A 216669-nucleotide genomic window follows, 5' to 3' on the forward strand; every position below is an offset into this window, starting at 1 on the left:
TGTCCAAATAGATTTCTAGCAAGGTATTTTAACAAATAACAAAATGAAATTAACGTTTTTCAATCATCAAGAAAAAAAAATTTTTAATCTTGCCTTGCTCTAGTAAATAGTGTAGGATAAATCAGTAATGTATTGATATATAAAACACTTTTACCTATTTTCAATTACCGAACCTTTGATATATTTTATTGTAGTGTATGGTTTGGAGATTTAGGCACCTTATTTCATTTCAGTTTGTCTCACCTCCTCGTTGTTGTTGTTGAGTTGCTAAGTCGTATCTGACTCTTTGCAACCTCATGGACTGCAGCACTCCAGGCTTCCCTGTCCCTCACTATATCCCGAAGTTTGCTCAAACTCATGTCCATTGGGTCAGTGATGCCATCCAGCATCTCATCCTCTGCCGCTCTCTTCTCCTTTTGCCTTCAGTCTTTCCCAGAATCATGGCCTTTTCTAATGAGTTGGCTCTTATTGGCCACCTCTTATATAGGTGACCAAAGTATTGGAGCTTAGGCTTCAGCATCAGTCCTTGCAATGAATCAATCCTTCCAGGGCTGATTTCCTATATGACTGACTGATTTGATCTCCTTGCAGTCCAAGGGACTCAACTCCTTATACCATACTAATTTATGATAAACTCTATTTTCTTTTCCCTATAACACATTTTATCATGACACGCTATTTTATATATTCATTTTTAAGCTTGTTTACTGATTTATTTTCTTGTTTATTTTCTGCCTCCCCAAATAGAAATGAGCTCCATGAAAGTAGGGCTAAGACTCTCCTAATTAGTATTCTCCCAACATGGACAGTTCTGGCACATGGAAAGCCTTCCTTGATCAATGTACTTAGTCGCTTAGTCCTGTCTGACTTTACAACCCTGTGGACTGCAGCCTGCCAGGCTCCTCTGTCCATGGGACTCTCCAGGCAAGAATACTGGTGTGGGCTGCTATGCCCTCCTCCAGGGGATCTTCCCAACCCAGGGGTCGAACCCAGGTTTCCTGCATTGCAGACGGATTCTTTACCAACTAAGCCACCAGGGAAGCCCTCCTTTTTAAATAAATGAGGGGCTGGATAAATAGTTCAAATATGTGAGGGGATAAAAGGACACAAAAATTGGAGAGATTACTCCTTCACAGTGAAACTAAAAAAAGTGAGTAATTAAAGTTTGATGTATACTTATGTTTTCTTTCTCCTCACATATTCCCTACAAAATTCAACACTGGCAGTAAACAAATGACTTGCCATATTAGTAACATGAGCATATGATGTATCAGACATACCAGAGCTTTTAAAAATCCTTACAACAAAGAAGTGTTTTGCCAGTAATTCAGTTAAATAAAGATCCAGCAACAGGTGATTTCATGAAGTGGAAAAAAAAAAAAAACGAGATGCCCAGGCTGCAGAGTTATTCCTTATACTCATAGGAAGACTGCTATTCACACACAGGAATGCTGCTGTTCCAAGGGCTTTTCATTCCAACCGAAATACAATGACTAGCAGAGCTGCCTTTTAATTGGAACCTAAGGAAAAAACGGTAGTAATCGGGGGAGAAATTCCCATCTCTCCATCTCTCCATTGAGACGTGCTCAGCTTTCTCACTTCAGCCTAAATACCATTTGGTTCTTAGGCTCAGAACAAGTTGGAAGTCTCAGTTCATTAGGGACCTGAATTCAGTAGCTGCCAGAAATTCAGAAGCCAAATTATGCTAAAGTATCACATGGTGTCCTGTGACAGACAAAGCAATCAGAATGTGTACACTTGATAGTCAAACAGACATCATACCCCAGTGTCACTTCAGGAGTTTCTGACCTCAGACTGGATTCTCCCCTGTGCCCGAGACCCTCCCCTGGGCCTCAGTGACAGACCTCTGACATCCCTCTCATCTTTATTAGTGGGTCCTGAGCAAGAACGGCTCCTGATCAGGGGAACCAAAGCAGAGAACATCTATGAACCAACATTGTTCTTACCACTATGGCTCTAATGGCCGAAAGAGGCTCACAGAGGTCTCTGCCACCCTGAAATGCCCAGATTATTATTGTATCCTATCCTTATGAAATCTGCTCATTATTATTGGGTGGCAGGCTTTGTAAACATCGATGATTCATTGGAAATTGTTTCAATAACCACTATAGTGGCCAATGGCATTAGCTCCCACAGACTACATTCTACTGAGCTACTAGATCCAGAGAAGCAACTAATACTACTACCTGAAACAGTGACATTGGCCGTTATAATCCCCAAATCCAACTCAGTGCTGATGCAAACATGTGGCTGAATTAATTCTCATCCATACACGATTACAAATTCCACTTTTGATTGGTTTTTATTTTCCTGAAACAGCCTTTGCCTGATTTATCACATTTCAAACAATTTTTGTCCTACATGGCCAATATATGTCCTATATATATACATAGCAGATTTCCCAGACAGTTACATGCTCCTCCCTTCAAACTACTATCTCCCCATTTACTTCAAGTTCTGACCATGAATTCAAACTCAGTGTCTATATGTATGGTTGTATTTGACACTGAATTACATGTGGCATTTTCTTTACATCTTTAATAGTGGTGCCCCCTTTCTTTCAAAACTGCTGGGTAGTCAGTCAGTCTGGGTACTTGTATTCCACAGGTCAGTATCCCTTTGTGGATTAACCCCAGAACCCAAGAGAGTCACTATTCATCACAGAGTCTGGTCTCCATTCTAGGATTCCCTCATCACCAAAGAAGGATACTTTTATGCCAAGTTGGAAATGAAGTGGAAAGAGCACCTGTCCATTAAGGAGTGGGTCCAGGAAGTCAGCACCTGCTTTCACTAGGGAAAAATAACACAGGATTGAGACATCCACATGAGGGAAAGACAGGCTGATCTTCAAACCAGAGAATATGGGCACCTGTACCTCTGGGGGCTGCCCGGTTCCACTCTCACTGGGAGGAACAGTGCAGAGAAGCATCCTCCCTGAGACCGCAGCCAGGCTCACAGCTGTGAAACACTTCCTGCCCAGGACACAATTCAGCCTTGTGTCTTGGGATGCAGTGACCATACAGGATTTCTGGATGTGGCTGACATAGCGAGGAAGGAGCAGCAAAGTGCCTGTCAATTATGCAGAAGAGTTTCTGCTGTATCCTGCGCTTAAAGTGAAAGTCGCTCAGGCGTGTCCGACTCTTTGTGACCCCATGGACTATAATACAGTCCATGGAATTCTCCAGGCCAGAATACTGGAGTGGGTAGCCTTTCCTTTCTCCAGGGGATCTTCCCAACCCAGGGATCGAACCCAGGTCTTCGGCATTGCAAGTGGATTCTTTACCAGCTGAGCCACAAGGGAAGCCCAAGAATACTGGAGTGGGTAGCCTATCCCTTCCCCAGTGGATTTCCCAACCCAGGAATTGAACCGGGGTCTCCTGCATTGCAGGTGGATTGTTTACCAACTGAGCTATCAGGCCTTCCCTGATACCAGGGAGCTTAAAGATCTGACTACAAAATGTGGATCTCAGAGATCTTACTGATAAGCAAACTAAGGCCATGGGGCAGAGCTGTGAGCATGAACGATTCTCCAACACCTTGTCTGTGTTGCTTTCTACTGAAACATTCCAAAGACTACAAGAAGAATGTTTGCTTTGCTTTCCAGGACTGGCTATGCAGGACAGAGCCGAGTGCTGGTGGGTTGTTCCACTCTTACGCTCTCTAGAAAGCTATCCTTTCTGGTCTCAACAGGGGACACCTTTGCCCAAGTGTCATTGAACAGACCCCTCACCTAGCTAATTGTATGCCACCCCTGCATCCCTCTTCATCTTTACTCCTAGCTTCTCCTCCAGAACTGTAAGCCTCTGCTTGGTCTGTATGTCAGCCTGTATTCTTCCCATTCCACAGCTAAATCAGTCATTTCAGCATAAGAAGGCAAGAGCAGCCATCAAGAACAAAATCTCCATGAAAGAAGAGAGCTATCTGCTTTGAGAGTATATTTTATAGAGCATGTATGTGTGCTAGGTCACTTCAGTCGTGTCCGACTCTTTGTGACCCTATGGACCATAGCCCACCAGGTTCCACTGTCCATGGGATTCTCCAGGCAAGAATACTGGTCTTGGAGTGGGCTGCCATCCCCTCCTCCAGGGGCTCTTCCTGACCCAGGATCAAACCTACCTCTCTTATATCTCCAGCATTGGCGGGCGGGTTCCTTACCATCAGCGCCACCCGTGTAGAGCAAATTTTGACTCAAATTGTAGCTGCCTCCATCACAGCCCAACTGGTGTGTGCTCATGGCATCAGAACACATTTGAGTCTCTATCTTAACCATATACAAGGTATTACAAATGAAGTAAAAATAGGTTCTATTTTAGAATGGAAGCACAGAAAGTCTTGCACTTATTTCCTCCCATGGACACACTTGAGTCTATAGCTACATATGAGCAATCTCCTCTTAAATCATGTGAAGACTTGGCTGAGTGACACATTGTCCAAATTCACTTGGGGACATCGAAGTGGGTAGGACACCCCAGGAAACCATCTTACCACAAACCCTACCTCAGTATGGTGTTCCACAACCAGGAGGACCTTTGAACCTCGAGTTTCTCCCTGAAGAGCAAGGATTTCAGACCCCACATCGGGTATCCCCACTTTCCAGACATATACTTGAGAGAGGAGCCTCCAATTATCTGGTTTTGAAAACCAATGGGATCACTTCCCAAGACCCACAAGACGGTAGCGATATGAGAGGCCACTTTTAAAGGGCTCCCACTCAGAGTTGCCCACCCCACAGCCCAGCTCATAGACAGCCAATAGTGTCCAGATTTAAATTGAAAAGGGTCATCTACTTACATTACAGCCTAGACCTTAGGGGGAGGCATCTAATTAAACAGACGTTTGGAGCCTCAAACACTCCGTGAACACAGACTGCCGTATGCCGTCCTCATGGTGTCCTCCTGCTGTGCTCCAGATCACTGCTGTCCCCTGGAGGGGAACTGCTGCATGTATCTAACTCTTTGGAAAAGACCCTGATGCTGGAGGGACTGGGGGCAGGAGGAGAAGGGGGCGACAGAGGATGAGATGGCTGGATGGCATCACCGACTCGATGGGCATGAGTTTGAGTAGACTCCGGGAGTTGGTGATGGACAGGGAGGCCTGGCGTGCTGCGATTCATGGGGCTGCAAAGAGTCGACACGACTGAGCGACTGAAGTGAACTGAACTGAGTGCTCCTACGTTTTGTGGCTTCTTTCCTGGGAACATCTCTTCATCCATGGCTCATTTCTCTGGGGGAAGCTTGTGTTCCTCTTCTTTAACGTTTGTTTCTTTAATATTTGGTGTCACCCAGAAAGGATGTCATATCTCTATCTGGTGCCCCGATTTTTCAGACTGCTGTCAGGGGACACTTCTCCAACACCTGGCTCTGGAGGCCAGTGGGACTCACCCTAGTGGGTGTCACAGGCCTGTAATCCATGGAGAGAGAGTTCTTAAACACCATCCCCTGGGCACAGCAAGAGGCAACAGGCTCAGGAGCTTGGTTTTTCTGTCAAGGTTTCTAAACTGGTCATCCTGAGTTCTGCTCAAGGGGTGGGAATCTGACTAGGCAGGATCTTGTTGTTGTTCAGTCGCTCAGTTGTGTCTGAGTCTTTGTGACCCCCAAGGACTGCAGCATGCCAGGCTTCCCTCTCCTTCACTATTTCCTGGAGTTTGCTCAAACTCATGTCCATTGAGTTGGTGATGCCATCCAACCATCTCACCCTCTGTCGTCCCCTTCTCCTCCTGCCTTCAATCTTTTCCAACATCAGGAATGAGTTTTCCAATGAGTTGACTCTTCACATTAGGTGGCCAAAGTATCAGAGCTTCAGCATCAGTCCTTCCAATGAATATTCAGGACTGATTTCCTTTAGGATGGACTGGTTTCATCTCCTTGCAGTCCAAGGGACTCTCAAGAGTCTTCTCCAACACCACGGTTCGAAAGCATCAATTCTCTGGAGCTTGGCAGGATCTTGGGGCTTCCTGTGATCCTTTCCTGAACCCCTGGAGGGTGGATGCTATTTTTGTGCGCATCCTCTGCCTTTCTCAGTGTACCAGGGTCTTCTGGAGGGAAGCTTTACATGTTATTGGTGCCCTGATTTTTGTCCGGAGCCCAGGGTTTGTGGCTGCTCTCCATGGGGTGTCCCTTGATGGCCTGGCTCTGATGGCTGAGGTCTTGCATCCTGGGTCCCATGGCACTGTGGCAACTGGAGAGATGGCTCCTGGCATGGTACCAATCTCAAGGCATGGCAAAGACAGTGTACTGGGGCACACTGCCCAGAGTTTCTGTGACGAAGCCCTCTGCACTTATCCTGGAGCTTTGGTCCGAGGAACAGGCTTCAGGTCAGGCACACATTTATTCAGTGGTCTATGGAGCTGCTCTCAAGGAACATAGACTATACATGTCATCTTGATACTCCCCTCCTGCCCTGCTTCAGCTTGCTGGGATCACACAGAAAAGAGTTTATACATTTGTCTGCAGCACTGATGTCTATGATGGTTACTCAAGGGGCGCCTCCAGATTGGCTGGCTCTGGTGATCAGTGGAGAATATGCTTGTGGTCCCACAAGACTGTATGTATTTCATACTGTTAAAAGCTGATGCCTGACAGTCTGGCTTCTAGTCAACCTGAATCTAGGTGCTGAGATCCTGCCTTTTGGGTCACTGACATGTCTTGGCACGTCCTTAACTGTTGGAAGCTATTAAAAATACAATGGGTAGCTTGGTCAAGCACAGAGATTTGAGAGAAAATGAGGAGCTGAGAAGGAGTTGAACATGATTTGTTTCCTACAAGAAACTACTCCCTCAATACTGAGAGAGGTGGTGGTTTCATCTACTATAAAAACAAAGAAAAACAACAACAAAAAAAAAAAACAGAGTTTTGCCAAGAGAACGCACTGGTCATAGCAAACACCCTCTTCCAACAACACGAGAAGACTCTACACATGGGCATCACCAAATGGTCAATACTGAAATAAGATTGATTATATTCTTTGCAGCCAAAGATGGAGAACCTCTATACAGTCAGCAAAAACAAGACTGGGAGCTGATTGTGGCTCAGATCGTGAACTCCTTATTGCCAAATTCAGACCTAAATTGAAGAAAGTAGGGAAAATCACTAGACCATTCAGGTATGACCTAAATGAAGTTGCTTATGATTATACACTGGAAGTGAGAAATAGATTTAAGGGATCAGATCTGACAGACAGAGTGCCTGAAGAACTGTGGATGGAGGTTCATGATTTTGTACAGGAGGCAGGGATCAAGACCATCCCCAAGAAAGATAAATGCAAAAAGGGAAAATGGTTGTCTGCGGAGGCCTTATAAATAGCTGAGAAAAGAAAAGACATGAAAGGCAAAGGAGAAAAGGAAAGATATACCCTTTTGAATGTAGAGTTCCAAGGACCAGCAAGGAGAGATAAGAAAGCCTTCCTCAGTGATCAATGCAAAGAAATAGAGGGAAACAATGAAATGGGAAAGACTAGAGATCTCTTCAAGAAAAGTAGAGATGCCAAGGGAACATTTTATGCAAAGATGGGCACAATAAAGGACAGAAATGGTATGGACCTAACAGAGGCAGAAGATAATAAGAAGAGGTGCCAAGAATACACAGAAGACTATACAAAAAAAGATCTTCATGACCCAGATAATCATGATGGTGTGATCACTCAGCTAGAGCCAGACATCCTGGAATGCAGAGTCAAGTGGGCTTTAGGAAGTATCACTACAAACAAAGCTAGTGGAGGTGATGGAATTCCAGTTGAGCTATTTCAAATCCTGAAAGATGATGCTGTGAAAGTGCCACACTCAATATGCTAGCAAATTTGGAAAACTCAGCAGTGGCCACAGGACTAGAAAATGTCAGTTTTCATTGCAATCCCATAGGACAGCAATGCCAAAGAAAGTTCTAACTACCACACAATTGCACTCATCTCACATGCTAGCAAAGTAATGCTCAAAATTCTCCAAGCCAGGCTTCAACAATATGTGAACCGTGAACTTCCAAATGTTCAAGCTGGATTTAGAAAAGGCAGAGGAAGCAGAGATCAAATTGCCAACATCCACTGGATCATCAAAAAAGCAAGAGAGTTCCAGAAAAACATTTACTTCTGCTTTATTGACTACGCCAAAGCCTTTGACTGTGTGGATCACAACAAACTAAAAAATTCTTCAAGAGATGGGAATACCAGACCACCTGACCTGCCTCCTGAGAAATCTGTATGCTAGGTCAAGAAGCAACAGTTAGAACTGGACATGGAACAACAGACTGGCTCCAAATTGGGAAAGGAGTATGTTTAGGCTGTTTATTGTCACCCTGCTTGTTTAACTTATATGCAGAGTACATAATGAGAAATGCTGGACTGGATGAAGCACAAGCTGGAATCAAGATTGCTAGGAGAAATATCAATAACCTCAGATATGCAGATGACACCACCCTTATGGCAGAAAGTGAAGAAGAACTAAAGAGCCTCTTGATGAAAGTGAAAGAGGAGAGTGAAAAAGTTGGCTTAGGCTCAACATTCAGAAAACTAAGATCATGGCATCTGGTCCGATCACTTCATGGCAAATAGGTGGAGAAACAGTGGAAACAGTGACAGACTTTATTTTTTGGGGCTCCAAAATCACTGCAGATGGTGACTGCAGCCATGAAATTAAAAGACGCTTGCTGCTTGGAAGAAAAGTCATGACCAACCTAGACAGCATATTAAAAAGTAGAGACATTACTTTGCCAACAAAGGTCCATCTAGTCAAAGCTATGGTTTTTCCAGTAGTCATGTATGGATGTGAGAGTTGGACTATAAACAAAGCTGAGCACCAAAGAGTTGATGCTTTTGAACTGTGGTGTTGGAGAAGACTCTTGAGAGTCCCTTGGACTGCAAGGAGATCCAACCAGTCCATCCTAAAGGAGATTTATCCTGAGTGTTCATTGGAAGGACTGATGCTGAAACTGAAGCTCCAGTACTTTGGCCACCTGATGCAAAGAACTGACTCATTGGAAAAGACCCTGATGCTGCGATAGATTGAAGGCGGGAGGAGAAGGGGATGACAGAGGATGAGATGGTTGGATGGCATCACTGACCTGATGGACATGAGTTTGAGCAAGTTCCGGGAATTGGTGATGGACAGCGAAGGCTGGCGTGCTACAGTCCATGGGATCACAAAGAGTCAGACAGGACTGAGCGACTGAACTGAAAGACAAACAGTCTAAAAAAAAATGAAGAAATCAAGGGATCTCTTAAAATGAATGGATGAGATAAAGCCTCAGGAAATACCTTAATGAAACTGTGGCAAGTTATTTACCTAATAAAGAATTCAAAGTAATGGTCATAAAGATGCTCACCACATTGGTGAGAAGGATGGATGAACCTAGTGAGAACACCAAGTAGGAGATGGAAAACACAAGAAAGTAAAGACGGAAGTCACGGCACTAAAGAATACAGTGACTGGTCGGAAAAACACAATCAGGGACTCACAGCAAAGCAAAGAATCAGTGTATTGGAAGACACTGAGAACAAACTTGTAGTTGCCAAGGGCAAGGGGATGGAGGTGGGATAGTTTGTGAGTTTGGGATTAGCACATGCAAACTACTATGTATAGGATGATAAATAAGATCCTACTGTATAGCTCAGGGAACTGTATTCAACATCCTGTAGTAAACCATAGCAGAGAAGAATATGAAAATAATGTATTTATATCTATAACAGAATCACTTCTCTGGGCAGCAGAAATTAATACAACATTATAAACCAGCTACACTTCAATAAATTAATTTACAACAAATAATAAATCTCCTTAATGGAAAAAATTTTGTCCTAGTTTATAAAATACATAAATTATGGAATAATTCTAGTGAACTCAGCAAACTCTGATTTATCCTGTGGTGATTTAATTGCAGTAAATGAAATCATTCATTTATGAAAAGAAAAATCACTACAAATAAGTGAAAACATGTCAACAAAGGGCATCTTGTTTTTGGAACCACACAGTCAGGACTTGCAAGATAGGACTCAGGCAGTAGCAAAAGAGATGGCAAAGGTTGTGATTCTCAAGTCTGGAAAGTATGTTAGAAGAGTTAGTTAAGAAAGCAGCCCGGGAAGGAAAAGGGTGTAGACAGAGCCCATCAGATCACCTGGGATACTATTCTACTCTTAGTTGAGAGCTAAGAAACAGAAAACTACGGCAGAATGCTTTAACCTTGTGGCCATTTTTCATCATAATTTAAATGGACAACAAATGCAATTTTTGAGAGAAAGTGGGCATTCAACAGGGCAAATAACATAACAAAAACATTCACCTTTTTAAAAGGAAAGCAAACTAATGCTAGGTTATGACCCCCACTTTCTTTTGGAAAGCACACACATAGCTGAGCAGTCTTTCAAAAATCCAGTTATCTTGAACAGGTGAACCATTTCCCAATAAGCCTGGTGATTTTTCAAAGCTAAAGAGTGTGGACACGTCAGTAAGTCTACACCCTGGTTTTTCTCAAGGTCGTCCAGGCCCAGCAGCAGCCTCACTGGGGAAGTTATTAGATGGGATCTCAGAACTCTAATGCTACTGGTACTTCATCCTTGGGTAAGATACTCAGATAATTGTTTGACTTTATTTTATTTTTTTAAAATTGTTTGACTTTAAAAGACTCGTTACAGCTAGAGAGAGCTTGGTTAATACTTGTTTGAGAATGTATAAGTATTTTGGTACAGTAATGTTTTTAAAAAAGATAGAGAGTGAGGAGCAGAAAGCTATTTTGTTTTGTTTCTTTAAAGGTTATTTCTACACGAGTCTTTTGGACCTTTAAAAATATTTCACCTAGGACTTCCACGGTGGCCCAGTGATTGAGGATCCAACTTCCACTGCAGGGGATGAAGGTTTGATTTCCGGTTAGAGAACTAAATCCCACAGGCCTCAGGGCAGCTAATCCTGTGGGCCACAGCTACTGAGCCTGAATGCTCTAGAACCCACGCTCTGCAACAAGAGCAGCCTGCGAGTAACAAGAGAAAGTCCACACGGCGCAGTGAAGAGCCCACGGCCGCAACGAGGACACAGCACAGTCAAGAAGAGGGAAAAACTCACCGAGAGAGTTTTCCATCCAGACTGCTGTCCTTGTGTATTCTAAAAATACACGCTGACAGAGAAATCAAGTATGCCCATCATGTATTCTATAAATAAAAGGTTTAAGATTCAAATCAAGGCACTGTGGGTATTTTAAAAAGATAACCAAGCAACACTGAAAAAATTTGAGCTCTATGAGTGAAGAAGATATTTTTATCTTAGTCTTAGACTAGGCTTTAGTCCAAGCCTAGTCATCAATATAAAAATTATATAATATTAAAACCACAAGTAAACCCATTAATATAAAAATTATATATTAAAATCACAAATAAATCATGAGTTGCAAAAGTCTTAAAAGTATTAGTTTGATTTCAAAACTATTTCCAAAGCATTAAAGGGGGGAAGAATCATTTAAAATCATAAACTTCAAAGCACCTAATCTTAGTTTATGCTTCATGATTTATTTTAGGTATTTCATTGAGTTGTAAATTACTTCATTATAATCTAAGCTTGATTAAAAAACCCTATTTTGCTTAGAATATATGCATTTGTACTTTAAAAAAAATGTAAGTTCCCTTTCTTTTTGTTCACTTATATAGATAAAAAGAGACAATATTAATGAGGTGAGGTGTAAATCTTATCCCACTCAGCAACTTAGTTTAACCCCATCAGCTTTACTACAACCCAGCAAATTAAAAGAACATAAGAGGGGAATCAAATAGTGTTGCTTTTAATTCCCTAGTTTAACTTGTATAAATTACAATTCTAAATGAAAAAAATAAAACAAAGTATTTGAATTTGACAGCTACCTACCTTCTTACAACTACCTAAGTTACACAGGCAAATGAAACTTTTAGCATAAAAATATCAAGGACTAGAGATTTTAAGTCCACAGTGGACTATTTCAAATTTAATCTTGGGTATCAGTCCAATCTAGGCAGTAGGGTGTATCTTGGGGCGGGAAGGCCCCAGGACAGCCCAGGACTTGTGCAGCACTTAAACGTCTACTCCCTCAGGAATTTTTCTTACATCATAATAGCTGAAGTGACCAGCATGGATTATCTTCTTGAGTTGATATTAAAAGCAGCTAAAAATATTTTTAGTAAAGAAACGCAACCCAAACAGCATACACATGCAGGTACTTTTTTTTTTTTAAGTTGGCATATAAAACAGAGTACAAACAAAACTGCATAAAATTATGTTAAGAGTGAGAAGGACCAATAAATTAAAGAAAAATGCTTTAAGGTATCCTCTCTGTCCGCCGTGTGGAAAATCTGTGCAGACAGGCAGTAACCATTGCAACAGCACCAACTACAAGAAACCAGGAAACAAATGGCATGTAATTGAAAAATCACTGCTTAACACTCAAAATCTAACATAAGGAAAAAATGTTGGTTAGATTTCTGTGGTCAGAAAATGATATTTTATTTAACCACATATACATTTTTATTCTGTTTGGTCTCTTCATTATTTGAATCCAGTTCCCTGGAATCACTTAAAACAGTTCACAGTAAGTCAGAGCAGTGCTTGATTAATTTAGAAAATTACCCCAAGCATATCTGGGATGCAAACTCATATGGCTATGCACCTTGAAACAACATGTATTATTTATGGTTGTTAGTAGGTGGACATATAGAATATAAAGGAATGTACGATCACCAATAAAAAGTAGTATGTTATATAAGAGGCTATTTTTCATAAACTGCTTTACTTAATTTCACACTATTAAAATTAAAGAAACTGAAAAAACACTAAAAAAGATAATGCACTTCACAGTAATATCTTGATTTAAGTCGTAACAAAGTTTGGAATACTTACATACAGAAAGAACAATTGCAGTAATGAGTGCTATATCTGGGAAAAATAAAAAAAAGTTTTGATGACAATTAAACACACAGGTGTCTTCAAATAGCTACTGCATTTTAATGATCTGATCATAGATCAGCTATAATTACAGCAAAGAAAAAAATTACCAATCTAGTTTTATCATGACTGCTAGTGCATCCAGGTCATTTTGACCACAGAACACTTCAAAATACATTCCAGGTTAGGATCTATGTCATGAAATTCTTAACAGGAAACTTACTTTTTACACTGTGTGCTATAGCGACCACATCAGGTTATTTAGTAAGGTAGCTGAAACAATTAGAATTCACTAGAAGAAAATTGTTTTAAAATATATTATCCTATTATAGTTTGGTATTCAATCTAGTCCTTATGATTTTGTTAAGAATATAACACACTATTCCAATAGTGTGATTTTTGAATAAATGACAATAAAGCTCTATAACTCTTATCACACAAATGCTATTTGCAGTCTTCACAAACAATGCTTTAACTTACCATCAACCCTTTTTATTTCCCTGTCCCCAGATTAAGACACAGTTCAAATTACAAGAAGATTTTGTCTAGTAATGTTAATGAAACATTAGGGCACATGGATAAACACTATGTGCAAAAATGTAAACGTGCATTTTTGACAATCCAGAGGGCAAGAAATAATACTAACACATGTTTTTATAAATGTTTGTCAGTAGTACCTCTGCTTCTACCTTTAACTCAGAATATAAAATGTTATGGTAGCTCTGCTCTTTTTATTTCATAAAAGTTAACTGTAACCATCTTACGATGACACTAGCGCTTCCCTGGTGGTATAGTGGCTAAGAATCCGCCTGCCAATGCAGGGGACACAGGTTTGACCCCTGGTCTGGGAAGATTCCACATGTCCTAGGGCAACTAAGCCTGGGTGCCACACCTACTGAGCTCTAGAGCCCATGAACCTCAACTACTCAGCCTGCGAGCCACAACTGCTGGTCCCGTGTGCCCAGAGACTGCCCCTCGACGAGAGAGGCGACCGCGAGAAGCCTGTGTGCCCCGACAGAGGACTGCCCGCTCGCTGCAACTAAAGAAAGTCTACACGCAGCAATGAAGACCCAGTGCAACCAAAAATAAAAATGCACAGATACATTTGAAAGAAGAAAATCTCAAGCAGCTTTACCAAAAAAAAAAAAAAAAAAAAATGGCCCTGGGTTCACCTGGCATACTGGCAACTTGACCACAGTTTTCAGAAGGAAACACAACAAGCCTGAAGTGCATTTTATGAAAAGATAAACTTGACTACCTCACTCTAATATAAAGAAAAGTAATAGATCTTTTCTTCATTTTCTTAGCAAGAAATCTTTATATTCCAACTAACTTCACCACTATACTTCACCATGTTCTTTAACATATATTGTGTGAACTATGGGAGACAACCTGAAGTGTGCTACCCCGGCCTGTTATAGAAAAACTATCCCAAAATATGGTACAGAAGGCTTGCGTATACAACATACCAACAGAAAGAAAATTTACCTACAAATCTCCATCATATAAGAACACTATCACATGATAAACAAGTTACATTTTATATATTTTAACCTGCCCGTGACCAAAGCATTTAAGAAAGTTATCTCACTCCACTGGGAATCCTAAGTAGGGGCACTTGTTGAAAATTGTGTTAGTTACAAGTCTACACTGGAGAAGGAAATGGCAACCCACTCCAGTATTCTTGCCTGGAGAATCCCATGGACAGAGGAGCCTCGTGGACTGCAGTCTATGAGGTCGCAAAGACTGGAACAGGATGGAGCAACTAACACTTTCCACTTTACACACCACCACTTAAATTTGTCATGGGATCTGCACTATTAAAATAACATGATTGCCAATTAACACCAATTTATGATATGTTATTTCTTCTCTAGTTATATATTATTGCAATAGTTCCATGTAGAACTCTAGAGTTTCATAATGCAGGGCTATTTATAACCAAAATAATACCTAAATCTTGAAAACCTTCAGGCTGTAAATCATCACTTGGATTGGGATATGCTGGAAAAAGAAAAAAAAAGTGGAAATAAGAATAAAAGGTAGAAGGAGAAAATAATAAAGCCTAAAGACCTATACATTTATGGGTTTTGATTTTTGATTTTTTTGCCTTTGTACAAAACCCCTGATAATTTCACTTTCCCTACATGCATTATCTCAATGCATCTCTTTAAAAGTAGTATCATAAAAAGCCAAAGGTGAGCGCCTGAGGCAGGGAACAAAAGGCCACCCAGAGGCTACAGCTGTCAGCAAGCCAAGAACAGGCCCAGGTTATGACGCTCTGCTTCCTGGGAGCCTGCGCAGGTTGGCTTTGCCGGGACCCCAGACCTGCGGCCAATCCGCCCGGGAGAGCGCACGGCCCGCCTCCGACTGTAGCAACTTCCCGCGGGCCTCAGCCGCAGCAGGCATCCCCGAACACCCCAGCCGTGGCCGCCACACCCCTTCCTCTCCCCGCGCCGGCTGAGCAAGTGGCCCCTAATAAGCCACTACTGTGGCCTGCTCTGGTCTGGGTGGGAAACAGGCGCCGGAGTGAGGCCCACACGCAGAGGCAGGCCCCAAACCCGAGCAGGGCGCCAGGGGCCGCGTGGGCGCGAGGAAGGGAACGCACCCCCGCGGCTGCAGGTGCTCTGACAAAGTGCCCGTCGTGAGCGAGACCGCGGACGTGGGGGCAACTGTGGACTTTGGGAGCAAGCGCAAGCTGGAGTGAGGCCAGGATTGAGTCAGAGCTGACCCCACAGAGCCCAAAGCAGGTCCAGAGACCTTCCTAGAAATACTGGAGGACTTTCTGGGTAGGTAGATTGGCTGGTGCTCACTGTGGACTGGACAATGGAGGACTCAGGAGGACATTCTTCATACTACCAGTCTCTCTCTCTATTTTTTTGTATTGTTCTAATATGGTTCTTTATTATTCCTTTAGTTTTTGTTTGTTTTAAATTACATATTTTAAAATTTTTTTTTAAAAATCACATACAGTTTAGTTTTTTTAATTACATATATACAATGCAATATTACTCAGCCATAAAAAAGAACGGATTCCAGTGAGGTGGATGAACCTAGAGCCTGTTACATAGAGTGAAAAAGGTCAGAAAGAGAAAGGCAGATATCATATATTATGCATATATATGGAATCTATAAAAATGTTATTGATGAACCTATTTGCAGGGAAGGAATGGAGATGCATATATAGAGAACAGACTTGTGGACACAGTAGGGGAAGGAATGAGAGAGTGGAAGGAAGGGAGAAAATAGCATAGACATAAGAACAATACCAAGCGTAAGCTAGCTAGCTGGTGAGAAGCTGCTACATAGCACAGGGCGCCCAGCCTGCTGCTGTGTGATGACCCAGAGCGGAGGGATGGGGAGAGGGGAGGGAGGCCGAGAGGGAGGAAATACACGCAGAGTTATGGCTGATACATGTTGTTATTGGCAGAAACCCTCCCTGGTGGCTCAGACGGTAAAGCGTCTGTCTGCAAAGCAGGAAGCCTGGCTTCGATCCCTGGGTCTGGAAGATCCCCTGGAGAAGGAAATGGCAACCCACTCCAGTATTCTTGCCTGGAAAATACCATGGATGGAGGAGCCTGGTAGGCTAGAGTCCATGGGGTCTCAAAGAGTTGGACACAACTGAGCAACTTCACTATGCCAGAAACCAACACAACATTATAAAGCAATTTTCCCTCCAATCAAGACATAAAAAAAAGATTGAAAAACAAAAGACCTACAATGGCCTAAAACCATTTAAGAGCTGATCTGTAATAGAATCAACATAATAAAATTCAACATAATAAAGGCCACTTATTAAAAAAAAACATAGATAACATCATACTCAATAGTGAAAGACTGAATTTATTTTCCTTAAGTCAGGAGCAATACTGGATGTTCATATTTGTCACTTCAATCAATACAACAAAATATTTTAACTTATTTTTCTTGCCTAGCAAGAGCAGTGGTAAGAGAAAAAAATAAAAATCAGCCAAACTGAGAAAGAAGAAATAAAACTCTCTCTGTTTCAGATTATATAATCTTTTAAATGGAAAACTCTAAAGATTATGCATACTCACACCAACACACACACACACACACACACACACACACACACATACAGAAACCTATTAAATAGAACTAATAAATTAATTCAACAAAGTCAGAGGTTACAAAATCAACAAAGATCAGCTGCATTGCTATACACTACCAATGAACAGTCTAAAGAGAAAATTTAAAAAACCAACTCCACACACAGTAGCAGCAAAGAGGATAAAGTACCTAGGAATAAACATTAACTAAGGAACTAAAAGACTTGTTCCCTGAAAACCACAAAGCACTGCATAAAGAAATTGAAGACATAAGAAAATGAAAGGACATCCTGCATTCATGGATTGAAAGATAATATTGTTAAGATGTCAATACCACACAAAGCAATCCACAGATTAAATGCAGCCCTTTGACTATATTGAAAATGTGTTCTGCGAAATAGACAAATTAAACCTAATATGGGATCTGAAGGGAGTAATCTTAATAAAGAAATGGAAAGATGAGAGGACTCACATTTCCCAATTCCAAAACTTACTAAAAAGCTACAATAAGGATATACTGTACACCACAGGGAAATATAGTTATTATTTTTTTAATAGCTTTACCTGGAGTTAAACTTTAAAAATATTGAATCTCTATGTTCAGAAATAATATAATATTGTAAAACAACTATATTTCTATTAAAAAAAATAAAAGAGTAGAGAGATCAGAAATAAACTTTCACTTATATGGTCAAATGATTGTTCACAAGGGTTCTAAGAACATTTAATGGGGAATGGACAATCTTTTCAACAAATGATTCTTGGAAAATTGGATATCCATGTGCAAAAGAATGAATTTTGACACCTACCTTACACCATACACAAAAATTAATTCGAAAGATTAGGAACTAAACTTAAGGCCTAGGGAAGTTGCTAACTCAGTGGGGTAGAAAGACTGAGTTTGCATCCTTCCTTGGGCACATGAACATCACCACTATTTACAGAGCAATGGATGAGAATGACCTGAAAACAAGCATAAATGATCTTCTACAACCAGAGATATAAAGAAGGAACCAACATGAGACAGGAAAGAAGACCAGAGACACGGCACAAACAAGACCTGTAACACCAGGTAGGTGACCCACAAATGAGGAGGATCATTACAATCGTACAAATTCTCCCCAAGGAAGGAGGGGTCTGAGAGTCACATGAGATTCCCCAGCGCAGGGGTCCTGCACCAGGAGTCAAGCTCCTAGAATGTTGGGCTTTGAAAGCCAACACGGCATATTTTTGGGAGATCCGAGGGGCTGTAGGAAAAAAAAACTCTGCTCTTAAGGGGCACGAACAAAATGTCACACACTCTTGAGACGCAGTGCAGAAGCAGTAATTTGAAAGGAGTTTTGGTCAGATTCACTTGCTCATCTTGGAGAGGCGGAGGACAACGTGGACTCACTCTGCGGACAGAGATTCTGGTAGTAGCCACTGTTGGGAGTGCGTACCAAACGGAGTCTGGGGCTGGCAAGTGGCATTTTGGAATCCTCCCTCTAGCTTATTAGCACCATGATGTGACCTTGCCCCCCAGCAGGTGGGCACAAGTTCTGGAACAGCCCAGGCCCAGCAGTTATTGGAGCAGGGACAGAGTCTTATCCACAAGCAGGCTGACTGCCTTAGATCCCCTGTCCTCCAGCTGCCTGGACCCATCCCTGTCCACTAGAAGGCCCAGTACAGGGCAACCAGACCCCAGCACCGCGTTCTGCTCACCAGTGGGCCAGCATCAGTCCCAGAAGCCCATGGACCCAAGCCCAGCAGTCAGATGTCAGCTCCAGGAGCAATGGGCCCCTCAACCAGCCTCCCCAAGGGCAGACTCCATCCATCCATGGGCCAACACCACCTCCAGGAGCCCCTGGACACTACAGTCAGCCAAGTCAGGAAATGACCTTGCCTGCCAGCAGGGGGACACCAGCCTTCGGATCCCTCAGGCCATAGCCCCATGTACCAGGAGGCCAACACTTGCTCTGAGACCACAGCCGGCTTCCCCAGGACCCGGCTCTATCAACCGGTTGGTCAATACGAGTCATCCCAGTAGTAAGTACACATTTATAACCACAATAAGTAGCTTAAGGATGAAAAAAACAAAAAGTTGTAAAATATGATGCTACAAACATTAAATGTGGTGGAATGGAGTAAAGTGCTGGGTTGTTAGAATGTGTACAAAATAAAGAGATTAGCGACTTAAAATAATCATGTATATACATATGTATATATATATAAGTATATATATTGCTACATATAAACCTCATGAGAAGGACAAAACTCTAAAATAGATATACACATAAGAAAAAGTAAGGACTCCAACATAACATTAAAGATAGTCATTAAATCACAAGTGAAGAGAGGAAAAGAAGAAAGGAACAAAAATGAACCATAAACTTAAGAGCTAAAATTACGAAACTCTTAAAGAGAACATGGAGGACAGCTTCAGGATGTTGGGTCTGGCAGTGACTTCTTGGATGTGACAGCAACAGCACAAACGGATACACGGGGTTTCATCAAAACCAGACACTGCTGTTTAAGAAGGGACACTGTCATCAGAGAGAAAGCGGTCCACAGAATGGGAGGGAACGGCACTACATATCTGATGGGGTTAACCTCCAAAATGTATTATGAGCTTTTAAAAATTGAAAAAAGATCCAATTCAAAATTGGGCAAAGGACTTGGACAGATATTTCTCCAAAGAAGATATACAAAAGACCAATAATATGCACATGAAAAGATGATCATCACTAATAAATATAGAAATGCGAAGAAAAACCACAATGAGATAGTACTTTACATATGCTGGTATGGCTTTTATCAAACAAAGAAAAGAAAAAAAGAAAGACAACAAGTACTGGCAAAAGAGGGGAGAAATTAAACTTTTGTGAGTCACTGGAGGGAATGTAACATTGTGCAGCCACTGCAGAAGATTCCCTGGTTGTTCCTCAAAAAAATAAACAAACATAGTAATACTATGAAGAAAAAGTGAAAGTATTATTTACTCAGTCATGTCAGACAGTTTGCCATCCCTGGATGGTAGCCCACAAGACTCCTCTGTCCATGGAATTCTCCAGGCTCAAGAATACTGGAGTGGGTAGTCATTCCCTGCTTTAGGGGATCTTCCTGACCCAGGGATCAAACCTGGGTCTCCTACATTTTTTGCAGGCAGACTCTTTGCCATCTAAGCCATCAGAGAAGCCCAAAGTACTATTATATAACACAGCAATTCTATTCCTAGTTATATAACCACCAAAATTAAAAATAGGGACTCAGATACCTGAATGCCACTGTTCAGAGTAGCATTATTCAGAATGGCCAAAAGGGTCTTTCAACAAATGAGTGAACAAATTCTTTAATTGTGGTATATACGAAGACATATTCAGTTCAGTTTAGTTCAGTCACTCAGTCGTGTCCAACTCTTTGAGACCCCATGGACTGCAGCACTCCAGGCTTCCCTGTCCATCACCAACTCCAAGAGCTTACACAAACTCATGTCCATTGAGTCGGTGACACCATCCAAGCATCTCATCCTCTGTCGTCCCCTTCTCCCACCTTCAATCTTTCCCAGCATTAGGGTTTTTTCCAATGAGTCAGTTCTTTGCATCAGGTGGCCAACGATTGGTTGGATCTCCCTGCTGTCCAAGGGACTCTCAAGAGTCTTCTCCAACATCACAATTCAAAAGCATCTATTCTTCGGCACTCAGTTTTCTTTATAGTCCAACTCTCACATCCATACATAACTACTGGAAAAACCATAGCTTTGACTAGACGGACCTTTGTTGGCAAAATAATCTCTCTGCTTTTTAATATGCTGTCTAGGTTAGTCATGACTTTTCTTCCAAGGAGTAAGCGTCTTTTAATTTCATGACTGCAGTCACCATCTGCTGTGATTTTGGACCCCCCCCCCCAAAATAAAGTCTGTCACTGTTTCCACTGTCTTCCCATCTATTTGCCATGAAGTGATGGAACCAGATGCCATGATCTTAGTTTTCTGAATGTTGAGATTTAAGCCAACTTTTTCACTCTCCTCTTTCACTTTCATCAAGAGGCTCTTTAGTTCTTCACTTTCTGCCATAAGGGTGGTGTCATCTGCATATCTGAGGTTACTGATATTTCTCCCGGCAATCTTGATTCCAGCTTTTGCTTCTTCCAGCCCAGCATCTCTCATGATGTACTCTGCACATAAGTTAAATAAGCAGGGTGGCAATATAAAGCCTTGACGTACTCCTTTTCCTATTTGGAATCAGTCTATTGTTCCATGTCCAGTTCTAACTGTTGCTTCTTGACCTGCATACAGATTTCTCAGGAGGCAGGTCAGGTGGTCTGGTATTCCCGTCTCTTTCAGAATTTTCCAGTTTCTTGTGATCCACACAAAGACTTTGGCATAGTCAAACAAAGGGTCTTCCAACAAATGAATAAATTAAGGAATTGTGGTATATATGAAGAAATATTACCAAGTCATATAAGAAATAAAGTTCTGATACATGTTACAAGATGGAAGAACCTTGAAAACACTATGCTAAGTGAAATAATCCAGAAGTGATTCCAAGTCTATGCAGTATGTAGAACAGTCAAATTAATCAACGTAGAAAATAGGTAGTGGTTAACACGGCTGGGAGGAGGGAGAATGGAGAGTTATTGTTTCATAGGTATAATGTTCATTTTGAGGTGATTAAAGGTTTTAGAGATAGATAGTAGTAATGGTTGTACAACAGTGTGAATATACTTAATGCCACTGAAATGTACCACTAAATTAGCTAAAATTGTCAGTAAAATAAAGTAGAAGTTGGTCTAGAAGAATTAGCACAGAATGTAGCCTGAGCATCTGAAAAGGAAGTATTCTGCCAGATATTAAAACACATCATCATTCTGTAATCAAAGCATTGATTTGGTGCTAGGGCAGGAATGGGCAGAATTCAAGGGAACAGAAAGATCAGATCATATATGAATTTAATGTGTGATAAAAACTTGTACTTTAACAAAGCTGGAAAGAAAAGGACTTACTCAACAAATGGTGCTACTTCATACTGGTTGAAAGTAAGTGGAATAAAGATAAACCCAATCTCATTTCAGATACCCTAAAGAAAGTGAGATGAATCAATGATTTGATGCAATCACATAAGCACTATGATGGCAACGTTTATGTAATTTCACCATGCAGAAGACCTGACACTTTTATAAGAAAAACACAACACTCTTAGCCATTAGGGAAAACATCAACACATCCAACTTCCTATTAATATAAATATTCTGTACATTTAAATGACCACTGATGGAAAAGTCAAGGGAAATATGGTACATATTAAAATCATATAAAAATATGGGAGTAAATCTAACTGAAGCTCCAATCCAAGACGTTAAGTGGAAAAAGTGCAAGTTTCAGAAAAATAAGAACAGCATGATGACATTTTTGGATAAGAATAAAGCCAAATATGTAAACCGACACAAATAAGAATGTTTATGCATAGAAGTAGATTAAAAAGACTCCCTAAACTATAAAGATATTAATTTTAGTAATTAGATGAGAGGAAGAAGTGGAGAACCAATCTTTTCACTATGTATGCTTTTGTAATATCTGAAATTTAATAAATTCATGTTAGTATGTGTGCATGTTCAGTCACTCAGGCATATATAACTCTTTGCTACCCTATGGACCATAGCCCGCCAGATTCCCCTGTCCATGGGGTTTTCCAGGCAAGAATACTGGTGTGGGTTGCCATTTCCCCTTCCAGGGGATCTTCCCGACCCAGGGATTGAATTCACATCTCCTGCAGGGGCAGGTGGATTCTTTACCACTGGGAGCCACCTGGAAGTCCCTCAGATTAGTATGCTAATCTAGTTAAAAGGTATACAAAGCAATCTATTTTTTTTTAAGCAATCTATTTTTAATAGTATAAAATCTTCAAAGAAAATTGACTTTTAATAATGACAAACTGGAGGAAAATTCTGCTTCCTGTTAAAAGGATTTTAACTTATAATGAGCTTTGTTACATCAACATGAAAAATATTTCAGAAATCACATAGAAAAGTGAACTAAAGACCAATATAAGTGACTGTAAACCAAAACATTTCAGCTTCACTGATAATTTCAATATACAAATTAGTATGTGACATTACTTTTCACCCATCATCTTATTAAGTTCAAAACAATGTTAGTAAGATAAAGAGGCATTGAACCTGTAGGACTTGACTCTGGAGCTGTAGTTGTTTGAGGACCTAGAAAAATCTATTTTGATTCAATTCACCAGTCTCATCAATACAAAATTGTAGAATTAACTTTGATTATTTTCATTTTTTAAGAAAATTATTTCTCAAAATGAATTACTTCTCAGAATGAAAATATGCATAGTTTCCAAACTATGCTATTCTATTTCTGGGAAGTTAACCTAAATATATATTTATGCAAGTACATTAGAATGTATACATAAGAATATGTACTATGGATCTGTATTACATAGCAGAAACCCTGGAAATTAGCAAATAATAAATCATAGAAATTATGTGTTCAGAATAAGTTTACAAATCTTAAAAGAATACCATCCACATAGTATCATATTACATAATTTGTATTCTTAGTTTGTCACTTCATATTTGTCCGAATTTTTTCACATTCACATAATTAGATCTACCTTATCAACATTATATGTCACTAATGATGCTTTTCATACTCTCTGATAAAAAATGACTGAAAACCTCACAAAGAACTTTGATTTATGATATTTAAAACAAGATCCCTATAGTTTATCACCTCTATAAACTTGTCCTCACAATTCTCCTGTTATTTCCAATGCTAAACTGAATACATGTTTTAGAAATTCTTTATGAGACGCTTATGGTCAACTCTCAAAAGCGTGTATCAATAAGCATAACATACTACAGTGCATATTCCCACTAGGACCATATGAGCAAACACGGGTGAGTCAATGAGTATAGATTTCTTGTGCAATCTTTATGTATCATCCACAGACATTGCTTTCTCCACAGAACTTCACGGCAACCCCCAACGTACTGGAGGAGGTTACAGAGTACCAGGTTTATAGGAATTATAAAAAAGTGTTCTAATTACCATGCTAATATGAATAATTCCCCTCAATCCTTAAAATTATTTGACAATAGGAACTAAACACATTGGAAGCCAGTGATGGACATTTGTTTGAGTCATTCAACAGTGAGAAACTAGAAACCACAGAAATGATGTTACTTGAGTAAGCAGAGCGGTCTGCTCGGGCTAATGCTCTTGCCACTGTTCGCTGGCTTCTGTTGCATCCAAAAAGAAGAAGCCAAAGATAACAGCTTGGACTCAGGAAGATAATTCCTTTCACCATATCAAAATAGTCTCTCAAGTCTTAGGCAGAGCGGTTGCTCAGGAGACCCTGCCAGAGATCCTCCATTTCATTTCCACAAATAAGGACTTTGGCTGCCCTTCCACTGTTATACAATTCCCTTTCTGTTGCCAAAAAAATAAAAGCCAGTAAAGAGAAAAAAATAATTGTATGAAGTGGTTAGGTTGGGATGGGGAGTAGAAACACAAATCTTGTTCTAGAGACAGTAGAAATTTCCCAGTTAAAATTGTACTCGATAAAAAGAACCAAAGTGGTCGTTGGCAGGAGAATGAAATACATTCCTGAACCCGGATGATACCTGGTACAGGTGTCAACAGATCACTTTTAAAATGAATAAATTATCAATGTTGATGACACAGAAAACATACATATTAAAAAACAGAAGCCATGGACCTTAATTAATATTGATTTCTACATTAATATTGACTCCAATGAAACTGTAAATTAGGTGAGCTCCCTTTAAGAGCTTTCTACACACCAGACACTGTGCTAAGTGCTTTAAATGCATCCCACTGTTAACTTTAATATCACACAGCGAGGAAGGCATTCAATCATTACACATGTACATAAACAAGTTTATATAAATTACCTAAGTTTACAAACCTGTTTATATCTGTGGACTATGACCTATAATTTTAGATTCACTAAATATAATAGCAAAAATGGCTATAAATACATTCTTCCTCCTTTTATTACTAAAGTTCTAGTGAGTGTAAATCACCAGACTTTTAAAGGATTTTAAAAAATCACAAGGAATTTAAAGGATATTGACAAATATAAGCAGGACTTTATGAAACCTGAGGCACTGGAAGTTGTAGACACTGTAGTGGTAGCAATTGCTTCTGGAAAACAAACAAACAAAAAATATATGTACACTCATTTAATTACTTGGGATTTATTGCTTTCTACTAATATTCACTTATATGAATTATCCGTTTCAAGCTTATTTAGGTAAAAATGCACATGTTTTAATTCGGGCTTCCCTGGTGGCTCAGATGGTAAAAAATCTGCTTGTAATGCAAACCCGGGTTCACTCCTTGGATCAGAAAGATCCACTGCAGAAGAGAACGGCAACCCACTCCTGTATTCTTACTTGGATTATTCCATGGACAGAGGAGCCTGGTGGGCTACAGTCCATCATGGGGTTGCAAAAAGTTGGCCACAACTGAGTTACTAACACTTTAATTTACACTAAAAAATGTTTGCTATCCATTTTACATGTAAAGATGTTGAACAAGAGAAATTTATGCATCTGTGTGATGTATGCAACATACTAAGAGTCTATGAAAGGAAAATCAAAACAAGTTTCTTCGTGAATTAGAAGTCAAACACATAGCATGGAAATGAATACAAGACAGACATAAATACTAAAACTGTTCCTTTCCAATTGCTCTATATCATTGAAATCTATTGTGGAAAAAATAAAATCTTTTAAAAAAGAAAAAGCAAACAGACACCTTCATACCTTTAGTACACTTTGGTAGCTCGGGCTCCCAGGTACCGTTTGCACCGCAGACAACTGTGCTGCTCCCATGAAGGTAAAAACCATCATGACACTGAAATACAACTTGGGCGTTGTAGTAATATTTTCTTCTAACTCCTGATGCTATTGTTCCATATTCGACGATTGGATAGTCACATTTGACCACTGAAAAGTGGAGAAATTCCATAATTACTGAAAGCCTGCTTTCATATAAGACCAAATATCTAGTGCAAATAATAACTCCCAGAAGAAAGGAAAAAATGAGGAATGAAAGGCAAGATGTTAATTGAAAAAAAATAAATAAAACAACACAAGACTCTGTGCTTTTGAATTCCAGGGAAATAGATGTAGAGAAATCTAATAATGTTTTTCTACCAAAATAGTCTATCATAATAGTTGTTGGCTTTCCTACCTTTTTTTTCCCAGTATTGACATGTATTGAGAAAGGTCTGAGTACCAGATACAAACATAGGGTAAGTTCAAAACTGACTTTTGATGTTCTTTAACGCTAGGATTTTTTTTCAGGTCATGCTGACACTAATTACAGCACCATGTTCTTTTAGAAAGGTAGTAAAGAGTTTTTTGAGAAGGTAATAATACTTGAGTACAAATTTAAAAGAAGTTAGTCATTGGGGGAAAAAAAAGGAAATAGAAAGTTCTCAGGTGGCAACAACATACAGGAACTGGGATGTTCAAGAAATACAAAGGTCAGTGGAGTTAGGGCAGTGTTTTCCAAACATTTTGGATTGTAAACCCAGAGATCAACACGTTTTAAGTTTTAAAACACATTTTAAGTGTTAAATCAGTATGCAAGCACATACGCCTGAGATAATGCTAGAAGGTAATATTTAGCACTGACGACAGTGTACTGTGGTAGATTCCATTCTACTCTACTTCTCCAGAAGTAAATTAAAGGTTAGGGCCCTCTAGATTGACTTCAGATCTACTAATGGGGTTGGCAGAATTTGGAAACAAAACAAATCCGAAAAAACACTGGGCAGGGCAGTGAGTTCAAGAGAACATTTTATGAGATTAATCTGAACAACAGATGAGGGCCAGAAATATAGCCTTTCAGTATATGTGCTGCTGAAGCGAGCACAGAAATACAGCCTTTTAAACCAGAAAGATGTTTTCTCCTTTCCTGTGGATCTGAATTTTCATTAGGTATAATTTTTGTTCAGCCAGGAGAACTTATCAATTCTTTTAGTTCAGGTTGTCTAATGACAAATTCTCTTAGCTCTTCTTTATCTGAAACTGTTTTCATTTATTATAGCTTCAGTTTTGAAAGATTTCTCCTTGAGAGGGAATTCTAGCAGAAGTACTTTATCTTTCTTTCAGCACATTAGCAGAAGTTATTGTCTTCTGCTCTTCACAGTTTCTTGAGAGAAGTCAGCTATTACTCTTTCTTGGAGGTGAGGAAGAAAGAATGTAATATGCTCGTTTCCCCTCTTACGGGCAGCTTTTTCCTTTTGTTTTTAGTCTAATGAGGATTCTTTGGTGAATTTTCAAAAGTTATTTATCCTGCTAGGGTCAATGAATTCCCTGGGGTGGATCTCTGGGGTGAATGTTGTGGATCAAATTCAAATAATAGAGAATAAAATAAATAGACGGTAAAAAATCAATAGAGAACAAACTCATGGGTACCAGAGGGAAAACAGGGGTAGGACAAACTGGGAGATTGGGATTGACATATATACTCTATTACGTATAAAATAGATAACTAATGAGAAACTCCTGTATAACAAAGGTAACTGTACTCAACACTCTGGGTGATGTAAATGGGAAGAATATCTAAATAATAGTGGATATATATGTGTACACACACACACACACACACACACACATCTGATTCACTTGCCAGGTAGTAGAAACTAACATAATATTGTAAAGCAACTATACTCCAATATAAAACAGACAGACAAATAATTGTCTACACTGTCCTTTTTCTACGACACGCCAATTACATGTACGTTTACTGGTTGCTACTCTTCCACAGGTGTACAAGTTTCTCTCTCTCTCTCATGTAATATTTCTTTTGAAATCATGTTACATTTGTATTGTATTGACTTCAGGTTCACTGATCTTTTCTCTGTTGTGCTACACTGCTGAAACTTGTGCTAATGATTTTCTTTAAGTTAGGTTTCAGTTCAGTTCAGTCGCTCAGTTGTGTCCAACTCTTTGTGACTCCTTGGACTGCAGCACGCCAGGCTTCCCTGTCCATCACCAACTCTCAGAGCTTACTCTAACTCATGTCCATTGAGTCGGTGATGCCATCCAACCATCTCATCCTCTGTATTCCCCTTCTCCTCCTGCCCCCAATTACTCCCAGAATCAGGGTCTTTTCCAATGCGTCAGTTCTTCACATCAGGTGGCCAAAATATTGGAGTTTCAGCTTCAGCATCAGTCTTTCCAATGAATATTCAGGACTGATTTCCTTTAGGATGGACTGGTTGCCTCTCCTTGTAGTCCAAGGGACTCTCAAGAATCTTCTCCAACACCACACTTCAAAAGCATCAATTTTTCTGCACTCAGCCTTCTTGATAGTCCAACTCTCACACCCATACATGACCACTGGAAAAACCATAGCTTTGACTAGATGGACCTTTGTCGGCAAAGTAATGTCTCTGCTTTTTAATATGTTGTCTAGGTTGGTCATCTTTTCTTCCAAGGAGCAAGCGTCTTTTAAATTCATGGCTGCAGTCACCATGTGCAGTGATTTTGGAGCCCCCAAAAATAAATTCTCTCACTGTTTCCATTGTTTCCCCATCTATTTGCCATGAAATGATGGGGCGGGATGCCATGATCTTAGTTTTCTGAATGATAAGTGTTAACTGTATTACATACCGTTAAACAGTAAAAGTGTATAACTGCTTGCTGTTTAATACATGCAAATAATCATGTATTACCAATACAATAAAGACATAGAAAGTTTCCCTACCCCCCCCCCCACCAAATTTCCTCATGCCACTTCGTAAGCAATGCCCACCAATAACTCTGCCTTCCTCAACCAGCCTACCACTAATCAATTTTCTATCCCTATAGTGTTGTTTGGTCATCAGGTGCCCAATATGTGATTGGAGAAAAACAAAAATAGCTCCAGAAGGAATGAAGAGGCTGAGGCAAAGCAGAAACACATGCCCAGTAGTGGATGTGACTGGAGCTGAAAGTAAAGCCCAATGTTGTAAGAACAATACTGCATAGGAACCTGGAATGTTAGGTCCATGAATCAAGGTAAATTGGAAGTGGTCAAACAGGAGACAGCAAGAGTGAACATCAACAATTTAGGAATCAGCGAACTAAAATGGACTGGAATGAGTGAATTTAATTCAGAAGAACATTATATCTACTACTGTGGGCAAGAATCTCTTAGAAGAATTGGAGTAGCCATCATAGTCAACAAAAGAGTCTGAAATGCAGTACTTGGGTGCAAATCTCAAAAATGACAGAATGATCTCTGTTCATTTCCAAGGCAAACTATTCAATATCACAGGAATCCAAGTCTATGCCCCAACCACTAATGCTGAAGAAGCTGAACTTGAATGGTTCTATGAAGACCTACAAGACTTTCTAGAACTAACACCAAAAAAAAAAAAATATGTCCTTTTCATCATAGGGGACTGGAATGCAAAAGTAGGAAGTCAAGTACTCCAGATACCTGGAGTAATAGGCAAGCTTGGGCTTGGAGTATAGAATGAAGCAGGGCAAAGTCTAACAGAATTTTGCCAAGAGAATACACTGGTCATGGCAAACACCCTCTTCCAACAACACAAGAGAAGACTCTATACATGGACATCACCAGATAGTCAATACTGATTGATTTTATTATTTGAAGCCAAAGATGGAGAAGCTCTCTACAGTCAGCAAAAAAAAAAAAAAAGGCCAGGAGCTGACTATGGCTCAGATCATGAACTCCTTATTGCAAAATTAAGACTTAAATTGAAGAAAGTAGGGGAAACCACTAGGCCATTTAGGTATGACCTAAATCAAATACCTTACAGTTATACAGTGGAAGTGACAAATAGATTCAAGGAATCATATCTGATGGACAGAGTGCCTGAAGAGCTATGGTTCGTGACATTGTACAAGAGGTGGTGATCAAAACCACCCCAAGGAAAAGAAATGCAAAAAGGCAAACTGGCCGTCTGAGGAGGCCTTACAAGTAGCTGAGAAAAGAAGAGAAGTGAAAGGCAAAGGAGAAAAGGAAAGATGCCCATTTGAATGCAGAGTTCCAAAGAATAGCAAGGAGAGATAAGAAAGCCTTCCCCAGCAATCATTGCAAAGAAATAGAGGAAAACAATGGAATGGGGAAGACTAGAGATCTCTTCAAGAAAATTAGAGATGCCAAGGGAATATTTCATGCAAGGATGGGCACAATAAAGGACAGAAATGGTATAGAAGCAGAAGATATTAAGAAGAGGTGGCAAGAATATACAGAAGAACTGTACAAAAAAGATCTTCATGACCCAGATAGTCACGATGGTGTGATCACTCACCTTAGAGCCAGACATCTTGGAGTGTGAAGTGAAATGGGCTTTAGGAAGCATCACTACGAACAAAGCTAGTGGAGGTGATGGAATTCTAGTTGAGCTATTTCAAATCCTAAAAGATGATGCTGTGAAAGTGCTGCACGCAATATGCCAGCAAATTTTGAAAACTCAGCAGTGGCCACAGGACTGGAAAAGGTCAGTTTTCATTCCAATCCCAAAGAAGGGAAATGCCAAAGAATGTTCAAATTAATGCACAATTGCACTCATTTCACAGGCTAGCAAAGTAATGCTCATTATTTTCCAAGCGAGCCTTCAACAGTACATGGACTGAGAACTTCCAGATGTTCAAACTGGATTTAGAAAAGGCAAATGAAGCAGTGATCAAATTGCTAAGAGCCACTGGATCATTGACAAGAGTTCCAGAAAAACATCTACTTCTGCTTTATTGTCTACACCAAAGCCTTTGACTGTGTGGATCACAACAAACTGTAAAAAAATTATTAAAGAGATGGGAATGCCAGATCACCTTACCTGCCTCCTGAGAAATCTGTATGCAGGTCAAGGAGGAACAGTTAGAACTGGACATGGAAGAATGGACTGGTTCCAAATAGGAAAAGGTTGTATATTATCACCGTGCTTCTTTAACTTATATGCAGAGGACATCATGAGAAATGCTGGGCTGGAGGAAGCACAAGCTGGAATCAAGATTGCCAGGAGAAATATCAATAACCTCAGATATGCAGATGACACCACCCTTGAGGCAGAAAGTGAAGAGGAACCAAAGAGCCTCTTGATGAAGTTGAAAGAGGAGAGTGAAAAAAATGGCTTAAAACTCAACACTTATAAAATGAACATCATGGCATCTGGTCCCGTTACTTCATGGCAAATAGATGAGGAAACAATGGAAACAGTGATGGGGTTTATCTTCTTGGGCTCCAAAATCACTGCAGATGGTGACTGAAGCCACAAAATTAAAAGATGCTCCTCCTTGGAAGAAAAGCTATGACACACCTAGACCATGTATTAAAAAGCAGAGACATTACTTTGCCAACGAAGGTCCATCTAGTCAAAGGTATGGTTTTTCCAGTAGTCATGTATGGATGTGAGAGTTGGACCATAAAGAAGGCTGACCACCAAAGAATTATGCTTTTGAACTGTATGGTGTTGGAATAGACTCTTGAGAATCCTTTGGGCAGCAAAGAGATCAAACCAGTCATCCTAAAAGAACTCAGTCCTGAATATTCATTAGAAGGACTGATGCTGAAGCTGAATTTCAATACTTTGGCCACCTGATGCAAAGCGCCGGCTCATTGGAAACAACCCTGATGTTCAGAAAGATTGAAGGCAGGACGAATAGGGGACGGATGACAGAGGACAAGATGACTGAATAGCATCACTGACTCAACAGACATGAGTCTGAGCAAGCTCCGGAAGATGGTGAAGGACAGGGAAGCCCAGCGCGCTGCAGTCCATGGGGTCTCAAAGTCGGACACAACTGAGGGGCAGCAATAGTGTTGCTTTTCCAGAATGTCATACAGAATCACATCCTCTGAGTTTGACTTACTTTACTTAGGACAATGCATTTGAGATTCATTCCTGTTGTCTGAATTAAAAGCTCATCATCCTTTCCTGCAGAGTATTATAATTATATGCATGTACCAATGATGTTCCTCCATTTACCAGTTCAAGGACATATGAGTTGTTTCCAGTATAGGATGATTATGACTAAGGATATTATGAATATCCTCATGTCAGATTTTTATGTGTACATGTTTTCATTTTACCCTGGGTAGCTGAATTGTACCTTAAGTATATGTCTAATTGTATGAGAAGTTGCTAAATTGTGTTCCAAATGATCATATCACTTGCATTCTTATCAGCAGTGTTATCAAGAGTCCCAAATATAACATATCCTCACCAAAACATGGAATTGTTAATTTTTTCTTTTTAATTTCATGCATTCAAATAAATTCTTAGTGGTTTCTCATCATGGTTTTAAACTACATTTCTGTTATTACTAATGATATTGAGCAATGTTTCATGTACTTTTTTTAACATCCACATTCTTCTTCAGTGGGAAAAATTCTATCCAAATATGTTACCCCTTTTTGTGTAAACTGGGCTGCTTTCTTCTTATTGTGTTTTGAGAGTTCTTTATACATCATAGCTAGAAGTCCATTCAGAAATGTTCCTGACAAATATTTTCTCCCAGTCTATGACAAGTTTTTTCTTTCTTCAAACAGTGTCTTTGAGAGAAGTTCTCAGTTTTTAAGAAATCCAGTCTTTTTTTGTTTGTTTTTTGTTTTTTTCTTTAAAGAATAATGCTTTTAAAGTTTTTGAAGAAATCTCTGCTAACTCACAAATATTTTCTGTCTTCTCATAAGTCTTACAGTTTAGGTTTTACATTTGAGTCTGTGGTCCAACATCTTTTCCAGTCATGATAGTATGAAAATACAAATCAACTACCGGAAGAAAAATGGCTAAAAAACACATGGAGACCAAAAAAACATGTTACTAAATGATCAGTAATTCACTGAAGAAATTAAAAAGGAAATAAAAAATATCTTAAGACTAATGAAAATAGAGACAATTCATTCCAAATCTATGTAACACAGGAAAAACAGTTCTAAGACAGAAGTTTGTAGCCATACAGGCCTACCTTAAAAACAAGAATAATCTCAAGTAAACAATCTAAATTTACACCTATATATAAAAAATAGAACAACCATCTCTGCAAGTTTGTGGAAGGTTAAAATAATAAAGAAAAGAGTGGAAATAAATGAAATTGAGACTGAAAATCAGTGAAAATAAGAGCTGGCTCGTTGAAAAGATAAAATTGAGAAACATATAGCCATACTCATCAAGAAACAAAAGAAAGGATCCAAAAAAATAAAAAATAAAAGAGAAGTTACTATCAATACCACAGAAATACAAAGGATCATAAGAGAATACTATGAATAATTATATATCCAAAATTGGAAAACCTGGAATAAATGGGTAAATTCCTAAAAACGTATTATCTGCCAATGCTAAGTCAAGAAGAAATAGAAAATGCTGCTGCTGCTGCTGCTGCTAAGTCACTTCAGTCGTGTCCAACTCTGTGCGACCCCATAGACGGCAGCCCACCAGGCTCCCCCGTCCCTGGGATTCTCCAGGCAAGAACACTGGAGTGGGTTGCCGTTTCCTTCTCCAATGCATGAAAGTGAAAAGTGAAAGTGAAATCGCTCAGTCATGTCCGACTCTTAATGATCCCATGGTCTGCAGCCTACCAGGCTCCCTGCCCATCGGATTTTCCAGACAAGAGTACTGGAGTGGGTTGCCATTGCCTTCTCCAAATAGAAAATGGGGATAGAGCAATTACTAGTAATGAAATTGAATTAGTAAATAATTTCCAGTAAACAAAATCTAGGACTCCGTGGGTTCACAGATGAATTCTATTACGCATTTAAAGAATAGCTAAATTTTGCTTCAAAGGATACTGTATAGGAATAAATAAAATGAACCATAGACTGAGGGAAATAGAACTACCATATGATCAGCAATTTTACTTCTGGGTATTAACCCAAAGAAAACAAAACACTAATTCGAAAAGATTTGTGCAGCCCTTTTTTCATTACAGCATCTTTTTTTTTTTTTTTGCAATACCTAAGATATGAAAGCAACCTAAGTGTCCTGATAGAATAATGAATAAAGAAGATATGGTACATATAAAATGGAATATTTAAAATAAATAAATAAATAAAAATAAAATGGAATATTACCTAGTCATAAAAAGAATGAAATCTTGCCATTTGTGACAGCATTGATGGATATAGTGGGAATTATGCAACGTGAAATAAGTCAGTCAGAGAAACACCATGTGATTTCAGTTATATGTGGGATCTACAAAATAAAACAAATAAACTAATAAAACAAAAAGGAAACAGATTCGTGAATACAGAGACCTAGTGATTGGTAGAGAGCAGGTGGCTGGAAAGAGGAGGAAAATAAGTGGATTAAAATGCAAAATCTTCTAGTTACAAAATAAATAAGTTATGAGGTTATGATACACAGACTAGACAATACAGTCAACAACTCTGTACTTATTTTACATGGTGACAGATGGGAACTAGACATCATGGTGATCATCTTGTTATATATGTAAATGTGGAATCATTATGTTGTAGACCTGGTTTTTGCATCAGGGCAATGCTGTCCTTGAAATGAACTGTGAAAGATTCTCTCCTCTTGTATTTTTTTAAGGCTTTGGGTTTGTGTGTGTGCATGCTAAGTCATTTCAGTCATGTCCAACTCTGTGACCCACAGACTGGAGCCCCCAGGCCCCTCTGTCCATGGGATTCTCCAGGCAAGACTACTAGAGTGAGTTGCCATGCCCTCCTCAAGAGGATCTTCCCAACCCAGGGATGGAACCCGTGGCCCCTGACGCTTCTGCGTTGCAGGCGGATTCTCTACTGCTGAGCCTTGGGGAGGCCGAGCGGCTTTGTGTAGAACTGCCATGATTTACAGCTTAAACGTTTGGTAGAGATCACCAGTAAGGATACATGGTTTGCAGTACTCTTTGTGAGAAGGTTTAAGTTGTCAAATTTATAGGCATACGGTAGTTTGTTTTTTTCTTATTATTCTTTAAACATCTATAGGATATTTTATGATGTTCTCCTTTTCAATCTTGATATTGGTGATTTTATCTTTGTTTTCCTGTCAGACTGTCTATGGATTTATCTATTTTATCCATATTCTCCAAAAACCAGGCTGATTTCTTTGATTATCTCTGTTTTGTTTCTCTTTTCAATTTCATGGCTCTCCAATTTTATTATTTCCCTTTGTTTTCTTGTTGTAGATTTAATTTGCTCTTCTTTTTAAATTTCTAATGGTAGAAGCATAGATGACTGATTTGAGACTTTTCTGTTTTTCCAACATAAGTATTTCACATTATAAAGATCCCCTGAGCAAAACTTTTGCTGTATCCCACAAATTTTTGTATATTAATATACCAAATTTTAGTTTTTAATCAATTAAAAACAGTTTCTATTTTCCTTGTGACTGCTTCTTTGACTCATGGGTTATTTAAAAGTGTCTTGCACACTTTTCAAGTATTTGGTTTGATTTCTACATTCATCCCATTGTGATCAGGTCAATGTACTGGTACTAGTTTCAATATTTTGGAAATAAATGTGTTAAAAATATTACCTAAAAATGCTATTACAGAATGTCTCATGTACACTGGGAGAAAATAAATATTTTGCTATCATTCACTGGATCCTTTGTCAGGGGTCACATCCCCTCCAGTGTCTCCCCACTTTTAGTTAACGTGAAGTTGTTAAAATAAGCTTTGTTCAGAGTTTAACAATCTTATCAGTGAGAAGGTTAGTCTTTTAATGTTCCTATAGCCCAAACTCTCAGAGATCTTATATTACAAGATAAAACTTTCTTATTTCTTAAGCTGCAGTGTGTTCAGTTTTCTGATGCTTGCGAACAAACAACAATAACAACAACAACAAAAAAATCCCAAAGTTCTAGCTCATGCATATACACAGTAGTTCATGATGTGTAAGTTGAAATGCCAAGAACATGTTGAGTGACTGGTTGGGAAGTCTACAATTATAACTCTTTTAATTTGATTTGAGCAATATTAAACTAAATTAGAAGTCAATTTGGCAGGAGGAGCAAGTACACAGGAATCTTTTATTTACTTGGAGATAAAAATATTTTTGAAGTGTTTCCACAGTATTTAGATTCAGGAGGAAATACATGGAAATATTATTACCTTTACACTCTGGCGGGGCACTGCTCCATCTGTTATGATCAACACAAATAAGGGTGGTTTCTCCAATAAGAGAATATTCATCTGGTCCATTTGAAGGATTACACTTATACATTACTACTTCACTATATTGATATACTTCCTTATAAACGGTGAATCTTCCATTTGTTATATTTCCAGGTGCTGCACACACAATTACTTAAAAAGGGAGGAAAAAGGACATGAAGTAAAAGTAAAATATTAAGACAGCATTAGCAAAGTCTTATGAACTGCCTTCATATAATTCATTAACATATGATTAATATACCCCAGTTGTGAATTCAATATCCATTTAGAAGAAAGCCTCTATGCGAATATGTATTATCCCAAATTCAAGCCATTAATATAGAAAAAACTTATTTTCTGAAATATGAAATACATATTTATCTGCAAGGCCATGCTAAGTTTTGCTCTTATCATCATGAAAGATGCTGACAATTTAATGCTAAAATATACTTGTGATTAAAAAGTTAACTCAGTGCTAGTTGAAAAATACTTTATGGTTTATAAATATCTCCATTCACAAATTGGTTGTTCACATTAATACTGAGTATTACTGTCATTTTTCACTTTCATTCCAATGATGTATGGTTAAGTTTTTCATATACAGCTATTTGATTTCCAGTAGACTAGATCCAAATGTGTTCCTTTAAACCAGATATTGAAGTAACTTGCAAAAATATAAAACAATGACACAATTCCCACTATTTGTTTGGGAAATTTTTGACTTTTCATAAAAATATGTTGCATATATTTATATGTATTGAGGCTAACACTTCTTAAAAATGAATTAATAATTATTTTTAAAACTTTTCATTTATAATTGCAATATAATAAATATCTATAGACATAACCCATATGAAGAGAATTTCTTTGGTGTCGATGTTAATTTAAAAGCATAAAGAGGTCATAAAGTTTGAGAACTGCTGCTCTATATTCTAAAGGGAAGACATACTTACTTTCACAAATTGGGATATTGTCACTCCAGGCCACATTATCTCCAGAAATTTCACAATATAGAATTTTTGCTCCAATCAGATAAAAACTAAATGAGAGAAAAAAGTTAGCATGCCCTTTAAGCAATTACAAGATGTATATAATAATCAAAAATTTTTTATATGACGGTTTTTCTGTACTATAGTAATTTGAGTGAGAAATTTCTTAATATAATGGATGTCCTAAATCTGCAACTCAATCAAACAAAGAGTTTCTGCATGTGGACCCACTTCGGCCTACAGTAAAATGTGCAAATTACTGTCACGCTTGTCAGTGTACCCCTCTGCTCCCTCTGGCTCATGTATCACACACTGACTTCTACTCTTTGCTCACACCATTTTGCTCAGTAAGGACTGAGCAGAGATCAGGGCCCTAGAACTTGCCTGCCTGGATTCAAATTCTAGCTCCATGACTGACTTGAGCTTGGGAAATCCCTTGCTGCTGCTGCTAAGTCGCTTCAGTTGTGTCCAACTCTGTGCGACCCTATGGACCACCGTCCACCAGGCTCCTCTGTCCACAGGATTCTCTAGGCAAGAACACTGGAGTGGGTTGCCATTTCCTTCTACGGGAAATCCCTTAATGCTTCCTTAATGCTTCCCCTACACAACTCATGGGATTGTTCTGAGGATTGGATGAGTTAGCCTCTGGCACATAGTGAGTATTAGGTAAATTTTAACTCTTATTAATAGTTTTTAGATCAGAATACACACCCACCTTATTTTATTGCTCCTAACTTTTTGAGATTTTAACAAACTGAAGGTGTGTGGCAACCCTGCCTCAAGCAAGTTTATTTGTGCCATTTTCCCAACAATGTTTCCTCACTTTATTTCTCTTGTCACATTTTGATAAATGTCACATATTTCAAACTTTATTACTACTATTATATCTGTTGTGGTCATTTGTGATCAATGCTATTTAATGTTACTACTATAACTCACTGAAGGTTCAGATTATGACCATTCCCTTCTCCAGGGGATCTTCCCAACCCAGGGATTGAACCTGGGTCTCCCACATTGCAGGCAGATTCTTTACCATCTGAGTTACCAGGGAAGCCCTAACAATTTTTGGCAATATGCCATTTTAAAATTAAGGTATGTATATTTTTTAGACATAATTCCTTTACATACTTAGTAGACTATGATACAGTACAAACATATGTAAAAAATTCATTTGACTTGCTCTATTGCAGTGGTCTGGAACTGAACCTGTAATATCTCCAGGGTATGTCTTCACCTTCCTAGGAGTAGCACAGGAATACTCCTACTTGATGATCTCTTCTCTGATGAATTAAATTCACAATACACTCTCCTTCTTCTGGAAGTTCACTGTAATGGCTGTGAGTAATTCTACATATTTTATACTTCTTCTCACTTACTATTATGCTTTGATGCCTCTCTGTATATGTTGTATTTCTCAAGAAGGATACAACCTCTTTAGGAAGAATCTATGTACTAAACTTTTGGCATTCCTCAAAGTACCTAGTAGGGTCTCTCTATATAAATACTCACTGAATGTTCCATTATTTCTAATTGGTTAAGTTAAATATACCCTATCTGCTTCCAGCTGACTTTTCTACAAGACTCACTCATTGATTCTAGATTATAATGTGTATTTCTGGTATGATGGAAATTTAAGAGGCATCAGGAATCTGTCTCCCCACCTTGATAACAATTGCACAGGTAGAATCTGCCTGATGTCACTATTTTGGAACTCTGACTTCTCTTGATGGTTTACAATGTCCAGGTGAAGACTTAGGTAAATTGGCTTATTTTGGTCTATTTCAACTCTTACCTTAGCACAGTGGTAGCTACCCATCCTCACCCATAGCAGTGCGGCAGGGTTCTCTGCATGTGTTCACAGAGCAGCTTACAAGTTGCTTGTGGGAGCCAAGGTGTTCAAAAAGGACCCTGTCCTCCAAATATGAGGACCTGTGTTCTTATCACTGATAGCTGCTTCTGATCACAGATAATCAGACAAAGAAACAGGTAGCCATTTTTGACACACCTCCCCCTACCCTTGTAATCCCCTTCTGCCCTGGATGAAGTAACTTCAAGGGGCTTACATATCAAGTGCCCTTTCTTCTCCACTTCATCTTCCGTTTTTCCCCTTATAGGGGCCAGACATTAAATACTAGGACGTTCCAAAGCAACTGCACATGCATGAAAATCAGAAAGTGATAGTGTATGCCTAGGGAATAGATCAGGAAACACCTGAAATATTTTTCAGTTTGTACATCAGGCTAATATTCAGCACAGAGCCATTAATCAACAATTTTTTTAAAAAAACTAAATAATACACCTTGCATTTGGTGCTTTGCCTGTGGGGTAGCATCATTGAGAACTTCCTTCCGCAAGGTTGTCCCAAAATATATTCTATAAATGATCTCCCACAAGTGTATGCTCACCTAAATCTTCATGCTGCCAACTGCCACAAGAACAAATGTGGCCATACCAACAAACTGCCTCCAGAAGGAGGTCAAATAATGCCTTTCACTGGCGCCTGCTTTGTCTTCACAGAGGCCTCCTGCCTAACCCCTATGGGTAGGCCCTCAGTAATATTTGAAAAGCAAAAACAAAATGACTGGCTTAAAGATGTTTAAAGAACTAAAGGAAGAAATCATGAAGTCAAGAGAACATGTGTGAAACATGGAAATCTCAAACAGGAGGCAGAAGAACTAGAAAGAAACCTCAAGGAACTTCTGGAGTTGAAAAGTACAATAATGGGATTTAAAAATTCATGGGAGGCACATTTGAGCAAAAAGAAGAAAGGATTAGAGAACTTGGAAGCAGGATAATGGAAATTAGTGTCTCTGAGGAACACAAAGAGAAAAGACTAAAGAAAAATGAACAGAGCCTAAGAAATCTTTGGAACTGCGGAACACCAACAGATCTACCAACATATACAATGTAGGACTCTCAGAAGGAGGCAGTGCAGAGAAGAGAGCAGAGAGAATGTTTGAAAAATTAACGGCAGAAAACTATCCAAATTTGATTAAAGATGTTAATATAAATATGACAAAATCTCAATGCACCCTAAGATGAACTCAAAGAAACACATAATACTCATGCTTTCAAAAGACAAGGAGAGAATATTGAGAGCTGCAAGAAAGAGATAGAATAATCACATAGAGAGGATTCTAAACAAGATTATGAAATTTCTCATTAAGAACTCAGAACCCCAAGACAGTGACTATAGATACTCAAAGTGCTAAAAGACAAAACAACAACAGCAAAAACAAACAAAAATCTTCTATCCAGGAAAAAACTGTTCTTCGAAAGTTACAAAGAAATTAGGACCTTTCCAGAAATAAAAACGGAGAGAGACTGTGACCACTAGGCCACTGTTGACCCACACCTCCACTGGAGACTCCTGGACACTCACAGACATTTTGGGGGAAATGAGGTGTGTGTGGCACTGGCTGTGCTTTGGAACAGAGAATCTGGATGTGTCTCAGAGAATTTCTGACCTTTTAAGAATATTTTGGGTTATAGCTGTTGAACATGACAACCAATGTAAAGAATACTCATTCTCCTGCTCTAGAAGTGGGATTTGTATTTGACTCCAAGATGGCAGAGCAGAAGGATGTTCACTCCTCTTCTCCTCTGAGAACTCCAAAACTACAACTCACTGCTGAACAACCATCGACAGGAGAATGTTGGATCCCACCAAAAAAAGATACCCCACATCCAAGGGCAAAGGAGAAACCAAAGTAGGACAATAGGAGGGGTGAAAAATGTGTTTAGAATCAAACCCCATGCCCGCCAGAGGTATGCTCAAGGGCTGAAACAAACCTTGTGTGCACCAGGACCCAGAGACCTCACAGAGACTGAGCCAGAACTGTGTTTGAGTGTTTCCTGAGGAGGTCCAGGGCAGCAGTGGACTGCTGTAGGGGCAGGGGCTCTAGGTGCAGTAGACCTGGGTATGGCATAAGCCCTCTTGGCGAAGGTCGCTATCAACCCCACCATAGAGCCTCCAGAACTTACATAGGACTGGGGAAACAGGCTCTTGGAGGGCACAAACAAAAGCTTGTGCACACAAGACCCAGGAGAAAGGAGCAGTGGTCCCACGAGAGACTTGCCCAGTGAGTGTCCAGAGGTCTCCAGCAGAACTGTGGGTCAGCAGTGGCCTGTGCAGGATTGGGGGCACTGCGTGTAGCAGTGTGTGCACGGGGCCTTTGGAAGGAGGTCGCCATTACCGCATTACCTCCACCATAGTTTGGCCTCAGGTCAAACAACAGGGAGGGAACACAGCCCCGCCCATCAACAGAAAACTGGATTAAAAGGTTTACTGAGCATGGCCCTGCCCATCAGAACAAGACCCAATTTCCCCCACAGTCAGTCTCTCCCAGCAGGAAGCTTCCATAAGCCTTTTATTCTTCTCCATCAGAGGGGGGACAGAATGAAAACCACAGCCACAGAAAACTAACCAATCTGATCACATGGACCACAGCCTTGTCTAACTCAGTGAAACTATGAGCCATGCCGTGTAGGGCCACCCAAGATGGATGGGTCATGATGGAGAGTTCTGACAAAACGTGGTCCACTGGAGAAGGAAATGGCAAACCACTTCAGTATTCTTGCCTTGAGAGTCCCATGAACAGCATGAAAAGGCAAAAAGATAGGACACTGAAAGATCAACTTCCCAGGTCAGTAGGTGCCCAATATGCTACTGGATATCAGTGGAGAAATAACTCCAGAAAGAATGAAGAGATGGAGCCAAAGCAAAAACAACTCCCAGTTGTGGATGTGACTGGTGATGGAAGTAAAGTCCAATGCTGTAAGGAGCAATATTACATAGGAACCTGGAATGTTAAGTTCATGAATCAAGGCAAATTGGAAGTGGTCAAATAGGAGATGGCAAGAGTGAACATCAACATTTCAGGAATCAGTGAACTAAAATGGACTGGATGGGTGAATTTAACTTAGATGGCCATTATATCTACTACTGTGGGCAAGAATCCCTTAGAAGAAATGTAGTAGCCGTCATAGTAAACAAACGAATCCAAAATGCAGTACATGGATGCAATCTCAGAAATGACAGAATGATCTCTGTTCATTTCAAGGCAAACCATTCAATATCACAATAATCCAAGTCTATGCCCCCACCAGTAACACTGAAGAAGCTGAAGTTGAATGGTTCTATGAAGACCTACAAGACCTTCTAGAACTAATACCCAAAAAAAGATGCCCTTTTCATTACAGGGGACTGGATGCAAAGGTAGGTACTCAAGAGACACCTGGAGTAACAGGCAAATTTGGCCTTAGAGTACAAAACTAAGCAGGCCAAAGTCTAACAGAGTTTTGCCAAGAGAACGCACTGGTCACAGCAAACACCCTCTTCCTACAACACAAAAGAAGACTTTACACATGGACATCACCAGATAGTCAATACCAAAATCAGATTGATTATATTCTTTGCAGCCAAAGATGGAGAAGCTCTATACAGTCAGCAGAAACAAGACCAGGAGCCAACTGTGGCTCAGATCATGAACTCCTTATTGCCAAATTCAGACGTAATTTGAAGAAAGTAGGGAAAACCACTAGGCCATTCAGGTATGACCTAAATCAAATACCTTACGATTATACAGTGGAAGTGAGAAATAGATTCAAGGGATTAGGTCTGATAGACAGAGTGCCTGAAAACTATGGATGGAGGTTCATGACATTGTACAGCAGGCAGGGATCAAGATCATCTCCAAGAAAAAGAAAGGCAAAAAGGCAAAATGATTGTCTGTGGAGGCCTTACAAGTAGCTGAGAAAAGAAAAGATGCAAAAGGCAAAGGAGAAAAGGAAAGATATACCCACCTGAATACAGAGTTCCAAAGAATAGCAAGGAGAGATAAGAAAGCCTTCCTCAGCGATCAGTGCAAAGAAATAGAGGAAAACAATAGAATGGGAAAGACTAGAGATCTCTTCAAGAAAATTAGAGGTACCAAGGGAACATTTCATGCAAAGATGGGCAAAATAAAGGACAGAAATGGTATGGACCTAACAGAGGCAAAAGATATTAAGAAGAGGTGGCAAGAATACACAGAAGAACTGTACAAAAAAGATCTTCATGACCCAGATAACCACGATGGTGTGATCACTCACTTAGAGCCAGACATCCTGGAATGTGAAGTCAAGTAGGCCTTAGGAAGCACCACTACGAACAAAGCTAGTGGAGGTGATGGAATTCCAGTTGAGCTATTCCAAATCCTAAAAGATGATGCTGTGAAAGTGCTGCACTCAATATGCTAGCAAATTTTGAAAACTCAGCAGTGGCCACAGGACTGGAAAAGGTCAGTTTTCATTTCAATCCCAAAGAAAGGCAATGCCAAAGAATGCTCAGACTACTGCACAATTGCACTCATCTCAAATGCTAGCAAAGATATGCTCAAAATTCTCCAATTCAGACTTCAACAGTACATGAACTGTGAAATTCCAGATGTTCAAGTTGGATTTAGAAAAGGCAGAGGAACCAGAGATCAAATTGCCAACATCCACTGTATCATGATAAAGCTAGAGAATTCCAGAAAAACTACTCTGCTTTATTGACTATGCCAAAGCCTTTGACTGTGTGGATCATAACAAAGTGTGGAAAATTCTTCAAGAGAAAGGAATACCAGACTACCCTACCTGCCTCCTAAGAAATCTGTACGCAGGTCAAGAAGCAACAGTTAGAACTAGACATGGAACAACGGACTGGTTCCAAATCAGGAAAGAAGTATGTCAAGGCTGTATATTGTCACCTGCTTATTTAACTTATATGCAGAGGACATCATGAGAAATGCTGGGCTGGATGAAGCACAATCTGGAATCAAGATTGTGGAGAGAAATAGCAATAACCTCAGTTATGCAGATGACACCAGCCTTACAGCAGAAAGCAAAGAACTAAAGAGCCTCTTGATGAAAGAGTAGAGTGAAAAAACTTAAAACTCATCATTCAGAAAACAAAGATCATGGCATCTGGTCCCATCACCTCATGGAAAATAGATGGGGAAACAATGGAAACAGTGAAAGTCTTTATCTTTTTGGGCTCCAAAATCACTGCAGATGGTGACTGCAGCCATGAAATTAAAAGACTTTTACTCCTTGGAAGGAAAGTTATGACCAACATAGACAGCATATTAAAAAGCAGAGACATTACTTTGTCAACAAAGGTCCATCTGGTCAAAGCTATGGTTTTTCCACAGCCATGTGTCAATGTGAGAGCTGGACTATAAAGAAGGCTGAGAGCTGAAGAATTGATGATTTTGACTTGTGTTGTTAGAAAGGACTCTTGAGAGTCCCTTTGATTGCAAGGAGATCCAATTAGCCAATCCTAAAGGAAATCAGTCCTGAATATTCATTGGAAGGACTGATGCTGAAGCTGAAACTCCAATACTTTGGCCACCTGATGCATCACTGACTCATTGGAAAAGACCCTGATACTGAGAATGATTGAAGGCAGAAGGGTAGGAGAAGGGGATAACAGAGAATGAGATGGTTGAATGGTATCCCAAGTCTATGGACATGAGTTTGAGTAAGCTCTGGGAGATGGTGATGGACAGGGATGTCTGGCATGCTGTAGTCCATGGGTTGCAAAGAGTTGGACACAACTGAGTGATTAAACTGACTGAGACCTCTGCAGCAAGAAACACTTGAGGGGGTCTTGCAAGGTGAAATAATAGGACATGAGACAGTAACTCAAATTGTTGTGGAAAAATAAAGATCTCACTTAAAGTAAATTCATAAGCAATTTTAAAAGATATCATTTGATTACAGGTGGTTTGCTACTACAATTTTTGTAGTTAATTTGGTATTAATTCAACTTGGAGTTCTATAACTATAGGAAGTTAAATGTAGTCCCAATGGTAACCATAAACAAAATAGCTATAGAATGTACAAAAAAGGAAATAATGCAGAAACTATTCATTTCACTATAAAAATCAACTAGACACAAAAGAAAAAAGTAATGCAGGAAATTAGGAACAAAAAAGCTAAAAGGCTTATAGAAAGCAAATGGCACAATTACAGAAATAAGTCCCTCCTTTTGGTAATTTATTAAATTTAAATGTATTAAACTCTTTAATCAAAAGTCAGAGATTGGCAGAGTGCATAAAACACATGATTCAGCTATATGCTATCTCCAAGAGACTCACATGACATCCATAGACACAAATGTGTTGAATGTGAAAGGGTGCAAAAATATATTCCATGCTAATAGTATCTAAAAGAGAGCAGGGATGACTATACTAATTTAGACAAAATAGACTCTAGAGAAAAAGTGTATAGGCAAAGAAGGACATTATATTTTAAAAAGGATTAAGTACTTGAATAAGATATAACAATTATAAACATTTATGCATCTAATAAGAAGCCATGAAAATATACAAAGCAAAAATGACAGAACTGAAAGGAGTGCAAGACATATACAAAATAGGCATTTCTATAGTAATAGTTGGAAACTTCAATACCCCATTCATAATAATGTATTAAACAACTTGGTAGAAGATAGGTAAGGAAGTAGAGGACTTCAATAATACAAGACAAACTAGGTCTCACTGACATACACAGAGCATTCTATCTAACAACAACAGAATATAGTCTTCTCAAGTGCATACTGGACATTTCCCAGGTTAGACCACATGTTAGGTCACAGATGAAAAAAATTAATATTCTTCATAATATAATTACATAATAGATAATAGATACTTAATAGTAGTTAATTTTGCTAGGCCAAAATTAATAAGAATTAAGGTAGATATTGGGTTGGGGAGGGGAAAAAAAGGTAGATACCATACAAATATGGTCTTTGATCACCACAGGACAAACTCAAAAATCAAAATCAAAGGGAAAATTGGAAACTTCTCAAAATTGCTAAAATTTAAAAAGTCCTTTTATGCACCAATGACAAAGAAGAAATCATAAGGGCACTTAGAATACACTTTGACATGAATGTGTTACAGGGAAGAGTCAATATTGACTCCAAGTTGGGCTTGTATCTTTGACTTTAACCTTTGCTCTTCTTTGCTTTTATTATTGTAATCATACATAATGGCCTATCTAAGGCCTTTGTTCAGGACCCTGTCCCACAACAAGGGAAAAAATTTCACATCCCCTCCCTGAGGCTGGCTATTCCAGAAGACTTTTGTAAGATTAATGGCATTTTTTTTTTTTACTTTACTTCCTCACCCCCACCCCTTTTCTGTTCTATAAAAGAACCTGGCATTTAGATCACAATAAGATGGTTATTTTGAGATATTAGTCTGACATCTTCTCAGTCTGCCAGCTTTCTGAGTAAAGTTGTATTCTTCACCTTAACACTTCACCTCTCAGATTTATTGCCCTGTCATGCATCAAGGAGAATGTACTTGGACTTGGTAAAAAATGGAAATGAAAATATAACCTACCAAAACTTATGAATGGAATACAGCAAAAGATGTGACAAGAAGGAAGTTTAAATTTATAAATGTTTACATTAAAAAATGTAAAAGCTTGCACACTTTGAAACATAGGCCAGAGGCAGTAACTTCAAATGAGCCTGGATCAGACTGTGTGTGATCTTGCAGAGCCTCCCCAAGAGGCAACTGGGCCTCCTTCTGGGAACACAGAGACTGGTGGTAGCCATTTGGGAATTCATTGTACCAGGAGGACAGTCATGCTCACAAGAAATACCATTTTGAGAACCTCTTCCTTGCTTATTAGTGTTGGGGGCTTACCATTCACCAATGAACTTGCAACAGTCCCAGGATGCACTGGGATGAGCAGCCAGACACCCTGGGGCCTGGTCCTGCCAGTCAACACCAGTCCCATGACTCCCTGGGCCATGCAGACAGCTGCACCAAGACCCAGTCTCACCCACTAGTGGGCCATCAGAGTCTGTATGAGGCATGGCCTGTCAGCCAAGCCATCTGAGGGCTAGCACTGTTATCAGTGCTCCTCAGTAGCTGACTCTGCCATAAATAAAGAGCCTTGCAGCCCATATAAGGAACATTAGAAGATACACATACAGTAAACAGATGGGAGTACATTGCTGGGCCGTATAGAATGTTTTTTATGTAAGACCACTTTTCCAAACCTCAGAAACATATCTGAACTACCTAGAACAAAGAAAACACAGAGAATTAGGTAAAATAAGGCAAGAAAAAATATGTCCCATGGGAAGGAAGTAGCCCAGAAGAAGAACTACCTGGAATGGAGACAAGCAATATACCTTCTAAAAAGTTCAAGGTAATGATTATAAGAAAGTTCAAAAAAGTCAGAAGTAGAATGGGTGACTATGGTAAGAAATTTAATAAATTATGAAATATTTTAAAAACATAACAGAACTGAAGAATACAATAGTTGTAATAAAATTACACCAGAAGGATTCAGAACAATGATTCAGAACAATGGATCAGCAACTGGAAGACAGAATAGAGGAAATCACTAAAGCTGATTAGAAAAAAATTGAAAAAAATGCAGATGGTTTAAGCTCTCTGAGACTATATCAAACATGCTAAATAATTTGCATCATGGGGCCCCAGAAGAAGAAGAGGGAGAGAAAGGAGCAGAGAATTTAATTAAAGAACAAATAGTTGAAAATTTCCCTAACATGGGAAAGGAAATAGATTTCTAGGTCCAGAAAGCAGAGTCCCAAACACAGTGAACACAAAGAGATCCACACCAAGATGAATTGTAATCAAACTGGCAGAAATTAAAGACAGAGAGATTCTTAAAAGCAGCACAAGAAAAGCAGCTGGCTGCATATAACAAATTCCCATACGATTATAAACATTTTCAGAAGAAACTTTAAAGATCAAAAAGCAATAGCATGATAAGGTTAAAGGTATGAAAGCTAAAAATCTATATATAAAAATACTGTACCTGGCAAAGATATTTAGATTTGAAAGAATGCTGCTGCTGCTGCTGCTGCTAAGTCACTTCAGTCATGTCCGACTCTGTGTGACCCCACAGACGGCAGCCCACCAGGCTTCCCTGTCCCTGGGATTCTCCAGGCAAGAACACTGGAATGGGTTGCCGTTTTCTTCTCCAATGCGTGAAAGTGAAAGGTGAAAGTGAAGTCGCTCAGTCGTGTCCGACTCTTCGCGACCCCATGGACTGCGGCCTTCAGGCTCCTCCATCTGTGGGATTTTCCAGGCAAGGGTACCGGAGTGGGGTGCCATTGCCTTCTCCATGAAACAATGTTACAGACAAGCAAAACTAAAAGAACTCAGTACCACTAAATGGGCTTCACAAAAAAATGTTAAAAGGATTTTTTTTAAGTACAAAAGAAAAGGCCACAACTAAAAAATATGAAGATTGTGAAGGAATCATCTTATTTGTAAAGGGAAACATACAAGAAAGGTAGTAGATAAACCATTTATAAAACTAGTAGGAAGGTTAAAAGACAAAGGAGCCAAATCATACATATGTATGTATACACACACACACACATATATAATAAGAAGTTAAGGGATGCACAAAACAATGAACTGTAAAATATGATGTCAAAAACATTAAACATGAGAGGAGGGGAGTAAAAATAACTGTAGTTGAAATGTATTTGAACTTAAGAAATCAGCAACATTAAGCAATCATAAAGTTTTATACAAAAATCTCATGGCAATCACAAACCAAAAATCTATAATACACACACACACACACACACACACACACACACAAAAGAAAGAAATCCAAACTGAACATTAAAGATACTCATCAAATCACAAAGAAAGATAGCAAAAGAAGAATGAAAGAGAACTGCAGTAACAAACAGTAAATGATTAAGAAAATGACAAAACATGGAGACCTACCAATTTTTTTTTTAAATGCAAAAGAAACAATACTCAAAAGACATGGAGTGGCTAAAAGGGTAAAAAAACAAGATCTAATGATATGCTGCATGAAAGATATAAAGACACAAAGTCTGAAAATGGAGGAATGAAAAAATGCATTCATGTAAATGGAAAGCAAAAGAAAGTTATAATACAAATACTTATCTCAGACAAAATAGAGTTTAAAAAAAGACTGTAGAAGAGACAAAGTAGAACCATACATAATGATCAAGGGATCAGTCCAAGAAGAAGATATAGCAATTGTAAATACATATGTATACAATAGACAATCACCTAAATACATAAGGAAAATATAACAGATATAAAGGGAGAAATTGGCAGCAACACAACAATCATACAGGACTTTAACAACACACGTACATCTAAGGACATATAGACAGAAAATCAATAAGGAAGCATTAGCTTTAAATGATACATTATATCAGATGAACTTAATAAATATGTATGGAACATAGATCCAAAAGAATATGTATTCTTTTCAAGGACACATGGAACATCCTCCAGGATAGATCATATTCTAGGCCACAAAACAAGCTTTGGTAAATTTAAGAAAATTGAAATTATATCAAGCATTTTTTCTGACAACAAAGACATGAGACCAGAAATCAGCTATAAACACTAACAAGGCTCAACATTATCCTGATAAACAATGAACAGACCACTCGTATAACCAAAGAACAATTTCTTTTGAAACTGGAGACAAATGAAAACAAAAATACAATGACTTAAATTCTATGAGATGCAGCAAAAGCAGTTCCAGGAGGAAACTTTATAGCAACAGAAGCTTACCTTAGGGAACAAGAAAAATCTCAATTAAACACCTACTTACATCTCAAGGAAGTAGGAAATGAAGACCAAACAAAGTCAAAAGTTAGTAGAAGGAAAAAAAATATTATAAAGGTCAAGGCAGAAATAAATGAAATAAAAAAAAAAAAAAAAAAGGACAAAAGAAAAAAAGACCTGGTACTTTGAAAGCATAAAAAAAAAAAGTTAAAACATTTAGCCTGACTCAATTTTTTAAGAAAAGAGGGTCTAAATCAGTAACATCAGAAATCAAAATGGAGAACTTACAACCAACACTTAAGAAACAAAGAGGATCATAAAAGGTCACCATGAACAACTCTATGGCAATAAAATGAGCAACTAAGAAGAAACGCACAAATTCCGAGAAAGGCACAATCTCCTAAGACTCTACCAGGAAGACATAGAAAATATTAACTAATTAATTATCAGTAATGGAATCAAGTCACTAACAAAAAAACTCTCAACAAACAAAAGTCACATAAGGTGACTTCTAACAAACATTGTGAGAAGTTGACACATATCCTTCTCAAACTAACAATATATTATGCAACCCAGGTAATATGGCCAATATTTTATAATAATGATAAATCAAGTCTAATCTATAAAAATTTTGAATTACTTTATTGTACCCCTGAAACTAATAGAATACTGCAAACTAACTATGCCTTATTGAATTGAAAGAGAACACCTATTCTTCTCAAACTATTTAAAAAAATTTAAATGAAAGAAACACTTTCAAATGCATTGTAAAAGGCTAAAATCACTCTAATACTTAAGCCAGACAAAGACACCACAGCAAAAGAAAATTACAGACCAATATCCTTGAAGAACTTAGATACAAAAACGCTTAATAAAATATTAGCAAATAAATAAAAAAAATACTTTAAAAGGGTCATACACCATGATTAAGTGGGATTTATCTCAGGGGTGCATGTGCTGTGCTTAGTATAACGCTCTGTCATGTCCAACTCTTTGTGACCCCATGGATTGTCACCCTATAGATTCCTCTGTCCATGGGGATTCTCCAGGCAAGAATATTGCAGTGTATTAACATGCCCTCCTCCAGAGGATCATCTCCACCCAGGAATCCATCCGGGGTCTCCTGCATTGCAGGTGGATTCTTTAACAGCTGAGCTACCAGGGAAGCCCTACCAGGGCTGCTTGGATGGTTCAAAGTCACAAATCAGTCAACGTGATATACTACATTAATACACTGAAGAATAAAGATCATAGATTATCTCACAAATGCAGGAAGCTTTTAACAAATTCCAGGTCCATCCATGATAAAAACTCTCAACAACATGGATATAGAGGGAAGGAAGAAAGTACTGCATGCGTGCTCAGGTGTGTCCCTCTCTTAGGGACTGTATGGACTGTAGCCAACCAGGCTAACCTGTCCATGGTTTCTCTCGGCAAAAATACTGGAGTGGGTTGTCATTTCCTTCTCCAGGGAATCTCCCCAACCCAGGGATTGAGCCTGCATCTCCTATGGCTTCTGCATTGAGGCAGATTCTTTACCACTGAACCACTTGGGACATTCCCCATAAAAGGAACATACCTCAGTATAACGTAGGTAATATATAAGATACTATATTATTTAACTTATACGCAGAGTACATCATGTGAAATTCCAGGATGGATAAAGCACAAGCTGGAATCAAAATTGCCGGAAGAAACATCAATAACCTCAGGTACTCAGATGACACCTCCCTTATGGTAGAAAGCGAAGAGGAATTAAAGATCCTCTTGATGAAGGTGAAAGAGAAGAGTGAAAAACCTGGCCTACAACTCAACATTCAAAAACTGAAGTTCAGGGCATCTGGTTCCATCACTTCATGGCAAATAGATGGGGAAATAATGCAAATTGTGACAGACTTTATTCTCTTGGGCTCCAAAATCACTGTGGACAGTGACTGCAACCATGAAATTAAAAGATGCTTGCCCCTTGGAAGAAAAGCAATGATGAACCTAGACAGTGTGTTAAAAAGCAGAGACATTACTTTGCCAACAAATGTCCATCTAGTCAAAGCTACAATTTTTCCAGTAGTCGTGTATGGATGTGAGAGCCAGACCATGAAAAAGTCTGAGTGCCGAAGATTTGATACCTACAAACTGTGATGCTGGAGAAGACTTTTGAAAGTCCCTTGGACAGCAAGGAGATCAAACCAGTCTACCCTAAAGGAAATCAACCCTAAATATTCATTGGAAGGACTGGTGATGAAGCTGACACTCCAAAACTTTGGCCACCTGATGCGAAAAACTGACTCACTGGAAAAGATCCGATGCTGGGGAAGATTGAGGGCAGGCAAAGGGGACGACAGGGGATGAGATGGTTGGATGGCATCACCAACTCAATGGACATGAGTTTGAGCAAGCTCAGGAGTCAGTGATGGACAGGGAACTCTGGCGTGCTGCGGTCCATGGGGTCACAAAGAGTTGGAAATGATTGAGTGACTGAACAGAACTGAATAAATTCAGCTGAAGGATAAAAAGTTGAAGGATAAAAAATAAGTATTCAGAAATCTGTTGTGTTTTTATACACTGAAAAGAAGCTATCAGTAAGATAAATTAATACAACAATCCCATTTATAATTGCATCAAAGGAATAAACTACCTAGCAATAAACTTAAGAGAGGAAGTAAAAGATCTGTACTTTACTTAGAGTACTGTAATGTACAATGAGAGAAATTGAAGATGACAGAAAAATAAGGAAAGATATACCATGCTCATGGATTAGAAGAGTTAATACTGTTAAAATGATTCTATTCATTTTAGTAGACTAACTAATATGAAGCACAAGCCGCCAGGAGAAATATCAATAACCTCAGATATGCAGATGGCACCACCCTTATGGCAGAAGGTGAAGAGGATCTAAAAAACCTCTTGATGAAAGTGAAAGAGGAGAGTGAAAAAGTTGGCTTAAAGCTCAACATTCAGAAAACAAAGATTATGGCATCTGGTCCCATCACTTCATGGCAAATAGATGGGGAAACAATGGAAACAGTGGCAGACTTTATTTTTGGGGGCTCCAAAATCACTGTAGATGGTGACTGCAGCCATGCAACTAAAAGACACTTGCTCCTTGGAAGAAAAGTTATAACCAACCTAGACAGCATATTAAAAAGCAGAGATATCACTTTGCCAACAAAGGTCCATCTAGTCAAAGCTATGGTTTTTCCAGTTAGAGTTGGACCATAAAGAAAGCTGAGTGCCAAAGAATTGATGCTTTTGAAATGTGGTGTTGGAGAAGCCTCATAAGGGTTTCTTGGACTGCAAGGAGATCCAACCAGTCCATCCTAAAGGAAATCAGTCCTGAATATTCATTGGAAGGACTGATGCTGAAGCTGAAACTCCAATACTTTGGCCACCTGATGCAAAGAATTGACTCATTTGAAAAGACCATGATGCTGGGAAAGATTGAAGGCAGGAGGAGAAGGGGACGACAGAGGATGAGATGGTTGGATGGCATCACTGACTCAATGGACATGAGTTTGAGTAAACTCTGGGAGTTGGTGTTGGACAGGGAGGCCTGGTGTGCTGCAGTCCATGGGGTTGAAAGGAGTTGGACATGACTGAGTGACTAAACTGAACCAAACTAATATAAAATGATTATATTCATTTAAAGACCCTTCAATAGACTAACTGGATTAAGAATATACACACACACACACACAATGGACTGTAAGTCAGCCATAAAAACTGGGAAATCTTGTCATTAGTGACACGTGGATTGGCCTATAGAATATTATGCTAAGTGAGACAAGTCAGACAGAAAAATAGAATATTGCATGATATCGTTTATATTTGCAATTTAAATACAAAGCAAATGAAGAAACAAAACAAAAAAAAAACCAGAAACAGACTCCAGTTCAGTTCAGTTCGGTTCAGTCGCTCAGTCATGTCCGACTCTTTGCAACCCCATGGACTGCAGCATTCCAGGCCTCCCCCATGAACAGTATGAAAAGACTCTAGTTACAAAAAAAACAAAAAAGTGTTTGCCCTGGGAAGGGGTGGAGGGAGAAATTAATTACATGAGTGATATTGAGGTACAAATTTCTAGTTACAAAAGAAATGTTACAAGGATATAATGGGAAAATAGTCAATAAAGTGTAATAACCTTGTATGGTGATAAATTGTATCTAGACTTATCATGTTAATCACTTTGAAATGTATAGAAATAGCAAATCCCTATCTGATGCATCTGGACTAATTTAGTTTGTAGGTAAACTAGTCTTTAATTAAAAGTAAGAAGAGAGCTCTAAAATAATCAACCTAATGTTACAACTTAAAGAATTATTGAACAAAGATATACACACAAAACTAGCAGAAAGAAGTAAACAATAAAAAATAGAGCAGAAGAGAAATTAGTAGAGAATAACAAATGAATCCAAAAGTTGGTTTTCCAAAAGAGGAAGAAAACTGATATACCCTTAGCTAGATGGACTAAGACAAAAAGGAAGATCCAAATTACCTAAATCAGAAATGAAAATGGTGATATTTCCCTTAGTTCTACAGAGTTAAAAAATATTATGAGACTTCTGTGAATAATTTTATGATAACAAATGGATAGCCTAGATATAAAAGACAAATTTGTGTAAACACAAACTCTACCAAGACTACATTAAAAAATACAAAATCTGAATTGATTATGACTAGTGAGGAGATTGAATCAGTAATCAAAAATTTCCCAATAACGAAAAAAGTCCTGGATCTGATGTCTTCACTGTTTAATTTTGCCAAACATTTAAAAGAGAAGTAATACCAATTCTCCATAAAGTGTTATAAAAATTGAAGAGGAAGGCAGTCTTCTGAATTTATTCTATGATGCCAGTGTAATAATGACACCAAAGCTAGAATAAGACATTACAAGTAACCAAGTTACAGAACAGTATTCCTTATAAATACTGATGTAAAAATCCTCAATGTAATACTAGCAAACAATTCATCAGCATATAGAAAGGATTAAAAAGCATGACCAAGCAAAAATTATTCCTGGAATGCTAGGATGGTTCAACATGAAGATCAATCAATGTAATATATCACATCAGCAGAAGGAAGGGGAAAAACCCACATGATCATCTCAAGTGATGAAGAAGAAGCATTTGACAAAATTCTACATTTTTCATGATAAAAAATATTCAACAATCTAGGAACAGATGGAAACTGCTTCAGGGTAATAAATGCCATATATGAGAAACACACAGCACAATATCATACTCAGTGGTGAGAAACTGAAAAATTTTCCTCTAAGATGAACAAAGGCAAAGATGCTTACTTTTACTACATCGATTCAAAATAGTACTGAAACTTCTAGGCAGAGCAATTAAGCAACAAAAAGAAATAAAAGGCATCCAAATTGGAAAGAAAAAAGATAAGCTTATCACTGCTTGCATGTAGCATGATTTTATATATATAAATCTCTAAAGATTCCACACATACACAAAAATATTAGAACTATTAAATGATTACAGAAAATGTGATTAAAGTTAATATTAAGAAAACCTGTTGCATTTCCAGTGTATTATATTTTAATTCTAAAATCATATTTTAAAATAAATGCCCAGTATCTCCAATATGTAATATTAAAGGAGCCCTGGAGGGGAAAAAAAAGTTATTATTAAATGCTCAGTACCTCTTTTTGAGATGTTTCACTCCTTTGCAGCAGCATCAAAATTAAGGTTTTCCCATTAAGAGATTATGATCAACATTATCATCCAGGCTAAGCAGATCAATTTAGGTCCTTAAATGACCCCATGGACTGTAGCCTACCAGGCTCCTCCCTCCATGGGATTCTCCAGGCAAGAGTACTGGAGTGGGTTGCCATTTCCTTCTCCAGGGGATCTTCCCGACTCAAGGATCAAACCCTGGTCTCTTGCACTGCAGGCAGACAGTTTAACCTCTGAGTCAGCAGAGAAGCCCCTTAAAACTACAGATTATCTCAAAATAAGAGTATGTCTGGTTGACAGTTCTCTTCCTATTTCCATAAGCCCCATTTCAACTCTAAGAACTGACGATTTTAAATTATTGTCAAGAATAAAGTTACCATGATTACTACATCTTTAATTTATACAATAGGTTTATTATTACATATAGTAAGTTACATGGGCTTCCCAGGTGATGCTAGTGTTAAAGAATCTCCCTGTCAATGCAGGAGACACAAAAGGTGCAGGTTCGATCCCTGCGTTGGGAAGATCCCCTGGAGTAGGAAGTGGCAACCCACCCAGGTATTCTTGCCTGGAAAACTCCATGGACAGAGGAGCCTGGCAGGACCCTGGCAGTCCATGGGGTTTCAAAGAGTTGGACATGACTGAGCGACTGAACACACACATGGTAAGTTATACAGTTTTGCTTTACTTCAATTTAAACTTCTTTCTAATTACACATTTTTCAGGTCTTCGTAAATAGTGCAATAACTTTGACTACAAGTACAAATTGTCACATAGAAAACAAAATGAAATCTAGTTTATAGAAATATTTAAAAAGAGGAGCAAAACAAAAATGCAATTAGTAATACTGAACCTTATTTTCTGTAATGAGCATCTTACTTACCCTGGATTACAAGCAAAGTGAACCTGTGAACCAAACAGAGCACTTCCATTCACGAAGTTGACTTGGCCATTCACAGGCTCTCCTACATTAGGACATGATTTTTCTAAAAGGAAATGTTCAAATATGTTGGTTTATACTAATTTCAAAAATAGGTTTAAATCAAATTCAAAAGTCTACTTTGCTTGTTTGAATTCATGGGAATCTTATTATTCATTTAACTATTATTTTCTTTCCATATTATATGGCCAAACAAGATTCATATTTACCCAGGTAAACAATTACCAAGAAAAAGATTCCCTGGGGATTTTTCAAAGCCTGAACAAATGCACAGATATCTAAAAACCTATATTCACATGATAAAATCATCACTGAAGTAGTGGAATAGGCACACTGAGATGTGTGTAAATATCCAGTGCTATAAAACATTTTTGTTTATTTACCTACACAGGCATCCTGGAGAGATGACCATGTATTATTATCTTGACAAACAGCAGATCTCGGGAGAGTAGGAACCTTGGGCTTGAAACCTAGACGACACTCATATTGTACACATTCCCCAGGACGATAATTGGGTTTGGGTGCACCCTGGAGCCTCATAGTGTCAAATCTTGGTGGATCACCACAAGCCTCTAGGAATAGAGAGAATAAGAACATGCAAGTGAAGTACTTTATCTCTTTCATCAGCCAGGGATTGTGGCCTGGCCTCAGGTAGGTACTACAGAATAACTAGAAAGATTCAATGACTGTCTCATGCTTTCCCAGGTGGCTAAGTGGTAAAGAATTGCCTGAGGATGCAGGAGACGCAGGAGATCTGGGTCCGATCCCTCAGTTAGGAAGATCCCCTGGAAGAGGAAATGGCAATCCACTCCAGTATACTTGCCTGAAAAAATCCCACGGACAGGGGAGCCTGGCAGGCTATAGTCCATGGGGTCGAAAAGAACTGGACACAACTGGGCACGCATACACGCCCATGCTTTTACCCATGTGGCAACAGTAGCAAAGGATGTGCCCTGCTTACTTGAGATAACCATCGATGAGCTTTTTTGGTTTGTTGAGGAGTAAGGTGAACTTTCATTCAACACAATTGAAAAGATAGCATCTATGTTTTGGGTTTTAAAATGTATTTATAGGTATGTGTCCTTCCCTCTTCTTTCTTAATTCATCATTTCAAAATTCACCTCTCCCTAAGAAGTCTTGTATAGTACATAGCACTCTGACCAGATTACTCTTCCATAGTTTAGACTCAGTGTCCTCTCAGAAGGCAATGTCCTAGAGGGCAGAGATCATGTGCCTTCTTTTTGTACTACACTCTGTACATACTGGGTAAGAGTAATATCAAATAAACATTGTGAATTTCATAGGTCAAAATAAATATGGACTAAAGTATTTAAAAATATAACTTCCTTCTATTTGCTTTGTATCAGTGAATTGTTGTGGCTGTTGTTCAGTCGCTCAAGTCCAGCTCTTTGCTACCCCATGGACTGAAGCACGCTAGGCTTCCCTGTCCTCCACCATATCCCAGAGCTTGCTCAAACTGATGTCCATTGAGCTGATAATGCCATCCAACCATCTCATCCTCTGTTGTCCCCTTCACTTCCTGCCTTCAATCTTTCCCAGCATCATTTCTAATGAGTCCTTCTTTGCATCAGGTGGCCAAAATATTGGAGCTTCAACTTCAGCATCAGTCCTTCCAATGAATATTCAGGACTGATCTCCTTTAGGACTGACTAGTTTGATCTCCTGGCAGTCCAAGGGACTCTAAAGAGTTTTCTCCAACACCACAGTTCAAAAACATCAATTCTTTGGTGCTCAGCTTTCTTTATAGTCCAACTCTCACATCCATACATGACTACTGGAAAAACTGTAGCTTTGACTATATGGATCTTTGTCAGCAAAGAAATGTCTCTGCTTTTTAATATGCTGTCTAGGTTAGTGAATTGAACATTTTATAAATAAATGGATACCCTTTAAATAATCAAATTTTATTACTTTGAATAACCTCATGTAAAAAATTCGTTTCTTGGACGTTACTGTAAACATAATTTAATCTTCATTCACTGATTAATGGATTGTACATGCCCTTAAAAGCTTCCTGCAGTAACTGTTTGGGCTGTTTATCCAATGTATCTTGACAGTAAACTCTGTTGCTGTTATTTTAGAATTTTTACCTCTGGCCTTTTTTTGTCGGGGGTTCTTCCCTAGAACAGTGTTACTCCTGCTTCAAGAAGTCCTCTTCTTTTTAATTATCTGTGCGCTTGGAAATCTTATGAATCTGCTAGAAATGATGTAAAATATTTTGATATTTAAAGTCCTAAAGTGCTAAAAGAATGCAGAGGCCTCTCCTATAAGGTTAAGGACCTAAAGGAGAAGGGAGATAAATCTATTTTGATCCCTGAGGAAACTGCTCTAATTACTTCTTGGATCTAGGTCTTCAGATTGACAGGCTAGTCAAGAGAGAACTCTAAACGAGTGAAATATTATTCTCCTTTTTCACCATTTTCTAAATTTCAGATTCCTCTCTTGATACTCTGTCCGACATTTCATTTATACCATGTGCTGAAATCCACCTATTGGCAAAATGTTTTCAACATTTCCAGTATTTTGATCTTAATATATGAATGCATCTCCATCAACTGCCCAAAACAAAAGCAAAAAACAAACAAAAAAGGATGCAGTTATTAAAAACACTGTTTAATGATCAGTATAGAGTTGGATTTTACTAATAACATTAAATTTACTCAATTTGAGCTATATGTTCTCATTTTACAATAGGGGAAAAAATGGACTAGAAATGCTGTACAATTCCATCCTAGATAGAAATGTATAACATTATTCAGAGTTTCCTGGAACCAAGAAAGAAATCAAGTTAATAGCATGCCCATAATTAAATTATACAAGTGTTGTTTGTTTTATGTATTTGCTTTGCTTTATGTATCTGAATAATTTCTTCTCTTATTCAGAATATTGGATTCTTTATTCCTGTGAGGATTTTCAAAGTAAACATATCTTGATTAGGATTTTTTTCCAGATGGTTTACAGTACAATTATATTGGCCTGCAATGCTATACTTTTACAAGAAGCATTATATAGTATGCCATTATAGAATATGGTAGATTGCATTCAGAAAATCCCCAAATTTTCAATTTTCCAGATGAGTTTAAAGAAGATGAAACAGTCTCTATACATATCAAGAGAACTGTTCACCTTCTGTATACTTGCAAAAGTTTGGCAAGCACTCTCTACCTGCTTACAAAATTTAAAAATAACTCTCATACTCAAGCACAAACCCAGATCCATGCCCAGATGGTAACTTCAGGATAATTATGGTCTCTGATCAAAGTGGGACCTCAATGAAACCTGACCATCCTGCCCCTTCTCTCACTGTCCACAAAAACTACTTTTTAAAAGGAATATCAAAATAAATTTCACTGAAACTTAAGTCCATGTTTGTATAAATTAACATTCTAAAAGGCTGATATGATGCTCGTAAGCAAGAACATCTAAATCTTACAATACTGCACATTTTTTTTTAATCAAACTTGAAAAAACTGCCACATAAAGAAGATTCTAGTTGGTGAGGAAGATGAAGCTGGATTGCAGACACATCATCAATTGTAAAGGAAAGGTACTGAATGCCAAGCCATATCTTGTCTTCAGAAATCGTTAAGTTGGGCTGTCTGAACACCTCTGCTGTGATGGTCTGCCTACTGTGTGCATGACTATAGGAATGGCGGGCTCCTGGTCTGGATGACTGACTGCCAGGCTCTGTTCTGTGTTGAGGCTGCTAGTCACTGTGTGTAGGTCTGGACCCTGGTGATTGGCTGCAAGGTCAGGGGAACCCCAGTCTTGGAGCCAGCCCTTTGATAGGTAGGACCAGGTCACAAAGTGGCTGGATGTGGAGACACACACATGCGCGTGCGTGCGTGCGTGTGTGTGTGTGTGTGTGTGTGTGTGTGTTTTGGGGAGGGGCAGAACCTGGTCTCAGGGTGGCAGCTGCAGGGTCAGGGGTCCCAGAACTGCTGGTGGCTGGGGTCACAGCATAGGTGGGTTTCATAGCTGGTTTTGACCAGTTGATGGGTAGGGTCAGATCCCGACATGGCTGGCTGAGGGGCGCAAGGCATCTTGGAGGTTGTGTCAGCTTGCTGGTGGGCTGGGGCCCTGTGGGTCTTGGCATTAGTGCCGGTGAGCAGCACCAGGTTCAAGGTGGGCAGGACCAGGTCCCAGGGACCCTGCTTTCAGGGACAGGGTCCTGGAGTTGGTGTTAACACAGAGTGGATGGGCTGAGGCTCAGGGCTCTCGGGGCTGGTGTCCATATTTTCATGGATTAGGCCAGGTCAGGGATCCATGCTGACCTCCTGGCAGATAAGACCCTGTTCTACACCTGGTTTTGGGGTGCCAGGGATCCAAGGGTTAATGTGGGCCCACTCTTGGGTATGGCTGTGTATTCAGCCTTCTGGTGGGCAAGACTGGGTCTTGGGGTGGCTGGGGGCTCCGGGTTACCTATGACAGTCAGTTTGATGATACGTGCATGCATGCTAGGCCACTTCAGTCATGTCCAACTCTTTGCGACCCTATGGGCTGTAGCCTGCCAGGCTCCTCTGTCCATGGGATTCTCCAGGCAAGAATATTGGAGTGGGTTGCCATGCCTTTCTCCAGGAGAGCTTCCCCACTCAGGGACAGACTGGCGTCTCCTGTATGGCAGGCAGGTTCTTTAGCACTGAGCCACCTGGGGAGTCCAGCGCTGCCTCTGGTGACCAAGGCAAGTGAGCACTTCTCACCCTCCACTGCCTCCGTCAGGATTATATGCCTAGTGGCCACCTTATCACTTATGTCTCTGTGCTCACTGGTGCCTTGTGTCAATGGTGTGAGCACCCGGGGCACAAGGATGGTGACTTCTTATGCTGCCTCCTGGATTCTGAGCCACAGCCTCCACCACCAGGCGGGGCTGGGAACGTGGGGGTGTAGGCAGAGTACACAGCGACTTCTCCCACCTGACCGTTTTGTGCACCACACGAGCTTCCCAACTTGGCACCGCTGGGTGGCCACTTCTACAAAAATCACACTAGAGAACACCCTGCACGACCTCCCCCAGCCCAGCAGGATACCAATACTCCACTCCCGTTATAAACCTGCCCAGAGTACAGAGAGCAAACCGCCCTGCTCACCCTCTCCCATCCCTCCACACATACATAGGCACAGAACCAGCCTACCAATATTCCCCACGCACCTGAGAACTCAAAAGCAAGCCATCACCACCACCAACAGGCCAGCAGACCCGTCCCCAAGTGGCTCAGTCGCAGAAACCCTGCAAGCTTTTCCTGGTGACCCAGTTTGCCCCTTGGTAAGTCCGGCTGCGCGCATCACTCCGCGCCGCTGAGTGCGCACCAACAAGCAAGACGTCTCTTCTAGCGCTATGTGGTCCCCTCTGGTCACGCTTTCTACCCCAACTCTTTATGACCCCGGAGTGGACCCAGCCCCACGACTCTCACGAGAGACAAAAAGCAAACCTCCTCCCACCCTCGGTTCCAGTCGGCCGGCCTCGCGAGCCGCTCCGGTTCCCCAGCAGCGCGCACACTCTGCAGGCTCCTACCGGAGACTGTGGGCAGCAGGAACACGAGGACCACCAAAAGCATCCCTACGAGGCACCAGAAAAAGGGGACTCTCGGGGCGACCAGAAGGGGGCTTGCGCGATACGAAAGCCTCTGTCACTTTCGGGGAGACCGGCGGACTCCCAGCTGAGCCCAGCCCGGCGGAGCTCTGGGCTTGGTTGCCAGACGCAACAATCCCCAGACTCACAAGGTGTCCGGCGCAGTAACGCGGAGGGCGTGGCTGGGCCGTGCCGGGGGCGGGGTGAGGGTCTAGCGGGGCCAATGGGCGGGCTGCAAGGCGGGGCCTCGGCGCCGGGAGCGGTCCCTGCGCCCGGAGGGGCGGTCCCTACTCTGGAGGGGCGGTCCCGCGCCTGGAGGGGCGGTCCCTGCGCCTTGGGGGCGGTCCCTGCGCCCGGAGGGGCGGTCCCTGCGCCTGGAGGGGCGGTCCCTATGCTGGAGGGGCGGTCCCTACACTGGAGGGGCCGTCCGTGTGCCTGGAGGGCAGGCCCCTGCACCCGGAGGGACGGTCCGTGTGCCCGGAGGGGCGGTCCGTGAGCCTGGAGGGGCGGGGCGCGGCGCTGGAGGGGCGGTCCCCGTGCCTGGAGTAGGGGGGCGCGGCGCTGCAGAGGGTTCCCCTTGGGCGCGCAGACGTCGGTGCGCCTCCGCCGACACATGGGGTGTCTGGTTCCTCTGCCTGCAGACCTGAAGGAGAGCCGCGGCGACTCAGCGGGAATATTTGGCTCGCCGCCTCTTGGTGAACAGACTGTTATCACCCTACGCAGGGAGGGTGGAAAGGAATCAAGGGCTGGCGCGGTCATCATTGTCCCTTTTCTGGAAGTCTGGATTAAAGAATCAAGTGCATCGACCTGAGGATAAAAACCTAAGCCCAGACAGCGGGTCACGGTCGGCCAGACACCCCTCAGGACTGCAGTCTGGACCTGGGGCATTCCAGACTGTCCGGACATCTGGGTCCTTTGTTCAGTCTTTGGCATTAGTTAGGGATTAAAAGACACTTACTCCTTGGAAGGAAAGTTATGACCAACCTAGAGAGCATATTAAAAGGCAGATACAAAAAAAAAAAAAAAAAAAAAAAGCAGAGACATTACCTTGCCAACAAAGGTCCGTCTAGTCAAGGCTATGGTTTTTCGAGTGGTCATGTATGGATGTGAGAGTTGGACTGTGAAGAAAGCTGAGCGCCGAAGAATTGATGCTTTTTGAACTGTGGTGTTTGAGAAGACTCTTGAGAGTCCCTTGGACTGCAAGGAGATCCAACCAGTCCATCCTAAAGGAGATCAGTCCTGGGCGTTCACTGGAAGGACTGATGCCGAAGCTGAAACTCCAATACTTTGGCCACTTCATGCCAAGAGTTGACTCATTGGAAAAGACCCTGATGCTGGGAGGGATTGGAGGCAGGAAGAGAAGGGGGCGACAGAGGATGAGATGGCTGGATGGCATCACCGACTTGATGGACATGAGTTTGAGTAAACCCCGGGAGTTGGTGATGGACAGGGAGGCCTGGTGTGCTGCGATTCATGGGGTTGCAAACAGTTGGACAGGACTGAGTGACTGAACTGAACTGAACTGAGGGATATTTCAGGAAACTATTATAGTTGTGGTTGAGCATCTACTACTGAAACCTTTTGTGGCCTGATAGATTTCAGAATCAGAAAAGATTTGCCCATTGCTCTCCCAATTGCTAGGATCAGTCAGTCTCTCACATATTTCCGAGAGAGTGCCCCGGGAAGGTAAATTATTAAGTCACATGGGCCGTTAGCATAATGGGTTTCAACTCTCAGGAACCCTTGTCATTGAATGACTAAATGTTTTATTAAAGATGAAATACACTTTTATTGAAAAGGTGAGGACAAGGATGCATTAAGTGCAAAATTCTTGGAAGCAATGAATGTCATTAGAGTTGGGAGGGGTAGAAATTGGTTAGGTGAAGTGGCAAGAGGGAGAACTTTTCTGTTGAAACAATCTTGCAAACGATGCTGCAAAATCAAGAGTGAGCACAATTTATTTGTAAAGTTATAAGTAAACCTGTATGCTTAGTAGACGAAAGACAAAAGTAACATGACTGGCAGCAAAGAGCAAACAAAAGGAGTTGACATTTTCTTCTTCTTAGTTGAGAGAAACTAAAAAGGGCAACCAGTGTGAGTAAGCATATTGGGAGACCAGTACTCTCAAATTTTTATATTTAACATAACATTTTATATGCCACAAGTTTTTAAATGGACATGACTTCTTAACAATTTAGCAGTCCCATTTAGAGTTTATCCCAAAGAATCATCTGTGAGCAAAGATTCATAGTTTTGGGGGGAAAATTTAAGCCCTTTGTACTTAGCAGAAGTCTTAAGGATTCTATGATAGGTAATTTAAAGGGTGGAATTCTGTGCAGCAGCTTAAAAAATATCAATGTGGGAAACTATGATATGTTTTAAGTGGACAAAACAGACTCCAAACCACTTCATAACTTTTTGTCATTCCTTCTATTAAAACAAAAGTAGTACTTGATACACATAAAGAGATTAGCTGGAAATATTCCAAAATTAAGTAATAGTTGATAGGATTATGGATATTTCATTTTCCTTGTGCTTTTCAGCTTTCTATATTGACCCTATGTTACCAGGCAAAGAAAAAAATTTACATGCAACCTGCATTTCAAATGTTACTTTGTTCATAGGATGGCTGCCACAGAGCCTGTATCACACAGAGTAAAGGTATGAGAGGATGGCCAGGAAATGAAATTTCTCCTTGTAAAAGTCAAATGTATCAGCTGGAATTACAATACTTTATAAACACTTAAGCAATTTTATATCTGAAATATGCTAAAGATATTCTGGGATACACAAACCATGGAACTTCTTCTTCCTCTCAGACCAACACAATTTTTTGAATTCTTGGAAGAGCATATAAAACCCAAAGTGTGGGTGTGATGTATAAAAGAAATACTTTAGTGTCTTGGGTCATAAAATCCAGATATTCCATCCATGATAATGCAATTAAAGGAGTTATAATTAAGACAATGAAAGGAAACACAATGAGAGAGAACTGAAATTTCTTTTAATTCTTGTATTTGTGAAAGAGTGATGTAACAGAAATAATCTGTGGTTTATTGTTGGCAATTATTTGTGAAAAGAGAATCCATTTAATTATATTTCAATAAAACTGAGAAAAAGTTTCCTGTGTAGTTTTAGGTCTGTAAGTAAGTTGTGTGTGTTTCCTCATGAGATTTTTAAAAGGTAGGAAAGAGATAAGGCTATTTATTGGTTTCCTAGTTTCAGTAGGTATATCATATTTAAAGGTTGGGCTTTACTGAAATGTTCTTATGATCTCTAAAATTTCTACACCTGGGATTTATGAAATTATTCTAAATTAAAGACTTTCACATGGATTTCTTCGGCTTATTTTGATTTGACAAAAAGGAGGTTCCATTTGCAAGGTTTTGAACCTTGTTCTCTATTTTTCTGTACAAGTTCCATGGGGCAGAGATAGTTTTCTTGCTGTATCTCCAATACTGAGACAGTTCTAGAGCTATATTAGGTGCATAACAAATACCCATTAAATACTGAATAAAATAAATGGGTGTTGCTGTCAGATGCATTTAACATGTCTCTGCTATTCCTCCCCTGTGTGAATTTACCAAATCTTGGGAAAGTTATGAGAGATTTTAATAATGTTAGGTTCTGGGAACAAAGCAGGATTTGCCTCTGAAAAGAATGACCTACAAGTGTCTGCACAGAAAGCTTTCCTAAATCAGGCAGACAAGCTGAGCTGTGAAGTGGATCTGTTCACTGTCTAACCCTTAGCCTTGAGATCATTTTAGTGACAGAGTTCCAAGGTGGGGGAGGGGTATTGACTATGAACTTTTCTAAGGTCCTGAGAGGAATAGAACTTAAGAGTCAGGCTTGGAGTGAAGTAGGGGCTTAAACACTAGTGGTTCCTCCAACTCCCCCTAAAGATTTTGTTAAAGTGCCAATGAGAAAATGAGGAGAGAACAGAGAGTATAGGCTCTGAGCTCTGTAGCAGCTCTCCTGCAAACTTTAGGAATGATGGTAGGGTAGAGAGAGGTGTCTGGGGATGTCATTAAATGAAGAGTTGCAGCGACTTCCCTGGAGGTCCCGTGGTTAAGACTCTGTGCTTCCACTTCAGGGGGCATGGGTTTGATCCCTGGCCAGGGAACTAACTAGGCTCTTGTATGCCACAAAGTGCAACCAAAGAATAAAAATAAATGAACTGGGGGACTTTGTTAAATGAAACAATGTTAGATGATCCTTTGCCTCCACAATGGGTATATTTACATTCTGCTTTTCAGAAGTGGGCACAGCAGCATGAAGGGGCCTGTGAATGCTCTCAGAAGGGGGGCTTGCCCCTCTCTACAGGTTAAGTATTTGTGAAAACCTGAAAGAGAATGGCTTAACGGAGGATAGTTAAGCCGCCTTTCTGATGTTGGTCCTGGGAGCCCCGCCACCTCCCCACCTCCACTTGCACCTGGCAGGCGCTGCCAGACCTCAGGAGAATTACTGTGGAGCCACACCCAACACAGGGATCCGGAACCCAGCCAGGCACAGAGAGGAGGGCGTTTCTCAGAAGGACCACCATCTCACTTTGTTTCCTCTTGACTTTTGGAAGCTTCACACGGTAAATATGTTACAAACCGTATTCCAGGAGTAGGTTTGCAAAGATAGTATCTTCTATTCCTCTCTCTTTATAATGGTGGAGACAGTGCATTTATACATGGTAGACTTAAACTGACTTACATCTCACGCTTAACCATACAAAAAGCAAATGAAGCAAAATTAGAATGCTGTCACTAGGAATAGCTTCTAGACCAATTGTTGCAGTTCCTGCTTTTCAGATAAAAAAAATGCGAGGCCAGAGGTGAACAGAGTTGCTCAACACTACAGGTAAAGTTAGGCAATATAGTATTTTATCCATAGTTAATACATACAGTATTTCCATAGATAACTGAAGTTTAAAAAAAATCATGGATCTCTTGCAATTACATTTTTTTCCCTTAAGAAAGTGGAAAACTGATACACTATATATATTACTTTAGTCCGTCTACAGGGAATATAGTATAAATCTACAAAATAATAATAACTTTAAGAATAATAATTGTATAAAAATAATAGCTATTTAAGAAAGGTGTATGTGTATAAAGAAACATATAAAGAAAGATTACAAGAAAATTAAAGTATTAATAATGGCTATCATTGAGTAATGTAAGTACAGGTGACTGATACGTGTTACATATTATCTTCCTGCATTTTCTAAATTCTCCTTGATGACTCCCTTCTATATAATAAACATTTGAAAATAAGAAAGATGATGAACATGTAAATAGAAATCCTAGGTGACATCTTTCTTTTAAGTAATTGAGATTGCTTATAAATCCCAAGTGTAGTTTCTCCTGACTAGATAATGTTTGCTTTCAGCACAATAGAAGAGGGTGAAGGGGTGACCAGAATCCAGACTAAGAGGAGGGAGCTTCGTTGCATGCTGGGAGGGCTCCAGCATCTTCAAGGGTACATGTTCGCATCTCTGTGAAGTCACTTCTTACATTTTATAACTCTCAGATCTTACTCTGGTGGCATGAATTGGCTCCTTTTCAATCAACATTTTAATATAAGGTATTCTCCAGCTTTATGTTACTTTGTCAAGGAAGGACACTGAAATAACAGATTTTTATCTAGATGAGAGCGTGATCGTCCTATGAATTACTCAAAATTTTTATGCTGATAATCATGATGCAAGGACAACACCTACTTTATCGATATAAGTTCAAAAGAAGCGTCTACTTCCTCCCTGCCGTGGTTCCTATGTTGAGTGCAAGAAAAAGGATGGCGTAAATCTAGGCACCGAGTAGATAAGAGAGGGAGCATTGAGTGACTTGACCTTTTCTTATTGTTTCTTTTGTCAAAGGAAAGAGGTTTCAGAGTTAAGCAACTAAATAAAAAGAGCCTGATTCTGAACACGTTCTGATGGCTCCAGCATGAGGCTGCGTCTGGAGTCTGCTTCTTTACCTGTGTTGCGCTCCCTGCCCCTGCACCTGTCCAGGTGCACAGATATTAGACTCTGTACAGACTCTGACCCAGTCCTTATCCACCGCATGTTGCTGCAAATGATTAACTTTGCTACTTTGGAACATTGTGAACAAAGAAACTATTTTAAAACAAAAGGTTGAGACAAATTCATTGAGGACCTCCTACTGTTTTATTTGAAAGGTGCTCAGTAGTCAACGTGCACAATTTGAAATGCTGTAAAGTATGTTTTCCAAAGATTGGGGAATAATTGTAATTTTGATAAATTTATTCTCAAATATTTACACTTCTCATTTGATTATCTATACTCAGAAATTATGTAAATTAAAAAAGTGAGCCTTACACAAATGTTAATTTAGCATGGGAAAGAAAACATAAAAGCACAATCTATGGTAAATTAAAATGACTACTCAATGTTAGAAGAATGAATGAGAAATTGAAAGAATGCAATTAAAAGATATGATTGTCAAATACTATGGGGTGTGTTCATACACCATTTTGAGTAAAGGGTGAAATGGTTGTCATTTAGTAAAAACTTTTTAAAAGATATCAGTATTATACAGTCAGTATAATCTCAAGATACAAACCTGGAAATGTAAAATAATATGCAAGAAGCTTAAGAACACTACCACTGGAAGGAGGCCATTACAGATAATTTTTATATTTTTCTGTATTTTCTGTGTGTTCAATAGTAAGCACATATAACTCAGGGAAAATGGTTTATTTTTTTTAAAATTGTTTAAAAATAAGTACAACTGGTATGGAGAGGAAAGGCTCTGAGTTCCAAAGAAAGATATCACTTTGGAATTGTTTGGAAGAGGTTCATGGGTGAGTGAATTCTGAGCTATATTAATGCAACTTAGATAGAAAGGTGAAATGTGTTTTAGGCAGGTAACCTGGCAGGAATAAGGCCAAGTCAAATGATATTTTGAGCATTCTTATGGAATGTATTTTTTAAACAACTTGTAAAGACAACCTATGTTTTCAGAGTCTGGAATTAGTCTGTTTATATTTGGAGGTAGCACAGACTGCTATGAATCATTTTGTACAGCTTTTCTACCCTAGTACCCTAATAGTAAAGGAAAGGAATGCATTGCCCAAGAGATTTGGAGGCATCACTTAAAGCATTCCTGAAATCACAATATTCTCTGTTATATTCATTGTAAACTATCCTGCCTCATTTGCCTTCTGCTCCCTTACATATGTATTTGTGTAAATACAGAAATAACTCTATTTCCCCTTCAAACTATTGGAATAACACTAGAAAAGGATTCTCATAGGAAGCCTTGTCATTTTTATCTCAAGCCTTTATATCCTATTGCTATATCAGCTGAGCATCCTCAGAACATATGCACAGACCCACTGAGAAAGATCACTGGATGATCTTTAATGCTTCAAAAAATGAATTACTAATTCTAAATTCTTAAAAAGTAATGTAGATTTTGTTTCCACAGATATTAGTGGAAAACACGTTCATCCAGGGGCATGGTGACACAGAAGCAAGTTGAATGCCCTCCCAGATAATACAGACAGGGCTTTGCAAATTTATTTCTGTTTAGGAGAAAATAGGACATAACGTGTATTATTTTTGTCATTAAGAAAAAATTGAATTGCCTATATATATATTAGCCCTAAATGCCTCTCTCATATCTTTACCTTCTCCTGTATCTACTTCTATTAATATTAATACAATCTTCTGTTGAAAATAAGATTTCTGACATGGTGTAACTATGAGATGCCAGGTTTAGATTAGTTCACACTGATATCTGAAGAAGTAGTTCAGGAAGATAGGAAATTTACTAAAAATTGTGGTGTTTTAAACTGTTTTCTGTGCTGTGCTCAGGCGTGTCTGACTCTCTGTGACCCCGCGGACTGTGGCCCGCCAGGCTCCTCTGTCCATGGGATTCTCCAGGCAAGAATACAGGCGTGGGTAGCCATTTCCTGACCTACCTGCAGGACTTTGATTTCACACCAGTGGTTCTCCTTAAGCGGTGGCATCTCAACCACCTGGGAAGCCTTTCGAGGTCCGGTTCCTGCCAGTCTCCCCCCAGCTGGCTGCCCTGCCCGGTGGGGTGGGGTGAGGTGGGTGAAGCCTCTGTTGGGAATACTTCCCTGGGAATGGGGGGCACCTCCCACTGTAGCTGCAGGGCTGTTTGGGGCTGTTGACTGGAGAATTCAGGTTCTGGTTCCCAGGATGTGGGAACAGTTAAGACCCTGGATTGCCTTATTCACCTCTCTGCTGAGGTAGTTACCACAGACCTATCGGCACGACAGCTTTGGTTCAGCTGTAACAAACCGAACAACTTCTGATTCACCTACTGTGTCCTGGCTCCAGGCTAGATATTGCCAATAAAACAAGTAACTCATGGATTCTGCTAGCAGGTTGCTGTGATTCCAGTCCCCACATGAGAAAGTGCCAGAAGACAGAATTGAACATAAAAGCATAAAAAACAGTGACTTGGGACATCTTTTCCTTAAAAGTAGTTTCTGGAGTTCTCATGAATGCTTTATTTTTAACAGTGCTTAAGACTGAGTCATGAAAAGAAAAATGCATGCCCCAAGTAACTAACATGACCCTCATTTAGGTTTATCTTGCTTTATTCATCTGCCAACAAAGGTCCGTCTGGTCAAGGCTATGGTTTTTCCAGTGGTCATGTATGGATGTGAGAGTTGGACTGTGAAGGAAGCTGAGCATCAAAAAATTGATGCTTTTGAACTGTGGTGCTGGAGAAGACTCTTGGGAGTCCCTTGGACTGCAAGGAGATCCAACCAGTCCATCCTGAAGATCAGTCCTGGGTGTTCATTGGAAGGACTGATGCTGAAGCTGAAACTCCAATACTCTGGCCACCTCATGTGAAGAGCTGACTCATTGGAAAAGACCCTGATGCTGGGAGGGATTGGGGGCAGGAGGAGAAGGGGACGACAGAGGATGAGATGGCTGGATGGCATCACCGACTCGATGGGCATGAGTTTGAGTAAACTCCAGGGAGTTTGTGATGGACAGGGAGGCCTGGCGTGCTGCGATTCATGGAGTCGCAAGAGTCGGACATGACTGAGGGACTGAACTGAAGTGAACTGATTTCATCTGCAGGCTAGCACCTCTTTACCTAAAATCAGCATTACAAGTGATTTTTCCTAATAAATTGCTAAGCAAAATGTTTCTTTTGGAGATATCTTGAGTCCGGTTTTCCAAGCAATGATTTCTACCTGGCTAGAAAATTCTTTGTCAGGCATTACCTGAGTTTTGCCACATATTTACTGGAAGCGTATCAGTGGAGAGTGTGTTGGGCTGAAGGCACCCCCCAACCTCACGCTGGTTGCACTGGCAAAGAATTTCCAGCTGCGGAACTAAGGGCCGGTCAATCTCAATAAACACGAGAGAAGTCAAATCTTTGACCAACTTAGGGTAAAAAGACTGTGCTAAATCTCAGACCTGGTAAGTCTTCATGTAAGATGTTGGCAACTCTGCGTTTTGAGAAGCTGGTGTATAGTTTTATGGGAGTGCCTAGCAGACTGGTGTGTCTACATTCGGGGGCAGTTTGAGAGTTTCCCTTGAATACAAGGAACGCTCTGCTTTGGGTCTGCTCTAATGTGATTCCACCCACCTTCCCATCACAATCACCGGAGGGGCCCTTAGAGTGGTGGTTTTCAGGTCCCACCCCTACAATTCTGACTTGCAAGTTGCGCAGGTTATGTCGCTGTGCAGTCAGGGGCGAGAGCCCCTCTGTCTTAGCTTTTCTGTGGCTGCTTTCACAAAGTACAGCAAACCTGGTGTTTGTCGTAGGGGCTCCGGGCGGCTCTAACAAACACTCCAGGCAAGGCAGCCTGTAAAGAGCAGATTTCTTTCTCACAATTTGGAATCTGGGAAGACCAAGATCGAGGCCCTGGCGGAGGTGGTGTCTGGGGAGAACCAGCTTTCTGGTTTGTAGACAGTGCCCCCTAGCGGCAACTTCCTGGGGCAGCGGGGTGAGCAAATTTTACTGGGCCTTTTTTCATAAGGACACTAACCCCAGTCAGGAGGCCTCCACCCTCATGACCTAATCACTTCCCAGTGGCCCTCACTGGCTAATGCTGACACCTCTGGAGTAGTATTTTAACAGGAATTTCGATGTGATGCAAACATTCACACGATTGCTGTTTAAAACAACGCATCTGTGTTCTTTGAGTTCTGGAGGTCTGAGCGTGAGATCAGGTTACAGGCAGGGCCACAGTCCCCCGGGATGTACTGGTAGGGAATCTGTTTCCTCGCCTTTTTCCGCTTGCAGAGCTGCGTGCTTTGGCTTGCGGCCCCCTCCTGCATCCTCCAAGCCAGCACCCTTGCATGCTGCCTCAGCAGTCTCACTGTCTTTCTGCTGTACTCAGGTCTCCCTCTGCATTCTTCTTGTGAGGATTAAACATGGTTACATTTAGGGCCCCACCTTGGGGGGATAATCTCCACATCCAATATCTTTTCTTCAAAGACCTTTTTTTTTTTTTTAGTTATAAGAAAACATTCCCAGTTTGTAGGCATTAGGACTCAGATACCTCTGGAGGCTGTTAGACATCCTTCACAAATAGTGGATGGAACACAAGGAAATACAGAACCCCAGAAATCTCAAAAATGACAGAATGATCTCTGTTTCCAAGGCAAACCATTCAATATCACGGTAAACCAAGTCTATTACTGATTGTAATGCTGAAGAAGCTGAAGTTGAGCAGTTTTATGAAGACCTACAAGACCTTCTAGAATTGACACCCCCAAAATGATGTCCTTTTAAATATAGGGACTGGAATGCAAAAGTAGGAAGTCAAGAAACACCTGGAGTAACAGGCAAATTTGGCCTTGGAGTACAGAATGAAGCAGGGCAAAGGCTAATAGAATTCTGCCAAGAGAATGCACTGGTCATAACAAACACCCTCTTCCAACAACACAAGAGAAGACTCTACACATGGACATCACCAGATGGTCAACACCAAAATCAGATTGATTATATTCTTTGCAGCCAAAGATGGAGAAGCTCTGTACAGTCAGCAAAAGCAAGACCAGGAGCTGACTGTGGCTCAGATCATGAACTCCTTATTGCCAACTGCTGCTGCTGCTAAGTCGCTTCAGTCATGTCCAACAATGTGTGACCCTATAGATGGCAGCCCACCAGGCTCCCCCGTCCCTGGGATTCTCTAGGCAAGATCACTGGAGTGGGTTGCCATTTCCTTCTCCAATGCGTGAAAGTGAAAAGTGAAAGTGAAGTTGCTCAGCTGTGTCCAACTCTTAGCAACCCCAAGGACTGCAGCCTACCAGGCTCCTCCGTCCATGGGATTTTCCAGGCAAGAGTACTGGAGTGGGGTGCCATTACCTTCTCCACCTTATTGCCAAATTCAGACTTAAATTGAAGAAAGTAGGGAAAACCACTAGGCCATTCAGGTATGACCTAAATCAAATCACTAAGGATTATACAGTGGAAGTGAGAAATAGATTTAAGGGACTAGATCAGATAGACAGAGTGCCTAATGAACTACAGACGGAGGTTCGGGACATTATACAGGAGACAGGGGGCAAGACCATCCCAAGAAAAAGAAAATGGCTGTCTGAGAAGGCCTTACAAATAGCTGTGAAAAGAAGAGAAGCAAAAAACAAAGGAGAAAAGGAACGATATACCCATTTGAATGCGGAGTTACAAAGACTAGCAAGGAGAGATAAGAAAGCCTTCCTCATGATCAGTGCAAAGAAATAGAGGAAAACAGTAGAATGGGAAAGACTAGAGACCTCTTCAAAAAAATTAGAGATACCAAGGGAACATTTCATGCAAAGATGGGCTCAATAAAGGACAGAAATGGTATGGACCTAACAGAAGGAGAAGATATTCAGAAGAGGTGGAAAGAATACACAGAAGAACTGTACAAAAAAGATCTTCACGATGGTGTGATCACTCACCTAGAGCCAGACATCCTGGAATGTGAAGTCAAGTGGGCCTTAGGAAACATCACTAAGAAGTGGAAGCTAGTGGAGGTGATGGAATTCCAGTTGAGCTATTTCAAATTCTAAAAGATGATGCTGTGAAAGTGCCACACTCAATATATCAGCAAATTTGGAAAACTCAGCAGTGGCCACAGGACTGGAAAAGGTCCGTTTTCATTCCAATCCCAAAGAAAGGCAATCCCAAAGAATGCTCAAACTACCGCACGATTGCACTCATCTCACATGCTAGTAAAGTAATGCTCAAAATTCTCCAAGCCAGGCTTCAACAATACGTGAACTGTGAACTTCCAGATGTTCAAGCTGGTTTTAGAAAAGGCCAAGGAATCAGAGATCAAATTGCCAACATCCTCTGGATCATCAAAAAAGCAAGAGAGTTCCAGAAAAACATCTATTTCTGCTTTATTGACTATGCCAAAGCCTTTGACTGTGTGGACCACAATAAACTGTGGACAATTCTGAAGGAGATGGGAATACCAGACCACCTGACCTGCCTCCTGAGAAATCTGTATGCAGGTCAGGAAGCAACAGTTAGAACTGGACATGGAACAACAGACTGGTTCCAAATAGGAAAAGGAGTACGTCAAGCCTTTATATTGCCACCCAGCTTATTTAACTTATATGCAGAGTACATCATGAGAAATGCTTGGTTGGAGGAAGCACAAGCTGGAATCAAGATTGCTGGGAGAAATATCAATAACCTCAGATATGCAGATGACATCACCCTTATGGCAGAAAGTGAAGAGGAACTAAAAAGCTTCTTGATGAAAGTGAAAGAGGAGAGTGAAAAAGTTGGCTTAAAGCTCAACATTCAGAAAACAAAGATCATGGCATCCGGTCCCATCACTTCATGGCAAATAGATGGAGAAACAGTGGAAACAGTGGCAGACTTTATTTTTTGGGCTCCAAAATCCCTGCAGATGGTGACAGCAGCCATGAAATTAAAAGATGCTTACTCCTTGGAAGGAAAGTTATGACCAACCTAGGCAGCATATTAAAGAGCAGAGACATTACTTTACCAACCAAAGGTCCGTCTAGTCAAAGCTACGGTTTTTCCAGTAGTCATGTATGGATGTGAGAGCTGGATAATAAAAAAGGCTGAGTGCCTAAGTTTGATGCCCAGCTAATATGAGTTTACTACCCCAAACAAGTTTGTTTTTTTGGGCGGTTGGGGGTGGCTAGCAAGTCAGGAGTCAGGGCGGTTCTTTTCTCAGTGTGATTCATACTTAAGGCAATTTGGTCACTTTCTTTAGATTTTTAAGCCAGAGTGAAGGAAAAACAGTTGATTCACCACACAGATGTTAGCCTCTTTTCAAAAGTTAATTTCCTAGAAGGCAAGCAGAAAATAGCTAGTTAATTAAAACAAAATAAAAAATGGCTTCTGGGAATCCGCAATGATGGAAATCTGACCAATAAGAAAGGGACTGTCAGATGCCTTAATAGTCCACAGGAGGGCAGCAGCGCTAAGATTATAAAGCCTGACCATTTTAGGGTAAGCTTTTCTGAATGGATGAGCCTGGAAAATGATGAAAGCCATGCAGGTTATGAAAAAAAAAATGTGTGTGCCCTCACTCAATTTTGCAATATTTCTGGAAGTTAATAGACTATGTTAAATTCTTCTCTTGAGTACAAAATTATTCATTCTTGGTTACAATATTGCCAATAATTAAAAAGTTTTAGAATGCCAGATTTGCCTATTTTCCTTAGACCTAGAATGTTCTTCAACAATTTAAATTTAAATTCCTGCTTACCCCAGCTGTATTCAGAATTCTTGTACAGGGCTTTTATTATTCTCTTTAAAAGAACTCCCTGTGTATTTAATGCCAACTTAAAAAATATACTATAGTCTCAAGTTAAAGAAAAAAATTGATAAAGCACATTTTAAAATTATAGCCAAACTAATGTTCATCCAGTGTGGATATTAGAAAGATTGCTTCTGTTTTATTTTGTTTTGCTTTTTAAACCACAGATAGTCTCCTTTGGTTAGGCGGGAAACAAGATTTTATTCAAGTTTCAGATTTTTTAAAATTTCTTTAATAAGCTGAATTGCAAAACCATGGTTATGTTTTGTAATTATAATCATTTACCATATGTCTTTATAAGTTCATATGCAGAAGTGGACTCTGGGACTTGAAAACCACTAATGACATTCTCACACTTAGCTATATATTATAATCACTTGGGAAGCTTATAATGATGCTTAGGTCACACTCCAGGTCAAGGACATGACAAATTTCTGAGGGGTGGGATCCAGGCATTAGTAAAAATTCCTAGGATTTTCCAGTGCACAGCTGTGGTTCAGAAAGACTGAGGATGGATCTCATAGTATAGCAATGAGATTCAAATCTGCCAAGAAAGCATTATTTTTTTTTTTTTTTTTTGCATAATTTGAAACAAATTCCATTATTAGTTCCATACAGAAACATGTTATGCTTTCATGGTTGGAACTTGGGATTTTACTCAGCTATACGCATGCAATAACATGATGTGGAAGATAGGTCTTCTACCAAACACATGTACTTAGATACTTATATGTGGTTCTCTCAAGGCGGGGTGATCACAAAGACTATGAGAGCTGGGTAGAATTGCGGAAGTGCTGCATGGAGCGCACTCCATGAGCTGTGCCTTAAAAGATGCTCAGGATCAGGCAGGAGACAGGCGCTTCGGACAACAGTGAACTAGGATTGCCACAGAGAGCGGGGGGCAGATGGTCTAGCTGGGCTGGGAGCAGGTGATCTGAAGAGTAGCAGAAAGAGGAGGCTTGGGAGCGAAAAGCTGGGATTTAGTGGTTCAGAGTCTTTGAGTATCAGGAAAGAAACTTGAACTTCATGCTGTAGGTAATGTGGTGGGACTGAACACCTCTGGGCAGGGGAGGCACAGGGCCTGCTGGAAGAGAAGCCTGAACACACTGCAGACTCTGAGATGGGAGGGGCAGGAGTGGCGACTGGGCGGGGTGTTTAGAGAAGGTGGGTCCCATGAGAAGCACACTCTTATTTGAGTTAAAACACACTGGAAATCAATGCACCATTCCAAATGCAACTTCTCCAAAATGACACGTTATTTTTTATATAGACTTGAAGATTCAATTCTCAAAAAAATGAACAATACACAGACATTAGACCGCTGGGGATACTTTCTTGCAGTTTTAATACACCTTTGAACTCAAATACATGTTACCCCTCTCATTTAAACAAACTTTCCTAGATAAAAGTTCCACCATATATTTAGGTAATTGACAAATTATTTGACAAATAGAACATAATTTATATACATATATCAATCTCACTTATAAAGGAAACAACTATAAAAGTCAATTTATTTTGATTAGCATAAAACTTTTGTTTGAAAAATTCCTCAGTCAGGGTTAAAAAGATAAATCATACAGTCACCCCTTGCTTCTAAGCAAGTGCTCCATTCTTGAAAAGGATGTGAAAATGGTTACAGTGAAACTTCAACTCTGTATTTATTTCAGAAATCCTGTTTATTTCTGCTCAAACTTATCTACCTAAAGTTCCTCACCAGAGATGACAAAGGGAAGGACCTCAAATATGTCCTTAAGGAGTAAAACAATGTTTACTCTGGTCCACTCTTAATTTCTCATTATATCCTTCTCAAGGCAACATTTCTTTGGCCCAGTTTATGCTACTACCTATAAAAGTCTGAAACAACACCTATAAAAACACAATCTGAGTTAGAGCAGAGTCCCTCCTCTTCGGCCGCTGGTGTGAGGACAGAGGAGAGGGCCAGGATCTGTCCCACCCAAGTGTCCAGAGCCACCTGCACTGTTTTCTCTTTCCATTCCACTGCATGCAAGCACGCTCAGTCGTATCCGACTCTTTTGCAATGCCATGGACTGTAGCCAGCCAGGCTCCCCTGTCCCTGGAATTCTCCAGGCAAGAATACAGCAGTGGATTGCCATTTCCTTCTCCACAATCCATTGTATGATGTACAGCAAATCCACAAAGCCTGTTTTTCTGAAATACGGGGCTTCATTTTCACTCTGCCCTTCATAGATGAGGTGAGGAGCCCACAAAGATTCATGCAAATTGAGGTTATCTGATGCGGCCCTACAGACTGCTGACGTTCAGGTAACATGTTTAAAGACAGACATCTCCTTTATTAAAGTGGGGAGAGAAAACCACCTATAGCCAGAATTTAGACTGGATTCCAATTCTCTTAAAGAGTGGAATTCCTTGTTAAGAAAACATCAACCCCGCCATGTTCACTTTGGCCTGAGCTGGCATTCCTGCTAGAGTCGGAGCCCTCTGTTCACAGAAGCCTGAAACTGATGCTGAATTCTTTTTGATTTCTTAGACTGGTTTATTGTTATTAACAGGGTGAAGAACAAATGCCAGACATAAATTTTATTGCTTTTCTAAATCATCAGGAAGTTACAAATAATTTTTATACACAGAATTTAACCCTACTACTCTAAGCATATTTTCCAGCAATATGCTTAGTTAAGGAAGTCAAACTTGTTCAGATTCCAAATCTGTAGTGTTGTCCTTTTTCCTGCCTAAGGGCTGAAGTAGTGTACATATATTTCTAAAGGCTTTTTATGATAAACATATAAAATACGTTTTGATGGTGTTAAATAATTACTCAATAGTCAGCATTCATCTTTGAACAAAAATCCTTTCAAATTCACTTTCTTTAAGAAACAAAATGCAGTTTCATTTTGAATTATATTTCTCTGAGTTTGGAGGTTTTATTTTTTAAAAATTTCTTCACCTAATACTACCAGGGATGCTATGTTGATTGCCCTATAAATTCAACTGTTATTTGAGGGAAAACACACACAATGTTCAATTCCAAATTCCTACATGTTTCAGAAAAGTGTAAAGGATGGTGAGTATGTTCAAGCCACAGTAAAATACTAGCACCGTGACTTAACAGTTGCATTCATGAGACTAAAAAGAAACTGGAGAATAAACTGTGGATTATTATTCTCCTTCTGTTTCATTGAGACATAACAGACATACAGGCATGACTTGGAGATATTGAGGGCTTGGTTCTAGACGACTGTGTTAAAGTGAGCATCTCAATAAAGCAAGTATATAAATGCTGCATTTCCCAGTTTCATGATTAAGCTGTCCTTCAGTCTATTAAGTGGGCAGTTTTTTTGTGTCTAACAAAAAAGTACAAGTCTTATAACTAAAACTAAGTTATCGCTAAGACTGCTAATCACCACCTGAGCCTTCGGTGAGTCACAGCAGTAACAGGAACGATAACTGAACACAGATCACCATCACAAACAGAAAGATAATTTTAAAAATTTGAATTATTGCAAGAATTACCAAAATGTGAAACAGATACATGAAATGAGCAAATGCTATTGGAAAAAAATGGCACCAATAAATTTGTTCATACAGGGCTGCCATAAACCTTCAATTTGTAAAAAAAAAAAAAAAAAAATGCAGTATCTGCAAAGTGCAACAAAGTGAAGAACAGGAAAATGAGGTAATGAGGTATGCCTATATAACACTGTATAAGTTCATGGTGTATAGCATGGTTTGATAATGTATACATTGTGAAATAGTTACATTTCTTAACATCCAATCATCCTTATGATTAGAAATGTTGAGACCTACTCTCTTAGCAATTTGCCAGTGCCGACATTCCTTGGATCTGAGGTGGATTGGTTCCGGATCCCCCATTCCTTCCCCAGAAAATAAAGATCTGAACCTGAAAGTCCTTTAACACGGCACAGCGCCAGCAGCTCTCTTTATCTGGGAATGAGGAACTGTCGGATGTCAGCTGGACAATGTAGCATCGCTGATTACGGTCACTAGGCTGTACATTGTGCTCAGTGCTTGTTTATCTTATAACGAATGTTGTACCTTTTGACACCCTTCGCCCAGTTCCTCCATCATCCTTAGCCCCTGCCTCTGACAACTAGAAATCTGGTTTCTTTTCCTGTGAGTATAGACTTTTGGATTCCATGTATCATTGAGGTCATTCAGTATTTGTCTCTTTCTGTATGACTGATTCACTTAGTGTAATGCCCTAGAGTTCTATAAATACTATTTCAAATGACAGGTTTTCCTTATTTTTTGTGTTGAATGGTATTCCACTGTATGTGTATATATGTGTATGTATATACACTTGCATGTATGTGTGTATATATATATATATATATATAATCTATATATCTCACATTTTATTTACCCATCCATCTGGCAGTGAACACTGAGATTTCTTTCATGTCACGGTTATTATAAATAATTCTGCAATACACAAGGGAGGTGTAGTTATCTTTTCCATATGGTGATTTTGTTTCCTTTGGGTATATACCTGTGGTGGAATTATGGAATCATATGGTGGTGCTAGTTTTAATTTTTTGAGGAGCCTGTATACTGTTTTCCATAGTTGATGTATGAATTTACTGTAGATCTTAACATGTTAGTATAATCAAAATATAAATTGATACATGGGTTTGTGGAAAATAATTAGCGCTTCTGTACTGCTGGACTGGTAGGTTTTTTCTGCTGAGTGGTGGGTCCAGCACCAACTCCCTTTTTCCTACAAGGAAAGACAAAAAGACAGCATCAGAGGTAAACATAGTTAAGTACAGAAATTAAATTCTAGCAGCCCATTTGGAACCAATGAAAAAAATGTATTTTCAACACGAAAAGTCACTGAACTGGGAAATGATTTCTTTCTTAAAAATGATTTTGTTTCTTTAAAATGGTTCTTTTAAAGAAATTTCAAATGTTTAATTAGTCTCACTCCAGAAATCTCCTTTCTATGTCTGCATTGTACTTTTCATTCCCTCTAAAATAAGAAATAGAACAGTTGCATATACTCAGTAAATATTTCCTTATTTTAGTTTAGGACCAGTGGGAAAGGCTAGAGAGAAACATGCATTTTCTCTAAAATGCAATTTTAATTCTGGCTCTGAGATGAATCCTTTACAAAGATAATGATATTGAGCATGTTAAAGTTTAGTAATGCCTCATTTATCCCTCACTGTAAGGAAATCATGTGTTCTGGTTAGAGAGGCTCCTAAGTAACTAAAACTCACATCACACTGTTTTGGGTAACAATAGACAGCTTAATAATATCTATTATCCAAGTCCATCATTGTCCAAAGAAATATAGTGTAAATCACATAGGTAATTTTGAATTTTCTAGAAGCTACATTTAAAAAAACAAAAAGAAGCAGGAAAGTTAGTTTTAATTATATCTTGCCTAATCTGGTATTCATGGAGTGTACATTTTTTTGTATGAAGTCTTTGAATCTGATGTGTACTGTGCACTCAAGCTCATGTTACAAAGGATGAAACACTTTTGATGTCCTTGGGAGCCACTGGCTCTGGAGCTGGAAAACGCAATTCCACTCCCTGCTTAGGAAACTGCCTACAACAGAAAGTGAACAGTGAAAGTCGTTCAGTCATGTCCGACTCTTTGCGACCCCATGGACTTGTACAGTCCATGGAATTCTCCAGGCCAGAATACTGCAGTGGGTATCTGTTCCCTGCTACAGGGGATCTTCCCAACCCAGGGATCGAACTCAGGTCTCCTGCATTGCAGGATGATTTTTTTTTTAATTTATTTAATTGGAGGCTAATTACAATATTGTAGTGGTTTTTGCCATACATTGACATGAATCAGCCATGGGTGTACATGTGTCCCCCATCCTGAGCCCCCCTCGCACCTCCCTCCCCATCCCATCCCTCAGGGTCATCCCAGTGCAACAGCCCTAAACACCCTGTCTCATGCATCGAACCTTGACTGACGATCTATTTCACATACGGTAATATACATGTTTCAGTGTTATTCTTTCAAATCATCTCACCCTCACCTTCTCCCACAGAGTCCAAAAGTCTGTTCTTTACATTTGTGTCTCTTTGGCTGTCTCACATATAGGGTCATCATTACCATCTTTCTAAATTCCATATGTATGTGTTAATATACTGTATTGGTGTTTTTCTTTCCGACTTACTTCACTCTATATAATAGATTCCAGTTTTATCCACCTCATTAGAACTGATTCAAATGCATTCTTTTTAATAGCTGAGTAATATTCTATTGTGTATAGAATATTACAGCTTTCTTATCCATTTGTCTGCTGATGGACATCTAGGTTGCTTCCATGTCCTAGCTACTGTAAACAGTGCTGCAATGAATTTTGGGGTACATGTGTCTCTTTCAATTTTGGTTTCCTCGGTGTGTTTGCCCAGCAGTGGGATTGCTGGGTCGTATGGCAGTTCTATTTCCAGTTTTTTAAGGAATCTTCACACTCTTCTCCATAGTGGCTGTACTAGTTTGCATTCCCACCAACAGTGAAAGAGGGTTCCCTTTTCTCCACACCCTCTCCAGCATTTATTGCTTGTAGACTTTTTGATAGCAGCCATTTTGACCAGCGTGAGATGGTACCTCATTGTGGTTTTGATTTGCATTTCTCTGATAATGAGTGATGTTGAGCATCATTTCATGTGTTTGTTAGCCATCTGTATGTCTTCTCTGGAGAAATGTCTATTTAGTTCTTTGGCCCATTTTTTGATTTGGTTGTTTTTCTGGAATTGCGCTGCAAGAGTTGTTTGTATATATTTGAGATTAATTCTTTGTCAATTGCTTCATTTGCTATTATTTTCTCCCATTCTGAAGGCAGTCTTTTCACCTTGCTTATAGTTTCCTTCGTTGTGCAAAAGCTTTTCAGTTTCATTAGGTCCCATTTGTTTATTTTTGCTTTTATTTCCATTATTCTGGGAGGTGGGTCACAGAGGATCCTTCTGTGATTTATGTCAGAGAGTGTTTTGCCTATGTTTTCCTCTAGGAGTTTTATACTTTCTGGTTTTACATTTAGATCTTTAATCCAATTTGAGTTTATTTTTGTGTAAGGTGTTAGAAAGTGTTCTAGTTTCATTCTTATACAAGTGGCTGACCAGTTTTCCCAGCACCACTTGTTAAAGAGATTGTCTTTTCTCCATTGTATATTCTTGCCTTCTTTGTCAAAGATAAGGTGTCCGTAGGTGCGTGGATTTATCTCTGGGCTTTCTATTCTGTTCCACTGATCTATATTTCTGTCTTTGTGCCAGTGCCATACTGTCTTGATGGCTGTAGCTTTATAGTATAGTCTGAAGTCAGGCAGATTGATTCCTGCAGTTCCATTCTTGTTTCTCAAGATTGCTTTGGCTATTCAAGGTTTTTTGTATGTCCATAAAATTTTGAAATTATTTGTTCTAGTTCTCTGAAAAATACCGTTGGTAGCTTGATAGGGGTTGCACTGAATCTATACATTGCTTTGGGTAGTATACTCATTTTCACTATATTGATTCTTCCAATCCAAGAACATGGTATATTTCTCCATCTATTTGTGTCATCTTTGATTTCTTTCATCAGTGTCCTATAGTTTTCTATGTATAGGTCTTTTGTTTCTTTAGGTAGATTTATTCCTAAGTATTTTATTCTTTTCATTGCAATGATGAATGGAATTCTTTCCTTAATTACTCTTTCTGTTTTCTCATTGTTAGTATATAGGAATGCAAGGGATTTCTGTATGTTAATTTTATATCCTGCAACTTTACTATATTCATTGATTAGCTCTAGTAATTTTCTGGTGATGTCTTTAGGGTTTTCTATGTAGAGGATCATGTCATCTGCAAACAGTGAGAGTTTTACTTCTTCTTTTCCAATCTGGATTCCTTTTATTTCTTTTTCTTCTATGATTCTTGTGGCTAAAATTTCCAAAACTATGTTGAATAGTGGTGGTGAGAGTGGGCACCCTTGTCTTGCTCCTGAGTTTAGGGGAAATGCTTTCAATTTTTCACCATTGAGGATAATGTTTGCTGTGGGTTTATCATATATGGCTTTTATTATGTTGAGGTATGTTCCTTCTATGCCTGATTTCTGGAGGGTTTTTATCATAAATGGATGTTGAATTTTGTCAAAGGCTTTCTCTGCTTCTATTGAGATAATCATATGGTTTTTATTTTTCAATTTGTTAATGTGGTGTATCACATTGATTGATTTGTGAATATTGAAGAATCCTTGCATCCCTGAGATAAAGCCCACTTGGTCATGATGTATGATCTTTTTAATATGTTGTTGGATCCTGTTTGCCAGAATTTTATTAAGGATTTTTGCAGCTATGTTCATCAGTGATATTGGCCTGTAGTTTTCTTATTTTGTGGCATCTTTGTCTTGTTTTGGTATTAGGGTGATGGTGGCCTCATAGAATGTTTGTAAGTTTACCTTCTTCTGAAAGTTTCTGGAAGAGTTTGAGTAGGATAGGTGTTAGCTCTTTTCTAAATATTTGGTAGAATTCACCTGTGAAGCCATCTGGTCCTGGGCTTTTGTTTGTTGGAAGATTTCTGATTACAGTTTCAATTTCTGTGCTTGTGATGGGTCTGTTAAGATTTTCTATTTCTTCCTGGTTCAATTTTGGAAAGTTATACTTTTCTAAGAATTTGTCCATTTCCTCAAAGTTGTCCAATTTATTGGCATATAGTTGCTGAGAGTAGTCTCTTGTGATCCTGTGTATTTCTGTGTTGTCTGTTGTGATTTCTCCATTTTCATTTCTAATTTTGTCTATTTGGTTCTCCCTTTTTTTCTTGATGAGTCTGGTTAACAGTTTGTCTATTTTATTTATCTTCTCAAAGAACCAGCTTTTAGTTTTGTTGATTTTTGCTATAGTCTCCTTTGTTTCTTTTTCATTTATTTCTGCCCTAATTTTTATTATTTCTTTCCTTCTACTAACCCTGGGGTTCTTCATTTCTTCTTTTTCTAGTTGCTTTAGGTGTAGAGTTAGGTTATTAATTTGATTTTTCTCTTGTTTCTTGAGGTAAGCTTGTATTGCTATGAACCTTCCCCTTAGCACTGCTTTTACCGAATCCCATAGGTTTTGGGTTGTTGTTCTCATTTTCATTTGTTTCTGTGCATATTTTGATTTCTTTTTTGATTTCTTCTGTGATTTGTTGGCTATTCAGAAGTGTGTTGTTTAGCCTCCATGTGTTTGTGTTTTTAATAGTTTTTTTCCTGTAGTTTACATCTAATCTTACTGCATTGTGATCAGAAAAGATGCTTAAAATGATTTCAATTTTTTTTAATGTACTAAGGCTAGATTTATGGCCCTGGATGTGATCTATCCTGGAGAAGGTTCTGTGTGCACTTGAGAAAAAGGTGAAATTCATTGTTTTGGGGTGAAATGTCCTATAGATATCAATTAGGTCTAACTGGTCCATTGTATCATTTAAAGTTTGTGTTTCCTTGCTAATTCTGTGTTTAGTTGATCTATCCATAGGTGTGAGTGGGGTATAAAAGTCTCCCACTATTATTGTGTTACTGTTAATTTCCCCTTTCATATTTGTTAGCATTTGCCTTACATATTGTGTGCTCCTATGTTGGGTGCATATATATTTTAGTTGTTATATCTTCTTCTTGGATTGATCCTTTGATCATTACGTAGTGTCCTTCTCTGTCTCTTTTCACGGCCTTTATTTCAAAGTCTATTTTATCTGATATGAGTATTGCTACTCTTGCTTTCTTTTGGTTTCTATTTGCGTGGAATATCTTTTTCCATCTCTTCACTTTCAGTCTGTATGTGTCCCTTGGTTTGAGGTGGGTCTCTTGTAGACAGCATATATAGGGGTCTTGTTTTTGTATCCATTCAGCCAGTCTTTGTCTTTTGGTTGGGGCATTCAACCCATTTACATTTAAGGTAATCATTGATAAGTATGATCCCATTGCCATTTGCTTTGTTGTTTTGGGTTCAAGTTTATACACCCTTTCTGTGTTTCCTGTCTAGAGAAGATCCTTTAGCATTTGCTGGAGAGCTGGTTTGGTGGTGCTGAATTCTCCCAGGTTTTGCATGTCTGTAAAGCTTTTGATTTCTCCTTCATATTTGAATGAGATCCTTGCTAGTATAGTAATCTGGGTTGTAGGTTTTCCTCTTTCATCACTTTAAGTATGTCCTGCTATTCCCTTCTGGCATCAAGAGTTTCTATTGAAAGATCAGCTGTTATCCTTATGGGAATCCCCTTGTGTGTTATTTGTTGCTTTTCACTTGCTGCTTTTAATATTTTCTCTTTGTGTTTGATCTTTGTTAATTTGATTAATATGTGTCTTGGGGTGTTTTACCTTGGGTATATCCTGTTTGGGACTCTATGGGTTTCTTGGACTTGGGTGGCTATTTCCTTCCCCATTTTAGGGAAGTTTTCAACTATTATCTCCTCAAGTATTTTCTCATGGCCTTTCTTTTTGTCTTCTTCTTCTGGGACTCCTATGATTCAAATGTTGGGGCATTTAACATTGTCCCAGAGGTCTCTGAGGTTGTCCTCATTTATTTTGATTCTTTTTTCTTTTTTCCTCTCTGCTTCATTTATTTCCACCATTCTATCTTCCACCTCACTTATCCTATCTTCTGTGCAGGCAGATTCTTTAGCAACTGAGCCACCAGGGAACTGCAAAGGGAACCAAATGTGGACCCGTTGGTTATTTGCAGTGTGCCTGCCCCAGCAAACCCTTGGGGTGCCTGCCTCATGTAAGAGTTAACCGTGTTAATGCTGGAGACTTTAATATTTCCCTTGGTGGGAGAGGCATTACTATGAACCATCACTGTCATAGCACAGTACCTGTTCCATAGCTATTTCCTCAGGGTTATTGTGGAGAGAGATTCAAGTTAGGCCTGATCACTATATTTTTCTAATGGAATCCTTTTTTAAAATAGAGTTATAACTAGAAATCTAATATGTGAGAAAGATAAATAGCATTAATATAAACTTAGATATTCATCTGACATAACAATGTAGATACTTGAAGATGATTAAAATGTAGAAGTGAATTACTAATTACAGCTTTGTTATATTACCTTTGGCATTTGTTAACTTCAAGTATTTACAGACACTTGAAGCTCAGGGCCTGTCTGAGAACTGTTTTCCTGGTTGACTTCAGCCCCAAAGGCATCCTTAGAGAACCCGGCAGATACATAGTGCTGGGTAGGCCCACATGGTCATTTTAGCCGGTATGTTTCGCCTTTCCCACTGCCCCTGTGATCAAAGGCACCTCTGTGCTTTTACTATGAAGTTGCCCTTCTTATTACCCTTTGTAGAATCTGCTCCCAAACTTGTGATTATAATCTAGGGTAGTGCCTCGCATTACCAGTGGAGGGAGGTGTATCTTCTTGTTACAGCTTTGCAGACACAATATTCTAGCACAAAAGAAGAACCTCCACAAAAGATTCATAAGAGAATACTATCAAGCCCTGGTCTCCCGCACAGCAGGCAGATTCTTTACCATCTGAGTCACCAGGGAAACCCAAGAGAGAACACTATGAACAGTCATATGTCAACAAATTGGACAACCCAGAAGAAATGAATGAATTTCTAGAACAAATTTCTAGAAACACAGAGCCCAAGAAAGCTGAATCAAGAAGAAATAGATAATTTGAATAGTCCTATCACTAGAAGTAAAATATAATTTGCAACTTAAAAACTATCTTCAAACTAAAGTCCAGGACCCTGCGGCTTCACTGGGGAATTCTACCAAATGTACAAAGAGCTTACACAGGTCCTTCTCAAATTCTTCCAAAAGACTGAAGAGGAAGGAGCACTCCCAAAGTCATTCCATCACCCTGATACCAAAACCAGAGAAAGGCACTACCAAAAATGAAAACTGTAGGCCAGTATCTCTTTGAATATAGATGCAAAACTTCTCAACAAAATATTAGCAACCAAATTCAGCAATACATAGAAAGGATCATATACCATGACCAAGTTAGATTCACCCCAGGAGCACAAGAATGGTCCAACATATTAAATTAGTATGATATACCACATCGACAACAGAAGTGAAGGGAAAAAAAACCACATAATCATCTCAATAGATGCACAAAAAGCATTCGATAAAATACAACATCATTATAAAAACTCTTACCGAAGTGGGACTAGAAGGAACACATCTCAACATAATAAAAGGTACTTATGACAAACCTACAGCCAACATAATACTCAATGGTGAAAAATCAAAAGCCTTCCCACTAATATCTGGAACAAGGCCCACCCTGACCATTTCTATTCAATATAGTACTGGAAGTCCTCGTCATAGCAATCATACAAGAAAAAAAATATCCTAATGGAAGCTATAAAATTGTCATTCTAAGCAGATAACAGCGTAGGGTACTATATATAAAACCCTAAAGAAACCACACAAAAGCTACTAGAACTGATAAACAAATTTAGCAAGGTAGCAGGGTACAAGGCTAGCATACAGAAATTGGTTACATTTCTTTACATTAACAATAAAATATTAGAAAGGAAGAGTTAAAAAATCCCTTTTAAAATTATATCATAAAGAATAAAATACTTAGAAACGAACCTAACCTAGTAAGTAAAAGACTCACATGCTGAGAACTATAAAAGATTGACAAGGGAAACTGAAGATGATTTTAAAAAGAAATGGAAAGATATGCCATGCTCTTGAATTTGAAGAATGACTGGAGCAAAGAAAACCATGCATTTATGAAGAGAAAATTACTACAAATTAGTGAAAACATTTGTTTTTTTGAAACCACACAGTCCAGTCATTCAGAACAGGACTGAGCAATAGCAAAGGAGAGGACAGAGGCCATGGATTCCAAGTCTGGAATGTACAGTAGAAGAACTGGCTGAAAAAGGAGACTGTAAGGGAAAAGGAAGGAGGTTGGAGATAGAGCCCATGAGAACAAATGGGATCCTACTCTAAAATTTGAGAGTTAAGAAACAGAAAACTGTAGCAGAATATTTTAACCTTAGGACCATTTTTCATCAGGTATTTAAAATGATGTTTAGTGACTTTAAAAGTGTCTACTACAGTGCTTTTGTACTTTGTGATGGAAGCTGCAGCAGGCAACTGTGTTCCCAAATCATCCTAAATACAAAATTACATCACACCCATTTTCTATCCATGGTTAACAGCAATTTGGGATTATCTGCGCTCAGTATCCTACTTCCACAGTTATTCCTAGAAATAGAACACAGTCTTATAAAGAAGTCTCTAAGGCAAAAACAACCAATTTAGGGAATGGGGAAAGATTATGGACATTCAACAGCGTAAAGAACATAATAGAAATCTTAAGCTTTTTTTTTTAAAGCTTAGCACTACCCACAACCTTTTTTAAAGCATATGTAGAAATGAAGAGTCTTTTAAAACTCTGATTATCTTAAGGAGAAGAAAAAATTGCCAATAATATTGATGATGCCTCTTCAGATTTCAAGAATATGGGCACATCAGTAATGATCTACACCCTAGTTTCTCAAAGCAAAGTCCAGGCCCAGCAGCATCATTACCTGGGAGCTCATTAGAGATGCAAGACATCAGGCTGTACACCAGACCTAATGAACCTGCATTTTAACAAGATGCTCTGTGACTGACGTAGATATTAAAGGAAGAGAAGCACTGTCCTAAACTCAAAGAGAAAGGCATACCTCCCCCACATTAGTCACTTCAGCTATTAAAATGATACAGAACTTAAAAAGGTCAGAGAGGGCTTCCAGTCTTAAAGTGGATGTAAAATTAAGCTGTTCCATAACACTGAATTTCTAGTTGCCCATGTTCCTGTCATGAATGGATAACATATATCCAAAAGTATTTGCATGTACAGTTGACCTTTGAAAAACAGGAGCTTGAACTATGCAGGTCCACTTGCAGCTGGACTGTTTTCAGTAGAAGCGGACTATAGGACGGCGGCATCTGCAGCTGGTCGAATTGTAAATGCAGAGCCACGGACTGGCAGTGGATGTGGGAGAATAAAGGTAAAACTATGTGTGGATTTTCGACTGCACCTCTAATCACCTTGTAATGAACAGTCAGCCATACCTTATATTTTAGCAAAAACAATTATTAATTACCCTTCCCACACTACTTTTTGAAAATATTTTTTTCTTAAATTATGCTACTGCATGTATGATTAATTATGTTTCACTGGTTACAGATATAATATCTTTCCAATATATTTTACAATTTTAGTGTGGCATTTTTTTGTTTTCTTTACAAAGATAATTTAGATATTATGTTGTAAAATATGGGCTTTTTCTTAAAATTGAGAGATAGCACTGTCTTAGCTTTAGGTGTACTTATTATATATATATATAATATAATATATTATATATATATATATAATACCACAAAATGAACATTACAGTGTCTTGTAGATATCCAACACCATACATATGTACAGACTATTTTTTTCTTGTGATAAGAACCTTTTATACTCTCTTTAGAACTTTCAATATGCAATACAGTATTACTAGAGTCACCGTGCAGTACATTACATCCCCATGACTTATAACTGGAAGTTTGTAACTTTTGACTTCTTTCACCTAATTTGCCAAACCCCCAGCTCCTGCCTCTGGCCCTACCTGTTTTCTCCATGTATGAGCTTTTTTTTTTTTTTTTCTTTCTTTCTTTCTTTTTTGAAAAATTCCACATATAAGTGAGGTCATACAATATTTGTCTTTCTTTATCTGATTTATTTCACTTAGAAAAATGCCCTCAAGGTCCATGTCCATCCATATTGCTGCAAATGGCAAGATTCCATTCTTTGTTGTGGCTTAATAATATTCTATTATCTATCTATCTACCTATCTCTCACATTTTCTTTATCCATTCATCCATCAATAGACGCTTACATTGTTTCTGTATCTAGGCTAATGAATAATGCTGCAATGAATATTGGGGTACAGATATCTTTTCAAGTTAGTGTTTTCATTTCCTTTGGATAAATACCCAGAGTGGAACTGCTGCATTGTATGGTAGTTGTATTTTTTATATTTTGAGGAACCTTGATTATGAGATGATATAACATTTGGGGTTTTGATTGGCATTTCCCTGATGATTAGTAATGTTGAGCATCTTTTCATGTAACTATTGGTGATCTATATCTTTTCTTTGGAAAATGTCCATTCAGATCCTATTCCCATTTTAAATCACATTGTTTGATGTTTTATTACTGAGTGGTGTGAGTTCTTCATGTATTTTGGAAATATATATTTTTTGCAATTATTTTCTTTCATTCAGTAGATTGCCCTTTCATTTTGTTGATGATTTCCTTTGCTGTACAGAAGTTTTTTTAGTTTGATGTGAAGTGAAGTCACTCAGTCGTGTCCAGCTTCTTGCAACCACATGGACTGTAGCCTACCAGGCTCCTCTATCCATGGGATTTTGTACTAGAGTGGGTTGCCACTTCCTTCTCCAGGGGACCTTCCCACCCCAGGGATCAAACCCGGGTCTCCCGCATTGCAGGCAGACACTTCACTGTCTGAGCCACCAGGGAAGCCCAGTTTGATGTAGTCCCCTTGTTTATTTTTATTTTATTGCCTTTGCTATTGGTGTCAAATTTAAAAAATATCATTGCTGAGATGGATATCAATGAGCTTCTGCTTACATTTTCTTCTAAGAGTTTTATGAGTTTAGGTCTTATGATCAAGTCTTGAATCTATTTTGAGTTAACTTTCCTGGATGGTGTAAGATGATAGTCCAGTTTTATTCTTTTGCATATAGCTGTTCAGTTTTCCTGACACCATAATGGACCATATGAGTGTGGGTTTATTTCAGGGCTCTCTATTCTGTCCCATTGATCTATGTGACTGCTTTTAGGCTAACACTGCATACGCATGTGCAGAGAATGCTGTTCTCTCTGAGCTTCTGAATTAATCTGGGGAAACTCTGTCTACTTGTCAGGGCTTCACTTAGTCCTTGCCCTCCAGCACCTGTAGCTTTTAAACATCTCTTCCATCACTTTGTTTCTTAGAAATGTGAACCAAAGGAAATATGTAAAATGTCTCTATGTATTTCAGAGGTAATTAAATTGAATATAATGAGCTAAAAAAATAAGATTTCTAGAGCATTATAATACAGTTTGAAACCATGGAGCATGGTCTCCAGCTGCTTTTTTTTTTTCCTTAAGATTGCTTTGACCATTTGTGGTCCTTTGGCTTATATGAAATTTTTAGGATTGTTTGCTCTATTTCTGTGAAAAATGCCATTGGAATTTTGATAGGGATTACACTAAATCTATAGATTGCTTTGGTTAGTCTGAACATGTTAACAGTGTTAATTCTTCTGATCCAAGAACATGAAATATCTTTCCATTTATTTATCTTCTTCAATTTCTTTAATTAATGACATAATTTTCTGTATACAGGTCTTCCAGCTCCTTGGTTAAATACAGGTACTTTTTTTTGTTTTGATGTTATTGTAAATGAGACTGTTTGATTAATTTCTCTTTCTGATAGTTTGTTGTTAAAGTAAGAGATGCAACAGATATTTGTGTGTTAATTTTGTATTTTGTAACTTTACTGAATTTGTTTATTAGTTCTAAAAGATCCCTGGCTTTTAAGGTTTTCTATATATAATATCATGTCTCCTGCAAATAGTGACAGTTTCACTTTTTCCTTTTGAATTTGTATGATGTTTTTTTCTTCTCTGATTTCTGTGGCTTGGTGTTCCAATTCTATGTTGAATAAAATGGCAATGTTGATGTTGAATAAAATGGTTTGTCTTGTTCCTGATATTAGAGTAAAAGTTTTAAGCTTTTAACTACTGATTATGATATTAGCTGTGAACCTGTCATTATGGCCTTTATTATATTCAGGTATGTACCTTTTGTACCCACTTAACTCAGAGTTTTTATCATAAATGGATGCTAAATTTTGTCAAATGCTTTTTATGCATCTGTTGTAGGGAGCAGCGCTGCCCTTTGCTGGAGCAGCCATGAAGAGATATCACATGTCCAAGGTAAGAGAAACCCAAGGAAAACGGTAGGTGCTGAGAGAGGGCATCAGAGGGTAGACAGATTGAAACCACAATCACAGAAAACTAGCCAATCTGACACATGGACCACAGCCTTGTCTAACTCAATGAAACTAAGCCATGCTGTGTGGGGCCACCCAAGATGGTCATGGTGGACAGGTCTGACAGAATGTGGCCCACTGGAGAAGGCAGTGGCAAAACACTTCAGTATTCTTGCCTTGAGAACCTCATGAACAGTGTGAAAAGGCAAAAAGACAGGACACTGAAAGATGAACTCCCCAGGTCAGTAGGTGCCCAATATGCTATTGGAGATCAGTGGAGAAATAATGCCAGAAAGAATGAAGGGATAGAGCCAAAGCAAAAACAACACCCAGTTGTGGATGTGACTGGTGATAGAAGCAACGTCTGATGCTATAAAGAGAAATATTGCATAGGAACCTGGAATGTTAGGTCCATGAATCAAGGTAAATTGGAAGTGGTCAAACAGGAGATGGCAAGAGTGAACATCGACATTCTAGGAATCAGTGAACTAAAATGGACTGGAATGGGTGAATTTAACTCAGATGACCATTATATCTACTACTGTGGGCAGGAATCCCCTAGAAAAATGGAGTAGCCTTCATAGTCAACAAAAGAGTCCAAAACGCAGTACTTGGATGCTGTCTCAAAAATGACAGAAAGATCTCTGTTCGTTTCCAAGGCAAACCATTCAATATCACAGTAATCCAAGTCTATGCCCCTACCAGTAACACTGAAGAAGCTGAAGTTCAATGGGTCTATGAAGAACTACAAGCCCTTCTAGAACTAACACCCCAAAAAGATGTCCTTTTCATTATAGGGGATTGGAATGCAAAAGTAGGAAGTCAAGAAACACCTGGAGTAACAGGCAAATTTGGCCTTGGGAGTACAGAATGAAGCAGGGCAAAGGCTGACAGAGTTCTGCCAAGAAAACGCACTGGTCATAACAAACACCTCTTCCTATAACACAAGAGAAGACTCTACACATGGACATCACCAGATGGCCAACACTGAAATCCGATTGATTATATTCTTTGCAGCCAAAGATGGAGAAGCTCTATACAGTCAGCAAAAATAAGACCAGGAGTTGACTGTGGCTCAGATCATGAACTCCTTATTACCAAATTCAGACTGAAACTGAAGAAAGTGTGGAAAACCACTAGACCATTCAGGTATGACCTAAATCAAATCCCTTATGATTAAACAGTGGAAGTGAGAAATAGATTTAAGGGACTAAATCTGATAGACAGAGTGCCTAATGAACTATGGACAGAGGTTCGTGACATTGTACATCAAGACCATCCCCAAGAAAAAGAAATGCAAAAGAGCAAAATGGCTGTCTGAGGAGGCCTTACAAATAGCTGTGAAAAGAAGAGAAGCAAAAAGCAAAGGAGAAAAGGAAAGATATGCCCATTTGAATGCAGAGTTACAAAGAATAGCAAGGAGAGATAAGAAAGCCTTCCTCATCAATCAATGCAAAGAAATAGAGGAAAACAATAGAATGGGAAAGACTAGAGATCTCTTCAAGAAAATTAGAGATACCAAGGGGACATTTCATGCAAAGATGGGCTCAATAAAGGTCAGAAATGGTATGGCCCTAACAGAAGGAGAAGATATTCAGAAGAGGTGGCAAGAAGACACAGAAGAACTGTACGAAAAAGATCTTCATGACCCAGATAATCACACTGGTGTGATCACTCACCTAGAGTCAGACATCCTGGAATGTGAAATCAAGTGGGCCTTAGGAAGCATCACTACGAACAAAGCTAGTGGAGGTGATGGAATTCCAGTTGAGCTATTTCAAATTCTAAAAGATGATGCTGTGAAAGTGCCACACTCAATATGCCAGCAAATTTGGAAAACTCAGCAGTGGCCACAGGACTGGAAAAGGTCCGCTTTCATTCCAATCCCAAAGAAAGGCAATGCCAAAAAATGCTCAAACTACCGCACAATTGCACTCATCTCACATGCTAGTAAAGTAATGCTCAAAATTCTCCAAGCCAGGCTTCAGCAATATGTGAACTGTGAACTTCCAGATGTTCAAGCTGGTTTCAGAAAAGGCAGAGGAACCAGATAAAATTGCCAACCTTCACTGTATCATCAAAAAAGCAAGAGAGTTCCAGAAAATGATCTATTTCTGCTTTATTGACTATGCCAAAGCCTTTGACTGTGGATCACAATAAACTATGGAAAATTCTGAAGGAGATGGGAATACCAGACCACCTGAGCTGCCTCTTGAGAAACCTGTATGCAGGTCAGGAAGCAACAGTTAGAACTGGACATGGAACAACAGACTGGTTCCAAATAGGAAAAGGAGTACTTCAAGGCTGTATATTGTCACCCTGCTTATTTAACTTATATGCAGAGTACATCATGAGAAACGCTGGGCTGGAAGAAGCACACACTGGAATCAAGATTGCCAGGAGAAATATCAATAACCTCAGATATGCAGATGACACCACCCTTATGGCAGAAAGTGAAGAAGAACTGAAGAGCCTCTTGATGAAAGTGAAAGAGGAGAGTAATAAAGTTGGTTTAAAGCTCAACATTCAGAGAACTAAGGTCATGGGCATCTGGTCCTATCACTTCATGGCAAATAGATGGGGAAACAGTGGCAGATTTTAGTTTTGGGGGCTCCAAAATCACTGCAGATGGTGATTGCAGCCATGAAATTAAAAGACACTTGGTCCTTGGAAGGAAAGTTATGACCAACCTAGACAGCATATTAAAAAGCAGAGACATTACTCTGTCAACAAAGATCCGTCTAGTCAAGGCTATGGTTTTTCCAGTGGTCATGTATGGATGTGAGAGTTGGACTCTAAAGAAAGCTGAGCGCAGAAGAATTGATGCTTTTGAAGTGTGGTGTTGGAGAAGATTCTTGAGAGTCCCTTGGACTGCAAGGAGATCCAATCAGTCCATCCTAAAGAGATCAGTCCTGGGTGTTCATTGGAAGGACTGATGCTGAAGCTGAAACTCCAATACTTTGGCCACCTGATGCGAACAGCTGACTCATTGGAAAAGACCCCGATGCTGGGAAAGATTGAGGGCAGGAGGAGAAGGGGACGACAGAGGATGAGATGGTTGGATGGCATCACCAACTCAATGGACATGAGTTTAGGTGGACTCCGGGAGTTGGTGATAGACAAGGAAGCCTGGCTGCTGTGGTTCATGGGGTCGCAAAGAGTCGGACACGACTAATCCACTGGACTGAACTGATTGGTAAGATTGTATAACTTTTATTCTATATTTTGTTAATGTGGTGTAGCACATTGATTATTTTGCAGATGTGAACCATCCTTGCATCACTGCTACAAATTCTACTTGATCACAGTGTGTGATCCATTTAATGTTTGTTGAATTCTGTTAAGGATTTTTTATGCCTATGTTAATCAGGTTTATTAGCCATGACTTATTCCTAATATTTCATTAAACTGTGAATTATTTCCTTAAAATTTAAGTTTTATGTTTAAAACCTCTATTTTCCTTAAACAATATGAATTTGTGCACTTTTAAAATTCTCAGTACCTCTAGCAGACTTTTTTCATTTTTATAGATCAAGAGAAAGCTAATGAGATGCCTTGTAAATCCTACTCCTTTCAGTAATTTTAACCCCATCAGTTTCACTGCCACTTAGCAAATTAAGAAAACATAAAGGGGAAATCAAATAATGCTGCTTTTAATTCTTCAGTATAACATATAAATAACTTTAAATGAAATCAGTTTTTAGCTACACAGCTTCTTACACTGACCTACGTTACACAGACAAATGGAGATCTTCATCATAAAAATTCTAGTGACTATAAATGCCAAAGTCTTCACAGTGAACCACTTAAAAGTTCATCTGGGCCACTAGTCCAATCTAGGGATGAGGAAGATATACCTTGGGTGGGGAAAACCCCATAACCATGCATGATTTGCTGTAGAACTTATACCTCAAACTCCACAGAAATTTTTCTTACATAGTAGCTGAAAAAATTCTGCACAAATTCCTCCTGTTGCAGTGATATTAAAAGCAGCTAAAAACATTTCTAATAATGAAATGAAATTCAGACAGTGTACTCATGCAGGCACATTCAAAAAAATATATAGCATGCAATACAGAAGACAAACAAAACTGCACAAAAATATGTCAAAAGTAAAAAGGCTAGAATAAGTTAGAGGAAATGTGTTTTGATTTACCCTTTCATCTGCTTCTCCTCTTTCTGCTTCTTGTCTTTCTCCTTCTTCTCCTTTTCCTTCTCCTTCTTCTCCTTCTCTTTCTCCTTCATCTCCTTTTCCTTCTTCTCCTTCATCTCCTTTTCTTTCTCCTTCCTCTCCTTCTCTTTCTTCTCCTCCTTCTCCTTCCTCTCCTTCTCCTTCCTCTCCTCCTTCTCTCTCATTTCCCTCTCTTCCTTCTCTTTTATTTCCTTCGCCTTCTCTTTCATGTCCTTCTCTTCCTTCTTCCCACTGAAAAGACATCTGTACAGGCACGTACAAACTACTATAACAGCAACAACTACAAGAAAACAGGAAACAAATGACATAGGATACTGAAAAACTAACTACCAAGATTCCAAACCAAGCAGAAGAAATCAATGTTAGTTATGTTTATTTCTGACCATTTTCTAAGATCAGAAAATATTACTTTATTTAAGCCCATGTACATTTACATTCCATCTTGATTCTTCAGTATCTAAATCCAGCCCCCTGGAATCACTTGAACAGTCCACAGTAAGTTAGAGCCCTTACTTAATTTAGAAAATTATCCAAAGCATATTTGGGAAGTATACTCACAGAACCAAAGGTCACAGTCATTTCCATGACCAATTGGAAAAACATGTATTATTTAGGGTTTGTTACTAAGAGGACATGTAGAATATAAAACAACATACAATCACCAACATAAGGCAGTATATCATAGAAAAGATCAGGTATTAGTAGACTGTTGTACTGCAAAACTATAGTAACCGAAAATCATTGAAAAAATAATGCACATCTCATCTTCATATTACATCATTATTTAAGTGGTATTAAAATATGAGATACTTACTTGCAGTAAGAATAGCCAGAGCAATGATTCCTGCATCTGAGAAACAATTTTAAAAGTTTTGAAGATATGGAACACATATGGATCCCAGATAGCAGCTATACTTTAATTTTGATCAGATCATCTAACAACTACAGCAAAAATGTTTATCAATCTAGTTTGAGCATGACTGCTGAGTGCATCCAAGTCATTTTGATCACAGAACCCTTTTAAATAGATTCCAGGTACAGGATCCATCTTGTTACACTCTTAACAGGAGCCTCCCTATTCATTGTGCTGTGCTATAGCTTCCAGACCAGGTTACTGAGTACAGCTTATTAGGGGCTTCCTAAGTGGCTCAGTGGTAAAGAATCTGTCTGCCAATGCAGGATATGCAAGAGATAAGGTTCAATCCCTGGGCTGGGAAGATCCCCTGGAGGAGGAAATGGCAACCCACTCCAGCATTCTGGTAGGCTTACAGTCCATGGGGTCACAATGAATTGGACATGACTTAGTGATTTAGCACACAAGCACATCAAGACTATTGGAATTCACCAGATTAGAGAAAATTACCTACAAGTGTCTATATATACCACCACTTAACATTTGTCATGGTATCTGCATTAATAAAATAATTGTAAATGTCAATTATTACTATTTGTGACACATTGCTTCTTCCCTACCTACCAAGATTGAACCATGATGTTTCCATATAGAAATCTAAGTTTCATAATGCAGGTTATTAATAATCAAAATAATACCTAAATCCTCAAAGTCTTCAAGTGATGGTATTTCTTCAACGGGATTGGGATATCCTAGGGGAAAAAAATTGGAAGTAAGTTAAAAGGAAGACTAAATAAACCTTAAAGATCTATAAATTCATTGCTGTTGGTTTTGCACCTTTTCATAATTCATAATTATAATTTAATTTTCCTTATAAATTATATTAATGTTTCTCATTTAAAGTTGCATCATTAAATATTATAAACTTTTATTTTACTTTATATTATATTATTATATTCAATGCCATTAGCATTATTCTTCTGGTCTGTTGATAGCCCTGTGACTAACTCTATGTACAGCAAGCAAATTTATCATCAGCATACTCTTAAAATCAGCCTTGAATTCAATGTGATTCTAGATAAAGGAGGGCTTAAAAGTGATTTAGAAATTGCTCTGGAGTAGACTCCTCAACATAATACTGGTCATTTATACAATACTCATAGCTAACTAACATCATACTCAATGTTGAACAACTAAAACCTTATTTTCAGGTCAAGAACAAGACAGAATTCCTGCTTGTGCCACTTCAAGTCAACATAATATTGGAAGTTTGGGTCACAGTTATTATGCAAAAAAGAAATTAAAAATATCCAGATGGGAAGGAAAAAATAAAATGATCGGTTTATCGATGACACAATCTTTCACATAGAAAGCTCTCTAAAGATCACACATACATTCACACAAATGCACACAGCGCTAGAACTAGTACATTAACTCTGCAAAGCTGAAGGATCCAAAATCAACACACAAAACACAGCTGTGTTTCTATACACTAACAATGAACAATCCGAAAAGGGAAGGGAGCAAACAATTCAACTCACAATGGCATAAAAAATAATAAAATACTCAAATAAGTTCAACCAAGAAGATAAAAGACTTGTACATTGAAAACTATTTAAAAAATGCTGAAAGGACGTGAAGAAGATTTAAATAAATGAAGAAGATTTCAAAACTTACTAAAAAGCTACAATAGTCAGGACAATACTGGCATAAATACAGACATACAGACCAATGGTATAGAATAGAGGGCCCAGAAATAAACCCTTGCTTATATGGTGGTCAAGTGATTGTTCACAAGGGTGCTAAGAGCATTCAAAGGGGAAAGGGTAGCTTTTTTCAACAAACGATTTTCAGAAAGCTGGATATCCATATGCAAAGAATGAAATTTGACATCTATGTTATACCATATACAAAAAGTAATTAAAAATGAATCAAAAAACAAAAGACATAGAACTGTAAAACGCTTAGAAGAAAATAAAGAGGACAATTTTATAATATTGAACTGGAAACGATTTCTTAGATGTGACATCAAAAGCACATGTAACAAAGAGAAAAACAGATACATCAGACTCTATCAAAACTAAGAACTTTTGTGTATCAAAGGGCACTATTAATAGAGTGAAAAGCAACTCACAGAATGAGCAGAAACATCTGCAAATAATAAACATGATAAGGGATTAATATCCAAAATACATCATACACTTCTAAAACCCAACAACAACACCAACAAAAAACCATTTTACAAATAGGCAAGAGACATGAATAGACATTTATCCAAAGAAGATATATAAATGGCCAAGTAGCACATGAAAAGCTGCTCATATTGCTAATCATTAGGGAAATGCAAATAAAAGTAATGAGATACTACATCACACCTGTTAACTAACATAGATAATCCCGGTTATTATAAAAACCAGAAATTAACATGTATTGGAAAAGAGGGCAAGAAATTAGAAACTTTTCACTGGTGGGAATGAAAATGGCGCAGCCAATTTAAAACTTTTTTTTTTTTTAAACGGAGGACCGTATTTTCAGTTCCTCTGAAAAATAAACAAGAATTAACATATAACCCAATAATTCCACTCCATGGTATATACCCACCCCCAAAAATTCAAAACAGGGACTCCAAACAGATACTTAGATGCCAATATTCTGAGAGGCATCATTTAGAATTGTAAAAAGGTAAAAACAACCCGGTATCTATTGACAGATGAAATTACAAATAAAATGTGGTATATACAAACACTGGAATATTTTCAGCCATAAAAGGAATAAAGTTTGGATATAAGGTGGATGAGCTTTGAAGACATTATGCTAAGAGAATTAACCCAGACACAAAAAGACACATGCAAAATTCTAATTAAATGAGGTATCTAGGTAAGTTAAACTCACAGATACAGAAAGCAGAATAGAGGCTACTGAAGGTGGGATGATGGTGGAGAAAGAAGCATTACTGCTCATAATGGGCATAAAGTTTACTTTCAAGTGGTGAAAAGCTTTAGAGATAGTAGTGATGGTTGTTCAACAATGTGAATACATTTAATGCTACTCAATTGGCTGAAGTGGTATGAAAAATTAAATAAAAGTTGATCTCAAAACACTTGGGAGAAAAGACAAGTTATTCAACAAATGGTGTCACTTTGCCATTGGATGGGGGTTGGGTGAAGTGAAGAAGGATCCAATCTCATTCCATATCATAATAAATTTCAGATGTACCAAAGAATGCAATCAGTATGCATGATTGATATGTTTATATAATTTTGGCATGGGGAAATCCTGAAGCTTTTATAAGAAAGACACAACACTCATAGCCATCAGACAAAAGATCCATACATCCAGTTACCTATTAATATACAACTTTTGCACACATAAATGGCCTCTGATAGGAGAAGAGTTAAATAAAATATAATGGTGCATATGAAAGTCATCATTTAAAAGGATAAGAATAACTCAAACTATAATCCCAATACAAGACATTAAGTAGAAAAAGGCAAGTTTCAGAAAAATGTGAACAGTATGGTGTCATTTTTCTTAAGAAAAAAAGAGACACCAAATTAAATGTGTAGCTACACATGTAAGACTTTTGATATATAGAAATAGATACAAAGACACCTTAAACTATTTTTGTTTGTTTTTAGCTTTAATTTTTAAATTTTTCTTAAAATTATGAAAGCATAATAACACATTTTCAGGAGACTTGGCAAATACAGAACAAAGTTACATATAATTCTACTATATATTATAACTATTTTTAAGTAGATAAATTAAGATTTTTAGTTGGAGTTTCAATATCAAAATCTCAAAAGTTAATAGGATGATTAGACAGAAAAGTAGAAGGATATAGTAGACCTGAAAAGCACTATGAACCAGTTCAATGTAATTAAATTTATATAATTTTCACACAAAGGCAGGATACAAATTCTATTCAAGTTCCCATAGACTATAAACCAGGAGACACTGGAACATATCCAATGACATAAAACAAGGTGAAAAATTTCATGGTTTAAAAGTATTGAAATCATACAGAGTCTATTCTCTTATTATTGTGGAATTATGCTAGAAATCATTATCAAAAGATATTTGAAAATAACCTGCATAGTTTCAAGTGCAATGTGACATTTACCAAGAGAATTTTTTGACTTAGCCATTTGAAAGCCTCAATGAAATTAAGGCAAAAAACAAGAAGGCAATTGCAGAGAAGAAAGTATTTAAATGAGAAACTGATGTCAAAATGAGAAGTTAATTTCAAAGATACTTTAAAAAGCCAATCAATCTGGAAATGTTTACTTTTATATGAGGAAGACACCCTAAACTATTAAGAGTGATAATAGTAATAGGCTATAGAAAGATAAGAAGAACTCACCTTTTATTCTGTATACATTGGTAATATTTAAAAACATATATTCATATATAAAACTAGTGACTAGTGAAAGTAAAGCAAAAATAAATAAATAAATTAAAAAAAAATAAACTAACAACCCTCGGAAAAAACTTCATATTAAAGGATTTTGTAAGTTCAAATGAACAATAAAAAATATTTTAGAAACTTAATAGAAAAATGAACAAAAAACATGAATAAATGCACACAATAAAAAGTTCAGTCTCACTGATAATTAAATGCAAAGTAAAATAAAACATATGATTTTGCACCCATATACAGCAACTTTTGCACCTTATAAAGCTCTTAACTAGAAGTAGGATAAAGAATTACTGAACCTGGATATTGTGAAAGTGGAGTCTTTGTTGGATGAGTCGGCCTGTAACCTGGAAAAATAAATTTGACTCCATTCACCAGACATATCAATACAAAATTATGAATTTAATTTTCATTTTTATTCTTTAAAAATTATATTTTAAATAAAAACATAGACTCAGAACTTTGCACTTCTCTTTCTGGGTTTAACCTAAATAAATATTTGCACAAGTACATAAGGGTATATGTACAGAAAGTTCACTACAACTGAGTATTTTATAATGAACATCCTAGTAGATAATTAACTAATAATAAACCATAAAATTTATGTGTTATCTAAAAAAATCCAGGTAGTACCATATTCCATACTTCTTTTTCACTAAGGATTTCTTTGACATTTGTTCACAATTGCACATTTAGATCTGACTTGACACCATTAACTCAGATGACCATTATATCTACTACTGCGGGCAGGAATCCCTTAGAAGAAATGGAGTAGCCATCATAGTCAACAAGAGTCTGAAATGCAGTACTTGGATGCAATCTCAAAAACGACAGAATGATCTCCATTTGTTTCCAAGGCAAACCATTCAACATCACGGTAATCCAAGTCTATGCCCCAACCAATAGTGCTGAAGAAGCTGAAGTTGGATGGTTCTGTGAAAACCTACAAGACTTTCTAGAACTAACATCCCAAAAAGATGTCCTTTTCACTAGATGGGACTGGAATGCAAAAGTAGGAAGTCAAGAAACACCTGGAGTAATAGGCAAATTTGGCCTTGGAGTACAGAATGAAGAAGGGCAAAGGCTAACAGAGTTCCACAAAGAGAACGCACTGGTCATAGCAAACACCCTCTTCCAACAACACAAGAGCAGACTCTACACAGACATCACCAGACGCTCAACACTGAAATCAGACTGATTATATTCTTTGCAGCCAAAGATGGAGAAGCTCTATACAGTCAGCAAAAACAAGACTGGGAGCTGACTGTGGCTCAGATCATGAACTCCTTATTGCCAGATTCAGACTGAAATTGAAGAAAGTAGGGAAAACCACTAGACCATTCAGGTATGACCTAAATCAAATCCCTTATGATTAAACAGTGGAAGTGAGAAATAGATTTAAGGGACTAAATCTGATAGACAGAGTGCCTAATGAACTATGGACAGAGGTTCGTGACATTGTACATCAAGACCATCCCCAAGAAAAAGAAATGCAAAAAAGCAAAATGGCTGTCTGAGGAGGCCTTACAAATAGCTGTGAAAAGAAGAGAAGCAAAAAGCAAAGGAGAAAAGGAAAGATATACCCATTTGAATGCAGAGTTACAAAGACTAGCAAGGAGAGATAAGAAAGCCTTCCTCATCAATCAATGCAAAGAAATAGAGGAAAACAATAGAATGGGAAAGACTAGAGATCTCTTCAAGAAAATTAGAGATACCAAGGGAACATTTCATGCAAGGATGGGCTCAATAAAGGACAGAAATGGTGTGTACCTAACAGAAGGAGAAGATATTCAGAAGAGGTGGCAGAATACACAGAACTGTACGAAAAAGATCTTCATGACCCAGATAATCACGATGGTGTGATCACTCACACTCACCTAGAGCCAGACATCCTGGAATGTGAAATCAAGTGGGCCTTAGGAAGCACCACTATGAACAAAGCTAGTGGAGGTGATGGAATTCCAGTTGAGCTATTTCAAATTCTAAAAGATGATGCTGTGAAAGTGCCACACTCAATATGCCAGCAAATTTGGAAAACTCAGCAGTGGCCACAGGACTGGAAAAGGTCAGCTTTCATTCCAATCCCAAAGAAAGGCAATGCCAAAGAATGCTCAAACTACCGCACAATTGCACTCATCTCACATGCTAGTAAAGTAATGCTCAAAATTCTCCAAGCCAGGCTTCAGCAATATGTGAACTGTGAACTTCCAGATGTTCAAGCTGGTTTTAGAAAAGGCAGAGGAACCAGATCAAATTGCCAACCTTCGCTGTATCATCAAAAAAGCAAGAGAGTTCCAGAAAATGATCTATTTCTGCTTTATTGACTATGCCAAAGCCTTTGACTCTGTGGCTCACAATAAACTATGGAAAATTCTGAAGGAGATGGGAATACCAGACCACCTGAGCTGCCTCTTGAGAAACCTGTATGCAGGTCAGGAAGCAACAGTTAGAACTGGACATGGAACAACAGACTGGTTCCAAATAGGAAAAGGAGTACTTCAAGGCTGTATATTGTCACCCTGCTTATTTAACTTATATGCAGAGTACATCATGAGAAATGCTTGGCAGGAGTAAGCACAAGCTGGAATCAAGACTGCCAGGAGAAATATCAATAACCTCAGATATGCAGATGACATCACCCTTATGGCAGAAGTGAAGAAGAACTAAAGAGCCTCCTGATGAAAGTGAAAGAGGAGAGTAATAAAGTTGGCTTAAAGCTCAACATTCACTCCAACTAGTAAAAATAAATGAAAAAATAAAAAAAAAATTAAAAAATAAATAAATTAATTTTAAAAAATGGCACATCTGAACTATAAAATACTATTTGGCAATAAAAAAGGAATAAGCTATTAATACAAAAAAAAAAGAAAAAAAAGCTCAACATTCAGAAAACTAAGATCATGGGCATCTGGTCCCATTACTTCATGGCAAACAGATGGGGAAACAGTGGCTGACTTTATATTTTTGGGGCTCCAAAATCACTGCAGATGGTGACTGCAGCCATAAAATTAAAAGGCGTTTACTCCTTGGGAGGAAAGTTATGACCAACCTAGACAGCATATTAAAAAGCAGAGACATTACTTTGTCAACAAAGGTCCGTCTAGTCAAGGCTATGGTTTTTCTAGTAGTCATGTATGGATGTGAGAGTTGGACTCTAAAGAAAGCTGAGCACAGAAGAATTGATGCTTTTGAAGTGTGGTGTTGGAGAAGACTCTTGAGAGTCCCTTGGACTGCAAGGAGATCCAACCAGTCCATCCTAAAGGAGATCAGTCCTGGGTGCTCATTGGAAGGACTGATGCTGAAGCTGAAACTCCAATACTTTGGCCACCTGATGTGAAGAGCTGACTCATTGGAAAAGACCCCAATGCTGGGAAAGATTGAGGGCAGGAGGAGAAGGGGACGACAGAGGATGAGATGGTTGGATGGCATCACCGACTCAATGGACATGGGTTTGGGTGGACTCCAGGTGTTGGTGATGGACAGGGAGGCCTGGCATGCTGCGGTTTATAGGGTCACAAAGAGTCAGACACAGCTGAGTGACTGAACTGACTAAAACCACTATATAATGCTAGTGATCCTTTTGTTGGAGTCTTTCTCTAACTGAGGATAAAAAATGACTGACAATCCTATAAGGAGAGTTTATTTTTTATTAAAAGAGGAAAGATTCCTATAGTTTTTTCACACACTTTTTCTCACAAATTATTCACCTCTTCTTCACACAGTAAACTGTATCAGTGTTTTAAAAATCCTTGATTACTGTTCAGTTACTTTGATCAAATTTGACTCTTTGCCAATCTGTAGACAGCAGCATGCCAGGCCCCCCTGTCCTTCACTGTCTCCTGGAGTTTGCTCAGATTCATGTTCATTGAGTCGGTGATGCCATCCAACCATCTCATCCTCTGTCGTCCCCTTCTCCTCCTGCCTTCAATCTTTCCCAGCATCAGGGTCTTTCCCAATGAGTCAGAGCTTCGCATCAGGTGGCCAAAGTATTGGAGTATCAGCTTCAGCATCAACAGCATCATTCCTTCCAATGAATACTCAGGACTGATCTCCTTTAGGATGGACTAGTTTGATCTCCTTGCTGTCCTGGACTCCAAGAGTCCTCCTAGCACCACAATTCAAAAGCATCAATTCTTCAGCATTCAACTTTCTTTATGATCCAACTCTTACATCTGTACAGGGCTACTGGAAAAACCATAACTTTGACTATATGGATCTTTGTGGCCAAAGGGATGTCTCTGATTTTTAATACACTGTCTAGGCTTGTCATAGCTTTTCTTTCAAGGAGCAAGCATCTTAATTTCATGGCTGCAGTCACTGTCCACAGTGATTTTGGAACTGAAGAAAATAAAATCTGTCACTGCTTCTAATTTTACCCCTTCTATTTGCCACGAAGTGGTGAGACCAGATGCCAAGATCTTAGTTTTTTGAATGCTGAGTTTTAAGCCAGCTTTTTTACTCTCCTCTTTCAATTTCATCAAGAGGCTCTTTAGTTCCTCTTCACTTTCTGCCATTAGAGTGGTATCATCTGCATATCTTAAGTTGTTGATACTTTTCTCAGCAATCTCGATCCCAGCTTGTGATTCATCCAGCCTAGCATTTTGCATGATGTGATCTGCATAGAAGTTAAATAAGCAGGGCAACAATACATAGCCTTGTTGTACTCCTTTCCCAATTTTGAACCACTCTGTTGTTCCATGTCCAGTTCTAACTGTTGCTTCTTGCCCTGCATACAGGTTTCTCAGGAGGCAGGTAAGGTAGTCTGGTGTTCCTATCTCTTTAAGCATTTTCCACAGTTCGTTGTGATTCACACATCAAAGTCTTTAGCATAGTCAGTGAACCAGTAGATGCTTTTCTAGAATTCCCTTGCTATGTATGATCCAATGGATGCTGGCAATTTGATCTCTGGTTTGTCTGCCTTTTCTAAACCCAGCTTGTACATCTGGAAGTGTTCATTTCACATATGCTGAAGCTTAGCTTGAAGGATTTTGAGCATTACCTTGCTAGCATGTGAAATGAGCACACTTGTACGATGGTTTGAACATTTGTGGCATCGTCTTTCTTTAGGATTGAAATGAAAACTGACCTTTGCCAGTGGCCACCGATGAGTTTTCCAAATTTGCTGACATATTGAGGGCAGCACTTTAACAGTCATCTTTTAGTACTTTAAATAGCTCAGTTGGAATTCCATCACCTCCATTAGGTTTGTTCATATAATGCTTCTTGACGCCCACTTGACTTCACACCCCAGGACGTCTGGCTTTAGGTGAGTCACGGCAGGATTGTGGTGATTCAGGTCATTAAGACCTTCGTTTGTACAGTTCTTCTCTGTAATCTTGCTACCTCTTCTTTATCTCTTCTGCTTGTTAGGTCCTCGTCATTTGTGTCTTTTATTGTGTGCATCCTTGCATAATATGTTCCATTGATATCTCCAATATTCTTGAAGAGATCGCTAGTCTTTCCCATTCTATTGTTTCCCTCTTTGCATTGTTCACTTAAGGAGGCCTTCTTATCTCTCCTTGCTATTCTCTGGAACTCTGCATTCAGTTGGATAGATCTTTCCTTTTCTCCCTTGCCTTTAGCTTCTCTTCTTTTCTTGGCTATTTGTAAAGCCTCCTCAGACAATCACTTTGCCATCTTGAATTGCTTTTTCTCCTTATGAAATGTTTATGGTCAACTTTTAAAAAGATATCTCAACAAACACTGTATACACCACAGCACATAGTCTCACTAACCATATGAGTAAACATGGATGGGACAATGAGTATAGATTTCAATAAAATATTTACATAAAATATATATTTATATATCATATACATAAATAAATATATTTATATATAAATATATGAGATATACATATACATATATATATATATATATATATATATATATCTCATCCATCAGAAAAACATATTTCTCCACACAAAACTTCATAGCAAAGTACTCAAAGTACTCACCAAAGTACTCAAAGAGGCTACTGGGTACCAGGTTCACAAGAATTACAAAAAGGAGTTCTACTTTCCATGTTAACATGAATAATGCCCCTCAGTACTTTAAAATATTTGGACAATAGGAAACAAATTAGAAGCCAGTAAGTGACATTTGTTTGCGTCAACAGACAACAGGAAACTAGAACCCACAGAAATGATGTTATTTGACTGAGCAGAGCCCCGCTAGGACCCTCAGAGCATTCCGCCCAGGCTAACCCTCTTCTGAGTGTTCCTCTTATCTCTTGCTTCTGATGCAACTAAATAGAAGCAGCCAGAGAAAGCAGCCCTGAAATTAGAAAGACGATTTCTTCCACTGTATCAAAGTCTCTTAAGTCTTAGGAAGAGCAGCTGACATATAGTCCCTGCCAGAAATCCTCCACGTCATTTCAGTAAGTAAAGACTTTTCCTGTTTTTCAGTTGTTAAGAAGTTTACTTTCTGTTGCCAAATAAAAATGTCCAGGAAACAGAAAAATAATAATTGTATGAGATGGGAATGATGGGGGTGGTAGAAATACTGGTATTATTCTGGTGACAGCAGAAATTACCCAGTTTTATGAAAAGAATCAAGACGGCTGCAGTCTCGAAAATGAAACATAATCTTGGATCAGGAAAATATTCTCTAAATGTGATGCTGGAAGTCATACAAGCTGCCTTTTAAGAGCTTTCTAAATGCCAGGCACTGTGCTACAGGGCTTTAAATGGACCTATTTTAACTTTCCTTTCACCCAGTGAGGAAAGCACTAAACCTTTACATGGAAGTAAACTTATGTAAAGTTTACATAACTTGCCCAAGCTTACACACTTGTTGATATCTGCAGACCACAACAAATACTTTTAGAATAACTAAGTATAACTAAATGGCTGTAAATATGTTCTTCTTATTTTTATTACTGAAAATGATGAATGAGTGTAAATCGTATGAATTTAAAGAGTTTTTTGTAAAATATAAGCAAGAAGATACTAAATCTGAATGGCTCAAAATTGTGAGCTTTGTATTGAGAGAAATCACCATTGAAAAAGAAATAATCTAGGGCCAATCAGTTGAGATTACTGCTTTCATTTCATTTATATGAATTATGCCTCTCATTCTTTTCTTGACTTAAATAGGTAAAAATTCTAATGCTCCAGTTTACTTTGAAAGATGGTTCCCCATTTATTTTTATACATAAAAACACTGAGCAACAGAAATAGATACTCCTGCATTATTTGCTAACATAACATGCTAAGACTCCATAAAAACATACCAAAGCACAATAGAATTCTATGTAAATTCTGACATACATCTGCAATGGAAAAGGGTACAAGACAGAGTTAAATACTAAGATTTTTTTCAATTATTCTTATCAATTATTATCAATTTTTTAAATTAGTCTTAAAAACTAAAAGACAAAATTAGAAAAAGCAAAAAGACAACACTTGTACCTTTAATACATGTTGGCATCTCAGGTTCCCAAGTATCATTACCACCACAGAACACTAGGTTGCTGCCATTAAGGTAAAAACCCTGGAGGCATTCAAACACCACCACTGATTGGTACGAAAATTTTTCTCTACTTCCTGACACCATTATTCCATGTTCGAGAAATGGTCGTTCACATTTGACAACTGTAAAGTGGAGAAATTCCAGAATTAATAAAAAGCTGCTTTCACACAGGACCAGAAAAACTAGTGCAAAGTGGGAAGAAAGAGGCCAGCAATAAAAAGCAAGATGCTAATTGGGAAAAAAAAGAAAAGACTTCATTTGTGCATTTGAATTCCAGGGAAACAGATTTAGAAAAACAACATTTTTCCATTTAGAAGAAACTATCATTATAGCTTATTGGCTTTCTACATTTTTTGTATGTTGATCCTATACTTTGTGACCTTGCTAAAACATCAGTCTTTGAGACTATCACGTTGTAAGTGAATACGGACTATTTTATTTCTCTCTTCCCAACATTGTTCAGTCGTTCAGTTGTGTCCGACTCTTTGTGACCCCAAGGACCGTGGCGTGCCAGATTTCCCTTTGTTGAGAAGTCCCATATTCAGTAAGGATCTTGTTTATAATTTTCTTTCAAATTTTTGGTCTGCTTTTGGTATCAGGGTAAAGTCCCCATGAAACGAGTTGAGAAGCACTTGTTTCTCATCTTTCTTGAAGAGTTTGTGTAGAGGTGCTATTATTTATTCCTGCAGTGTAAGGTAGAATTCCCCAAGAAGGCCATCTCTCAGATCAAGGAGGTCTCTGTTCTCATTGTGGGAAGGTTTTTAAGTACAAATTATACTTCCTTAATAGATATAAGACTATTCAGGCTACCTATATCTTTGTGTGGAGATATTTTGGTATATTTTTCTTCAAAGGAATTTGTTAATTTCATTTGTTGTCAAATTTATAAGCATAAATTTGTGATATTACAACTATCAATATAATATTCTTTAATCATCCCTTTAAATATCTGTCTGTATATTAGCAATGTCCTCTTTTTTATTCTTTGTAAAAATTTATTTTTCATTTTTAAACAGCTTTTAAAGGGTACATTCCATTTACAGTTATTACAAAACAGTGACTATGTTCTTCATGTTATACAATACATTCTTGTAGCCTATCTTATAGTCATGCTCCCTACCTCTATATTGCCTCTCTTTCCTCTCCCTGCTAATTAACCAGTAGCTTGTTCTCTGTATCTGTGAGTCTGTTTCTTTTTGTTATATATACTAGTTTGTTGTATTATTTAGATTCTCTATATAAATGATATCATATGATATTTTTCTTTCTCAATTTATTAAATATCTTTTTTCTTTCTTGTCAGCCTAGTTATAGCTTTATTTATTTTATCAATCTTCTCCAACAACTATGGGGTTTCACTGGTTTTCTGTATTATTTTCTCTTTACAATTTTATCGATCTTTCTCTATTTATGATTATCTTATGTCTCCTTATTTTGAGTTTGTTTGCTCTTTCTTTTTTAGTTTTGTAAGGTGGAAGCTTCAGTTATTGACTTGAGACTTTTTTTTTTTGTAACGCAGATTCATGCTATAAATTTCCCTCTAAGCAGTGCTTTTGCTGTATCACACAAATTTTGCTATTTTGATATATCATATTTTTCATTTTTATTCAATTCAGAATGTTCTAACTTTCCTTGTTACTTTAACTATGGGTTATTTATGAGTATCTTTCATAATTTTCAAATATTTGAGAATTTTCTAGATTAGCTGTTTTAATTTCTATGTTTATTCCATTTTGATCAGATAATGTATTCAGAATGATTTTAATTCTTTAGAAGGTGCTAGGAAATGACCTCCCTTAGAAAATGTTCCATGTCGAGTTGAAAAGAGTAAATATTATCCTGTACTCAGTGACTGTTTCCTTCCAAGAGTCAAAGCCCCTCTAGCATCTCCTTGCTTCATGTCACTCGAGTGCCTTAAACATTGTTTTAAAAATGTATTTTGTCCAGAGTTTGTCATTATTTTCAATGAGAGAGCTAGCCTTTAACAATCTGCACTACCATTATTTGTAGCCAGAACATTCAGACATCTTGCAATATAAGGAAAAACTTTATATTTAAGGCAGCATGTGTTGAGTTTTTTAGTTTTTGAAGCAAAAAGTCTTGATTTTTATATGCACACACATATTAGTTCACAATGTGTAAACTGGAATGTCAATAACATCTGGGGTGAGAAGTGGGAAACCCCACAACTAGAACTATTTTCTATTCAATTTGGCCTAAATTAAATTAGAAGTCAATGTAAACAGAGGAGGAAACTTGCATGATTGTTTTACTTACTGGCAAAATTATTTATTTATTGGTAAAACTCAATGGACATGAGTTTGAGCAAGCTCCAGGAAATGGTGAAGGACAGAGAAGCCTGGCGTCCTGCAGTCCATGGGATTGCAAAGAGTCGGACATGGCTAAGTGACTGAACAACAACAAAACTATTTACAAAGTATTCCACAGTATTTACAAATAAAGGAGATAAATGGAAATATGATTACCTTTACACAGAGGAGGGTCACTACTCCATTTGTTAGGTTCAATACAAACAAGCTTGCTCTGTCCAACAAGTGAATATTCATCTGGTCCATTTGAAAGATCACAACTATAAGTTATCAATTCATTATATTCAAATATATTTCTGTAGCTATTGGTGTGTTTTCCATGTTTTATTTTTGGAGGTTGTCCACAATAAATCTCTTAAAAGGGGAAAAAAAGAGAAAACAAAGGCAAAAGAAAGGTGAAAGAGTAAGACAGTGTTAGTAAAGTCCTGGGCACTACCTTCAGTAAGCTCTTTAACTTATGACTTCTAGAAGTTAACTGTGAATCCATTATCCATTGAGAGGAAAGTTTCCATGAGAAAATGTATTCTCCCAAATTAACTCACATAGAAATTAACTTTTAAGAACCAAACTCACTTCCTTAAATACCTATTAAAGTATCTATATGAAATTCCTATATTATTTATAAGGACATGCAAAGTTTTGTTCTAGACATCATAAGAGATGGAAATTTAGCAAGAAAATATGCTTGTGATTACATGGAAACTTACATTACCATATGTAAAATAGATAGCCAATGGGAATTTGCTGTATGGCCCAGGAAACTCAAACAGCGGCTCTGTATCAACCTAGAGGGGTGGGTCGGGGCGGGAGACGGGAGGGAGTTCCAAAAGGGAGGGGATGTATGCATACCTATGGCTGATTCATGTTGAGGTTTTACAGAAAACAACAAAATTCTGTAAAGCAATTATCCTTCAATAAAAAAATAAATTAATTTTAAAATAATAGTAAAACCCACCACTAGCTAAGAAATGCTTTATAATTTATAAACATATCCATTCACTACATCAGAGGTTCACAATAATACCAAAATACTGTCTTATTTCACTGTCATCCTTGTAGCTGTATAGTGAAATTTCCCAGAATCTACAAATTGTGTGAATTTGAAACAGACTGAATCCAGATGTCTTCCGTTAAGCCAGATATTTGCAAAAAATGTAAAACAAATGCCACTATTCTGGAAAATTTTAATTTTTCTCATAAAAATATGGTGTATGTATTAACATGTATTGACTTTATACAAGTCTTAAAAGTGATTTAATAAAAAACTATTTTAAAAACTTTCATTCTAATTTCAATAAAATGAATACCAGTAGACATAAACCACACAAAGAAATAGTTTCCCAGGTGGCACTAGTAGTAAGAACCCATCTGCCAACACAGGAGACATAAGAGATGTGGGTTCATTCTCTGGGTGGGGAAGATCCCAAGAAGGGTGGCATGGTAACCCACTCTAGTATTCTTGCCTGGAGAATCCCAGGGTGGGCTACAGTCCATAGGATCGCAGAGTTGGGACACGACTCAAGCAACTTAGCACTTCAAGGCACATAAAGAAAAGCTCTTTGGGATCATTGCTGATTTAAAAGCAAAAACAGATTCTGAAGCCAAAAAGTTTGAACGTTCTTGATCCAAATTCTAAAGTGAAAATTTACTTACTTTCACAGTGTGGAATCGTATCACTCCAAGACACATTCTCTCCAATAAGGTTACAAACTATAATAGGTTTTCCTCTTAAGAAATAACTAAATAGAAAAAAGAAGAGGTTACTGTTTCTTTGACAGCACACATAATAGTGAAAACTTTTATATGGTTGTTTTTCTATACTATAGTACTTTGAGGGAGACATTTCTTAAGTGACATGATAAAAATGAAAGTGCTAACCAAATCTGCAATTTTAGTCAAATAAAGAGTTATTGCCTGTGAACACACATTGGCCCACAGCAAAAAGTCTCCATGACTCTGTCATGCTGGCATCTTTGCTCTCTCTGGAAAATGCATCACACTTTCACTTCTGAGCTTTTGCTTCCACCACTGTTCAGTTAGAACTGAGAAACAGAGACCAGGCTCTAGAGCTTGCCTGCCTGGATTCAAGTTCTAGTTGCATGATGGACTTGTTATTTGAGCTTGGGAAAGCCTTTTACTGTTTTTCTCGCTCAATTTCCTCATCTATGTAAATGACACAATAGGACACACCTCATGGGATTGTTTTGAGAATAAGTTAGCATCTGACACATACTGCTAGGTAAGTTTTACCTCTTTTTAATATTCTTTCGGTTCAGTTCAGTTCAGTAGCTCAGTTGAGTCCGACTCTTTGTGACCCCATGGACTGCAGCACGCCAGACCTCCCTGTCCATCACCAACTCCCGGAGTTTACTCAAACTCATGTCCATAGAGTCAGTGATGCCATCCAACCACCTCACCCTCTGTCGTCCCCTTCTCCTCCTGCCCCCAATCCTCCCAGCATCAGGGTCTTTTTCAATGAGTCAGCTCTTTGCATCAAGTGGCTAAAGTATTGGAGTTTCAGCTTCAAAATCAGTCCTTCCAATGAACATCCAGGACCGATCTCCTTTAGGATGGACTGGTTGGATCTCCTTGTAGTCCAAGGGACTCTCAAGAGTCTTCTCCAACAACACAGTTCAAAAACATCAGTTCTTCAGCGCTCTGCTTTCTTTATAGTCCAACTCTCACATCCATACATGACTACTGGAAAAACCATAGCCTTGACTGGACGGACCTTTATTGACAAAGTAATGTTTCTGCTTTTTAATATGCTATCTAGGTTGGTCAGAATATCTCCCTAGGAACAGCTTAGGACTGCTACTTAATGCAATCTTCTCTTAATCTTTTCTGATAATTTAAATTCGCAGTGCTCTCTCCTTCATCTGGACTCTCATTGTAATGATCATAAATAATTGTATGTATTCGGCACTTCTTATTTACTATTTTGCTTTAATATATTATACTAGTATATATTGTTTCAATTTTTTTATTTTTTTAAAGAAGAGTCTATGCTTTAAGTTTTTGGAACCTTTCAAAGTGCCTAATAGGCTCTCTATATCTATGACAGAACGTTCTAATATTTTTACTTAACGAATTTAAAAATAATCAGTGAAACTGCTTGCACAAGGTTCTAGTCGACTTCTCCATCAAGTTGCCCTCATTTTTTTGTATATTGTAGTGTTTTAGGAGAAGACTTGTGGAAGGTGGCAGAGTTGGAGGCACTAGGAATCTGTCTCCATAACTAGACAAAAACTGCAATGGTAGAGTCTGCCTGATGTCACTGTTTTTGAACTTTGGAGTCTGTTGAAGAATTGCAAGTTCCAGAGGAAAGCTCAGACAGGCAAATCACATTCATTTCAGTCAATTTCAGCTCTTAGGAAAATAGCAGCTACCCATTCCCACTCTCAGCAGTGTCGCAGGCAGCTGGGCATGTGTTCCTGAGCGGCTCACACACAGATTGCAGGAGGCAGAGGACCCAGAAAGGGCTGCCCTCCAAGAACCAAGGGCATGTACTCTGATTGCCGACTTTGGTTCCTGACCACAGAAAACGGTGGGTAGCCATTGCTCTCATGTCTTGCAGACGCTTGCAAGCCCCTTTCTTGTTGGCTGAAGTGAATTACATGGGATTTAAAGATCGGGCACCATTTGCTTCCAATTTGATTTTTGCCTTCAACTTCATTTTAATGCTTTAGAAGTCAATAAATAAAGATTAGACATTCAAAAACAACTGCATATGAGGGGAAATTTAGAAAGTAAGTGTGCATATTCAGGGGAAAACTCAGAAACAGCCTGACAAGACCTTCAGTTTACAACTCAGGCTGATGGCTGGCAGAGAAATATCCTACAGCAATCAAAAAACAGTAACAAAAACTGCAATGTCGAGGGAAAGGAGAGGATCTGACTTCCAAAGTTACCATATTATTAAATTCCAATGTCCAGTATTCCACAAAAAATCACCAGGTATACAAAAAACAGGAAAGTATGGCCCATTCAAAATAAAAATAAAATTAAATGAACAGGAACTGCTCCTGAAAAACATCTGACGACAGATAGATTAGATAAGGACTATCTTAAATACGCTCGAACAACTAAAGAAAGATGTGCAGAAAATCAAGAAAATCATGCAAGAGCAGAGCAGAACAATCCTAAGGAGAATGCTCATGTGTGCCTGCTCAGTCGTGTCTAACTCTTTGGGACCCCATGGACTGCAGCCTGCCAGACTCCTCTGCCCATGAAATTTTCCAGGCAAGAACACTGGAGTTGGTTGTCATCTCCTACTCCAGGGTATCTTCCCAACCCAGGGATCCAACCCTTGTCTCTTGTGTCTCCTGCATTGAAAGGCAGATTATTTACCAGTGCACCACCTGGGAAGCCCATCATGAGGAGACAGATAACCTAAGAAGAAATCAAGAAGGAACTCTGGGCTTAACGTACAATACCTGGTACAAAAAAACTCAGTAGAGGGATTTAAAGAAAATTTGAGCACGCGGAAAGAAGGTATCAGTGAATCTAAATATAGAATGGGGGAAGTTATTGAATCTGAACAACAGAAAGAAAACAGAGTGAAGAAAAATGAACAGTCCCTAAAGGACTTGTGTGACATCATCAAGAGGATCATACACATTTTGGGAATCTCAGAGGAGAGACAGAGAGGGACAGAGAAAACATTTTAAAAAATAATGGCAGAAAACTTCCAAAATTTGATGAGAAACAGAAATACAATCAAGAAATTCAACAACTTCCAGGTAAAAAGAACTTAAAGAAGTCCATACTAAGACACATAATCAAACTCTCAAAAGACAAAGACAGAGCAGCTAAGATGGCAGAGTAGAAGGACCTTAAACTCACCCCCTCTAACAAGAATACCAAAATCACAACAATCTACAGGACAATCATCACTGAAAAAGACTGAAGCCTACCAGAAAAGGTGCCCTATAGCTAGAAACAAAAAGATGGAACCACAAAGAGACTGGTAGGAGGGCAAATCCCATTCCCTTAGGTGGGTGCCCCACAAATTATAGAATAATTATATTATAGAGGTTTTACCACTAGAGCAAGTTCTGAGTCCCAGTGAAGCCCCTAACCCAAGACTCCAGCACTAGGAAGAGGAGATCCCAGAGCATCTGGCTTTGAAAGCCACCAGAGCTTGATTACAGGAGCTCACAGGACTGGGAGAAATAAGAGACTTCACTCTAAAGGGGTACACAAACATTTCATAGACACCAGGAACAAAGGCAAAAGAAATAAATTCATAGGATCCTGAATCAGAACTACCTACTGATCTTGAAAGGTGTCCTGAGGAAGCAGGGGGTGGCTGTGATTCACTCTGGGGATATAGACATTGGTGGCAGATATATAGGACTTTTCAGATGGCCCAGTAAAGAATCTGCCTGTCAATGTAGGAGATGCAGGTTGATCCCTGGGTTGGGAAGATCCCCTGGAGAAGAAAATGGTAACACATTCCAGTAGTCTTGCCTGGGAAAGTCCATGGACAGAGGAGCCTGGAGGGCTACAGCCCATGGGGTTGCAAAGTTGAACACAACTGAGCACACGTGCATGGCAGATATATCAGGGAGCATTCATCTGTGTGAGCCCTCCCAGAGGCTGATATTTTGGCACCAAGACCTGGCCCCTCAACAGTCTGTAGGATCCAGTGCTGGAGACACCTCAGGCCAAACAACAAATGAGCATGTGCAGACAGGCTGCCTAAAGACTTCCTGAGCCCACAGCCACATTTGGGCTTCCCTTGTGCCTCAGCTGGTAAAGAATCTGCCCACAATGCAGGAGACCTGGGTTTAATCCCTGGATTGGGAAGATCCCCTGGAGGAGGAGAAGGCTAGCCACTCCAGTATTCTGGCCTGGAGAATTCCATGTACTGTATAGATCAGGGGTCGCAAAGAGTCAGACATGACTGAGCGACTTTCACTTCACTAGACATGACCCTGCACAACAGAGGACCAAGATCCCTCCAGTGGCCATGGGGCTGACACTAGAAGCAAGAAAATTACAGCCCTGCAGCTTGCAGACTGAGTCTACAAATGCAGGCCAGCTAATCCTGGGCCCTTGAGTGATGAGAGGGTAGCGAACTGCTGGGATGCTTTGAACATTTCCTACAGAGGGTCACTTCTCCAAAATCAAAAAAGAGTAGCCAACTTACCACATACAAAAAATACAAATAGCAATTTAAAGAAAATGAAGACACAGAAAAATACATTTCAGATGAAGGAACAAGATAAAATCCAGGAAAACTAACTGACATGGAGAAATGGAATCGACCCAAGAAAGAGTTCAGAGTAATGATAGTAAAGATGACCAAAGAACTCAGGAGAATGGATGCACAAAGTGAAAAATTAGAAGTTTTTTAACAAAGAATTAGAAATTAATAAGAAAAACCAAATACAATTAAAGAATACAATAACTGAAATGAAAACTACACCAGAAGGAATCAATAGAGTAAATGAGGCAGAAGAACAGATCAGTGACGTGGCGGACAGAGTGGAGGTAATCAGTGCCATGGAACAGAAAAAAGAATGAAAAAGAATGAGGACAATTTAAGGGACTTCTGGGACAACATTAAGCACGCTAGCATTTGCATTATTGGGGTCCCAGAAGGAGAAGAGAGAAAGGGCCTGAGAAAATATTTGAAAAGATAATAGCTGAAAAACTTCCCTAACCTGGAAAGGGACAGTCACCCAGGTCTAGGAAATGCAGAGAGTGTCATACAGGATTAACCCACAGAGGAATATACCATGACATAGAATAATCAAAATGACAAAAACTAAAGATAAAGAGAAAATATTAAAAGCAACAAGTGAAAATCAACAAATAACATATGAGATTACTCCAATAAGGCTGTCAACTAATTTTCCAGCAGAAACTCTGTAGGCCATAAAGAAGAGGCGTTAAAGTAACGAAAGTCAAAAAGTTACAATCAAGAATACTCTATTCAGCAAAGCTCTCTCATTCAGATTTGATGGAGAAATCAAAAGTTTTAGAGACAAGCAAAAGCTAAAATAATTCATTATTACCAAAGCATCTTTACAACAAACAATAAAGAAAATTCTCTGTGGAAATAAAAAGATCACAAATAAAAAGAAGAAAATTATAAAATGGAAAAGCTTATAGGTAAAGGCAAACTTACAGTTAGAAAATCATCCACACACAAAGCTAGTAGGGAAGTTAAAAGAAAAAAGCAATGAAATAATTTGTATCTACAATAAGCAGTTAAAGGATACACAAAACAATTGGATGTGAAATATAAAATCAAAAACAGTAATTGTGAGGGGAGGAGAATAAAAGGCAGGATATCTAAAATACATTTGAAATTAAGAAATCTGCAACTTAAAACATGTATAAATATAGACTCCTATACAAGAATCTCATGTAACCACAAAAAAACTGTAATAGATGTACACATAAAAAAGATAAAGGAATCCAAATAAAACACTGAAGATAGTCATCAAAAGAGATGAGAAAGAAAGGAGAAAAAAAGCAAAAAAAAAAAAAATCAACAAAATTACAATAGGAACATACATATCAATAATTACTTTAAATGTAAGTGGACTAAATGCTCCAACCAAAAGACTCAGACTGGCTAAATGATTACAAAAACAAGACCTATATACATGCTGTCTATAAGAAAGTCACCTCAGATCTGGAGACACACACACACTGAAAGTGAGAAAATGGAAAGAGCTATTCCATGCAAATGGAAATCAAAAGAAAGTCAGAGTTGCAACACTTCTAGCAGACACAATACTCTTTAATAAAGCCTACTACAAGAGACAAAGAAGGACACTATATAATGAGCAAAGAACCAATCCAAGAAGAAAATATAACAATTTAAATATATATGCACCCAATATAGGAGCACCTTGGTACATATGGCCAAGTGCTAACAGCCAAAAAGGGAAAATTGACAGTAATACAATAATAGTAGGGCACTTTAACACCCCACTTACATCAATGGATAGATCATCCAGACAGAAAATTAATAAGGAAACAAGAACCTTAAGTGACATATTGAACTAGATGGACTTAATTAATATCTATAGAGCATTTCATCCAAGAGCAGCAGAATACACATTCTTTTCAAGTACACATGGAACATTCTCTAGGGTAGATCACAGGCTGGGCCACAAAGCAATTTCTGCTAATTTAAGAAAACTGAAATCATACCAATCATCTTTTTCAACCATGACCCTGTGAGGTCAGAAATCAACTAAAAGAAAAAAAAAAAAAAACTGCAAAAAACACAAGCATGTGGAGGCTACATGGTATGCTATAGAACAACCAATGAATCACTGAAGAAACCAAAGAGGACATTTTAAAAAAATACCTAGACACAAATGAAAATGAAAACATGATCTAAAACCTATGGGCTGCAGCAAAAGCGGTAGTAAGAGGGAATTTTATAGTGATACAAACTTACCTCAGGAAACAAGAAATATCTCAAATAAACAACCTAACATTACGCTTAAAGTGACTAGAGAAAGAAGAACAAATAAAAGTCAAAGTCAGTAAAAAGAAGGAAATCATAAAGATCAGAGCAGCAACAAATGAAACGTTGAACTAGAAGTTTGAAAACAGTTAAAATAAGATGCATGAAACTGGAGCCTATTATGCAGAGAGAAGTCAGAAAGAAAAACACCAATACAGTATATTAACTCATATATATGGAATTTAGAAAGATGGTAATAATGACCCTATATGCAAAAGAGCAAAAGAGGCACAGATACAGAGAACAGACTTTTGGACTCTGTGGGAGAAGGCAAGGGTGGGATGATTTGAGAGAATAGCATCGAAACATGTATATTACCATATGTGGAATAGATGACCAGTCCAAGTTTGATGCATGAACCAGGGCATTCAAAGCCAGTGCACTGGGACAACCCAGAGGGATGGGATGGGGGAGGGGAGGTGAAAGGGCGGTTCTGGCCAGAGGGATGCATGTACAACCATGACTGATTCATGTCAATGTATGGCAAAAACCACCACAACATTGTACAATAATTAGCCTCCAATTAAAATAAATAAATTTAAAAAAATAGAAAAGACCAATGAAACTAAAAGCTGGTTCTTTGAAAAGATAAAGAAATTGATAGACTTTTAGCCAGACTCATCAAGAAAAAGGGGGAGAGGGCCCAAATCAATAAAACCAGAAAGGAAAAGGAAGTTACAACCAACACATCAGAAATATGAAGGATCACAAAAGACTACTACAAGCAACTATTTGCCAATAAAATGGACAATCTACTGTAGAAGAAATGGAAATATTCTTAGAAAAAGATAATTTCCCAAGAGTGAACCAAGACGAAATCACCAGTACAGAAATTGAATCAGTAATTTAAAAACTCCCAACAAGCAAAATATTCCAGAACCATATGGCTTCACAGGTGAATTCTACCAAACATCCATCCATCTTTCTGAAACTATTCCAAAAACTTGCAGAAGAAAGAACAGTTCCAAACTTATTCTATGAGACCAGCATCACCCTAATACCAAAACCAGACAAAGATATCACACAAAAAAGAACATTTTAGGTCAATTACTGATGAAAATATAAACGAAAATCCTCAACAAAATACTAGCAGACCAACTCCAACAATACTTTAAAAGGATCATACATCATGATCCAGTGAGATTTATCCCAGGAATATAAGATTTTTAAATATTCATTAATCAACCAGTGCATTACACCACATTAACAAACTGAAGAACAAAAACCATGTGATCCTATCAATAGATGCAGAAAAAATAATATGATAAAATTCAATATATATTTATGATGCTAAAAATCCTCTTCAGAAAGTGAGCTTAGAGAAAACATGGCTCAACATAATAAAGGCCATATATGACAAATCCACAGCTAATATCATACTCAATGGTGAAAATGGAAAACATTTTCTCTAATATCAGGAAAAATACCAGGATGCCCACTCCTATCACTATAATTCAACATAGTTTTGGAAGTTCTAGCCATGGGAAATGGAGAAGAAAAATAAATAAAAGGAATCCAAATTGGAAAAGAAGTAAAACCATCACTGTTTGCAGATAATGTGATGCTATGCATAGAAAATCCTAAAGACACTACCAGAAAACTACTAGAGCTCATCAATGAATTTTGAAAAGTTGACAAACACTAAATTAATATACAGAAATTGTTGCACTTCTATACTCTAACAATGAAATATCAGAAAAAGAAATTAAGGAAACAATCCCATTTACTACTGCATCAAAAAGAATAAAATATATAGAAACAAACCTGTCTAAGGAGGCAAAAAACCTATACTCTGAAAACTATAAGATACTATGAAAGGAACTGAAGATGACTCAAACAGATGGAAAGATATTCTGTGTTCTTGGATTTAGAGAATCAGCATTGTCAAAATGACTATACTACCCAAGACAATCTATAGATTCAATGCAATCCCTACCAAACTACCAATGGCATTTTTCACAGAACTAGAGTAAAAAATGTTTTAAGTTGTACGGAAACACAAAAGACCCCTAATAGCCAAAACACTCTTGAGAAGGAAGAATGGAACAGGAGGAACCATGGTCCCTGACTTCAAACTATACTATAACACTACAGTCTTCAAAACAGTATGGTACTGGCCGAAAAGGAGACGTGTGGAACCACAGAATAGGCTAGAAAGCCCATCAATAAACATGGCAAGAAGAGACAATGGAGATAAGGCAGTCTCTTCAATAAGTGGTGCTGGAAAAACTAGACAGCTATATGTGAAAAGAATGAAACATTCTTCTATGCCATATAGAACATTCTACATATAGAACATTTTACACCATATAGAACATAGAACATTCTTTTACACCACATACAAATAAATACAAAACTAAATTCAAAATGGACTAAAGACCTAAATGTAAGATCTGATATTATAAAACTCTTCGAGGAAAACATAGGCAGAACACTCTTTAACATAAATTGTGGCAATATTTTTTTGGATACATCTCCTAGAGCAATGAAAATAAAAACAAAAATAAAAAACTGGGATCTAACTAAATGGGAAGCCATTTTGCATGGCAAAGGAAGTCATAAATAAAGGAAACCTATGGACTGGGAGAAAATTTCTAACTAAATATCTAGAAAATATTCTAACTAAAATGATTCTACCAAGAATGGATTAATTTCCAATATATGGAGTTCACACAGCTTAATACCAAAAATAACATAGTAAAAAAATGAGCAGAAGGACTAGACAGACATTTTTCCAAAGAAGCATATGTGTCTTTTTCAGGCACATGAACAAAAAATGCTAAATATTGCTAATTATTAGAGAAATGCAAGTCAAAACTACAATAAGATATTACCTTACACCTGTCAGAATGGCCATCATTTAAAAGGCTGCCAATAATAAATGCTGGAAAGGGTGTGGAGAGAAAGGAGCCCTCCTACCCTGCTGATGGCAGTCATTCTGTGAACCTGCCTTCAGCTCTGGGGATGGCCACTTTAAACAGGTGTGCTGTGTAGTTAAGGATGAAGCTATCATGGTTATCACATTTTTGACACATCCAATAGGCTTACTCTCACATATAATAAGTATATAATCGTGCTTTTCTTCCTTTTAAATTTCTTTCTATTAATTACACATTTTTTTCAGTGTAACTTATCATTTCAGTATAACACATCATTTCAAGTGCCACTTACCACCTAGAAAGAAACATGAAATCAACTTTAAGGAAATGATCAAGTTGAGAAGCAAAGCAAAATGAAATTCACAATGTTTACCTTCTTCCTTTCTACAGGGTAACTTACTTACCCCTCATCACAAGAAATGTGAGCTTCTGATTCCCACTCAAATGTTTCATTTGGGGCAACGACTTTACCATGCTTTACTTTGATATCTGGACATGATTTTCCTAAAAGAAAATTTTCAAATTTGTTCTTTCATACCAATTTCAAAACATTTAAATCAAGATCAAAATTCTATACTGCTCTTTTGTATTGATGAAATATTATTTTCTTTATTTAATTATTATAAGGGCAAACTTGAAATTCACATTTATCTAGGGATCAATCCCCAAGAAAGATTCCCTGGAGATTTCTCAAAGCCAGAAAAAATGGATTGTGATCTACAACTTAGTTTCTTATGAGAAAATCATTACTGTTATAGTGGAAAATTAACTCTTAAAATGTGTAAAAATCTCTAGAGAATGAAAAAAAAAAAAAAAAACCCAAGAAATAAAAATGGTTTCGTTTCCTTACTTAAACATGCTTCTTCAATACGGCTCCATGAGCCATTAGGCTCACAAGTAGCTGAGAGGATATAAGGCAACACATAAAAGTATCCTCGGTAACACTCATAGTCTATTCTGTCCCCAGGGTAATAATGGCGTTTAATGACACCCTTAAGCTTCATACTCTCCAATACTGGTGGATCAATGCAGCGTACTAGGAATAAGAGAATAAAAACAGAAAGTTAGGAATTTAATCTTTCCCATCAGCCACTGTGGCTTAGCAGCAAGCAGGTAGTACGGAATAAGTAGAAAGTTTCTTAGCAAGATTTTTAATGACTTTATCCATGGTTTTATCCAAGCGATGGTAGTAGTGGAGAATGTGTCTTGCTTACTAAAAAAAATCCTATTAACTTTTAATTTGTTGAGGAATAAGCTAAATTTTCATTCAACAGTAAATTCAAGGACACAAACTCTATCTTTTGGGTATTAAATATACATACGTATCCTCACGCGCTTCCCAGGTGGTGCTAGTGGTAAAGAACTCGCTTGCCAATGCAGGAGACATAAAAGATGCGGGTTCAATCCCTGGGTTGGGAAGATCCCCTGGAGGAGGGCATGCCAACACGCTAAAGCATTCTTGCCTGGAGAATCCCATGGACAGAGGAGCCTGGCGGGCTACAGTCCGTGGGGTCACAAAAAAGTCAGACACGACTAAAGCGACTTAGCACAGCACAGCACGTGTTTCCTTACACATTTTTTCCCTAAATTTATTTCAAAACTCACCTCTCATCTTAAAAGTTCTTTTATAGTCTATAACACTCTGCTCAGATTACGCTTCCATAGTTGGAAACACAAGCATATGATCACTTGTCAATTCAGGCTGTTTCCTCTCAGAAGGCAAGGTTCTAAAGGGAAAGGATCATGTACTTTCTTTTTCTACTACACTCTGTACACACTGGGTGCTCAAGACTTGCTGTAGTAAGAAGAGATTATTAAATAAGCATTGTGGATTTCAAAAGATCAAAATAGATGTGGACTATGTATTTCAAAATATGACTTCACTTTATATATTAGGTTGATACAAAAGTAATTGCAGCTTCAGACTGAATTTTAAATCATTATAAATAGGCTCAAACACATCTTTATTAATCAAAATAGGATTCATTACAATCAACACATTTTTGCCAATGAGAAATAAGTTTGTTGATTCCAGTAGCATAAACATCCATGCTTCGGGATTCGAAGAACTCTTGGAAACCATTTTCTACCTCTTGCTTTTTGTGGAAGCATTTTCCCTACAAAAAGTTGTCAAGACGCTTGGAGAAGTCGTTGTTGGCTGGCGAGAGGTCAGGTGAACGTGGCAAAATATTCAAAATATTTTGAGGGGCAAAATATCTTACCCCAATTTGTTCAACTTTTGAAGTGTTGATTGTGTGATGTGTGGCTCGGTGTTGTAGTGGAGAAGAATTGGGCCCTTTGTGTTCCCCAATGTTGGCTGCAGGCATTGCAGCGTCTGGTGCATCTCATTGATTTGCTGAGCATACTTCTTAGATATAATGGTTTTGTCAGGATTCAGAATGCTATAGTGGATTAAGTGGGCAGCAGACCACCAAACAGTGGCCATGACCTTTTTTGGTGCAAGTTTGGTTTTGGGAAGTGCTTTGGATATTCTCAGTCCAACCACTGAGCTGGTTGTTGCCAGTTGTCATAGAAAAATCCACTTTTCGTTGCATGTCACAATCTGATCAAGAAATGGTTCATTGTTGCTGTGTGGAATAAGAGAAAACAACACTTCAAAATGATGATTTATTTGATTTTCAGTCAGCTCATCAGACACCCACTTATCAAGTTTTTTCACCTTTCCAATTTGCTTCAAATGCTGAATGACTGGAGAATGGTCGAAACTGAGTTCTTCGACAACTTCTTGTGTAATTGTAAGAGGATCAGCTTTGATAATCCTCTCAACTGGTCATTATCAACTTCCCATGGCTGGCCACCATGCTTCTCATCATCAAGGCTCTTGTCTCCTTCACAAAACTTCTTGAACCACTGCTCCACTGTACGTTTGTTAGCAGTTCCAGGGCCAAACGCATTAATGTTGTAAGTTGTCTCCACTGCTTTACGACCCATTTTGAACTCAAATAAAAATTCACTCAAATTTGTCTAACATCTCTTCTATAGCCTCAAATAAATACAAACTAAATATCAAGTAATAAGTCATTAGCAAAAAACAAGGCAAGAAATGCAATATTATACTTTAAAAATAGATATTATTACACAATACAATAGGCTGCATTCAGAAAATTCCCCAGTGCTCCAGGTAAGTGACAGAAAAGTGAAATAGTACCCTGCTAAGAATCAAGAGAACTGTTCACTTTCTCTGCACTTGCAAAAATTATGCACTCACTCTCTACCCACTTGCAAAAATTAAAAATAAATCTCTGACACAAGCACACATCCATATCCCTTCTCATGTAGTCCCCTCAGGAAATCATGGTCTCTGACCCAAGACATAATTTCCCCAAATCTTATTTATTTTTAAAATTTCTTTGCTTCTTCAAAGTGCAAATTCTAACACATAATCTGTCAATTTTACTTCTAAATTTCCACTCATTTATAATGTATTTTCAAAGTCATTAAGTAGCCTCCTTCTAGATAAATTCACCCTAACCCTTTCCCTCAGTTATTTTAGGTTTCCTGCCTATAACATCTGGAGCGATTGATCATTTTCCCTTTGCCCCTTCATGCCCGAAAAGCTCTTCCCTTTGGTTTTCAGGAAACAAATGACCTTGATATTTAGCCTGTCCTCTGGCTACTCTTCCTCCTATGTCTGATTGCATTATGTGACGTTACTCATGGGTTATTCTAGGAACGTTCCTAATTTTCATTCTGCAAATCCCCCTGGGTGAGAATACATACTCTCATGACATCATTAACACTGCTAAGAGCTGCCTCCCAAACCACTCTGTCCATCCTAGGTCTCTAGCTGGGGTGCCAAGTCTACGTATTCAATTCCCTCCCAACACAGCTCCACGTGGAAGGTGTTGCACTTTCTCAAGCAACATAATGAAGCCAGAGTGTGGTCTCTTTTGACTCTTCATACCAAGTTTCCACAACTGAAATTCCTGTTCTCTCTCTATTTCCACCTTTACTTCTACTAAAAATTCAAGCCACTATCATTTCTTATCTGAACTGCTGCAAGAGTTTCTGAACAGGTCTCCATACTGGTCTTGCCACCTTTCATTCAGTTCATTTACACACCACCACCATATAATACTGATAGAATACCATGACCAGGGCTCTTCCAAGTTAGATATATTTCAATGGCTCCCCTGTTCCCTCATGATAATGTCTAAGGTTCCTTGATACGGCTAAGAGAGCTTTAGTATCTGCTCACTCTTGCACACTCCTCTAGTAAGTTGCTCAGTCGTGTCTGACTCTTTGCAACCCCATGGCCTGTAGCATACCATGATCCTCCATCCATGGGATTTTCCAGGCAACATTCAATTCCACCAGTACTGCCCATTAACTCACTCAGCTTCCTGTATCACTCTGGACCTCCCTGCATCATTTGACTTCAGCTTTGACCAGAGACCTTGCCATCCCTCCTTCAGTTTCATCCTAAATGCCACTTTTTCCCTGAGGCTCTTAACATTTCTCACTCAAAAAATTGGGTCAAGCGTCTTTGTGGTGCCACAATTTACTTCTTTCGTAGCACTTTTCATACTGTACTTGCTCATTGCTCATACTCCCTGGGACATGGTAACTTCCTGGGGGCCATGTCTCACTCATCGCTGCATTTCGAGCTCCTAGAGCCACAGTTGAAGGAGCACTGTTATCAGTTTTACATACTTTTGATAAAATTTAAATTCTTTACTCTTCAGCCAAACTGCTCCAGAAATATCTTCAAACCATCACTTTTTTTTTTACTGCTGTTTTTGTCAGATTCCATTTTTTGGGAGTTTCTTTACAAAAATTTCACTTAATCAGAATTTTTCACTTTTTTCATGTCAAAATATTTGTTTTAATATTTTATTATAAACCTATTTTATATCACTTCTATGACTAGAAATCGTATTTTAACATTAAAAGTGAACTCCAAAGACTGTAGGTTATATTTTTCCTAAAGATTAGCAATGAACAATTCCAGAACATGTTTCTTATAAAAACATTGGTGAGTTAATTTTATATCCTGCAACTTTACTATATTCATTGATTAGCTCTAGTAATTTTCTGGTAGAATCTTTAGGGTTTTCTATGTAGAGGATCATGTCATCTGCAAACAGTGAGAGTTTTACTTCTTCTTTTCCTATCTGGATTCCTTTTACTTCTTTTTCTGCTCTGATTGCTGTGGCCAGCACTTCCAACACTATGTTGAATAGTAGTGGTGAGAGTGGGCACCCTTGTCTTGTTCCTGATTTCAGGGGAAATGCCTTCAATTTTTCACCATTGAGGGTGATGCTTGCTGTGGGTTTGTCATATATAGCTTTTATTATGTTGAGGTATGTTCCTTCTATTCCCGCTTTTTGGAGAGTTTTAATCATAAATGAGTGTTGAATTTTGTCAAAGGCTTTCTCTGCATCTATTGAGATAATCATGTGGGAATGCAAACTAGTACAGCCGCTATGGAAAACAGTGTGGAGATTTCTTAAAAAACTGGACATAGAACTGCCATATGACCCAGCAATCCCACTTCTGGGCATACACACTGAGGAAACCAGATCTGAAAGAGACACATGCACCCCAATGTTCATCGCAGCACTGTTTATAATAGCCAGGACATGGAAGCAACCTAGATGCCCATCAGCAGATGAATGGATAAGGAAGCTGTGGTACATATACACCATGGAATATTACTCAGCCATTAAAAAGAATTCATTTGAACCAGTCCTAATGAGATGGATGAAGCTGGAGCCCCTTATACAGAGTGAAGTAAGCCAGAAAGATAAAGAACATTACAGCATACTGACACATGTATTTAGAAAGGTGATAACGATAACCCTATATGCAGAACAGAAAAAGAGACACAGAAATACAGAACAGACTTTTGAACTTTGTGGGAGAATGTGAGGGTGGGATATTTCAAAAGAACAGCATGTATACTATCTATGGTGAAACAGATCACCAGCCCAGGTGGAATGCACGAGACAAGTGCTCCGGCCTGGTGCACTGGGAAGACCCAGAGGAATCGGGTGGAGAGGGAGGTGGGAGGGGGGATCGGGATTGGGAATACATGTAAATCCATGGCTGATTCATATCAATGTATGACAAAACCCACTGGAAAAAAAAAATAATAATAATAAAAATTTAAAAAAAAAATAAAAAATAAAAAATAAAAACATTGGTGATATCAATCATTTTAGAAACAGCAAATCAGGCATTACCTGTGCCAATCATTGTTTTCATGTTTTTTAAACTAATGTATCCTTCACAGTCTTCCTATGAATTGGGTACTATTTTCCTTTCTTTAAGATAAGCAATCTGCACTATGGTAAGGTGAAGGAACTTTCCCATGAATACATTCCTAGTAGGTAGCACACCCAGGGTCAAGCCAGGAATCTTGGTTCTATTACCAACACTGCTTTCCATCAGTTGGTCATCTGAAATCCTCATATTATAATGACAGCAACGTTTGTATTTAGTCCTTAAGAAATGGTCTTATACTGAGCCTGGGGAAATTAAAGCAACCTAGTTTAGATGTGGCTTCCCAGGTGGTGCAGTGGTAAAGAACCCGCCTACAAATGCAAGAGACACCGGTTAGATCCCTGGATCAGAAGAGCCCCTGGAGTAGGAACTGGCAACCCACTGCAGTATTCTTGCCTAGAAAATTCCATGGACAAAGAAGCCTGGCAGGCTGCAGTCCAGAGGTCGCAAAGAGTCAGACATAACTGAGTATACACACACAGAGTTTAGATGTACATTTGCTAGAGCCAACAAAAAGTCTCAAGGTCCCCAGAAAGAACAGGTAATAATACCATAGTCTGATTTCTCTGATTTTAATTATTCATTCCTAACTATCCTGTTTCTCCACAATCATTCACTCTGTGATCTACACTGCTGCCTTCCTCTTGCCTCCTTCACCCCACTGCCACCACGCAGGGTGGCTAGACAGGTCACCACTGCCCTGAGCCACATCACCTCTCTGAGCCTTTGCTCACACTCGTTCCTCTGCTCTGAACACCTTTCTTCCTGCTCTGGAGCAACTCCTTCAGCTCTTGTCTTCCTTGACCTTAGTTCACTCAACATCTCCTCTGGCAAGTAGTTTCTGCTTCCCTGGGGAGGCAGTGATCAGTCCCTTCTCTCGTATAAGCAGCTTTTTGTAGGAAAAGAGCTATCTGCAGGAGGTCCCCTTTGTCTTGTCACTTTATCAAAACTATATTTTAACTAACCTCTGGACAAGCATACCTTCCACATCTTTTGATCACACAATACTCTGCCTAACCTGTTGTCTCTTTTCTAAGTTCAAGAAATGGAAATGAAGAATAATTAAGAGATGGCCAGCTCTTTCCCCCAGTTTTCCCTTCAGTAATCTTGAGAGCAAACTCAGTGAGAGAGCATCTAAAGAAAGATCACAAGGAGTCAAGAAGTCTGCAGGCAATTGGAGATGTCAACAAATATGACTCCCTATCACAATGACTGGGCTTCCCTGGTGGTGCAGTGGTAAAGAATCTGCCTGCAGACGTTAGACGTGGGTTCAATCCCTGGGGTCAGGAAGATTCCCCTGGAGTAGAAAAAGGCAACCCACTCCACTATTCTCGCCTCGAGAATCCCATGGACAGAGGAGCCTGGCGGGCTACAGTTCATGGGGTTACAAAGAGCCAGACACGACTGAGCATGCACGCACATCACAATGATTAACTTTGGAGATTACTTCCCCTTTTTCCCTTTAAAAACTTCCAAGGCCAAGCAGAATCTTCAGAGTAGGTTCTGGGACAGAAGTCTGCCTTCTCCCCAGATGCCAGCCTTCTGCTTAAAGCAACCTTTCCATTCCTACTGGCACTTGTCTCTGAAGTATTGACTTTCTGAGTGGTAAGAAGTCCAACCTGAGTTCAGCAGCACTTGGACTTTCCTCTGCATGCTTACCATTACATGCTATTATGTTGAACACATAATATAGTGGACTCCCTTCATCCTTGTGGCCAACAACATCTCACACAGCATGTCTGTCACAGTCATGCTTCAAAACACTTTGCTTTTCAAAGTATCACTATTGTTAAACAGAAATCAATGGTAAAGAATACAGTACAATAAATCCAACCATTGAAAATAATCATCTTAAAACTTTATGCACTGGAGAAATATTTGACCACGTAATTTCTTTTGTTGTCTATCTCCCAGTAGTATGGTAACCTAGCAACTGACTGATAAGGACTGTTCTTCTTGCACTGTAATACAAAGCGCAAGAAAACTAAGACAGTATCATGTAAGCATTTACTGATCTTGGTTTCTTTCATCAGGAAGAAAGAAAAGACTTAATATAGGCAGAAGAGATCACTTACAAAAGGAAATTATAGGTTTTGTCCCAAAAAGCAGACCCTGCTCTGGAGGAAGGAGACTGGTCCCTTCTGTGGGCTCCTGCCATTGGGCAACTACCTCTGAGCTGGCAAGCCTTCCAGGCACAACGATGACTACTTATTATACCTGCTCCTCAAGAGCCACTTCTGTGACTGTTTGTAGTATCCACATACTCCCCATGCCCAGTATAGTGAGTTACCATTTATACCTTATTTAACTTTCCTACCTATTCTGATTTTACCTTTCAACCTTAAACATAACCTATTCATCCTCTTCATTTCCAGTTGGTATCTTCCCTGATATATCCTATTCATTTTATCCTTTTTTTCTCTATTTTGAACAATTCTTATCATCTCATTCAACTTCTAGCCTTAAGCATATTTTAAACATTATTAAAGAATTCCTTTTAATTTCTTGTTAGCACTGTTGTTCCATCACTCACACCTCTCCTGCAGAGAAATAAACTTTTAAAACCATCTGTAACAAGCAAGACTGTAGTAGTGTGAGCCCTGAGTAGTCTACTATCAGGGGCATATAAAGCCTTTCTGATCCTCAGCTGCCTCTGCCTTAGCTTTTAGGCACCACAGAAAGGCCATCCTAAGTGTGGCTCTTTAGAGAACCTTCCTCCTGGAAGCAAAAGAAGTTGTTCCTGGACTCTAAGCCCCAGCTGAAAGTTACCTCTAACTGGTACTCGATAGTGATACGAGAGTGTTGACACTGAGGCAAAAAAAAAAAAAAAAGGGCATTTCAAACCACAAGTGTGCCAAGACAGCCAAGATCTCTGCGTTCTAGTGAGGAGAGAATGGAAAACACAGTTTGGGTGGGTGACTACCAGTTAGCAGGGGAATTAAACTGAAGTGTGTGTGCGTCCACTGGAAATGGTAGGTCAGAGAAGGTCCCTCTGAAAAGGTGACATCACAGAGCTTGAAGAATAAGAAAGAGTTAATTATGTATAAGGCAGAAGAATCTTCTAAGCCCTCTGAGGAAACAACAACTGCAGAAGACAAGGTGGCAGAGTCTAGCCTGTTCGTTGAGCAGAAAAGTCTTCCCTCCCATCAGTCCTTTGTTAAATGCCATCAGAGAATCACGCTTCTTTGCTCTTGGGCACTTCTCTTGGGTTATAGCATATTCATTAGTCTTACGTGTTGGCTACCGTCTGCCACTCCCAATAAATTCTAGCAAATATTAATATTCGATTTCCTAATGTGTGCCTGGCACTGGGGGTGTAACAGTGAGCAAAACTCAGTCCCTGCATATACTCACATGTGTGTGCGGAAGGAGGGGCAAACAGACAGACAGTGAAATCAGGAGAGTGAAAATAGGAATGCTGTGTTTATTGTTCACCAGTGCATCCTCAGGACCTGGACAGGACCTGGCATACAGAAGACAAGTATTTGTTGAATGAATGCTGCTAAGAAAAACTGCAGCAAACAAACTAAATGGAATAGATCCTAAAAATATCCTGGGCATAGAAACACATCTGTGGACAAAGACAAGGAAATATACCAATGTATTAAAAAAATGGTTTTCCTTGTTTATGTTTTATACAATAAGCATGCATTTTTGTACATATTTAAAGTATTTGTTTGATTCAATGAAACACACAAACTTAGTGGACGGGGTCTCAGCTCTAATTTATGAGCTTTAAGGGAAAACCAGGTGAACACCATTTATAGTTTATTTCCAGGATACTCATTTTTCACTAGGTTTGGCTACCAATGTGTTTTCGGTTGCTTTGGTAAGCCCCACGCAAAGCAAACAATAAGCTTTCTAGTCCCACACCGGGCACTACTGTGTTGGGGACTTCCAGAAAGCATATACCGGGGTATATTTCTCCCAGCTCCCCCAGCGGGACATAACCCCATTCCCCCAACCGCGCAGGGAACACAGGGCAAACCCTTCCCCTCGCAACATCCCCAGATACTTGAGCAAGCCCTCCCCACCAACACCCGGGCCCTGCACCTGTCCTCACCAGGCTCTGTCCTGTAAACACCCTACCAGCTCTTGCCAGGGAACCAGCCTGGCCCTGGTCAACCCAAGCCGAGCCCACCATCGCGCAGCTCTCAGTGCCCCGCAACAAGCAAGCCTTCTCCTTAGGACCCCGCACAGCTAGGGTGTGTTTCCCCCCCGGGAAACACCCGCCCCGCCCTCTACCCCAACTCCGCCCTCTACCCCAACTTCGCAGGACCCGCGTTGAATCCAGCTCCGTGTCACCGCCCCGTACCACCAAGAAAAGCACCCCGCCCCCGGTTCTGGCCTGCCCGCCCCCGACCCATTCCAACTCGCCGCCTGGGCGCAAGCTGTCTCCAGGCTCCTACCGGAGAATATGGGTAACGGGAGCACTAGGGCCGCCAAAAGCATCCCGACGCAGCACCATGGGAAGAGGGGACTCTCGGGGCGAGCGGGAGGTGCCTGGCGAGGCGCGCAAGACGCTGTCATTTTCGGGATGTTCAGCGGGAAACCGCAGACCAACGCGGGACACCGCAGACCAACGCGGGACACCGCAGACCGACGCGGGACAGACCTTTCCGAATTGAGTTACCGCGCGCAACAATCGGCAGATTCACAGAGTCCAGTGCGGTCACGGAGGTGGGCGTGGCCTGGAACGGCCGGCCAATGGGCGGGCTGCAAGGCGGGGCCTCGGGCCGGGGGCGGTCCTTAGGCCGGGAGAGGCGGGGTGTGGCCCTAGCCCAGGTCTAACCTGTGAGCGCGCGGGCTGCTTTGCACCTCCTGCTCAGACCCTGCCAGGACATCACTTCTTCGTCTAGCAGACCTAAAGGAGAACCTCAGCGGCTCGCGGGAAATGTTCAGCGCCTCTTCGTGAACACACTGTCACTGCCCTACTTAGGAAGGATGGGAAGGAATCAAGGGCAGGCGCGGTCATCGTTGACCCTTTTCCAGAACGCTGGACTAAATAAAAAGAATCAAGCGCCTCCACCTGAAAACAGTCAGTGGATCCCTGTGAGGCAGACACCTCTCAGGACTCTATTTTGGACCTGGGGCCCTCCAGACTGTCCCGACACTTGGGCCCTTGCTCAGTCTTTGGCATTATCTAGGCATAATTCAGGACAACAGCTGAGGTTTACGTGGTTGACTGTTTCCGTGGCTGCTGAAGCCTCTAGTGGCCCGATAGATTTCAGAATTAGGAAAGGTATGGCCATTGCTCTCCCAACTGCTAGTCAATTAGTTTCCCCTCTGCTCCCAGAAAAGGACTCCTGGGAAGGTAAATTATTTACACGGATCATTAGCATAAGAGACCTCAACTCTATTGAGCCTCTGTCCTTGAGCAACTAAGTTTTATTGAAGGTGCAATTTACATGCATGAAAATGGTAAGGACAAAGATTCTGGAGAAGACTCTTGAGAGTTCCTTGGACTGCAAGGAGATCAAACCAGTCAATCCTAAACGAAATCCATCCTGAATATTCATTACAAGGACTGATGCTTAAGCTGAAGCTTCAATACTGTGGCGACCTGATGGGATAGCCTACTCAAGGAAAAGGCCCTGATGCTGGGAAATATTGAGGGCAGGAGGAGATGGGGATGACAGAGGATGAGATGGTTGGATGACATCACTGACTCAATGGCAGGAATTTAAGAAAACTCTGGGAGATAGTGAAGGACAGGGAAAGCTGGCATACTGCAGTCCATGGGGTTGCAAAGAGTCGGACGTGACTGAGTAACTGAACAACAACAAGGATTAGATGACGTATTTTGGATGGAGCACTTATGAACAGGATTGGGGTCACCTGAAGACTAACAATAGCATGTGCTTCCTTTTGCTTCCATTTGTTCTTTATATTTCATGCTCTCCCTGGGAATTGGTAGAATTTTCTTTCCTGCTCTGTAGCTTCTAGGAGTGGGCATCTATCTTTGGTTTTTTCGGCTTGCAGCTGCATCATTCTAATCTCTGCCTCTCTGGTCACAAAAATATCTCCCCGATTGTCTTTGTCTTTACTTGTATTTTCTTCTTCTTACAACAGTGTCAGTCACATTTCATTGCAGGTCACCATAATGACATCATCTTAACTCGATTACATCTGGTAGACACCCTAATTCCAAATAAGGTAACACTTTTAGGTCCTGGCCGAAAGGGACCCTGTTTGACACATAAGATTTCACATTGCAATCTCTCAGATTCCTATTTTCCCATGTGTCAAATAGATTCACCCAATCCCAACATCCTCCAAAGTTTTCACTCTTTACGGCATCAACTGGAAGGCCCAAATTTTACTTAAATGTCTTCTAAATAAGTTATGAGTGAGACTCAGTTTCTGGACCATCCCTGGGCAAAATCTGTAGTCACATGTGACCCTGTGAACCAGAAAACAAGTAATGTGCTTCCAAAGTACAATGTTAATACAGACATAGGATAGAAATTACTATTCATAAATGGAGAAAGAGATAAGAAAGGGGTCAGAAATTCTTAAACAAATTCAAAACCCACCAAGAGAAATCTCATTAGATTCTGGGAAGAGAGAACACTCCTCTGTGAAAGTCATGCTCCATGTCAGCCCCTATGCGGGCAGACTCAGCTTTATGAACCACCAGGGGAGGTGAGACTATTTTCTCAGGGGGAAGAGGCCCTGTTGGCCCCGCCTACGCATGCAGGGCGCTATCTTTGGAGGCATTCCTCCTTTACCTGTAAGATGCCTGCTCCTTTCAGTCCTAGCTGGAAGCATTTCTGCTAGAATAACCTTCTCAGAACCTTTGTCAGTCTCTTGTGCACTAATACATGCCAGCTCTTAGTCGTGTGTGTACATCACACATCTTCCCTGGATAACAGCATCTCTCCTTCTGGCTTAGGCTGAGACAACTGATTGGATCTCGACTCACATGCCTAACCTTGTAAACAAAGGACTGTTCAGCCTCACCATGGGCTTGATTGGTGAGTATAGTAAGTGGATATGCTGATTCATTTCAAATCATCTCACATTGGTTCCTTTTTCTTTGACAGTTCATTCTTCCATTTTCATCGCATTGAATGTATTTTACTACAAGAAGCAAGAAGAAATCAGGTGGATCTTTCATAGTTGGGTTGGAACTCTTCTGAACTAAATATCCAAGATGAACTTGGATATTTTGTGTGGTAGTTAATTTTGTGTCAACTTTGCTAGACAGTAGTATTCAGATGCTTGGTGAAATTATCAGATGTTTGTGTGAAGGCATCTTAAAGATAAGATATGTATAGTTATATAACCACCCTATTATCAAGATGTAGAATATTTTCATCATCCCAAATGTTCCTTCATGCCTTTTGAAGTCACTTCCTATTCCATAATTATATTATTATTTTTTTAGGGTAAAAGTTTGAGTTCAATGAAAAATGAACATTTGAAGTAAAACTTTAACTTTATTCTTCAGAAAAATGGTATTTTTAAAGCTAAAGTAAACATATGAATAGTTAAATACTTAAACTGAAATTAACCTCAAGTGTTCTTTCTGATTGATGTCTTTTAATCACATATATATATACCCATATAACTACTACCTAGAACTAAAGAGAGCAAATGTCCAGCACAACATAAGATTTCCTTTTGTCTCTTCCCATTCTGTACCACGCCTTATCTCCACAGGCAACTACCCTATGGTCAGGTTTTCCACATTTTAAAATTTATATCAGTAATAAATTGATTAACCTAGTGAGTGTGTTCGATTTTTTGGTTTAGCATGAGAGCTGTGAGATTTTGCAAAATTGCTGTCAATAGCTGTACTTCATTTTGGTTTCTAAATTAATGAATATTAATCCATTGTATGAAAATGCTACAAATGCTTTGTCCAGTCTCCGAATGTTCATGGGAACAATCTGTATTTTTGCCATTTATGAATAAAGCTGCCGTGAACCATTCTGTATGTGTCTTTCTATGGGCATGCACTCCCGGTCCTCTGGTGAGGGAGGTTAAGGAGGACAAACAGCCAGTACACAATAAATGAGTCAGGAGCATGAAATAGTCAATGTAAAGAATATAATCAACAATTGTGTAATTTTTAAATGTCGATAGATGGTAATTAGACTTATTGTGGTGATTATTTTGAAATGAACAGAAACATGGAATCACTACACTGGGTAAACAGGAAATAACAGTGTTCTTGGTCAATTGTATGTAAAACAACAAGCACATTGAAAAAGAGATCTGATATGTGGTTATCAAGGCTAGGGCTGGGGATGGGGGAATTGGATGAGGGCAGTCAAAGGTAACAACTTCCAGGTGTGAGATAAATTAGAACCAAGGATGTGGTAAATATGGTTAATATTGCTGTATCTTATGTATGAAAGTTAGTAGGACAGTAAGTCCTACGAGTTCTCTTCACAAAAAAAAAAAAAAACCTTTTCTCTTTAATTTTGTATTTACATGAGATGATCTGAAAGTGACAGTCATTCAGTCGTGTCCGACTCCTTGTGACCCCATGGACTAGACAGTCCAGGAATTCTCCAGGCCAGAACACTGGAGTGGGGAGCCTTTCCCTTCTCCAGGGAATCTTCCCAACCCAGAGATTGAACCCAGGTCTCCCACATTGCAGGCAGATTCTTTACCAGCTGAGCCACAAGGGAAGCCCAAGAATACTGGTGTGAGTAGCCTATCCCTTCTCCAGGGGATCTTCCCAACCCAGGAATTGAACCGGGGTCTCCTGCATTGCAGGCGGATTCTTTACCACCTGAGTTATCAGGCAGGCCCCTATGAGATGATAGATATGCACGAAACTTGTCATCATTTCAAGATACATATAAATTAAATCGTTATGCTCTGTATATGGCATCTAGAAAGATGGCACCAACGATCCTACATACAGGACAGCAAAGGAGACACAGATGTAAAGAACAGATGTCTGGACTCAGTGGGAGAAGGCGAGGGTGGGACGACTTGAGAGAACAGCACTGAAACATATGCATTACCGTATGTAAAATAGGTAACCAGTGTGAGTTTGATGTATGAAGCCGGGCACACGAAGCCAGTGCTCTATGACAACCTGGAGGGGTAGGGTAGGGAGGGAGGTGGGAGGGGAGCTCAGGATGGAGGGGACACGTGTATACCTACAGCTGATTCATACTGATACGTGGCAAAAACCATCACAATATTGTAAGGTAATTATCCTTCAATTAAAATAAATAAAAATGTAAAACAAAACAGAAACTAATTATGCTCTGCACACTTGAAATTTATGCAGTGCTGCATGTCAACTGTATGTCAAAAGAGCTGGAAAAAATAATAACCATAAAATACCTATACATAAGTAGCATATAAATACAAAGAATTCACTATAACTTGTGTACTTCGTATTAAGATCTAATGTAACTTTAAGAAAATCTTCTCACTTCCCTAGGCATGTGAAAATACAGATAATTCAAAGACTGGGAAAAACTTCACTTATTCTCTACAAGTGTTTTAATAAAAATTAATATTTTAGGTTACTTTGAAGCCAGTACACACCTAGTCCCACATAAAGTTGTACACGGACATAACAGGTGTTGAACACAATAGCTTATTGTGACACTACCAACAGGAATCATTTATGGATATTGTAAAACATTGAACTTTGATATTTATTAAATGGCACTAATTAACTAGCTTCATTGTAAGGCACTTAAATTCGAAGTCATGTTTGCTAACTGCAAAGGAAGTAGATTTCAAACCTCCAAGACTACCACTGGGGTACCCGTGTGAATGTATCATCAGAAAATCTAACATGTTTTTGCTAATCAATGTCGCTCTCATCTTGTGGTTTTCCTGTGCTCATGGGCAAGGTAAGTTGAAACAGGTATGAACACTCACCCTTCCTCCTACTTCGTTTCTACTTTCATGTGTGATTTTTGATAGAATCAACTGGTAGAAATAGTCTGCGGGATGTGATAACCATAAAGAATACCTTAATGAAAAAATGATCACATATTCACCTGAGGGGAAAATAAGATAAATTATCTTCTACACCCTCTGAGTACCACCGTAGGCAGAGCCACCGAATCTTGATTTGTGAGGTCATGTGAATATGCTCATGAAAATGTGAACAGAAAATATGTCACAGAAAAGCTAGAGTATAACTCAAAAATGTTTAGGGGATTCTTATTTGTAATACAAGAAATTTGGAGAACAATGTATAGCTTCATAATCTTACATGTGGTGTTAATTTTGCAGATTCACACTTCATCAAATACTACATTTTAAGTATGTTCAGTTGACTGTATTTCAATTATATGTTAGTAAAGCTACTAAAAGTCATTAACATCACTGTCAAATCAATGTTTTAACAAAATTAGCTATAGGTAACAGGCCTATCTCTTTTAACAAAATTCAGAGTATTCTTTCCTGCTGCAATGCCAAAACTTTAAAATTGTTTTCAGAGAGCATTGGAAATTGTGAAATTTTTTAAAAAAAAATTTAAATCACTTCTATCTTGAAATTTATAAGTTCTTCATTATGATGCTTTTCTTCTGTTTTTTTTTTAAACTAATCCAGTCCTCTTCTTTCTTTCTTGTGAATATATCTTCTAATGAGTTTTATGGTATCTCACTAAACACTAGGTGTGACTATAATATGCACTGCTGTGCATTATTGACTTCATAATATGTTGCATGTTGGGTTTTGCATATTATTTAAATCAATTTGTCAATTTTCCTCATAAACAATGTTTACAACACAACAAAGCTTCCTGTCCAGTCCTAAGGGTAACAGTTAAAAGCACCGTAGGTCTCAGGTCACCTATAAGAATGGCTGCATTACCAGAGTGCTTGCTGAAGGACAGACAGATGTGTTACTCAGTTTATCTCTGGTTCTCAGGGATATGGGAGACGGTCTATTAATCAGTCAGAGAAAACATTAAAGGCATATTTCTAAGCAAGAGAGATATCAGAGGAGAAGGGGTATGCAAGCATGAAAGAGAAATTCGGAACTTTGACAAATCCTTGCCTGATATTCCAGTTGAAAACTACTCTTCTCATTAACAAGTGAACTCTTTCTAAAAGTGGCCTTAGAGATAAATGTTCTGAATATCTGTGATTAGTTATTTTTCATAATAAATAAGTGCTTCACAATTGTAGACTTCTTATAAGAACTACTTCCTCATCCAACAGAAATAGAAAGTCATATCTTTTTCTTAATTGAAACTCAAAATTACAGAAATAGATTCATCATCTGTTGTTCATGACGCATTCTCATCATGAAATCACACTTGTTAGTGACATATGCTGAAAACTGCAAAATCTAAGTGTAAAGAATAATTATTCCAAATCTCCAACAGTGTTGGAAACATACACTAAAATGTTAACCAAAAGGAATGAGATTAAATTAGTTTATTCCCAATATGGAAGCCACAGTGAAGGGGAAAAAAATTCTAACATTACAACATGTTACAGCATTAGAGTATCCTGCATGCAACTGTACACTTATATTTACCAGTGTACTGTGTATTTTCATGATATTAATTGGCATGCTTTCACTTCACCTTGAATAACTCTTTTCAGGGTTTCTAGTAAGGCAGGTCTAGAGGTATTCAGTTCCCTCAGTATTTGTTGGTCTGGAGAAGTCTTTATCTTCCATTCATTTCGGAATAACAGTATTCTTGATTGGCAGTTTTCTCTTTCAGCACTTGGAATATATCATCCCACTTTCTCCTGGCTTATTAGGATTCTGCTTTGAAATATGCTTAGAGACATATGAGTGTTCTTTGTAAGTTTCCAGCTTTTTTGTTTTGATGTTTTTGTTTTTTTTTTCTTCATGCTGCCTTTAAGACTTCCCTGTTTTTCTTTAATTTTTGAAGCTTCATTATAGTATGTGTTGTAGATGCATTTTAATGTTGATTTTGTTTAGTCACATATAAACTTCATGAACTTCGATATCCAAATCACACCCCTGACTCAATAGTTCACAAGTTATTTCTGTTGATGCTGCTCCCTAGATCATATAGGCTTTTTTCATTCTTTTTTTGTTTTTTATTTTTATTGTTGTTGTTTTATTTTCTTTTTATTCTCCTCTGACTGGATAACTTCAATATGTCATCTATCTCACAAATTCTTTCTTCTGCTTGCTTCATTCTGTAATTGATGCTCTCTAAAGCATTTTCATTTCATCCTTGGATCCTTCAGTATCACAATTTCTGGGGTTTTTATATGATTTGTTTATTTTTATTAAACTGCTCATTTTGTTCATTTATTGTTTTCCTGCTTTTGTTTGACTGTATTACTGTATTTTCTTATAGCACATGGAGTTTTTAAAACAGCTGTTTTGAAATCTTCATTGGGTAAATCACAGGTCTCCAATCTTTGGGTGGATATGTGCATGCATGCATGCTAAGTCACTTCAGTTCAGTTCAGTTCAGTCACTCAGTCGTGTCTGACTCTTTGCAACCCCATAAGCTGCAGCAGGCCAGGCCTCCCTGTCCAACACCAACTCCCGGAGTTTACTCAAACTCATGTTCATCAAGTTGGTGATGCCATCCAGCCATCTCATCCTCTATCATCCCCTTCTCCTCCTGCCCCCAATCCCTCCCAGCATCAGGGTCTCTTCCAATGAATCAACTCTTCACATGAGGTGGCCAAAGTACTGGAGTTTCAGCTTCAGCATCAGTCCTTCCAATGAACACCCAAGACTGATCTCCTTTAGGATGGACTGATTGGATCTCCTTGCAGTCCAAGGGACTCTCAAGAGTCTTCTCCAACACCACAGTTCAAAAGCATCAATTCTTCAGCGCTCAGCTTTCTTTAGCGTAAAACTCTCACATCCATACATGACTACTGGAAAAACCATAGCTTTGACTAGATGGACCTTTGTTGGCAAAATAATGTCTCTGCTTTTTAATATGCTGTCTAGGTTGGTCATAACTTCCCTTCCAAGGAACAAGCATCTTTTAATTTCATGACTGCAGTCACCATCTACAGTGATGTTGGAGCCCCCCAAAATAAAGTCTATCACTGTTTCCATTGTTTCCCCCTCTATTTGCCATGAAGTGATGGGACCAGATACCATGATCTTAGTTTTCTGAATGTTGAGCTTTAAGCCAACTTTTTCACTCTTCTCTTTCACTTTTAAGAGGCTCTTTAGTTCTTCTTAGCTTTCTGCCATAAAGGTGGTGTCATCTGCATATCTGAGGTTATTGCTATTTCTCCTGGCAATCTTGATTCCAGCTTGTGCTTCATCCAGCCCAGTGTTTCTCATGATGTACTCTACATATAAGTTAAATAAGCAGGGTGACAATATACAGCCTTGACGGACTCCTTTCCCTATTTGGAACCAGTCCATTGTTCCATGTCCAGTTCTCACTGTTGCTTCCTGACCTGCGTACAGATTTCTCAGGAGACAGGTCAGGTGGTCTGGTATTCCCACCTCTTTAAGAATTTTCCACAGTTTGTTGTGATCCACACAGTCAAAGGCTTTGGCATAGTCAATAAAACATAGTCAACATTTCTAATGACTCTCAAACTATCTCAGATCTTCTATGGGGGCACCTTCTGACACTTATTATCCCTCTTTCCCCAGAATTTCTGTGCTTCTACGCCTTGTCTATATCCTACAATGCACAAGAAAGGGTCTGTTTCCCCAAAAGTAGCACTACACCTTAAACTTGTGTTCTCCTCCTGTCCCACAGATTTGAGCCAGATTCCTGTGCATACTCACTGGTGATCTGTCAAAGCTTGCTCTTGCCTCTGATGTCAGCTGAACCCACAGGGAGCTGGCTATAACATGGGAAGGTGTGTGAGTGAGGCAGACAGAGCTTCTCCTGTGAGAAACTGGACTTTCACATAAGGACTTAGCTCCATGCTTGATTTTCTAAGATAGTGTTTACAGGGGCTCTTGGACTGTGGCTGAGAGGGAGAAAGCTGGTTCATGAGCCACTGCAGGCACCACAGTCGGGACAGAGGTCTGTCTGCCCACATGCCTCATGCATGTGTGGGCGAGACCCCTTCTGGGTCCCTTGGCATAGGGTGTTGACTGAGACACCTCCATCCAAGGAAGGGTTCTCTGTGGATGGATGTCTAATTTCTGTTGTTGGGTTAGAAGCAAAAATAACGGATGTCTTATTCTTCTGATTTGAACATATTTCTCATTTTATCATTTTCCTTGACTTTCTGTGTTGATATCTGTGCATTATATTAAACGTCCACTTTTCCTAGTCTTCACAGACCTGCCTCAGAAGTAGAACCCTTTCATCAATCAGCCTAGCCAGAGATTCTGGGTGCCTCTCTAACCTCTATGCTCATCCAAACCATTGTCTTTGTTTTTAGCACCTTTCAGGGGTCTAGAGTATGCCAGCTCCCATTAGTGTCCTAAGAGAGGTGAGCTAGAAGCCAGAATAGTTGGTAAACCTGGGAACTGGAGGTTATCGTTTCATTCACTCTGCTCTGAGCCGGGGAGAGGAGCTGTGCAAATGCATGCGCGCTCCTTCAAACCTTGTGCTCTCCAAAACCATGAAGCAGCTCTCTGGAGTCCCCAGGCACCGAGCAAGCTCGGCTTCATCAGCTCTCAGGGACGGGTTCACTAGAAGCCAATTCCTCGGGCAGCAGCTGAAGAAGATGAGGGTCTAGATGTGTGGTGTGACTCTTCCATGAAGAAACTGGGAGCTGCTCACTCCACACGTAGCTGGGAAATGACCTGTGAGAGGTGCTGGCACAGCCATTCATAACTGCTACTTCGTTCTTTGTAATCCCAGGAAACTGGAAATGCTGGACCTCCCAGAGGCAGGCAAGGAGAACCCAGACCGTGGAATAGCAGCTACATTAGCGTGGATCTCCTTACGTATATTAGTCATCTGAAGTTTTTATAAATTTTCTTGTCCTAGAATCCCCAGTGCAATGAGTGTAATTATGCTAATAAGAGAATATAATTAATAGATGAAACCATTTTAATTTGATTATTAAGATAAAATAGTATTTATACTTTTTTTTTCATTTCAAGTGAAATCTTGTGATTTTCCAGTAATAAAACATGGAAAGTTATATTATGCATTTAAAGGATACTTTCCAGCAAGTGTAGGTCAACAGTTTTCCTATCGCTGTAAACGGTATTTTGTGACTCCTTCACAAAGTTCCTGGGACTACATGACTTGCACCCTGAAAGGATGGTCTCCAGAAGTGCCCTGCCTCAGTAAGTAAACCTCTTTAATTTTATGTGTATAAATCTTTCAAAGTGTGAATAGACACTAGTACTCACTAGTAAGTGAGTACAATTAGGTCTTGTATACAACAGGAAGGCTGAGGGACAAGTTCTCTGAGTAAAAAGATCCAAATAGGTCTTCCTTTCATGAGGAGCTCTTCATGGAAATCACTGGAGAATAGAGACCTTACAAGAATATCTACATCATCTATACATATTTTAATTATAAAAACTAAAAATAAATTATAAAAAACTAAAAATGAAATTCAGTTTTTTTCCTTTTAAACAAATGTGGTAGTAACTTTCATTTTTATTAAGTTATATGTTATTTTAGAATACTAATGCATTGTCAGGTAAATACTATAAAGTTAATTTTTACTGTGCTCTTTTACCAAATGTTATTTTTCTATTCTATTGGTTTTATGATCCTTAGGACAATGTGCTTTCAATTATTTGGAAAATGGATATTACACAAATTCCCATGAAAAGTATTTACAAGGTAAAACTGTAAGAGTCCGCTGCCATGATGGCTATAGTCTTCATAATAATCAGAACACAATGACCTGCACAGAGAAGGGCTGGTACCCTCCCCCAATATGCGTCCGCGTCGGTGAGTAAGCTGGGCTGAGACCCCAGTATGTTCATAAGTTTCTAAGACTCAGCTGTATCATCCACTGCAAAATGTTTAGATCAGCCTCTTATTTTGTCAAAGGACCTATTTAATTTTATTCTTTAACAAGCGTGTGTGAGTGTACAGATAAGTGTATAACAAAATAAATGTGCCTATTGATGGACATTAGTCAAGAAAATGAAAAGAACCACAAAGAAGAAACCTGTAATGACAGAGTGATGTTAGAAAGATGGCAGAATAGGAGTTTTACTGTCTCTCCTGATACAAACACAGACTTTTGACCGTCACCCATGAATGACAGTATCTTTGTGGAAGGCAAGGAGTCTAGCAGAGAAATTACAGCAAATATTCAAGACCTGGCACATCATAGAGGGTTAGAGGAACAACCTCACTTTATGTGCGTCACCGTCCCCTAAAGTGGTACAGCTTAGTGCCAGGAGAGCCCCTCAGCACAGGATGTTACCTGGGGGGGAATAAGAGCATCTGGCCAAGGGTGGCTTCCTCAGCGTCCAACACTGATGAGAAGGCGCCCTTCTCTCTCCCCTTGTCCAGGACACTGGGGTCACCTGCATGGCTGAGGGGTGGGGAGAGGCCAGCTGTTACAGCCTCCAGAGCTAGAACTCACTGAGGGACGTGAATCCTCCTGACCACACTGGAGACACTGCCAGGAAGCCCGCCCTCTAGGCGTTGCAGACACCTTGCTTGTGGGTCCTGCTCGCCCAAGGGCGCAGCAACATATCCACATGCCCCTGCCCCAGGGCCCGCTCCCTGTGTAGGTCCTCACGGTGCTGATCCAAGCCTTTGATCTGAGAGACATCCAGAAGCCAGTCTGACCCCGTGGGACTGTGAGAAACCACACAAACAGTATTCAGCATTGCCCCAGGGAAGCAGCCAGGAAGCTGTCTGCACAGAGACTGGCTTTGCTAGGTTGAGAGAAGCATACGAGCTTCAAAAATCTCTCCTGAGAGGAACTGAGATCTGTGGCCAGGTGTATCCTTAAAGAGGTCCGGGAAAGCCTCAAAACTTCTCACCCCAAGACAAGTCTGTAAAGACTAGAGGAAGAGACTGCTGCTTTAAATGCAACACAAACATGAGACTATAAGGAACACAAAAATCAAGGACTCTAACACAGAAGAACATAATAATTACACAGTAACTGATATCAAATAATGAAATGATGGATATTCACTAAACTTACTGTTGTAAACATATCATATATATATATATGATTTGACATATATATATGACTTATCATATATATATATATATATATATTTGACTTATATATACATATATAAGTCAAATCATTACACTGTATGTGATCGGTCACTTCAGTTGTGTCCGACTCTTTGCGACTCCGTGAACTGTAGCCCACCAGGCTCCTCAGTCCATGGGATTCTTGAGGCAGGAATACTGGAGTGGGCTGCCATGCCTTTCTTCAAGGGATCTTCCCAATCCAGGGATCAAACCCACGTCTCCGGCACTGGCAGGTGGATTCTTTAACACTATCGCCACGTTTAACACCCCATAACCTGTGTAGTACATATTAAGATCTACTGTAATTTTAAAAAATTTATCAGTTTTCATAGCCCATGAAAATACAGATGATTCAACAGGCAGAAAGAACTTCACCTACTATCATGAGATGTTTTATTGAAAATTAGTATTTTGTATTACTTCTGGAGCCAGTTCATACCTGGTCCCACATAAAGCTATGAACATACTTGTCAGGTGATGAAAAAAATAACTTACCATGAAACTACCAACAGAAAACATTTAGGGATAGTATAAGACATTGAACTTTGATATTTACTAAATGACACATTAACCAGCTTCACTGTAATACACTTAATTTTGGAGTCACATTTGGGAACTGCAAATGAGGCAGATTTTAAACCTCAGATGGTGCAACTGGAATATTTGTGTGACTGTACCGTCAAGAAAATCTAGCATGCTGTTACTAATCAATGTCCTCCTCACCTTGTGGTTTTCCACTGCTTAAGGACAGGGTAAGATGAAATTGATTCAAACACTCAGCCTTCCTCCTAAATATAATTTTATCTACTTTCATTTTTGATTGACTCTCCTGGTAGAAAGAAATAGCCTGCAAGGTGAGATACCTATAAATAATACCTTAATGAAAAAATTACCATGTTCACCTAAGGGGGAAATAAAATGAATTGTTTTCTATGTTCTGAGTACCACAGTGTGAAAGGCCACTGAATATTGCTTATGAGGTCATGTGAATATGCTCATGAAAATGTGAATAGAAAATAAGTCACAGAAAAGCTAGAGTATGACTTGAACATGTTTGGGGGATTCTTGTTTGTAATTTGAAGGAACTTTGGGAAACAATGGTTATTTTCATAATCTTGCATAGGGTGATGATTTTGCAGATTCAAACCTCATCAACTCCTATATTTTAAATATGTTCAGTTGACTATATTTCAAAGTCATTAACAACGCTTTCATGCTAATGTTTTAACAAAATTAGCTCTAGGCATATCTCTTTTCACAAAATGTAGAATATATTCTTAATTTCCACTATAATGCCAGTACATGTAAATGCCAGTTCATTTAAAATTGTTTTCAGAGAGCACTGAAAATATTGAAAATGTAAAAAACTGTTCAAAGGAAAACTCTGGGGCTGCAATCCTGACACTGTCCTAATGATTCCCAAGGGATTCTGTGCACATTTCAGTCTAGGAGCCATGGCTACTGCCTCTGTACCTTACATCCCCTCAGTCTCACTCACTGCGATGTCCTTAAGCATTTGCCCAAAATATCATTAAAGAGTAGTTTTGTAAATTATACATTTATTTTTCTGTTATTTTGTCAGATTTTCTCTTTGGATCTTTTGGTCATCTTCTTCCTTCAACTGTGTTATTCTTCAATGTGTGTTAATTTCACTTTTTTAAACTAATGAATTGGCAACAAAGTCATGAGACAGACTCCTTTACTCAGTATATCACATTTTGTATATATTATGGCACTTATATATAATTTTTATATTAATGCATTTAATTAACTTTTGCATGTTCAAATCATTCTTTTTCTTAATTGCATTGGTTCCACATGGAATCACTTTTAATTCTGGCAATTTTTTTGTGTGTTGACACTGGATGTACAACAAAATTAAACCTTCCTATTCATATTAGTAAACGTATTCAGAGTCTGACTATTCATAGAAGTTGCAGTGTTTCCATTGTCACCGAGTTTTTTCCAAAAAATGTCCTTTGTCCTTCCTACTATGTTGCTTCTAATATCTTACAATATATAGCACTTCCTCTAAGATGATGACATCTCAGTGTGCTTTCCTTTAATTACTCATGATTGGTTAGAGAGCACAGATAGTCTCTTTCATATATTGGTACTTTTGGTTTCAAGTTCTTGCTTATGTGGGCAGCTGGACACACATCAGAATGGTGATATTAGGACACATGTGTGCACTTCTCTGTGATATCATGAAAGCTCCTGTAAAATCATTTATTACTTTCAGTTAAACTATCAAATATGACAAGCAGTACATAAGTTAAATTTCAGAGTTAGTGAAACATAAAATCTTTCTTTCATTTATTCCTAGGACTTCCCTGTGGACTTCCACCTTCAATTCAGAATGGTGTTGTACGTCACAAGAAAGACAGTTATCAATACGGAGAAAAAGTCAGATACACCTGTAACAAAGGATTTAGGATTTATGGATTTGCATCTATAAGATGTTTAGGAGGAAAATGGTCCCGTACACCAAAATGCATAAGTATAGTGCATTTCATTTTATTCTAATGCTGACAAATATCTTTAATTAAGAGCATAAATGGTACAAATATGAAATTAAGCAGTAATTCTAGAACTTTACAAGGCATCTTGTCAAAGTTCTGAATTCTAGTAGAGAATTAACAATCCTAGTAATAACAAAAGTTTGAAAACAGGAGCTAAATTATCTCATTTTCACATCAACTTGGGTGCAGCTTGAACATCCTCTGATAAACATTCTCAGATTTCTGGTCTTTGTTCCACACGACTGTATCACAGTTGACCTCTGCTCATCAGTCTTATCACTACACAATTTACTGTTAATTTATCAATCATTTCTTTATAATATATAATTTCTAAGACATGTGACACAATTCAAGGTAACAGGTTTCGATAGAAGAAACAGAAACACATTTATAATGTAGGTGGCCTGCAATGGGGAAAAAGAATTTAAATGTGAGAAGTATGCTCTCAAGCATCACATGCAGCCCTATCTCTTTGAATATCACCATTCCCATGTTGTACTTCTGATGAATATAGAGACACTCAATGTGACAAGGTCAAGATGTCTGACATTTGTTTTAAGTTATAAGAGAAATTTGTACAATATTCATTGGTTTGATAAGTACCTATCTATTTTTCTGGAATATAATCATTGGTTACTATGTATTTTTAAAGATGGACTAAACTAATATATATTCCTTTTTTTTCAGGCACAGATTGTTTTAACTTGCCCAGCTTTCATGATGCTGTATTCATAGGCCAGAAGAAGAAATCATATAGATCAGGAGAACAAGTGGCTTTTAAATGTCGACCATATTATCAGCTGAATGGATCCAACACTATACAGTGTGTTAAGAGCAAATGGATAGGAAGGCCAGTGTGCAAAGGTACTTTGGTAAAATTCTTAAATTTTATTATTAAAGTATCTTAAGTAATATAATATTCACCATCATTAAATGGTCATAGATTATTCGTTGTTCTTATTGTTGTTCAGTCGATAAGTCGTGTCTGACTCTTTGCAACTCCATGGACTACAGCACACCAGGCTTCCCTGTCCTTCACTATCTCCCAGAGTTTGCTCAGACTCACATCCATTGAGTCCATCTCATCCTCTGTCACCCCCTTCTCCTGCCTTCAATACTCTTTCCCAGCATCAGGGTCTTTTCCAGTGACTTGGCCCTTCGCATCAGGTGGCCAAAGTATTAGAGGTTCAGCTTCAACATCAGTCCTTCCAGTGAATATTCGGGGTTGATTTCCTTTACAGTTGACTGCTTTGATCTCCTTGCAGTCCAAGGGACTCTCAACAGCACCACAGCTTGAAACCATCAATTCTTCAGCACTTGGCCTTCTTTATGATGTAGCTCACCTATCCATACATGACTACTGGAAAAAAAACATAGCTTTGACTATACTGCCCTCTGTAGGCCAAGTGATGTCTCTACTTTTTAATACGCTGTCTAGGTTTGATACAGCTTTCCTCCCAAGGAGCAAGCGTCTGTTAATTTCATGGCTGCACTCACTGTCCACATTGATTTTGGAGCCCAAGAAAATAAAATCAGTCACTTCTTCCACTTTTTCCCCTTCTATTTGCCATGAAGGGATGGGACTGGATGCCACAATCTTAGTTTTTTGAACACTGAGTTTCAAGCCAGCTTTTTCACTCTTCTCTTTCACTCTCGAGACTCTTTAGTTCCTCTTTACTCTCAGCCATTAGAGTGGTATCATCTGCATATCTGAGGTTGTTGATATTACTCCCATAAATCTTGATTCCAGCTTGTGATTCAGCCAGCCTGGCATTTCACATGATTGATGTTCTCTGCATAGAAGTTAAACAAGCAGGGTAATGATATACAGCCTTGTCGTACACCCTTCCCAATTTTGAACCAGACAGTTGTTCCATGTCAAGTTTTAACTGTTGCTCCTTGACCTGCATACAGGTCAAAAAAGTTTGTCTCAACATAAAAAGAGATGGGATTGTGTTCTCAGCGTTTAGAGTTGTAGCCCAATAATTCTAAAAGCACATCCCTGGCACAGCAATCTCAGCATATTCTGGAAAACTCTTAGATATGCAAGCAGATTCACAGGCTCACTCAGACCTGTTGAATCAAAATCTCTGGGGCTGCAACTCTGACACGGTTTTAAGGAATCCCAAGGGATTCTGTGCACATTTCAGTTTAGGAGTCAAGGCTACAGCCTCTCGTATCTTACATCCCCTGAATCTCACTGAGGGATGACCCATCACTCACTATGGTGTCCTTAAGCATTTTCCAAAAAATATCATCAAAGAATAGTTTTGTTTCCCAGATATGTTTGGATCTTTTAGCTAATCATCTTCTTCCTCCAACAATGGTATTCTTCAAAGTGTGCTAATTCTTGATCAAGTTTCTAAAGAAGTATCTACTGTGTTTATTTTTCTAGGTGTCTTAAGTTACAGTTAATAAACAGAATGATTGTAAACTAAATCCTGATGATTTAAATCAAATCCATATGATCTTATTATTATGACTTTCACATGGTTTATAAATTCATTGTGAATTTATATAATTTATAACACTGATTTTACTAAACTCAGAAAGAATTGTCCAGAAAAGCTCTCATTTTCACTGGCCTGAAATCATGTTATTAACCTGCTAGTGCAGGCTGGGGCAGAGATTTAAGGTAAAAAAGCTTAATTTGCACTGAAAAATATTGCTTTATCTCCTTTTCCTTAATCTTATATGTAAACTTATTGAATTTAGCAGTCTTTCATGACAGATTACCTATTGAATTTAAGTAACAATGGAATATATTTGACATTCACTCATTGGCTTATTGTTCATTAGGATCATTATATTAGAAATACTTTTTTTCTTTTTTTCAGATGTTTCCTGTGTGAATCCACCCAGAGTGGAAAATGCAGTTATACGAAATGACAGACCTAGGTATCTAAATGGTGAGAGAGTACGTTATGAATGCATCGGGACTTATGACATTTTAGGGGACGTAGATGTGACATGTTTAAATGGAACTTGGACAAAACCACCTCAGTGCAAAGGTAGAGTATCTTGTCTACCCCCTCCTCGATTTAAGAGAAAGTATTAGGAATAAAACATGCTGATATAAATAGACATTAAAGAAGTTCTTAGGGAATAAGTTTTTGATGAAAAGAAAATGATGGTGCTTAACATCCAGTTCTTTTGTGGAATTAATAAATATCTCACATATATATTTTATGAAATTGTTGACCAGATTTGAATGGTTGGAATCATGGAACATTTCCTGTCTTAAATATTAAGACAGTTATTTCTTGAAGAATAAATGTGTTAAAGATACCATCAGTACATTTGACAGCCCAAGGAATTTCACTTTGAGACATGGAATAGGCAACTGGGTCCTGGTAACAGAATGTGGCGTCTTTTGGGCATCTTCACATATGGGTGATATTTAAAGGTATGAATGAGTTGAACTCATTCAGGGAATTAGTGTACACATAAAAAAAAAAATAGGTGTCTGAAACTTGGTCTTGGGATGCTTTAGTGTTTAGAGTTCAGAAAGGAAGGGAATCTAAACAAGAAATTGTTGTTGTTCAGTCCCAAAGTCAGGTCCGACTCTTTGCGACCCCATGGACTGCAGTACACCAGGATTCCCTGTCCTTCACTATCTCCCAGAGTTTGCTCAAACTCATCTCTGTTGAGTCGGTGATGTCATCCAACCATCTTATCTTCTGTCGCCTCCCTTCTCCTCCTGTCCTCAATCTTTCCCAGCCTTACAGTCTTTTCCAATGAGTCAGCTCTTCCCATCAGGTGGCCAAAATATGGGAGCTTCAGCTTCAGCATCAGTCCTTCCAATGAATATTCAGGGTTGATTTTCCTTAAGATTGACTGGTTTAATCTCCTTGCTGTCCAAGGGACTCTCAAGAGTCTTCTTCTAGTTTATCAAGTTAATTTTTGCCTGGTGTGAGTTTTTAGCAAATTATACTTGCATATGTTTTCATGTTTAAAACAGCATACAAAAAATAAATACATAAATAAATAAAAATAAATTAAAAAATAAATAAATAAAACAGCATACAGCTCAGCATACAGGTTTTGTGTTCACCTGCCATTCTCAGTCTTTAGACTGAAGTATTCAGACCATTTACATTTAAAGTAACTACTCTTAGGGGCAGTGTCTGCCATTTTATTATTCATTTTGTGTGTGTTTTCTCTGTTTCTCATCTCCATTTCCTTTTCTTCACTGTGGGGTTTTGAACACTATAAAATAATTTAGCTGCGATACATCTGCATTGCTTTCAAGTATATGCTTTGTCTGCAGGGCTTTCTTAGTAGTTGCTCTAGGTATTAGGTACACATAGGTAGTTTATCACTCCCTACTGTTGCTGACATTCTATCACCTCAGGTGAAATGTGGAAACCTTACTTCCCTTTAGATTTATTTACCCTCCCAGCATTTTTAACATAAATTCTAAGTATTCCCTCATCATACACTGAGCACCATATCAAATGACATAATTCTGCATGACCCTGATCTAATAAAATCATCAGGGGAAAGACAGTCTTATTATATTTACCCCTGAATTTTTAAAAATCAATTCTATTATTTTTCCTTCCTTCCTATAGTCTCAATCCCTTTTCTATTTTCCTTTCTTTTTTTTATTTTCTTTTTTTTTTTTTATTATTATTATTTTTTTTTCCAGTGGGTTTTGTCATACATTGATATGAATCAGCCATGGATTTACATGTATTCCCAATCCCGATCCCCCCTCCCACCTCCCTCTCCACCCGATTCCTCTGGGTCTTCCCAGTGCACCAGGCCGGAGCACTTGTCTCGTGCATCCCACCTGGGCTGGTGATCTGTTTCACCATAGATAGTATACATGCTGTTCTTTTGAAATATCCCACCCTCACATTCTCCCACAAAGTTCAAAAGTCTGTTCTGTATTTCTGTGTCTCTTTTTCTGTTCTGCATATAGGGTTATCGTTAACCTATATAACGATAACTCTATTTTCCTTTCTATCTTAATAATTCCCTTAGCAATTCTTTAAGTAGGTCTGCTGGGACAAATTCTGTTTCCCTTTGTCTGGGAATGTCTTTCTTTCTCCCTTTAATCCTATAGGATGGTATCACTGGATATGGAATTTGGGGTTGATGATTTTTTTCTTCCAGGATTGGAAAAATGATGTCAATTTTTCCTGGCTCTGTTGTCATGGATGAGAACCCTACTGATGTTTGGATCCTTTTTCCATATAAGTATTGCATAATATCTATCTAGCTGCTTTTGAGGTTTTTTCCTTTGGTTTCCAGCAATTTAGTTTTGATGTATCTTGACATTAATTTCTATGGGTTTATACTGTTTGGAATTCTTCAGATGTTTTAATACATAGATTTGTGCCTTGTGCCCTATTTGGGAAATATTCTGTCATTATAGTTATTTTTTCATCTCAATCCCCTTTCTTTTTACCTTCGGGGTCTCCAATCTTTTACTATCTTCCTATGGGTGCCTGAAGCTCTGTCCATTTTTTTTTTCAGTCTCTATTCAAAGTTAGTCTGTAGTTAAGCTTATTTATCCTTCTGTCACCTGCAGTGTATTATTGAGCCTATCTAATGTGTTTTTAAAATTACATTAGTCTATTTTTTTAGTTCTATAAATTCAATTCCATTAGGAAAAACCATTTACCAATTATTTCAATATCTATGTCATCTCAGTGTTGTCTTCTGTGGATTTTTTTTTTTTCTTTTGAGGCTTTCTTTGAGGTCCTTGGTGTTATGAATGATTTGTATTCTAGACTTTTGGGGTATTATGATTTTTGAGACCCTAGATTTTACTGGAATCTTTATCAGGCCTCCATTACTGCCGTGCAGGGTGCAAGCCCAAGGTTCCCACCTGGCCTCCACTGACTCAAGGAGAAAGGGCAGAGGGATCGTGCTTCCCAACCATGTGAGTGGAAGTCTGGGCTCCTCACTTGGCCCCTGCTGATCAAGGCAGGGAAACAGTTAGTCTTAGGTTTCCATTATGGTGTATTTCCAGAGTAAGTCGGTATTATAAAAATCCTTTGTCTTGCTAGCCTGCTCCCTTTCTGGGCTTCCCCAATGTCTCAGCAGTAAAGAATCCGCCTACAGTGTAGGAGCCGCAGGAGATGTAGGATTGATCCCTGGAGGAAGATCCCCTGGAGGAGGGAGTGGCAACCCACTCCAGTACTCTTCCCTGGAGAATCCCAAGGACAGAGGAGCCTGGCGGGCTACAGTCCATAGGGTTGCAGAGCTGGATAGGACTGAAGTGACTTAGCAGGCATACACACACCACTTTCCTGGGTCTCTGATGAAAAAGATCAAGTATTTCTTGAGATTTTTTTTTTTTTTTTGCTTGAACTTATTATCATTTCTAGGTTATTGTGTCAGTGACTTGACCAAGATACACAGAAAGCAAATTAAAACCCAAGACACTGTCTGCAGTGCAATTTCTTGAATCCCAAGGTCTCTAATCAGATTGACATCTTCTCTACATCTTTCACAATCTCCTGTGTTGGTTTTTATAATATGTCAAGATTTTTAATTAGCAGAAGGAATACTTCACAGATGTAATAAGCATCTCAGCTTGTCCAAGAAAGGAAGTCCACTATTCAAATCTGTAATTGTTTGAATTTTATTTAAGGAGCCGACGGAGCTAATGTTTCTTTTGTAACAAATTTGAAAATCAATTAAAATGACTAGAGATTCAAGACACTGCAGTATGTTGCACATAAGGATGAAAGAAATGTTTTATTTCTCTTCAGTATCCATCTGCCTATATTCACTAAGAAAACATTTTAATACCAGAACCCTGCACAGAAGACATATTTGTGAATGTATTATGTGTGCTTTCAAGTGGGGCAAAAGTAAAGCATAAAAATGTGCCTTTCCTGTTAAGTGATTGGATTTTCTTCAATAAATCATTTCTGTCGTCAGAAGTCACAAGTCTTGATATTACATAGTAGGCTACATTTTTTTCCTTTATTTTAAACTGCGGGGCGTGGTAGTTTTTCAATAAATCAAACAACATATTTTTTAGACTCTCAAGGAAAGTGTGGGCCTCCTCTACCAACAGACAATGGAGACATTACCTCACTCCTCACACCTCTATATCCTCTGAGGTCAGTCGTGGCGTATCAGTGCCAGGCCTACTATGAACTTCAGGGAAACGGAAACAGTGTGTGTCAGAATGGAGAGTGGTCTGAACCACCGAGGTGCTTAGGCAAATGCTTCAGTCTTCTCGTGGATCCTGGGAAAATCCTTGTACTGAGCATGAGGCTTAGCTGTTTATAATAGAGCTTTCATGGATTAACAAACCATTCTGTTGCATGCTTGATTATCAAATATTACTGTGTGTCAAAATAAAGTTTGAAAATTTTCTGGTCAGGAACAATAGCAACAAGAGGTTCCTTAATGAAATTTTTCATAAGGTAATTGACATTGTAAGTCTATGATTATAACATTTAATTATTACATTAAATATATTACCTCATTCTTACATTTAAAATGATGAAACCTGCATAATAGATTTTCAATGAGTTGGTTTGGAAAAGGTTTTGAGAAGGAATTTTTGGACTAGAGTAGAAGATTCTACTTGAAAGCTTGAAATTCTGTGGAAAATATTTGCTCACTATATAATGTTTTATGTTTATATTTTTATCTTCAGAGGCCTGTGACATTTCAGAAGAAATGATGAAAAAATATAACATACAGTTAAAATGGACAACTTCAAAAAAACTTTACTCTAAAACACAGGATCGTATTGAATTTATATGTAAAAGTGGATATCATCCAGTGACACCAGATCATACATTTCGAACAGCTTGTCAGGAAGGAAAAGTGGTGTATCCTCATTGTGGACAAAACACTGGTTAAATGCAGTTGTATGTACATGTATTGAGGATTTTTCATTATTAATCCAATTCTCAGTTTATTTTATCAAGTATTGTTTAAATCATTTTGATTCAGAAATCAGATGTTATGGGGATGATGAAATTATAATCAGGAAGACTAATGAATCACTTCTTTAAAGCACCTCATTAAACCTGGCAAACCAAGTGCTTTGTGTCCTGTTGATAAAATACCTGAGTAAATTAATGCAATCACTTCAGTGCCTCTTCTATCGATCTTCTAACTTTCTCAAAGATTTCTCCTTAACTTCTGAGGTTTTCTGAGACTCTTTCAGAAGAAAAAGGAAAAGAAGCCTTGTTGGTATCTTCAAAATAATATCATTTCCAAACATGTAAACAGCAAACTATGTCATACATATGATAGTAACAAGATGTAAGTAGATATTTCTTACTTTTGCTTATCTACCAAAAGATAAATATACCAAAAAGTGATGAAATACATGACCATTTACAATATGCATATCTAACACACAATAATTCAAAGAAAGAGGAATTAGAATCCAATTGGGTACATAATGATTATAACATGACAAGTGATTAAAAACATTTGACATCTAGTATAAACACACATGCACATAAAGACACTATGCTTTAAACACTGAATGTGTTTTTATAAAAAACATTGGCAAGAAGTGTAATAGAATATTTAGAATAACTATAGCTGAATTTAGAGATAATGGGGTAAAATGTGGTGCTTAACTCCTTTTTGCATACATGCATTCTTGAATTTTTCTGTCTTTAACGTGTATCACCTTTGAAACATAGAATATGTTATTTTATCATAAAGACATATACAAAGTGAGGGTATATATTCCTTGGTGACTCAGTGGTTAAGAATCTACCTGCAGTGCAGAGACGCAGGAGATAAGGGTTCAATCTCTGGGTCGGGAAGATGGTCTGGAGTAGGAAATGACAACCCACTCCAGTATTCTTGCCTGGGAAATTTCATGGACAGAGCCTGGTGGGCTACAGCCCATGGGACCCCAAAGAGTCAGACATGACTGAGCAACTGAACACACATACAAAGTAGGATAATATGTGTTGGGAATTCTAGAGCCCTCTTTTGTAATAATCTTCAGATCTAATAACATTTTCATGATTTTGCTGGTATAGAGTTTTTGAAACATTAAACCACAAAAGTCTAAAATGTGATTTTTATGTTCATATATTACAAACAGCATAGTTAACTTTAATCAGTTGATACAAACATTTTTCATTTCTAAAAATCATGACATAATAGTTCACATTGTGGCACACAAATTCCTACCTTTCCCATATGTAAAATATATTCACCCATTTCCAACAGCCCTCAAAGTTTTAATCCATTCCAGCATCAACTCTAAGGCTCAAATTTTACTTAAATATCTCCTAAATAAGTTATGAGTGAGACTCAGTTACAGGTCCACCCTTGGGCAAAATTTCTATTCATGTGTGACTCTGTGAACCCAGAAAATAAGTAATGTGTTTCCAAAATTAAAACAGACATAGGATAGATATTACCATTCAAAAATGGACCAACAGAAAAATTTTGAATAAAGGGTAACACATCACAAACTCAAAATCCACCAGGAGAATTGTCATTAGGTTCCAAGAACAGAGAACACTCAACAGTGAAGTTGATGTTCTGTCTTTGGGCCACTGGGGGGCAGCCCTAGCTTTTTGGACCACCAGGCAGGTGAGCCTCCTTTCTCAACTGGAAGAGGCCCTGTTGGCCCTGACTTCTGGGTGCAGGGCTCTATCTTGGAAGACATTCTTCCTTTATTTGTACGATGCCTGTTACTTTCAGTTCAGGCTGGAAGCATTTCTAGTAGGATAACATTCTCAAAACTTTGTCAGTCTCTTGTGCAATAACAGGTGCAAGTTCTCAGCTATGCAGGTACATCACAGATCTTTCCTGGATAATAGCATCTCTATTTCTGGCTTAGGCTGAGACAGTTTTTTGGATCTCAAGTCATGTGCCTAACCTTTTAAGCCAAGGACTGGCCAGCTTCACTCTGGGCTTGATTGGTGAGTACACTCTGTGGATAGGCTGAGAAATGTCAAATCATCTCATGCTGGTTTCTTTTGGCTTGACAGTTCATCCTTCAATTTACATCTTATTGCATGTATTTTCCTACAGGCAGCAAGAGGAAATCAGGTGGATCTTCCATAGTTGGTTTGGGAATCTCCTGAACTTAATATCCAAGTTCATCTTGAATATTTTGTGTGGTGGTTAATTTTGTGTCAGCTTGGCTAGACTACAGTACTCAAGCGCTTGGTCAAATTATCAACCTAGATGTTTCTCTGAAGGCATTTAAAGATATGATTACGATTTAATCACAGACTTTGAACAAAGCAAAGTACCTTCCATAAGGTGGGTGTCCATCCAATCTGTTGAAGGTTTTAAGAGAAAACACTGAGCTCCTTCCAGAAAGAAGGAACTCTACCTCCAGACAGCCTTCAAACTCCACACTGCAACACACACACCCTCTCTAGGTTTCCGGGCCGCTGCCTGCCCTGCAGGTTTCAGACTTGCCAGTCACAATCACATGAGCCAATTCCTTAAACAAATCTTAACCTCTCCATGTATGTTTGTCCCTCTGTCTCTCCATGTGTGTGTGTGTGTGTGTGTGTGTGTGTATTATACTAATTTAGAATATGCTTCTATTCCTCTAAAAAGAACTCTTAATTCTTTATATAGACTTTGGTAATGAGAGATCCTAAAGGAAGAAAACCTTTAGGATAACTTTTCAAAATTGGCTCTGGAATTTCTGGAATTAATTCTCAAATCTGATTTTTTTATGTATATTTTCTTGATGTGGACCATTTTTAAAGTCTTTATAGAGTTTTTTTACAATATTTCTTCTGTTTTACATTTTGGTTTTTTGGTCACAAGGTATGTGGGATCTTAGCTCCTCAACTGAGGCTCAAACCCACACCCCCGGGATTGGAAGGCAAAATCTTAACCAGTGAACTACCAGGGAAGTCTCCTCAAATCTGACATTTCTAACAGCAGTAATGCATCTACTGCCCAGAGGAAGATGACACTAATAGTCCATGGCATGCTGTGATTATAAAGATACATAAAATATCAACAGTTGATACCTCCAGTTGTATTTATAGGAGACAAGTATTTGATATCTTAGAGCATTTTTGTGAAGCAAATCAGTAGGATTGGGTGAACTGGTTGATCCTCATTGCAAGAGACAAAGTGAAGAAAAAATGAGATGAGCTCGGGAATTCAAACAGTTCAGATGCTGCACAAATGCCCTTAAAATTTCCCTGCTGATCCTTGAATAAAATCCTTGTCTCCTGTACCCACTAAGCTGAGATCACTGAAAAGGAAACCCAGAGTTTCATTCTACCAGTAGCTGGATTACAGTGAAAATTATGTTTTCAAACACACTAGGATGTCTGCAGTTAAAGTTGGAAAGAATGGGGTCCAAGAATTGGAATGAAAATGGTTGGAAAACTGGCCACAAGGAGATGGAAAGATGTATGTGGATAGATCTCTCTGATGAGCAAAAAAGGTGATCCTCACCAAAGACTGATTTCAGCAGAGGCACATTTAAAAGTCAAGTGGGTAAGATGATGTGTTTGGTGGATACAGGCAGATTGTCCCCAGCCACTGCTGTTATGTCCTGGTGGGTTCACGTACAAATGGGCCATGGTGATCAGAATGGAAGTTATTTATGGGCTCAGAAATATGACTCCCACTCCACAAAGCCTATCCCCTGGGCCACTGCTGAGTGTCCTATCTGCTGGCAGCAGAGACCAGCTGAGTCTCTGGTGTGGCACAATCCCAGGGTGAGGCCCCGCCCCCGATGGCAGGTGATTCCTCTGACACTTCAGTCATGGATGTGCTTTCCCTGCACAATGCAGCTGCCAAAACAACCCTCTGTGGACCTTTCCACACGGCGGTGATCCACAGGGCAATGCTTCTGATCGAGGAACTCATGTCACAGCAGAAGAAATGCAGCAGTAGCCTAGTGAATTTTGGAATTCACTAGTGAATATTGGAGAAGGCAATGGCACCCCACTCCAGTACTCTTGCCTGGAAAATCCCATGGATGGAGGAGCCTGGTGGGCTGCAGTCCATGGGGTTGCTGGGAGTCGGACACGACTGAGTGACTTCACTTTCACTTTTCACTTTCACACATTGGAGAAGGAAATGGCAACCCACTCCAGTGTTCTTGCCTGGAGAATACCAGGGACGGGGGAGCCTGGTCGGCTGCCGTCTATGGGGTCGCACAGAGTCGGACACGACTGAAGTGACTTAGCAGCAGCAGCAATGAATATATAGGCCCCAGCAACCTGAAGCAGTTCGATTGATAGAATAGTGGCTGAGCCGTTGGAAAACTCAGTTTCAGTGAGTTTCCAAGGTGTCAGTCCTTAGCCAGGTTGTGGCCATTTTCCCTCTGCTCTAAGCCAGCATCTGATATATGGTGCTGTGTCTCCTTGGGCAAGATTAACAGTACCAGGAATCCAGTGGAAATGGGAGTGACGCACTCTTGTGCTGTGCTATGCTTAGTCGCTCAGTCGTGTCCAACTCTGTGTGACCCCATGGACTGTAGCCCACCAGGCACCGCTGTCCGTGGGGATTCTCCAGGCAAGAACACGGGAGTGGGTGCCACGCCCCTCTCCAGGGGATCTTTGTGTGCATCTGAGTATAGTCACAACAGGACCCTCTATGACCCACCTCCCAGAATATTGGCAATAAAAGCAAAAGTAAACAAATGGGACCTAATGAAACTGAAAAGCTTTTGCACAACAAAGGAAACTATATGCAAGGTGAAAAGACAGCCTTCAGAATGGGAGAAAATAATAGCAAACAAAGCAACAGACAAAGGATTAATCTCAAAAATATACAAGCAGCTCCTGCAGCTCAATTCCAGAAAAATAAATGACCCAATCAAAAAATGGGCCAAAGAACTAAACAGACATTTCTCCAAAGAAGACATACAGATGGCTAACAAACACATGAAAAGATGCTCAACATCACTCATTATCAGAGAAATGCAAATAAAAAACACAATGAGGTACCATTACACGCCAGTCAGAATGGCTGCTATCCAAAAGTCTACAAGCAATAAATGCTGGAGAGGGTGTGGAGAAAAGAGAACCCTCTTACACTGTTGGTGGGAATGCAAACTAGTACAGTCACTATGGAGAACAGTGTGGAGATTTCTTAAAAAACTGGAAATAGAACTGCCATATGACCCAGCAATCCTACTCCTGGGCATACACACTGAGGAAACCAGATCTGAAAGAGACACGTGTACCCCAATGTTCATCACAGCACTGTTTATCATTGCCAGGACATGGAAGCAACCTAGATGCCCATCAGCAGATGAATGGATAAGGAAGCTGTGGTACATATACACAATGGAATATTACTCAGCCGTTAAAAAGAATTCATTTGAATCAGTTCTAATGAGATGGATGAAACTGGAGCCCATTATACAGAGTGAAGTAAGCCAGAAAGATAAAGAACATTACAGCATACTAACACATATATATGGAATTTAGAAAGATGGTAACGATAACCCTATATGCAAAACAGAAAAAGAGACACAGAAGTACAGAACAGACTTTTGAACTCTGTGGGAGAATGTGAGGGTGGGATGTTTCGAAAGAACAGCATGTATATTATCTATGGTGAAACAGATCACCAGCCCAGGTTGGATGCATGAGACAAGTGCTCGGGCCTGGTGCACTGGGAAGACCCAGAGGAATCTGGTGGAGAGGGAGGTGGGAGGGGGAATCGGGATGGGGAATACGTGTAAATCTATGGCTGATTCATATCAATGTATGACAAAACCCACTGAAATGTTGTGAAGTAATTAGCCTCCAACTAATAAAAAAAAAAAGTCTACAAGCAATAAATGCTGGAGAGGGTGTGGAGAAAAGGGAACCCTCTTACACTGTTGGTGGGAATGCAAACTAGTACAGTCACTATGGAGAACAGTGTGGAGATTTCTTAAAAAACTGGAAATAGAACTGTCATATGACCCAGCAATCCCACTCCTGGGCATACACACTGAGGAAACCAGATCTGAAAGAGACACGTGCACCCTAATGTTCATCACAGCACTGTTTATCATTGCCAGGATATGGAAGCAACCTAGATGCCCATCAGCAGACGAATGGATAAGGAAGCTATGATACATATACACAATGGAATATTACTCAGCCGTTAAAAAGAATTCATTTGAATCAGTTCTAATGAGATGGATGAAACTGGAGCCCATTATACAGAGTGAAGTAAGCCAGAAAGATAAACACCAATACAGTATAATAATGCATATATATGGAATTTAAAAAGATGGTAACAATAACCCTATATGCAAAACAGAAAAAGAGACACAGATGTACAGAACAGACTTTTGGACTCTGTGGGAGAAGGCGAGGGTGGGATGTTCTGAGAGAATAGCATTGAAACAAGTATACTGTCAAGGGTGAAACAGATCACCAGCCCAGGTTGGATGCATGAGACAAGTGCTCAGGGCTGGTGCACTGGGAAGACCCAGAGGGATGGGATGGAGAGGGAGGTGGGAGGGGGGATCAGGATGGGGAACACATGTAAATCCATGGTTGATTCATGTCAATATATGGCAAAAACCACTACAATATTGTAAAGTAATTAGCCTCCAACTAATAAAAATAAATGAAAATAAACAAATAAATAAATAAATTAAAAGGTGCCTCAAAGCACATTAAAGAATATTTAATGTCAATAATATGCTGAAACTCTTGTACTCACTACTGTTGTCTCAAGTGAGTTTTTTAAAAAATTGGTGCTTCCCTAAGCACCGGCTTCCCTGGTGGCTCAGACACTAAAGAATCTTCCTGCAGTGTGAGAGACCTGAGTTTGATTCCTGGGTCAGGAAGATCTCCTTGGGAAGGAAATGGCAATCCACTCCAGCATTCTTGCCTGGAGAATCCCATTGACAGAGGCTGGTGGGCTACGGTCCATGGGGTCTCAAAGAATCAGACACAACTGAGTGACTTTCACTTTCTAAGCACAAGAAAGGATACGTGGTGGAGTAAGGTCCAAAGACACGTTGGTTTCCATAGACCCCCACAAGCCAAGCTGGGTGAAAGGACAAGAGAAAGTGATAGTGACATGGAATCAGCTATTCATATATGCTTCACCTGGCTGAGAGAGAACGTCAATGATTTTTGAGAAGTGTTTAAGTTAAAAATTAGATTTTTATATCACTTTTGGAGCCAGTCTGTTATTGTCTTTAAAAAAAAAAAAAACTTGTAAAAATACGTATCAGGGAATGAATTCAAGAAACTGTTGTGAAACCACTACTAGGAAATCAGGGGTTTTTAAAGCTCTCTGAACTTTGATATTTACTAAGTAGCCTCGCTTAACTAGCATCATATTGACAGAAATCCCCTTAAATTCAGTCACACTTGATGAGCCGCTAAAGAACCCAAACAACACAACTGGAATATTTATATGAACATGCCATTGGGAATATCTAACATACTGTTACTACTCAACATCATCCTCACCCTGTGAGATTTTCCTGTGCTCATGGAAAAAGTTGAAACAGATCTGAACATTCAGTTCCCCTCCTAAGTGTAACTTCATGTTTATCTACTTTCATGTGCTTCTGTAGAAATTGTCTATATCGTATCATCATGATGGAAAGTAAACTTACAGGAAAATTACCTTATACTCTCCTAAGGAAAAAGAAAATAAATAAATTAAGTTTTCTGGTTTTTTGAGTTTCACATCAAAAGGACTCTCAATACTAATTATGCTAATAGAGAAAGACAAATACCATATGATATCACTTACATGTGGAGTCTAAACTATGACACAAAAGAACCTATTTATGGAACAGAAACAGACTCACAGACATGGAGAACAGACTCGTGGTTGCCAACGGTGTGGGGGAAGGAAGAATGGGGAGAGTGGGATTAGCAGACACGAGCTATTACATGTATGAAAGATAAACAACAGAACTGTTCTGTATGGCGCAGGGAACTGCATTCAGTGTTGTGAGATAAACCACAACGGAAATGAATGTGAAAAGGAATAGATGCATAACTGAACTGTTCTACTATACAACAGAAATAAGCACAACACTGTAAACCAACTATACTTCAATAAGAAATATTTTTTAAAGGGTTCTATTTTGTTTACCAACCAAAAGACAACTGTCACCTCACCCTTTCTGGGGAAAACTTCTCTTCCCTGCTGAATTACATTGGTGCACAAAACATAATCTCTGGGTGGGTGTGTATTTCTGAACTCTCTTCTTTCTACTGATCAATTTCACTATCATTAGCCAACTACCACACTGTGATAAACACAATATCTTAATTATAAATCTACATAGCTGGTATTACGAATCTTCTTTTATTTTCAAGATTGGTCTGGCCATTGGCACATGCATTTTTAAATCATATCATTAACTTTTGGAGGACAAATTGAAGAATCTTACTAGGGTCATGTTCAAAACATAAATGAATTGAGGAAAATGGACATCTTGGTGATACTAAATGTTCTATTCCAGGTTTATCATCTACTTCTTCCTTCATTTGCATTTTAACATTTTTCTCAGTTTTGTTTTACTATTTGCGGTGTAGCACTCTTCAAACATTTTCTCAAATGCATTTCTTAATAAAGTTTTCAAAGTATTTATAAAAGTCAGTGTGGCTTTTAATATTTTTTCAATTTTTGTTTTTATATGAATTTTTTAATATAATAGGTCTAATAGCCTTTTTTTTTTTTTTTGGTGGAATCCTTAATTTGTAAACATTACATGCTATAATTATGTTTTACTCTGCCCTTACCACTTACCATCGTAATGGCTTTTTTTCTTTTGCCTTAGTGAATTCAACATCATCTGGACTATTTATTATTATAAAACACTCTTCATTATTATATGGTAATTCTCTTTTTATTTTATCTGGTTTTGGAGTTTCACCCCATAAATCCTCATGTGGATTTTGTAGATAACTTAAGGAGAAATATGAAGATTTGGGGGAATTTCCCCGAAAGTGGGTAAATATAGGTCTCGGTTTGGTTCCATTTTTTCAAGGGTTGGACACTGAACATTTTCTGCTTTCTTTCAGTCTGTCAAGTACTCATTGCTGTAGTTTCTATTAGTTTATAATATTTCTCTATAGAAGGGTTAGTTGCTATAAGCTATTTTTCTATTCTGGAAGTCTTAATTACATTAATAAATAATTTAGTATTTTGAAACTACTATAGTAATATTATGTAAGGAAATAATAAATAATTTCAGTGCATTAACTCTCTCACATTGGTGACTGATCTATTTTCTTCTCCTTTATACTAGTATTATATTTTCCATGTTAATTATCTGCTTGGTAATTAGATAATAGAATTTCTTGATAATAGAAATTCTCTTCTACTAAAGAATTGCACTTTAAATGATGACAAATATAATTCGTTTTATAAATACACACATATAAACAAAATAAATAATAAAAGCAATTAATAAGTTAGTGAAAGAACAGATAAAGATTCTTGAGTTCTATTCTTATAAAAAGAGGATTATCACTGTGTGCATCTAAATATGTTTTAAAATTAAAAGGTGCCTCAAATATGTTATGGAAAAGGAAATGTTTCGCAACCCACTCCGGTATCTTTGCCTGGGAAATCCCACAGACAGAGAAGCCTAGTAGCTACAGGCTGTGGGGTCACAAAGAGTCAGACTCAAGGGAGCACACATGCAAAGCACATTAAATACTTAATGCCAAGAATACACTGAAACTCTTGTACTTATTAGTGTGATCCCAAGTGAGTTCCAAAAAAACTGGTGCTTCCCTAAGCACAAGAAAATATAGAGGGTGGAGTAAGGTTCAAATACACATCAATTTTTATGAATCCCTACCCTACTCAAAGCTGGGAGAAGGTAAGTAAAGGCCATCAGAAAGTGTTAGTGACATGGACTCGGTTACTCATCTGGCTGAGAAAGAAATGGTGTTTTTGAGACGCGTTTAATTTAAAAATTAGTGTTTTATATCACTTTGGAGGCCAGTCTAGTACTCTCCTTAAAAAGAAACAAACTCATACAAGTACATTTGTTGTTGTTCAGTCACTCAGTTGTGTCCGACTCTTTGTGACTCCATGGACTGCAGCACACCAGACTTCCCTGTTCTTCACCAATTCCCGGAGCTTACTCAAACTCATATCCATTGAGCTGGTGATACCATCCAACCATCTTGTCCTCTGGTGTTCCCTTCTGTCTTTCCCAACAGACAAGTACATATCAGGGAATGAATTCAAGTGTTTTGAAACGACTACCGGGAATTCAGGGATTTGGCAAAACTCTTTGAACTTTGATACTAAGTGACCTCACTTAACTAGCATCACATTGATAGATATCCCCTTAAATTCAGAGTCACACTTGATGAGCTGCTAAACGACCAAACAACACAACTGGAATATTTGCATGAACATGCCTTTGAGAATGTCTAACAAGCTGTTACTACTCAATGTCATCCTCACCCTGTGGGTTTGCTGTGCTCATGGGCAAGGTAAGTTGAAACAGATCTGAACACTCAGCTTCCCTCTTAAGTGTAACTTCATGTTTTATCTACTTTCATGTGTCTTTATATTTTAATAGGTGACTTGTCGAAATTGTCTGTATTGTGTCATCATGATGGAGAGTCAACTTATAGGGAAATTACCTCATACTCTAAGGAAAAAGAAAATAACTTATGTCTTCTCTCTCCTCTTTTCCCCTATATAATGTCAATATTAGAAACACTTCCAAAGAACATAAACATTCTGTATTTCTCCAGGACCTTTACACCCTATTAGTTATAGACTGTCCCAGATCTCTATCACTACTACAAGTGGGATAATTAAGCTAAGAATAATAATAAATTCATCAATGGGATTATTAACATACATAGAACTATTCATTAATGTAGGATAACTATTTTTTTTTAAGGAAGAATGTGTGATTTTCCAGAAATAAAACATGGAAGCATATATAATGAAAATAAATATAAAAAAATCTTCCCAGCTGATGTAGGGAAATATTTCTACTACACCTGTGATCACAGCTTTGTGACTCCTTCACAATCACTCTGGACTCGAATAAACTGTACAGAGGGAGGATGGTCCCCAGCACCAAAGTGCCTCAGTGAGTAAGCACCCTCCTCATCACCGGGATGAATTATCAGTGTGCCCAGTGGGTGGAGAGGCTGTGCCTGAAGGAATCGCAGGGTCTGCACAGTCGTAGCAATGGAGACCAGAGGAGCCAGCAAAGACGACCTATGACAGTCATTGCGAAAAGATGTCTGTGGAAAGTAACTTTACAAATGAAAAATGTTTTCATTACACAAGTTGGAATTAATGACATGGCATACTAATTTTTTACATGCATGGCCTAATTTTTAAGAAGCAAATTTTTTGTACTTGATTTCTCTTTGGAACTTTGCAAAATGTCATACTCTTTCATTGCAAGATGAGTACCAGTCATCTTTTGCCTTTTAGGACAGTGCTTTTTCCCTTGGGTGGAAAATGGTCAATCTACATCTTCAGGACAAACACACCAGGAAGGTGACATTGTTCACATTGTCTGTGATGCTGGCTACAGTCTCCCAAATGGTCAGAGCAACATCACATGTGGAGAAAGAGGCTGGTCCTCCCCTCCTGAATGCCGTCGTGTCTGTGAGTAACAACACACTGTATTCTTGGGTCTGGTATTCATTTATATTTTATAGAGAAATAACAATATTAAGTACAGGTGATATTGCTATTGCTACTATCATCACCTTTTCAGTTCAAGGTTCCAACTCTGCCTAAGTAGAGCTGTAAATACCTGGGTCATCACTAAAAAATCATTTTATCTACTTCCATAAATTAAATGTAGGTAATAATAGCAAACACTAGCCAAGAACACAGTGAAAAACTATAATTCTCACATTATATAGTTTCTTCAGTGAATGATTTTCATCAGAATCAATAAATCTTGGTAATACATATTGTGCTGCTTTTGAATATACAGCATTTTAATGTAAATCCTAATAGCTTCACATAATATAACAATGCATCAAAAGAAGCAGGTCAAAATATGGTTCTCTCATGGAACTTTAAAAGGCAGCCAGTTGACTCTGACAAGGTCCTTTGGCAAGTAAGTGAATGATACATAGGGAGGAAACAAAGGAAAAGAAAACTAGCCTTTTTCAATGTCAAAACCAAATTTGTCAAATTGAATATTTCAGTTACCACACGTGGCTTTTACTTCAACTTAGGATAAGCCTATTTATAATTCTGTTGAAATAGGCCATTCCAGTTGTTTAATGATCTTTCCTATTACGATGATGCATGTTTTCCATACCACCAAGCAATTCCCTGAAACTGTCTACCTGGAAATACTGTCAGTTCCCACAGGTAAGAGCTCAGGCCCCCAAGACTTCTTCCTCCCACCCCCCACTTCACAAGTCAGTCACAAGTCTAGGTTGTCATCTATGCTTTTGTCTACTAGCTATGTATTAGAGGTTCCCAGGACCTCTTCTTCAGGTTCAATTAATTTGCTAGAGTGGTTCACAGAACTGAAAGAAGCATTTTATTTCCCAGGTTCCCAGCTTAAAGAATATAAAGAACATAACTGAGGAACACTCAGATGGAAGAGATGCACAGGGTGAGGTGTGTGGAAGGCGTGGAAATTCCAGGCCTTCATAATAGCCCCTCTTCCAGCACCCACATGCTCACCAAACAGGAATCTATCAGAATCCCATCCTTTTTTTCTTATGGAGGTTCTATGATGGGGCAAACTGATTAACCCATCAGCAGTTGATGCGATCTGCAGCCTCTCTTCCCTCCCTGGAGGCCAGGGTTGTGGGATTGAAACTTTCAATCTTCTCATCACAGGTTGGCTCCCCTGGCAACCAACTCAGGTGTTTTCCATTGTGTATATACAATGGAATACTACACAGCCACAAAAAGGAATGAAATAGTGCCATCTATAACAACATGGATAGACCCAGAGAATATTATCCTCAGTGATGTGCACTCAAAACAGAAAGACGAATATTCTATGATATCATTTATACATGGAATCTAAAAAATAATACAACTGATTGTATATGCAAAACAGAAACAGACTCACAGATATAGAAAAAAAAAATCATAGTTACCAAAAGACGGAAGGAAATAGGGGGGGCAAGTTAGAGGTATGGGATTAAGGGTACAAACTACCATGTATTATATAGAACAGATATGCCACAAGGGTATATGGTATAGCAGAGGGAATTACAGTCTCTGTCTTAAACTATAAGGGAGTATAATCTATAAAAGTACTGCATCACTATGCTATACACCTGAGACTAACACAGTATTGGAAACCAATTGTACCTCAGTTTAAAAAAACCCAATTATCCTCTTTGTTCGTAAGGATTCAACTGGAAATCTCATACATTGCTGGTGGGAATGTAAGATGGTACAATCACCCCGAATATCAGTATGGCAGTTTCCTATAGATTTAATCATGCATGTATCAGACAGCCCAGCAATTTCACTTTTAACTGTACATCGGGAAATAGTGAATAATGTTTACTCAATGACTTGAGTTCAGATGTTCATAAATAGCTCAATTATAACTGCCACAAATGGGAAACACTTCAAAAGACAGTCAACAGAGGATAAAATGGATAAACATACTTATGTTTATATAAAGCTACCCTGCTCCACAGTGAAAAGGAGTGAGCTAATGATGCAACACACCACAGAGCAGACGGGGCCTGACATTTGATGCCATAAAGCAGCCAGATGTAAGAGAACGCACGCTGTGTGAATCCATAAACAAAGTTGTAGGGAGGCAGCACTGCTCCACAGGGACGGAAAACACGGGCTTCCAAGCGGAGGAGAGTTGTGGGGCAGGGGTGGGTAGAAATGGAATGGCGGAATAGTAAGGGGAGAAGCAAACTGCCTCTAGTTGACTGGGTTTGTGACAATTACACATTGTCACATCATTGGCTGACATGTGGATTTTATTGTATGTCACTCAAATCTGAATAGAGGTGATTTTAACAATTTTAAAAGATCACCTTTATTGGGTGATTATGGGAAATGAATCTAAAAAAGAGTTGATATATGTATAAGAGATTCATTTTGTTTTCCACCTGAAATTAACACAACATTGCAAATCAACTATACTGCAATAAAAAGAAAATTTCCAGGAAGCAATACACGGATATGTATTACTGAACACCTGAAACTAGAACAGCATTTTTACTCAACTATGCTCTGATATAGAATAAATTTTTTTAAAAATGAGCATTTTGGCCGCCGCCGACGAGCGTGCCGCTCGGCGGAGGGGCCGGGCCTGCGCTCTCTCCTCCTTCCTCCCCGCCTCCCGTTGCCAGCAGGACCCATCTCGCGCGCCGCGAGCACGATGCCCCCCAAAAAGGGAGGTGATGGAATTAAACCATCCCCAATCATTGGAAGATTTGGAACCTCCTTGAAAATTGGTATTGTTGGATTACCAAATGTTGGGAAATCTACCTTCTTCAATGTACTAACCAATAGTCAAGCTTCAGCAGAAAACTTCCATTCTGCACTATTGATCCAAATGAGAGCAGAGTACCTGTGCCTGATGAAAGATTTGACTTTCTTTGCCAGTACCACAAACCAGCAAGCAAAATTCCTGCTTTTCTAAATGTAGTGGATATTGCTGGTCTTGTGAAAGGAGCTCACAATGGGCAAGGCCTAGGAAATGCCTTTTTATCCCATATTAGTGCCTGTGATGGAATCTTTCATTTAACACGTGCTTTTGATGATGATGATATCACACATGTTGAAGGAAGTGTAGATCCTGTTCTAGATATAGAAATAATACATGAAGAGCTTCAGCTTAAAGATGAGGAAATGATTGGGCCCACCATAGATAAACTAGAGAAAGTGGCTGTGAGAGGAGGAGATAAAAAACTAAAACCTGAATATGACATAATGTGCAAAGTCAAATCCTGGGTTATAGATCAAAAGAAACCTGTTCGATTCTATCATGATTGGAATGACAAAAAGATTGAAGTACTGAATAAACACTTATTTCTGACTTCAAAACCAATGGTCTACTTGGTTAATCTTTCCAAAAAAGACTACATTAGAAAGAAAAACAAATGGTTGATAAAAATTAAAGAGTGGGTGGACAAGTATGACCCAGGTGCCTTGGTCATTCCTTTTAGTGGGGCCTTGGAACTCAGGTTGCAAGAATTGAGTGCTGAGGAGAGACAGAAGTATTTGGAAGCGAACATGACACAAAGCGCTTTGCCAAAGATCATTAAGGCTGGGTTTGCAGCACTCCAACTAGAATACTTTTTCACTGCAGGCCCAGATGAAGTGCGTGCATGGACCATCAGGAAAGGGATGAAGGCTCCTCAAGCTGCAGGAAAGATTCACACAGATTTTGAAAAAGGATTCATTATGGCTGAAGTAATGAAATACGAAGATTTTAAAGAGGAAGGTTCTGAAAATGCAGTCAAGGCTGCTGGAAAGTACAGACAACAAGGCAGAAATTATGTTGTTGAAGATGGAGATATTATCTTCTTCAAATTTAATACACCTCAGCAACCGAAGGAGAAATAAATTTTAATTATTGCTCAGATAAATGTACAACTTCCAAACGGCATATACTTTTTTTTTTTTAATTAAAATTTCTGAAAACTGAAAGGGCCGGTAAAGTTGGGGTGATGGGAATCTTCCACAAACAATTATTTTTATTCGTTTTAAAATTAAAATACTGTGTACCTCCAATGAGCTGCAAGTTCACTAAACGTGAACAGCTTTGCTTTTCCCGTGATTAAGACCCTACTCCAAATTGTAGAAGCTTTTCAGGAACCATATTACTCTCATGATACTTCATTAATCTCCATCATGTATGCCAAGCCTGACACATTTGACAGTGAGGACAATGTGGCTTGCTCCTTTTGAATCTACAGATAATGCATGTTTTACAGTACTCCAGATGTTTACACTCAATAAAACATTTGACAAAACCAAAAAAAAAAAAAAATGAGCATTTGCAAACCAAACATATAGGTGTCCAAAAAATTGTAATGTGATTGAATTATTAATTGAAGAAAGGAAGCAGAAGCAATCTGCTAAGCAGAGATTAATAAAATAGAGAATATACAAAATTATTAGAAACAAGAAATTCCAAACAGAAAGAAGAGAACAATTATGAAATACAAACAAAAATAGCACAGAGGTGAGAGTGATGTCAGCAAGATAAAGGATAAGATGCTCCTCCTGGTATTCCACTTTCAATAATAAAAATTTAGCATCTATCCACAAAAGTACCTTTACGGCAGATGCAAGATCCAGGTTCCAGGAGACCATGAAACCCCCAGGGTGCAGTCCAAACACAAGGACAGGCATCTTGTTCCCTTCCAGTGTGGGTGAAAAGTCTAGACTCATCAACTGGCCCCTGCTGATCAAAGTGAAGAGAAGGTTGGTCTTAGGTTTACTCTGTGGTGTTTTTCTAGACTAAGTCCTGTGAAAAAAAAATGTTTCTGTCTTGCTAGGTTGATCCTTTCCTGGGCCTGTGCCTAAAGAAAGCAGAACCTTCTTGTGACCTTTTTGTTTGTTAATTTTGCCTGAATGTGAGATCATTTCTGGGTTGCAATCTCAGTGCCCGGTCCTGATACATACAAAGCAAAGTGAAAGCTCCACCAACCAGTGCAGCCTAACTCCTTCAATCCCAAGGTCTCAAAACAATCTACTTTTTTTTTTCATTTATTTTTATTAGTTGGAGGCTAATTACTTATTTTCTACACTCTTCACAACCTCTTATGTTGGTTTTTATAATTCTGTTCAGTATTTTTAGTTAACAGAGGGAATATGTAGCAGAAGAAATAAGCAGAAATGTTCCCGTCTCATTTTGTCCAGACAGAAAGCCTGAAATTCCCTTCACATTATACACATTTGTAATTCCTTGAATTTTATTTAGGAAGTTGATGTTTCTCTTGGAAAAAAAATGAAAATCAATTTTAAAAGTTACTAAAGATTCAATAGCCATTGCAGTATGCTTAATACATAAGACCAAGAAACTTCCTTTGTTTATGGTAGCAATCCATCTTTCTAGCATACATTCATTAAGGAAAACATTTTTAAGTACCAGAATATCACAAAGCAGACATGTTTGTTAATGTCTAATGTATGCTTTCACATGGGGTGAAAAGAAGGCCTTAAAATTTGACTTTCAGTTTAAGTGATTAAAATTCCTTAAATGAATCATTTCTGTCATCAGAAATCATAAATCTTGATGTCACATATCGTGGTATATTTTTATTTGTTTTATTTAACCTCTGTTTTTCTTTGATCTCTCAACAAGTCGAATTATGTTTTTAGACTCTCAAGGAAGATGTGGGCCTCCTCCGCCAGTAGACAACGGAGACACTACCTCATTCCCATTACCACAGTATCCTCCGGGATCGGCTGTTGAGTACCAGTGCCAGGCCTACTATGTACTTCAGGGAGACAGATACATAGTGTGTCGGAATGGAGAGTGGTCAGAACCACCAAAGTGCTTAGGTAATATTTCCATCTTCTCACGGGTCCTGGGAAAATCAGTGTAATTGGTATAATATTGTGCTGTTTAGAATAGAAATTTTATGGATTAACAACAATTCCACTGAATGTGTGACTAAAAGATAATAATATATGAGAAAATAAAGTCTGAAAAATTATTGTTCAAGGAATCATAGCAATGAAAGATTATTTAATATAAACTCAATGTGATATTGACTTCTTGAATCCTTGATTATAACCCTTAATAAATTAAATGTAGTACCTCACTTTTATATCATTAATTGGAATCTACATAATGGATTTTCAGTGAATTGGCTTGGAAAAGATTTTGAGAATGAAATCCTGGACCAGTGTAGAAGATTCTACTTGAAAGTCTAAAATCCTGAAGGAAATATTTGTATACTACTTAATGTTCTATGTTTCTTTTTAACTTCAGATCCATGTGTAATTTCAGAAGAAATGATGAAACAACACAACATACAGTTAAAATGGAGAGATGATAAAAAAATTTATACTAGAACAGATGACACTATTGAATTTACGTGTAAACGTGGATATCGCCCAAAGACACCAAATCATACATTTCGAACAACCTGTCAGAAAGGAAAATTGGTGTATCCTCATTGTGAATGAAACATTGGTGAAAATGCAGTCACAAAACTGAACTTTTCATTATTAATCCAATTCTCATTTTATCAAGTAAATCAGAATTTGTGTTAAATATTATGTGGATGGTGCAATTATAATCCAGGTGACCAACTAATCACTTCTTAAAAGCACTTCATTAACACTTGGAAAATCAAAATGCTACATGTCCTATTTATAAAACATAAAGAAGAAAGAAGAAATTTGGGAAGAAATTAGATGTAACAACTTCAATGCCTCCTTCCATCCATCATTCTAACTTTCTAAAATATTCTCCATAACTTCTGAAGTTTTCTGAGACTTTATTTCATAAAAAATGCTTATCTCCATCCTCAAAATATCATTTCACAAACACGTAAAAACCTGTGTGTCATACCTACATTAGTCATTAGATCTAGTTTATTAGATTGGTAATTAGATTTCATTTCTTTTTATGACTGTGTAATATTCCACTGTGTTTTTGTACCACATCTTCTTTATCCATTTATCCATTGATACACATCTAGGTTGCTTCCATGTCTGGCCTATTGTAAATAGTGCTGCAATGAACATTGGAGTACATGTGTCATTTTAAGTTATAAATTTTTAAATCCCTGGTTTTCTCAGGGATATCCCAGCAGTGGAATTGCTGGGTCATATGGTAGTTCTATTTTTACCTTTTAAATGACCCTCCATAGTGTTCTCCACAAGGATGTGTCAATTTACATTCCTAACAATAGAGCAAGAGGGTTCCCTTTTCTCCACACCCTCTCCAGCATTTATTGTCTGTAGCTTTTTTCATGATGGCCACTCTGATTGGTGTGAAGTGATACGTCATGGCAGTTTTGATTTGCATTTCTCTAATAATTAGTGATGTTTAGCATCTTTTCATGTGCCTCTTTCATGTATGTCTTCTTTGAAGAAAGGTCTGTTTAGATCTTCTGCCCATTTTTTGATTGGGTTGTTTGTTGTTTTTATATTGAGTTGCATGAACTATTTGTATATTTTGGAGATGAATCCTTTGTCAGTTGCTTGAGTCTGTCATGCAGAGTGAAGTAAGTCAGAAAGAGAAAAAACATCATATACTAATGCATATAGGTGGAATCTAGGAAAAATGGTACAGATGAACCTCCTTGCAGGGCAGGAATAGAGACACAGTTGTGAACAAACCTGTGTACACAGTCGGGGAAGGGGAAGGTAGACTAAATCGGGAGGTGAGGATTGACATATATACACTACCATGGGTAAAACAGGGAGCTAGTGGGAACCTGCTGAATAGCATGGGAAGCTCCAGCCAGCGCTCTGGGACAGTCGAGATGGGTGGGATGAAGTGGGCTGGGGGGAGGGAGGGGACATGTGTAAACATACGGCAGTTTCACTTTGTTGTACAGCAGAAATCAACACAACACTGTAAAGCAATTGTATTCCAATTAAAAAATCAGTTGCTTAGATTTCAAATTTCTACAAAAACATGAACACTGAAAGATGAAAATAAAGATATAAATAAAGTGAAAATATTTTAAGGTAATACTTTGTTACTCTTTTGTTTAAATATCTATCACTATACATTGTTATAAAAACTTTTTTCTTGTGATAAGAAATTTTAAGATCTACTATCTAAGCAACTTTAAAATATATTATTTTAACACATTATTAGCTGTGGTTACCTGCTGTATGTTACATCCCAATGACTTTTTTTCCCCACAACTGAAAGTTTTTACTTTTTCTTCACCCATTTTGCCCAACTCCCTATTCTACCTCCAGACTCTGACAACCACTAATCAATCCTTGGTATCCTTAAGCTCAGTTTTTGGTTGGTTTATTTATTTGTTTTTATGGTTTTGTTTTTGGTTCTACATGTAAGTAAGATCATATGTTCTTTGTCTTTCTCTGACATTTCATTTAGCATAATGCCCTCAAGGTCCATCCATGTTTTCACAAATGGCAAAATTTCATTCTTTTTAAGGCTGGATAATATTTCTCTGAATACATATACCACATTCTCTTTATCCATTCTGCCATCTATGAATACTTAGGTTGCTTCCATATCTTTGCTACTGTAAATAATGTAGTGAACACTGGGGCGCATGTATCTTTTTGAATTAGTATTTTCATTTTCTTTGTATAAGCACTCAGAAATGGAATTGCTGGATCATATAGTAGTTCCATTTTTAATTATTTGAGGAACTTCCATACTGTTTATCATAGTGGCTGAACCAGTTTGTGTGTGTGCTAAGTTGTTTCAGTCATTTTGGACTCTTTGCAACCCCATGGACTGTAACCTGCCAGGCTCCTCTGTCCATGGGATTTTCCAGGTAAGAATACTGGAGTGGGTTGCCACACCTTCCTCCAGGGGATTTTCCTGACCCAGGGATCAAACCTGCATTTCCTGCACTGACAGGCGGGTTCTTTATCACTAGCGCCACCTGGGAAGTCCAACCAGTGAACCAGTTTACATTCTACCAAAAGGGCTTGAGGTTTCTCTTTTCATACCCCTGCTGCTAAGTCACTTCAGTTGTGTCCAACTCTGTGCGACCCCATAGACGGCAGCCCACCAAGCTTCCCTGTCCCTGGGATTCTCCTGGCAAGAACACTGGAGTGGGTTGCCATTTCCTTCCCCAATGCATGCATGCATGCTAAGTCGCTTCAGTCGTGTCTGACTCTGTGCGACCCCATGGACAGCAACCCACAGGCTCCTCTGTCCACGGGATTCTCCAGGCAAGAATACTGGAGTCAGTTGCCATTTCCTTCTCCATCATACCCCTGCTGGCACTTGTTAACTTTGTCTTTTTAACAACAGCCTTTCTGGCAGGTGTAAGGTGACATCTCACTGTGGTTTTGATCTCTTCATCTGGCTTGTGATTTGTAGTCTTTAAATGTCCTTTGTAACAAGCTGATAATCCAGTGAGTGAGCCATTTTAGTAAATTAATCAAACCCACGAAGCAGAAAATGGGAACCTCTGATTTATAGCCAGTTAGTCAGAAGTACATGTGACAACCTGGACCCTGACTGGCATCCTGAGTTGGAGGAGGTTGTGGGAACCTCCAGTTTGTAGCAGTTGGTCATAAGCACCGGTAACAAACTGGGTTATAACTAGTGTCTGAAGTATAGGGTGATCTTATGGGACTGAGCCTGTGGAATCTGATTTTATCTCCGGATAGTGTCACAATTAAATTGATTTCTTGGACACCCTGCTGGCATGTGGGAACTGCTTACTGGTGTTAGAAAGGCTTCACACAGGCACACAATCACAGTGGAATGGGGTCCAGGAACTCCTTTAGTGGGTATCCTTGTCCTTCCTGATGATAGACAAAAAACTTTCAGCTTTTCATCATTAAATATTATATTAGTTGTGCCATGTATGGCCGTTCCCTGTATACCCACTTTATTGATAGCATTAACATAAATGGATGTGGAATTTTGTTAAATGCTTTTTCTGCAACTATTGCAATGATCTTATGATTTTTATAGTTCATTGTGTTAATGTGTTATATCACAGTGGTTAGTGAATGTTGAACCATTTCTACATCCCTGGAATAAAAGCTACCTGATCACAGCCTATGATCCTTTAATGTGTTAATGAATTCAGTTTGCTAATATTTTACTGAAAATTGTTGTATTTATATTCACCATGGATATTGGCCTGCAATTTTCTTTTCTTGTGGTGTCATTATCTGGTCTTAGTATCAGAGTACTGTTGGACTCTTAAAATGAGTTTGGAAGAGTTTCCTTCTGTGAAATTGTGATTTATAAAAATGTATGTATAATTTGACATTCAGATGACCAAACTATATTTCTCATACATTTAGTCTCCCTACAAGGTTCGTGCTTCACAGTTCCAAACACTAGCATAACATAAACGGATGTGGAATTTTGTTAAATGCTTTTTCTGCATCTACTGCAATGATCATATGATTTTTACTAAGTGCTAAGAGTGATAACTGTGTATATTGCTATGTTAACAAGGTGACTTTGGGAAAGCCCCTAAAACTGGGGCTGGCTGCCAGTTTTGGCTGGCAGAGCCAACGTTATGATCAGAGGATCAGAACACTCAGTCTTATCTCCTAACCTCCAGGTAAGACTGCACTGACTAAGGTTATTAAGTAGTAAATGGCAACCCACTCCAGTACTCTTGCCTGGAAAATCCCATGGAAAGAGAAGCCCGGTGGGCCACAGTTCATGGGGTTGCAAAAGAGCTGGACACAGCTGAGTGACTGAGCACATTAAGAAGTAGGAAAGCTGTGGGGCCTGATTTATTTTACATATAGCAGGTTTGCAGAAGCAAAAATAGAAAAAGCAAGACTGTTTTATAATTGTCCTAATAGTTCAGAATGCCAGGCACAAATAAAATTCATTAAAAATTTCTTTAGTCTGTAGGCAACTATTTATGATTGAAAAAAAAAAAAAAAAAAACCTCAACAACGTGGTTATAGAGGGAACATTTACCAACATAATAAGGGCATCCAAATTGGAAAAGATGAAGTAAAACTATCACTATTTGCAGTGCTGTGTGGGACACCTAATTCTCCACTGCTGTGTAACAAATTAGATCAATTGTAGCCACTTAGAACAACAGACATTTATTACCTGACAGGTCCCGTAGGTCAGGAGTCTAGGGGCTGAGCTTCTGGCTCTGGCTCAAGATCTCCCCTGGGGCTGAGGTCAAAGTTTATGGCAGTGAGGTGTCCAGGGACTGTCCTGGAGCAGACTTCACCTCCAAGCTCACTTCTGGGCCCAAATTCTCCCCACATGGCCTCTCTCCACAGGGCTATCTGGTGATGGGTAGTTGACTACTCCCAAGGAAAAAATAAGAAGAAAGAGTGAGAACACAGGCAGGATTTAAGCTGTAGGCTTTTATAACCTAATCTAGGAAGTGATACCATGTCACTTCTGCCATTGTGAATCCCTAAGTCCACACCACCCAAAGACACAAATTGTCTTCCCTCTTGAATGAAAAGAGGAATGGCTAAGACTTTTTAGACACATTTTGAAAACCACCACGATTCTTTGGTTCTAGAGGAAGCATTCTATTGTTCATGAGGAGGTACAGCCTCCAGACTCAGCAAATACATCTACTCCAGAGAGGACAATACCACCTCGTCCATCATAGAAAGGGTTTAAAGTAAACCACAGGCCACAAGTAGCTGGTTGGTTCCTATCATGTTAAAAAGAGTTGAAACAAACATTTCAGTGACTTGAGTTTAAGAGGGATTATATTTGCAATGTTAATGTGATGAATAACATTGCATTATGAAATAATAAACATAAATTTAGTGTATTAGAAAGTTATCATTGTTCACATTAACATTTTGCTTATAAATTATAGAGTAGTGTTCTCATCAAGAATCAATCTTAAGGGATTCAAAAATACCTTTATAAACATTTTTGAGTAAGTATTGTCCAGGTGGCACTAGTGGTAAAGAATCCACCTGCCAAAGCAGGTGACACAGGTTAGATCCCTGGGTTGGGAAGATTCCCTGGAGAAGGAAGTGGCAACCCACTCCAGTATTCTCACCTAGAGAATCCCATGGACAGAGGAGCCTGGCAGGCTGTGGTCCATGGGGTCACAAAGAGTCGGACAAGACTGAAACAACTTAGCATGGAGTCTTCTCATTGTGAATCAGTCCTAAAGGATTCAAAAACATCTATATAAAAATTTTGGGGTAAGTGTTGTTAAGTTAACAGGTTTCAACATCAGGTCAAATTGGGTGTCAGTAAATACAATTTCCTATCTCACTTTCCTCATTTTGGTTTTCCATTCAGGGAGTTTTCTTTTCATGTATTCTGTGTAGCTGTAGCACATCCACAGGTTATTTTTTAAGTCTCCTCCTGTCTTTAGAGGCAGCGCGGGGCAGCGGGGACAGCAAGAGGAGCCGAACCGCCGGTCCCCGTCCTGGCCTCGCCACTCCCAGCTGGCTGGACGCCCGGCCTCGCTCTTCTGTGAGTCACGAATAACGGTCCCTTCCTCCAGGGTGGAAGGGAAGCTGGAGATAAACATGTGCAGGGCTTAACACAACCCCTGGCAAAGAGTAACATGTAAGCTACAATCATTACTATCAGATATCTACAATTAAAATAAAAACCAAGAAGTTATCTGTCGAGGGCCAATGTCTGTCAAGACCACCACTTATGCGTTACTGGGAATCTCGGGTTTTGCTTGTTTAACTGGTTTTGCTCCCAGAATCCCGAAGTAAGAACCAGCAGGTAAATTACTGAGCCGCTGCACTGACACCAGCACGTTCACACTAACTGTACATTTAATTTTCCTCGTTTTCTCCCTTTTGGACCCAGGAAGTGGCGGAGGGATCTCGGGCGAGTGTGTTGAAGGAGGGGAATGACCGTGTTGCATTTATGGTGGAAGTGCTGTGACTCTCTTCCCTTCAACCAACCTGTTCTCAAAACCGAAAGGCGAATTCCGAGCCTGAGCCCCAGTCCTCAGAGGCCGCCGAGACCCCGATGCCCTCGCTGCCTCCTCAGAGAGAGCAACGCGCCAAGTTTAAATAACGTGCCGTCCCCTCATTGGCTGGCGCTGCTGCTCGTTGATTGGCTCCGCGCGAAGGTGGGCGGTACCGGGCGCGCCCCATAGTGGGGGCGGGAATTTTTAACTGGGCGATGCCCCTGCGCCATTAGCTCCTCCTAGCAGTTTGAGAGTCTCTACGCCAGGCTATCTTCCTGGGACTCGGCGATCCGAGAGAAGAGGCGGATTCTTTCTCGATCCCCACAGTTGCTCGAGGGGACGCGGTGCGCGTTCCTTCGGAGGCCGCTTGGAGCATCCGGGCAGACCCGGAGCCCTCGGTGGCGACCTGGCACCCGGGGCGCTGCTGTTGGGAGCGAAGCCCGCCAGGGCCGAGGCCGCGGGCGGGGCAGAGAGGTCCCAGGGCGGAGAAGAAGGCGGCATCCGCGCCCGTCCTGTCCCTCAGCCACTTCTAGGAGCACTTTGAGCATCTTTTTTGCAGATGTGCTCTTCTTCTGGGTTAGTCAATTAAACTTTCAGCTCCTTGGTGGCTTAGACAGTAAAGAAATGAAGTGAAAGTCGCTCAGTCGTGACCGACTCTGCGACCCCATGGACTCTACAGTCTATGGAATTCTCCAGGCCAGAATACTGGAATAGGTGGCCTTTCCCTACTCCAGGGGATCTTCCCAACCTAGGGATTGAACCCAGGTCTCCCACATTGCAGGCAGATTCTTTACCAGCTGAGCCACCAGGGAAGCCCAAGAATGCTGGAGTGGGTAGCCTATCCCTTCTCCAGGGGGTCTCCTGCATTGCAGGACGATTCTTTACCAACTGAGCTCTCAGGGAAGCTCCAGACAGTAAAGAATCTGCCTGCAATGCTAGAGACAGGAGTTCCATCCTTGGCAGGGAGGTGGGAGGGAGCAATCGCTGGAGGTGGGAAAGATCTGCTGGGGAAGTGAATGGCAGCCGGCTCCAGCTCTTGCCTGAAGAATCCCATGGACAGAAGAGCCTGGCTGGGTACAGTCCATGAGGTCACAGAGTTGGGACACGACCGAGTGACTAGCACTTTTACTTAAGGAAGAAAAGAATAGTACTACATTTTGTCATGCCTTAAAAAAGAAAATAGACAAACTAAAAATTAAACAGTTTTGCAGCCCCAAACATACACCTAAGTAATGTTTATAATTCAAATCTGCTAAATTACATGTCCCCAATCTTTTGAATTAGGCTTCCCTAGTGGCTTAGAGGTTAAAGTGTCTGCCTGCAATGCGGGAGACCTGGGTTCTATCCCTGGAAGATCCCCTGGAGAAGGAAATGGCAACCCACTCCAGTATTCTTGCCTGGAGAATCCCATGGACAGAGGAGCCTGGTAGACTACAGTCCATTGGGTCACAAAGAGTCGGACACGACTGAGCTGCTTCACTCACTCACTCAATCTTTTGAAAGGTTTTCATTTTAATGAGAAAGTCATAACTGAAACTTCCTTTGACTCCATAGATAATGGCCAAATTAAAGAGAACAGTAAACTTATTCTTACCCCAAACTATTCTTCAGCTTTGAACATCATACAAAGTCAAGGACATTTTCTAAGTCCAGATTTTTTTTTAATGAATAATAGCTGTGCAGCTAATAATGAATCAGAATTAGTGGAGTGTCTTTCACCAGATATATTTGTAAAAAATTATTCAAAGACTACATTTGGAATCAAAACGTGTGCATGAGATTCACTGGACAATTTTATGTCCAGATTCTTTCATAAATGATAATTACAGACTAAATTAGGATCTAGAATCAGAGTAAATTAATCCAGTTCTATCCCCAAGTCAATGTGTAAAAGATAACATGGCATGTATATATGTATATCTCAGCAAATATGTAAATTGTCACCATCAACAAACTTCTCATCACAACCTTCTCTAGATGAGACAAAAAATGAAGTTTTACCTTGATTCCTGAATGTCAGGGTTCAAAATCTCCAAAAGCTATTTTTGAAAAACCCAAAGCTTTAGAAATGAAGTATAATTGTTACAGTTTTAAATAAACAGAACCAGAACTAAAGTTTCTGCAGTTCAGGATACCTCCAATCACAGCCGTAATAAACAACTTAAGTGCTGACTGCATGAGGTGACCTAAGATACAAGACTCTGACAGTGCCTGACACAAAATATTCAACTATTAGCCATCACTGTCATTTTTAATATTGCTGAATTCCTTTCTTCCTCTTCCAACCTCTTTTTTGTCTTATTTTCTTATCTGTGTTCTTGGTTCTAGGCACCACCTTGCAGTTCAATCAGAGGCCGGGTTCCTGGTGTGTCGTGCCTGGTGTGTGCAGGGTCAGCTCAGGGGCGCTCCCACCGGGAGGCTGTCTGCCTTCCAGATGACTCAGCTTTCCCTCCCCCTCTCCTGGGCAGCTCATATATTCCTCCTGATGTAGCGTGCTGTGATTCTTTCTACTTCTCTGTACTAGACCCAGAACGTCCTGACAGAAGAAAATAAGTGTTTTATAAAAATTCAAATTGCATTTCAAAACTTAATTTTAACAAATCATATTCTTTAAGAGCTTACGTTTTTAATTTATGAAGCGAGGGAAGCAGAGAGACCAGATAGGAGGCTGTCTCGTTAGTCTGAGCTGTGTGTGTGTGTGTGTGTGTGTGTGTGTGTGTGTGTGTGATGTGCTCAGTCTTGTCTGACTCTTTGCCACACCATGAACTGTAGCCCACCAGACTCCTCTGTCTGTGGAATTTTCCAGGCAAGCATACTGGAGTGGTTTGCCATTTCCTCCTCTAGGGGATCTTCCCGGCCCAGGGATCAAACCCGGGTCTCTTGAGTCTCCTGCATTGGCAGTCAAATTCTTTACCAGTGTGACGCCTGGGAAACCCTAGTCTGGGTTAGAGGTGACCAGGTTTGACCATGTTTGACCACAGCAGTGGAGGCTATGAGGAGTGGTTAGACTTGAGATGCAGTTTGCAGGTGTATCTCGAGTGTGTTAGTCACTCAGTTGTAACAGAATCTTTGTGGCCCCTTGGACTGTAGCCTGCCTGGCTCCTCTGTCCATGAAATTCTTCAGGAAAGAATACTGGAGTGGGTAGCCTTTCCCTTCTCCATGGGACTTCCCGACCCAGGGATTGAACCTAGGTCTCCTGCATTGGCAGGTGGATTCTTTACCACTGAGCCACCAGGGAAGCCCAGAAGAAAGATTACACTATATTAAAGAAAGACTATAATGTATTATTTCCAATCTACTTCTATGTTGGGTGAGTTTATTACTGGTGAAGTTAGGTAAATTTCAAATTCACTCTCTTGTTACTTGTAATTAACCCAAAATTTCAGTAGATGCCATGATAACAATAGAGTGACATTCTTAATTTAGTTTTAAATATATGCATACATAATGTTACAACCTATGATTTTTGCAAATAAAACCCATACTTTTACATTCTTGGAAATTTCTATCTATGCATCCTGAATCGAGGTCAAGTGGGCCTTAGGAAGCATCACTATGAACAAAGCTAGTGGGGTTGATGGAATTCCAGCTGACTTATTTCAAATCCTAAAACATGATGTTGTTTAAGTGCTGCCCTCAATACGCCAGCAAATTTGGAAAACTCAGCAGAGGCCACAGGACTGGAAAAGATCAGTTTTCATCCCAACCCCAAAGAAAGGCAATGTCAAAGAATGCTCAAACTACTGCACAGTTGCAGTCATCTCAAGCACTAGCAAAGTAATGCTCAAAATTCCCCAAGCCAGGCTTCAACAGTATATGAACCATGAAATTCCAGATGTTCAAGCTGGATTTAGAAAAGGTAGAGGAACCAGAGATCAAATTGCCAACATCCACTGGATCGTTGAAAAAGCAAGAGAGTTCCAGAAAAACATCTACTTCTGCTTTATTGACTACACTAAAGCGTTTGGCTGTGTGGATCACAACGAACTGTGGAAAATTCTTCAAGAGATGGGAATACCAGACCACCTCATCTGCCTCTTGAGAAATCTGTATGCAGTTCAAGAAGCGACAGTTAGAACTGAATGTGGAACAACAGACTGGTTCAAAATTGGAAAAGGAGTACGTCAAGGCTGTATATTGTCACCCTACTTATTTTACTTATATGTAGAGTATATCGTGTGAAATGCTGGACTAAATGAAGCACAAGCTGGAATCAAGACCGCTGGGAAGAATATCAATAATCTCAGGTATGCAGATGACACCACCCTTACTGCAGAAAGTGAATAGGAACTAAAGAGCCTCTCGATGAGAGTCAAAGAGGAGAGTGAAAAAGTTGGCCTAAAGCTCAACATTCAGAAAACTAAGATCATGGCATTTGTTCCCATCACTTCATGGCAAATAGATGGGGAAACAATGAAAACAGTGAGACTTTATTTTGGGGGGCTCCAAAATCACTGCAGATAGTGACTACAGCCATGGAATTAAAAGACACTTACACCTTGGAAGAAAAGCTATGACCAACCTAGACAGCATATTAAAAAGCAGGGCTATTACTTTGCCAACAAAGATCCGTCTAGTCAGAGCTATGGTTTTTCCAGTAGTCATGTTTGGATGTGAGAACTGGACCATAAAGAAAGCTGAGCACTGAACAATTGATGCTTTTGAACTGTGGTGTTGGAGAAGACTCTTGAGAGTCCCTTGGACTGAAAGGAGATTCAACCAGTCCATCCTGAAGGAAATCAGTCCTGAATACTCATTGGAAGGACTGATGCTGAAGCTGAAACTCCAGTACTTTGGCCACCTGATGGGAAGAACTGACTCATTGGAAAAGACACTGGTGCTGGGAAAGATTGAAGGCAGGAGGAGAAGGGGAAAACAGAGGATGAGATGGTTGGATGGCATCACCAACTCGATGGACATGAGTTTGAGCAAGCTCTGGGGTTTGGTGATGGACAGGGAGGCCTGGCATGCTGCAGTCCATGGGGTTGCAAAGAGTCGAACATGACTGAGCAACTGAACTGAACTGAATGTAATTTATTGTCCATACCATTTTTTTGACTTTATGCTTGAGAGGAAGAAATTGACATTGTGCATTCTGTACTGAAAATTGCTGAATTTTTCTCAGTAGGCAAGTGATTTTTTTTTGAAGTTTTTTTGTCTGTATAGCATCTAATTTTTGTTTATAGCAATGAAAGACTAAGACATTTAAAAATCTTTACTGATTAAGAAAATACTGCCTTTTGGGTTGTTTTTTGCTAGTAGCTAGACTTGCTAACAGGCTTTATTTTAATTTTTATATTGTTCACTCAGTCAAGAAAGAAAGATAATCTACCGTAGTTCTGCTTTCAACCAAGAGGGAAAACTCCTATGAAAGTACTTTACTTATGACTTCTTTATCAGAGGTAAAAATAGTGCAGATAAATATTTATTTATAATTTTTATTTGATGGTATATATATTTGTTGCTATGTGTAAAATATTTCAGCCTATGTAAAGGAAGAAGGAAATAGTCCAAAATCCTGCTTATTTCTAGAAATACTTATGGGGGTCTACCCAAAATAGTGCTTCTGCATCTCACATAAATTATGGCCCCTTTTTTTTCCCTCCAATTTTGCAAAAGCCTACTTCAGAAACAAGTCTTAGAGGGGAGAGTTTTATTCAGTGAATAACATTCTATCATTGCTACAGATAACTTTTATATTTAGGATAGTTGTGGTTTAGTTCCAATTATCTAAATGAAGATTCGAGAAGGAAATAGCAACCCAATTCAGTACTCTTGCCTGGAAAATCCCATGGACCGAGGAGACTAGTAGGCTATAGTGTATGGGGTTGCAAAGAGTCCGACATGACTGAGCAACTTCACTTCACTTCACCTAAATGAAGAGGCATAAGAGACATGGGTTTGAGCCCTGGGTGGGAAAGATCCTCTGGAGGAGAGCATGGCAACCCACTCCAGTATTCTTGCCTGGAGAATCCAATGGACAGATTCTATAGTCTTTGGGGTTGCAAAGAGTCAGACATGACTGAAGCCACTCAGCACCCACACACACGCACCTAAATGAGAACAAAACAAAATTTGATCTAAACTTTGCCTTTCCTTTGCCAAAGCATCATTAAGCTTCAACCTGTCGAGCATTGTAGAAGTATTAGAAACAGGCTCTTCCTGTGGTCAGTAGTCGTGATTGATCTTTATCAAGGTACATTCAGAGAATAGTCCAATGACTTTTATATTTATGTTAGCGATGCTATTAAAGACATAGGTTGCTCTGTGTCTTCCTTCTACTGTGACTTTCCCTGAGGCTACCTCTGTTCCATGGCCACTTTCCTACAAGCCCTCTCAATTCCACGTGTGTCCTCTCTGCTCTAAAATAGGTGATGATCTACTGGACAGGCAGAAGCCATCCGCCTTCCTCACACGCAGGAGGCTTTCAAGTCAAACTCCACCCTGATTCATAGCCTTGCTGTCAGCGTGCAGATGTTCACTCTTCAACAACCTCCATCCTCCACATTTTGAGATGCTCTTTATTTCAGGGTTTGAGGTACACAGTATTTGCCTTGCCCAAGACTCAGAATATACACCTAAAATTTCTACATTTCTCTGTGAATTTCATGTCAAAAAATAATCTGCAAAAATGCTGAGTAGAGTTAATGATATATTTGCTTTATTTTTTATATATTTGCTTATTTTTTAGAGGCGCACACACAAATACCATTTACTTTTCAATGTGTCAAAAACGGACAGGTGGATAGATGATTTTATAAGTTTAATAAAATTTTGATGGTAGAATCTAGTGGGGGAGCTTATGTTTGAAACTTTTCAAATTAAAAAATAATCAAAATAGGCAGAGGCCATCTTTATACCTTAATTGGAAGTCACTCAAATGTACAGGAAGAGTAGAATGGGTAGGTAATCTGTGCCACATTAGCAAAGTGGAAAACTGCTCAGGGAAGGAGTTACTCACTACAGCCTCATACCAGGGTGAATCTCACAAGCAGAATGTTAAGTGAAAGAAGCCAGATATTTTAAAAAATACTCTAGGATTTCATATATGTAGAATAAAACTGAGGGCTTCTCTGGTGGTGCAATTGATTAAGAATCTGCCTGCTCAACACAGGAGACACAAGAGATGAGGATTCTATCCTTGGGTTGGGAAGATTCCCTGGAGTAAGAAATGGCAACGCATTTCCAGTATTCTTGCCTGGAAAATCCCATGGACAGATGGGCCTGGCGGGCTATAGTCCATGGAGTTGCAAAGAGTCAGACATGACTGAGCACACATGCACAACAGCCATCACAAAATAAAACCAGGCAAAACTGACCTATGCTGGTAGAAGTCAAAATTGTGTTTATCCTGGGAATGGACCTTGCCAGTGACCTGGGGTGGGAGGGAGTCAGAGGGATGGTGTATCCTGTCTCTTGTTCTGGGTGCAGGTTCACATGTATGTTCAGTTAGTGAGAATCCGTTGATCTGTGTACTAATGGTTCATGCACTTTCCTATTGTATTTTAATTAAAATTTCCAAAATTGAAATAATAGGACTTCCCACCTCACAGTATTATTTTGTAGTTTAAACTAAAGCCGTTTAGAATGTAAACTCCATGAGGGCAGTCATAAGAATCTGTTTTTTTTACTGTTACTGCTGACTTTAAAAAATGCACAATGTGGGGGTTGCAAGTTAAGTTTTATTTGGGCAAAATGAGGACTACAGCCCAGGAGACAGCATCTCAGACAGTTCCGAGAAGCTGCTTCGAACAGGTAGCAAGGAAGGTGAGTATATATGTGATTTTTGGTGAAGGGAGAGTACATGTAACCACGCCTATATTTTTTGCAGAAGATTTCTGCTAGTCACGAGGAGTAGATGTCACCATGAAGGATCTCAGTGTACTTCTAGATATGAGGAGATATAAGAATTGGGCTCATAAAATCAGCTCTTGAAAATATCTAACTATCTGAAGACATGTTCTGCCAGTTTTCCCAGAGCACAGAGTGCCTCATTTCTGCTCTCCACCCTGAGTTCCCTCCCAGGGGTGTTGCAAGTCAGCCGCTGCAGTAACACAGGATTTAATCCTTGTGGAGGCAGAGGGCAAATGCCCATGGCAAGTACCAGTTTGTAGCTGACACTACAAACGCAAGACTAAAGCATGTCCTGGTAAACACTGGACTCTCAAAGCATTTCTCGTAAATGACAATTCAGCACACTGCTTATCTCATCACCTGCCACAGCATACAAACTCTCTCAACATGAGACTTTACAAGCAATAATAATATTCTATCACCGCTCGAAACAAGGCCACTTTTCCCTTTAGCAGCTCAGTCTAGACAACACTATTTTCATATCAGGGATCCAGTAACTCACAGACCTAAGTTCAATCCGTCAATTGACCAATGGTGGTGAAGAAATCAATGGCAACCAGTGAACTTTAGTCCATGGACTTACAATGGGAAATTAAAGTCGAAAACTTAGCCTGCTTTCTATGCAGCCTGGGTTAATTATTTTTCTTTTCTTACTGTTACCCTTATTGGTGATCATGTTCTGATTGGTCTGTGGCATGAAAACTACTGTCCATTAACATGGTTGGGTATTTTTAGTATTATCCTAATCTATTTTAAATCAATTATAAAGGTTGTTACAAAGGGACTTAGATGTTGTAAATAATTAACTTTTTTTCCATGACAAGTATTGTGTACTTAATGAGGAGTCCCTAAGTACTTTTGAATGGTTAAAACCTTTATAAAACACACCACAGAAGATGAGGTCAAAAGGCTTGGCTTTGATTATCATATTAATCATCTCAGGAGAACTCCATGCAGAAGGTAAAACTAATTTTTAATATTCTTTATTCTCTAAAAATTATAAAGGGAAATTCTAACATTATTTCTTTTGAAGTTTTGAATATAGTCTTTCATTTTTATGTACCAGTTTTATAAAAAAGATTCTTATAATTTGTTATAATATTTAGACAAACTTTTTGTTTTGGGAAAAACTACTAAACTATTCCTAAAGTAACATAACTTAGAAATCCAAAACAAGACCAAAAAAAAAGAAAAAAGAAAACCTTTAGCATCTCTAGTTTTGAGGGCATAAGAGATCAGGATATAAATATCTTAAAGGATATTTTAGACTAAAAGTATCATCATTTGAAGTTAAGTTAACCTTAATTCTAGTTTTAGACTAGAATCCATTCCTAACACCGCTAAGCTTGTATAATTTTAATTCTCTGTCCTTACAGTGAGAGCTTAATGTGGGAAATTTGAAAAAGAACAAACCACAAATCATAAGCAAGATTTTTGATTCTTGATGCCTTGATTTTTATCCTAATTTATTCTTTGGTCGAAAGATACTGGAGGGGGTAGCCATTTCCTCCTTCAGGGGATCTTCCCGACACAGGGATTGAACCCACATTGCTTGCATCTCCTGCACTGGCAAGTGGATTTTTTTTTTTTTTTTTTTTTTATCACTGCACCACCTGAGAAGCCCTTGATTGAATACATTAGGTAGTACAAATAATTAGTAGGACCATACAATTGAATATGTAAACAAGGACATGTCTGAGAATGAAAGCGGGGTTTAGTAACACTCAGGACGGCAGGGCTTATTCAGGACTGTCCAGAGAAGGGTGCCTGTGGACTCCCTGTTAGAAATCATCCTGCCCAGTCTGACTCATGTCGTGAGTGAGTGTGAGTGAGGCGGGCAGTGCACAAGGGTGGGCCCCTTAGGAGTAGTTCACGGTGTTCTCGGGCTGCAGGGATGGGAAACCAGGCAGGTCACTGAGTGTCAGCAAGAGGCATATACAGAGTAGGAAACCACAGCCATAACGCTCTTTTAAAACACTGGAGGGAATTTGCTGACTAAAATAGCCTACAGATTATCTATAACTGCTTTTATTTTATTTTATTTTTTTTTTTTACTGAAATGGTTGTTTTTTATATTTATATCTTTTTTTTTAAATTATTATTATTTTTTTTTCCAGTGGGTTTTGTCATACATTGATATGAATCAGCCATGGATTTACATGTATTCCCAATCCCGATCCCCCCTCCCACCTCCCTCTCCACCCGATTCCTCTGGGTCTTCCCAGTGCACCAGGCCGGAGCACTTCTCTCATGCATCCCACCTGGGCTGGTGATCTGTTTCACCATAGATAGTATACATGCTGTTCTTTTGAAATATCCCACCCTCACATTCTCCCACAAAGTTCAAAAGTCTGTTCTGTACATCTGTGTCTCTTTTTCTGTTTTGCATATAGGGTTATCGTTATCACCTTTCTAAATTCCATATATATGTGTTAGTATGCTGTAATGTTCTTTATCTTTCTGGCTTACTTCACTCTGTATAAGGGGCTCCAGCTTCATCCATCTCATTAGGACTGATTCAAATGAATTCTTTTTAATGGCTGAGTAATCGCAATAAATGCTGGAGAGGGTGTGGAGAAAAGGGAACCCTCTTACACTGTTGGTGGGAATGCAAACTAGTACAGCCGCTATGGAAAACAGTGTGGAGATTTCTTAAAAAACTGGAAATAGAACTGCCATATGACCCAGCAATCCCACTTCTGGGCATACACACTGAGGAAACCAGATCTGAAAGAGACACGTGCACCCCAATGTTCATCGCAGCACTGTTTATAATAGCCAGGACATGGAAGCAACCTAGATGCCCATCAGCAGATGAATGGATAAGGAAGCTGTAGTACATATACACCATGGAATATTACTATAACTGCTTTTAGTTGAATAGCTTACTACAAATTTTCTGCCAAAAGAGGTTTTGCAATTAAAATTATGAAATAGAATCATCTGATTTGATGCATTTAATTCTACAATAAGATAACTTTTATATGAATAGTTTCCTTTTATTTTTCTGTCTAAATAGGGAAAAAACAGCTGATATAATTGTCTATTAGCTATACCATGAGACATTGCAATATTCTAGCTAATTTTCTAATTATTGTGTGGTTATAATCTTCTTTCACACAAAGAAATGTCAGCTGTGTTCTATTTCTATTAGAGCATGCTGCTTGACAAAGTTAGGGGAAGCTTCTCTGAGGAAGTGGCCTACCCACACTAATTCTGACGATTGGGAGTTGGGGTTGCTAGCAGATTAATTCTGATTGAAAAGTATTGTCACAAAAGTACCTTAAAATGTTAAGTAATAGAAAGTAAGTACTGGCTAAAGTGTCTGCAACCACTTTCAATTTTAAAATGTATTGTCACTTGATCACAAATTGCATGGTTTTAAATGTATTTTTCAGTGCACAGCTTATTGTTTACTCATTTCAGAGAAGCCCTGTGGTTTTCCTAGTGTGGAGAATGGAAGGATTGCCCAATATTACTATACTTTTGAAAGTTATTACTTTCCAATGAGGATAAACCAAAATCTGTCATTTTCCTGCTTGGTTGGTTATACGACTGCAACCGGCAAACGCGAGGCGCGGACCACGTGTACGGCGGCAGGCTGGTCTCCCCAGCCACAGTGCTTCAGTAAGTCGGCGGTGGGGCCAGTCTCATGTGATAACTCACAAACAGACTAGCCGGTAAAGCTAGGGGCCCCAGAGGGCAGGTGTCTGAACCTTTCGGTAGGTAGGGACAAAACTATCGGCCCTCGGTCTTTTTTACAAAATGAAAGCATATTCTGAAATTCTATAAGTCGTGTTTTTCATTAAAATGTCATCTTCCTTATCTTTCTAAAAGCAGTTTTATCCATGTTTTTATTCTTGGCTGTGCCGGGTCTTCGTTGCTGCGTGGGCTTTCTTTAGCAGCCGTGAGCAGGGGCTACTCTCTAGTTGCGGCGCGTGGGGTTCTCTGGAGGTGGCCTCTCTTGTTTCAGAGCCGGGCTCTGGGCTCACGGGCTTCCCTAGTCGTGGCACGTGGGCTCCGCTGTTGAGGCTCCGGGGCTCCAGGCCACAAGCTCAAGCGGTGGCTCATGGGCTCAGCTGCTCCTCGGCGTGTGGGATCTTCCCGAATCAGGGATCAAAGCCATGTTTCTTGCCCTGGCAGGTGAATTCTTTACAGCTGGGCCACCAGGGAAGCCTCCTTATCTGTTCTTAATAATACTCTGAGAAGAGAATAAGGGCAATTATTGAAATTGTTGTCATCACATGGCAAGGAACAGACACACCATCTAGTTACTTTGAGGAATGAGGGACTTACGCAGAGAATTCTGCGGAAGCCAGAAAACTATCTGACGCTTAGGAAGTATAAGGTTATTACTCTAGTATTTTATCCTTTGAAAGACTCCTCCCTCTGTTGTATGACTTCGCCTTGCATAATATCCATTGAACAATCTGTTTTTCTGAATTTTGAGTTCAAATTTGTGGAAAGGAAATCTGATTGGCAGAACCCAATATTTCATGTCAGGCTACACTAGAAACACTAGAGACTGTCAGCTGGTTTCCAGGGGGTCAGGCGACCTCTCTCTGATGACACAGTTCCCAAGTTCTGTTTTGCAGAGTAAGGGGCTTTGGTTGTGTCAGTTTCATTTAGAAGAAGTATGATGTTTATTTACACTGGTTGATATGTCCAGTAAACATATCCATGTGGGATAATTATCCATTCCATGACTTGTGGACAGACCACCAATTTAAGCGTTACACTTTTAGTGTTAACACAGATCATAGATTAACTGCAATAAATGAACCTCATTCATAACTAGAGCATAAAAGTAAATTAAACATCTGAGATGAGATGCTGTGAGAGCAGTGAAGTAGGAGCTGGATGAGGATGAAGAGGGTCAGCACTGCGGGGTCAGGGTTGAGACATACCCTCTGCGGCCAGACTGCTCTGCGGGATCTGGCTCTACCACTGGGAAGTGGCTTCAACATTTTGGGCTGGACTTTCTCATCTGTAAAATGGAAATCATGCAACTTCAGCGAGATAATCCCTATACAGTGGTTCCACACAGCAAGTATGACATATTTAAACTAATACTAACCTTGGACAAATCTCTTTCACCTTTCTGAATTGGTTTATTATGAGGGTCCATTAATCATGCTCAAAAACTGATTGAACTCCATTTGACGCTAAGATAAATGTCCTATTCAACACATCACTGTCCCAAATATTTACTAAAAATTAGCTCTGTGAACTCGAAGTAGCATGTCTGTGACTCAGTCACAGTCTACATAGACTGACTAAGGAGTCTTACTGTGCTCGTAGGCAATCAGAGGCTGAAAAAATAAATGAACACGATTTTCACAATAAATTGTCTGCAGGATTATATAAGGATTTATAGAGTAGGTCCATGTGCTTTAGTTACATGGTGTTAAATATTATCAAATGCAGTGGACTCAAAGTTTTAGGAAGTAAACCTAAAAGCAAATCCTTCTATTTCCCGTTAATGGTGGTTAGAAGATCTCTGGATATATTTTCTACAGTGGATGAGGTAGGGGTTGGGCTGACTGTGAAAATTGAAGTCAGTGCATACCAAGAATTTCAGTGTCAAACTGAATCAGCTTTTAAAGAGATACTTCCAAAATTAAAATAAATCAAGGAATTCCTTATTTAAAAATTCCTTATTTAAAATTCACAAAAAAGTGAATATTTTTTCTCCTTAAAACTCCAAGAATAACATTAAACTTTTGCATTGTTAGTTTTACAACTTACTAAAAAAAATCAAGCTTAATTTCATCAATTTAGAAAATGAATATTTTTCTCCCACAGAAAAGTGCCCTAAGCCTGACCTGAAGAATGGTTACATCTCTGATACAAAATTAGCCTACAAAATACAAGAGAACTTGCGCTATCATTGTGCACCAGGATACAAAACCATCGCAGGGCAGGATGAGGAAGTGGTTCAATGCCTTGCTGACGGGTGGTCTTCCCAGCCAACCTGTAGGAAGGAACATGGTATGTGTTTAAGAATCATCTCCTAAACCAGAAGACAAGAAAGAGCTTGGGAGTTTAGTAAGTTTAGTGCTTTCTTATATTGGCAGGTATTTTTATTTAAATATAGTTTATTTTTTAGTATATCTACCAATGCAGGAAGTTATTATGTTGTTTCCTTCAAATGTTACGTGTTTCCTTCATCCAAGGGATCCCATCTTCCACAACACACTTACTCCAGGAATTCCTACTTTCTGCTAGTAAAAAAAAAAAAAAAGAATTGACATAAGATAAAAGAAAAGAACCTTAATGAACCTGTTTTTTGCAACATATATAAATGATTTCCTTCATTTGACAAGAATTTGAAATAACACACATTACTTTATTCTGCCAGCCAATATCAGATAAGCCAATCATTTGAATGTGTGTGTGTGTGTGTGTGTGTGTGTGTATCATGAGAAAGACTGGACTGGATGAAGGACAAGCTGGAATCAAGGTTGCTGGGAGAAATATCAATAACCTCAGATATGCAGATGATACCACTTATGGCAGAAAGCGAAGAAGAACTAAAGAGCTTCTTGATGAAAGTGAAAGGAGAGTGACAATGTTGGCTTAAAGCTCAACATTTAGAAAACTAAGATCATGGCATCTAGTCGCATCACTTCATGGCAAATAGATGGGGAAACAATGGAAATGGTGAGAGACTTTATTTTTTTTGGCTCCAAAATCACTGCAGATGGTGACTGCAAGCCATGAAATTAAAAGACACTTGCTCTTTGGAAGAAAAGTTATGACCAAAAACAGCATATTAAAAAGCAGAGACATTACTTTGCCAACAAAGGTCCATCTAGTCAAGGCTATGGTTTTTCCAGTGGTCATGTATGGATGTGAGAGTTGGACTGTGAAGAAGGCTGAGCGCCAAAGAATTGATGCTATTGAACTGTGATGTTAGAGAAGACTCTTGCGAGTCCCTTGGACAGCAAGGAGATTCAACCAATCCATTCTGAAGGATATCAGTTCTGAATATTCATTGGAAGGACTAATGCTGAAGCTGAAATGCTGGTACTTTGGCCACTTAATGTGAAGAACTGACTCATTTGAAACGACCCTGATGCTGGGAAAGATTGAAGGCAGGAAGAGAAGGGGATGACAGAGGATGAGATGGTTGGATGGCATCACCAACTCACTGGACATGAGTGTGAGTAAGCTCTGGGAGTTGGTGAGCTACAGTCCATGGGGTTGCAAAGAGTCAGAAATGACTGAGTGATTGAAATGATGTGTATGAGTATATATATATTTAATATATATTAATATATATTATATAACATATTATAATAATATGTGTGATAATTTATATATTATATAATATATATTTATATAAATTTCAAGCTCTCAATTATATATAATATATATTATATATTATATATAATTATAATATATATCACAGAGTTATCATGCATATTTTATATTATATAATATGTTATATAATATTATATGTTATATACTATATAACATATTATATGTTATATATGATATATAATACATGTTATTATATGTGTTATATATATAATTATCACAAAATTATATATATTTATATAGAAATATAAATGTCTATATATTTAAATATATGATATATATAATACAATAACATATAATTTATATAATGATAAATTATATATTGTTATAATATATTATATTTAAATAATATATAATATAATGATATATAATATATAATTATTATTATCACAGAGCTATGATATATATTATGTGTAAAATTTATATTATAAAATATATAATAATATAATGTATATTATATAAAATATAATATAATATAAAATATAATACATAATATATAAATATACAATACATTATATAATATGTATTATATAATTATATATAAATATACATAAATATATAATATATAATAATGATGTATTATATATAATATATATAAATATATAATATATATTTGATATATACTAAATATATATATTTATATTTTAATTATACAAATGCACAGATGGGACATCATCAAAAAATTGTTAATGCACAAAGCGTTCTGTTGAGTTATGTTATAAATATATACTCTGTTGAGTATATATTATAAATATATATCATATATAATAAATATTATATAATTATATGTAGATATAATATAGTATATAGTTTTATAATATATTATATGTTATATAATATATAATTTCTATATACTATATATAATATGTATATATATTATGTAATATATACTATAATTTATATATAATATAAAAATTGCATAATAAATATATCACATATAAATATATTGTATTTTTATAATACAATATAATATAATCATATAATATATATTATTATAATATATGTAAATATGTAATGTATATTTAATATATATAAAATTTATATTTATATTTAAATTATACAAACCCACTGATGGGACATCATCAAAAAATTGTTAATGCATAAGCCTTCTGTTGAGTTGTGACCTTTGGCCAAATACACCAGAGTAGAATTTGAAGGACAGAAGACAGGTAGGGTTAGGACGCAGAGTGCATAAAAAAGGGACTCAGTGGACAAAGGCAAACTTTGATTATTTTTCAGTTTTGCTGAGAGTTGATTCTGTCATATGTTTGTTAATATTCAAAGAAAGTAAAAGTTGAAAATACTTTTTGAGATTTCCTTTTAATATTCTAGATTCAGGGATGAAGTCCATAAAACAAATGACTTTAATGTTTTGTTTTAGAAGCATGTTTGGCCCCTGAATTGCATCATGGAAATTATTTCACAGCACAGAAAACATTCAAAGTGAAGGACAAAGTTGGATACGAGTGTGCCTCTGGGTACCGCACGGCTTCTGGCAAGAGGACGGAGGAGGTGGAGTGTCGCCCGTATGGATGGGCCCTCACCCCACAATGTACCAGTAGGTTCTCCCCTGGAAGACAACTGCTTTCACTCTGAAAAAGTCCCTCCCAAAAATGGATGCGACTTGTTAGGCTAATTATGTTCCTTTTTCCTTAATTTTGCTTTTTTGCTTCTGATTTTAAAGATGTTGACAGTATGGCTTTCCTTTTTTCAATCTCTCAAAGAAGAAAGAATCCTCTTAGCTCAGATACTTAAAATGAGTTTATTGATATTTAATAAATGTATAAATTGACAAACTTTGCTGTGGATAATAGCAAAGTTGCTGATTTCTAATTCAGATATGGCATGTAAGTAGTAAGTGAATTTTGTTCTAGCAGGAAAAATAACATGTCTTTGTTTTTTATTTGTTTTTTCATTTTTAGAATTAAAATGCTCTTCTTTAAGAGTAATAGAAAATGGTTATTTTCATCCTGTAAAGCAAACCTATGAAGAAGGAGATGTAGTTCAGTTTTTCTGTAATAAAAATTATTATCTAAGTGGCTCTGACTTAATTCAGTGCTATAACTTTGGTTGGTACCCAGAATCTCCTGTCTGTGAAGGTAACTTTTAAAATTTCATTCACAAATAAAATATTATGTCTGAATCGGCTTTAATTTCTATAAAAAAATGTCTCTGATGATAAGTAAGCATTCTTCCAATTCCTATTTTTAAAAATAAATATTGTCTTTTAAATTACTGCTATTTTCAGTAATCTTTAATACATTTAATCTGAGTATATAATTAATATGCTTAATTTTTATGTTAGTCTGTAGAGTGGATATAGCTTTTAAATATATTGTTAAAAATCTGTAGTAAATTATAAATCTTTTATTGTAATGAATCGTTCTTCTTATTGGGAATTAACTAGATCAATTGTGCCAGGGTGGAAGCTGTGTAAAGGTACTTTCTTATTCCTGGGCCACACATTCCCTGATGTAAAAACACAGGCTTCAAAGTAGTGGGACAAAGTGCAGAAAAAGCAGCAAGAAGTTACCCAAAGTGCAGAGGAAAACTTCCAGGAGGAGCTGCCCTCACGTGGGACAGCGGTGGTTCCATTCGTGTCGCTGGCTGTGTTCAGGCAGGTGGGATGATTACCTGTTAGGAGACAGCAATTCGATAGTCATGTTCCATGAAGTGTTCCATGATAGTGTTCCATGGAGAACGTTCTGGTCTAGCAGAAGACACAGATACAAAAGAGTAATTGATACCATGTGAAAAATGGTATCATAAAGTCAGGTGTAAGGTGTTCAAACAAGCACTGAAGCTTCTGACTGAGACCACATTTACAGAGGTGATGGATAATGTCTGATCTGGGCCTTAAAAGATAGGAAGGAGTTGGAGGATTGGGAGGGATGGGGAGATATAAAGGTCTTGATAGCCTCTGTTTTCTCTGTAATGTAGAAAATGCAGTCATTACTAACAGGCAGGAGAAAGGCAGGAAAGGAAAGCTTGGAAAGAGAGTGGTGACGATTGGAAGCAGTTGCTGGGAAGAATGAAAACCGAGTGACCAGGGGCTGTGTAGAGGGATTGCTCCAAACGGCCAGCGTTCTCTAAATGCACTCAACAATTTTTAATTTTTTTTAATTAAAAACATTCTTTCTAAAATTTTGCAGTGGTGCCTAAAAGCCTTGGTCTAACAGTAGAGAGAAAGATTGTTGGCAAATTTCCTGTAGCATATTATTTCAGAACTAAATGGCAGGGACTTCCCAGGTGGTCCAATGGTTAAGAATCTGCCTTCCAATGCAGGGGATGTGGGTTCAATCCCTGATCTCAGAACTAAGATCCCACATGCTCTGGGGCAACTATGCCCACAGAGCAGTTAGGAGCCCAAGTGCCACAGGGAAGACTAAGAGCCGCAGCAATGAAAAGATGCTGCATGCTGCAGCTAAGACCCAATGCAGCCAAAATAAATAAACATTAAAAAAAATAATAAAGGGCAAACCTACCTACTTATCACCTATTCCACACTCCTCTCCCCGCACCGAAAATTAGTCAGATGCCAACGTCCATGCTATTTTTTTCTAGTAAATAGTCCTTAGATGTAAGATGGGCAGTATCGTAATCTGAATAATGCCTCCCTGCCCTCCCATCCCTGGGAGGATAAGATACTCATATACGACTCCCTGGAACCAGTGACTGTTCCCTTATGGAACAATGGGGACTTTGCAGATGTCATGGAGTTAAGGATCTTGAGATGGGGATAATAATCTGGGATTATCCATGTGGACTTTAAATGTAATCGCAACCATTAAAAGAGGAAGAGCGAGATTTGACTACAGAGGATCAAGTATGAAAGGTGACAGGGGAAGCAAAGGTTGGAGTGGAAAAGGAAGGAGTCATGAGCCGAGGTGAGCTGGCAGCCCCCGGGAGCTGCAGAGGCAGACAAGCCACTTCTTCCCTAAAGCTTCTCCCAACACCCAGATCTCAGCCCAGTGAAGCTGATTCTGGACTTGGGTTTCCAGAACTGTAACAGAATAAACGTGTGGTATGTGAAGCCACTCCATTGTGGTGATTCGTCCCAGCAGTCGTGGGAAATGAATATAGTCAGTATTTTAGAATTAACTAGTTAAGAGGAGGAGATTTTAATTCATATAGACACAGGTTCAGGAATGCCAAGATCCACCACTTATTAATAATTTACTTACTTCTTAAGTTTTAGATCCTCTGTCTATAACATGGGAGATGAAATAGTCCCCACTTAACAAAGTTATTTTAAGATTAAAGGAGATAATGAATGTAAAATTCTCTTTTTTGTGTTCCATTGCATGAACTTAACAGCTTAAACCCTGGAGATGGAAATGGCAACCCACTCCAGTATTCTTGCCTGGGAAATCCCATGGACAGAGGAGCCTGGTGGGCTACTTTCCATGGAGTCATGTCCCTCAGACATGATTGAGTGACTGAGCAACAGCTTAAAACCACACACAAGTGTGGGTCAGCTGTAGCTGTGTGTCCATGTCTGGTGGAGCAATAGGCAAGCCACAGTGTCATCTGAGGTTGGACAGGGGAAGAACCTTGCATTCAAGCTTTCTGTGATCTGTGGCAGGTTTCGGAGCTTGGCGGCTACTGAGCCGAGGGTCTTAGTGCCTGCTGGCTGCCCCCTGGAGGCAGCCCTATGCCCCTTGCCCCGTGGTCCTCCTCCCTCTTTGGAAGCTCACAGACAAGGCAGTTTCTCCTCCAGATCAGTAGGGGGACAGAGTCTCTTGGCAAGAAGGGCCTTGCCACACGGTGTTGCATGAACATGTGTGCGTGATCACACCTGCATCCTTGTGGCTGTGTTAAACACAGTCACATCATCTCATCATCTCCGCTGTGTTCATCAGTTAGAAGCAAGTCCCAGTTCCTGCTCCTGGGGAGGGCATGACTCAAGGAAGTGACTCTCAGGATGTGGGGATCCCAGGGGTGACCCCAGTCTGCCTGCCAGACTTCTTAGGGCCTTTGGCACAGCCAATGTGCTTGTGAGATCTTAACTGTTATTTCTGGTGACTATACGACTAAACATCCTGATGTTTTTCCATAAGGAAGAAGAAATCGGTGTCCTCCTCCCCCTCTGCCTCTGAACTCCAAACTTCAAACGTACTCAGCCTCCTACCGTCATGGAGAAACAGTTCGTATAGAATGTGAACTTAACTTCGCCATGCAGGGAGCAGAAGAGATACGCTGTGAAAACGGGAAATGGACAGAGCCTCCCAAATGCGCTGGTAGCAGCACCTCAAATAAGCTTTCCCTGATGTGAAACCTGCGTGTGGAGCTAAATGGTCTCTTCTCTCTCATTCGTCCCTTTTCAGAGGACAAGCAGAGGGCGACCTGTGAGGCCCCACCCTCGGTGGGGAATGGCTCAGCAAATCCAACCTCCGAGGTTTATCACAGTGGGGATAAGGTGACATACGTGTGTGAGAGGGGTTATCACCTCCGTGGACCAGGGGAAATAACGTGCAACCGTGGGAAATGGACCCTTCCGCCTGAGTGTGTTGGTATGTGTGCTGCGTGTCATATCCAGAGCTAAGCCTAGCGTGTAGAATTTTCATTCTCTTTGTTTAATCCACACACTTATAGCAATAGTCCATTGCTTAGAAGAGTTTGACATGCACAGATAGAGCACCTATTCTGCCATTTTTCTGGAGCATATGAAGCTCTCTGTAGATTCGTATTTTTAATCCAATATAAAGAATAGGAAAACAATTTTTGAATGTCCTGATTCTGATATTTTTGCATCTGTGCATTCTGACTCCCCCACCCTCTGAGCCATGTACCTGGCCTTTCATTTAACTCAAGGACACGACCAGGTTACAACTCTGGGATGCTACCCTTCCTGTCTTCCTCATTTCTTGTCCAGATCCTGGAGAGACCTCCACATGTTTACCAAGGATAACTATTGCATGAGAGAAAAGCTACCAAGGATGCTGGAGAAATTAGCGGAGTAAAAGCAAAACTCTTACAGACAGAAAAATGAAACTTTTCATCCATGGGTTGATTGAGATCTGAGATGAAGAGGAGGAGAAGGAAAAAACAAAACAGGATAATGACAAATGACAGTTTTAGAACAGACCATAATCTTTAGGTCAAAGAACACTCTTTACCTTTCCACACATCTTAAGAATATCTCTAGCTTGATTCCTTTGTAAGCCAGAAAAAGACCCATACTTGTTCTTCAGCAAAACATTTGCTGTTTTGTTTTGCTTAGTAAATTGTAATAATACATAGCTGAATGATGTTTCTCTAATTTCTGATGAATTCAGAAATCAATCGTCCTAAATGACATAGTACAAGTATTGAAGGACGATTGTGTGGGCAACTGTATTATGTCATCATGTTATTATAAGTTCATGTTAATCTAAAAGTAACCTCTTTTCTTAGAAAATACTGAGAATTGTAATCCTCCACCTGATGTAATAAATGGGGCTATTATTGGTGAATTATTGGCAAGCTACCCAACAGGATCCTCTGTGGAATATAGATGCAATGAATATTACTTATTGAGAGGAGCAAAAATATCTCATTGTGAACAAGGAAGATGGTCATCACCACCTGTTTGCTTAGGTAAGATAGAGAACACATTGAATTAAAACAAATTTCCCCCCTGCTTTATTGAGATGCAGTTGACATATAACATTGTATGGATTTGAGGTGTACAGTGTGATGATTCTATACACACACTGTGAAATTATTGCACGATAAAGTTGGTTTACATATCCTTCACCTCGAGTAATTTAGGGGGCTGTTGTTGTGATGAGAGCATTTAAGGTCCACTCTTTTGGTGTCTTTTAAGGGTACCAAATAATATTGCTAACTATAGTCACCACAGGGCTTACCAGGTGGTGCTAGAGGTAAAGAACCCACCTGCCAATGTAGGAGACATAAGAGATGTGCGTCCAATCCCTGGGTCAAGAAGATCCCTTGGAGGAGGAAATGGCAACCCACTCTAGTATCTTTGTCTGGAGAACCCCATGGACAGAGGAGCCTGGCAGGCTACAGTCCATGGGATCGTGAAGAGTCATACATGACCAAAGCGACTTACCATGCATGCACACCCAAGCCTATCTCCACCACCTTACCTAGAAGCATAACCTTCCTTCCCTCAGCTCTGTGACAGCCCTTCCCCTCCACTCTTCATTCTTCTACCTCACTTATATATGTCGTTTAAAGATGGACAAATAAGATCCACATATTTAGTTCATTTATTGTTTATTGTATTGCATTTCTCCCAGTTAGAAGGCAATCTTCATGGAGTCAAGGAGCTTTGTTTTATTTGCTGATAAATATCAAGTGGCAGGTGTCCCACAAATATAACACAATAAGTACATTTTCTGTTTGAAGGTTTTTATTTTATAGAAAGGAAATCATGACAAATCTAAGTGGTTGCTGGCCCTAAACAATATTTTTAATATTTCAAATTAATTGGTTTTAATTTATGGTATAACAGAGTTATATGAAATATATAAATTCACTTGATAGTAATGTAATGGATACTTTATTGTGTATGTGAAGAGCTTTAATAATGCAAACTGGTAAGTATAAAATACTGCTTTTGATGCTTATCATAATTTTATTGTAAAAATATATCACTGTCATTCTTGTAAGATGAGAAAAGAATCTAAAACAGTCTTTGTTTTACAGAGCCGTGTACTGTTAACATGGGTGACATGCGCAGAAATAACGTGCAGATGAAGTGGAGTTATGAGGGAAAGATCTTACATGGAGATTTAATCGATTTTGTATGTAAGCAGGGATATGAGCTGTCTCCATCAACCCCACCCTCTGAATTATCTGTGCAGTGTAATAGAGGAGAAGTGAAATATCCTTCATGTATTAGAAAAGGTAAAACAACAGTGCTTCCTGACTTCCCTGATGGTCCAGCGGTGAAGGCTTTGTTAATTTCACTGCAGGGGCCTCATTTTCTGATCCCTAGTCCAGGAAAGTTCTGCATGCTGCAGCCAAGAAGAAAAGCAAACAGTGCTTCCTGATAATTTCTTAGGTGACCATTATCACAGGTGATCGATATGGTTCAAAGGATAAGACCCTAAGCTATCTACTACCCTCACCATCCAATCTATAAAACTGGGAATGAGCTGATCAATTTCCAGTTAGTACATACCCTTAAATAGGATGACAAGGAAGACGTCTTTTAACTTCATAAGTCAATTTTATAAAAGGAGAAATCATGAGATTTTGCAAATGTCACCAGACTTTCAGAGGATGGATCACTTTCTTGTGAGCAATCAGTAAGCTTGTAAAACTCACCTCAGGGTGAGCTGGAGAGCGTTGTCTCAGAAGGGAACTTGAAGTAGAGGGAGAGAATTTGTGAACTCCTTAGACAGGAGACTGTCACTTTTAGTAAGGAAAAAAGGAAGAGAATGCATTCAGAAACATATCTTTGAGACAGATCTTACTCGCTTTCACTTTTGGAAGACAGAAGGGGGAAAAGTAAAATCATGATGGTTAATACTTTGCTAGTTTTAAATGTGTATTTAATGCTATGAGATTCTAATCGCAATCATAAATTTTATGTGTGAAGTGATGGCACAAAATGTTTTTGATATTTAAAAACTACTTGAGAGTTGTCTTAAAAATGCTTGGACATGAAATATCTTGTTTTATTTCTGTAACAGTTATAAAAGCACTGGCCACCTACTGTAGCAATTCATTGTGGACTTTAACAATTGTTTTTGCAGAATCTAAAAGAATGTGTGCATCTCCCCCAGCTATTAAAAATGGAGTTATTAAGAGTTCAATACTCAACGCCTATGAAAACGGTTCTTCAGTGGAATACATATGTTTTGAGCACCATTTCCTTCAAGGAGCTAAGGAGTCCTATTGTTTAGAGGGCGTGTGGACTACACCACCATTGTGTTTGGGTATGTAGTGCTACATGTGTCTCTATTTGTTCAAATTGAGCCATATTTTCCACTTTCTCTTCTCTTTGAGGTGATATAACACTAATATAGGATGAGGTGGTTGGATGGCATCACCGACTCAATGAACATGGGTTGGTAGACTTTGGCAGTTGGTGATGGACAGGGAGGCCTGGCGTGCTGCGGTTCATGGGGTCACAAAGAGTCAGACACAACTGAGTGACTTAACTGAACACTAATATAACACTTAAGTTTGCATTTGTTTTATTTAATTAGTGTGCCTGTTTATTTACTGGTTTCTACTCTTTGCTCTAGATTTGGTTATTGCGTGTGCTTATTCGCTCAGTCGTGTCCAACTCTTTGCAACCCATGGACTGTAGCCCTGCAGGCCCCTCTGTCCATGAGATTGTTCTCAGGCAAGAATACCAGAACAGCTTGCCATTTTCTACTCCAGGGGATCTTCCCAACCCAGGAATCGAACCTGTGTCTCTTGCGTCTCCTGCATTGGCAGGCAGATTCTCTACCACTAGTGCCACCTGAGAAGCCCCAGGTGATCCTCTAGATCACCAATAACGGGAATCCAGCCCTCCTAATGCGTACTTTTTAAGTACAAACCATACATCAGCTACAGGCTTAGCAGGACCTACAGGGTGTATAAGCCATGCGGTGTGTGTAACCAGGCTAACTGCAGTCAGTGTGTTATTGGTGCTGCTAGGAAACATGAGGACAGCAGGAGCAAATATAGGAATGGCCTCCTCAATCTAGAAGATGAAACATGTTCATGCCTCGTTAGCAAGGCATCCTATAGAAGTAACAATATTTCCCAAGATTCTCAGGAGTCATAAAATAGCATATTTTTAAATAAAAAGAAAAATTTCTTTGTGTTTATATCTGACTTTCATTTATTTTCTTATTTCACTGTCTTGGACTTTTGTACAATGCTGAATAGAAGAAGTGGTGAGTATCCTTGTGTTCCAATCTTATAAGTAAATCTTCCAGTATTCTTCTTGAAATATGGTGTTACAAATACTTATAAAAATCAAATTAAAGATACAGAAGCCACCTATTTCTATTTTGTTAAAAGTTTAAAAAAAAAAAACCTCAGTGACTTTAATTTTAGCTGTATCTGTAGAAACAATCATATAATTATTATCTTTGCTCTTTCTTCCCCCTGGAATTACATTGCTTCTTTTTGAAGGTTAAAGCATGTTTGCATTTCTGTAATAAATCTCACATAATTGTGATGAATTATGCTTTTTATATACTGCTGAATTTTATTTGCTAATATTCTACTTATGATTAATGTATCTTTTTCATGTGAGAGATTGGTTTGTTATTTTCCTTTGGGGTTAGGTTCTGCTAACCTCATATGAGTTGAAAAGTATTCCCTCTTATCAATTCTCTGGACTTTGTCTAGGAGTGATACTATTTCTTTCTTAATAATTTTAAGAATTTATCAGAGATATCACCTGAGCCTTGAGGATTTGGGGTTTTTTTTTTTTTGAGGAAAGATTTCAATGACAGCTTCAGTTTGTTTAAAAAATACCAGGTTATTATCTCTTCTCTCAGTTTCAGTAGGAAGTGGTTTGTATTTGTCCACTATACCTAAATTACCAAATGTGTTGGCATAATGTTCATAACATCCTTTTACACTCTTTTTAGTGCTTTAGTGATGTGTCTTTAGTGCTGTGAAGATGTATCTCTTTCTTGACATATCTTGTTGCTGCTGCTGCTAAGTCGCTTCAGTTGTGTCCGACTCTGTGCGACCCCATGGACTGCAGCCCACCAGGCTCCTCTGTCCATGGGATTCTCCAGGCAAGAGTGGGGGTGCCATTGCCTTCTCCAGAACATATCTTGCCACAGGTCTATAAACTTTATTAGTCCTTTCAAGAGCCAATATCTTCATTTTTTTGATACTTTCTTCATATGTTGCTGTTTAATTAATTTGTATTTTTGTCTTTTTTTCATTTATTTATATTAATTGGAGGCTAATTACTTTACAATATTGTAGTGGTTTTTGCCATACATTGATATGAACCAGTCATGGATTTACATGTGTTCCCCATCCTGAATCCCCCTCCCATCTCCCTCCCCATCACATCCCTATGGGTCATCCTAGTGCACCAGCCCTGAGCACTTGTCTTATGCATCAAACCTGGACTGGTGATCTGTTTCACAATTGATATTATACATGTTTCAATGCTATTGATTGATCTCAGATCATCCCACCCTCGCCTTCTCCCATAGAGTCCAAAAGTCTGTTCTGTATATCTGTGTTTCTTTTTCTGTCTTGCATATAGGGTTATCATTACCATCTTTCTAAATTCCATATATATGCATTAGTATACTGTATTGGTGTTTATCTTTCTGACTTGCTTCACTCTGTATAATGGGCTCCAGTTTCATCCGTCTCATTAGAACTGATTCAAATGTATTCTTTTTAATGGCTGAGTAATATTCCATTGTGTATATGTACCACAGCTTTCTTATCCATTCATCTGCTGATGGGCATCTAGGTTGCTTCCATGTCCTGGATATTATAAACAGTGCTGCAATGAACATTGGGGTACACGTGTCTCTTTCAGTTCTGGTTTCCTCAGTGTGTGTGCCCAGGAGTGGGATTGCTGGGTCGTATGGCAGTTCTATTTCCAGTTTTTTAAGGAATCTCCACACTGTTCTCCATAGTGGCTGTACTAGTTTGCATTCCCACCAACAGTGTAAGAGGGTTCCCTTTTCTCCACACCCCCTCCAGCATTTGTTGCTTGTAGACTTTTGGATAGCAGCCATTCTGACTGGCGTGTAATGGTACCTCATTGAGGTTTTGATTTGCATTTATCTAATAATGAGTGATGTTGAGCATCTTTTCATGTGTTTATTAGCCATCTGTATGTCTTCTTTGGAGAAATGTCTGTTTAGTTCTTTGGCTCATTTTTTGATTAGGTAATTTATTTTTCTGGAATTGAGCTTCAGGAGTTTCTTGTATATTTTTGAGATTAATTATTTGTCTGTTGCTTCATTTGCTATTATTTTCTCCCATTCTGAAGGCTGTCTTTTCACCTTGCTTATAGTTTCCTTTGTTGTGCAAAAGCTTTTAAGTTTCATTAGGTCCCATTTGTTTATTTTTGCTTTTATTTCCAATATTCTGGGAGGTGGATCATAGAGGATCTTGCTGTGATGTTATGTTGGAGAGTGTTTTCCTTATGTTCTCCTCAAGGTGTTTTATAGTTTCTGGTCTTACATTTAAATCTTTAATCCATTTTGAGTTTATTTTTGTGTATGGTGTTAGAAATTGTTCTACTTTCATTCTTTTACAAGTGGTTGACCAGTTTTCCCAGCACCACTTGTTAAAGAGGTTATCTTTTCTCCATTGTATATTCTTGCCTCCTTTGCCTAAGATAAGGTGTCCATAGGTATGTGGATTTATCTCTGGGCTCTCTATTTGTTCCATTGATCTATATTTCTGTCTTTGTGCCAGTACCATACTGTCTTGATGACTGTGGCTTTGTAGTAGAGCCTGAAGTCAGGCAGGTTGATTCCTCCAGTTCCATTCTTTTTTCTCAAGATTGCTTTGGCTATTCAAGGTTTTTTGTATTTCCATACAAATTGTGAAATTATTTGTTCTATTTCTGTGAAAAATACCGTTGGTAGCTTGATAGGGATTGTATTGAAACTATAGATTGCGTTGGATAGTATACTCATTTTCACCATGTTGATTCTCCCAATCCATGAACACGGTATATTTCATCAGAGCAGAAAAAGAAATAAAAGGAATCCAGATAGGAAAAGAAGAAGTAAAACTCTCACTGTTTGCAGATGACATGATCCTCTATGTAGAAAACCCTAAAGACTCTACCAGAAAATTACTAAAGCTAATCAATGAATATAGTAAAGTTGCAGGATATAAAATTAACACACAGAAATCCCTTGCATTCCTATACACTAACAATGAGAAAACAGAAAGAGAAATTAAGGAAACAATACCATTCACCATTGCAATAAAAAGAATAAAATACTCAGGAATAAATCTACCTAAAGAAACAAAAGACCTATAAATAGAAAACTACAAAACACTGATGAAAGAAATCAAAGAGGACACAAATAGATGGAGAAATATTTTTGTCTTTATTATTTCCTCTCTTCCACTTTCTTGGATTGAGTCAATGTCAAGAGTCCAGCTTGTTTCTACCTTTCCATAAAATACTATCTGTCCAGCAATTGATGGTTTGTCCCATGAATGTTTTATTTGTACTTTCTGAAGAAGAAAGAGGGGGGAAAAAACTATTTCAATGACTATTACTACTAATCAATATTTTCTAAAAACATCTTATTTTGCTGTCTTTGAAAAACTTAATGGCATAAAACTCAGTAAACTGGTAGGATGTAACCTTTTTCCAAATTCAAGGCAACAGAGATAAATAACAGACTGCTTTCTGTGACCTTTGTATATATTTTCTGACTTGAATGTTAGTTCTAACTTACTCACTCCTCTAATGCCTGGGAATTTTAAGGTCATTATGAGAAAGCAATACAGTGGCTAATACTGAAAGGCATCAAGATAGTTTTTTTTTTTTTTTTTTTCCCCAGAGCCTTGCACTTTATCTTTTGATACAATGGAAAATAATAATTTACACCTGAAATGGAATTTTGACAACAGACCATATATTTTCCATGGCGAGTATGTTGAGTTTCTTTGTAAGAGAGATACTTACATAGCTGGGTTTCCGGGTCCTGTATCTGAATTCCGAGTGCAGTGTGACAGAGGACAATTTAATTACCCAAGATGTGTTCAAAGAGAAAGGTAAGAAGAGATTTGTGCCTCCAACTATTCTTTCTTTCTGTTCAGATTGTTATTCATGAGATTCATTATGCTATAAATTTAAGACATATTAGGTCCTGCAACACTCCTACTTTATGGTCATTATAGAGGGGGGGGAATGTTTATTTTTTTTTAAAGCAAGAGAACTCCAAGAAGCTTTAGCTAATTCAACAAGCTTTCTGGGTGGTCTAAGATCAAAGTCCTGTTTGCTATTTGGTATTTGTGTCTCTTTGGCCATTGGATAAATAAACCAATTTATATGAGTCACATCTAAATGTGGAAAAATTAACCTATATGTTCTGAGATAAGAGAACATATTCTCTCTGCCACGTTTTCTACCATTTCCCATAGAAGTGCATGTATAAGCAACAATGATGGGAAGCATAGCTGGACAAACTTTCTACTGAGGGAGGAGCATGTTAATCACAATGATGAGATTATGGCATTTATTTTCAGGAACACATTTCTATATAAGAATTTGGAAGTTTTTTCTGACATGCTGTTACATAGCAATTTTAAAATATATTTTCTACTACTTGATCAATGGAAAACAATCCTATTGTTTTTCAGAAAAATGTTAAAATAATGCAATAAAATAATAGAATTAATTTTATCAGGTCAGAATTTTGAGATACATTGTAAAATGGGAATTATATTCTATGTTCAACTAAGAATATTTTTAAATTACTTAATGGCAAAGTACATGTGGTACTCTTCTAGTGATTATAATGAGCTATATGAACTACATAAGAAGCATTCACAAGACACACAGGTGTAAAACTTTTTTATTTTTTATTGCGATGAAAATCAGAGTTGAAAAATGTATGTGCTAGTTGAATTTTTTTTTATTATATATTGCATTTCCCATTTTTAAGGCAAAAAAGAATATGCAACTTAGAAAAATAGCAGAAAATGGTATTAGTGTAGTTAATGACATTGAGTTTTTAAAAAGAAATTGTTGGTATAATTTATCAAGGATGGTTACTTGCTTTTATCAGTACCTCATTAAAACAAGGACCGATTATTAAATAGTGAATGGTTAAGATTGTAATAAATACTTGACCAGAAATGATGCTTATTTCAACTCCCTCCCCCTTTTCTCTTTCTCATTCTTATCAAGGATGTTGTCTCATCAAGAACCCTTAAGGACATAAAAATGAACGGCATAAGAGGAACAGCATTTTGACACACTATGAAGTCTTTTATAAAACATAATTGTTAGAATAAAACTGTTGAATAAAAACCTCTAAGTTTTTACTTTCATGAAGATTTGACTCTAAACTGTTTACACAGGATATTTTCTATAAATAAAAGCCAGATATATTGTTTTATTTCTCGTTTGGTTGACTTTCCATGTGACTTCTTCTTTGCTGAATGTCTTCCATCTATTAAAAAATCGATCTACACATCAAAATATTTCTGGTTCCTAAAGCCCATTCACTGGGCTATACTGTCCTCAATATATGTGCAGGAATTCACATTTGTCTTTGTAATCTTTGTTATATTAGAGTTTTCTGTTACTTTTAGTTCAATATTTATGTCAGTACAAAAGAACCAACCTGACTAGAGTTGTGAAACTATATATTATGTTAGAGGATTTACTTTATTAAATGCAGATGAGACTGCCCTTCAGACTTTCAAAGGATAAAGAACTTTTAAAATTAACTGTATTATTAGCTACAAGGTTAGTAATCAAATTGTGAGTTAGTGACCCATCCACCTGTTCAAATGTTGCCCACAGAACACAGTTATGAAAAGAACAACACTTGTTATTTTTATATTATATAATTTTAATTATTTTCTAGATCAGGTCATTATTGGAACCTTGCAGATTTGAAAATCTGAGATCAATGAGACCTACAAGCACCAAAAGATAGTGTGTCTGTAATACTAGGATCTATTGGAGTCCTAAAACACCACAAGGTCACTTTTCAGTGTGAAGGAAAGTTATTTGTCCAATCGCTATTGCAGCTTATTCACAAGCACCTCTGGTTCCAGTCCCTTGTTAGGACTGGTTGTTGTTACCAGAACCACACATTTTCCTCTCTAGAAGCTGTACAGTTCGTCTAACTCAAGAAGTAATTTTTCCGGTATGATGACATTCTTCGGTCCCAACGTACAGTTCCTGCTGCTGGGTTAGGAGAGTTTCTCTGGGAATGAAGCCACGGTTGGACTTAACTCTGTGGATTAAACATGGGTTCATTTGATATTAAACCATATATATTTCAGTCAAATTTCAATTTTATGAGATCCACTCTGAAAAACTACTCTTGGAGATTGATGGAAATAATGAATATGGACTCGAGGAAGGAGAGTTCTAAAACACACATGGTTTGTTGTTGTGGTTGTTAAGTCACTAAGCTGTGTCTGACTCTTTGTGACCCCATGGACTGTTGCCTGCCAGGCTTCTCTGTCCATGGGATTTTCCAGGCAAGAATACTGGAGTGGGTTATTATTTCCTTCTCCAGGGCACCTTCTCAACAATATCAATAGGAAAGTATCAATCCTTTCCAATTAATTCATCAATTAATCCATTAAGAATGATATTGATATCATGTGCTGTGTTGCAGCTAATGCAGGATTCAGAGATGAATAAAATTCAGCTCATTATTTCAAGGAACTCACAAAAGAAGAATTATTTAATTTAGTACAAGAGTTAAACTTGTATTATTTGTCATTAATTCAGACATAACAAGTGAATGGGTGGCAGAGTTCTAGGGGTATTTGTAGGGAACTGCTCACAGTAAGTTTTGTTCAACCTGGGTAGCTTCCTATCTCCCTGATTTACTTCCCAGCAGTTTATTTTTAAATGTGGGTTTCTGCATTTTAAAAGTAATTTAGCAATGGTACATAAAGTTTCATAAGTTAAAAAAAAGTATTAACCTTTTTCTATTAATTCAGCAATTGTTGTATTTATGAACAATATTGACCTTGCTTTATTCCAGGAATCAGAAGGTTCAATCAAGGTGGATAATAGTCATGTGGGGATATTGTATCCAGTAGAGCTATGTCCTCTGATTTGATAATTGTGAAATCTATTGATCTTTATATTTGTTGTTGTTCATTAGTTGCTAAGTCGTGTCCGAATGTTTGTGACCCCACGGGCTGCAGCATGCCAGGCTTCCCTGTCCCCCCCAGTGGGGGGCCAAAAATTTTGTGAGCAAGGTGGCTTATCAGCTGCCATCTTGTAAACTTCTAATGCTAAAGAAGTAAAAGTGTGTAAAGGAGAGCAATGGAGCTTTTAAAGGAGTGGTGTTGAGGGAGAAGTAATTCACTTTTTTCCTATAACTAAGCTGTAGAAAAATTCATGGAAAAAGTTAAGTCTGAGGCTTACAAAACTGGGATGGTATTCCAAGTAGCAGGAATGGCACACACCGACCCAAGTCCTGGGCACGCAGTACTGTGCACTGGACAGAAGCATTGAAGGAGGGCTCTGTGGTCCATGTCTTGACTAAGCAAATCGAATGTCCATCTAAGTGTGATGTGAAGATGGCAGGAGAGGCTATGTGAGGGGTTAGCATGAAGACGTGGGTCTCAGAGGTGTTACCTTTGAGGTGTTTGTGGGGTAGTCAGGCAGAAACACTAAGTAAGCGGTTGATTCTGGCAGTCAGTGCTGTGATGAACCACCCAGACTGCTTTCAGAAACAAGATGGACCTCTCAGCCCCTGAGAGCTCTCGGTTGTCAGCTCCCCAAGGGGGTTGCCTCAGCTGAAGCGCCTTCCCTCCCAAAGCCACAGCTTCTCCCCGGGGTGCCTGCACCAATGACCAGTCAGCAGGAGCTCTAAAGTTTCCCCTCACTCCAGCTCAGGACAAAGCTAAAGGGTCACTCGTTTGCACAGCTCCCCACAGAGCTGGGTGATGCCACTGGAGGCAACTTCACCGCAGCTCAGCTTCTCGTGTCTGCTTCCTCCTTTTCCCTCCCACAGGTATGGATTCTAAGAGTCCTCCCCCAAATCCTCTTGCTCCTAATTTCCACCTCATAGCCTGCTTCCCCAGGAACCCAGTCTGAGAGTGATTATTGTTGTTGTTCAGTCACTAAATCAGGTCTGACTCTGTGACCTCATGGACTGCAGCACGCCAGGCCTCCCTGTCCAACATCAGCTCCTAGAGTTTACTCAGACTCGTGTCCACTGAGTCGGTGATGCCATCCAACCATCTCATCCTCCCTTCTCCCACTGTCAATCTTTCCCAGCATCAGGTCTTTTCAAATGAGTCATTTCTTTGCATCAGGTGGCCAAAGTGTTGGATTTTCAGCTTCAGCATCAGTCCTTCCAAAGAATATTCAGGACTGATTTCCTTTAGGATGGACTGGTTGGATTTCCTTTCAGTCCAAGGGTTCTCAAGAGTCTTCTCCAACACCACAGTTCAAAAGCATCATTCTTCAGTGCTCAGCTTTCTTTATAGTCCAATTCTCACATCCATAAATGACTACTGGAAAAACCATAGCTCTTGACTAGATGGGTCTTTGTCGGCAAAGTAATGTCTCTGCTTTTCAATATGCTGTCTAGGTTGGTCATAGCTTTTCTTCCAAGGAGCGAACGTCTTTTAATTTCATGGCTGCAGTCACCACCTGCAGTGATTTTGGAGGCCCCCAAAAATAAAGTCTATCCCTGTTTCCATTGTTTCCCCTATTTGCCATGAAGTGATGGGACCAGATGCCATGGTATTAGTTTTCTGAGCATTGAGTTTCAAGCCAGCTTTTTTCACTCTCCTTTTTCACTCTCATCAAGAGGTTCTTTAGTTCTTCTTCACTTTCTGCCATAAGGGTGGTGTCATCTGCATATCTGAGGTTATTGATATTTCTCCCAGCAATCTTGATTACAGCTTGTTCTTCATCCAGCCTGGCATTTCACATGAGGTACTCTGCATAAAAGTCAAATAAGTAGGGTGACAATATACAGCCTTGACATTCTCCTTTCCCAGTTTGGAACCAGTCTGTTGTTCCATGTCCAGTTCTAACTGTTGCTTCTTGACCCTCATACGGATTTCTCAGGAGGCAGGCGAGGGGGTCTCCAATGAATATTCAGGATTGATTTCCTTTAGGATTGACCAGCCTGATCTCCTTGCAGTCCAAGTGACTTACAAGCCTACATAGCACAGCAGAGCCTTAGGCCTGAACTGGAATCATCAGTTAGTAGAAGTCTATTAAAACTAATGAAACGGGTGAGTGTTTCAGGGTAAGATTAGATGTATGCTTAGTTCAGGACTTGGAGGGTATTCAGAGTTTGGTGATTGGCTATAGAAAAAGGTCTAACAAAGAAAAGTGACGAGGAAGGACTGGACTGGTGGAATGAAAAGCAGGAACGCTGAGGACTGGAGATACTTCTTGCATGTTACAGGTCCCCTGGAGAGGAGCAACATTATTCAAGGTGAGACTAAGACAAGAGCACGTTGAGGAAGAAACGGAGGGTCCAGAAACATGAGGGGGGTGGGCGTGGCAGTAAGTGTCACAGTGAAAGGGAGCAGTGTGGACTGGGAGGTGAGGATGAGCAGGATAAACTCTCAAGATGGAGCCTGTTCTGTCTGCTTCCTCCTTCAACATGATTGCAAACATTTCACAGACGAGGAGATAGAAGTCACACAGTTCGTCATATATCACTGAAGACCTCACATCTATTCATTTCCACCAGGATTTAAATTCATATTAGTCTGTCTCTAAAGACTGTGCCATTAACAACAATGCTATAGTGCATCTCAAAGGTACAGGATAGTTTATATAGAATTCCATGTAACTTCACACAATATAATAATACATCAAAAGAAGCAAGTCAACCTATGGTTCTCTCATAATACTTTAAAAGGTGACACAGTTTGGTTACCCTGACAAGGTCAGTTGTCAGGTGTGTGGATGGTATAAAAAAATGAAACAAAAGTCAGGGGGAAACAAAAAACTAACTTTGGTTCATTTGTGCAAAACCAAGTCTGTAAAACTAAAGAGTTTCTGTTACCACGTTTGACTTTCACTTTACTCCCACTGAGGGTAAGTCTGTTTGCAATCCTGACTGAAATATGCTTCTTGAGTAGCTCAAGAAACTTTCTTATTAAGATGTGTTTGTTTTCCACACAGCCGAATGACACTTCAATACCAGTGGCATGGCCTACAGTTCAACTCAGTTCTGACACTGTCTACTTGGAGGCAGTACCAGATGCCACGGGTTAAGGGCACAGTCCCACAGGACTGTTCCCCCCCCCCCCCCCCCGCTTCAGAAACCCACTGAAGGTTGAAGTTGTTACCTGTCCTTCTGACTAACTGGCTATAGATCAGAGGTTGTCATGACCTCTTCCTCAAGTTCGATTACTTTGCTAAAGTGGCTCACAAAAAGCAGAGCATTCGATGTATTAGA

General features: G+C 38.8%; 5 protein-coding genes and 1 pseudogene across 7 annotated transcripts; 4 read left to right on the plus strand and 2 right to left on the minus strand.

The window, feature by feature from the left end:
• Positions 1-25031: 25031 nt before the first annotated feature.
• LOC133068896 (uncharacterized) lies at positions 25032-62765 on the minus strand. Its single transcript, XM_061159811.1, has 8 exons — positions 61989-62765; positions 61803-61914; positions 56653-56841; positions 56213-56315; positions 37023-37108; positions 36028-36222; positions 25759-25941; positions 25032-25135 (listed from the first exon to the last, which is right to left on the minus strand). Exons 1-8 carry the CDS (start codon positions 62763-62765, stop codon positions 25032-25034), a joined length of 1749 nt encoding a protein of 582 aa, XP_061015794.1.
• Positions 62766-79285: 16520 nt separating this feature from the next.
• On the minus strand, positions 79286-134077 carry LOC133069692 (membrane cofactor protein-like). Its single transcript, XM_061161283.1, has 11 exons — positions 133864-134077; positions 124059-124244; positions 123613-123712; positions 113486-113571; positions 111989-112186; positions 109442-109624; positions 102329-102376; positions 98311-98364; positions 97574-97609; positions 96724-97039; positions 79286-80319 (listed from the first exon to the last, which is right to left on the minus strand). Exons 1-11 carry the CDS (start codon positions 133982-133984, stop codon positions 80247-80249), a joined length of 1401 nt encoding a protein of 466 aa, XP_061017266.1. The 5' UTR covers positions 133985-134077; the 3' UTR covers positions 79286-80246.
• Positions 134078-139129: 5052 nt separating this feature from the next.
• On the plus strand, positions 139130-157105 carry LOC133069449 (complement factor H-related protein 3-like). Its single transcript, XM_061161066.1, has 7 exons — positions 139130-139287; positions 144428-144616; positions 145059-145235; positions 148840-149013; positions 149723-149899; positions 151873-152046; positions 156666-157105. The coding sequence occupies exons 1-7, from the start codon at positions 139230-139232 to the stop codon at positions 156872-156874; spliced, it is 1158 nt and encodes a 385-aa protein (XP_061017049.1). The 5' UTR covers positions 139130-139229; the 3' UTR covers positions 156875-157105.
• A 10213-nt stretch (positions 157106-167318) lies between these two features.
• LOC133069450 (complement factor H-related protein 2-like) lies at positions 167319-175051 on the plus strand. Its single transcript, XM_061161067.1, has 3 exons — positions 167319-167415; positions 174239-174421; positions 174855-175051. The coding sequence occupies exons 1-3, from the start codon at positions 167331-167333 to the stop codon at positions 175049-175051; spliced, it is 465 nt and encodes a 154-aa protein (XP_061017050.1). The 5' UTR covers positions 167319-167330.
• LOC133069448 (obg-like ATPase 1) lies at positions 171285-172894 on the plus strand (annotated as a pseudogene).
• Positions 175052-190085: 15034 nt separating the features above from the next.
• Positions 190086-211637, plus strand: F13B (coagulation factor XIII B chain). 3 transcript variants are annotated; one of them, XM_061161284.1, is made up of 12 exons: positions 190091-190255; positions 192722-192922; positions 195101-195286; positions 198000-198176; positions 198541-198717; positions 201679-201858; positions 201946-202131; positions 203015-203197; positions 204275-204475; positions 205330-205512; positions 210094-210307; positions 211446-211637. In XM_061161284.1, exons 1-12 carry the CDS (start codon positions 190192-190194, stop codon positions 211477-211479), a joined length of 1986 nt encoding a protein of 661 aa, XP_061017267.1. In that variant the 5' UTR covers positions 190091-190191; the 3' UTR covers positions 211480-211637. The 3 variants fall into 3 exon arrangements, with proteins under 3 accessions (XP_061017270.1, XP_061017267.1, XP_061017269.1); XM_061161287.1 differs by lacking the exon at positions 192722-192922 and having other exon boundaries at positions 190086-190255; XM_061161286.1 differs by lacking the exon at positions 198541-198717 and having other exon boundaries at positions 190092-190255.
• The last annotated feature ends 5032 nt before the right edge of the window (positions 211638-216669 follow it).

This window comes from Dama dama, chromosome 14 (assembly GCF_033118175.1).
Source record: "Dama dama isolate Ldn47 chromosome 14, ASM3311817v1, whole genome shotgun sequence".
In the NCBI taxonomy this organism is placed as follows: domain Eukaryota; kingdom Metazoa; phylum Chordata; class Mammalia; order Artiodactyla; family Cervidae; genus Dama; species Dama dama.

Bases quoted from the DNA above. Each gene is read 5' to 3' on its own strand.
- LOC133068896 (XM_061159811.1), bottom strand. From the start codon at position 62,765: ATGTCCGGACAGTCTGGAATGCCCCAGGTCCAGACTGCAGTCCTGAGG. The intron at 56,316-56,652 runs GTAAATAAACAA...ATTTCCTTTTAG, and splicing joins TCTCCAGGATGCCTGTGTAG to AAAAATCATGTCCTAATGTA. The intron at 25,942-36,027 runs GTAATAATATTT...TCCACTTTTCAG, and splicing joins TGCCCCGCCAGAGTGTAAAG to TGGTCAAATGTGACTATCCA.
- LOC133069692 (XM_061161283.1), bottom strand. From the start codon at position 133,984: ATGACAGCGTCTTGCGCGCCTCGCCAGGCACCTCCCGCTCGCCCCGAG. The intron at 113,572-123,612 runs GTAAGTAAGTTA...TTTTCTATTTAG, and splicing joins CACATTTCTTGTGATGAGGG to TTATTTCTTAAGAGGAAAAC. The intron at 112,187-113,485 runs GTAAGTAAATTT...TCCCCTTTTAAG, and splicing joins TACGATTCCACACTGTGAAA to AGATTTATTGTGGACAACCT.
- LOC133069449 (XM_061161066.1), top strand. From the start codon at position 139,230: ATGTTTTTGCTAATCAATGTCGCTCTCATCTTGTGGTTTTCCTGTGCT. The intron at 144,617-145,058 runs GTAAGTAAACCT...TATGATCCTTAG, and splicing joins TCCAGAAGTGCCCTGCCTCA to GACAATGTGCTTTCAATTAT. The intron at 145,236-148,839 runs GTGAGTAAGCTG...ATTTATTCCTAG, and splicing joins CCCAATATGCGTCCGCGTCG to GACTTCCCTGTGGACTTCCA.
- LOC133069450 (XM_061161067.1), top strand. From the start codon at position 167,331: ATGAACATGCCTTTGAGAATGTCTAACAAGCTGTTACTACTCAATGTC. The intron at 167,416-174,238 runs GTAAGTTGAAAC...TTATGTTTTTAG, and splicing joins TTGCTGTGCTCATGGGCAAG to ACTCTCAAGGAAGATGTGGG. The intron at 174,422-174,854 runs GTAATATTTCCA...TTTTAACTTCAG, and splicing joins AGAACCACCAAAGTGCTTAG to ATCCATGTGTAATTTCAGAA.
- F13B (XM_061161284.1), top strand. From the start codon at position 190,192: ATGAGGTCAAAAGGCTTGGCTTTGATTATCATATTAATCATCTCAGGA. The intron at 198,177-198,540 runs GTAGGTTCTCCC...TTTCATTTTTAG, and splicing joins CCTCACCCCACAATGTACCA to AATTAAAATGCTCTTCTTTA. The intron at 202,132-203,014 runs GTATGTGTGCTG...CTCTTTTCTTAG, and splicing joins CCTTCCGCCTGAGTGTGTTG to AAAATACTGAGAATTGTAAT.